This window comes from Phascolarctos cinereus, unplaced genomic scaffold, assembly GCF_003287225.1.
Source record: "Phascolarctos cinereus isolate Bilbo 61053 unplaced genomic scaffold, phaCin_HiC Scaffold_1;HRSCAF=81, whole genome shotgun sequence".
NCBI lineage: Eukaryota > Metazoa > Chordata > Mammalia > Diprotodontia > Phascolarctidae > Phascolarctos > Phascolarctos cinereus.
In genome coordinates this window covers 179,617,835-179,906,192 of record NW_027555514.1, presented here as the reverse complement: position 1 = coordinate 179,906,192, position 288,358 = coordinate 179,617,835, and the positions used below count along the sequence as shown (strand labels likewise).

General features: G+C 35.4%; 1 protein-coding gene and 1 pseudogene across 1 annotated transcript; both read right to left on the bottom strand.

Annotated features, from left to right (window-relative positions):
- Positions 1-21,047: 21,047 nt before the first annotated feature.
- LOC110213837 (uncharacterized) lies at positions 21,048-21,768 on the bottom strand. Its single transcript, XM_020994355.2, has one exon. The coding sequence runs from the start codon at positions 21,708-21,710 to the stop codon at positions 21,063-21,065; it is 648 nt and encodes a 215-aa protein (XP_020850014.1). The 5' UTR covers positions 21,711-21,768; the 3' UTR covers positions 21,048-21,062.
- Positions 21,769-61,547: 39,779 nt separating this feature from the next.
- Positions 61,548-61,789, bottom strand: LOC110213783 (apoptosis inducing factor BLCAP pseudogene; annotated as a pseudogene).
- Positions 61,790-288,358: the final 226,569 nt, after the last annotated feature.

Here is a 288,358-nt window from a genome sequence, read left to right as displayed (position 1 = left end):
GGGTACCAGGGGAATGGCCAGAGGAGCTTTTTCTCTTGATAAGGGGCTAGTGATGGTACCTTGTAAGAACTGCAGATGGCTATAGGAGGTACCATATATAAGAGACAATGCCTGCTGGGAGCTTTATGTTGTACATGATAGTAAGTAACAGAAAGTATACAGATGCTCACTGGCAGGCATCAGTGTTTTTCATGAGCTATGATAATTTTTATTTGTTCTCTGTGGACTGTATAGATTTTTAAATGTTGACTTCACACGTTTCTCATTCAAATGCAGAAAGAAATGTGACAATGATATTCATCTGTGTCTTATAGAAATCTATGTATCACACTGAGATTTGACATTTGCCAACTCAAATTTAAACTCATTTACTCATATTAAATAATCAACTTACTTCCTTCACTTCTAGTTGGAGTGAACTTGCTTATTTAGCCTTTTATTGATTTTGAATTTAAATTTTTTATTTTTTAAAAAATGATTTATTTGGTTTTTTATATAAAAGTTTTGCTAAATATTTACTTGATGAAATTATCCTTTTTTGGGGGGGGCATTGCTTTGAGCTCCTCCTTTTACTGGCTCTTGGAAGGTCTTGAAATCATAAGAGAGTGTGGTACACAGTTCCTTTGGAAAAAATATTAACCAAATCATGAAATAACTAGTGTTTAAAGGTCAAGGAAGTTAGTTCCAAGGAATGTAATGGATTAGTATATATAGAGGAGTCAACCGGTGTTTTATTGACAGGATGGAAGTGGGCGTGCTGGAAGTGGCTAAGAAGGTAGATTAACAATGATGTACTAGAAATTGTAGTTCACATGACAGTTTTAATAGTCTCTGCTCTTTTAACCTTCTAGATCTATACTTAATGCATATAGACATACATAGAAATAACAATAATGATGTTAAGGCATTGAATAAATAGCTGACAGTATAGTGAATCCTGTATATTCTAACAGTTGCCAAGCTGAATGATACCACCTAGAATGATACGTATACTTGTGTGTGTGTGTGATATGTGTGTATACATCTAGGAGGTAGTTACCTCCACCTGTATTAAAGTACTGACATAGATAGATAGATAGATAGATAGATAGATAGATAGCCAGCCACTTCTAGGTGGTACTATCCAACTTGGCATTGTTAAAGTTTTGATGTGTTTTATATATTAAGTGTATGATATAGTCCAGGAAGAAGAAATATGCATGGCAATGCCCTGGTCCATCTTCTCCATGCCTTGGAGATTATAATGCTTCATACCAAGGGAATTAAGAGAGTGAGTCAAGGGGAACAGTCAGAAATCTATCACAGAAAGTTTTTCTGCCGTGGAATGTTTTAAGTCTATTCAATGGTAGGGCCTAATCTCTATCGTGAACGTGGTGTGTATAATATTCAAAGGAGCCTGGGAGCTTTGGGTAAACCAGGCCTATTTATTTTTGTGTGGAGGCAAGAAGGGGTACAACTGCATATGAGTGAAAATGGTAGAATACATCATGGGAGCTGGAGCAGCTTGAACTCCAAACACTACTCGGTGCCTAATATAGAGCCTTCACTTTCTGGGCTATTTTAGTGATACCCACATGCCTTTCCACCTCAGGCATCCATATAAGGCAAGTGTTTCAGTAAGGAGAAATACTATTATTTATATAGTAATAGGGTATGTGAAAGAGCTAGTCACATATTAACACAAAGTAAAACCTTGTAAGTTGGACACACAGTGCTCGTCTCAACTGACTGAATGATTTTTACTTTTGATTTTGTCAGGTAGTTAGAATAATAGATAAAGTGCAGGGTCTGACGTTAGTAAGATTAATACTGCAAGCAGCCAGAAAAGAACAATTTAAATATTATAGAACCACTGTCAGGCTTACACAGGACCTCACAGCTTCTACATTACAAGACTATGGGGTGAGGAATATGATATTCCATAAGGCAAAGGAGCTTGGATTACAGACAAGGATCAACTGCTCAGCAAAAATGAGCATGATCTTTCAGGGGAGGAGATGGATATTCAATGAAATAAGGGACTTCAAAACCTTCCTGATAAAACGACCAGAGCTCATCAGAAAACTTGATTCTCAAATGCAAGACTCAAGAGAGACATAAAAAGGTAAATGGGACAGAAAAATACAACATGTTGTTAACAAAGGCAAACTATTTGCATCCCTAAAAGGGAAGATGAAACTTGTAACTCTTGAGAATTGTATTGTTATTACACCATGTTAATACCACTTTTATACATAAAAGGTAGATATAAGTTAACTTTGATCTAATGATTAAAAATATCTAATCAAGTGGGTTAAATGGATCCAAGTAAGTGGATTGGTCTGATCTAACTAAGAAAATGTACAGAGAGAAAAGGAAAGGAGACAGACAAGAGTAAATTACATTACAGGAAAAGGCACAAAAACCTATTACAGCAGAGGGAAAGAAGGGGGATGAGCATTGTTTGAACCTTACTCTCATCAGATTTGGCTCAAGAAGGGAATAACATAATCAGTTAGGTACAGAAATCTAACTTGCCCTATAGGCAGTAGGAGGGAAAAAGAGAAAGAAGAGGGAGGGAGGAAGAAGAGAAGAAGAAGCAGTAAGGTAAAGGGGAAGAAAAGGGAAAGGGATAATAAGGGAGGAGGACTGAAGGAGGTGGTGGTCAAAAGCAAAACACTAGTGAGGGAAAGGAAAAAGAAAGAAAAGCATAAATAGGGGGAAAGGATGGAGAAAAAGATACAGGTAGTAATCATAACTGTGAATGTGAATGGGATGAACTCTCCCATAAAATGGAAGCGATTGCAGAATAGATTAAAAACCATAATCCTACAATATGTTGTTTACAGGAAACACATTTGAAAAAGAGTGACACATACAGGGTAAAGGTAAAAGGCTGGAGCAGAATATATTATGCTTCAGCTGAAGTAAAAAAAAGCAGGGGTAGCAATCCTGATCTCAGACAAAGCAAAAGCAAAAATCTAATCAAAAGAGATAAGGAAGGAAACTACATCTGCTAAAAGGCACCATAGACAATGAAGTTATATGCACCAAATGTATAGCATTCACAATTCTTAGAGAAGTTCAGGGAGTTACAGGAAGAAATAGACAGCAAAACTATACTAGTGGGGGACCTGAACCTCCCCCTCTGACTAGATAAATCTAACCACAAAATAAACAAGAAAGAAGTTAAGGAGGTGAATAGAACATTAGAAAAGTTAGGTATGATAGACCTCTGGAGAAAACTGAATGGGGATAGAAACTTTTTTCTTGGTGTACATGGCACATACACAAAAATTGACCATGTACTAGGGCATAAAAATCTCACAATCCAATGCAGAAAGGCAGAAATATTAAATGCATCCTTTTCAGATCATGATGCAATAAAAAATATGTAATAAAGGGCCATGGAAAGATAGACTAAAAAATAATTGGAAACTAAATAATCTAATCCTAAAAAATGATTGGGTCAAACAACAAATCATAGAAACAATCAATAATTTCATTCAAGAGAATGACAATAATGAGACAACATACCAAAACTATGGGATGCAGCAAAGCAGTTCTTAGGGGAAGTTTTATATCTCTAAATGCTTACATAAATAAAATAGAAAAAGAGGAGATTAATGAATTGGGCATACAACTAAAAAATAGAAAAACAAAAATTAAAAATCCTCAATAAACACCAAATTAGAAATATTGAAAACCAAAGGAAAATTAAGAAAATTGAAATTAAGAAAACTATTGAACTAATAAATAAAACTAAGAGCTGGTTTTATGAAAAAACCAATAAAATAGATAAACCTTTGGTTAATTTAATTAAAAAAGAAAGAAGAAAACCAAATTACTAGTATCAAGAATGAAAAGGGTGAAGCTACCACCAAGGAAGAGGAAATTAAAACAATAATTAGGAATTATTTTGCCCAACTATATGCCAACAAATTTGACAATCTTAGTGAAATGGATACATATTTACAAAAATATAAATTGCCCAGATTAACGAAGAGGAAGTAAAATACTTAAATAACCCCATCTCAGAAAAAGAAATTGAACAAGCCATTGATGAACTCCCTAGGAAAAAATCTCCAGGGCCAGATGGATTTACATGAATTCTATCAAACATTTAAAGAACAATTAATTCCAATACTATATAGACTATTTGGGAAAATAGGTGAAGAAGGAGTCTTACCAAATTCTTTTTATGATACAAATATGGTGTTGATACCTAAACCAGGAAGAGTCAAAATAGAGAAAGAAAATTATAGACCAATTTCTCTAATGAATATAGATGCAAAAATTTTAAACAAAATATAGCAAATAGATTACAGCAACTTATCACAAGAATAATACACTATGACCAGGTAGGATTTATACCAGGAATGCAGGGTTGGTTCAATATTAGGAAAACTATCAGCATAATTAAGCATATCAACACAAAACCAACAGAAACCACATGATCATCTCAATAGATGCAGAAAAAGCTTTTGATAAAATACAACACCCATTCCTATTAAAAACACTAGAAAGCATAGGTATAAATGGAGTCTTCCTTAAAATAATAAATAGCATATCTAAAACCTTCAGCAAGCATTATATGTAATGGGGACAGGAGAAGCATTTCCAATAAGATCGGGGTGAAACAAGGATGTCCATTATCACCACTGTTATTCAATATTGTACTGGATTAGCTTTAGCAATAAGAGAAGAAAAAGAAATTGAAGGTATTAGAATAGGCAAAGAAGAAACAAAGCTATCACTCTTTGCAGATGACATGATGATATACTTAGAGAATCCTAGAGAATCAAGTAAAAAACTACTTGAAATAATAAACAACTTTAGCAAAGTTGCAGGCTATAAAATAAACCCACATAAATCATCAGCATTTCTATATATTACCAACAAAGCCCAACAGCAAGAGATAGAAAGAGAAATTCCATTTAAACTTAGTATAGACATTATAAAATATTTAGGAGCCTACCTCCTGAAACAAACCCAGGAACTATATGAACACAATTAAAAACATTTTCACTCAAATAAAATCAGATCTAAATAATTGGAAAAACATCAGTTGCTCATGGGTAGGCCGAGCTAATATAATAAAAATGACAATCCTACCTAAGCTAATTTACTTATTCAGTGCCATACCAATCAAACTACCAAAAAATTATTTTATAGAGTTAGAAAAATAATAAGATTCATTTGGAATAACAAAAGTTCCAGAGTAACAAGGGAACTAATGAAAAGAAATGCTAGGGAAGGTGGCCTATTATAAAGCAACAATCATCCAAACTGCTTGGTACTGGCTGAGAAATAGAGTGGTAGTTCAGTGGAATAGGTTAAATATGCAAGACACAGTAGTCAATGACTATAGTAATCTATTATTTGATAAACCCAAAGACCCCAGCTTCTGGGATAAGGACCCACTCTCTGAAAAAAACTGCTGGGAAAACTGGAAAAGAGTATGGCAGAAACTAGGCATAGACCCAAATCTCACCATATACCAAAATAAAGTCAAAATGGGTTCATGACTTAGATATAAAGGCTGATACCATAAGTAAACTGGAGAACAAGGAATAGTTTATAGAGAACAGAAGAATTCATGACCAAAGGAGATAGAGAACATTATGAAAAAAATGGATAATTTTGATTACATTAAATTGAAAAGTTTTTGCACAAACAAAGCCAATGCAACTAAGATTAGAAGGAAAGAAAATTGGGAAAGAATTTTTACAACCAGTCTCTCTGATAAAGGCCTCATTTCTAAAATATATAGAGAATTAAGACAAATTTATAAGAACAAAAGCCATTCCCCAATTGATAAATGGTCAAAGGATATGAACAGATAGTTCTGAGATGAAGAAATTAAAGCCATCTATAGTCATATGAAAAAATGCTCTAAATCATTGATTAGAGAAATGCAAATCAAAACAACTCTGAGGTACCACATCATACCTATCAGATTGGCCAACATGACAAAACTCGAAAATGATTAATATTGGAGAAGATGTGGGAAAATTGGAACCTAATTTGTTGGTGGAGTTGTGAAATGATCCAACCATTTTGGAGAACAATTTGGAACTATGCCCAAAGGGCTACAAAAATGTGCATACCCTTTGACCAGCAATAGCACTTCTAGGGCTATATCCCAAAGAGATCAAACAAATGGGAAAAGGACCCACATGTACAAAAATATTTATAGCAGCTCTTTTTGTGGTGGCAAAGAATTGGAAATTGAGAGAATGCCCATCAGTTGGGGAGTGGCTGAAGAAGTTGTGATATATGAATATAATGGAATACCATTGTGCTGTAAGAAATGATGAACAGGCAGACTGCAGAGAAACCTAGAAAGACTTATATGGTCTGATGCTGGGTGAAGTAAGCAGAACCTGGAGAATGTTGTACATGGTAACAGCCATGTTGAGTGATGACTAATATTGATAGACTCAACCCTTCTCAGCAATGCAAGAATCTGAGACATCGCCAAAGCCTCATGTTGGAAAATGCTATCCACATCCAAAGAAAGAACTATGGAGTTTGAATGCAGATTAAAGCATACTATTTGGTATTTTTTTTTCTTCTGTTATGTTTTGTTTCCTCTTTCTGGTGGTTCTTCCTGTTGGTTGTAATTCTTCCTTATAACATGGCTAATGTGAAAATATGTCTAATATGAATGTGTATGTATAGCCTATCCCAGATTGTGTGCCGTCTTTGGGAGGGAGGTTGGAAGGGAAGGGAAGAAAAATTTAAAACTCAAAAGCTTATGGAAGTGATTGTTGATAAATTAAGATAAATTAATTAAAAAAAAAAAAGAAAAGTAGTTTTCCCACACTTCCCATGAGAACACCCTCTTGTAGTTCATAGATGCAGCTCACAAACCCCTCACAGGTTGCTGGCATCATGGATCAGTAGCTCAATCATTTCTTTGTTAACCATACCTGGAGTTAGACTCAAGATCTCGGATAGAGTTTTAGGTGTGACTATAGTTTTGCATTAATTAGGGAACATCTCCTAACTGAGCCCTAAGTAGTTTGCATAACTTCCTATACATATTTTGGTTCCTAATAACATCCTGAGTAAAATCAAATTTCACAAGTTACTATTGTAATAGATCTGTATCTCTGTTTCTCAAGCTTATTTATCCCTCTCTAACCATATTTAATCTGAAAGAATGAGCAACTTTCAGGAATTGAATCTTATACATATGATAAGTTCAAACACTAATTTAGCTCTTGTTTAGGCCATAGTATGACTGAAGATAAAAACTAAAGATAAAGTCTTTCCTACTTACAGCTTATTACAGAAATTTAGATGCTTTAATATTAATCACTAGCCTTAGATCTCTGATGCTGCTTCCACTGAGACTCTTTTTCTCTGGAAGCACCTATATAAGTCCAGTCCAAGGACACAACAAACCTAGGAATGAAACTCTAAATTCACAATAGGTTTGGACATAATTGTTATCAGTAACAAATTTTTACTGCAACAAATTTTCTTGCAAATAGAAATTTAGTAGGCCCTCTAAAATATCACATCAGAAATTTCACCAAAACATTTCTTCATAAAAGTGTTTTCCTTTCTTAAAAAATAGCTTACAATTTTCTAATTACCACAAAATTTTTAGTTACCTAAATTCTCTAGTCAAAAAGATGTCTGTAATGAGCTATTTACTTAGTAAGAATTCCACAACACAAAACTCCTGCACTGTATTAATAAGAATTATGATATTTTATAAAGTCTCTTCTTTGCCTAATTACCAAGTTTCCTCTCACAAAAAAAAATACTTTTACAGGTACTTGATTTAAACAATAACTCCAGATAGCTTAGTTAACAATCTTAAATTTCATAAGTGAGAACTGAAGAATTTTTTTTCTTTAATTTTTTTATTTTTTTTGGAAAATTTATTAATTTATTTTGATTTATCAACAATCACTTCCATATGCTTTTGAGTTGAAAATTTTTCTCCCCATTCCTTCCCCCCACCCTCCCCAAGACGGTGCACAATCTGATATAGGCTTTACATTTACATTCCTATGAAACATATTTTCACATTAGTGAAGTTGTAAGTAAAAATTAAAACCAATAGGAGGAACCATCAGAAAGATGAAACAAAATGCAACAGAAGGTAAAAATAAGTGGTAGCGATTCGATTTCCATAGTTCTTTCTTTGGATGTGGACAGCATTTTCCTTCCCGAGGCCTCTGGAGATGTCTTTAGATCCTTGTAATGCTGAGAAGGGTTCAGTTTAACAATTTTCGTCGTCGTCATATAATGTGGCTGTTATTGTGTACAAAGTCCTCTTGGTTCTGCTCACTTCGCTCAGCATCAGACCATATAAGTCTTTCTAGGTTTTTCTGAAGTCAGCCTGAGAACCGAAGAATTTTAGCTGAAACTTCTTTTTGTATATAGACAAAACTTGGAAGTTCATGTTTCTTAAATTACAATACTTAAAAAGAAATGTTACAACACAGGGTTATATAGAATGATTGAACTGCTTCCCAACCCATTTCTTTTTCTCTTTCTCTGATAGTATAATTTTTAATCTAACAACATTCTAGACTATAAGAGAAATTATTTTTCTAACAACATAGATGATACAAATGCTTATCAGATTACACCATATAAGAAAATTCAGAAATATAACCACACCATAAAGCAATATATTTAAAGCTTGAAACAGAACCAATTAATTACTATCAGGTGATGTCAATTTAGTTGGATTGAGTAAACCACATCTGTATTCATAATCACAAATGTTAATAATGAGGTATGGGCCTAAGATGGGCGCCCCCAAGAGAAAAAAAAAACCTTTCTTGCTTTTCGAACACCTCCAACATCCTCCTGAGGCCATGGAAGTCTAGCCCTCCATTGTCTATGACTGGTCAAAAGAATTATTTTCTTCAGTGATCTTTTGTACATTTGCCTTTTGCCAATCAATGAAAGAAATAGAAAATAGAAATAGAAAGCTTCTGATACCTGACTCTACCCACTGGGGCTAATAATTTTTTCTTGGTCTTCTGACTGAGGTGAGGCTTGCTGCTCATTAGCTGAGATGCTTCCTGTATTGGAATGGTATACACACACACACACACACACACACACACGTATCAGTATCACTTAATGTATTAGTTTATTTTCTACTTCTAATTCATTTTTTTTTCTTATTTTTTATGTTCAAATTTATCTGTTCCTGAGAAGGGAAAGTTGAGGTCTCCAGCTAGTATAGTTTTACTTTCTATTTTCTCCTGAAATTCATTTAACTTTTTCTTGAAGAATGCTATGCCATTTGGTCCATGTATGTTTGGTATCAATATTACTTCATTGTCTTTGGTTCCTTTTAGCAAAATGCAGTTTTCTTGCTTGTCCTTTTTAATTATATCTATTTTTGTTTTCGCTTTGGCTGAGATTATGATTGTTACACCTGCTTTTTTTTTTAAATTTCAGCTAAAGCATAATAGATTCTGCTCTAGTCACTTAATTCAACTCTGTCTGTGTCTCTGTTTAAAGGGTAGTTTTTTTTTTGTAACCAATATATTGTTGGTTTCTTATTCCTAATCTTTTTTTTTGAAATCTGCTTCCATCTTATTGGTGAGTTCATTCCATCTGTGTTCAGAGTTATGATAACTAACTGTACATTTCCTTTCATCCTAATACTTTAGTTTATCCTTCTCTCTCTCTTATCTTCTTTGCCCCCCAAAGTTTGTTTTGCTTCTGATGACTACTTTATTTTTTCTGTCCTTCATTTTATTCCTTTCTTTTTACTTAGCCACTTCCCCTTTTGTATAAAATAGATTTATATTACTATTTGAGTACACACACACACATACACACACATATATACTATATACTATACACACACATATACTCAATATGTGTTTGTATGTCTCTGTTTATTCCATGTTTGAACCAATTTAGCATTGAGTAAGGTTCTAGTGTTGCCTATCACCACACCATTTTCTCCTCAACAATTTGGAGCTATACCCAAAGGGCTATGGGACTATGCATGGCCTTTGACCTAGTGGTGCCACTGCTGGGTCTGTATCCCAAAAGAGATTAAAAAAAAAAGGGAGGAAAGATACCTAAATGTGAAAGGATATTTACAACAGCTCTTTTCTGATGGCAAGGAATTGGAAATTGAGGGGATGCCCATCAATTAGAGAATGGCTGAACAGGTTGTGGTATGTGATTGTGATGGAGTAGCATTGTGTCATAAGAAATGATGAGCAGGATGCTCTCAGAAAAACCTGGAAAGATTTGCATGAGCTGATCCCAAGGTGAAATGTACTGTGTGCAGAGTAACGGCAATATTGTAAGATGATCAGCTGTGAATGACTTAACCATTCTCAGCGATACAGTGATTCAAGACAACTCTGAAGCTACCCATTCTCAGAGAAAGAACTGATAGTGTCTAAATCCAGATTGAAACGTACTTTTTTCCCCTGCTTTCTTCATTTTTCTTTTTTCTTTTTGTTCTGTGTTTTCCTTCACAACATGGCTCTTGATGGAAATAGATTTTACATGACTACACATGTATGACCTATATTGAATTGCTTGCTTTCTCAATGAGGGTTCTGGAGTGGGGAAGAAGAGAGAGAATTTGGAACTCAAAATTTTAAAAATGAATGTTAAAAATTGTTTTTTACATGTAACTTTGGAAAAATAAGATACTAACCTATTTTCTCACAAATGTGAAATCTCTTTCTGGTATGCTTTTTTCATGTCTGATAATTTTCTGCATTAGTCCTATCACTTCCTCCTTCTTCCAGGGCATCCTTCTTTCTTGCCTATATATTTTCTTTTAATCATTTCAACATAGTCATCTCACTTCCACACCATCTTTCTATGTACAATCCTGTCTGTCATAATAATGATAAAGTTCTTAAATGCTTCTTTTGGGTGAAGAAGTATTACACTTGTATTAAGTATTAAGAAGTTTTAAGTAATATAGCTAACTTAGGATAATAGACACTGTTTCTTTTATATTATACAGGGTTTTTTTGCCTTTTTTTTTTGGTGAGGCAGTTGGGGTTAAGTGACTTGCCCAGGGTCACACAGCTAGTAAGTGTCAAGTGGCTGAGGCCAGATTTGGACTCAGGTCCTCCTGACTCCAAGGCTGGAACTCTATTCTCTGTGCCACCTAGCTCTCCCTATTATACAGGTTTTTTAATAATATTTTCTATATCTGTCTTTTGTAATTATCATTATTAATGAAGCAATTAGAAATTATAAAGAAGTTGTGCAAATATATGAATGTATCTTGAAAAATTATGTTTAGACATAAAAATAATGTCAGACCTAAATAATTGGAAAAACACCAATTGCTCATGGGTAGACTGAGCAGAAATAATAAAAATGACAATTCTACCTAAATTAGTTTACTTATTCAGCGTCATATCAATCAAACTACCAAAATATTATTTTACAGAGCTAGAAAAAATAATAACAAGATTCATCTGGAAGAACAAAATGTCCAGAATATCAAGGGAACTAATGAAAAGAAATGCTAAGGAAGGTGGTCCAGCTGTTCCAGATCTTAAATTGTATTATAGAGCAACAATCATCAAAAGTACTTGGTACTGGCTAAGAAATAGAGTAGTGGATCAGTGAAATAGGTTAAGTATGCAAGATACCATAGTCTATGTGACTATAATAATCTATTATTTGATAAACCTAAAGACTCCACCTCTGGGATAAGAACTTAATATTTGACAAAAATTTCTGGGAACTGGAAAAGAGTATGGCAGATACTAGACATAGACAAAAATCTTACACCTTACACCAAAATACAGTCAAAATGGTTTCATGATTTAGATATAAAGGCTGATACTATAAGCAAACTGGGAGAGCAAGAAATAGTTTACCTATCAGATCTATGGAGAACAGAAGAATTTATGACAAAACGAGACAGAAAGCATTATAAAATGCAAAATGGATAATTTTAATTACATTAATTGATGAATTTTTGCACAAACAAAGCCAATGCAGCCAAGATTAGGAGAGAAGCAGAAAACTGGGGAAGAATTTTTGCAACTTATAAGGGACTCATTTCTAAAATGTATGGAGAACTAAGTCAAATTTCAGATGAATTAAAGTTATCTATAGTCATATTAAAAAATGCTCTAAATCACTATTGATTAGAGAAATGCAAATCAAAACAATTTTGAGGTACCACATCATACCTATCAGGTTGACTAACATGACAAAACAGGAAAATAATAAATGTTGGAGAAGATGTGGGAAAATTGGAACACTAATGCATTGTTTGTGGAGTTGTGAATTGATCCAACTATTTTGGAGAGCAATTTGGAACTATGCCCGAAGGGCTATGAAAATGTGCATACCCTTTGACCCAGCAATAGCACTTCTAGGGCTGTATCCCCAAAAGATCATGCAAATGGGAAAAGGACCCACAAGTACAAAAATATTTATAGCAGCTCTTTCTGTGGTGGCAAAGAATTGGAAATTGAAGGGATGCCCATCAATTGGGGAATGGCTGAACAAGTTGTGTTATATGAATGTAATGGAATACTATTGTGCTATAAGAAATGATGAGCAAGCTGACTTCAGAAAAACCTGGAAAGACTTGTATGGACTGATGCGTAGTGAAGTGAGCAGAACCAGAACATTGTACACAGTAACAGCCACATTGTTCAATGACTAATTTTTATATACTTAGCTTTTCTCAGCAATGCAAGGATTTAAGACATCTCCAAAAGTCTCATGATGGAAAATACTATCCATACCCAGAGAAAGAACTATGAAGTTTGAATGCAGATTGAAGCATACTATTTGCTGGTTTTTTTTCCTTCTGTTGGTTCCTCTGGTTGGTTCTAATTTTTCTTTACAACATGACTAATGTGAAAATATGTATAACAGAAATATATATATATGTAGAGTCTGTAGGGAATGGGAGAAAATTCAAAACTCAAAAGCTTATGGAAGTGAATGTTGAAAACTAAAAATAAGTTAATATGTTAAAAATATTTTTAGAGAAATGAATCAGATGAATGTCACAGTTGCAGGGTATGAAGGTGCTGTGCTTGGTTGGGGTTGGGTGTAGTGATGAAACAGAGGACTACCAATAGAATTCTTTCTTTGACAACCTTCTTTCTACTTGCTCATTTCCAAGAAGGTTTAAACTTTGCTGGAGTACTCATTTTACCTGTCCTAAATCATCCCTTTATTTTTCACTCTGTTTGATCTCCATCCTCTAAACCAGGGTGGTAGGGAACCTGTAGCCTTGAGGCCACATGTGACCTTCTAGGTCCTCAAGTGTGGCCCTTACATTGAATACAAACTTCATTGAACAAATCCCCTTGATGAAAGGATAAGATTTGTTCCACAGAGTTTGGATTCAATCAAAGGACCACACTTGAGGACCTAGAGGGCCACATGTGGCCTGAAAGCCACAGGTTCCCCACCTCTGCACTTCTCACCTGTTCCCCAGTGACCAAAGTATCAGAAGGATGATAAGGCATTGTTAGGGCTAGGAATGAATGGACATGATCTTGGTTAGTAGAAGTAGAGGATAATTTCAGTTCATGTTTTGCAAGATAGAATCTTGAGATTCCAACTAAGGCACTATTTAACATTTGTTGTGCCTTGGTAGTTTCAGGGCTTTGAGACCTAGGCTGTTACCAGGTGGATGATGATGCTTCATTTACATTCCTCATATCTTAGCTACTGAGAGATATGAATGAGTGAAAGAAAATATTATCTTTTCTAGTGAATTGTACTTAAAAATGCAACTCTATAAAATGACTTATAAATATTAATGAATGTTATAATTTAAAAACTAATTTGAGAAAGAAAAACTAAATTTTTTTAAAAATAGCTATTTCACTACTCTTTAATTATCATAATTTAAATAATTGCTCTTTTATATATCCCCTAATGATTTTAAAAGAGATGAACACTTAAGTACTTCTCTGATCTATTTACTTGGATGCTAGAAGAACTGTAGGCTCTCAGGATTCATTCCTGTCCTACCCGTCTCAGAAGGAGTAACTCTTCTTCCTCACTCAGCTCTTATGTGTGTGTGTGTGTACACATGTATACACACACACACATATATATACATCAACTTCGAAAAAATATCCTTCCTTATTTTATCCTCTTCAATTAGTCAATCAACAAGTATCTATTAAGCACGAGCTGTGATAGACACTATACTAGAAGATGGGGATAGAAAGATTAAAAGGAAATAATCCCTACCCTCACGGATTTTACAGTCAAACTGGAGGAGACAACATGTACATATTGTCATAGAGGAGCTTGGTACAATTCAGATTCTTTTTGACTTGAGGATAACCAAGGGGTTATGTAATATAATGGAAATGTAATATACCTATAATATAATTGAAGCAGAGAGTTATATCAAAAAAAAGCTTAGAGGTTGGTCTGTCAATATCTTTTCATTCCCTTTTCAATATTTTAAATTAGATTAATGCTTATTTAAAATGAGAAAAGTCTATTCTCTGGTTTTAGACACTAGGTTTTCACAATTCAAATGAACAGAAGTAGAGATCTATCTTTATCTGTCGACCTGTGTCATGTATATTATATATGTATAGTATATCTAGACACAATATAGGAGTTCACAAGATGGAAGAGAGAAGCCAGGAAGTTGCCGGAGATCTCCCCAATTTCCTTCAGAAACAATATTAAATCAGCTATCTAAAAGAATTCTGGAGCAACAGAATCCACAAAAAAGATGGGAAGAAACAATTTTCCAGCCGAAGGAAACTTAGAAGGACTTCAGGAAAGGTGTATTTTACTTGGGTAGAAGGGGAGCATAGCCCAATACATGCAGTATCCTGGCAAACCAGCAGGAGGCTCTTAGCCACAGTGAAGTTTATCAATTAAGGCCCCACTATTCTAGCTCAATAGGCTGGTGGTATAGCAGGCCAAATGTGAAGCCTCCAGCCCCAGGGCAGCAGGGAAGCTGCCAGCCCTGGAACCCAGGGCAGAACAGGGGTGACTAGGCTGGGCCACCCTAGTGTAATGGCCAGACCACCAGCCCCAGAGGCCCCAGTGCAAAAAGCCAGTGACCAGGCCCCTGGTATGTAGTGCAAGAAGCTTGGGACAGTGCCCCCTCTACCCCAGGCTCAGAGCTCAACTTTAAAAATGAGCAAAAACTGAAAAAGAGCCCTGAACATAGAAAGCTACTGTGGTGGCAGAGAAGATCAAAACACAAACTCAGAGAGGACAACAATGTCAAAATATCTACATGCAAAGCCTCAAAGGGGAACATGAATTGGTCTCAAGCCCAAAAAGTCCTCTTGGAAGAGCTAAAAAAAGGATTTCAAAAATCAAGTAAGAAAGGTAGAAATAAAATTGGAGAAAAGAAATGAGAGTTACTTAAGAGAATTATCGAAAGAGAGACAGAAAGGAAAAAAATTGACTGAAAAAAACTTTTTTTTTTTGTTAGGCAATGGGATTAAGAGACTTGCCTAGGGTCACACAGCTAGTAAGTGTTTGTGTCTGGGGCCAAATTTGAACTCAGGTCCTCCTGAATCCAGGGCTGGTGCTCTATCCACTGCACCACCTAGCTGCCCCAGAAAAAAGCAACTCCTTAAAAAACAGAATTGGCTAAATCATAGAAACAATAGATAATTTCATCAAAAAGAATGACAAAAATGAGACAACATACCAAAATTCATGGGATACAGCCAAAGCAGTACTTATGGGCAATTTTATATCTCTAAATGCTTATATGAATAAAATAGAGAAAGAATAGATCAATGAATTGGGAATCCAATTTAAAAAGATAGAAAAAGAATGAATGAAAAAATCTTCAATTTAAACACCAAGTGAAAAATTCTGAAAGTCAAAGGAGAGATTAATAAAAATGAAAGTAAGAAAATTATTGAACTGATAAACAAAACTAAGAACTGGTTTTATGGAAAAAGCAATAAAATAGATAAAACTTTGGTCAATTTAGTTTTAAAAAAGAAAGAAGACAACCAAATTGCCAGTATAAAAAATTAAAAGGGTGAATTCACCACCATTGAAGAGGAAATTAAAGCAATAATTATGTGCTATTTTGCCCAACCGTAACAATAAATCTGACAATCTAAGTGAAATAGATGAATATTTACAATAATATAAATTGCCCACGGTAACAGAAGAAGAAATAAAATGCTTCCATAACCCCATTTTAGAAAAAAGAAATTGAACAAGCTATCAATGAACTCCCTTAGAAAAAAAATCTGCAGGGTCAGATGGATTTATAAGTGAATTCTACCTAACATTTAAAAAACAATTAGCGTTAATACCATAAAATCTATTTGGAAAAATAGGTGAAGAAGGAGCTCTATCAAATTCCTTCTATGATACAAATATGGTGCTGATGCCTAAACCAGCCAGTGTCAAAAAAGAGCAAGAAAATTATGGACCAATTTCCCTAATCAATACAGATGCAAAAATTTTAAATAATGTATTAGTAAAGAGATTACAGTTTATCTCAAGGACAATACACTATGACAGGTGGGATTTATACCTGGAATGCAGGATTGGTTCAATATTAGGAAAACTATCAACATAATTAACCATATCAGTAACAAAACTTAACAGAAATAATCTGATTATCTAAATAGGTGAAGAAAAAGCTTTTGAAAAAAAACAAAAAACCCAAAAAATCCATTCCCCATTAAAAACACTAGAGAGCACAGAAATAAATGGAGTTTTGCTTAAAATAAAAGTAGCATCTCTCTAAAACCATCAGCAAGAATTGTATGTAATGGGAATAAGCTAGAAGCATTCCCAATAAGACCAAAGTGAAACAAGGATTCCCATTATCACCAATCTTTTTCAGTGTTGCACTAGAAATGCTACTTTTAACAATAAGAAAACAAAAAGAAATTGGAACAATTAGGAAGAAATGAAAATATCTCTCTTTGTAGATGATATGGTTGTATGATGGAGAATTCTAAAGAATCAACTAAAAAAGCTATTTGAAATAATTAACAGCTTTAGCAAAGTTGCAGGATATAAAATAAACCTGCATAAATTATCTGCATTTCTATATATTATCAACAAAGCTGAGCAAGAAGAGAAAGAGAAATTACATTTAAAATAAATGTAGGTTAAAAAAGAATACTTGCCAAAACAAAACCAGAAACTATATGGACATAATTACAAAACACTTTTCACAAAAAATAAAGTCAGATCTAAACATTTGAAAAATATCAATTGCTCATGTGTAAGCCATGCTAATATAATAAAAATGATAATTGTACCTAAGTTAGTTTACATATTTAGTGCCATACCAGTCAAACTACCAAAAAATTATTTTATAGAGCCAGAAAAAATAATAATGAAATTCATCTGTAAGAAGAAAAGGTCAAAAATATCAAAGGAATTAATGAAAAAAAATGCAAAGAAGGTGGCCTACCTGTACCAGATCTAAAACTATATTATAAAGCAGCAGTCATCAATACTGTTTGGTAATGGCTAAGAATTAAAGTGGTGGATCACAGAAATAGGTTAAGTATACACTACACTGTAGTCAATGACTACGTAACAGTAATCTACTGTTTGATAAACCAAAAGACTCCAGCTTCTGGGATAAGAACTCACTATTTGAGAAAAACTTTTGGGAAAACTGGACAATAATATGGCAGAAAATAGGCATAGACCAACATCTCACACCATATACTAAGGATACATGATTTAGACATAAAGGGTGAAACCATAAGCACATTAGGAGAGCAAGGAATAGTTTACCTGTCAGATCTATGGAGAATGGAAGAATTTATGACCAAACCAGGAAACATTATGAAATGCAAAATAGATAATTTTGGTTATATTAAATTAAAAAGTTTTTGCACAAAGAAAACCAGTATAACTAGATTCAGCAGACAGCTAGGAAACAATTTTTACAGTCAGTGTTTCTGATAAAGGCCTCATTTCTCAAATACATAGAGAACTGAGTCAAATTTATGAGAATACCCATCATTCCCTGATTGATAAATGGTCAAAGGATATGAACAGGCAGTTTTCAGATGAAGAAATTAAAGCTGTCTCTAGTCACTTAAAAAAAAATCTGAATCAATTTTGATTAGAGAAATGCAAGTTAAAAGAACCCTGAGGTACCACCTCATAACTTATCAGATTGACTAATATGACAAAAAAAAATAATGACTAAAATTGGAAAGAATGTGGGACAGTTGGGACTCTAATGCACTGTTGGTACAATTGTGAACTCATCCAACCATTCTGGAGAACAATTCAAACTATTCCTAAAGGGCTACAGATAACTGTGCTTACCATTTGACCCATATGTAGTAATAATAGGTCTGTATCCCAAAGAGATTTTAAAAAATAGAAAACAATAGGACTGCTACATAAAACTATTTATAGTAGGTCTTTTCCTGGTGGTGAAGAATTAGAAGTTGAAAGTTGCCCATCTTTTGGAGAATGGCTGAATGAGTTTTGATATATGATTGTTATTGAATATTATTGTGCTATAAGAAATAATGAACAGGATGCTTTCAGAAAAACCTGGAAAGATTTACATGAAGTGATATGAAGTAAAATGAGCAGAACCAGGAGAACATTGTAAGCAGTAATAGCAACTCTGAATGACTTAGCTATTCTCAGCAATAAAATAATCTAAGAGTTCCAAAGCACCCATGATGAAAAATGCTTTCCACATTTAGAGAAATAACCAGAGTCTGAATACATAATTTTTAAAACTTTCATTTTTTAAATTTTTTTTGCAAGATGATTAATATGGAAATGTTTTGCCTTACTGTACATGTATAATCTATATAAAATTGCTTGCTTTCTCTGTGAGGGAGTAAGGGTAGGAAGGAGAGAAATTGGTTCACAAAATTTAAAATGAATGAATAATTGTTAATAATTTTTTACCTGTAATTAAAAATAATTTTTTTTTTAAAAAGGGAATTCATGCTTGACATACGGAACACTAGTACAAAGGTATTGGAAGGAGAAATGTTTTGTGTATGGAGAATATTAAGGATAATTTTGTCAGATTGTAGAAGTGGTGGTAGGCGACTATATAATAAGGCTTGAAGGGTAGGTTGGAGTCAGATTGAGAAGGATTTTGGATATCAAACATATGAGATTATATTTGATCCTTAAGATAATAGAGAATCATAATAGCTTATTGAATAAGATAGTCATAATTGTACTTTAGGATAATTACTTTGACATTGTAGGAATATAGTAAATGTTTGATGATTGGTTTATTTTTGGTATGATAATGATGCATTGTTTTGGGGAAGCAGCCTTGAATGTAATGCAATTGTAATTGTCCTACCTGGAAACAGGCAATTTCTATTTCATCCAGGATTAGTAAGAATTTATGGAGAAGATCAACTCCATCCTCCACCAAATCTTTTTCCCTAAGCAAGCTAAAAAGAGTATTTTATAAAACTGAGACTATGCAATTTTGTAACTAAGATACCAAAGCAAAGGGCTTTGAGACTTTACTACTATAGAACCTGTATCTTTCTTCAGTTAATCATCTACATGAGTTTATCATATCTTTTTTTGGAGGGGTCAGGATTTTTGACATATCACTATGTGTTCTTGGCAGAGTGAGAGACATAGTGGGGTAAGGGAACACCACTGTTTGGTGTCTATCTGCAGGTATCTCGAATAAGTTGTGGGACTATTTGAGCTGGTCAGGCTTATGGAAGATGGGGGCAATGATGAAAATTGGTCTCAGACAGCCAAATAGGGATTTGTCTGAGAGGATGGCTATGAAACATCTGTTGTTTATTAAACAATGGAAGAATAGATAAGGGAAAAGACAGCACATTATCATTGTTCTTTCTGTAATCTGTCTTTCTACCTGATTATCTTGCCATGATGTTTTTATGAATAGATCTCATTCCTTTTTTCTCCTTGCCATTATAGGCCAACTGTTCCTAGTGAAATCATTCTTTCTACAAGCAAAACACCTGAAAGGAGTTCTTAATTTTCCTTTCTGATTCTACACTATTATTTCCTTTCCTTTCTTAAATGGGCTCCCTCTTCTAACAGCTTTTTAGACAGTGTAGGGCATTGACTTGCACCTTTTATCTTTCCATGCTTCTTAAAAAATGCTGCACAGCTGGGTGGTGTTTTTTTTTAAGTACTTCATACATAGTTTTCAAAATTATTTTTGAATTGTCAAGCTTTTATCTTTTCCTCTCACCCTCTGCTCTCCCTTTAAAAAAAAATTTAAAAAAATAACAACACTGTTGTAACAAATAAGCAAACAAAAGAAATTCTTACATTAGCCAAGTTCAAAAATGTGTACCTCCCTGTGAGTATTAATCTCCTCTCTGTTATGAAATCCAATCATTACACATGAAATCCAATCATTACACCCTCTGGAATCATGGATGATCAATATATTGAAATAGAGTTTTTAAGTTTTCAAAATAATTTGTTTTTACCATGTTGACATTTTAGTATAAATTCTTTTCCTGTTTCTTCTCAGTTCCCTCTGAAACAGTTCATAAAAGTCTTTCCAGGTTTCTCTGAAACAACCTTCTGCAGTTTTTAAAGAACAATATGGCTCCATTACATTCATATACAATAACTTGTTCATCCATTCTTTAATTGATGGGTACCCTGCTTCATTTCTGGTTGTTTGCCATTTTAAAAGAAGAGCTGCTATAAATATATTAGTAGGATACATAGGATCTTTTTGCAGGGTATAAGCCTAGTGGTAGTATAAGTGGATTTTATTATTACTCCATTAGAAAATTTAGTTGAGGGCAGAGATATGTTGGAATCAGCTCAAACTGACGAGAACAAATTTATAAAATTTTCAACGTGAACATTTACACCTCAGAAATCTGCAAAATATAAATAAGTGCTTGATTTAGTATTCTTGATCATCCAGACTGAAGAAAAGAATGAGAAGATATTAATTAATGTTGCAGATTGAACTTAAAAATATGTCCTACATGCATTTCATATTTTTTTGAAGAGTTTGGTTTTTTTTTGATGGTTCTTATGACTCACCATTTTCTTTATTTGTACAAAATAGCGAATAGAATAATCATACCCTGACTGGGAAAAAATGGTAGTTTAGGGTTTAAACAAGTCCTTCTGTCCTGAAGCATTTATTTTGAAGGCTTGGGACTAGCAGCTTTAGCCCCAGCATCTTTGGGTTTGGATTCAGCAGGCTTAGCAGCCTTGGAATCACTGGGCTTTGTGGCTTTGGGATCAGACTTGGCGACCTTGGCTTCAGATTTGCTGGGTTTGGGGCCAGATTTGGTAGCCTTGGGATCAGACTTACTGACCTTGGCGGCAGACTTGGCAGCCTTGGGGTCAGTAGGCTTGGCAGCCTTGGGGTCAGTGGACTTAGCAGTCTTGGGGTCAGCGGTTTTGGCAACCTTAGAGTCAGGCTTTGTGATCCTAGGGCCTGGCCGTTTGAAGCCAACTCTAGGGCCTGAACGCTTGGTGGGCATCTTATGTCCAGCACACTGGGCACTGGCCTTGGGGATCTTGGGTCTGAGGAGCTTGGCCTTGGAGGCCTCGGTGCTCAGGGCCTTGATGGCCTCTGCTCGTGCTTTGATGGCTTTGGCATTGTTGGCCTGCATCTTCTTCAGCCCCTTCTTGTTGTGTCTCTTGGCAAAGCGCATGTTTCTCAGAAACTTGGGGTCAACCCCTTTCAGAGACTCGTATCTCTGTGACCTAGGTTTCTTGATGCCATTTCTGTGCCATTTTCGTGATTGGTTATGGGTAGTATGGTTCTTAGACTTAGCCATCTTTACACCACAGCCTGCGCTAATAGGCACTCCACCGACCGGAAGAGGCCAAGTGAGAGAGAGAACGAAGGAATGAAGAGTTGGTTTTTAAACATTTACAAGCACACCTATTCTCAAGGAGATTAATAAAAAAGAAAATTTTAAAAAGTGAGAGAAATATTTATTGGATTGCATAACTCTTATAAGTTACTTCTGAACTGACATACAAATAAATAGGGAATTAGGGCAAAATCTCTAGCTTAAATTTTCTTTTTTTTTTTTACTTTGATTCAGTCAGTTTAATTCTATCTGGACTAGGTTTTAAGCTAGTTTTTAGATGGTAAATGTTTGTTGAAAGAACAAATGAATATTGCTAAAAAGTTGAACTTTATTTAAACCATAGCAACAACATATTAGCTATTCCAGAATGTGGATTAAAAAAAACCATACATTTAAACAGAACATAAGGCTTTTAAGGCACAATATCACATGTTTTCTCCAAACATGATTATCTAGGACTGTACAAGTAGAAGTTACAAAGATAATTTTAGACACATAAAATAATTAACAGTTTAAGTTATTATATTTGGGTGAGATACCATACTTGTGCTTTATTCAGAAAGATTTTGTGGTAAATTGGAAATATATGCAAAGAATGTCACCCCAGTAATTTAGAAGAAATTCTCTTCAATAAAAAATGAAAAGCAGGGTCAAAATGACCCACTAAGTTTCCATGCTTTCCCCTCTTGTTGATGAAAAAAATTCCTTTTCAAATTTGGTTAACAGAAGAACCACTTAATTACTCAGGAAATTGCCTTAAAGTGAACTTAGCTTTAAAAGCTTCTTTTTTCAAACTGGACTAATTAAACTTACCACTTATGTCCTTCCTCCACACCCATATCCCAATATAATACATTTCATTCTTCCAAAGGCTTTAGACTAATTTTGCTCTACTTGGGTTCACTTCAATGCATGGGTTTGGCATTGGATGGAAAGAGTAGGAGAAGCAGAAGGAGATATGAATGGAAGGGAAATAGCAAAGCAAAATAGCTGGTGATAGCAATCACAGAAGTATTTGTATTCTTACTGGCTTTTTAAACCTTATTTTAATTAATCATAAATTTAGAGCATGATTACTTGTCACTATCTTTTTTGAAAAACAGAATTTGTATACATAGAATTCTTAGATTCTGAATTAGATGGGGCTTTAGAGGTCATGCCATTATTTTATGGATGAGGATACTGAAGCTTAAAGCAGTTAACTGACTTTGCAACATAGGTAGTAAGATACTAAGCTGGGATTGAAGTCAAGGTAGTCTAATTGCAAATTCAGCATTCTTTCCACTGCATCATGTTGCTTCCTGTTCCTAAAACACAAAATTACCCAGTGTATACCTGTTAGGTTATTTGATATTGCCTATTTGTATCAATTCATAATTAATTTAGTAACTTTGATAAACATTTCATTTTTTGTTTTTTTTTTCCCCTCTTCATTTTATGATAATAAGATCATTATACAAAGGAAATATATTAGGTCAAGTGTTAACAATACATTATGAGAAAAAATTAGAATGACCATCTGTTCCAGAAAGATACTGCCATATCTTCAAAGAATTCTCAGTGTCCTCCTTAATCCGAGTGCAGATTATTTTCCATGTACATTTTTAAAGTTATATAATTTTATTATTATATAATTATAAACTATTATTAAGTTACAGCATTAGGCTTAAAGTGGGAATAAATAAGATTCATATCCTTCTGCTGACATTTGTTACCTCTATGTCTGTGAGTAAATCACTTAATGTGTCAGAGCCTGAGTATTCTGATCTATAAAATGGAATAGTTTAAAAAAAGCCATTAATACCTACTTCATAATTTTTTTCATACAAATGAGGTATTATATGTAAAGAGCTTGCAAGACTTAAAATATTCAAATTTAAAAAAAAGAGAGAGGGACAAAGGAAGGAAAGAAGGCTTAAAATAACATGCCATTGTTCTGTTGTTCACTTAGTCACTAGATAGGTATTTTATATTGACAAGTCAAAATTTTAAAAACTTTCACCATTTCCTTTCCCCTTACCTGAAGGATCTATATAAGGCACTATTTAAGGAATTACATATACAAAGACAAAAATGAAACAGTTCTTGCCTTCAAATAGGTTGCATCCTATCAAACAACAATACTGTTGCACCCAAAATTAAATGTAGTACCCCAGATATGATTTGACCAAGGAAGAGTTCAGTAGGACTGTCACCTTCCTAATTCTAGTAGTTATGTCTCTCAGTAAATCCTAAAATTTAATTACCTATTTAGGATCCAATACTGCACTGTTGACTCACATTGGCCTTGCAATCCACTGAGACATCCACATCTTTTTTGGCAAAAAAAAATAAAATCTTATCTATGTCTTCCTCATTAAGGCAGTTTTTGAAAACATCAGTTGAAAACATCAAAAATTAATTCAGTTCAATAAGAATTTATCAGCACTTTAGAGGTGCTAGGCACAGTACTTGGGAATATGAAAACAAAATGAAAGAGTCCTTGATCATAAGGAACTTATAACTACTTGGGGAAAACACTATAGATACATACAAATATTCATTCAGAATGAATATAAAACATATTTTGAGGGGAAAACTTTATAACCAGCAACTGGAAATACCAGGAAAGATCGTCAGGAGGTGATAACTAAGCCATGCTTTTAAGAAGAATAGAAATTCCAAAAGGTGGGGGTGGTGAGAAAGAACATTGCAGAAACAGACAACTTATTAAAAAAAATCAAAGAGGTGAGATATGGAATGTCAAGTGTGGCAACAGGTAACTGATTTTAGGTCAAAGTGGATAGAGCTTAGAATACAGTAGGGGAGTGATGTGAAATCAGTCTAGAAAGAATGGTACTTGTCATATTATAAGGTGTTTCAAATGACAACTAGAGGGATATGGATTTTGCCTTAGATGCAAGAAGGAGCCAGTGAAAACTCTTTAACGGGGGTGTGCCATGGTCAGAGCTTCACTTAGACAATATCAGCTATAGCTTGTGTAAGATTAATCATAGAGGGGATATACTGAAAGCAGGGAGACAAAATAAGAGATTATATCAGTGGTATAGTCATGAGATGATGATGACCTGAAAAGGGAGAGTAGTTGTATAAGTAATGATTTTGGAACAGATGCAAGATATGTTTTGGAAATAAAATAAATATGAGTGGATAGGGGGATGTGTGAGAGCGAAGAGTCAATTGTGTTTCCTAGATTGTATATTGGATCAATTGAAAGGATTATGTTTCCCTTGGAGTTAAGAAAAGGGATGGATTATGGGGATAATTGAAGATAATGAATTTTATTTCTGACATGATGAATTTTAGATTCCTAATAGATTTCCAGATGTTTTCTAACAGTGAGCTGCTTTAAAATTGCAGCTCAGGAGAAAGATTAGAGCTGGATACATAGATTTGGATATCATCTGTTTCTAGATAGCAATCAAACCTATGGGAGCTGATGGGGTAATGAAAGAAGAGAAGAGGGAGAAAATAGGAGAGGATCTAAGACAGACTTCTTGGAGTATATGAAAACATTGGGATGATCATCCATAAATGAAGACTGAGAAGGAATAATCATATAAGTAGGAGGAAAATCAGGAAAAAGCTGTCTTCTAAAAAGAAAAATCAAGGTGAGATGGAGCCTCAAGGAAGAGAGTGGTTAACAGTGTGAAAACAATACAGAAAAACAGGAAGGATGAAGACTGAGAAAACATCACAGCTTTTGTAGTTTTATACTTAGTTGATTGTTATTAACCTTAGAACAGCAGTTTCAATTAAGAGGTGATGCACTATATGACAAACAATGTGCTAAACTCTGGGGATTAAATAGAAGAAAAATGGCTCATAGTTCCTGCTCTCAAGGAATTCATAGTCTGTTAGGAGAAGAAAATTCTCAAAGGAAAGCTGGAGTTGGAAAGCTGGAGTTAGAAAGCCAGGGTACATGTATAGGATGGTTCGGCTATGGCTAGGAAGTGGCACAGTGGACTGCTTCCGAGTGATATAAGGTGAAAGTTCACCTATCAAAGCCCATGGTTGCAGGGGACAAAGTATGACTTCCGTTGGGAAAAAGAGGAACAGAGTACTGGTAGAATGGTATGAAAATAGCAAGGAAGTTATGTGGTCAGAAGCCAGATAACAAAGATTGGAGAAGTGAGTTGGAAGTAAAGAAGTGGAGAGGACAAGTTTATGCAGGCTCTTTGGTGGAGAGGGCAGAGAAAGGAAGGAAAGTTTTAGGATATTACTTTTAGGGTATGGCCAGATCAAGTGAAAATCTTTTTGTTTGTTTGTTTGTTTGAGTTTGTTTTAAAAGAATGGAGGAGATTTGGTCATGTTTATAGACTAGTAGGGAAGAAACCAGTGAATAGACAGAGATTGAAGATAAAAGGAAGCTGATCAAAGGGAAGACAGGAGATAATTGGGAATGGGATAAAGGACTGAAGCAGAGGTATTAACTTTGGCTAGCAGAAAGACTATCTTTTCTTCTGCTTTGGAGTAAAAGAAGAGATGTTGGAGGAAGGTGTCCAGAAGATTTGAAGTATGGATCTTGGAAGCAGAGAAGGCTATTTAGAAATGGCCTCTAAATTTTTCTCAGTAATGTGTGAGACTAGGTTTTCTCCCTACTGAGAAGGAGGGAAAAGGGAATGGTGTGATGGCCTGAGGACATTTGGAATAGATATTCTAAGATGTACAGCAGGGAGTCAGTCTGGGAAGAGTGAAAGAATTGGTATGCAGTAGTGAAGGTCTATTTGAGATTAGATAGATTAATACAGCCAGTCCAGGAGGTTGTATGAGTACCTCTAGTGGTCATTCGACAATTTGTGACTAGCACCGTGGAGGGGAGATTGTGTGGGTAACCAGGGGTTAGAATGTGGAAAGATCTGAACATTGATAAAATCTTGGAGGAAAAGATTCAGTTAATAGCACAGAATTATGCTTTTGTGAGAATTGAAGGCAAGAAATCTAGTCCAGAGCAAGCTTGGGCTACCAAATTAGAGGGAATTTTGAGTGATTAATGTGAAAAATGATTTTTTAACAATCATTATCTTGGACATTCAGAGCTCCTCACAGCCCCCTTCTTCCAAAGTTCAGTTCTTTTCTTCAAAAGGACATTACTGATAATAAGGCTTCAATTGAGTCTCCTTATCCTGATCAAACCTCACCCAAGTTTACAAACAATTTAATCTAAGGTAGGGAAGATTGGGTGGAGACAGATTCTTTTGTCTAGATAGCCCAAATCCTGGGGGGAGGAGGGAGAAGTCTGATAAAAGAGGTATTTCCTCTGTCCCTAGGTAAAATGATGGGATAATATCACTCCTGTGTTATCATATATAAACTGTGCACCTGAACCCTAAAATAAGCTCTCAGTTCCAAACTGTTAGCTCCCAAGCATGTGTTTTTCACCAGCTTTGAGAAAGATAAAACAATGGACACAACCTAATCACGTTTGTCTTTCTTAGCCCAAACTCTGAGGCTGATCCTAGTAACTCTAAAAAGTAAAGTCCATAGGCTTTTCAAATAGTATTAATGCCTTCTATAACTATTGGTGGGTATGTGGAATATTCAGTGTTTGGTGCAAATCTGAATTGAATCTATACCTCCTACAAATCTGGACTGCTGTTTCCTTTCCACTCAGTCCCTATGACTTTATTCAGTAGCCCACAACATAACAGATACACAGACATGGAGTTTTCATTGAGATTTAAGAATAATACCCAAGATAGTCCTCCTTCATTCCTCTCTTCTCTAGTCCTCATATATGATAATGTCTTTTCTATCTCCACAATTAGTCTTATCTACATCCCCTTACCTCCATTTACCCAACTACCATACCATTTCAGGTCCTCATTGCCCCTTGAATGGACTAAGGCAATAACTTCCTTATGTTCTCCCTCTTTCTGCCTCTCTAATCCATAATACGATACATGTATCTGCCAAATTAATTTTCCCTCACTACACCTACAAATTTGTCATTTTCTTGCTCAAGATGCTCTTGCTGCTCTCTCTTGCAACTAGTCTCAAATACAGGCTACTCTCACTGGCTTTTTAAGCCCTTCATAACCTAGCTCTAGTTTACTTTTTCTAGTCTTGTGACACATTACTCATCTACATGGATTCTACATTCCTAACGACTGGCCAACTCGTACCTATTGCTTGACATTCTACCTCCTCTCTTTGTGACTTTGCACAGGCTCTCCCCCATGCCTGGAATGCATTTCTTTTCACCTCTGTCTGATGGAATGTCTTGTTCCTCCAAGGTGCTGCCCAAGGGCTCCTTCCTATAAGAAGTTTATCCTGATCCCCTTAATTTGTTAGTAACCTCTCTCTAGAAATAACTTTTTAAAAATTTAAGTATCTGTATGTATGTTTATGCCCAATAGTGTAAACTTTATACGTGTAGAGACAGTTATTTATTTTCATTTTCATAAGGTATTTGTGTGTCTGAGTATAAAAATGTGGCTTTCAGGTAGATAGGATTTGAGGCCTGGTCCATCTTTGCAAAAATACAGTTGTAGCACCTCTAGTAGCCTACCTGAGAGAGGAGCAGACAGGACCCAAGAGTGCTGATGTTAGTTGATCTATCTCCAATATGGGTATAAGGCTGAATTTATATCAGCCTACCTCTAGTCAAGGGATATGATTCTAAAATTTTCAGAATAAAAGTTAAACGTCTTAACTGTTATGGAAAAAGGTAATCCTTAACTTATACTTCTGAAATTAGCTATATTCCCCAAAATACTAGCTCTGCAAAACATAATTATTAATAGCTTAAAACCTTTTTTAACCAAAAACAAACCACCCCCCACAGAAATTAAAGAAGTTATACAGATTTGGTAATACCAAAGAACACAAAAGAATAAATTAGCCCTTTAGCTGGGTTTGAGATAAGATCTAAATTCAAACTAAAAGAGAGAACAATTTCCCCAGAAGTTCCCTGAACTCTGCAGGCCTCCAGGCTCTGGAAATCAAGCGACTTGATGGGAGTGGGAGGGGGCTTCCCTTATATAGCTTAGTCTCTGGGGCCCCAAATTGCCATTCAGAAGTTCACACTTCATCTCTCTCTCTAGTCTTGTCTCTGGATAGAAGCCCTCTCTTTAGATGTATTTTGTTTCCAAACAAACAAACAAAACCCTGATGTTTATATACAGGCAGCATCAAGCTCCACATTCTTTGAGCCAATCAAGGCAGTTGTTTTCCTTGGAGTATGAAATGTGTATCTCAGGACTGTCTCTCCATAAAACTACCAGCTTTTCTTAGTGGGAATGAATATTGCATCTTTGTATTCCTGGCAAACAGTACAATAAATGGCATGGACTTTGCACTCAGTAAATTCTGGTTGTTGCTGTTGTTAATATTATTATGGTTTAAAGAAGATGGGGGGGGCAAGAGGGTGGAGTAAAAGCAGGCACTCACTTGAGCTCTCCCCCAAACTCCTCCAAATACTTGTAAAAAATGATTGTAAACAAATTCTAGAGTAGCAGAACCCACAAAATGACAGTGAAATAAATTTATAGCCCAAGACAACCAGGATGGTTGATGGGAAAGGTCTGTTGCACCAGGCTGGGAGAAGAGCACAGTTCAGCATGGGCCACACAGGCAAAGATGGGCCCAGCAAACCTGGAGTAGGCCTCAGGAGACTGAATCAAGGGGACCTGTGGTGGTTTCCAGACTTCTTAACCCACAAGTGCCAAAGGCAACTTAGAAGGTCAGTGGGAAAGTTTTGTCAGATCTGGGTGAGACAGGAGCATAGTCCAGCCCTGGTCCTAGCACAGCCCCAGAGTAGTGGCCACAGCGGCTGCTTTGGGAGCACTTGGCCCACAGACAGTGGAGGAGTGGGAATCAAGCAACTGATCAGAGGTGGATTACAGGGATCTCTTTTCTGGTGCTGAGGCAAAATTCTCTTGGTTTGCCCATGTTTGGATCCGGGTCCAAGTCTTGGATGGCAGTCCTGGGGTGAGGAGGAACTATAGCAGAGCCTGTGTCAGCAGTACAGAGGGAACCTTCCTCACAGATCTGGGGCAGAAAAGAGTGCTTGTGGTCACTTACAGACCAGAGCACAGGCCAGGAGAGAAGTAAACACCTCTCCTTAGAACACAGCACTTTGGAAGAACTGAAAACTTACAGGTCCCTAGCAGTATCTCAGAAAACAGCTGCACAAAACACCTGAAGCTTGGGACAGCTCCACACACCCAACACATAGCTGAGCCTTAACTTAACAAAGAGTTTAAAAGTCAAGGAATTGGCTAGGAATATGCACAGAGGAAAAAAAAAGTCAGACTATGGAATCTTTGGTGACAAGGAAGATCAAAACATACGACCAGAAGAAGACAATGAAGTCAAAGCTCCTACATTCAAAGCCCCCAAGAATAATATGAATTGCTGTCAGGCCATAGAAGAGCCCAAAAAAGATTTTGAAAATCAAGTAAAAAAGTAGAGGAAAAATTGGGAATAGAAATGAGACTGATGCAAGAAAATCATGAAAAATGAGTCAACAGTTTGCTAAAAGAGACACAAAAAAAAATGCTGAAGAAAATAACACCTTAAAAAAGGACTAGACCAAATAGCAAAAGAGGTCCAAAAAGCCAATGAGGAGAAGAATGCCTTGAAAAGCAGAATTGGCCAAATGGAAAAGGAAGTCCAAAAGCTCACTGCAGAAAATACTTCCTTAAAAAATAAAATGGAGTAAATGGAAGGTAATAACTCTATGAGAAATCAAAAAATATAAAACAAAACTAAAAGAATGAAAAAGTAGAAGACAATATGAAATATCTTATTAGAAAAACAACTGACCTGGAAAATAGATCCAAGAGAGAGAACTTAAAAATTATTGGCTACCTGAAAGCCATGATCAAAAAAATAGCCTACATATCATCTTTCAAGAAATCATCAAGGAAAACTGCCCTAATATTCTAGAACCAGAGGGTAAAATATAAATTGAAAGAATGTACCAATCACCTCCTGAAAAAGATCCTGAAAGGAAAACTCCCAGGAATATTACAGCCAAACCCCAGAGTTCCCAGGTCAAGGAGAGAAAATTGCAAGCAGCCAGAAAGAAAAAAATTAAGTATTGTGGAAACATAATCAGGATAACAGGAGATTTATCAGCTTCTACATTAAGGGATCTGGAGGTCAAAGGAGCTAGGATTAAAAACAAGAATCACCTACCCAGCAAAACTGAGTTTAATCAGTAAGGGGAAAAAAATTGATATTCAATGATGTAGAGGAATTTAATACATTCTTGAGAAGCCAGAGCTAAATAGAAAAACTGACTTTCAAACTGACTTTTCAAGAGAAGCATGGAAAGGTAAACAGGAAAGAGAAATCATAAGTCTTGTTAAAATTGAACTGTTTACATTCCTTCATAGAAAGACAATATTTGTAACTCATGAGACCTTTCTCATTATTAGGGTAATTGGAGGGAATATATATAGACAGAGAGCACAGGGTGAATTGAATATGAAGGGATGATATCTAAAAAAGAAAATTAAGGGGTGGGAGAGGAATGTACTGGGGGAAGGAGAAATGGACAGGTAGAATGGGATAAATTATCTCACATAAAAGAGACAAGAAAAAACTTTTACAGTGGAGAGAAAGAGGGGGAGAGGTGAGAGGGATGAATGACTCTTACTCTCATCAGATTTAGCTTAAGGAGGGAATAACATACATGCCCAATTGGGTACAGAAATCTATCTTACCCTACAAGAAAGTGGGGGGGGAAGAGGGTAAGAGAGGGAGGAATAGTGGAAGAAAAGGCAGATTGGGAAAGGGGGTAATCAGAAGTAAATGCTTTTGAGGAGGGACTGGGACAAAGGAAAAAATAGAATAAATGGAGGATGGGATAGGATGAAAAGGAATATAGTTACTCTTTCACAACTTGACTATTATGGAAGTGTTTTGCATGACTGCATAGGTATAGCCTATCTAATTGCTTGCCTTCTAAATGATGGTGGGTGGGGAGGGAAGAGGGGAGAGAATTTGAAACTCAAAGTTTTAAAAATAAATGGTAAAAATTGTTTCTGAATGCAACTGGGAAATAAGATACACAGGCAAAGGGGTATTGAAATCTCTCTTATCCTACAGGAAAATAGAAGGCAAAGGGGATAAGGGGGGGTGGGGCATGTAATAGAAAGGAGAACAGATTGGGTGAAGGAGGAATCAGAATGCAGGCTGTCATAGGATGGAGAGAGGGAAGGGATGGGGAGAAAATTTGGAACTCTCAATCTTGTGGAAGTAAATGTTGAAAACTAAAAATAAATAAACAAATTGGAAAAAAGAAGGAAAGAAAATTCAACACAGAAGATAGAGACCATACAACAACAGATTGCATGGTATAGCCCTCTACATAGCTTCCACTAACATGTGCATGAAACAAAGATTGAAAAAGAAAAAAGAAAAGCAACTGTCCCAGAGGTACTGCTATTTGATCTGTCTCACTTTTAGAGAGATGACCCTTCTTATTCCCTACTACAGGATGGAGGATGTTAAGAATGTAAGGCTGAGTTGGCCTGTAGCCTCTGCAAGGCGTTGGGTAAGGAATAAAGGGGACAGAGTGAATTTAAAGCCTACCCAGTTGGTGTATTTCCAACAATAAAGTCACTCAAATCAAAAACAAACAAAAAAAAAGAAGAAGATGATAGGTATGGGGAAAGATGAAAGGAGAAAAGGTTACAGTCAGAGGAACCTGGGAGTTTGGAATCACTGAGATTCAAGACTCATGGATGATTATGAGATTAAGGATACTAATGTATATGTAAAATATACATATATGTGTGTGTTTGTGTATGTGAGCATATGTATATACTTTTATGACCTGTACCTTCATTCTACCTTAGTCACTACAAAAGGATGGTTACAAATGTATATATAAATATTATATAATATAATGCATATACACACATTAATGTATGCATATGTGTACATGTGTATACATATGCATATAAAATATTTGTGTACATATAATTATGCATTTTAAAAAATGATCTTCCTATAAAAGGCAGCTAGATGACATAGTGGGATAGAGTATTGGACCTAGAGTCAGGAGGACCTGAGTTCAAATCCAGCATCAGATGTAGCTGGATGGCCCTGGGCAAAAGTCGTGTAATCTCTGTCTACCTCAGTTTCCTCATTTTTTTAAATGGGGATAATAATAACATCTTATTTCCAGGGTTGTTTTGAGGATAAAATAAGATAATATTTTTAAAGCTTATACACACACACACACACACACACAAATCTATTTTTGTTTGCTTGTTTATTGAAATCTCTAGGTTTCATGTTTGGTGTGGAAAGAAAGACTTTGACTAGTGACAGAAAACTTCTATAAAGTTTCCTTTATGATAAGTGGCCTGGGAACCACTATATGACTACCACCAGTACTTGGATGAAGTGATAAATTCAGATGGTTCTAATCAGAAAGGAGAGGTTGCTTAGCAATGTAAGAAGGGGAGGGTATAGAAGTAATAGTGAGGACCAAGGAGTAAGCCTGATTTCTCACATCAGATGACACGAGAGGGTAGTTTTGGGTTTCTAATCTGAGAGAATTTAAGAAGAGGAGGTTTTCTTGCTTCACAATAGTAGAGTATAACTAAATTAGTTGGTCTGCCTAGGTTCCCACTTTGATTTTGAGTTTATTTTGTACCAGCACACTCCAAAGTGCGAGAGGAGAAAGTGCTGGACCAGATCCCTATTATATTTCATCTTACTCAATTCAAACCAATGTCAAGATGAAGTCTTTTGAGAATATTTGCTCTGTGGTTCAGCATGATACAAATCTCTTTTAGATTTGTGTCATCTGCAAATATGAAAAGCATGTTGGCTATATTTTTATCCAAGTTATTGGTAAAACAAACAAAAAACCCAAAAAGTAAAACATCATAGGCATGAAGAGTTGTCCCTGGTGCCCTCCACTAGCACCCTTCTTCTGAGATGACATGAATGATTAATGTGTTCTCTACAAGTCTGGTTTATGAGAGATTTTGTCAAATGCTTTAACTAAACCTAGGTAAACTATTTCAAATATACTTCCATAAACAGCAGAAACTAGGCAAGTGTTTAAAAAAGGAAATGGAGTTAACATGATGAAATCATGCTGAAGTTTTTTTTTTTTATTTTGTTGTTGTTGTTTTGTTGACTCTGCCTAGGAAGATGAATGGGCAAATTTACTAAGAAGCAGCCTTGTTTTTCAGTCCTTATTTAAACAAAGTTTCACTGAGATAGTCACTTTGGCAATGATTCTTAGGAAGAGGAGCCCACTTTAGAGATTTAGAGATGGATTAATAAAACAAACAAATATGGAGGGTCAGTGCTTTATCAAGTTTATGCAATTTAAACACATAGTCTGTTGTGAAAGTACATAATGTGGTTAAATTTATTTGCATGATAGAAATATCAGGAATTTCCTATTGTGGATCTCTGCCATCTCCTTGTTGTTTTATGTGAAAGGCAATGACTCACGTAAATAAGGCATAATAGAGCCAAAAGCCTGAGAGTTTGGAGAAATGGGATAATAATTATCATCATCATCATTATAACATATATTTGAAGTTTTGATGCCTTAAAGTTTTCAAAAAATCTTTTCTATTCAACTCTTTCATGTCTGGAATACAATTTTTTCCCACCATTATATGCATGAGGAAATAGAGGCTTGGATTGTTAAGTGACTTGTCCATATTCAAAACTATCAAGTATTTGAGTCAGGGTGTGTTCCAAAGTCAGGAATTGAAATAGAGCACTTTTTAAAAATATACCATCCAATGTAAAGGTTTGAGAGACTCAAGGGACCTCAAAAATTTAGCTCCACTATCAATTTGTTTTAACTTGGACAAAAAATAATCTTTAGGTTTCAACTTCTTCGTCTGTAAGATAATATTTCTAAGCTCATCTCCAGTGATAGAAACATTCTGTTTCTATGACATTCTCCAACTTTGACATCTTCCTGAAAAGTTGGGTGACATGCACAAAACTGCTCATGTCAGGGTCAAAACATAAATTTACTCTTTCATCCCTTTTCTTAGGTCCCTATTCTGAACATCTTTCTTGAGCAGATTTAGCTAAACATATTTGCATAATAAATAAACAAACATGTAGGAGGACTGAGACATTTTGCATATGGATTTTGCTTTAAAAGAAATTGGAAAAATGTTGTAGGATCTTTTTAATTAACACCAATCCTGGTAGAAATAAAATGTGCTATTTAATCATTCATACTGATTATTAAAATGTCATAGCCATATATACAAAAAAATTATAAACCACAAGCTAGAGAGATTTATTTTTACATCTAACTTCTCTTGAGAAGAAAACTAATTCTTTTTATTTTCAAATTTTGTTTTTCTATAGCTTTGTCCATTTGGAATTGTGTTCCTATTTCAAGTGGATGTTTTCCTCCTTTTGTTGTGTGAGAAACATCCTCCTATTGCAGTTGGTGTTTTTTTTTAAATTATTGAGATTTAACTTCCATTTTCTTTCTCACCTCACCCCAATTACACTGTTCCTGCCCTTAAAAATATTTTGCATGCCTTTCTTGCTGCTGTGTTGGTGGTATTATTGGTGTGAAGGTGTGCTGAGGAATCAGAGCTTCACGGATTTTAACTTTCTCATTTAAGGTAAAAAAAACCCTCATTTAGCAGCTGTAGTAGAACAAGGAAACAGCATGATACAAAAAAAAAAAGGTTGCACAGTGGGAAGTTTATGCTAGCAAATACCAATTCACACCTGTTTTAGGCCTGCAGACAACATCAGGGGTGCTACTTAAATGGACTCTGTGTGCAATTTCACCATTGTTTAGAGACAATGAAAAGCATTGCATTGAACATTTTCCCTGGCACTTATCCCAATTAACTGGATGTGCCATTTATCGCCATTTATCAGGGTGCTGATTAAGTAAGTTTAGTGGTATTCACTAAAGATATCCTGTAAGGAAATCTATGAAAAGAATATTCACACCTCTTTAGGTTCTGATAACTCAGGCTAATGTCTTGAACTGTGTAGAGTTAGCAACATAGAGACCCTTTTTCCTAGAGAAGAAATTAGTGACCAGGTAAGTAAATAGGAAATAGAAAGCAACACTCATGGGAACATAATACTAATATACATTTAGATAGCCTATTGAAGATTACAAAGTACTATCCTTAGGGTAACCTGTCAAGAGGGAGTTCACTGTTATCCCCATTATATAGAAAAAGGGACTAAGGGTCAGAATTTCTAGATTGACTTTTCCAAGATCACACAGCCAATACATATCATATCTAGGGTTTCTGTCCCAGGATCCTAACTTCATATACAGTGTGCTTTTTACTTTACCTCACTGTGTGCTTACATGAGAAGTAATTTCTAATTTATGCTATCTCCTACAAATTGAGATTTTTTTATTTTAAAATGTTTACTTTTCTAACTTTAATCATCCTGTTGAAAAAAATTGAAAATAAGAGTTGTGCATGTTTTATCTAGATTTGAAGAGCAGAAATACCATTTATCTCAAACCAAACAACTATGCAATGATCCTAATCAAGAAAATTTAATTTTTCACCCCTACATTTGCTAAGTGATTGATGCTGTTTAATCTCAACTCTGCTTTCTTACAAAATAGAAAGAAATAAGCTAAATAAAATAACAGCAGCAAAAAAAAAAAGAAAAAGGGAAAATATTCAAACAAGAAATACCATGCAAAAAAAACACCAGCAGAGACTATGGAAATATACAAACAATAATAATAATAAAACTACACAATCAAAAGATACATGTTAGAAATTAAAATAGTGAAATTATTGAATTAAATATGTATGTAGAATATATATGTCACTAATGGCATGGATCTAATCATTTAAAGGGAAAGTTAACACAAATTGAAAAATACATGAAAGTAAGACAATTACAATAAGTGACTTTAATGTGACTTTAAATAAGTAGAAATTATGAATCTGAACCAAATACTGGAAATATTTAAATAATGTTTGGAATTAAATTGATAATGTTAATTGAATTAAAATGTTAAGCATATATTCATTTTTTAATATTAGATGATATGTTTATAAAAATGGAAAAGAGACTAGTAAGAGAGATATTTAACAGATAGATTAGGATTTTTCTTCTTTACAAGGTACTAAAACAGTTCAATAAACTTAATTGGTTTAGGGGACTAACGTTTAAGCCAGGGCTACTAATATGTACATAAAGATCCCTGTAGGGCACATATTGATTTACTTTTAAAATGTAATATTCTTTATTATTGTATTTTTAGGTATTTTGTTAAATATTTCCCAATTACATTTCAATCTGGGTTGACCCACTGGGGAGTGTTAGAAGCCATATATTACCCATGTTTTCCACTTCTGGCTTAAGCCAAGGATGTAGCTGACAGGTAGCCTAATTCCAAAAGGAGGCAGAAGTAGCTCCCTCTCAGTCTTGAAGTGTATACCAGCATTAGTCAGTGCAGAGGAAGTAGCATTGAAGTCAACTGAACCAATGTTTTCTCCTTGCTGAACAGCTTTTCCATCCTATGGCCAATTAAACTCTAAATTGTTTCATGGTCTATGAATATCATTTTTTCCCCCTCTTTGACCAACCTGAAGCACTAGATTGGTCTGAATAAGTCCTAGTGTAAAAACAGGATAAAATCCCACCTCTCATCTTTACTACCTGTGGGACCTCAGACAAGTCATTCAACTTCTGTTAAGTCTCAGTTTCTTCAAATATAAAATAAAATGGTTGTACTAGATAGCCTTCAGTGTAAAATATGTAAGCATGTATGTATGTATGTATATTTGAGTGTATGCAGGTATATGTGTATATACATAGATGTGAAAAGAACATGTACAGAATAAAATTTGTAGCTTCAAAAAAAAATACAAAAACATTTAATGTGATTTTTGAAAAGAAAAAAGAAAACCAAATTACCATTATCAAAAATGGAAAATAAAAGATAAATTTAAAATGGATGAAAAGAAATGACAAACTATTAAAATTTATTTTGCTCAATTATATCCCACTAAAGCTGACAATTTTATTGAAATGGAGGCATACACAGATATATAAAATGCTCAGATTCACAGAATTAATATTATAGGATTTATGTAATTCAGTCTTAGAAAAGGAAATTGAATAAGGTATGAATAAAATTCCTAAGAAAATGAATGGGATCTGATATATTTATGAACTAATTTTATCAAGCATTAAAAGAACAATTCTTTCCAATTTTACACAAACTGTTTGAAAAAAAGGAAAAGGAAGAATTTGACCAAATTCATCCTTTGACAGAAATTTAGTCTTGATACCTAAACCCAAAGATTGTCAAAACAAAGAATACTATACCCTCATATACTTAATTAATGTTGGTGAAAAAATATATAAAATATTAACAAAGGGAGTACAGGAGAGCATCAGAAACATAATATACCATGATAAAGTTGGGTTTTAGTACCAAAAATACAAGCTTAGTTCAATATTAAGAAAATTATAAACATAGGAGACCTTCGTATTATATCAGTAGTTGAAAAACAAAATCTTTCATAGTATGTAACACCCACCCATGTTAAAAATCACTAAAAAAAAATGTAGGAATAAATAAATCTTTCCTTAACATTATAAGTAATGTCTATATCAAACCAGGGTTGACCTTGTATGTAATGGGGATCGATGAGAGACATTTACAGTAAAATCAGAGGTAAAACAAAGGTGTTCATCATCACCATTGCTATTTGATTAAGTGCTAGCTAGAAATGTTTGGTATAGCAATAAAATAAGAAAAAATATATATATGATAGAGTAGACAAGGAGCAAATAAAAGTAGTATTTTTTTTTTTTGCAGATAATGATAGTTTGCTTAGGAAATCCTAAAGAGTCAATTAAAAATAAATGAAATAATATCTTCAGCAAAGTTGCAATATATTACCAATAAACTATAGCAGAATAGATAGAGAAATTACATAATCCCATTTCAAATAATTACAGAATGTATAGAATACTTGACAAGAAATATACAGGAATTATATCAACTACAAACCAATCTTCGTATAAATAAGTACAGACCTAAAGAATTGAAGAAATATTAATTTTTCATGATGGACAATCCAAAATAATAAAATGATAATACAATCTAAAGTAATTGGCTAATTCAGTGAGGTAATGAGCAAACTTCGGAAGTATTACTTTTATACAGTTACAAAAATAATAAGGTCAATCTGGCAGAATTAAAAGTAGAAAAAAAATAAAAAAATCTCTGGGGAAATAATGGAAAAGTGGGAAGGAAGAGGGTTTAGCAATACTAAATTACAACTTTATATTACAAATCAGTAATCATGAACCTGATTTAGTACTTATTATGAAATACATAAATCAATGAAAGAGATTGGGTACATAATATGTTGAAGTGAATTAGAATAGTAGCTTAGTCTTTGATAAACCCAAAGACCCAACCTATTTGGATAATAACTCATTTCTATTGCAAAGAACAAAATTGCTGAGAAACTGGGAAGTATGGAAGAAACTAGGTGTAGAACAGCATTTCACACAATCTGCCAAGATAAACTCCAAATGGTCACGTTACTTAGATATAAAGGGAGACAACAAAAATGAATTAGAACGAGCAAGAAATTGACTTTCATTTCTATAAAGAAAAGAAAACATTCTTATTACCAATGGATACAGAAAATAACAAAAATAACCAAATTAATCAATAAATGAACATTTATTAAGTTTCTACAATGTGCCAGACACCATGCTACATATTGGGGGTACAAAAGAAGCAAAAGATTTTCTCTGCCCTCAAGGAGCTCACAATGTACAATTTTGAGTACATAAATTTAAAATGATTTTGGAAAAACAAAATAAATACAGCTAAAATTAGAAAAGAGAAACATCTGATTTTACAGATATGTAGAGAAATACTTCAAATTTATAAGTGTAAAGGCTATTCCACATTTGAAAAATGGTCAAATATGTGAATATGCAGTTTTCAGGGAAGAAATATAAGCCACATGAAACAGGCACATTTAAAATGCTCCAAATTATTAATAGGTACATGAGTATTAAATCAGCTCTGAGGTCTCATATCCTAAACACAAGATTGTGAAAGCTGATGTGAAAAGGAAAATTGAAATTCTGGAGTGACTATGGGAAACCAACTACGTTAATTCATTATTGGTAAAACCAGGAATTGGTCCAGCCATTCTCAAAATTCATTTGAACCTCTGCCCCCAAAGTTATTAACTGTGAATGTCCTTTGACCCAGTGATGCTATTCCTACATATATAGCCCTAACAGATAAAAACAAAGAGGGAAAGGACATATATGTACAAAAAACATCATGTTAGCAAATAACTGGAAAGAGAAAAGGATGTCCATTAATTAGGGAGTGGCTGAACGAATTGTGGCATACAAATATAATGGAATACTATTGTGCTGTAAGAAATGATGGGCATGATTTCAAAGTAATCTTTGAAGAGTTTTTGTGAACTGATGCAGAGTGAAGTGAGCAGAATTAAGAGAACAATCTATACAATAACAGCTATTGTAAAGACAAACAATTTTGAAGGATCAAAGAGATACTATTATCAAGCAACGACTAATACATATTTTAGAGGATCTATGATGAAACGTCCTTCCTCTTTCTGACAGAGAAGTGATGGATGCAGGGTTCAGACTGAAACATATACATGCATAAATGCATATATATGTATACATACATACACACACATACACACACATACACTTATCCATTGAAGAAATTGATATTTTTATTATAAGGATTTTATTATAAGAATTTTGATTTTTTTTGAATTGGAGGAGTGGGTAAGAAAGAAAATACATTTTTATTCAGTAAGCAGATAAAATATTGAGTAATTTAACCACCAAATGAATTGCATCAATTATTAAAAGATAGATATTGGTGCTAGCATGCATGTACTCATGTATATCCATATCAATCAATACATCAATAAGCATTTGTTAAATATGCACTATGTGATAGCTAAATGCTGGGGTTTATTCTGGAGGAAGATACAATCTTGGGAGAGAAAACATGTATGTATGTAGGCATAAGCAAAATAAGTGCAAGGGATAAAAGGAAAGTGCTACTCACAGCTGGATATTAGGAAGGAGTTAGGACTAGGTTCAGCTAGAAGGTTGTAGCAATCTAGTCCATGGCAAAAGCAATAACAATAGAAGGCCCCAGTAGTGTGGACATAGTAACGGGCACTGGCACTCAGTAGCATTATTAGCAGGGTTCATGTACTGATTCCAATTCAGCCAAAGGCTATGATGGCCTGTCAGAGTGTTAAAATCTTCTCCCTTCCACCAGCCTCATAGGTCCCTGCCTGTAAAAATACCTAGTTCTCAACAGTTGCTCTTTTGCAGAGTTAAACACTAGTTCTTCACATTTCAAGAACTCTTAGGTCCATGATAATAGGAGATACTCTGAAGGGTGTAATTCCTAAAAAGATCTGCCAGGGGACTGAAATAAAAACCATACCAGTGGGTTGTAAAAGATGAGCAGGTAAGATTTTAAAAGCTATCATTATATTGAATCAGCACTTCAAAAAACAGCATTCCCATTTACAGAATAGAAGGGGAAAAATGATTACATATGAAACTACAGTACTTCACTTTGCATCAGTTCATATGTGTTCCCCAGTTTTTCTGAAAATATCCCCTTTGTCATTTCTTATAGGACAATAGTATTCCATCCAAATCATATACTGTAACTTGTTTGTTGTTTTTGTTCAGTCATTTTTCACTCATGTCCAACTCTTTGTGATCCCATTTGGGATTTTCTTGGCAAAGATAATGGAATGGTTTTTGCCATTTCCTTCCTCCAGCTCATTTTACACATGAAAAAACTGGGGAAAACAGGGTTAAGTGACTTGCACAGAGTCACTTAGCTAGTAAGTATCTGAAGCCAAATTGGAACTCGTGCAAATGAGTCTTCTTGACTCCAGGACTGCCTGTTCATCCACTGTACTACTTAGCTGCCCAAAACTTCTTGAGCTATTCCCCAATTGATTGGCATCCTCTGAATTTCCAAATATTTGCCATCACAAAAACACTTGCTATAAATATTTTTGTACATGGGGTCCTATTTTATACTTTGTTGTCTTTGGGACAGAACTAATAGCACTATTGCTATGTCAAGTGGTATGCAAAATTTGATAGACTTTGTGTGTAGTTTCAGTTGTTCTCCGAATGGTTGTCCTAGTTCATAACTCCACCAACAAGGTATGCATCTTGATTTTTGCATATACCCTTCAGTATTTGTCATTTTCCTTTTCTCTCATGTTAGCTAATCTGATAGGTATGAGGTAGTACCTCAGAATTGCATTAATTTTCAATTCTCTAATTATTAGTGATTTAGAGATTTTTTTATGACTATTAAAAGTTTTGATTTCTTCTGAAAATTGGCTGAACATATCCTTTAACTATTTTAAAGACTGTCTCATTTTTTATGAATTTGACTGTTTTCTATATTTTATATGGATATATGGTATATATATGAGTATATATATTTGTATATATGTTAGTATACACATATAATATATATGTATATATTATGGGTTTACATGGGTATATATTTCTATGTAGGTCCTATGTGTCTTGGCAGCTAGATTCCCAAATAGTTTATAATATTTGTAGGCTATTAAATAGAATTTCTCTTTCTATCACTTTCTGCTATGTTTTGTTGGTAATATGTAAAAATGCTTATGACATATATGGGTTTATTTTATATCCTAAAGCTTTGCTGAATTTGTTAATTGTTTTACCTGGTTTTCTAATTGATTCTCAAGGGTTCTTTAATTATGCCACCTTGTCAGCTGCAAAAAAGTGATAGTTTTGTTTCCTCATTGTTCCATATTGTTAGTTATTCATTTTTTTTCTTGTCTTATTGCTGTATCTTGCATTTCTACTACAATATTGAATAGTAATTGTGATAACAGATATCCTTGCTTCATTCCTGATCTTATTGGGAAGGCTTCTAGTTTATTCTTATTAAAGATAATGATTGAATTTGTTTTTAGGATGCTAATTACCATTTTTAACAAAGCTCCATTTATTCCTATATTTTCGAGTGTTTTTTTTGTAATAGGGATGAGTACTGTATTTTGTCAAAAGACTTTTCTGCATCTATTGATATAATCATGTGATTATTTTAAAAAATATTGATATGGTCAATTAAGCTAATAGTTTTCCTAATATTAAATAAGTCCTGCATTCCTGGTATAAATCTCACCTGCTCGTAGTATATGATCTTTGTGATATATTATTATAATCTCATTACTAGTATTTTGTTTAATTTTTTGCATCAATGTTATTAGGGAAATTGGTCTATAATTTTCTTTATTTTGCTCTCCTGGTTTAGGTATCAAAATCATATTTGAATCATAAGAGAAATTTGATAGGACTCTTTCTTTACCTATTTTTTTAGATAATTTATATAATATTAGAATTAACTATTCCTTAAACGTTTGGTAGAATTCACTTGTAAATCCATCTGATCCTGGGGATTTTTTCTTAGGGAGCTCAATAACTTGTTTCATTTTTGTTTTTTAAGATAGGGTTATTTAAGTATTCTGTTTCCTCTTTTGTTAATCTGGACAGTTTACATTTTTGTATATGTTCATTCATTTCACTTAGATTATTAACAAACATAGATAATATATCATAGATATGTATTATTATAGATAGATATGTTATCTATCTATACAGCACCTACACATAAGTAACATATGTATCTATGGTTGTAATTTTCCCTTCAGAATGTTGTATTCTAAGCCCCTCTGCTCTTTTATTGTGATAACTACTAAATCTTGTGTGATCCTGACTGCGGCCCTTTGTACTTGAATGGTTTCTATCTGGTTCCTTTTAGTATTTTCTCCTTGACCTGGGAGGTCTTAAATTTGGCTATAAAATTTCTGGCAGTTTTCATTTTGGGATAGATATCTTTCAGGAATTGATCACTGGATTCTTTGAATTTCCTTTTTTACCCTCTTTTTCTAGGATTTCAAGACAGTTTTCTTTGATAATTTTTTAAAAGATGATATCTAGGCCCTTTTTTTTGATCATGGCTATCAAGTAGTTCAATAATTCTCAAATGATATCATAGAATTCCTCATTTCCTTCAAGAGGAAATTCAAGCATCATCTTCTATAGGTAGCCTGATCCACTCAGCTGCTCTCTTATACATAACCACTTTATATTTATTCTCTGTTGTATAAACTATATGTGTAGATTTGTACACATACATAGATATACATTTATCTATGTATAGAGATGTTATATGTATGTGTGTATGTATGTACATATATATATATATGTATATATAGTTACTTCAATGATTATAATGTAAGCTCCATAAAATTAAGAATTGTTACATTCATTGTATTTGTATCCCAGTGTCTAGGATAGTACCAGACATATAGGGATAAGGATAATGACTAATGATGTCATTGGTAATCTCCCAGGTGAATAAACTCCCTTTACCAATTTATAGGCTGAAATTACTGAAATTTATAGGCTTGGATAACTGTCTTGAACACACTGACAGATCAAGTGGCATGACTTCCCCAAATTCATATGACCAATATGTTTCAGAGGCAGAATTTACATGCAAATTTTCCTTGAAATAGTTTTCTGTGAATACTATAGGTTTCAAAGTTAGGACCTAATGACCTATAAAAACTCCCTAGTATGGTTACAACCCAATTAAAATGTAATTTGAAAATGTTTAACAAAATAAATAAAAAGACATTACAACATAGATAATGTTAATCTTTGTTTTTCAAAGTCAATATATGTCCCACAGGGATCATCTGTCATCTTAGAATTACTTAACAAATATTTGTTGATTAATCAATTGATTGATTTCTGTATACTACATTTTAGGAAGGACATTGATAAACCAGAGAATATGCAGAGGAGGGTACCAGAATGGTAAAAGGCATTGAACTGATGTCATTTGAAGAGGATAAATTGAAAGAACTAGATTCATTCAGTTCGGATAAGGAAAGAATTAGGGGGAACACGATAACTCTCTTCATGTATCTAAAGAGCTATCAGGTGGAAGGAAGATGGATTAGACTTATTCTTCTTTTCTTTTTAAAATTATTTTCATAATAATGTTAAGATGATTTTTTTTAATATAGTAAATACAGATAAGTGTAACACATTTGAAAAGCTCTTTGGGGTCAGTAATTTTTAAGAGTGTAAAGGGATCTTGAAATCAAAGGTCTCAGAACCATTTCTCAAGTTAGTCTCACCAACATTCAATAAAATTTTTCCTCTTTCCTACTATCACTGTACAAGTACTTAAAGTGGCATGTAATAGCTCAGCAAAGAAACTATGGCAGCAGATGGCAACTAAAGGGAAAGTGGAGTAGAAGAATAGGAAAGCAGTGGTAAGAGAAATTATAACCAAGTTAAGAGATTTGGGAGAGAAAGGGGTGAAAAATAGCCAGCCATCATCAATATCTGGAAGAAGGAACTATGAAAAGTAACCCTGCCTATGGGGGGAAAACAAACGAACAAACAAAAAACTTCTTCACCTGTGAGGGTGAATTGTCCAGAGATTATACCCCTCACTGCTGGCGTAGGTATCTATAACAGATTGTTCCTCTTTGAATATGATAAGGAAGGGAGAAAACACCTGAAATTGATTCTGCTTTTCCTATTACCCTTTCTTATTTCCTTTGTTATTAATAAGATATAAACTCTCAGCTAGAAGGTAGCTTAAAAGTCATCAAGTCCAACACCTTCATTTTATTTTATTTTTTACTTTTTCAACATTCATTTTTATAAGATTTTGAGTTCCAATTTTTTCTCTCCTTCCCTCCCTAGCTCACTTCCCCCAAGACAGTACCTAATCTGATATAGGTTATTCATGTACAATCATATTAAATACATTTCCACATCAGTCTTATTGTGAAAGAAGGATCAGAACAAAAGGGAAAAAAACATAGAATGAGAAAAACATAAAAAAGGGTGAAAATAGTATGCTTCAACCTGCATTCAGATTCCATAGTCCTTTCTCTGGACGTGGATAGCATTTTCCATCATGAGTCTTTTGAAATTGTCTTTCTATATAATTAATCAATGTGTTGCTGAGGAGAGCCAAGTCTGCCAGAGTTGTTCATTGCACAGTTTTACTCTTACTGTGTATAATGTTCTCCTGGTTCTGCTCACTTTACTCAGCAAATTCATTGTATAGAGGTAGAAATTGAGGCACAGAATGCTTAAATTATAAGGAAAGGCTCACAAAGTCAGCAAATGTTTGAGGCTAGTTTTGAACTCAGAGTTTCTTACTCCCAAATTCAGTACTGTATCTGCCATGCCACCTAGTACTATCCCAATTAGATGTTTTGTTACTTGATTTTTGGTTCTTGACTGGTCTGTTTGCAGAGAATGAATTAGACTGTGTTCCTAAGTGTGTTTTCTTCAACATTGCTCACGCATAACCTCCTTCACTGAGTCTGGGAGTAGAAAGGAATTCTACAGTTGAGTGGTGGTTGTGTTACATTTGTAAGGTATAGAGATTAATGAATTCAGATATTCATAAATAACAGTATCAAATTTGTGTTTAAATCCTAAGATTCTCTATCTTAGGACTTGAACCATTTAAAAGAAAAGAAAAAAGACTCATTAGTATGATGCTTTGTTCTCAGACTCAGCTAAAGAGAGTGGTTGTGGTTGTGTCGTTTATCCTTCGTTCTTGAAGAGGAACATGATATCAGGAAGATGATGATATGACTTACAGTTGAATTGGGTTTGAGTGAGGGAGGGCTGTGCAAAAACATCAGCCTCTCTTTCTCTCCAGAGCCATCTGGGTCCAGTGGCCAGAAAGCAATCAGGATGGCTAGAGGTGGCCCAGGAGGCAGTGGGAGACCTTGGCCTTTTTAAGCATTGTCAGGGTCTTTGAGGCATCTCTATATTAAAGTAGGTTTGGAAAAAAATAAAAATGATCAAAAAGGGGGGGCGGGATGAGTGGGAAAGGTAGATTTAATTTGATCCAAACTGCTTTGCACATTCTGACTAGCATTTAGTTTCCTTGAGAATAAAAATTGTTTGGAAGAAGCACCTTTATTGCTTTTTCTTGCAGTTAGGAAAAAGAAAGGCAGTGGAGATTAAATGATGCTTAACAGGCTGTGTGTAACAAGCACCAGCCATCTGTGCTATGGCAGCACTGTTTGTATTTTTAATGTTTACACATACAGCAAAGATAATTAAAAATAACTATAATTAAAATGATTACAACAAATTACTTTTCCCTCAAATGTAATATGTGACTGTGACTTATAAGTTACTTGCTGAAATAATCAGTTGGTGAGTCAAGCAAGGCAACATTACAATTTTTACCTTATCTCTGAGAGTATAGATTTCTGTGGAGTGCAGGCATGAGGAAGAGTCAAATGATTTTTAAAAATTAACTATTGAACTTCACACAATTATTTTATTATGTAAGAAGTATTGGTAAAATCAATAATGTTCATATCAGTAAGGTAAGGTATTTTTTTTCCCTCTTAAGGAAAGATTAAATGCAGTTTATTTCAAAGAGTTAAAATGAAATGTCTCATCAGGGAGACAGAAAAAAGAGTTCTTTTTTCCCTTATCTTTCTCTATCCTCCCAATCCCCCAGGTTTGCAACCTAGGTGTCATTCTTGACTTCTCACTATATCTCCACACCTGTGTACAGTTTGTTGTCAAGTCCTGCCAATTTTGCTTTTGTGATTTCTCTTGAATAGGCCCCTTCTCTTCTATGATACCGCTACCACTCTGGTAAAGGCCCTTATCACCTCCTTCCTGGATTACTGCAATATCTTGCTGGTTAGTCTGTCTGCCAGAAGTCTCTCCCCATTCTGTTCCAACCTCAACTTGGTTGCCAACATTATTTCCCTAAAGGACAGGTCCAACCTTATCACCCTTCTTTCTCCCTTCCTCCCCTAAACTCCATTGGCTACCTATCACCTCTGGGATCAAACACAAAAATCCTCTGGCATTCAAAGCTCTTCAGTACCTAGCTCCCCCACCCACACCCACACACATGTTATCTTTTCCGGTCTTCTCTTCTTATACCTGACATCCTCCCTTCCTCATGCACATACTCTTCCATCCAGAAACAAAGGCCTCCTAGCTATTACAAAAACAAAGACACTGTATCTCTTGGCTCCAGGTATGATGTCTATCATCCCTGTAATATTCTCCCTCCTCATTTCCACTTCTGACTTCGCTGGCTTCCTAGAAGTCCCAAATAAAATCCCTTCTTCTGCAGAAAGCCTCTCCTCACCTTTTTTAATTCAAGTAACTTCCCCCTGTAAATTATTTTCTACTTATACTATAGATGACTTGTTTGTACATATTTGTTTGTTTGTTGTCTCCCCAATTAGATTACGAGCTTCTTGAGTACAGGAACTGTATTTTGCTTCTTTGTATCCCCAACACTTATTACAGTGTCTGGAAAATAGTACATACTTAATAAATGCTTGTTACTGTTCATTCTTCCTCTTGGAAGAGGGCCAATGAATTCATTATGTGATTGGTGATGTCTTGACTTGGGTGTGAATTAGATTTAAGTGAGGTAGAGTTGCACAAAGTCATCAGCCTCATTCTCTTTTACAGAGTCATTGGAGTCCAGTGGCAAGACAAAAGTCAAGACTAGTAGTAATGGAATGAGATGCAGTGGGTGGCCTTGGCATCTTTGATGTCTCACCAAGCTCTAAGCAATCCACAGTGTCTTCATGGTTGTTGGAACAAATTGTTCTCATCCACCTTTTCTACTGGGGGAAGTCTTCACATGCTTGGGTAGCCATCCACCTACTCACTGAGGCTTGTTGGTTACCATCAAATTGGTTTAGCTTGTCTGCCTAGACAGTTTTGCCATGGTATGGTCACTACACATGCTATAGCTTCTTGGAGCCACCCATCACACACTTGTAGCTCCAGTTCTCAGTAAATGCTTATTGACTCATTGATCTCTTTATATGTAAGATATAAGACTATGGTATTTCAATGTTTGCAAGTACCATATAGCCAATATGGTTCTGAATTTTGTCAGTGGCACCAACATTTGTAACTATCTTCTAACAGAAAGGACATGAAGCCTCTGTCTTTGTTAAGGCAGTTAAAGTTAGAGAAGCTACTCCAGTGACACTGATCGGGAGTGTGGTATTGGTGAAGACTATGGACCAACCCAGACTGGCTCCAGTTATCAAGGTGACTATGCATCATACCTTCTTGTTGTCACAGCTATGGTTGTATGAACAAAAGGGGTGGGCAGGCTTTCAAGCCTTAGGCTTTTTTTGTTGCTGTTGTAAGAGCTAGTTTTAAGGAATTGAAAGTTTTTCCAAAATGATGTGGTTTGGGGAGAGTGAGCTCTCCTCATAGTCACTGCTCCCTTGGAACTGCAAGTGATATTGCTCTTTAGGGCCCTTCCTCTTTTGTAATTGCAAGCACTTCTCTCTGCCCTAGAACTGTGACCTGGAAGTGGATATTGGCAATGGAATTGCCAAAAAGCACACTGTCCTGTAAACAGTGCAAATGCAGTTGGCCTCTTGCAGTCTCTTTCTGACCAGTTGCCCAATTCCTTTACCATAGCTGGTTTGAGAGCCCTAAAGGTGCTGTTGCCACTGCCAAGGCCTACAACTGGTGTTGTTGCCACATGGGCTCTAGGCTACTGCCCCACCCCCCCATACACAGATTATTGTCATAGACCTTTCCTTCTGAACTCCCAAGTTATTGAGGCTAGAAAAATGTCTCACCCCAACATTTTCTTGGCTCTGTTGCTCTAGAATTCAATTTGATAGGTGTTTTAAAAGTTTTTTGGAGGGAAATGTTGGGAGTGCTCAGCTGCTTCCTCTGCTCTACTAACTTGCCTCTGCCCCTTGCAATTCAAAAGGTTTGCTTTTAAAAGAGAAATTAGATTATTCTGGGGGGAGAAGGGCAAATTGGAAGTATCAGAAATAGATAGAAGATAAATACAAATTTAAGAAGATCTCTTACTAAATATTTTATAACCACAACAAACTACTGTGTGAGATGACTTATGCAGCAACAACACAACAAATACTTAAACATTAAGATGTTCTTGACTTACAGGTCACATGACCAACAAGAAGGACGACCAGATATTCTCCCAGATCCTCTTGGCTTCTTGATCCCTTCCAAAGTATGACTAAGAGAGAGCGATTTCAGCTTTCTTCATACTCTAAAGCACTAAGGAGCCTGTCAAAATTGAAAACCAATGAACTAAGCACAAAGAAGGCCATAATGTTTTGGGAGGCTTGGGGAAATCAGCCCACCAGTTTGCCCTCCATAACTCAGTGTTCTTGAGAGTAGAAATAATAAATCACTTGGGGAAGAATTCCCTACTTAATGAAAATTTCTGGAAAAACTGACAAGTAGTTTGGTAGAAATTTAGCTTAGACCTACACCTTTCACGATAGATGGCAATGGATTCTAAGTGGATAAATAACCTTAATATTAAAGATAGTGCTATGAAATAATTAGAAAAGAAGCTGATAAGATGTTTACTTTTTTCCCCTACTTTCCAAGCATGTCTTTATACATTTATTCAATTAATGTTCATTTCTTTAAATTTTGAGTTCTAAATTCTCTAGGAAATATATACTTGACTAAGTAAAGGATATAGGCATTTGCATATGATAAAACAGATGCATTTGGTTACATGAAACTGCAAGGTTTCTGCACAAACAAAATTAATGTACCTGAGATGAGAAAGGAAATGATTGAATAGAGGAAAAAAATCTTAATATCAATTTCTCTGATAAGTGTTTGGTATCAAAGATATACAAACAATGTATCTATGTATACATATATATGTAAGCATGACCAAAATCATTCCCCAGTAGATAGTCAAAAGATATGACTAACTCTCAAAAGAATTTTAAAAGATTAACAACTTTATGGAATAATTCTCCAAATAATTAATAATAAAAGAAATGCAAATAAAATCATTCTTACTGTTCCGTCTCATACCTTGCAACTTGAAAAAGATAACCAAGATGCAGATTGTCAATGTTAGATGGATTATGGGAACATAGACACCTTGGTGTATTGTGTGAAGCTGTGAATCAATAAAATCATTTTGGAAAACAATTTGGAATTATTCCAAGAAATTAATTAAAATGTCCGTATCTTTTGACCTATAGATTCTTCTACTAGGCCTATATGCCAAGAAGTCCATTTACATGAAGAAAATCTGCATATATATCAAAATATTTATAGCAGAACTTTTCGTGATAGCAAAAAATTCAGAAACAAGGTAAATGCCTATTGATTGGGAATAGATAAAAATTGTGTTACGTGAATATAATGGATAGTGCTGTAAGAAATTATAAAAGTGATGAATATAGAGAAGAATGGAAAGATCTATATTAATTGATCCACAGCAAAATAAGTAGTTAAGAAAATAATATAAGCATTGACTACAGTAATGTAAACAGAACAAAATAACCACACCAACCCCCCCCAAAAAAATTAATATATAAACATGAAAAACAAGCATGACTAAAAAGAAGAAATATGAGAAGATATCCTTATCCCACATCTTTGGAGATGTGGGATGTTTATGGATGTTGTACATTGCATATGTTTTTAGACTTTTTCAGTTTATTAAATACTATGTTTATTTCTCTTCTTTTTTTGTCCTTAACATGTTATTTGTTATACGGGATGACTCTCTTAGAAGGGGTTGGAATAGGATGATGGAGTAAATTGGGGTGAGATAAAATATCAATGGAAGGTTATTATTAATATTTTATTTTTTCCAATTATATGTAACAATTTTTTGCATTCATTTAAAAATTTAAGTTCCAATTTCTCTCCCTCCCTGCCTCTTTCCCCTCCCCTCCCATTCCATTCCCTTTCATTGAGAAGGCAAGCAATTTGATGTAGGTTATACATGTGTAGTCATGCAAAACATTTCCATAATGATCATATGAAAGAAAACACACACATACACACACACACACACACACAGATTTTAAAAGAAGTCTGCTCCAATGTACATTCAAACTCCATCAATAGAAGCTTATTAAAAAAAAAAAAGAACACTTTTCCATGGCTAGGCTGATGCTTCCAGTCTCTAGGCTTTAAAAGGTAGGTTGTAGCCTTTGTTATTTAGATGTATCACTGGAGAGGTAGCATAGTCAGTGCTCTAACCAGATTAGAACAGAAGAATGGCAACTTGGCCCAGGTAGAAATGAAAGTATTTAGTATCATTCATCACATAACTGTAGAATTTTGACTCTCAGAATGCAGTGGGAGATGAAGTTAAACTTTCTTGATATGGGTACCTATGTCATAGTCCTATTCTGTGGAGTTGCTCACTGCATGGAGTCCTCCTGCATCTCCTTCAACATCACCAAATTTTTATTGCAACCTTCCTTTCACACCTATGCTTATCACGGGGGTGTTGGCAGCTTTGTAATGTGGCTTGGCAGAGTGGCTCTTCTATGCTGACTAGGCAGGACTCTTCCTGAAGAAGTCTTTGTTCATCTCTATCTTTCCACAAATAGCACAAAGTCAGAAAATTACTCTTCCACATATTAAAATTAAAGAGGAGCTGGAATGTTCCAATTTTTGCCTTTGTATTATCAATGCTTAATATAGTATATAATAACTGCTTTATACATAATTATGGATTATTGTCAAAATATCGTAAATAGATAGAAATGTACTTCACAGCTTATTTTTCATTATTCATCTCTGCAAGGAGATGCAATGAACTACATACTCCCATCCTTTGGTCAGTTTTACAGGGTGAGATGCCGTAACTCGTATAGTCCAGAAGGCATCTTCAGTTCTGAATTGTCTTTTAGTACAAACTTGTTATGTTGATTTCTTTGAGAGACAAGTCTGAACTCTGAGTCATGGACTAACCATATTTTTAATCACACTTTTATAAAATACAATTATACTTAAGAGATATAATGTGATTAAATATATATATATGTGTGTGTGTGTGTGTGTGTGTATATATCTACGTACATATATATGGATAAAAGTGATTTGTATTATGCCAATAATCATGTTCAATTTTATAAGACTATAGTGATGTTATAACACTGTGTAATGGAGACAAATTATGCTGAGACAAGGAACTTAGAAAGCACTGGCAAATAAAGTAGTGTTCAACAAGACTCTGAAGACCGTGAGTACTGTACTTTGACATCAAAGGATGAGAAGGAGAAAATATGGGAGATGAAGAGCTTGTCACTTTTTTTCTGATGATGGGATTTGAATTTCTGGATCACAGCTTGAAATATGAAACAAATAAACAAAAAAAACAGGTTCCTGACCAGGAATTGCACTTGCAACGTAAAGAGACTCATAAGAAAGTATATATATATATATATATATATACACACACACATATATATATATATATATATATGTCTATGAATATGTATATGTATATATAAAATCTTATTCTTACAAATCCAATGGAAAGGTTGTTTAAACTGATGAGTGTGAAAACTGTCTCTTTTGGGGCAGCTGGATGGCACAGTGGATAGAGCACCAGCCTTGGATTCAGGAGGACCTGAGTTCAAATCCAATATCAGACACATAACACATACTAGCTGTGTGACCCTGGGCAAGTCACTTAACCCCACTGCCTAGCCAAAAAGAAAAAAAAAAGAAAACTGTCTCTTTCTGTTTCTGCCTCCTCTCTCTGTTTATTTTTGTCTCTGTCCCTACTTCTGTTTCCTCTTTGTCTCTGTCTGAATATGTATGTGCATATATATATATATATATATATATATATACATATATATATATGTATATATACTTACACAAACATACATGCAGAGAGAATAACATATATAAATATATGTGTATATATATATAAATAAACATATATACATACATACATGCAGTCATATTCAATAAGTTGTCAAGTGTGAATGATTTTTACCTTCATGACATCACTCAGATACTCCCTTTTTCCCCCTTTGAAACTGTTGTTATGCTGCCGAAGGTCCTCCTACACCTTATGCCTGGACTATTGCAACAGCCTGCTGGTTAGTCTTGCAGACTCAAGTCTCTCCACTTCAATCAATCCCTCTTTCAGCTGTCAAATTGATCTTTCTAAAAACCATGTTTGACCATTTAATTCACATACACACCCGTTCAGTAACCTCTAGTGCCTTTATATTACCTTCAGGATGGAATATAAAATGATTTACTTTTAAAGTCCTTTGACCCCCTTCTTACATTTTCAATCTTGTAACACTTTAGTCTGCTCCTCATACTCTGTTCCAGTGACATTGGCTTTTTTGTTGTACTTTACACACAATCTCTCTCTCTCTCTCTCTCTCTCTCTCTCTCTCTCTCTCTCTCTCTCTCTCTCTCTCTCTCTCTCACACACACACACACACACACACACCACACACAAACACAGAGAAACATTTAGTCTCTGTGTCCAACAACCTTTATGGGATTCCCTTGACTTTGTCCTCATAAGTACTATGATCTATAAGATTTCATTATAACTCTTAAGTGACACAATCAGGCAATTTACCGGTTATTCTTAACTAGCAGCTGTGAATCAAAAATGTTAATGGTAATATAAAGAGTAATTTTTGTTAATGGAAAAATTGAATTTGGGTGTTATTAGAGACCTGTCTTCAAATGTTCCCTCCAACATCTGCTAGCTGTGCAGAGTTGCACAGGCCAATTAATTCCTTTGACCCTCCGTTTCTTTATCTGAAACATGGAGATAATATAGCCTGCATTACACATTGTGAAAGGATTGTTTTGAGGATTAAATGAGTTAATACGTGTAAAGTGCTTTGTAAATGTTAAAGAACTATAAAAATGTCAGGTATTAACAAAGGTATTCTAGGTTAGAAAGCTGGAAGGGACCTTAGAGAATTAATCTAATTCTTTCATTTTACAGATGAGGAATCTGAGATCTATAGAAATTATGACATGCCCAACATCACATAATCCATTGCGTCCTCTTTGGCATTTGGAAGACTAGGGTGTGCAGCAAATAATCACAGATCTGTGACTTTTTTATGATATGGCCTTTTTATAATGAGAGAGGTAGAGAGAGACAGACAAAGACAGAGAGAGACAGAGACAGAGAGGAAGGAGAGACAGAGACAGAGAGACAGAGAGAGACAGAGATAGAGTCAGAAAGAGAATAAGTTTCAGGTCAATCAAGGTCCAGATTTGTCATGTTAAATGCTTTTAAAATCAGCTTTCACAGGTCATATAGTTTTAAAGTATGAGATTTTAAAGTGAGTGATAAATCTGTGAAGAGAGAAGAGCTTTCTTTTAAAAATACCTCTTAGTTGGATATTTTATGAAGTTATCTTTTTCTAGGATTAAACTCTGGAATAGAAAATGAAGCATTTTAAGGGCGCTGTTCAAATATACCTTGACAAAGTAAATTGTGTAGAATGTATTGCAGCTATTTTTGAAGAATATGTGATTGAGTCACTCTGTTGACACTTGGCTTTATAATTCTAGATAAGTAGGTATCTCAATCTTGATATTTAGATTACTGTCATACCTAATATTTCTTGATATTCGTCCTCTCAACTAGCATATTTATTTATCATTTCACATATCAATTGAAAAATCGTGCACCTGGAAGGGTAAAATCTTCATTGGAATATCTACTTTCGAATTGTCATGTTGTCATTTAAAGATTTCTACACAAGGTGATTTGTGGGAAGGGAAATCTCATTCACAGATGCATCAAGCACCTTACTTTCCACATCTGAGACCATGCCTTCAACTTTTCAGCCCTTTCATTTCTGGTACTTCCTCTCTGTGTCCCCATTTTCCTGTCTACCTCTGTTAGCCCACTACTACATTGTAGTCCCACTCCTTCTGATATATTTTGTCTATCCTCCTTCATTTCCACTCCACAATTGGCAGTTGCGTTAATAGTTTGAGTTCTCTGAGGGAAGCTTTTGTTCTAGGGGTAAACTTGTTAGTAATTACACCTAACACGTGTTCCTCCTCCAGTGTGTTTCCAATTTGTAATCAAGCAGCCGATTCAATGAATTCTTAGAAAAGACTTTTATTGAAATTCCATACTAGTAGTTACAAAGCATTTTCCCCAACAACCTGGAGTGTTCTTTCCAACAAAGAAACAATGATTCTGGGGGTGGAGGTGAGGGGTGAAGTGTACAACATACCAGATTATAGCATATGGATAGTGAATCACGTATTTCATGTGGCCACGGCAATTTACCATCCTAGAACTGAATGGTCCCAATGTCCTTTCTCTTTCTGGTGAATCCTCACTAAGTTCAGTGTGGGGAAGGTCATCAGTGTTTGTGATATATGAAACACTCCACTGCTGGATTAAATTGGCTCCTCATAAAGTATAGCTCCTGCTAGGCTGCTCTGGGTAGGTTACTTGGCCAGTAGGTTAGCTCCTCCCAGGTTGATACATTTATGCTAGAAGTGAATTTGGCAGGTCATGTTGTTCAACAGGCAGCTATAGTCTCTACCACAATTAGCCACAAGCTCAGCTGAGTGTTTCCTTGATTTTTTTAACTGAAGTTTTACAGGACTTCCCCACCCCACAACTGCAGCATTACTATGTTCTTTCAGAAGAGGCAGAAGCCCTTGGCCTAGGATTTATAGAAGCATCTTAAATTTTATTTCCCAGAGTCCCACATTTTATTTGACAGATTCTTACTAGTGAGTGTCCCAATGCTAACTAATGGTGATATTTTCTAGATTCCTATTGGATATTATTCAAGATTGGAGCCTAGGAACAAAGATAGTAGATCAGTTTATACCCTGAGGACAAGTTCTATGGGCAATCAAGCTGTTCCTCACATCATCATACTCCCACATCATCACCATCTCTGTAACTTTCTTCTTTTTCCACTTAATAATATTTTTTTCCCAATTGCATGTAAAGATAGTTTTCAACATTCATTTTATAAGATTCTAAGTTCCAAATATTTCTCCTTCCCTCCAATCTCACCAAAGCAGCAAACAATCCAATATAGGTTATAAATGTACAATCATATTAATCACATTTCCACGTGAATCATGTTCTGAAAAAAAGAATCAAGACAAAAGGGAAGATGAATGAGAAATAAAAAAAAAATGAAAAGAAAGTGAAAATAGTATACTTCTGTCTGCATTCAGACTCCATAGCTCTTTTCTGGATGTTGATAGCATTTTGCATCTTTAGATTTTTGGAATTGTCTTCAATCATTGTATTGCTAGGAAAAGCTAAGTCTATCATAGTTGATCATTACACAATATTGTTGTTACTATGTACAATGTTCTCCTGGTTCTGCTCACTTCACTCGGCATCAGTTCATGTAAATCTTTCCAAGTTTTTCTAAAATCTGCCTGTTCATCATTTCTTATAGCACAATAGTATTCCATTACATTCATATACCACAGCTTGTTAAGCCGTTATCTAATTGATGGGCATCCCCTCAATTTCAAGTTCTTTGTTACCACAAAAAGAGCTGCTATAAATATCTTTGTACATGTGGGTTGTTTTCTCTTTTCTGTTCTGTCTTTGGGATACAGATGAAGTAGTGGCATTTCTAGATCAAAGGGTAGGCACAGTTTTATAGCTCTTTTGGCATAGTTCCAAATTGCTCTCCAGAATGGTTGAAGTACTTAACTCCACCAACAATACATTGGTGTTCCAGTTTTCCCACATCTTCTCCAAAATTGATCATTTTCCTTTTTGGTCATATTAGCAAATCTGATAGGTGTGAGGTGGTACCTCAGAGATATTTAATTTACATTTCTCTAATTAATAGTGATTTAAAGGGTTTTTTTGTGACTATAGATAGCTTTAATTTCTTTATCTGAAAACTTCCTGCTCATATCCTTCAACCAGTTACCAATTGGGGAATGACTTGGCATTCTTATAAATTTGACTCAATTCTCTATATATTTAAGAAATGAGATCTTTTTCAGAGACACTGGCAGTGAAAAATTGTTTCCCAGCTTTCTGCTTTCCTTCTAATCCTTCTAATGGTTGCATTGGTTTTGTTTGTGCAAAAACTTTTTAATATAATCAAAATTATCCACTTGGCATTTCATAATGTTCTCTATCTCCTGTTTTGTCATAAATTCTTCCCTTCTCCACAGAACTGACAAGTTAACTATTCCTTGCTCTCCTATTTTGTGTATGGTATATCCTTTTTTGTCTGTTTTGACTTTATCTTGGTATAGGGTGTGAGATGCTGGTCTACGCCTAGTTTCTGCCATACTATTTTCCAGTTTTCCCAGAAGTTTTTGTCACATAGTGAGTTCTTATCTCAGAAGCTGGAGTCCTTGGGCCAAACAATAGATTACTGTACTTATTTACTACTGTATCTTATTCCAAGCCCTCTGGTCTCTTAACGCACAAGCTGCTAAATCTTATGTTATCTTGATTGTGTTTCCACAATACTTGAATTGTTTCTTTCTGGCTGTTTCAATATTTTCTCCTTGACCTGGGAACTCTGGAATTTGGCTGCAATATTCCTAGGAGTTTTCCTTTTGGGATCTCTTTCAAGAGGTGATCAGTGGGTTCTTCTTATTTCTATTTTACCCACTGGTTCTAGAGTATCAGAGCAGTTTTCCTTGATGATTTCCTGAAAGAGGATGTCTAGGTTCTTTTTTTTGATCATGGCTTTAAGATAGTACAATACTTTTTAAATTATCTCTCCTGCATCTATTTTCCAGGTTTCCAATAAAATATTTCACATTGTCTTCAATTTTTTTTTCATTCTTTTGGTTTTATAATTTCCCTTCCCTCCCCTCCCCTGCCCTTCCCTTCCTTTCCCTTCATGCCTATTAAATGGCAAATAAAATTGCAGTTACAAATAAATTATATATATTCCAAAGGCACAATCTGGGTATGTTTTTAAAAGGTAAAGATGACAACCAGTGCTTAGGAAAAGCCAGCTATTAACAGCCTGCTGAGTTTATTTACATATGTCCTTCTGAACTGTATTCAGGCACCTAAAAATTATTTTGTTTACATATACGTGTGTGTGTGCCTGTGTCTGTGTGTTATGTATGTATGTATATCACACACATATATGTGTGTGTGTGTGTATATATATATATATATATATATATATATGTATGTATATTTCTATAATATGTCTATAATGAATAATGTAATTTTTCAAACCAACCAACAAACAAACATGGGACGATTCTAAAGCCCTCTTTTAGGTCATTCAGGCTCTAATAATTTCAAGAGCTTTTTTGCATGTAAAATACCTTTTAATTAAGTTATAGAAATGGAACCTATCTCCTAGTTTCCAAAAACAGTTATTATTTTTTCTGTATACTAGAGGTGTTTATGATCTTTTCTTTTTCTATTATGCCTTTTTTCATATTATTACATTGAAAGCTGTATGTCCTTTCTGAAAATATCTGCTATTTAGAACTTACTTTATTTTTGTGTTTTACCATTTTCTCAGTTGTTTATGTTCTGATGAGACAATGTTGATTTGCACCCTCAGTGATATATTTTCTCTGGCTTATGTCTGTGAGAATAATACTTTTCATTGAAGAGAAATACATACAGTACATTAAAATATATAGAGATGTTATATGAAATGCTTTGATAGTATTTTATTTTTAGCTTTTTATTACACATTTTTATCATTTTAAAATTTATTGTTAAGAGATGTTACATTTTGCTAGGATGCAGTGAGTGACAGCTAAAATTTAATTCAAATAGACGCAGCCATGTGGCACAGTGAATAGAGCCTTGGGCATGCAATCAGGAAGATGAGTTCAAATCTAGCCTCAGATATTACTTGGCTCTGTGACTCAGGACAAGTCACTTAACATCTGCCCATATCAGTTTTCTCAACTGTAAAACAGGGATAATAATATCACTAACAGGTGTTATAGGCATCAAATGAAATAATATTTATAAGGCACTTTGTAGAGTGTTTGTCACATAATAGTTATTTAACAAATGCTTGTTCCCTCTCTCCCCTTAACCATGAAAGGTATAAGTTAACCTATCTTTGTGCACTAGTTTGGAAGTCAGAATCCTCATGCTTCAGCTTAAATTTGTCAGATCATTGCCAAAGTTGACTATGGCCATTGAACCTAACTTTTCTGTGTCTTTTTAAGTTATTTTAAACATATCTCAAATCTATTCCCATGTTCCCTTCTATTTCCATATCGTAGTTCAAGCCCTTATGATCTCACATATTGATCCCTTGCAAAATAATTTGCTAACGAATTTTTTACTCCAATAAGTCTCCCCTCTGCTCCAGTATACTCTATTCATCACTGTCAGATTAATCTTGCTAAAACACCAGTTTCTCCATGTCTTTGACAATTTTAGACATTGCCAATTATTTCCTGTTTTCTGTGTTCAGGGAGATATCAAGTCTGTTCTGGATAGTCAGAAAAAAAAAGGTCAGTATTTTTGTTATCTGGATGTATTTATTGTTGTTGTTTGTCCTTTGTTCTCTTCTTAAAAAATAATTAATATGTTTATTTTTCGTTTGCAACATTTGCTTTCACAATATTTAGAGTTCTAAATTCTTGCCCCCACTCCCCACTCCCTAAGATGGCATGCAATCTGATATAGGCTATACATGTACAATCATCTTAAACATGTTTCCACATTGCTCATTTTATGAAACAAGAATCAGGACTAAAGAGAAAAGCTATGAGAAAAACAAAAACAAAACAACAAAAGAAAGAGAAGATAGTATGATTCAATCTGCATTCAGACTCCACAGTTCTTTCTCTGAAGTTTGATAGCATTTTCCATCATGAATCTTTTGGAACTGTCCTAGATCATTGCATTGGTCAGAAAAGCTAAGTCTAACAAAGTTAGTCAGTACGCAATGTTAGTGTTACTCTGTACAGTGTTCTCCAAGTTCTGTTTACTTCACTCAATATCAGTTCATGCAAGTCTTTCCAGGTTTTTCTGAGAGCATCTTGTCCATCATTTTTTATACTAAAATAGTATTCCATCCTAATCACATGCCACAACTTGTTTAACCATTGTCTCAATTTCTAATTCTTTGCCCTTAGAAATCACTTGCCATAAATGTTTTTGTATATATAGGTACTTTTCCTTTTTTTTTTTTTAGTATCTTCTGGGATATAGACCTAGTAGTGGTATTGAGATCAAATGGTATACAAGGTTCTATAGCCCTTTTGGGCATAGTTCCAAATTCCTCTACAGAATAGTTGAATCAATTCACAACTTTACTAATATTGCATTAATGTCTCATTTTTACCACATCCCCTCCAACATTTGCCATTTACCTTTTCTTTCCTGTTAGCCAATAGAATAGGTATGAGGTAGTATCTCAGAATTATGCAATCAATATTGCATTTGAGTATTTTTTCCATATGGGTAGAGATGGCTTTGATTACTTCGTACGCCTGGCCCAATGGGCAATATAAGGCTGAGAAGTTGGAGAGAAGGAAACTAATTACACTCCAGACAAGGTTCCTTTAGGTAAAAACAAGATGTGAATTCCGCTGCCACATAGTGGAGATCCCTGAATCAGCAGAAATTAGGCTGACCATGTTGGGTCTGGTCCCTTCATGATCTGAGATGAAAAGGTGATCATCCAGTCAGTGAGGTGTAAGAATGAAGGCAGGAAAGAAAAACAGCAACCACTGCTGGGCTTCAAATCAAAAGTACCAGGTGGTGCTGTTGTTCACATCATAAAAAAAAAAAATGGAAGTGTCATGGCACAGGTGAAGGATGCCCAATCAGGAATATACTAATCTAGTTTACACAGACATGCAGGAAACCTGTTATCAATCACATTGTGAACATACTTTACCCTTGGGTTCTCATCTTTAAAGCTAATCAATTAGCAGCATGTGAGTATCTTAAGTCACCACTATCCTGGGATTGTGAGCTAATTTAGGGAGGTGGGAGCCAGTGCAGTGATATAAGAGACAATTCCCCCAACAGCTATAACAGATAAGAAACAAAGCTGCCAGGAAGACCAAGGCACAAATCATGCATAGCTTCTGATCCAGGAGGAAGCTCAGAAGATAGAAGCCCATGAGTGACTGAACCAGAGAGCTGGATTGAGCAGGACAGGCAGTAACTACTGAAGGCAGTACATGGTCTCTGTTGGGCAGGGGAGGAGAGGCACAAGGCTCACAACAACAAGTGAACTCTATCTGCTTTTTTGATTTTGTTTCCACTCAATTACAATGGCTTCTCCAATGTTTCAAGTAACACTGAGTTGTCCCATATTCTGAAGATATAACTTCAGATGTCACCATGGCCACACCACCTATGCCGCTGCTGCCACCACTGAAAGCCACAATGCCTTCCCCTCCCCTTCCCTCCCTCTCCTCTCCTGTTCAGCATTATGGGCCAGTGACCCTGCTGCTGAGCCTGAGCCTGGCAGCAGTGTTCACCTGAGTTCTGTGTTTCTTGAACCCCAGAGGCCCCCCTGCATCTCCCCATTAAGGTCCACCTATCCCTTTCCTCATCCACACCCAGTCCTGTCTCTGGATCCTAGGTTGTCTCCATTCTGATTTTTAAGGACTTATTTTCCTCAGTGAACTTTTGGACTTCCTTTTCCATTTGGCCAATTCTGCTTTTTAAGGCATTCTTCTCCTCATTGGCTTTTGGACCTCTTTTGCCATTTGGTCTAGTCTATTTTTTTTAAGGTGTTATTTTCTTCAATATTTTTTGGGGTCTTCTTTAGAAAGCTGTTTACTCATTTGTCATGATTTTCTCGCATCACTCTCATTTCTCCTCCCAATTTTTCCTCTGCTTTTCTTACTTGATTTTCAAAATTCTTTTTGAGCTTTTCCATGGCCTGAGACCAACTCATATTTTTTTCTTGGAAGCTTTGGATGTAGGAGCTTTGACTTTGTTGTCTTCTTCTAATTGTATGTTTTGATCTTCCTTGTCACCAAAGTAAGCTTCTATAGTCTGAGTTTTGTTTTTTTGGGTTTTTTTTCCCCCTGCTGTATGCTCATGATCCCAGCCAATTACTTGACTTTTTAATTCTTTGTTAAGGTAAGGCTCTGCTTCCAGGTTGGAGAGTGTACTGTCCCAAGCTTCAGGGGTTTTGTGTACCTGTTATCAGAGATACTTTTAGGGCCCTGTAAGTTTTCAGTTATTCCAAGATGGTATGATCTAAGGAGATGTGTTTACTACTCCCCTAGCCTGTGCTGTGGTCTGTGAGTGATCACAGGTACCCTTTTCTGCTCTGGAACTGTGAGGAGGGTTCTCTCTGCACTGCTGCCACAAGCTCTGCTATGCCAATGATCCTCCTCACCCCAGGATTGCCACCCAGGACTGGGACTCAGGTCCAATTATGGGCAAAGCAACAGAACCCTGCCTCAGTCACAGCAAAGAGATTCCTATAATCTTCTTCTGGTCAGTTGTTTGGTCCTCTTACCCTCTGTGGGCTGAGATCTTTGGAAGTAACCACTACTACTACCTCCACCACCACTACCACAGCCACTGCTGCTGCTACTGCCGCCATTGCCACAGCTGCTGCTGCTGCCTCTGCCCCAGTGCTGTGCTGGAGTCAGGGGTATCCTATGCTCCTCTCTCACCCAGGCCCAATAGTCCTTTCCTACTGACCTTCTAAGTTGTCTTTGGCATGTGTGGGTTGAGAAGGCTGGAAACTGCCACAGCTGCCAGTGATTCAATCCCCTGAGTCCTGCTGCAGGCCTGCTGGGATCTGGTCTATGCTAGTGCAGCCTGTGGCAGACTATACTCTTCTCCCACCCTGCACAAAAGACCTTTCCATTAACCATCCAGGTTGTCTTGGGCTGGAAATTTATTTCATTCTATCTTTTTGTGGGTTCTCCTGCTCTAGAATTTGTTTAGAGTTATTTTTACAGGTATTTGGAGGGGCTTGGGGAAAATCTCAAGTGAATCCTTGCTTTTACTCTACCTTCTTGGTTACACCCCTGTATCTTCTCTTTGGTTGGTAAAAATCAACTCATCAGTGAGAGCTTACAGACTGTGATTTTAGAGTACACACCTTGAATCTAGAGTAATTTTTCTAGAAGTCCATTTATAATGAGTTATAGGGGCTATACAGAGAATAAAGTCAATTCTCTTTGGTTTGGTGTTCAAGGACTTTCAGGATCTCATCTCCAACTATTTTTTCTAATACTGTCTCCCGTAAATCTAGATATAATCCTCAAAAAATTCCATGTACTTCTTTGCCTCTGAATGAATTAATGAAAAGACATTTATTAAGAATGAGCTAAGTGCAGAGCATTGCATTATGGATATAAGTAGAAAATCAAGACAAGCTCCACTTTCAATGAGCTTAATATATTCTAGTGGGGGGGGATAATATAAATGAAAGGTTTCATTGATAAGTCAAATGGAAAGACCCAGTGGTTCTTGGGGCAAAATACTTAGATTACTTAGGACAGAATAGGTGGTAATGTATCTTATTTCATGTTATTTTCAGTGATAAAACCATGATAGTTTCTGATGTTTAAATTAAAATTTTACATTACCAAGAGTATTATGGTCAAGAACTTTCATTTCTAAGTTTTCAGTAACTGATTATGGAGAAAGTTGGGGCTGCAGCAGCTGCCAGGTAACATCTTGGTGTGTTCCCTAGATTATTGATTATAGGGACTGGGCTGGAAATGGGGTGAGGGACTACTGTTTCTCTAGGTTTGGGGCACAGGTTTTGGCTAACTTTAGTGAGATACAGTAGGATGTGCCAGTGATGGTTTGAACAGTCTAGCTCATTTTGCCTCCTGCCTCACTCTCAGGTTTTTTGTTGTTCAGTTATTTCAGTCGTGTTTGACTCTTTGTGACCCTATTTGAGGTTTTCTTGGAACTGGAATGGTTTGTAATTTCCTTCTCCAGCTCATTTTACAAATGAGGAAACTGAGGCAGATAGAGTTAAGTGACTTGTCCAGGGTCACACAGATAGTGTCTGAGCCCAAATTTGAACTCTGAAAGATGTGTCATCCTAACTCCAGGCCCCACAGTCTGTCCACTGTGCTACCTATTTGTCCCAACCCTGAGGCTGGCTACCTTGCTTTTTTTTTTTCTCTTAGTGGCACAGATGATGGGCTGTTGTTGGGGATCCATTATCCACAAATGTTTCCTCATTTGTCAGTGAGCATGACTGTCCATAGGAAAATGTCACCTTTTACAAGCACAAAAAGCATAAAAAGAAAAGAATGTGGCTACAAAGAAAGTCACTCCCAACCAAGAATTATAAATTGCAGAAGAGGGTATTAAATACAAAACAAAGCAAAAAGACATAGCTTAGGATTCGCAAATATGAAAGCACAAAGCAGGATCAAAGTAGCACAAAAATCTCAGAGTGTGATAATTTTATCTCATATACTTTTATAATGTGAAAACTTCAATTAAATATCTGGTCCCTTCCCTTTGCATACAATATAAACATAGTAAAAAACAACAACAACAAAAACAAACCCTTTACTCTATTCATAGGGATCTGACTAGAAATGGTCAAATTGATTAAGGAAAGGTACTGACGATAAATTACAGAATCAGAATCCATGAGAAAAGGTTACAGATGCTATCAATTCCAATCCATATCTGAAGAGAAATCACCTCTATAACATCCCCAAGTCATCATCCATCTTTTATTTGAAGATTTCTTATTAGATATAATCTACTTCTAGTGGGAAATCCTGCCGTTTTCATTCAGTGCTAATTGTTAAGAATTTTTTCCCCCAACATTAAACATATGATAATAATTATCATCATAAGAATAATACGTAACAATTATAAAGTGCCAACTATGTGCCAGGTATTGTGCTCATTGCTTTACAATTATTATCTCATTTTTATACAGATATCAATCCTGAGAGTTAGATACTATTATTAGCATACATTTTTGTTGGAAGTTTACATTTTTTCCAACATTGAAGAAACTGAGGAAGACAGAGATTAAGTGACTCTCCCAAGGTCACATTGCTAGAAAGTGTCAGGGGCTGGATTTGCACTTAGATCTTCCTGACAACAGGTGGAGTACTCTATATACCGTATCACCTGTCATCATTTCTGAAATTTCTACTCAATTGTCCTAGTTCTGCCTAGTGGGGGTGGAGGGGGAGTATAACAGGCCTAATATATCTTCTATTTCATAGTTTTGTAATATAAAAGTACCAATTTTCTTACGTGGCTATTTTATGCTGAAATGGGCAAAAGAAGAATATCTTGTGCGAAATAAAGCATCTTGAGGAGAAACAGACTGTGCTAAAAGAAAAATAGCACCCAAGATAAAAGTTCTAAAAAGACCTAAGAGGAAATAGCTTTTGAAGGGGAGAGGAAAGGAAATACTAACTGATTCTAGAGATAGCTGCAGTGCGTTGTTTTCCAACAGTTAATTTGAATATCATGATTTTTTCAAAACTTTGGAGCTTATAGCCTAGAAACTCTGAATCATGGAATTGTTTGGGGACTATGAGAGTGGCTTTTAGACAATTTGTTTCATACCTGACAAAAATGTGGATTTGCAGTTTCTCAACCTAAGTTATAAGTGAGTCACTGTAAGGAGGAAATACTGATTTGAACATTACAAGACATTGGACAATCAGGAGTCAGGGACCAACAAAGCCAAGTTAGGAGAGAGAAGGCAGAGAAGCTGATGAAAGAAGCTAAAAGAGGGAAGCTCATTAGGGAGGAGGCTTCCCTTGAGACCTCAGAAAACAGAACAAAAAAATCTACAAATTTGATAAGACTTGGAATAGTGCTTGTAGAAGTGGATTCCACTTGACTACAAATAGGTAGACTCTGCTGTTAATGCAGCAAAATGATCTCATTGGAAGACAGTTTCACTCTTTGAACAAGGTGACTATGTGGAAAAAGATACCTCTACTGTAGGTGAAGAACTGGTTACATAAGGTTGTTCTGTTTTCCCTTGTGTCATCTATAACTTGAGGGAGGGTAAACAACTCAAAAACTTTACACATTAAGGTTTGAGAGGGAAAACCTATCAAAGCCTGAATTAGCTTTGGGGACTCCAATATTAAAGTGAGCTGCTTTTTACTGAAACCATCATAATGCAGCAGCACATAATTAAGAAAATTGACAGAATTTCCCCCAGGGTCATGCTTTTTTCTATTCATGTATCACACTGTAGAGCTTTTCTAAGTTTGTGTCCATTCTCTGCATCCCTGCCCCACAAATATGTGCTTTAGTGGTAGAGTGTGACCCAAGTTTATGGGTGCAATGCTAGGTTTAGATTATTAGTATTTTGCTTTGCACATGTTATGACTTTTTGCTTTTGCTTTCTCACTTAAATGCTTCATCTTTAAAATTTAATGATGTCAAAAATAGATAATGGTGTCATTGTGACTAATACATAATACATAGGAAGCAAATTTCTGTGGTCTCCTGACCTAGGTCTCCTACCTGTGTGTATTTCTCTGTCCCTTTCTCATTCTTCAAATGGGAGTGAAGTGCTAAGATGAATGCTCCTTTCTCTTCACTGACATTGTCAGGACTCTGGAACAGGCCCTCACAACCTAATGTCTGGCAACATAGTTGTTGCTTGGTCATTTTTAAGTTGTGTCCGATTCTTTGTGACCCCATTTGGGGTTTTCTTGGCAAAGGTAATGGAATGGTTTACTACTTTCTTCTCCAGCTCATTTTATAGATGAGAAACTGAGGCAAAGAGTTAAGTGACTTGACCAGGGTCACACAGCTAGTAAGTGTCTGAGGCTAGATTTGAACTCAGGAAGATCAGTCTTCATGACTCCAAGCCTGGCATTTTATCCACTGTGCTACCGAGGTGCCCTTGAGGCAAAACAGGGCAGTTGTAAAATAGCTGTGGTTGCCCCTGAGAACACAACTGCTAACACTTCTACTTTCTGGTACATAATACTATTACTTAGTTTTCCATAGCTTTGGTTCTAACTTAAGTCGATATCTCTAAATTTTAATTCTTTAAAAGTTTGTTACTGCATATGTGTATGTGTGAGTGTGTGTGTGTGTGTGTGTGTGTGTATATATATGTGTGTGTGTTCATGTGTGTATGTATATGTACACACTATATACTGAAATATGTGTTATATATTTCTTTTCATACGTACACAGTGCATGCATAATACATGCAAATATATATTCAAATGTGTGTATGTATATATGTATATGCGAGTGTATGTGTATATACATACACACATATACCTCAGACTGGAAGGGAGGGAGGGAGAGAATTTAAAGCTCAAAATTTTTAGAAATGAATGTAAAAAATTTAGTTTACAGATATCCTTTCTACATTTTGGAGGTTAGGGACAATCGGAAATTCCTTGTAAAATTTTTTGGTCCTCCATACAAGAGAAGAAGTCTGAATTACTAAGGTATTCAAAGGTAAAATATGCTGATATTACATAAAACTATACATACATTTTATGCATTTCTGAGTTTCTAAACATTTTCTGTGTTGTCTGCTGGCCTTTACATGTCTTCTGTGGCTTCCTCAAAACTCTCCAAAAATTTCCATTTCATTTTTTATGCTAACCTATGATATGTTAGGTATATGATATATTAAAACCAAGATGGGGAAAGTCATTATGTGGAAGAGATAATTATATGTATAATTGATAAAAAATTAAATGATAAAATGTTTACTTTCTTTCTATATTAACCATATGTTTTAAATAGAAATGGGTTTTTGAGTTATTATTCATTATTTGTAGGTGTCCCTGGAGAAGTAAATGGTAATGAAAGGGAGGGTATGGTCAGTTAGGTATACGAAGTGAGAAAGAGAAATAAATTCTGTATTTGATTTCTGGGGCTACCAGTAGGGAGCTTGAAGAGCTGGGCAGGAGAAGAGAGAGAGAGAGAGAGAGGAGAGAGAGAGAGAGAGAGAGAGAGAGAGAGAGAGAGAGAGAGAGAGAGAGAGAGAGAGAGAGAGAGAGAGAGAGAAAAGAAGAAGAAGAAGAAGAAGAAACAGAAAGAGAAACAGAGACAGAGAGACAGAGAGACAGACAGAGACCGAGAGACAGAGTCACACACAAAGAAAGATATCATTGGTACAATTTATTATGGTTCTCCCCAAACCAGATAAAAATGAATGAATCGTGACCATCTATACACAAAATTAGCTAGTCATTTTCTTGCTGGAAAGCAGTTTAGAAAGCAAGCAGGTTTCAGTCCTGATTGAGGTAGTAGACACAAGGCAGATTTTCTTTCCATTATCTACCCTTAGGGATGTTTAAAAGAACTTTTCTGCTGAGGGGCCCAGTGATGGCATTGACTAAAGGGAAAGTTGAAGGGGTGGGGGATATCTGAAGGGAGTATCTGGGAAATCATGATATTACCCAAATAAGAATGGAATTTGCTCTCCAATAATATTGCCAGAGCTCTAAAACAGGCCCTCATCACCTAATATCAGGACTATTACAATAGCCTACCAGTAGATCTGCTTGCCTCATTTCTTTCCACTTCAATTCATCCTCCATTAAATCACTAGAAAGATTTTGCTAAAGCATAGATATGAAAATGTTACCCACCTCCATTCAATAAGCTGCAGCCACTCCCTATTGAATCCAGGATCAAATACATTATCCTCTGGCATTCAAATCCCATTATACCCTCCTACCTTTCTACTCTTCTTACATTTTACTCCCTTCATGTACTATTCAGTCCAATGACACTGGACTCCAAGCTGTTCCATGAACCAAACAGTCCATCTCTTGGTTCTGGGCATTTTCTCTGTCTGTTCCCCATACCTATAGTGCTCACATTCCTCATCTTTGCTTACTGGCCAAATTAAAATCTCATATTCTACAAGAAGTCCTTCTAAACCCCTCTTAATTCTAGCTCCTTCCTTGTGTTAATTGTATTTTACTTATCTTACAGATAACTTGTTTGTATGTTTTTGTTTGCTTGTTATCTCCTTCTTTAGGTTGTGAGCTACCTGAGGGATATACATATAAATATATATATATATATATATATATATATATGTGTGTGTGTGTGTGTGTGTCTGTGTTATATATATATATACATATATATATATATATACATATATATATATATACATATATATATATACATATCTATATGGATACATGCATGTATGTATATATGTGTGTGTGGTATCATTGATGCTAAGCACATTGCCTGGTATATAATAGATGCTTAATAAATGCTTATTATTGACTGACTGTTGGTAGCCAGAAAGAAAGAATAGTTAGTTCTCATCCTCAGCTAAGTATCTTTTACATCAATCAATTCTAGACATACATCATCAACGTGAAGAGTGAACACACAGGAAATCTATGTAGAGGGGCACATGCATGAAACAATTTGGCCAGGAAATACATTTGAAGGAATGTAGATATTGGAAACATCTGTTGGTGGGGCACTTATATTGTCAGCTAGTAGTTTCTATTGAGTCTACTTGCTTCTAGTCTCATAGGTTCCAGTGAAAATGGAATCCACTTGACATTTTTTCTACTTAACGTTTTGCTTCCTCAAGCTGCTGGATCAATCAAAAGCCTTGGGTAACATTCTGCCTACTGAGAATCTCAAGGGAAAATGTGAACTATGACAACTGGATATTTTGAAACTTTAGCCCCTTCCCCAAACCTAGAAGAAGAGGGAGGAAAAATCACGTGGGATTTGTGATGAGATCCTGACCTGGCAGGCTTCCCAAACTAAGCTCCTTCTGCAGGGCATAAATTCTCTTCTCAATCCCCAAATCCAGTGCCATGTTCCTTATCTCTTTCTTCTCCCAGACTAAGATTGAGGTTGTGGAGTGAGGGACTATAATTCCCATGATACCCAGTCACCACAAGTTATCCGGCAGATTTCCAGAAGGTGAGGGTCTCTTGATAATCTCTTCTTTTACATAATGCTCTTTCATTTGAAAACCCAAAGTCTTTGTTCGACTCTTTCAGAAAAGGCAGAGACCCTATCCTGAGATGAAGAAAATAGCATTCCCTCAGGTTATCTTGTCTTTTTCTCTCAGAGACTAGGCTACTGAAACCTTTTATCTCTGTGGCAGTATTTTCTCTTCCATAGTCCAAGCTCATTTGAAAAAAGAACAGGGTCTTACCCAGCCAGCTAAAACCCTCAGGCATAGAAATTTTTTTTTTTTGGACTTCAGTTTATAGTCCAGGGCCTTTGTTCCCTTGGTCAGGGACACAGCCCTAGTTTATAGGGAACATTTTGTGTAGCTCCCAGTTTAAATTTCTAAAGACCAGATTAACCAAGTAATGATGATTGGCCCCAAAACCACAAAACATCTCAGGGTTCCCTGGTTTTCAAAGCCTGGGTTTCTTCCACATTCTCATGATGATAATTTCACAGGGGAAAGGGCAGAGACTGTACTAAGGTGAGGTTGCAAAGCTGTCATTTTCTCTCCCTGCTCTGTCTGATTTCTGCCTCTTTTACGTACGGGTACAACCAGCTCAAAGCCTCAGTGTGAACTGAGGCCTATATTCACAGCCGGGTGAGGAAAAGGAGTCTAACAAAGTGAAGTGACTGGGATAAATTTACAAGGCTAGTAAAAAGTAAAATGGGAACTAGTACTCAAATTTCTGGATTCACAGGGTGAGATTTGTTTCCTTTGCTTTTTTTTCATTATACTGTGATTCATGATTTCTCATATTAGGCCATTAAAGATGCACTCTTTAAATATATATATATATATATATATATATATATATATATATATATACACACACACACACATATACATATATGTGTATATATATGTATATGTATATATCCTTTCTTAAATAGATACATCATTGTGTTTGTTTAGGATGGAAAATGATGTTAATTAAAATGTCCAAATATTCTTTTTTCAGGCCATTAATCTTAATAAGGGCTGCAAGTAGCTTTTAGTTGATGAAATCGTGAATTCGTTAGAATTTCCAGCTTTTCATTTCATTTTTAGAGAATAGTGGGTAAAAATTAATTTGAATGTGCTTAAATTCATCTGAAAGTCACTAATAAACCATATCACTGTATTTTCAGTAGTCTACAGAGCAACAATGAATTAATTCAATTTATTATTCATTTTACCTCTATTATTATTAATTATTATCATATGGGGGGAAACATTTTCAAAATATTACACGTATAAGTAAAATGGAAATTGTTGAAGAGATTGAATAGGAAAAGGGTCTCTTATTCATGTACATGTTATTTAATTTCTGGGGCAGAACTCAGATACAAATCAAATTAGTAATGATCATAGATGATACTTTAGTATTCCTAATGAAATGAATTGCTGAAGTGTGTCCTTAATCCTTCTGCACTGTGTTTATACAGGTCAGAGGAATGAGAGAAGCCCTTTTAAATGACTCGACATAGCATAATGAATAGAGCCTCTAATTTTAAGGATTAAGCAGTTGAAAAGTTAGGACTTTAAATAGTAGTAGAAGAAAGTGACAATTCTTTGAAATGACAGTCCAATTGAGTATCAATATTCATCTCAAAATCTACAGAGATCAACTAGCCTATAATTTGTCCCTTCATATCTTTCTCTATAACTGTTCTTCACTTTCATGTACCCTCTGCCTATTACTTTCTCCTATTTCTGGGTCTCTCTCACACCTTGTCTTTCTCTCTATCATACTGTCACCTTTTGTATTTCTTCCTCACCCACCACATATGCCTCTTTACCTCCTTTTCCTCATTCTCTTTTTTTTTCTCACTGCCCTTAAATGCTAATATAAAACTTAAATACTGTTTTTCAGTATGACAGTTATCAGTTGGAACTAAGCTGAATAAGCTAAAGTGGTCATATCTTCAACTTCTTATTGTTTGAAGTTAAAATTTACATTAAAATTGTAATTATTTACAATCTATTGCAGTCTGAATTTAAATGTGACCATTGGAGGATATGTTATTCTCATTAATTGGGACTTAGCTCAGTGAATAAAGTTTTCTGAATGTTAGTTTAATATTTTTAAATTAATTGAGTATTTCATTTTTTTCTATTAGAAGGGAAATAAATATATTTTTAAATATAGTACTTCATTTCCCACTTTTGTCATTTGTTAGAACTCTTTTGATTCCTCCCCACTAAAAATCTTCCCATGAATCCACAAAAATGATGATCTACCACTGTTGGGGGGGCAGTATTTTAGTATAAAGCATTCACTAGAATTAAATCTGTACTTTGAAACAATTTTGACAGTTTCAGGCAGGAGACTACCATAGTATTCTTTTCAGGTCAATAATTTGCTTTGTATGAGTGTACCAAGTTTGGTTTTTTAAATGCTTATGTTCTGGATTGAATTTTGGTAATTCTACTGCTACCCAATAATGAAACTTAATCCTTTTAATGGCTGTGGCAAATCCACCATTTGACAAAACAAAACAAAAAACCAATAGACATTGAAGAAATATGAAATATTTGTTGCATAACTATTATGTGTTTAGCACTCTACTAGGAATTGAGGATTATTAAAGCAATATTAGACTTAGTTCTTGCCCAAAAGAAACTTAAAATTTGGAAACCACATCAACATGTTACTTTTTGAGAGTAAAAGCATGTAATACCATATTAGTTGTGCACAGAAAATAAATTTTAAAAAAAGGATTCAGAAAACAGAAAGGTTGGTTTTGATTGGCATCATTAGGCAATACTTCATGAAGAAGGCATAGCATTCAGGAGTAGGGCAATGGTGATTTTACTACAGCCTGCCCTAATCAGCTGACAGCTGGGGAATTGCATGGACAAGTTGGAGAGTATCTAGGAAAGAGTAGCTAGGATGGAGAAGGGACTCAAGTTAATGTCACATGAGGATCAGTTGAACTAACTGGAAATGTTTAATAGACGGGGAAATAAGACTCAGAGAGGACCTCATAGTTGTGTTTGAATGTCTTAAAGGCTTTCATGTGGGAGAAGGATTTCACATGTCAATACTGCAATGAAGATTTCCTTTAAGAAGCCTTACACAAAGGCTCTGAAATTGTCTGAAACAATCTTTCCCAATTGAGGAGATCTAATAAAAAGTTCAAAGCTCAAAATCCCCTAAGTTCAAGATGATCAGGGAACTTTAGTAATTAATCTTCTATAATTTCTACCTAGTTAAATATTTTTAATCTCTGTAAATCAAAGTTGGATGCCATTAGGTCTGCAGGATTTTATCTCTAATGCTGTATTACTCTCTGCAGACTTGAAAGATCCCACAGTACAGACATCTCACTTACATATAGCATTTTCCCTCTTTTCTTAAGATCTTCTCTATTTCTTTGCATTTATGCCAATGCATTCTTAGAAGTGTTTTGATGCATATTTTTAGATGCTCCCCAAATTTGAAAGCCTGAAGTTCTGACATATGTCCTTATCACTAAACACAATGTCTAGCACAAAGTAGATGCTTAATAAATGCTTATTCTCACCCCCTTTCCCTCATGAATTTTAGTCTGATAGAATTTAAAAAATGATGGAAATGGTCTGAAGTTCATAGGATTCAGAAAGATAAATGGTTTTCAAAATTCAGAACTCTGTGTGAGCCAAGTTAAGTAAAGGCAAGGACACCATGAGCTCTCCCCCAAACCCATCCAGCTACCATCCCTATACCAATCCAAACCCATCCCCAAATAAATGATTCTAAACAAATTATAGAGCAGCAGAATCCACAAAAACATGTAGTGAAAAAAAATTTCCAGCACAAGACAACTTGGAAGGTTGGCAGGAAAGGTCCGTTGCACCTGGGTAAGAGTGGAACTCAGTGTAGCACACACCATGCCAACATAGCCTCAGGCCCAGCCAACCAGGAGCAAGCGTTGGGAGCCACTGAATCAGCAGCTGCAGCCACAGCCATTGCATCTGCTTCTGGAGCTCACAGACCACAGATGGTAAGGGTGTCAAACAAATGGTGAGAAGGAGATTACAAGGTTTTTTGCTAGCCCTGAGTCACGGCTCTGTTGCTTTGCGCATACACAGATCAGGGTCCTAGTCCTGGGTGGCAGTCCTAAGGCAAGGCAGAGCACTAGCATAGTAGTGCTTAAAGCCACAGGAGAAGGGGAACCTTTTCACAGTTCCAGAGTAGAAAAGAGTACTTGTGATCACTCACAGACCAGAGCACAGGCCAGGAGAGGAGTAAACATCTCTCTTTGATCATACCACCTTGGAAAAACTGAACACTTACAGGTCCCTAGAAGTATCTCTGAAAACAGCTGCACAAAACCCTTCAAGTTTGGGACAGCTTGCCCTCTACCCTAGAAGCAGAGCCCTACTTTTTAAAAAAAAATTAATTAATTTTTACTTTTCAACATTCACTTCCATAAGATTTTGAGTTCCAGATTTTCTCCCCATCTCTCTGCTTCCTCCACCCCAAATGGTGTGCATTTTAAATGTCCCTTTTCCCAATCTGCCCTGCCTTCTATCACCCACCTCTACATTTATCCCCTTCCTCTTCTATTTTCCTGTGGGGCAGGGTATACTCCACTGCCTGTATATCTTATTTCACAGTTGCACGTAAAAACAATTTTTAACATTCATTTTTAAAACTTTTAGTTCCAAATTCTCTCCCTTCCTCCCCCCTCTACCCTCACTGATAAGGCGAGCAATACATGTGTAGTCATGCAAAACAATTCTGTAATGGTCATGTTGTGAAAGACTAACTATATATCCCTCCATCCTATCCCACTCCTTGCCTGCATTTATTCTATTCTCTCCTTTGACCCTGTCCCTCCTCAAAAGTATTTGCTTCTGATTATACCCTTACCCTGTTTTCCTGTAGGGTAAGGTGGATTTCCATACCCAATTGAGTGTGTATTTTATTCCCTCCTTAAGCCAAATTTGAAGTGTGTAAGATTCACTCTCACATCTCCTGTCTTTCCCTCCACTGTAAAAAGCTTTTTATTGCCTCTTTTATGTGAGATAATTTACCCCATTCTACCTCTCCCTTTCTCCTTCTCCTAGCATAATCCACTCTTACCCCTTAATTTTATTTTTTAGATATCATCCCTTCATATTCAATTCACCCTGTGCCCTCTGTCTGTACATATATTCCCTCCAACTACACTAATACTGAGAAAGGTCTCCTGAGTTACAGATATCATCTTTCCATGTAGAAATGTAAATAGTTCAGCTTTAATAAGTCTCTTATGATTTCTCTTTCCTGTTTACCTTTTCATTCTTCTCTTGAATCTTGTATTTGAAAGTTGAATTTTCTATTCAGCTCTGGTCTTTTCATCAAGAATGCTTGAAAGTCCTCTATTTCATTAAATATCCATTTTTTCCTCTGAAGGATTATACTCAGTTTTGCTGAGGTGATTCTTGGTTTTAATCCTAGCTCCTTTGACCTCTGGAACATCATATTCCAAGCCCTCCAATCCTTTAATGTAGAAGCTGCTAAATCTTATGTTATCCTGATTGTGTTTCCACAATACTAGAATTCTTTCTGGCTGCTTGCAATATTTTCTTCTTCACCTGGGAACTCTGTAATTTGGTTACAATATTCCTAGGAGTTTTCCTTTGGGGATCTCTTTCAGGAGGTGATCAGTGGATTCTTTGGATTTATATTTTACCCTCTGGTTCCAGAATATTAGGGCAGTTTTCCTTGATAATTTCTTGAAAGATGATGTCTAGGCTATTTTTTTTATCATGGTTTTCAGATAGTACAAGAATTTTTAAATTCTTTCTCCTGAATCCTGAATTCTCCTGAATTCCAGGCTAGTTGTTTTTTTCAGTGATATATTTTGCATTGTCTTCTATTTTTCCGTTCTTTTGATTTTGTTTTATTGTTCCTTGATTTCTTATAAAGTCATTAGCTTCCATTTACTCCATTCTAATTTTTAAGGAATTATTTTCTTCAGTGAGCTTTTGGACCCCCTTTTGCATTTTTGCCAGTTCTGCTTTTTACAGCATTCTTCTCCTCATTGGCTTTTTTGACCTCTTTTACCATTTGGCCTAGTCTGTTTTTAAGGTGTTATTTTCTTCAGTAATTTTTTGTGCCTCCTTTACCATAGTGTTGACTCATTTTTCATGATTTTCTTGCATCACTCTCAATTGTCTTCCCAGTTTCTCCTCTACTTCTCTTACTTAATTTCCAAAATCCTTTTTAAGCTCTTCCATGGCCTGAGACCAAGTCATATTTTACTTGGAGGCTTTGGATGTAGGAACTTTGACTATGTTGTCTTCTTCTGATTGTACATTTTGATCTTCTTGGTCACCAAAGTAAGATTCGATAGTCTGAATTGTTTTTCCCTCTGTTTGCTCATGTTCCCAGTCAATTACTTAATTTTTTATTAATTTATTTTGATTTATCAACAATCACTTCCATAAATTTTGAGCTTTAAATTTTTCTCCTTTTCCCTTTTCAACTCCCTCCCCAAGACAGCACACAATCTAATATAGGCTATATATACACATTCCAATTAAACATATTTTCACATTAGTGATGTTGTAAGAAAGAATTAGAACCAATAGGAGGAACCACAAGAAAGAGAAAACAAAACAAAACAGAAGAAAAAAGGATAGCAAATAGTATGCTTCGATCTACATTCAAACTCCATAGTTCTTTCTTTGAATGTGGATAGCATTTTCTGTCATGAGACCTTTGGAGATGTCTTAGATCCTTGTATTGCTGAGAAGGGCTAAGTCTATCAACGTTAGTCACCGCACAACGTGGCTGTTACTATGTACAATGTTCTCCTGGTTCTGCTCATTTCACTCAGCATCAGTCCATGCAAGTCTTTCCAGGTTTTTCTGAAGTCCACCTGCTTATCATTTCTTGCAGCACAATAGTATTCTATTACATTCCTATACCACAACTTGTTCAGCCACTTCCAAACTGATGGGCATCTTCTCAATTTCCAATTCTTTGCCACCACAAAAAGAGCTGCTATAAATACTTTTTCTACATGTGGGTGCTTTTCCCATTTGTGTGAACTCTTTGGGATACAGACATAGAAATGCTATTGCTAGATCAAAGGATAAGCACATCTTTATTGCCCTTTGGGCATAGTTCCAAATTGATTTCCAGAATGGTTGGATCATTTCACAACTCCACCAATAATGCAATTTTCCCACATCTTCTCCAACATTTATCATTTTCCTGTTTTGTCACATTGGCCAGTCTGATAGGTGTGATGTGATACCTCAAGAGTTGTTTTGATTTATATTTCTCTAACCAAGTGATTTAGAGCACTTTTCATATGACTATAGATGTCTTTAATTTCTTCATCTGAGAACTGCCTATTCATATTCTTTGAGCATTTATCAATTGGGGAATGACTTGTATTCTTATAAATTTGACTTAATTCTCTATATATTTTATTTTATTTTATTTGCTAGGCAATGGGGTTAATTGACTTGCCCAGGGTCACACAGCTAGTAAGTGTTATGTGTCTGAGGCCGTATTTGAACTCAGGTTGTCCTGAATCCAGGGCCAATGCTCTATCCACTTCACCACCTAGCTGCCCCAATTCTCTATATATTTTAGAAATGAGACCTGTATTAGAGACACTAGTTTTAAAAATTCTTTCCCAGTTTTCCACTTTTCTTCTAATCTTGGTTGCATTGGCTTTTTTGTGTGTGTGCACACAGACTTTTCAGTTTAATGCAAAGTTATCCATTTTGCAATTCATAATGTTCTCTATTTCTTGTTTGGTCATGAATTCCTCTATTCTCCATAAATCTGATAGGTAAACTATTCCTCTCTCTCCCATTTTTCTTACAGTATTAGGTTTTGTATCTAAATCATGAGGGGGCAGAGCCAAGATGGCAGAGTGAAAGCAGTGACTTGCTTGAGCTCTCCCCTGAAACCCTCCAAATACCTATAAAAAATGGCTCTAAACAAATTCTAAAGCAGCAGAACCCACAAGAAGACAGAGTGAAGCAAATTTCCAGCCAAAGACAGCCTGTATGGTTGATCAGAAAGGTATATTTCATCGTGGGGTAGAGGAGTGCAGCTTGGCATGGGAGCGCAGGCCAGGCAGGCCTCAACAAACCTGGAGCAGGCCTCAGAAGACTGAATCGCGGGCAGCTGTGGCGGTTTCTAGACTTCTCAACCCATGAATGCCAGCGAGAGCTTAGAATGTCAGTGGGAAAAGTCTGTGTCTGTGGTGAGAGAGAGAAGCAAGTTGGTCTCAGCTCCAGTTCTGGAGCTTGGCCCTAGGGTGCAGGTTGTCGCCTGAGCTTCCGGCCCACAGGCTGAGGGGGAATCAGGTGGCTGATCAGACAGGGATTGCAGAGATCTCTCTGCTGGTGCAGGATTCTCTTGCTTTGTCCGTGCCTGGATCTGGGTCACAGTTCTGGGTGGCAGTCCTGGGGCAAGGAGGAGTGCTGACGCAGTGGAGCTTGTAGTGACTGTGGAGAGGAAACCTTCTTCACAGTTCCAAGACAGAAAAAAGGGCTTGTGATTCATCAACATAGACCAGAGCACAGGTCAGGAGAGGAGTAAACACCTCACCCTTTATCATAGCACCTTGGAAGAACTGAAAATTTACAGGTCCCTAGAAGTGTCTCTGAAAACACCTGCACAAAACCCTTGAAGCTTGGGAAAGTAAATTCTCCACATTGGAAGCAGACCTCTACCTTAACAAAGAGTTTATAACTGAAGTAATTGGCTGGGATCATGAGCAAGCAGCTCAAAAAGAGTCAGACTATATTATCTTACTTTGGTGACAAAGAAGATCAAAGCATACAACCAGAAGACAATGAAGCCAAAGCTCCTACATCCAAAGCCTCCAAGAAAAATATAAATTGCTCCCAGGCCATGAAAGAGCTCAAAAAGGATTTTGAGAAGCAAATAAGAGAAGTAGAGGAAAAACTGAGAGTGATGCTAAAGGAGACCCAAAAAAATACTGAAGAAAATAACACCTTAAAAAATAGCCTAACCCAAATGGCAAAAAGAGGTCCAAAAAGCCAATGAGGAGAAGAATACCCTAAAAAGAAAATTCCAAATGGAAAAGGAAGTCCAAAAGCTTACTGAAGAAAATACTTCCTTAAAAATTAGAATGGAGCAATTGGAAGCTAGTGACTTTATGAGAAATCAAAACTGTAAAACTAATCCAAAAGAATGAAAAATTAGAAGACAATGTGAAATATCTCATTGGAAAAACAACTGACCTGGAAAATAGATCCAGGAGAGAGAACTTAAAAATTATTGGACTATCTGAAAGCCATGATCAAAAAAAGAGCCTAGACATCATCTTTCAAGAAATTATCAAGGAAAACTGCCCTGATATTTTAGAACCAGAGGGCAACATAGAAATGGAAAAAACCCACCAGTTACCTCCTGAAAGAGATCCCCAAAGGAAAACTCCTAGGAATATTGTAGCCAAATTCCAGAATTCCCAGGTCAAGGAGAAAATATTGCAAGCAGCCAGAAAGAAACAATTCAAGTATTGTGGAAACACAATCAGGATAACACAAGATTTAGCAGCTTCTACATTAAGGGTCCGGAGGGCATGGAGTATGATATTCTGGAGGGCAAAGGAGATGGGACTACAACCAAGAATCACCTACCCAGAAAAACTAAGTACAATCCTTCAGGGGAAAAAATGGTCATTCAGTGAAATAGGGGACTTTCAAGCATTCCTGAGGAAAAGACCAGAGCTGAATAGAAAATTTGGCTTTCAAATACAAGACTCAAGTGAAACATGGAAGAGGTAAACAGGAAATAGAAATCATAAGAGACTTATTAAGGTTGAACTGTTTACATTCCTGGACGGAAGGATGATATTTGTAACTCATGAGTCCTTTGTCAGTATTAAGGTAGTGGGAGGGAAAAATTATATGTATATATGTATAGATAGAGGGTACAGGGTCAGTTGAAGATGAAGGGATGATGTCTGGAAAGTAAAATTAAAGAGGATTATACTAGGAGAAGGAGAAAGGGAGAAGTAGAATGGGGTAAATTATGTCACATGAAACAGAAAAGTCTTTTAGAGTGGAGAGGAAATGGGGGAAGGTGAGATGGAATGAGTGAATCTTATTCTCATAGGATTTGGCTTAAGGAGGGAATAACATACGCAATGGGGTATGGAAATCTATCTTATCCTACAGGAAACTAAGAGGGGAAGGGGACAAGAGAACAGGGGCTTGATAGAGGGGAGGGCAGATTGGGGGACAGGATAATCAAAAGCAAACACTTCTGAGGAGGGACAGAGTTAAAAGAGAGAAGAGAATAAATGGGGGGTAGGATAGGATGAAGGGAATTATACTTAGCTTTTCACAGCAGAATAGCTATGGAAGTATTTTGCATGACTACACATCTATAACCTGTATCGAGATGCTTCCCTTTTCAATGAGGATGAATGGGGAGGGAAAAAGGGAGAACATTTGCAACCCAAAATTTTAAAAACATATGTTAAAAATAAAAAATACATAAATAAATAAAAGACAAAAAAAATTCAGGATTATACTAAAGAAAAAAATAAATCATGAACCCATTTTGACTTTATTTTGGTATATGATGTTAGATTTTGATCTATGCCCGATTTCTGCCAAACTCTTTTCCACTTTTCCTAGCAGTTTTTTCAAAGAGTGAGTTCTTATCCCAGAAGTTGGGGTCTTTGGGTTTATCAAATAATAGATTACTATAGTCATTGACTACTGTGTCTTGCATATTTAACCTATTCCGCTGATCAACCACTCTATTTCTCAGCCAGTACCAAGCAGTTTTTATGATTGCTGTTTATAATACAATTTAAGATCTGCAATGGCTAGGCCACCTTCTCCTGCATTTCTTTTCATTAGTTCCCTTGATATTCTGGACATTTTGATATTCCAAATGAATCTTGTTATTATTTTTTCTAACTCTATAAAATTTTTTTTTTTGGTAGTTTGATTGGTATGGCACTGAGTAAGTAAATTAGCTTGGGTAGAATTGTCATTTTTATTATATTAGCTTGGCCAGCCTATGAACAACTGATGTTTTTCCAGTTATTCAGATCTGACTTTATTTGTGTGAAAAGTGTTTTGTAATTGTGTTCATATAGTTCCTGGATTTGCTTTGGTAGGTAGATATTTGTATCTTATAATATTTTATAATGTCTACAGTAACTTTAAATGGAATTTCTCTTTCGTGTTAGCAGTAAGAGAAGAAAAAGAAATTGAAGATATTAGAATAGGCAAAGAAGAAGCAAAGCTATCACTCTTTGCAGATGATATAATGATAAACTTAGAAAATCCTAGAGAATGAAGTAAAAAACTACTTGAAATAATAAACAACTTTAGCACAATTGCAAGCTATAAAATAAACTCACATAAACCATCAGCATTTCTATAAATGCTCATTAAATGCTCAACAAAATTTCTATAAAAGCCCAACAGCAAGAGATAGAAAGAGAAATTACTTAACTTTTTAAGTCTTTGTTAAAGTAAGGCTCTGCTTCCAGTATGGAGGGTGTACTGTCTCAAGTTTCAGAAGTTTTGTGCAGCTGTTTTCACAGGTGCTTCTAGGGACCTGTAAATTTTCAGTTCTTCCAAGGTGGTATGATCAAAGGTAAGGTCTTTACCCCTTTCATGGCCTGTTCTCTGGTCCATGAGTGACCACAAGCTCTCTTTTCTACCTTGGAACTGTGAGGAGGATTCTCTCTTTACTGCTGCCGCAAGCTTCATGATCCTGGCACTCTTCTTCACCCCAGGACTGCCACCCAAGACTGCAATTCAGATCTAAGCATGAACAAAGGAAGAGAATCATGCTTCAGTGCCAGCAAAGAAATCCCTGCAATCCCCCTCTGATCAGCCACTTGATCTCCCAACTGTCTGTGGGATGAGAGTTCCAGAAGCAGGTAATTGTGCTGTAGCCACCACCCCAGGACTGCATTAGGGCCATGCTCCTCTCTCATTCAAGACTGAGAGACCTTTCACACTGGCCTTCTAAGTTGTCTTTGGCTTTCGTGGGTTGAAAAGTCTGGAAAGCAACACTGACCACCATTCAGTCTCATGAGGCCTGCTCTCTCTTTGCCTGCTTGGCCACATTGAACTGTACTCCTCTCCTGACCTGGCACAACAGACTTTTCCTGTGAACCATTTGTCTAGGGTTGGAAATTCATTTCATTCTGTCTTTTTGTGGGTTCTGCTGCTCTAGAATTTGTTTAGAGTCATTTTTACAGGTATTTGAAGAGATTTGGGGGACAGCTCGAGCAAGTCCAGGCTTTTACTCCAGCACTTTGGCTCCTCCTCCAGAGCCCTACTTTAACAAAAAGTTAAAAGTCAACTAATAGGTTGGGGAAATGAGCAAGCAATGGGGAAAAAAAATCTGACTATAGAAAGTTACTATGGTGACAAGGAGGGTCAAAACACACACTCAAATGAAGACAACAAAGTGAAAACAACATCCAAAGCCTCCAAGAAAAATATGAATTGGTCTTAGGCCATAGAAGAGCTGAAAAAGGATTTTGAAAATCAGGTAAGAGAAGTAGAGGAAATATTGGGAAGAAATGAGAGTGATGCAAGAAAATCATGAAAAAAGTGAGTCAACATCCTGGTAAAGAAGGCACAAAAAATACTGAATAACAACTTAAAAAACAAACTAGGCCAAATGGTAAAAGAAGTCAAAAAAGCCAATGAGGAGAAGAATGCCTTAAAAGAGCAGAATTGGCCAAATGGAAAAGGAGGTTCAAAATCTCACTGAGGAAAATAATTCCTTAAAAATGGGCAAATGGAAGCTAATAACTCTAAGAGAAATTAAGAAATTATAAAACAAAACCAAAAGAATGAAAAAATAGAAGACAGTGTGAAGTATCTCATTGGAAAAACAACTATCCTGTGCTCTGGTTTATGAGTGACCACAAGTACTCTTTTCTTTCTTTGAACCATGAGGAGGATTCTCTCTTCACTGCCACCAAAAGCTCCACCATGCCAGTGCTCCTCCTTGCTTCAGGACCACCATCCAGGAATATGACCCAGGTGCAAGGATGTACAAAGAAAGAGAATCCTGCCTCAGTGCCAACAAAGAGATCCCTGCAATTCCCCTTTTTTCAGCCACTTGCTATCCCTATTGTCTCCGGGCCCAAGAGTTCTGGGAAGCAGCCACTGCCCCAGGGCTGTGCCAATATTGGCTCACTCTCACTAAGTTCTGACAGACCTTTCCTACTGACCTTCTAAGTTGTCTTTGGTGTTTCTGGGTGGAGAAGTCCAGATGTTTTATCCTGTCATATTTGGGCCCTAAATCTAGTCCCTGCTTTATCATTTTATAGCAAATTTCTATAATCAGAGCAAGTGGTCAGTAAAAGATCAGTTCAAGTGTGTAAGATCTTGCTGTTTTGACCTGAATGTATAGTCATTCAGTACCCCCAGTTAAATCAGAAACATCTTCAGTTGGTTTGGGGAGGAGAATTTCACTGATAATTGAGGTGAAAAATCATCCTCTGGCAAATTGATTTTAATGGGGCTCTTACACTTTTACTTCTCCCTATATCTGGTCTCTGCAGTCTTTTCTGTCAGATTTGTGTCTTCCAGACTATAGGCCATTCACTTTTAGTTGGAAGCAAACAGTGGGTACCAACCAATGTCCCCCCATCATCCTCTGGATGCAGCCTATTCTCAGTTACAGCCAACCTCTTAGGGACCCCCTCAAGGCAGGGATAGCTCTATGCCCCTTGTCAGCAGAAAGCAATTTCAGAAGCCAAGACCTTCACCCTTTATCCCAGAAGAATTTGGGTCCCATTCGTTTGAAGGGGGAATGATGGTGATGGGATCTGAAACCCTAAAAGTAAAAGACTATGCCTTTGGGATCTGGACCCCAAAAAAGGAAAAACCCTGGAATTTCCCACCTGGCCAAATCTCTGGGGTTCACCTGAGGCTATAATTTTATAAATTGGCTTTTCATTGTGGCTATGCACAATCTCCCAATTCTGTTCTGTTACCTCCCAATTGCCCCTGGCCACTTCCTAGCCTTAATCCTATCTAGATTCCATTCTCCCTTGGCCAAGTGATCCAGGTCCCTGGCATTTCTTGTTCACCCCAGCTTACTGGCCACTCCCATCCAGATCCTCCTTAGACCCCTCCTCCAGTTACGCGAAACTAGCTGGCCACTCCTAGATCCCTCCTAGTCTTTCTGTATATAAGATCCATCTTGTCTTCATGAAATTAAGAAACCTATTGAACTAATAATAATAATAATAATAACAAACTAAGAGTTGGTTTTATGAAAAAAAAATAAAATAGATAAACCTTTGGTTAATTTGATTTAAAGAAAAAGAAAGAAGAAAACTAAATTACAAATATCAAAAATGAACAGGGTGAATTTACCATCAATGAATGGAAATTAAAACAGTAATTTGTAGCTATTTTGCCCAACTGTATGCCAATAAATCTGATAATCTAAGTGAAAAGGATAAATATTTACAAAAACATAAATTGTCTAGATTATCAGAAGAGGATATAAAATAACTAAATAACCCCTTCTCAGAAAGAAGAAATTGAGTAATCTATCAATGAACTCCTTAAGAAAAATTCTCCAGAGCCAGAAGGATTATGAAGTGAATTCTACCAAACATTTAAAGAACAACTAATTCCAATATTTCAGAAATTATTTGAAAAAATAGGCAAAGAAGGAGTCCTAACAAATTAATTTTATGGCACAAATTTGGTGCTGATACCTAAACTGGGAAGAGATAAAGCAGAGAAAGAAAATTATGGATCAATTTCCCTAATGAATATAGATGCAAAAATTTTAAATAAATTATTAGCAAAATGATTACAGTAACTTATCATGAGGATAATACTCTATGGTCAGGTGGGATTTATACCAGGAATGCAATCCTGGATCAATATTAGGAAAACTATCAGCATAATTGACCATATCAATAACAAAATTAACAGAAATCATATGATTATCTCAATAGATGCAGAAAAAGCTTTTGACAAAATATAATACTCATTCCTATTAAAAACATCAGAGAGCATTGGAATCAATGGAATTTTCCTTAAAATGTTACATAGCATTGATCTAAAACCATCAGCAAGCATTATCTGTAATGGGGATGAGCTAGAAGCATTCCCAGTAAAAGCAAGGGTGAAACTAGGGTGTGCATTATCAACACTGTTATTCGATATTATGCTAGAACTGTTAGCTTTAGCAATAAGACAAGAAAAATAAACTGAAGGAATTAGAATAGGCAATGAAGAAACAAAGCTATCACTCTTTGCAGATGATATGAAAGTATACTTAGAGAATCAACTGAAAAACTACTTGAAAAAATAAACAACTTTAGCAAACTTGCGGTATATAAAATAAGCTCACATAAATATTGATGTTGCTGTGTATTACTAACAAAGTCCTGCAGCAACAGAAAGAAAGAGATATTCCATTCAAGGTAACTGTAGACAAATAAAATATTTAGGAGTCTAACTGCCAAGACAAACCCAGGAACTATATGAACACAATTAGAAAACATTTTTCACACAAATAAAGTCAGATCTAAATGATTGGGAAAATATCAGTTGCTCATGGGTAGGCTGAGCCAGTGTAATAAAAATTACAGTTCTACCTGAATTAATTTACCTATTCAGTGCCATAACAATCAAGCCACTAAAAATTATTTTATAGAGCTAGAAAAAAATAATAACCAAATTCATCTTTAAGAGCAAAAGTTCCATAATATCAAGGGGATTAATGAAAAGAAATGCAAAGGAAGGTGGCCTAGCAATATCATATCTAAAACTATATCATAAAAGAGCAATCATCAAAACTACTCAATACTGACTAAGAAATAGAGTGGTGGATTAGTAGAATAGGTTAAGAACACAAGATATGGTAGTCAGTGATGATAGTTGTCCACTGTTCGATAAACTCAAAGACTCCACCTTCTGGGATAAGAGCTCACTATGTAACAAAAACTGCTGGGAAAACTGGAAAATAATATGGCAGAAACTGGGCATAGATGAACATCTTATATTGTATACCAAGATAAGGTCAAAATGGGCACAAGAGTGATGCTATAAGCAAATTAGGAGAGCAAGGAATAGTTGGCCTGTCAGATCTGTGGAGAAAAGAAGAATTTATGACCAAACAAGATATAGAAAACATTATGAATTACAAAATGGGTAATTTTGATTACATTAAATTAAAAAGGTTTTGTACAAACAAAGCTAATGCAACCAGGATTAGTAAGGAAGCAGGAAGCTAGGAAACAATTTTACAGCCAGTGTCTCTGATAAAGGCCTTATCTCCAAAATATTTAGAGAACTGAGCCAAATTTATAAGAATACAAGTCATTCCCCAGTTGATAAATGGTCAAAGGATATGCAGTTTTCAGAGGAAGAAAATAAAGCTTTTCTACAGTCATGTCAAAAAGAGCTCTAAATCACATTGATTAGAGAAATGCAAATCAAACAACTCTGAGGTACCACATCACACCTATCAGATTGGCTAACATAACCAAAGAGAAAACTGATAAATGTTGGAGAAGATATGGGAAAATTGGAGCACTAATGCGTTGTTGGTGGAGTGGTGAAATGATCCAACTATTCTGGAGAGCAATTTGAAACTATGCTCAAAGGGCTATAAAACTCTACATACCGTTTTGCACAGCAATACCACTTCTAGGTCTGTGTCCCAAAGATATCATAAAAAATGAAAAGGAACCACATGGACAAAAATATTTATAGCAGCCCTTTATGTGGTGGCAAAGAATTGGAAATTGAGGGGATGCCCATTAATTGGGGAATGGCTGAACAAGTTGGGGTATATGAATGTAATGGAATACTATTGTGCTATAAGAAATGATGAACAAGCTGACTTCAGAAAAACTTGGAAAGACTTGTATGGTCTGATGCTGACTGAAGTGAGCAGAACCAAGAGAACATTACACAGTAACAGCAACATTGTGTGATGACTGACTGTGATAGACTTAGCTCTTCTCAGGGTTGCAATGATCTAAGACAATTCCAAAAGACTCATGATTAAAAAATGCTATTCACATCCAGAGAAAGAACTACAGAATCTGGAAGCATATGATTTTCTCTTTTTGTTTGTTTGTTTTTGTTGTTGTTCTTTCTTTCTTGTGATTTTTCTCCCTTGTTCAGATTCTTCTGTTAAAACATTGCTAATCTGGAAATATGTTTAATATGATTGTACATGTATGACCTATATCAGATTGCATGCCACCTTGGGAAGGTAGAAGTGGGAGGAAAATTTAGAACTCAAAATCTTGTAAAAGTGAATGTTGACAAGTAAAAGAAATAAATGAATACATTTTTTAAAAAAAGAAAGAAGAAATTGTCCAAAAGGAAAAATAAAATGAAAAATAATATGAAAATAGTCTTCTTCAATCTTTATTCATACTCCATCAGTTCTTTTTCTTTATGTGGCATAGCAATTTGATATGTAGTAGCAAAATTGATTTTAAAAAAGTATGATTATGCTTTGGGCATAGTTGCAAATGGCTCTCCAGAATGGTTGGATCAGTTCATAACTCCATCAACAATGCATTAGTGTTCAAATTTTTCCCATGTCTTCTCCAGTATTTACCATTTTCCTGTTTTGTCATGTTAACTAATCTTATAGGTGTGATGTGGTACCTCAGACTTGTTTGGATTTGCAGTTTTTGAATCAGTAGTGATTTAAAGCATTTTTGTTTCATATGGCTATAGATAGCTTTGATTTCTTCATCTAAAAACCGCCTATTCATATCTGTCTTTCATTTATCAATTGGGGAATGACTTATGTTCTTACAAATTTGACTCATTTCTCTGTATATTTGGAGAAATAAGCATTTACCGGAGACATTTACTGTAAAAATTGTTTCCCAGCTTTCTGCTTTCTTGATTGCATTGGTTGCATTTTGTGCAAAAACTTTAAAATTTGATATAATCAAAATCAAACCTTTTACAATTCACAGTGCTTTCTAACTCTTACTTGTTCATAAATTATTCCATTCTAATTTGCTTATGATATCACCTTTTATGTCTAAATGATGTACCTATTTTGACCTGACCTTGGAATACAGTGTAAGATGTTGGTCTATACATAGTTTCTGCCATATTGTTTTCCAGTTTTCCCAGCAGTTTTCATTTTTTTTGTTTTTGTTCACTCATTTTTTTTAGCCTATTTCTTGACTTTTAACTTTAAAGTTGGGCTCTTCCCTCATGATGGAGTCAGAAATGTTCCAAGCTTCAGATTTTTTTTTTTGTGTTGCTTTTTTCAGGAGTAGTTCTGGGGATCTGTAAATTTCTAATGTATCCAAACTGATAAGAGTGAAGGAAAAGTGTGGTTACTGTTCTCGTTACCTGTGCTCTGTTGTTTACCCAGGAAAAGACTTGGCTTCACATGCTAGTGCTACTCCTTTTTTTTTTTTTAATATAAATTGATTTATTTTTAGTTTTCAACATTTATTTCCACAAGATTTCAAGTTCCAAATTTTCACCCCATCTTGCCCCTCCCCCACCCCAAGATGGCATGAATTTTGAATACCCCTTCCTCTAGTCTGCACCTCTCTTCTATCTCTCCCCCTCTTCTCTTATCCCCTTCCCCTTCTATTTTCCTGTAGGGCAGGATAGACTTCGGTACCCCATTTCCTGTATTTCTCATTTCCCAGTTGCATGTGAAAACATTTTTTTTAAACATATGTTTTTAAAACTTTGGGTTCCAAATTTTCTCCCTTCCTCCCTCCCCACCCACCCTCATTGAAAATGCAAGCAACTCAATATAGGTTATACATGTGCAGTTATCCAAAACACTTGCATAGTAGACATGTTGTGAAAAACTAACTCTATTTCCCTTAATGCTATGCTGCCCTGCCATTTACTCTATTCTTTCTTTTGACCCTGTCCCTCCTCACAATTATTTGTTTCTGATTACCCCCTTTCCCAATCTGCCCTCTTCTCTATCATCTCCCTGCTCTTTTGTTCTCTTCTCCCCCTATTTTCCTGTAGAATAAGACAGTTTTCCATACCCAATTGAATGTGTATGTTATTCCCTCCTTAAGCCAAATCCTATGAGAATAAGATTCACTCATTCCCTCTCACCTTCCCCCATTTCCCCTCCACTGTAAGAGCCTTTTCTTTTCTGGTTTTCTTTTTTTTGGGGGGGGAGATAGTATACTCTGTTCTACCTCTCCCTTTCTTCTTCTTCTAGTATAATCTTCTCTCCTCCCTTAATCTTATTCTCCAGCTATGACCCCTTAATCTTCAGCTCACCTTGTGCCCTCTATCTGTGTATCTATCTATCTATCTATCTATCTATCTATCTATCTATCTATCTATCTACATACATATAATTTTTTCCCTCCAAGTACCCTAATACTGACAAAGGTCTCATGAGTTATAAATATCATCTTTCCATGCAGAAATATAAACAGTTCAACCTTAGTAAGTCTCTTATGATTTCTCTTTCCTCTTTACCTCTTCATGTTCCCCTTGAGTCTAGTATTTGAAAATCAAATTTTCTATTCAGCTCTGGTCTTTTCATCAAGAATGCTTGAAAGTCCTCTATTTCACTGAATGGCCATTTTTCCTACTGAAGGATTATACTCAGTTTTGCTCGGTAGGTGATTCTTAGTTGTAATCCTATCTCCTTTGCCCTCCAGAATATTATATTCCATGCCCTGTGGTCCTTTAATGTAGAAGCTGCTAAATCTTGTGTTATCCTGATTGGGCTTCCACAATACTTGAATTGTTTCTTTCTGGCTGCTTGCAATATTTTCTCCCTGACTTGGGAATTCTGTAATTTGGCTACAATATTCCTTTGAGTTTTCCTTTGGGGATCTCTTTCAAGAGGAGATCAGTGGATTCTTTCAGTTTCTGTTTTGCCCTCTCGTTCTAAAATATGAGGGCAGTTTTCCTTGATAATTTCTTGAAAGATGATGTCTAGGCTCTTTTTTTTTGATCATGTCTTTCAGATAGTCCCACAATTTTTAAGTTCTCTCTTCTGGATCTATTTTCCAGGTTGGTTGTTTTTCCAATGAGGTATTTCACATTCTCTTCTATTTTTTCATTTTTTTTGATTAGTGTTACAGTGCTTTATTTCTCAAACTGTCACTAGCTTCCAATTTCTCCATTCTAATCTTTAAGGAAGTATTTTCTTTAGTAAGTTTTTGGACTTCCTTTTCCATTTGGCCAGTTTTGCTTTTTAGAGCATTCTTCTCCTCACTGGCTTTTTGGACCTCTTTTGCCATTTGGGTTAGGCTATTTTTTAAGGTGTTTTTTTCTTCAGTATTTTTTTGAGTCTCCTTTAGCAAGCTGTAGACTTGTTTTTCATGATTTTCTTGCATCACTCTCATTTCTCTTCCCAGTTTTTCCTCTACTTCTCTTACTTGCTTCTTAAAATCCTTTTTTAGCTCTTCCAAGGCCTGGGACTGATTCATATTTTTCTTGGAGGCTTTGGATGTAGGAGCTTTGACTTTGTTGTCTTCTTCCGGTTGTATGTTTTGGTCTTTGTCACCAAAGTAAGACAATGCAGTCTGACTCTTTTTGTGCTGCTTGGACATGAACCTGGCCAATTACTTGAGTTTTGAACTCTTTGTTAAGGTAGAGGTCTGCTTCTAATGTGGAGTACGTACTGTCCCAAGCTCAGGGGGTTTGTGCAGCTGTTTTCAGAGATACTTGTAGAGACTTGTAAATTTTCAGCTCTTCCAAGGTGATATGATAAGGGCAAGGTGTTTACTCCTTTCCTGGACTGTGCTCTGGTCTATTAGTGACCACAAGCACTCCTTTCTGTCCTGGACTGTGAGGAGGGTTTCTTCTGTTCAGCCACTACGAGCTCCACCAAGACAGCCCTCCTCCTCACCGCAGGACCACCGCCCAGAACTGTGACCCAGATCCAAGCACAGGCAAAGCAAGAGATTCCTGCCTCAGCCCTGGCAAAGAGTTCCTTGCAATCTGCCTCTTATCAACTGCTGGATTCCTCCTCAGTTTGTGGCCCAGAAGCTCAGGAGGCAGCCCTGCCCCTGGCTAGGCTCAGGGAATGGAGCTGAGACCACTGTTCTTCTCTCTCAGCACTGCAGAAACAGACTTTTCCCACTGACCTTCTAAGTTGTCTTTGGCGTTTGTGGGTTGAGAAGTCTGGAAACCGCCACAGCTGCCAGTGATTCGGTCCTCTGAGGCCTGCTCCAGGTTCACTGTGGCTTGTGTGCCCATGCCACACTGTACTCCTCTCCTTGCTTTTGCACTTTATACCTTTCTAATCAATCATCCGGGTTGTCTTGGGCTGGAAATTTGCTTCACTCTGTCTCTTTGTGGGTTTTGCTGCTTTAGAACTTGTTCAGAACCATTTTTTATGGGTATTTGGAGGAGTTTGGGTGAGAGCTCAAGGAAGTCACTGCTTTCACTCTGCCATCTTGGCTCCACCCCCCTAGTGCTACTGTTATCCCTGGAATTGTGACCAGATTCCCTGTTCTACTGTAGCTGCAAGTGCTAATGCTCTTTCCTGTCTTGGATCTCCCTTGGTACTTGCAAACACTAGTGATACTCATCTCCCTGGAACTGTGACCTAGGAATTGTATATGGCCAATGTATCAAGGTCCCAGAGACAGCAAGGAGTCACCTATAATCTCTTTCCAATCAGTTTTCTGACACTCCTACAGTCTCTGGTTTGAGATCTCCCAAAACTGCTGCTTCCATTGTCACAGCTGCCTTCAGTGCCTGCTGCTGGTTTTTCCACTGTGTGTTCTTTGTTCTGGGTCAGCTCCCACTCTGGTTTCATAGACTACCCCCACTCCCTGCTGATTTCCTAATTGATCTTGGACTGGAAAATATCTCCGACCTTTTCTTTACTCTGCTAGTCCAGAATTCCATTTGATGCATTATTTTAAAGTTGTCGGAAGCCAGTGTTGAGAGAATTCAGCTGAGTTTCGCTTCCTGAATTCTGCCATCTTGGCTCTATCTACTTTTAAAAATATTTCTTGAAATAAGATGTCTAGGGTCTTTTTATTTGTATTTATTTATTTATTTATTTATTTATTTGTTTATTTATTTATTTATTTATTTTTTAGGTCATGGTGGTCAACTAATGCAATGGTTTTTGAATGTTTTTCTCCTAGATTCTTTTTGGAAGTAAGTTGTTTTTGCTATGAAATACTATATATTCTCTTTCATTTTTAAGCCTTTCAACTTTATTTTTAATATTTCATGTTGGCTTCTCTTTGTTTCATTCAAATTTTCATAGAGTTTGTTGATTAGGTGGTGTTTCATATGTCTCATGCCAAACTACTATTTCTCTTTCCAATATTTTCTAATATGGCACTTATTTTTTCCCAATTTTTTCCCTCAAGTACTCTCATTCCATTTATAAAAAAAAAAACCAACCTTTTTATAACTTTCACTTCATCTGTTCCAGGATTTTTAGGTGAATTTGTGCCCAATCTATTTTTCTCTCTGAGATATTTCTTGTAGATATTTTTGAGTCATTCCCTTCTTCCACATTTCTATCTTTTGTGATACTGCCACCACAATAGCTTATGTTGGTGGGTTTGTTTTTTGTTTGCCCATTTTTCCAGTGTTCTTCCTGACTTTGGACTTGATATGGAGCTGTACTTTGTCACACTTCTGGAAGAGAGGTCTGGGCTTGTCCCTATTGCTTCTTTCTTGTTATATTGAATAATATGTTATTCTTAGATCTCAGGGGCAGGTTTGTGACTTATAAGGTTTCAATGCTCCCAGATTTATCTGATCTAGGGCAAAGTCTGCTTGCTGACCCACTGATGCAGGCTCTGCAAATAGACCTCTGTGGGGTCTGTGAAAGAATCAGGCAGATGTGGTTCAGAGTGGCAGAATCCAGAGTGGTTCCCTTTTCTTCTGAGTTTCCTGCCTTCATTATTCATCTGCTGGTTGGGCTAGATGCTGGAAGTGAAGCCTTGTCTGAATCTGGGGTCTGAGTCACAATACTGATGTTGTTGCTAGCTTCTGAACTTTTTTATTCTTAGACTTCCCAGGGCCTACCCCTCCTATTTATAGGCCCCCTTATCTCTCTGTGCCCTGAACCTGTGACCTAGGAGTAGGTATTTGTTGACAAAGCTACTAGTTGGCATCTGACTCTATTGCAGTACTCCAATGTGGGTGTGGGATGCCCCAGTATGTGTCCCTATTGGGCAACTTTTTTGTGCTGGTGGTGCAGTCTTTCCCTGGGTGCTAGAGAACTCTTCTAGCTGCTAGCTTCTGCCTAAACCTCGTCCTTAGTGTCTGCAAACCTTTCTTTTTCCCTCAGATGACCTAGGTAGGATAAAAGACTTACTATTGACTTTTTTTCTGGACTCTAACAGGATATTTTAGGGTACATTTTATAGATCTGTTTAGAGGAGTTGTGGATCAGATCTCAGTTTCATTATTTCCTTCATTTTTTTCACCTTGTTTAACTTATGTTCAATTTTGTATTGAATAAATGCCTGTCTTTATTTATTGCCATAAAGTCGTTGACTCAGTTTCATACTCATGGTTCATTTATATAGTATAAAAGCATAAATAGACCAAAGCATAGATAGAATGCTAGAGTATTTAATATCTATATTGAAAACTGTTCATTATTTAAAACATGTCACCAATACAATATCAAGAAAATTTGATATTTCAACTGGTATTTTATAGGTACACAATTTAATCCTATTATGGTTCAGCTTGGTTTTAAATTCATTATCATCTTTACTAAAGAGAACTAAAAATGACTTCGAGTTAGAGAGTTAAATCACTTACTGTACATAAATGACATTAAGCTATATGGTTTAGCTAAAAAAAATGTGTCAAAGAACACAAACAATTCAACATAAAAAGAGACTACTGCAGAGAATTGAGAAGGAAAAAAATCAAATACAGTTAATCTTCTAAGAAGAAGGATGTTGAAATTTTTTCATTTCTATGGTCACAAGTAAGTGACACAACTAGAATGCAAGTTGGAACGAACATGCAACAGAAAGCTTCTTCAACCGTAATATAATGAAAGACAGAATAATTACATGGAAGGTGACTGAAAAACTAGCTTCTCTGAAAAACTGGAAAACAGAGCCAAATGAGATCCATAACACTAATTTGCTATGATTTAAGAAACCTTAATACAGTGGTGAATTATTTGGGGCAAAATAAAAGAACTAAATTTACTGATTTATACAATAAAACCTTGTAAGTTTTTAATTCTTTAAATATGTTAGTTTTTTTATTAATGCATGTTTTTGATGATTTAACACTGACTTCACAAGTTTTTTTGGCACATATTTATTTTTTATCATGTAACCACACTTTTATTGCATTGGACCTTAAGTATACCTTTTATGAGTTGTTATATTTTTTCCAAGTCTAACACTGCTTTTAGTATATGGTTTTTTTAAATGAGGCTTAAATCAGATAAATCTCCAGGTCATTAAAGCATGTTCATCTCTATCTCTCACATACATTGATTAACCTTTCATAGCATGTGACATGGTACAAAGAAACGTTTTATTATTACGTGTCCATTTAGGGGTTTCCATGAGTATGAATTACAATTTTGCTTCTCATTATGTAAATATACTTGTTGGAGCTCATTATTCCCTCAATAGGGAAAAGACTTCCAGCTCATGAAAAGTAAAAAAAAAAAATGACATAGGGTTTTTTTTGAGGGGCAATATTGTATAGTCTACTGAAGATGCCCATATCTTATAGGTTCACCAAGTTTCACAAATAATAATTACTTTAATTTTTAATATTGAGTTCTCTAGTCCTTTTATTGTCTCATACATATGCATTTTTAAGTAGTCAAAATTAGATGTAGAGGAAATTGTGAAACATTTTTACAGCAAGTTTCTCTGATAAAGGCCTCATTTCTAAAATATATAGGGAACTGAGCTAAATTTATAAAAATGCAAGCCATTCCCCAATTGAAAAATTATCAAAGGATATGAATAGGCAGTGTTCATAAGAAGAAATCGAAACAATCAAGAGCCACATAAAAAGTGCACTATTGATTAGAGAAATGGAAAATTAAAGTAACCTTATGATACTCCCTCACACCTACTATCATGATAGAAAAAGAAAATGACAAATGCTGAAGGGTATATGTAAAAATAAAGACATGGCTTGTTGATGGTGGTGTGAACTAGTCCAAACACTCTGGAAAACCATTTGGAACTAAGACCAAAGGGCTATAAAATCATACATACTCTTTGAGCCAACAGTACCCGTATTAGGTCTGTATACCAACAATATTAAAGAAAAATTAAAGGAACCCATAAGTACAAAAATATTTATAGCAGCTCTTTTTTGTGGTGGCAAAGAAGTGGAAATTGAAGGGATGCTTGTCAGTTAGGGAATAACTTAACAAGTGGAGCATATGATTCTGATGGAACACTATTGAGCTATAATAAATGACAAGCAGGATGCTTTCAGGAAAAAAAATCTGGGAAGACTTATTGAATTGATACAAAGTCAAGCGAGCAGAATCTGCAATTGTGATCAATAATGAAAGACTTAGCTACTCTGCTCAAGATAAGAGCTCAAGACAATTCCAAAAGACTCATGTGAAAAATGTTGTCTGTTTCTAGAGAGGGAACTGATACATCTTGAATAATTTTTTTAACTTTCTTTATTTTAATTTTGTTTGTACTTTCTTTTGCAAAATTCCTAATATGGAAATATGTTTTGCAGGACTTCACATGTATAATTGATAACATATTGTTTCCCATCTCCAAGAATGGGAGAGGGGTAGGAAGATGGGAAAGTATTGAGAACTCATTTTTTAAAAATCAGTATTAATTATTTTTACCTGTAATTCAGAAATATTTAATCAAGTAAAAATATTTTTTAAAAAGAGATTAAAGGGGACTCCTATGCTTACACTGGACACAAGACTAGAAGCTTTTTGGGAACTCCACTGTCTATAACCATTTCTGGGTCGCACTTCAGGGGTGGAGAGGGAGGTCAAGAGGGAACAGGAGCCCTGAGAAGCAGTATAGATTCCAATCCCAAGGGATAAGGGAACCTTCCTGGATCAGACCAGAGCACAGAGCAGAAAAGCAGTTACCACACCTCTCCCAAGATCACATCACTTTGGAAGCACTAAAAAATTCCAAAGCCCCAGAATTGCCTCTGAAAATAGTAGCATGAAAAAGTCTGAAGATGGGATAGTCTCTCTCCCCACTCAAGTCCCATGCTATGAACAGTTCTAACCAATTGAAGAAATATTAATGGCTCATGGATAGGATAATAAGAGCAATTCCCCAGTTATTAAATGGTCAAAGATTATGAAGAGGCAGTTTTCATGAGAAGAAATCAATGTTATCAATAGTCATGAAAAAATGTTCTAAAGCACTATTGCTTAAAGTAAAGCAAAATTAAATCAACTTTAAGGTATGACCTCACACTCATCAGATTGGCTAACATGATGGAAAAAAAATGACAAATGCTAGAATGGATGTGGAAAGATTGGGACACTAATGGTTGTTGGTAGACTTATGAATTATTTCAACCATTCTGGAGAAAAAAAATAGAACTATGTCCAAAGGACTACAAACATTGTAAAATACTCCTTGACCCAGATATACCAATAATTGGTCTGTATCCCAGAGAGATTAAAAGAAAAAGGGGACTTATATGTACAAAAATATAACATATTTGTGTGTGTGTGTGTGTGATGGCTAAGATTTGGAAATGGAGGGAATGATTATAAATTTGGGAATGACAGAATAAGTTTTCATACATAATTGTGATAGAATACTTTTATGTTGTAGGAAATAATGAAAGGGGGGCAGCTAGGTGGTCTAGTAGATAGAGCACTGGCACTGGTGTCAGGAGGCCCTGAGTTCAAATCTGGCCTCAGACACTTGACATGTACTAGATGTGTGACCCTGGACAAGTCACTTAATCCTTATTGCCTCACCAAAAATAATAATAACAAAAGGGATGGTTTCAGAAAAAAAAAACTAGGAAGACTTATGTGAATTAATGCAAAATGAAGTTAGCAGAAGCAAAATATTGTACACAGAAACATCAATATTGTAATGATAACCAACTATGAAAGATTTAGCTCCTTTAATCTATACAATGATTCATGACAATTCCAAAGGACTTGTGATGAAATGTTCTTCACCTCTAGAAAAAGAAGTGATAAACTCTGAGTGCAAAATGAAGGATTTTTTTTCACTTAATTTTTCTTTTTTCTTTTGGCTGCATGGCTAATATGAAAATGTTTTACATGACTTCATATCTATAATGGGTATCATGCTGCTTATCTTATTAATCTACATAACAATTAATCACATGTAATACCATAGAGAATGCATAAATAAATGTAGATATGACAATTAAATATTTGTGTTTTCTCAAAAATCTGGATCATTGACTTCATTGGTATAAAATATTTAAATGAGGGAATCTGTCAATGTAGAGCTGTATCTACTCAATAAAAGTACTGGATAAATGCCTTAGTCTCTGAGAGATTAAATGAACTGCTTAGCATTACACAGTAATATGTTTCATTGGAATTACTTGAACCCAGCTCTTCCTAACTCCGTAACCATTTCCCTATTGAATATACCCACCTATGTCTTCATAAATTAAATAAGTAAAACATAAACTTAAAAAAATTCTCTTTTCAGACATGTAATGAGGTTCACTTGTAGAGATGGTATGTAGAGTGCTTGCATGAAGAACTTGTTTCAAATTCTGCCTCTGACATTTGCTAGCTGTGTGACTTTGTGATATCATTTAATCCCTCAATGCCTTTAGTGCCTCATTTGTAGTAATGAAGTCATTGGTGGATTGCAGTCTATATGAGGGGAAGCAATTCCCACATCAGTTTTTTCCCATATTGAAAAGAAAATCACAGTTCCTTAATGTAATCTGTAATGAAATATTTGTTATAAAACTTCCTGAGCCCTCAGAAAATATCAAATAATTTATTATTATAATTGATTGTCATTAAGGCCATCATTAAATATCTCCAAAATGCCTAAACCATCTTACTATGGTTTTAAAAATTCAAATGAAGAAGTGCAACCTGAATAACAGACTCTCTGCCACTAAGATTAAAAAAATAAATGTAGGAAGAACTTTGATTTTCTTATTCCAAACTGATCACAGAGACTTGTTAGAAAGAATCAAAGCATTATTCTGTCTTTAGGAAGAGGGAATTATGAGAAAGAAAAAAAAACCATGAGAAATTGGCTTTCTCTCACATCTAAGATAAAAATCTTTTCAGAAAGGGTTGGTTCTAGAGATGAGCTGAATGATCTCTACAAAGCTCACCTAATTGTTGCATTAAAAGTAATCTTGGGTACCCCTACTGATTCTGAATTATGAGATCAACATCTCTGTTTCATTCTCATCTTAATGTGTTAAATCAAGTCTACATAGCTGCACATTTCCAAGTTAATTCTTGTAAATGATAAAAAGTTTAATATTAGATTTTGCTTTAAGTACCTGGATAACTTATAGAAAAATGGGTTTTATGCCAGAGTTACTCAGATGTTTTAACATTTTATTGTATGCTAAATCAGAAGCTGACAGACAGCATAACAGGAGGTCATTTGGCTGGGAAATTCCAGAACAACCTAAAACCTCCATATATCTGCTTTCACTTGAATTACAATACATGGATAGATATAATGCCCTCATTCAGCAAATGATTGTTGCCTTTTTCATAAACTTTAGCAGTGTCCAACAGACCACCCCTTTTAATATATTACTTTTAAGAGAAGGAATTATGTTTTTTTATTTAATTTTGATGTTGTTATTTTGTTTTTGTCCTGAAGAAACATTTTTTAAACTCTGAGAAGTGCAGTGTAAAAAAGATTATTCGGATCGGCACAGGAGAGAGAAATTTGTGAGTTTAGGCTGTCAAGATTATCTGAAATAGACACACACATATACATACATACATACATACATACATACATATATACATACATACATACATACATACATACACAAGGATGTGGTTGAATTTGAGAACTCATTGGCATTCTTGTATTTGTAGTTCAGAAGGACACTCTTTCAGCTGTGAGAGCAATTTGGGCAATTGTAATCTCTGGGCTTCAGTTTTTACAAAGGCAAGCACAGTTTGTGAAATAGAAGACTGAGAAGTGTCAGGGATTACAGAAGCTGTACAGTAGCAAAAATCACAATGGAGAAAGAGTACTCATACCTGTCAGGTTTTAACAAGTTAAACTGGGAAGAATCCATAGCCCAGGTCCCAGCAGGCTTATTGAAGCAGAATACTTAGATTGAACCTGCTGCCTGTAGTCACCTCTTCAAGGCCTGAAAGAAGTTCCAAAAAGTTCTACTTATTTCCAAATATTTTCTCCCCATGGATATCCAGTAACAGATACTTTAGTAAAAACTGATTCCTTCTTTTACCTGAGTTTCCTGTACTCTGATTTTGTCTCAGATGTAAAAAAGGAAAAGGTTATGTGGAAATAAAAAAAAATAATAATAATTTAGGGCAGAGAGCCAAATCTCTGCCAAATGTTAGGAATATTCCTAACTGTGGACTATTGTAATTGAATTAGTAACTTTTCACCTAATACAAATTCCTTAAAAAGACAACATGTGGATTGGAGGGCCATTATATTACCCATAGGCTAAAAGCAAGGTAAGTGTTACAACAGAATGTAACTGATTCAAACTCTAAAGAAGAGCAGAACAGAGAAAATAAGGCAAGGAAGAAAGCTCTAGCCCAAAACCATCCTCAGGGAGGAGGTAGTTGAGACCTAGGGAAGATTTAGCTTTAATCCTTCAAGAAAGGAAAAGGAAACATGAAGGATGAAGTACCTTTCACATTACTAATCATCCATGTTTCACATACAAACCTGCATCCATATGATATGGGACCAGAAGATAAAATTGGTACTCATTTCACTTTGCATGTATATACGTGGTCACTGATGCCTAGAAGTTCATGAAGGAAAAAGACAAGTCATGAACTTTTATATGGAAAAAGGGGGCTACTAGTATATGTGACTCAAGCTCATATTACTTTTTGCAGACAGAGTGAATGGCATTTGTTGTATTCCTAACATTTCTCTGATCTCATTCTTTTTGAGAGGTTTCCTTAATATTGAGGTATCCCATGCAAATGTATTTGATAGAGATGGTAAGCCAAGAATATACCAAGAGCAGCAGAAGATAATTTGGCATTGAATGTGATTGTAGGTATGGTTGGATATTTGAGGAAAACACCTGGATTCAGATGATTTTTGTGCCAAAAGCTCATCTGTAGTCATCATCGAAAGAGTAATTACATATCTCATGATTATTTTTTTATTTACATACACATGAAACTGACAGAATGAGGTTTACATCTGCTTTTCTTCTTTGTTTCCATGTGAATAAAATTTCCTTTTCAAATTAAATAAGTAACTTATTAAACTGAAACAACAAGTATTTATTAGAAAATTTGTGGGTAATTTTAACTGTATTTTTTTTTATAAATCTGCATCCAAGGCCTTGAGTAACTTTGTGCGACTGTGCACCATTAATTTCTTCAGAGTGACATTCTGATATGAGCTGAACAGATGGAATTGCAAGATTGTTCTAGCAAATTTATCATAAAAAATGCATCCAACACCTGTGTAATTTGCCTAATCATTTTCCTAATAAGCTCCCACCATTAATTATGCACGATTTCCACAATGCAATCAAGATAAAAGTAAATCTGATGACTTAATACCCTTCAAAATAATTGGTTCACCCAACACAAGGCCTTCTTTGCTTCCCATAGCCATTTCAGTTAATTAGAAAAAGGGTGCACCCTGTAGGAGTCAGCAGAATGGAGGCTGATCTCATGGTGGGAGGTAGGCCTGCTGTGTTTTTGGGCAGGAGTCAAGGATATTAACTCATGAAAGAAAAGAATAGAATTTTGCCCTCTCCCTCTTTTTCTGTATTTCTCCTCCCCTGCTCCTACCTTTCTGCCTCCCCCTCCGCACCCCAGTAGCAAACAGATGTGATTAGTGTTCTTTAGGCATCAGAAAACTGACTGCAGGACTCTGCAGGTCTAATGAGAATCAACTTTTCTGAAGCTGCTGTCTTGTGGTGCAGCCCACCTGTCACATCATTAGGTGCAGCATGTGCCTTGAATTCACTTTGCTAAATGAGATTTACAGGCCCCAGTGAAACCCATCCTACAGTATCCCTGCTTCAATTAGCTAAAGATTAATTGTCTGCGAAAGGGAATGAAAGTTTTACTTCAACTGACCTGAAAAAAGGCAAAAAAAAAATGTACGGTTCAGGTATTCCACATAGGCCTCAGGCAGTGTGAAAAAACGTGATAATTTAAAGGTGCTGCAAATTTCCTACACCTCGACTGGATGAATGAAATTAACTAGCACTAAAAGCTGTCAAATTAAAGGTTGACTTCCAGATATTAGCACCTTAAATGTCACTGAATATTCTCTCTCTCTCTTTCACTCTTGCTCTCTCTCTCTCTCTCTCTCTTTTTGGCAAACATTCACGTCAGCACACCTGCACACATGCACACAAACATTATCTTACTGCTGTTCCTGTTAACTGCTTGTTCGTGCCTGGCCTGGAGTTCCTTGCTATAAATCTTTGATGTAACCATGGCTACAGAACAACGAGCAATTACAAAATTTCCTCCATTTTTAATGTTATGCTAATTATGTTTGAATATGTTTTAATGGTGAAAATGAGTTAGGAGGTGAAGAAACCTCCTGAAAGAAGAGCAAAGAGAGGAAATCTTTTTCCTCCAGCTGCTACAGCTACCACTACAGCAGTCAGGGAGATGTGAACCTAAAGTTGAAGTACTGTGAAGAACTAAAATGTTAGAATTCATAAACTTTCCTGTAAAATAAACAAACATGTTTTATACATTTTTAAGAAGAGCTTAAACACCAAGAAACCCTCTCAGTGTCAGTTTTGTTATGTATAAAATGAAAGGACTGGGCTCAATGATATCTGAGGCCCCTTCTAGCTCTGCAAATCTACAAGTTTATGACAGTGGATGAGCCTTAATGCCTTAAAATATAATAACTAAAAGTTAATTGAGTGAGAGAGAATTGATGAGCAGATAATAATCTGCAATACCTCAGAATAATCTCTTCATGATTCTTTGCTCTATTCTAGCACCTTTGAAATCCTCAGAATGTATCTTCATGTTCAGTCCTATCACCCTGGTGAAGAAGAGAAAAGGCAAAATGCATTTATCATAAATGATAAAGGAGTAAATTTAGTCTCAGAAGATGTAAAGTGTCTTGTCTCTGGCACTAATAAGCCAAGTTTCCACAGAAGAAATAAAGTAAAAGGCTCAAGCAGTTAGGCAGATAGAAATCCTTGATTCAATTTCCTCTATATCCCTCTTTCACACATAACACATACTCTGTTCTCTTCTTTCTCTCACGGTGAAAACTTTGATATCGTGGTGGGGAAGGGTCAGTGGAGTTTAACCTTACATCTAAAAACTCTGTTTACTCTTTTGTGTTGAAGCATTTTTTGTCTCAAACTGAAAAAATATGATAAGACTGATAAATATTCCTAAACTGTGGAGAATTGTTTGTGTATAGGAGATAGGAGCAGGGGAGCATCTGGTTAGACAGGGTTAGACTTAAACCTGTGTTATTTTTCCAGAGTGTAGTCTCTGTCTGGGTTCTCAGACAAAGAGGAAAAATTGATTGAATTTTACAACTTCCAGAGCAGAAAGAATGCTTTTCCTAGAATTTTTCTAGGAAAATCAGTCAGATTCAGTGCTTAATTTAGCTTACCAGCTGAATTGGCATTCAGTTAGATGCCACCACCATCACCTATCTATCATTCATGGGAATGATTTGAAAAGAAGAAATATATTTAATAGTGGGGAGTGGATAAAAAGAAAGTCATATCCCAACGGGAGGAGAAGCCTTGAACACAAAAGATGGAGAGTATGAGAGACTGATTTCATATGGCAGTAGCATAATACCTCCCACCATAGCAATTGTTAATACACACACACACACACACACACACACACACACACACACACACACGCTCATCCACGTATGTTATCAACATACATATCATATACATTTACATTCAGTTGGTTCCAGAGAAATGTCTTCTGGTACATTGTTTTCCAATACAAGCTATATCCCAGTAGCAGTCTGGAACCACTCTGTCTTAAAGTTTATTACCAGTTCAGAAAGAAAGTTAAGAGATCTGAAGGTGGAAAAAGCAGGATGCAAGAATGAAGAGGAGACAATTTATTTATGTAGTGAGGCCTGCTCCCACACATAGCCTGGGGGTGTCATTGTATGGATAGAATGAAGGCAAAATAGACATCTTTGGCCTCTTAATCCTCTTCCTTTCTCCAAAGGTGACTTTAATTCTGGCCAGGAGGAGAAGCAAGGGATTAGAGCCAGAAGCTTGCCCACTCTCCTCTCCTCAGAGGAAGGGGTCACTGTTCTAAAATTATGTTTCTCTATTATTATTCTAGGGGTTGTGATTTTTCAGGTTCAAGCTAAATTCTGGTTAATGCTTCATTGACTGAGGGAAGGAGAGAAGGGCCCAGGATGTATATTCAAAGCTTGACTCCCTTTTCACCAAATACAAGCACCACAATGAACATATATAACATTTATTGAAGAAACTCATTTATCTAATTCAATAGTAAAACAGAAATTTAAAAAAAAACATACATAGGAGAGTATATGCCACACAATGTAAAGTGAAGGAGGTCTCCCACTGTGCATGAAGTAATTTATCTCAACGAAGAGTGAGAATCCAAGACCTCACCCAAGGAGAAATTTCCTGGTCTCTAGTAGAGTTAGCCGAGGATAGGGATATGATAGAGACTTCCAGCTCCTCTAATGTTGGATTCTTCACAGAGATGTTTTTTTTTTCCCTTCAGCAACCTGAAGTGGGATTGACAATATCCATCTTCTCACTTGAAATTGGAAGCTATAAGCACCTAAAGAGAGTTGAAGAGACATGAAGAGAACTGAAGAGGATGAAAAGACTAGCAGAGGGTAGAATCTTTTCTTTTTCCCACTCTAGCTAACTCTGTCCCACCTCTCAGACCCAGGGCATTGATCTCCACCAATGAGGAGAGAGTATCATACCAATGAGCTTTGATACTTGGATTACATTTGTTTTTAAGATTAAGCCCATAGACACTACAAAGTTTTCAGGTATTAGAAAATTATTTGGGTTTATGGAAGAGTCAGGGAAGTGTGTGATTCAATGGAAGGGGAAATGAAAAGTATTGCAACCACTTTGATAAAAAATATGGAAACTAACAATACCACCGCAAATATTTCTGTACAGTGGAATAGTCATTTGGCTTCCCCTGCCTATACTCAAATATCAATTTATGAACTCTGATAAGATGTGAATATATATATATATATATATATATATATATATATATATATACATACACACATATATACACACAAACATATATATATATACACATATATATGTGTGTGTATATACATATGTATACATGTCTATCTATATACAACTTAATATGATTTTTTTTTAAGGGTCATGATCCTGAAGAGTTTTTTTTTCTAAAGCAAGACACAGATATAATAGGCTGTGAGATTGGGGATGAAAACAAAGAATGACAAAAATATTTTTATTTTTCTTCTTAAAGTTTCTGTAGGAAAGATGAAGTTAAAGGAAACTCACTACATCTCCATTGAAAGGAAGAGTATTAAAGTATCAGTCCCCTGAAGGGAGCACTGGACATTTTATTTAATCAATTTATTTTGTAAATAAGTTTTATTAATGTTTTCTAACTCTTACGTCCTCTAGTATTTCCCTTTCTCTTCACCTTGTATGCTGCCATGTCAAGTGACAAATAGTATGTTTCAGAGAAGGAAAACAAAAAGCACAATTAACCAATATATTGAAAGAGTCTGAAAACATGTGCAATGTGTAAGTCCTATAGACCTCTGCTTACACAGAGTGGTAGGTTGGGGATGTCTTCTCATAACTTTTCATTAGTTTCTCACTTGATCTTTATATTTTTCTTATATTTGCTTTTGTCTTTTTGGTGTGTTGGTTTCCATTGGTGTGTTGAATTTCCATTTCCTTTGTCATAATTGCTATGTATCTTGTTTTCTTGCCTCTGCTTATTTCTCTCTACATCAGTTTATATAGCCATTTCCATACTTTACTATACTCATTACATCATTCTTACGGCATTGTAATACATTACATTCATGTATCAAAAATTGTTTAGCCATTCTTCAACTGATGCCCATATACTTTGTTCTTGAATTCTAAGCTATCACAAAAAGCACTGCTATAAATAATTTGGAGTATATGGAGATGTTTAAAGTACATTTTAATCAATTTACTTGCACAATTCCAAATTGATTTTCAAAATGATTATACTATTTCACAGCTGTGCTCACAATATATTAGTGTACCCATCTTTCCATAACCTCTCCAACACTGACTGTTGACATTTTTGAAATTTCTGCCAGTGTACAGAGTGTGAGGTGAAACCTCAGGAGTCTTATAATGAGCATTTCTTTTATTATTGATTTGGAGCATATTGTAGTTCTTCTTTTGAGAACTGTTTGTTCATATCCTTTGACCACTTATCTATCAGAGAATGATTATTTAGACATTTTATATGCATACATGCATATATGCATACATGTATACATATATATGTGTGTGTAATCATAGTTGTTTCAGCCATGTCCAGCTCTTCATGACCCCGTTTGGGGTTTTCTTAGCAAAGTGTGGTTTGCTATTTCCTTCTTCAACTCATTGTACAGGTGAGGAGACTGAGATAAACAGGATTAAATGACTTGCTGAGGGTTATAAAGCTAGTGAGTGTCTGAGGCCAGATATGAAATCAGGAAGATGAGTCTTCCTGCCTCCAGGCCCAACACTTTATCCACTTTACCAACCAGCTGCCACGTAGTTTAATAGAAATTATATTTACATATAAATGCATACATGTATAATATATACATATATACAAAGCATAAGTATCATGATTATATGTATATATATGTATAATTTATATTAGACTATAGACTATGTAGACTATATAGTCTAATATAAATTATATATCTATGTATACATATATGTGCATCCATATACATATATGTATCACATACATATATAATACTAAACCTTATCAGAAAAATTTTATACAAAGATTTTTCCCACTTGACCCCTTCTTATTCTAGATGCATTAATATTGTCTCTACAAAACTTTTTAATTTTAAGTAATCAAAATTATCTGTTTTATCATTTATAATTGCCTCTATCTCTTGTTTCATTGAGAATATATCTCTTACACATATCTGTGAGAGTTATATGATCTGTTTCTCTTCCAATTTTTTTATTATATGATCTTTAATATTAAGAGCACACATCCATTTAGAATGTATCATGGAGAGTTTGGTCTAGGTCTAATTTCTCCCATACTGCTTTCCTGTTTTCCCAGCTTGATGTTGTTCAGCCATTGTTCAAGCATCCGACTCTTTGTGACCCCGTTTGGGGTTTTCTTGGCAAAGATATTGGAGTGGCTGGCCTCTTCCTTTTCATGTTTTCCCAGCAGTTTTTTTTAATCAAATAGGGAGTTTTCCCATAGGTAAACTTATCTTTTCCCCTTTATTAAACACTGGGTTATTGAGAGTTCTTTTTTTTTTAAATTCCTGAATCCCTATTTTATTTAGTTTGTCCCATTGATCTATTTCTCTACCAGTACCAGATGTTTTTGATGACTATTGCTTTATAACATAGGTTGAGGTCTGGAAGTGCTTTTGTCCTTACTTTCTTTAAACATTTTCTTGGTAATCTCAATCTTTTTTTTTTTAATGGATGTTGTTATTTTATCAAGTTCTGTAAGGAATCCTCTTGATAATTTGATTTGTAGAATTAAAAGTACCAATAATTTTGGTAGGATTGTTGTTTTTGTTATATTGGAATGACCTAGCCATGACCACTGAATATTCCTCCCGATATTTAGGTTTCCTTTATATCTTAAGGACTTTTTATAGCTGAATTTATACAAGTCTTTCCTTTTTTCTTTGAGAGGTTGATCACAATTTTATGAATTTTGTATTCATTTCGAATGGGGTTTCTCTTTCTATTAGTGCTTTTTATGTTTTGTAATTATTAAGAAATGCTGCTTATTTTTGAGGATTTATTTTGTAGCCTACAACTTTGCTGAATTTTTTAATTATCTCCATTAGTAAGGTTTTCCAAATAAATCATTTCAGCCAACAAGAATGCTTTTATCTTCTCTACCTCTCTTTAAACCATTAAATCTTCTCTCTTCTCTTTTTGTTATTGCTGTTATTATTAGAAGTATATCAGTTAATAGTGGAGAGAAGTTATCTTTCATTCCCATATTTGTTGAAAAACGTTTGAGTGTATCCTTATTGCAAATGATGCTTGCTTTTGCTTCTAAATGCTTTTTATAATACTATCAAAGGTTCATCTATACCTATACTTTTTAGATATTTTAAAATGAAAGTGTTGTTCTTTCTATAAGTGAGATGATTGTTTTGCATATTTTACATTTTAATATTTTAATTAATATTTATAATTAATTATTTAATTGGTTTCCTAATATTGAACCATCCTTGCATCCCTGGTATAAATCCTACTTGATCACAATCAGTGATTTCTTGGATAAATCGCTATAGTCTGTTTGACAGGGTTTTGATTACATTTTTGAATCAATATGCATTAATGCTTTTCTCTTTTTTTGTGTAATTTTTCTGGGTTAGGAATTAAAATTATATGTGCTTTCTCAGTTTTTGAAAATAATTTGTGTAATAAGGGTACTAACACTTCTTTAAAAATTTGATAGAATTCTCCTGTACATTCATCATGACTTGGAGTTACCCCCCTCTAACAGTTTCTTTATGTCTAGATCTACTTCCTTTTATGACACCAAATATTTTTTATCTGGTTTTCTGATAGTTTGGACATTTTATATTTTTAAAAGTATTCTTCTATTTCTTTTGGGTTTTCAGTTTTGTTAGCATATAATTGTGCATAATATGTTTAGATTATTCTTTTTATTTCATCTAGTTTTGCTGTGATTTCACCTTGCTCATTTGATATTTTATTGGTTTGAGCTTCTGCTCTTTTACATCAGATATGCTAAAGGTTTATCAATTTCAATAGTTTTTTTTCCAAAGCCAGCTTTATTTTTATTCATTATTTTTATTTATTTCTTGATTTCCAATTTATCCCCTCTAGTCTTTTTATATCTCCTTATTGCTCTTTTAGGTTTATTTGTTCATAATTTAATTTTAATGCATATGCAGTTCATTAATCCTCCCTTTTTCTATTTTGTTAATCTATGTTTGTAAAGATATGATTTTTCCATAAGGCACATCCCAGAAATGTTGGTATATTGTTTCATTATCATTATTTTATTTTATACATTGATTAATTGTTTCTATGATTTGTTCACTGACCTATTTGTTATTTAAAATTCCATTGTTAAATCTCCATTTAGTTTTGCATCTTTTGTCTGTGGTCCCTAAACCAGTTTTTTATTCTTATTGCATTATTATCTATAAAAGCTGTATTAACTATTTCTGTCTTTTGCCATTTGTTTGCAAATATATCAGTACATTGTTAATTTTTGCAAAAGCTCCATGTGGTGCTAAGAAACAAATATCTATCTATCTACCTATCTATCTATTCATTCTTTTGTATGACATTTTGTAGATGCCATAAGTATTTTAATGGCAGCTAGGTGGGATGGAGTATCGCTCTGGAGTTAGGGTCAGGAAGGCTTATTTTCCATAGTTCAAATCTGACTTCAGACACTTTCTAGCTGTGTGACCCTGGCCAAGTCACTTAACCCTGTTTGCCTTAGTTTCCTCATCTGTAAAATGAGCTGAAGAAGGCAAGGGCAAACCACTCTTGTTTCTTTACCAAAAAATGAAAACAAAACAAAATTAAAAAAAACAAACAAAAATAAAGTCATGAAGAATCAGATGTGACTGGAACTCACTGACCATCAACAAATAAGTATTTCAACTCTAATTTCTCCAGCAATTTGTTTACTTCTATATTTCCCTTTTTTTTGGGGGGGGGCAATTGGGGTTAAGTGACTTCCCCAGGGTCACACAGCTAGTACGTGTCAAGTGTTTGGTCTGAGGTCAGATTTGAACTCAGGTCCTCCTGACTTCAGGGCCAGTGCTCTGTCCACTGTGCCACCTAGCTGCCCCTGTTTTCCCTTTTCTTAATCTTTCTTCTAGATGGCAAAAACTGAGAAGTCTCCTGCCACTATTGTGTTATTGTACATGCCTTCTTATAGTTCAGTTAATGTGTCCTTTGTGAATTTGTATGCTAAGGCATTTGGACGTATGTTTATTACTGATAGTGGTTTATTTGTGGTTCCTTTCAACATAATAGAGTTTCCTTGTTTACCCTTTTTAAAAAATTTTTTTGAATGTTTGCTTTTGATTTGTCTGATAGCATGATGGCAACTCCTGCTTTTTTTAAATTATCTTGATTTATAGTAATTTTTCCTCATCCCCTCAGTTTTGTTTTATGTATGTCTTTGTTTTTCAAATGTTTCTTATAAACAACAGCTTGTAGGGTTTTGTTTTCTTGTCCAATTTGTCACTCTTTTTTGTTTTATTGGATTGTTTAATCCATTCATATTTAAAGCTATAAGAGTTAGGTTTATATTTTCTTCCATCTGTCTCTAAAATTGGGATTTTTTCAAGTTATATTTTTTCCTCTTCTGCTGTACAGTTATGTTCCTTTATTTGCTTTACTTTAATATTTCTTTAAAGTATCCCTGTTCCCACTAGCTCTTTTCCCCTCACCCCTGATTTCCTCTTCTTGATTTTTTTATTAGTTCCTCTCACTTGCTTTTATATGTTTATATATATTTCCCATCTTTTTTTCTCTCTCAAGGGGAAATCAAGTAGATTTCCTCTTCCTTTCCTCCCCTTCAGTCAGTAATATTTATTTTTTTAATTTCATTTTCTGTACTCCTTTCCAAAAAGGATTTTTCTTACTTTCTTTATTATCCATCTTCTCTTTCTGTTTTCTTGAAACCTTTACTCTCTGATCTATCACCTCTGTAGTAATCTGGTCTCTCTCTTTTCTCTCTATTCTCTATGCAATCAAAGTTTACAAGGTATCCATTCTAGGCTCTCAACTCTCACCTCACCATCACTGCCTGGTAGGGCATAACCCATGCATTCCCCTTTTCTATTGTGCCTCACTTCCAGAATATTGCCCCGTGACCATGTTCTCCCACTCCTCCAGGTTCCGGTCCTCCCCCCTCTAAGGGGTTCTAAGTTCCCTGCTCCCAGGACAAGTAGACTTTTCAAGCACCAAACTGCTAGACCTTATCTAGTATAAGATCTTCATCTGTCTTAACCCCAGAGTATTCATCAGTGGAAACTCCTTCTACCTCCAAATTAAGGCCTCTTTCTTCCCCCCACATTGTCACTCTTTCTTCTCTTCACACAAACCCCTGTAGACTCTTCTCTTTCTGAGGCCACAGAGGTCACTTTTCTTGTTAGTAGCCTTTGATTTGACCCTAGTGTGTCACACATTCCTCTCTATCTTCCTGCTACCTTCTTCCACTTTCATGTACCCTCTCATATGGTCATGTAGTCCCACAAAAGAAGCATTCACTCTTTAGGTAGGCTATTGCCAGTTTCTGTTTGTAATGACTTCTATTCACCTCTTCGCTGTTACCTCTACTAGATACTCACCTTCTCCCCTGTCTCTTTGTGTACCATTCTTTTTGTTGACCATGTGTTATTGTTTTAGCCTTGTCTGTTGCATTTATTCATTCCTCCTATATTTCTTTTGGATGTATTCAAGGAGCAAATTGTCTATTCAGTTTTGATTGTCTTTTTTAAATTGTTTCAAATTATTATTGAATTCCATCTTTTCCATCTTATGATTAAGCTCAGATTTGTAGGATGGGTCACACTGGACTACATCTATTGCAATTTGGAAAACATTATTCCATTTCCCTCTACTTTTTCTAGCAAGTGTTGAATAATCACACATTCTAAATTCCTTTCCTTTGTATTTGAAGGTCCTTTTCCCTACTGGCTAACAGAACTTTTTGTTTCTTAGTTGAATTTTTAAATTTAACCCCTATGTGCCTTAGACTTTGCTGAAAGTGGATGATATAAAATAAGTCAGGAAAGGTAGACTGGGGCCAGGCACTACAAGTCTATGAGAGTCAAGCTGAGGAGTTTGTAATTTATCTTAGAAGAAGAAAGGAGTCACTAAAAATTCTCCATGAGAGAAATGGCCTGATGATTGTAAATTGACTCTGAGGGAGAATAAAAGCTTGAATATTGCTCCATCTTCCATCATACATTATCTCCACAAACCTCTTAAGCCCGCATGGTTTATAAAAGCATCACTTTATCTCATGTTATACTGTCTGAGCCCTAATTTCTTGAGGTTTTTGTATTGAAACATTCTCCCTTCTCAATATTTATCATTTATCCAATCATTTAGTTTGAATAGGATTTATTTATAGCATTAATTTCCAAGTAATTTAGTTAAATCATACCCTTTCTTATGCCAGTCCCCTTCTAGAACAGTTTGAAATCTAACTTTCCATTCATGATTTTTATGCTTTTCTCCCCCCTTCTCTTTAGGAAAATCACATGAAGTTGGAATGTTGAGTAACAAAAGTGACAAAAGTCTTATTCGTCTCCATCTCCATCAACAACAAATAATTAGTGTTTTTTTAAGATAGAAACCTGAGTAGTCTCTTTCAAGACTCTATTCCACATCACTCTTTCTACCCTCCTTTTCTTCTTCTCCTTTTTTTCTTCTTCCTCTTCTCTCTTCTCATCTTAATTTACCTTTCTTCTCCTTCTTTCAAAAAGTTTTCCTTATTTTATCCTCTCCCTCCTGCTTTCTTCTTCTTCTTCTTCTTCTTCTTCTTCTTCTTCTTCTTCTTCTTCTTCTTCTTCTTCTTCTTCTTCTTCTTCTATTTCTTCTTCTTCTTCTTCTTCTTCTTCTTCTTCTTCTTCTTCTTCTTCTTCTTCTTCTTCTCTTTTCCTCCTCCTCTTCCTACAAATATTTATTAGATGCAGTATGACAGAGTGCTAGAGATCTATATACACAATAAACCATCTGGTGCTACAAGATGTCTTCTTTAACTCATATATTCATGCTGAGATTAATACTGTGTCCCTCTGAATATATTTCTGGTCATTCACCTGGCTAGATGCCTCTCATGGACCAAGACTTGCTCTGCAATGAGGTAGGATGTGGTCCTAAATTGACCCCTGACTAGAGAAGAAGTTGTTCTGAAGTGTTATTTCCCTCTATCAGAACCTTATCACAATCCTCTACTTGCAAATTATAATTCAGTTTCTTCTCCCTTTATTCATACCCCACTCCTTAGATTCTCTGAAGTTTCACAGTCTAGGGTAAGAGATGGGGCAGGAGGGAAAAACTTCTTTCCTCTTAAACTCACCTAGCTAATGTGTTTCCAGATCCTCATTGCACCTTTTCTCTTCTATTGATACCTTAAATACTGTGTTCTTCTCTGTTCTCTCAGCCCCTAAGATATTGATTTATTAATAAATGTGTAAAGCTGGAATGACTGAGTAAATCAATCAAGTCACTTTACCCAGTATTAAGCATTGAAAGTCTTTGAAATCCTTTGTGGATGAAATGAAATGATGCCAGATAGGAAGTCTGTTCAAATTGGAGTTGACCAGTGAATTGCATTTAATATTCTGAGTGATGTAAAAAAGCACTTAATTAGTAGGTATTGGAGAGAGAGAGACAGACAGACAGACAGACGGACAGACAGAGACAGCCAGAGACAGAGAGACAGAGACCAACAGAGAAAAAGACAGAGAGATAGAGAGAGAAAGGGACAAATAGAGAGGTAGAGATACAGAGACAAGAGAGATGCACAGATAGACAGCCTTAGAAAAAGACCAGGAGAGACAGAGGCAGAGAAAGACAGAGACAGAGGAAGAGAGTGGAGAGTCACTAACAGAGCTTTCCAGCAAATCCTTGAGAATCATCTGCCTATTGGAGAAGAAGAGACCTTAACTTTGGTCTTAGTCTATGTCTGACCAGAAGAATCTCACACATTTTGAGAATCCATAGGATTTTGGACTTCTCATCTCCACACTGATGTCTTGGTGGCATCCTCATATCAATTGCCAGCATGAGAAGCCAAGAATAGACTGGATGTAGAGTTACAGCCCCCTCTTAAAATTTCACATGAAAGTTCCCTTTTTGTTGTTTTAATGGCCTCAAAGAATGAAAACTTTTTTTCTTTTTAAATGACTTTATCTGCCCTAATGATATGAAAGCACTGATTTAAATGCTTAGTCTTTTCCTGTTAATGTTGCTTGCTTACTTGTGTTATGTTTCTTTTCTTGAATGAGTTTGCATGTCAAATGTCCTGCTTACCCCAAGGTTTCTTAGAAAGGAATGACATAAATTTCTCCTTTTTGCTAAAATACCATCTTTTAAAACTGATAATTAAGCTCAACTTGGCAAGATAGCTTTTTGGGGATGCAAAATATTAATAAATTAAATTCCTTTTTTGAATATCATATTTCCTTTAATTTTGGTGTTCACTTTCATATTCTCCTTCCCCCTTTAATAAATGAATAGTAGTTGTGTATTTCAGACTGATTTTCCTTATTATATGAAAGGCTTCTTCTATGCTGCCTTTAATAGTTGTTATTTTATGCTGAAGTTCTTAAATTTCACCAATGAGATCTCTATTTGCTTCACACAAATTTACATTTTTACCAATGACATTTTAATCAATGAATTTATAGATGACATGCTTATGCTATTGAAGATAACAGAAAAATTGGAAAGGACAATCATGTTGGGCAACAGAATCTAAAAACATTACTATATACTAGAATTAAAGAGGAAATTTAATGATGTGAAATTTAATAGCAATAAATGTAAAGTCCTATATTTGAGTTAAAAAATAAACCAAACAAATATGTGATGGTTAAATGGCTATAAATTAGTGCATGTTAAAAGGATTTGAGGGCATGCTCTATGTGAATGCACATCCAAAATTCTAGATTCAATTCTGGGTATCAAATCCAAAGGAGGATAATGAAGATTATGAAAGTTCTTGAAAGCCTGACATAGGATGGATGGAAGGAAATGGGTTTGTTCAACCTGGAGAAACTTTAGAAAGAACATTAGAATTGTATTCAAGTATTTGAAGTTATGCAGAGTAGGTATTAGACTCCTTTTGCTTGTCCCCAGGAGGCAAAACTAGGATTAATGAGTGGAAGTTGCCAAGAGACAGGTTTAGAATCAATGTAGAAAAAATTCCTAATAATTAGAGTTGTTGGAAAGTCAGCTGGACTGTATTAAGAGGCATGAGTTTTCTCCATTGGTGGTCTTCATGAAGGGGATTGCAACTCTTCAGAGATGTTATGGAAGAGATTTCTCCTTGGCTATAGGGAGAATTAGATAAAACCACTAATGTTCAGAGCCTGCAATTTAATGATTCTCTGTGCTTTCTTAAATTCCTAAATCCCACCTCTGAAGCAATGAAATCTGCAGACTGAGCAAAGATTACAAAGACCATGAGACTACCTTTCCTAGCATTTAGATGTCATCTAGATCTGGGTCTTAGGGATATCATCCACCATGAAACCAAAGTAACTAAATCAACTGGAACAGTGTAGGGCAATGTTCTTTTTGCCAGTTATTTATTTTCTTTTAAAATATCACTGGATATCCAAGGTATTATTTCACTAGTAATGTTGTTAAAGTAAATCATTTTTGATCTTATATATTTGGTCAGATTTTTTGGAAAGGGTTAAAAGATGTTAAGAAAATTATAAAATTGAAAAGTATAAAAATATAATCATTAAAAGAATGGCAAAACAAACAAACAAAAAACAATGTTGTGGGAACAGAATGTGATTTTCTAAATACAGCAATAGGCAATATGTTGTCCTAAGCATAATTATCAGTCATCGCTACGTTATTATGACTATTGAGAAAGTCAGTTAAGTATCCTGGTTCCCAAATTCCTCATAGGTAAAATGAGGGAAATGGATTAGATGGCCTTCAACTTGTTTCCGTGTCTAGATGTAGGATCCCACTATAGCAAAAAAAAAATCCAATCTGTGTTTGGGATTATATCTTCACTCACCTATATAAGGATAGGTTAATATTTTAACCTAACATTTCCCTGATTACTTTTGTGACTGAAATTTCAAAAACTAAGCTAGTGAAATTAAACAATTTTGTGTAAACTATAATTATGATTGCCTGTTCAATTTTCCTCCTCATTAAAACATCAGTTGCTTCATTACAAGCAACTTTAGGCAACTGATATCCCTTGTAAGGAATTTTAGTAAATTTAAGTTCAGGTATTCTTTCTTGGGGAAAAAAACATTCTACCACCCCCAGAATTATAAAAGCTGGATTTAAGCCTTAGCTCTGTCACTTATTAACTGTATGTCTGTCCTTGGGTAAGTTAAATCCTCTCTGAACCTCATTTTCAACATCTACAAAATATACATAATTCTTCCTCTGCTTGCCTCACTGGATTGTACTGAGGATGAAATCAGATAATAAGGGTAAAGTGTTTAATAAACTGTAAAATGCTACATAAATATCAGCTGTTTTAAATAGGAGAAGGCATTGTAATTCAAGTCTAATGTTTTGGTTAAAAAAATTAATGAAGTCCTTAAGAAGCTGTGTCTTGAATGTCAGGTAGATTCAGATTTCTGTTGTTCAGTAGTTTCATTTGTATTTAGCTCTTGCTGACTTCAACTGAGGTTTTCTTGGCAAAGATACTAGAGTGGTTTACCATTTCTTTCTCCAACTCATTTTACAGATGAGGCAAATGAGGCAAACAGGGTTAAATAACTTGCCCACAGTCATACAGCCAATAAGTGTCTGAGGCTGAATTTGAACTCAGATCTCCCTGACTCCAGGCCTACTCTGCTGCCTAGCTACCCCAGATTTAGATAGATAGATAGATAGATAGATAGATAGATAGATAGATAGATAGATAGATAGATATTGGTGTGTCCTGGTTATGTTCAACTCTTATGTTGAGAGAGCTGGTTGCTAAATTTTTAATGTGAGCATTTATACCTAGGAAATCATGAATCCTACAAATACTTGATTATTTTATTTCTTTATTGTCTTTATTGTGTTGTTGATTGGACTTAAGAAAAAAATGGAAAGATGTTAATAATGAAAATTAAACTTATAAGTCTGTTGCACTTTTTTTTTTCCTGGAGAGATAGTCATTAAATATTTACCAACAGTCCCCTAGATATGTAGATAGAAAATTTACTAAATTTTTACAGTGTGCCAGGACCTGGCTTAAGTGCTGGTGATACAAATATGAATAACCAGTGTCTGACCTCAATAAACTTACTTTATAACATGGAGAAGATATATAAGTGAGAGGGGTATGTGTGTGTGCGTGTGTATGTGTGTGTGTGTGTGTGTGTGTGTGTGTGTGTGTGTCTGTGTGTGTATCCAGCTGTTTGTAAATACTGGCTATAAAATTTTGTAAAGGTCTGGTTCCAGACAAAATAAGATGAACACTTAGCCAAAGCAGAGTCTTGGGTGGTTCCAAAGGCAGAATCCAATGTTCCAGTGGTGGAGTTAGGCTGGAGAAGGGAGATGAGAATAACAGCCAGAGTATAGGTGGCATGATGACTACCTTAGAATAATAGTAATAGTACTATAATAAAAATAAAATATTCCAATGTTGAAACAGCTCCTATATGTTGTTCAACAAATGTTTACTGTGCATCTCCTAATACGTTATGTTAAAACTTTGAAGAAATCACAAATGAATGATAGGTCTAAGTCCTCTCAAAGAATTTACAATCTCATGGACAAAATACTAATGTTCACTCATAACCATCACCACCACCACCACCACCACCACCATCATAGTTAGCATTTATGTAGCACCTACTATGTTTCAGGTACTATACTAAGTCTTTTACAAATAGCATCTAATTTTTTTTTTGTCCTCACAAAAGCACTGCAAGATAGGTGCTATTCTTATCTCTATTTTACACTTCAGGGAATTGGTGCAAAGAGATTAGGTGATCTGTTTTAGGTCACACAGCTAGTTAAGTATTAGAATTTGAACTTGTCTTTCTGACTACAAAGCCCAGTGTTCTATCCACTGTACTACTAGCTGCCACTCAAGTAATTATCCCCATTATTTGAGAAACACATTATAAACACATTTTTCACATTTGTTAACTAAAAGTGACTATGTCATCATCTATGTAGATGAACAGTCTGCTGGATACTAAGAAATGTATTATTGTTTAAACATAGAAAGGGTAAGAGGAAGCCATATGTTATTAATCTACTTTTAGTGCTAATTCTGAGTGTATGAACAATTATTGCAGATGGTGTAATGCTTTCCATACTCATCCTTGCCCTCATTGAAACCTACACTTTCCTAGACTCTCCTCCTAGGCAATAGTGTTCTAACTCCTGTTTTCCTTAGGCTGACAACTCACCTACCTGGTAATATATATGCTGTGGGTTACAGAGCATTGTTTCTACCTTCAGTGGATCAACGTCTTCATCTAAAAAAGTATCATCAAGACTTCCACTAATGGGCTTGACCCTTTGTTGGCAATCTGGAAAAAAAGGTGTAGGTAAAACTCAGAAATGGAAATGAATTGAAAAACTACCTGGGTGGAGTCAGGTCAATAAGGGGGATACAATCCCTGCTGATGCCTGCTCTATCTCAAGGCTTAGAGAGGGTTAGTCTCTTTAGCTGTCAATCTGATATCTCTGCCAGGCTCTGAAACAGAAGGAAAATTTTAGTTACAATGAAATAAGTCCTTTGCTCTAGAAATAGGGAATTCTGAGATTGGAATACACACATTATAAGGTTTCAAGAATGGTCCCAAGGTGCAGTACTGTGTATGAAACAGCTTTATGTGGTGGACAGTTTAAGAGAGAGAAAGATTTAGGCTATAATGCCATTTTAAAAATTGAATAAGAAATATCTATTACTTTTCTTTGTATAGCTTTATACCTTTCTTTGCTTTCTTAGCCAGGAAATTTAACCTACACACATCCACTGGTGATTGTGGCAGGAATACAATTACAAGTTTCCTCACAGCAGTGAGCTCTCAATCCCAGCTGTGCCTTCAGCAGCTTGAGCCAGCTTGATTATGCTAAAGCACCCCTGGATCCTTTCCTCTTTTGTTTCACTCTACCAAGAGTCTTAAAGCTTAAACATTTGACATGCTTGGGCAGTTTCCTTTCTAATTTCACCCAAGCTGACTGTGCAGTGAGTTTAATGTGTAGGTGTAGCCTGTAGGTGCAAATAGCTTCTTCAACCATTTTTCTTTTAGTCCTTTGGCATTGGGCAGGTTCCAGGTTCAGATGAATCTATGCTATGCTTTAAATAAATTAAATATGCACACATGCTCACACACATATGCATGAATATATATGTATACACATTATAGCATGCTTTATATAAGAATATAGTGGATAGAACATCAGGAAAATCTGGCTTCAAGTTCTGTCTGTGACATGTCAGTTATGTGACCATGGTTATGTTACTTAACTTCTAAACCTTTCAGTGCTTCTAGATTATAAGCCGCAGATGACTTAAGATCTGCCCTAATGGGGAAAGTTCCGCAATAGGGGTTCTTCATGGTGATTAAACAGTAGGATTGGATAGTTCTATAAATGCACACACATGCAAATGCAAATATGTGTACATATAATATGAGGATAATATACTCAAGTAGTTCTATGATCTTTGTGATGTGGTTGTTTCCTTTAACAATGCAGATTGTACATATCCATGCCTACCTACCTGACATAACTCTTTTCTATGTCCTGCCGAAAGTTCACCTCCACCTAATTATGTAGGAAAATTCTCAGTACAAAGGTCTATTCAACATGCTGGGGGATTTCCCATCTTTCTTTCATTATTACTAGTATAAAAGAGGAGCACATGAGCTGTCCACTGTTTTACCTTATTTTCATCCTTTACTATGTCATCTTTTCCTATCTTTAATTTCCTTGTTACCAATCTTCATTCTAGTTCTTCTTTAAAGTTCCTTATTTATGTGTTGCAGTCCCCTTGCACAAACTGTGTGCTTCTCCATTATTCTCTTTGTTACACTCATTTTTAATTCTTTGGAGACTATAGTGCTACATGATGTGTAACTCCTTATAGGATATTTATATTAAAAAATTCTGTTTCAGAGAAAAGTTTGGATACAATTAAGGAGCTTTTCAATTTCCCACAGAAATCTAATCTGTTTTCCTTTTATTTATATTTTGAGCCTTACTTGTTCACTTTTGCCATCTGTCAAGATCTATCTATCCATCCATGAATTATTTATCTTTTGTCTACCATCCATTGATATAGATAGATATAGACATATATCCACAGATGTAGATAAATAGTAGATACATGTTTACCTTCATATTTTATATATATACACACATGTGTGAATAAACAGGCATACAGGTAGATGGATGAATAGATTGATGAGCTCTGTAAGTTGTCCATATAACTCAGTGACATAATCTGGACAATAGACATTCTTCATCCTCTTATTCTTTGTTGTTTTTGTTGTTGACTCCCCATTACTTCTGCGTGATCATATCTGCACTTTAAGAATATGTTTGGCAGTTTCTTTTATGAGGTGGGGAAGGGAAGAATTTAGATACAATGAGCCCAAATAAAAGATAATCACAATAAATAGATGAGAGAGGATGCAGGTCTTAAGTAACATGGTTATGGCCTGAATATAGATAAGAAGATGAATGAGAGATGTCAAGAAGATAGAATCAGTATGACATGTTTTGGACCTTCTTCCCTTCTTAATCCCATTGGGTCATATGGTTTCAATTATCTTATTATATATAATATATAATGTAATATAATTATTCAGTTATATTAAGAAAAGAAAGAGATCACCCCAAGATATAGACCTTATGTGTGCCCATTCATAGAGGCAGGGCATGGATGAATGGATGATGATCTAATAAGGGACACAAAGAAGGATTGGTTTGACAAGTAGGAAGAGAACCACAACAAAGTAAAGTCATGAAAGCTCAGCAAAGAAAGAATATCCAAAAATGGATTAATCAATGGCATCAAAAAGTGAAGAAAGTCTGAGAGAAAGGTTGTGAGAACAGGCCCTTGGATCTTAAAATAAAGAGATCACTTGTGTTTCTTGTTGCCTTTGGACACATAATAAACGGAACTCTCCCAACCCCTTCCTTTGCCTCAGCAAGGAGAACCTGTGACCTATCCTTCCATTTAGCTACATTTTTAAAATTTCAATTTCATTTCTAACAAGTTTCTTATCCATTTCTTTCAAATTATTTTAACTGTTGGTTAATGGACACACATCTCATCTTTATCATGCCAGTAACAAAGCTAAAGTTAGTAAAGAGTCTAAGAACTCCACATTCTTAGTATTCTCTGTATCTTTACTATGGCTTTGCCACTATCATTGTAGAGGGAGGAGGCTGCACAGGATTGGGGGATATTTTGTATGCTTCTTCCTTTCGTAGGTTGTCATTGCCAAGGATTTCATCACCAAGTGTTTCCTGTCATGCTTAACTAATTTGTGGAAGGAAAACCCAATTTGTTTTCAGGACTGAACTCAAAGACTTTCCAGTATGGTACAGCCAGCCAGAGACTGAAATCTAGTGGCATAGCCTTCAAGAATCCATGGAAACCTTCTTGTCAATAATGAAGTAAAACCTGATAGATACATATAACTACATGTAAATGTAAGCCCACAAAAACATACTAAGAATCGCTAAGATTCACCTAAATTTTTAATTATATAAGCAGAGGAAATATCCACAAGTTTGCTATACCAATGAAATCACAGATGAGAACCCTTTCCCTCCAAAAAAAAAATTTTAAATATGATAAAGTAGAAATAATCTCATCTGTATCAATATTTGTACTGGATTGGGCTGATTTTAAAACTCCATAAAAACAATTTGGAACACCTATCTCATGAGGTATGGACTGTTTCAAAAGTCGACTAGGATTTTTTTTACATCATATATGGTACTATTTCTGACCCTACTGAGTGATGTTACGGTGCTTTTCATTGAGCTCTTGGAATTCATTTGGTAGAGGCCCATCTCTGTTATTTATTTTATGTATGACTCTCAACAAGTCATTTAATCTCTCTGTCTCACTTTTCTAAACTGGTAAATGAGGATAATTATTCTTTACCACCTAAGAACAACAATAGCCCTGAAAGTGCTGGGAAAATGTGAACTTTTCTTGGTTTATATCATCTTGTATTTTCTTGGGTCTTTATCCTTGACCAATGTGTTTGTTTTTAAATCCTTTAAGCTATTACACATCAATGAGCTATACCTGGTCTAGAATTTGGACAAAATTCCTTTTGTTGCATCTCTGATGCACTTTGTATTCTTTGCTGTTTTCTGAAAATCAGAACAGTCAATTATTATTTCAGTAGCAGATGGATGGTCAAATTTTCCAGGTCAGCATGGGATATTACAAAACCTGCACATACATCTCAATCTGAAGCTAAACTATGCATGAGTTGCTCACTACTGAAAGACTGTATTTCATTGATATGTACCTGCTTCATGGTAACATTGTGTCTTTATTTAGCTTTGAGAGAATCATAGCTAGGCATACCTTCCTTGAAGCTATGGACATTGTTTCTATTGGCTTAAATTCACCATCACATAGAAGCGCTAGTAATAGCATTCTATTAATATGGACTCCTTACTTTCCATGAATTTCAGCTTTTGATTAGAAGCATTTTGAAATAATGCATCTATGAGAAGCCTGACAATCTGAATCCCCTTCAGTGATTCTCTGGGAGAAAAGAATCACCTTCATTCCTAAATATATTGATTCTCATGATTCAAAACACCTAAATTTTTTCCCAGCATCTCCCCACACTTTAAATATTTTCTTGAGGTTCATACTTAGCAATTATTGAATATCTGATGGGATACTGAATCTCACCTTTATATCATTACCTTCTGATTAGCCTCTTTAAGACTGTAATCTTGTCAGTTTCTCGGCAGTCAAGATTGACTGAAAAGCAGACTCCTAGTCACTTAAATGGCCTTTTACAAAAGAATAATAATGAGGAAGAAAATCTATGCCTTCTCCAGTTTCTACTATAACCAAAGTAAATTTGGCTGTAAGTATTCACCAGTAAAATATTGAGCATTCTGGCTTAGAAGTTTGCCTTTTTTTCTCACTAGGGATGCAAAGAAGTAGCCATTAAGAGGAGATCAAGGGCTGAATAGTAGAAATATCCCTAGCCTTAGAGTCAGAAGATTAGAGTTCTAGTTCCATTCTGCCACTAACTCGATGTGGGAATTGACTACATATATTTAACCTGAGCATTATTTCTCTTAGCTATAGAATTAAAAAAAAATAAGTTAGATGACATAATCTCTAAGGTCCCTTCCAGCTTCAAAAGTCTTTACTACATCTTTTTGCTACAGGTGCAGGCAGGACCTGCCAAGTAATACTGAGTATATCTCTAAAGAAAAATCATGATTATATGTATTTTGTCTCTTCAAAGTTTGGAGTTATATTTTCTGGGAAGCACAAGGTAGTCCATTTTGCCTCTAATAAGATTAAAAAAGAGGTATGATTTGCAGGTCAGAAAATATTAATGATCACTAATTACTCAAGAACTTCCATTGAAATCATGGCCTTAAAACTTGAAAGCACATTAGGGCCATATAATCCACTACCTAACTCTGAAAATGAGGACTCTGAGGACCAAAAAAGTTAATCAGTTTGCCCAAGGTCACAAAGAGAGTAAGTGTTAAAAACTGAGCTTCAAAATCAGGTCTTCTAACTTTTTATTCCAGTGCTGGATTCAAGAGGCTCTCAGCCGCTAGAGTCTTCTATATATACATTTAAGGAAGATATCTGATTGTGTCATCCTTTCAGGGAACAAAAGTTAGACATTTCCTTTAATATCTAATAAGACCTGGGAATAATGCCATGTGTTATTTGGAAAGTAGTTGTGATAAACAACAGAACAAATACATTGCACTATAACCTATTTCCATGATCAGATACAAAGGGCCTTCTGTTTTAAAACTAAAAAAAATATACATACATATGTGTATATATGTGTGTGTGTATATATATGTATATATATATGCATATATATACATATATACACACACACACACATACACGCAAATACATTTATATAGAGAGAGCTATATACTATGCATGTACTACATACATGCTATATAGTTTATATACCATATGTTATAAATACTATGTAGTTTTTTTTTCCTTTGGCTATGTTTTATCCTCCCAGTATAATGAACATTTGAGGGTAGAGACTATTTTGTGTTTCTTTTTCTAGCACTAATAATGATGACTTGTATTTTGTAGGAATTTAAAATTTGTTTTTGTTTTTAGAAATTGCAACTCTATTTCCTTCACTCCCACAAGACAATGGCCAGTTCCTTTCAACTCTACTTTCACATCTTTCAAATCTGTCTCTTTCTTCTCATTCACATACTCATATGCTACCATCCTAGATCTTACACTGTTGCAAAAGTGTAATAATCAGTCTCCTCAATCTCTCTCCTCTTCAATACGCTCTTAACATATCTGGCAAAATAATCTTATTTCATATGCTTAATTGTATCAGTCCTCTGCTTAAACATCATCAGTAGCTCCTTTTTTATTCTAGGATAAAATGATAGAATGTAAACATTTCAAACTGACATTGATGACCATCCAAAATTTGGCTCCAAGTTATGTTACTGGCCTTATTTCATACATCTCCCTCACATACATAGAATATTTTTACAAAATGGAGCAATAGCTATTTTTTTTTAGGAAGTTGGGGTTAAGTGACTTGCCCAGGGTTGCACAGCTAGTTAAGTGTCAAGTGTTTGGTCTGAGGCTGGATTCGAACTCAGGTCCACTGCGCCTCCTAGCTGCCCCAGTAGCTATTTCTTAAATGTAATATTTCATCCACTGACTTTATGAATTAAAAAAAAACATTCTACAGGCATGTAATGACTCACTTCTTATATTTATATTTCAGTATCTTTTTACTTCCTTCTTTTTTATTCTTTTTTTTTTCATTTTTGGTGAGGCCATCGGGATTAAGTGACTTGCCCAGGGTCACACAGCCAGTAAGTGTTAAGGGTCTGAGGTCAGATTTGAACTCAGGTCTTCCTGACTCCAAGACCAGAGCTCTATCCACTGCACCACCTAGCTGCCCCTTTTTTTATTCTCTTAAGGTTATTTTTATTATTAGATATTTCCCAAATACACATAAAATTTCAACAATCATTTTAAAAATTTTGAGTTCCAAATTCTCTCTCATTCTTCTCTACCCTCCTTGAAAAGGCAAGCAAACTGATATTTATTATGAAAGTGAATTCATGCAAAACATATTTTCATATTAGCCATGTTGCCAAAGAAAATGCAAAATAAAACAGAAAAAATAAAGTAAAAAAAAATAGCATGCCTCAAGCATTCAGAGTTCATCATCTCTCTCTCTAAAGGTATATACCATTTTTCATAATGAGTTCTTCGGAATTGGCTTGGATCATTATCTTAATCAAAGTAGTGAAGGCTTTCACAGTTTATTATCCTTACAATATTGCTGCTACTATGTACAATGTTCTCTTGGTTCTGGTTACTTTCCTTTGCATCAGTTTCATATATGTCTTTCCAGGTTTTTCTGAAACAGGCCTGCTTATCATTTCTTATACCACAATGGTATTCCATCACGATCTTTTATCACAACATGTTTATCCATTCCCCAGTGGATGAGCATCCCCTCAATTTCCAAATATTTGCCACCACAAAGAGCTGCTACAAATGTATTTGTACAAACATGTCATTTTTCCTTTACTTAGATCTCTTTTTTTGATGCAGACTAAATAGAGGTATTACTAGGTCAAAAGGTATGCATTGCATTCTAAATATTCTCAAGAATGATTGGACTAGTTTACAATTCCAACAGTGTCCAATATTTCCATGTCCCTTCCAGTACTTGTCCTTTTATCTTTCTGCCAAGTTAACCAGTCTGACAGAAGTGAGGTAGTATCTCAGAGCTGTTTTAATTTCTTTTCTCTAATCATTAGAAATTTAGAGCATTTTTTCATGTGATTATTGGTAGCTTTTATTCATTCTTCTGAAAACTACCCATTCCTATTCTTTGATCATTAATTAACCAAGATATGGCTCTTATTTATTCTTTTTAAATATGCCTCAGTTTCTTGTACATTTGAGAAACAAGGCCTTTATCACAAGAATTTTCTCTAAATTCTCCCAGCAGTTTACTGTTTTCCTTTTAATTTTGCTTCATTAGTCTTTTTTAATGTGAAAAGGCTTTTTAATTTCATATAATAAAAAAGTAAATTTCATGTCCTGTGATCGTTTCTGTCTGTTGTTTGGTCATAAACTCTTCTTTTAGCGATAAAGCTGAGAAGTACATTTTTCAGTGCTCCTCTAATTTACTTATGATGTCCCCTATTATGTCTAAATCATTTATACATTTTGACCTCATCTTGGTGCACAGTGTGAGATATTGGTCTATGGCTACTTTCTGCCAAGTCACTTTCAAGTGTTCTAAGCAATTTTTGTCACATGTTGATTTCTTTTCCCAAAAGCTTAGATCTTTGGGTTTATAAAACACTGATTACTATGGTTATTTACTACTGTATATTGTGTACCTAGTCTATTCCACTGATCAGCCACTTCATTTTTTCACTAACACCAAATTGTTTTCATGATTATCACTCTGTGATATAGTTTGAAATCTGGAAGTGCTAGGTCATTGTTGTTCACATTTTTTTCATTGATTCATTTAATATTCTTCATGTTTTTTCTTCTAGATGAATTTTGTTACTATTTTTCCTGGCTCTCTATAATAATTCTTTGATAGTTTTATTGGTAGGTCAGTGAATAAGCAAATTAACTTTGTAGAATTGTCATTTTTTTAAATTACATTTGCTTGTTCTACCTATAAACAATTCATATTTCTCCAATTATTTAGATATATCTTTATGTAGAGAGTTTTGGAGCTATGTTCATATAAACATGGGACTTTTCTTGCTAGGTAGACTTTCAAGTATTGTATATTGATGTCATTAATTTGATGAAATTTGTCTTTCTGTCTCTGTTAGAATTTATGTATAATATATGGAAAAATTGATCGTATTTGGCTTGATTTTATATTCTGCGACTTTGCTAATGTTAATTGTTTTGGCTTATTTTTCCATTGATTCTCAAGGGTTTAATTAAGTGTACCATCCTATTATCTGCAAAAAGTGATAGTTTTTTCCCTTCATTTCATATTTTTATTCCTGGAATTTGTTTAATTTATATTATTATTATTATATTATTATTATTATTATTATTATTATTATTACTTGCATTTCTAGAATAATATTAAATAAAAGTGGTGGTAATTAATGTCTTTGCTTCATTCCTGACCTTATTGAGAAATCTTCAAGTTTATCCCTATTAACAGATAATGCTTGCTCTTGGTTTTAGATAGATACTGCTTATTATTTTAAGAAAGACTCCATTGATTTCTATGATTTCTAGTTTTTAATAGAAATTGGTATTCTGTTTTGTCAAAGTGGTTTTATGTGTCTTTTGATATAATCATATGATTTTTGGTTTTTTTCTTTTTAATAATATTTTATTTTTTTCTAATTACATGTCAAGACAATATTTAGCATTCATTTTTGTAAGATTTTAAGCTCCAAATTTTTCTCCCTTCCTCCCCTCTACTCTTCTGAAAATGGTATGCAATTTGATGTAGGCAATACGTGTATTATCATGTAAAATATTCCCATATTAATCACAGTTGTAAAAGAAGAAACAGATGAAAAGGAAAAAATGGAAAAGAATACAATAGGTGAAAAAAGTATGCTTCAGTCTGCGCTCAGGGTACATCAGTTCTTTATCTGGATGTGCATAACATTTTCTTTTCTTAGTCCTTTGTACTTGTCTTGGATCATTGTGTTGCTGAGAGGAGCTGAGTCACTCATAGTTGATCATCACACAGTGTTGCTGATACTGTGAACAATGTTTTCCTGGTTTTGCTGATTTCACTTTGAATCAATTTGTACAAGTCTTTTGAGGTTTTTCTGAAATGTGCCTGTCCATCATTTCTTGTTGCACAATAGTATTCCATTACATTCATATACCGCAGCTTGTTCAGCCATTCCCCAACTGATGGACATCTCCTCAATTTCCAATATTTTGAAACCACAAAAAGGGTTGCTGTTAATATTTTTGCACATGTAGGTCCTTTTCCAGTTTTATGATCTCTTTGGGATACAGAGCTAGTATTGGTATTATTGAATCAAAGGGTATGCACAGTTTGGTTGCCCTTTGAGCATAGTTTCAAATTGCACTCCAGAAATGTTGGATCAGTTCACAATTCCACCAACAATGCATTAGTGTCCCAATTTTCCTGTATCCTCTCCAACATTTATCATATTTCTCTTTTGTCATATTAGCTAATCTGATAGGTATGAAGTAGCACCTCAGAATTGTTTTTATTTGCATCTCTAATCAAAAGTAATTTAAAGCACATCTTCATATGCTTACAAATAGCTTTGATTTCTTCATCTGAAAACTGCCTGTTCATATCCTTTGACCATTTGTCAATTGGGGAATGGCTTGTATTCTTATAAATTTGACTCAGTTCTCTACATATTTGAAAAATGAGGCCTTTTTCAGAGACACTTGGTATCAAGATTTTTTCCCAGCTTTCTGCTTTCCTTTTAATCTTGGTTTCATTGCTTTTTAATTTAGTGTGATTGAAATTATCTATTTTGCATGTCATAAATCTATCTGTATCATGTTTGGTTATGAACCTTTAACTTACTTAACTTCTCCTTTAACAATTTAGATGTTACACCAGTTGGTGCATATATGTTTAGTATTGATATTACTTCATTGTCTATGGTTCCTGTCAGCATGATGTTATTTCCCTGCTTATCCCTTTTAATTATGTGTATTGTAGCTTTTGCTTTTTCTGAGATCATGATTGCTATCTTGGCCTTTTTTCATGTCAGCTGAAGCATAACAGCTTCTGCTACAATCCCTTATTTTAACTCTGTGTGTTTCTTTCTGTTTCAAGTGTGTTTCTTGTAAACAACAGATTTTCAATTCTGGTGTCTAATTTATTCTGCTCTCTGCTTTTATTTTTATGGGCTAGTCCATCTCACTCATATTCATGGTTATAATTACAAACTATGTGTTTCCCTAAATCTTATTTTCTTTTTTTAATGAGTATTTTTTTTATTAATTTATTTTTAGTTTTCAACATTCACTTCCATAAGCTTTTGAGTTTTAAATTTTCTCCCCCTCTTTTTCCTGCCTCCCTCCCCAGACAGCGTGCAATATGATATAGGTTCTATATATACGTTCCTATTAAACATATTTTCACATCAGTTATGTTGTGAAGAAGAATTAGAACCAATAGGAAGAACCACAAGAAAGAAGAAACAAAACAAAACAGAAGGAAAAAAAGAGCAAATAGTATGCTTTGATCTGCATTCAAACTCGATAGTTCTTTTTCTGGATGTGGATAGAATTTTCCATCATGAGACTTTTGGAGAAGTCTTAGATCCTTGCATTGCTGAAAAGAGCTGAGTCTGTCAAAGTTAGTCATCACACAACGTGGCTGTTACTGTGTACAACGTTCTCCTGGTTCTGCTCACTTCACTCAGCATCAGTCCATACAGGTCTTTCCAGGTTTTTCTGAAGTCTGCTTGCTCATCATTTCTTATAGCACAATAGTATTCCAATATATTCATGTACCACAACTTGTTCAGCCATTCCCCAATTAATGGGCATACCCTCAATTTCCAATTCTTTCCTACCACAGAAAGAACTGCTATAGATATTTTTGTACACATGGGTCCTTTTCCCATTTTTGTGAACTCTTTGGGATACAGCCCTAGAAATGGTATTGCTGGGTCAAAGGGCATGCACATTTTTATAGCCCTTTTGGCACAGTTCCAAATTGCTCTCCAAAATGGTTGGATTTGTTTGCAACTCCACCAATAATGTATTAATGTTCCAATTTTCCCACATCTTCTCCAACATTTATCATTTTCCTGTTTTGTCATGTTAGCTAATCTGATATGTGTCATGTGGTACCTCAAAGTTGTTTTAATTTGTATTTCTCTAATCAATAGTGATTTAGAGCATTTTTTCATATGACTAAATCCTATTTTCTTCTGTCTATTATTTGATCTTTTTTATCCTGTCCCTCCTCCAAAGTCTATTTGGCTTCTGATTACTCCCCTCTTTTATCTACCCTCTGTCTTATCATCCCCTCTCTTATGTCCTCTTCCCTTTCTACTTGTCTGTTGGGTAAGAGAGGCTTCTATTACCAATTCGGTATATGTGTGTATTTTCTCTCTTTTAACCAATTTATATTTGAATGAGGTTCAAGTTACTTACCATGCCATTTTCTTGTCCAGTGTAAAAACCCTTCCTTACATGCCTATCTTGGTCTTCACTCTAGTCCTTAACCAGGAAGAGCCCTTGATTCCTTGGAATTGAAAGCAATACTGCTCTCACAGTCCCTTCTGCCTTAGGACCAGAACTGATGGTCTCTCAGGGGCCCTGATCTCTTGGGTCCAGAAATGATATTAACCCTCTGGACTTCCACTCCCTCTTCAGTGAAAGTGCCCCTCTCTGCTCCTGAGCTGTAGTCTAGAAGTGGGTATTGACAATGGAGTTACAAAAATATGTCTAGCCTTGCATCCATTTCTAGGACAGATCCCTGTCATCTCTTTTTGATCAGTTGCCACATCTCCTTGCCATTTTTGGCTCTATAATTCCTGAAGCTTCTGTGCCACCACCTAGTCCCAGCACTGGTGTTTCATCTGCATGGGATTTAGGCCATTCTCTTCACAGATCTCTCTTTCTGCCCTCTCAGGTTGTATTGGCCTAGGAGAAGGTCCCACTTTGACTTTTCTTATGGGCACTGCCACCCCACAGTTTGATTTGAGGCATTTTTAGGCATTTAGAAGTTTGGAGAAGAATCTCAAGAGAACTCAACTGAGGAGTTTCTCTACTGTGCCATCTTGACCCTTCTTCTTCCTTCTTAGCTGATATTAGGCACTACTACCTCTGTGAAGAACTTCCTTGAAACCCTTAGATTTTAGTGGTATGTCCCTCATCACTTTCTATAGAATTATTTGCTTGATCTCTCTCTTGCCCTCTTTACTCTCCATCTAAAATTATATTTTCCTGTTTCTGTTTTGTCTTCTCAGTACAATATAAGCTTCAGAGTAGTTGTATTTTTTTCTTTTATTTTTCCTCTAGGACCTATGATAATGACTAGTACACAATGGTCATTTAATATTTGTTACTGACTTTTTAAAATATCGATTCCCAGTTAAATTATTTAAATCTAGAGTGTATTTTACTTCCTAAAAATACAAAATATGTTTGATTTTTAGTGAAAGCTGAGAAAAAAGGTTTTTTTTTAATAACAACCACAAAAATATTATTTTTTAACCCTAATAATATGTGCCTTATTTAATGGCCATAGAGACATTTTTTCTTGAGAGAGTGAGTTCTGATTAAGAGAATTTATAGATTCTAATAATATTTTGATATTAAGGCATGCAATTTATTTTGGCCTTTCCAACTTTCCTACTTCCATTATTTCATTCTTATTCAAAGCTCTCCAAATAAAAGCAAAATTTTGGAGGAAATATCTCTGAAAAATGTTTGGTGATAAAGGATATTTACCTAACCTTATCTCTCACAATATATTTGATTGATCCCATTGTTGATTTCTTATAGGATGAGAAAGACATTTGTTTATCTATAAAGTACTGATTGATATGAGGTAGTTGGTGGGATAATGCCATTATTTCTCTATGCATATTTGGCCTCCTGCTTCCTAATATAGAAAACCTCCAAAGCAAAGGCATGAGAATGCTTTTAAGAAAATGAATGGCTGAGGAAAGGAAAGGAGAGGAAAGAAGAGGAGAGGAAAGAGAGGAGAGGAGAGGAGAGGAAAGGCTGAGGAAAAATACCAATTAATAGTGGTATTATTATTGATTAGATGGTAGTAAATTCTCTTAAAATTAACATTGATGTAAGATCTTACTAAGTATGTCTAGTTATAAGAATCTCCTATGAATAAGAAGTCAGAACCCAAAATATATTTTCTCTTGCAAAGTTTTTATTTTTTTAATGTGTTAATTTTTTTCCCCCACAAATGCATGGCATGACTCAAGATTAAGAAGAGCTAAGAAGGCTTTCCTCAATATATTTAGAATTTGAGAAAGTGTATTCACAGTATTCAGTGGAAACACGGAAAGTAGCCAAATGTTCAGAAATAGAAAATGGAATTTGCTTTAGTATAAACAATGAGGAAAAATAATTACTCTTCTGAATGAGGAAACTGGCTCCCATTTCTTATTCCTGGGAATGTCTCCAAGATAGCCTCATACTCTAATTGAGGATAAGAGGTACATACTTAGGAGTAACATTATTTCAGTGACAATTAAAGGTTCTAATTTAAGTTCTTTTGTTTTTCTAGTCTAATATTTTCTTTCAACCATCTAAGTATCAGGAATGAGACCAAATTAAAAAAAAAATTGTATTACTAAATACTAAACACAAAATCTGATATTTTTTGTTCTTTTTCCTCTTTCCTCTTCAATTTCCTTCTTCTTTGTTCTATTCTTTTCTAGCTTCCTTTTTCTCTCTTACTCTTCTTTCTTTTCTTCTCTTTTCCTATATTTAGTGATTTAGCAATATTTCTTAATTCCCAACTAAAAATTTCTCTTAATTATAGTCTTCAAACATATGAAAACTTTTTTGACATTCCTAAAACTTGTTTTGTTAGTCTTGAAATATACAAGAAAAGGAAATATATTCACATTAATTATTTTAGTCGACTACAATTAAAACTTTCTCACTATCATAGTAATGAAGTAATGGAATTGACTTCCAGGCGAGTATAATTGATCTTTAAACTGGGATGTGGAATTTTCAGTCCTAAACATATTCAAAACAGGATAGAGAGCTAAATCTTCAACTCCAAATGACAAGCCTACTTCTGAAAATGATGACTCATTCTTAACTAGGCTGATTCTGAGAACACGTAAAATTTATTTCTGGGACTGCACTCAATACCTTTTTTTCTGTGATAGCAAAATCTGCCAAAACTTGCATTCTGCTGATGTAATCTTAAAATTTTTTGAGATGTCAAGCTTCTCATGAGCCATTGGATCAACTTTTTGTGGAAGTTTTTCATCACATATGTTTTAAAATAGATTACTTTAGAAATACTTTGAGATTTCTTCTATCTTTATTTCTTATTTTCTTTTCCTGCTATCTATGAATGTCTTTAGTATTACTTCATTGGTAATTGTCTCATGTCAGGTTTTCTTCAGACTCCTTCTTATATTCCAATGTTCTTTGTTAGTTTATGAGGGAAATCTACTGTCATCTGCAATAGTCTTCAAAGGATCTTACATTCCAAACTATCTTGCTATTGAGTTTCACATCTTCTTGGACTGAAATCAAGCATTTGCTGCTTTAGTGGGTTTGTTGATCTTTTTGATTAATGTTATTTTAGTTACTAATTGACATTGGTTAATATTTAAGTAGGAAACAGTTATTATCAGATGCACATACATGTAACACACATATATACATACAGATACCCTATGTATGTATCTATGTTTATCTTTTTGAATAGATGACATCACAACTACCACAATTTTATGGAGTGTTGCCTTTTTTTCCCCTCTAGTTTGGCGTTTTGATTTGGGTTTTATTTCTAACTAAATGGTTATGACTTCACATAGCTGATTTAGAAGTAACTCACATGTGTATATTGTCACTTTCTGTCTGCTAAAACTTAATCAATTTTGTGACATTCTTTAGTGTAACAATAGTTAAGAGATATAAAGAGGTTTTCAAAGGAAGAAATTTAAGCTATTAAGAGCCACATAGGAAAAAAATGTAAATCCGCAATAATGAAAGAAATGTGGATTGAATTGACACTTATCTTCCACATCAGCCTCCTTAGATGCCAAAGATAACAAAGAGGGAAAATGGTAAATGTTGGAGAATTTGCAGAAAAACAGGCTCATTTATATACTTTTGGTGGAGCTGTGGGCTGGTATAACATTCCTGGAAAGCAATTTGAAATCATGCACCAAAAGTCCCTAAATTACTCATACACTTTTATTTTGTTTTATCAGTACTAATTCTATATTGGCAATACAGCAAAGAAGAAAAGGACCCATATATAAGCAAATATTTATGGAAGCTTTATATGTAGTAGCAAAAAAAATAATAAACTGAGGTGATACCCATCTATTTGTAAATGGCTAAGCAAATTTGATATATGAATGTAATAGAATATTGTTAAACTGTAAAAAAATAAAGAAATGTACAATTTCTGAAGAAAGTGAGATGTATTCTTTTAACTGATGCAGAGAACTATTTATTACAGGAGAAATATCTGTACAATAACAAAAATGTTTAAAAGAAAAACAGCTTTGAATAACCTTAGAACTCATATCATTACAGTGAGAAATTATGATTCAAGAAGATAAATATGAAACATGTTACTCATTTCCCACCAGAGAGGTGACATACTTAAAATTCAGAATGAGACATACATTTCTGAACATAGAGACTGTGAGAATATTTTGTTTGACTATGCAAAATTTTATGAGTTTTTATAATTCAGTGTGGTGGGAGTGAGAGTAAGATAACAAATGCTTGTTTAAAAATCTATAAAAATAAGAAAAATATACACATATGTAAAGTGCTTAGAAAAAAATATAGTTCTATGTAAATGTCAAAAAATGAAGGAGTCAATTTTGGATTTTCTATGTATGATCCTTTCAATGCTGAGTACTTAAAAACTTTTCCTACTCTTTTCTTTAAAGTTTTTATTATGTGTGCAGGAGGCTACTGAGTAGTCTACTAGCCTTCATTCTTTTTTTTTTAATCTTTTTTTATTTTTGTCTTTTTGGTTAGGCAATCGGGGTTAAGTGACTTGCCAAGGGTCACACAGCTAGTAAGAGTCATGTGTCTGAGGCCAGTTTTGAACTCAGGTCCTCCTGACTCCAAAGCTAGAGCTGTATCCACTGTGCCAACTACCTGCCCCATATTTTTTTTATCCTTAAGATTATTTTCCAGCATATTTTTCACCATCTTACTTAATACCCATATGTACCAAAACACATTTACTTGAGGTTTTTGTTGACTTATTTATAAGATTTTTAATACTTTTTCAACCTTTCCAACAAATGTTTCTGGAGGTGGAGCCAAGATGGTGGACTGAAAGCAGTGACTTGCTTGAGCTGTCCCCCAAACCCCTCCAAATACCTATAAAAAGTGGCTCTAAGCAAATTCTAAAGCAGCAGAACCGACAAAAAGACAGAGTGAAGCAAATTTCCAGCCCACGACAACCTGGATGATTGATCAGAAAGGTATATTGCGATGTGCAGGTAGAAGAGCACAGTGCGGTGTGGGTGCAAAGGCTGCAGCAAATGTGGGGCAGGCCTCAGAGGACTAAATCACTGGCACATGTGGTGGTTTCCAGAATTCTCAACCCTTGAATGTCAAAGAAAACTTAGAAGGTCAGTGGGAAAAGTCTGTTTCTGCAGTGAGAGAGGAGCTAGGTCTCAGAGACAGTTCCAGAGCACAGAGCTCTGAGCATGTGCCCCCAGCTGCATCCTAAGCTTTCCACCCACAGACTGAGGGGGAATCCAGTGGCTGATCAGAGGAGGACTACAGGGATCTCTTTGCCAGTGCTGAGGCAGGAATCTCTTGCTTTGCCCATGCTTGGATCTGGGTCACAGTTCTGGACAGCGGTCCTGCGGTGAGGAGGAGTGCTAGCATGGAGCTTGTAATGGCTGTGCAGAGAAAACCATCCTCACAGTTCCAGGACAGAAAGGAGTGCTTGTGGTCACTAATAGACCAGAGCATAGTCCAGGAAAGGAGTAAACACCTTGCCCCTTATCATACCACCTTGCAAGAATTGAAAATTTACAGATCCCTACAAGTATCTCTGAAAACAGCTGTACACACTCCCAAAGCTTGGGACATTACATTCTCCACATTGGAAGCAGACTCCTACCTTGACAAAGGGTTTAAAACTCAAGTAATTGGCCAGGATCATGGGCAAGCAGTACAAAAAGAGTCAGACTATATTATCTTACTTTGGTGACAAAGAAGATCAAAACATGCAACCAGAAGAAGAAAACAAAGTCAAAGCTCCTACATCCAAAGCCTCCAAGAAAAATATGAACCAGTCCCAGGCCTTGGAAGAGCTCAAAAGGAATTTTGAGAAGCAAGTAAGAGAAGTAGAGGAAAAACTAGGAAGAGAAATGAGAGTGATGCAAGAAAATCATGAAAAACAAGTCAACAGCTTGCTAAAGGAGACCCCAAAAAATACTGAAGAAAATAACACCTTAAAAAATAGCCTAACCCAAATGGCAAAAGAGGTCCAAAAAGCCAATGAGGAGAAGAATGCCCTAAAAAGCAAAATTGGCCAAATGGAAAAGGAAGTCCAAAAGATTACTGAAGAAAATACTTCCTTAGAAATTAGAACAATTGGAAGCTAGTGAATTTATGAGAAATTAAGACACTGTAAGACAAATCCAAAAGAATGAAAAAATGGAAGACAATGTGAAATATCTCATTGGAAAAACAACTGACCTGGAAAATAGATCCAGGAAGAGAATTTAAAAATTATTGGACTATCTGAAAGCCATGATCAAAAAAAAGAGCCTAGACATCATCTTTCAAGAAATTATCAAGGAAAACTGCCCTGATATTTTAGAACCAGAGGGCAAAATAGAAATTGAAAGAATCCACTGATCTCCTCTGAAAGAGATCCCCAAAGGAAAACTCCTAGGAATATTGTAGCCAAATTCCAGAGTTCCCAGGTCAAGGAGAAAATATCAAAAGCAGCCAGAAAGAAGCAATTCAAGTGTTGTGGAAACACAAACAGGACAACACAAGATTTAGCAGCTTCTACATTAAAGGACCACAGGGCATGGAATATAATATTCTAGAGGGCAAAGAAGATATCATTACAACCAAGAATCACCTACCCAGCAAAACTGAGTATAATCCTTCAGGGGAAAAAATGGTCATTCAGTGAAATAGAGGACTTTCAAGCATTCTTGATGAAAAGACCAGAGCTGAATAGAAAATTTGACTTTCAAATACAAGACTCAAGTGGAACATGAAGAGGTAAACAGGAAAGAGAAATCATAAGAGACTTATTAAGGTTGAACTGTTTACATTCCTGCATGGAAAGATGGTATTTATAACTCATGAGACCTTTGTCAGTATTAGGGTAGTTGGAGGGGAAAATTATATGTATTTAGATAGATAGATAGGTAGATAGATAGGTAGATAGATAGATAGAGGGCACAGGGTAAGTTGAAGATTAAGGAGTCATATCTGGAGAATAAAATTAAGGGATGAGAGAGGATTATACTAGGAGAAGAAGAAAGGGAGAGGTAGAATGGGGTAAATTATCTCACAAAAAAAACAGAAAAGAAAGGCTCTTACAGTGGAGGGGAAACGGGAGAAGGTGAGAGGGAATGAGTGAATCTTATTCTCATAGGATTTGGCTTAAGGAGGGAATAACATACATTCAATTGGGTATGAAAATCTGTCTTACCCTACAGGAAATAGAGGGGGGAAGGGGGACAAGAGATCAGGGGGGGTAGAGAGGAGGGCAGATTGGGAAAGGGGGTAATCAGAAGCAAATACTTCTGAGGAGGGTCAGTGTCAAAAGAAAGAATAGAATAAATGTGGGGGCAGGATAGGATTAAAGGAAATAGAGTTAATTTTTCACAACACGTCTACTATGGAAGTGTTTTGCATAACTGCACATGTATAACCTATATTGAGTTGCTTGCCTTTTCAATGAGGGTGAGTGGGGAGGGTGGAAGGGAGAAAATTTGGAACCTCAAAGTTTTAAAAACACATGTTTAAAAAAATGTTTTCACATGCAACTGGGAAATAATACAGGAAATGGGGTACAGAAGTCTATCCTGCCCTACAGGAAAATAGAAAGGAAAGGGGATAAGAGGAGGGGGGAGAGATAGAAGAGAGGGCAGACTAGGGGAAGGGGTATTCAGAATGGATGCCATTTTGGGTTGGGGGAGGGGTGAGATGGGGTGAAAATTTGGAACTCAAAATTTCGTGGAAGTAAATGTTGAACACTAAAAATAAATAAATTTATATTAAAAAATCTTTCTGCATTTATTTCCAAGCATTTTCAAGACACCTGTATCTTTTGGAACTTATGAACATTTAAAAAGTATGGTAACCAAATGCCTTATGAAATAGGAACAAAATGAAACTTCATGGTCTCCTTTATGGAGAATTTATAGCCCAGTTTCCATTTATCTGAAGCTTCCTTGTGCATCATAAATTGATTTATGTTTAATGAAATTTATAAAAGGATAGAGTGATCACAAAGAATCAATATGGCTTCACCAAGAATAGGCCAAACCTGTATAATCTCACTTTGTTTGTAAAGGTTGCTATATTATGGAAATTAGCTCAGGTGAAACAAAACCAAGTATGCAAATAACAACAGATGGTGGTAGATAATCAGTATAAGACTTCACCAGTCACTCCTTAAATGTGAAAAAAAAAGTCAAGGAAATTAACTAGGGATTGGATTGGGGAAGTTAGAAGGTAAAGAGAACTTTGAGTTTGAATGTAGTAGAAAAACCTATAAAGATAAGATAGCCAAAGGGAAATATATAAGATACAAAAAGTCAAAACTCCAATAATCCTAACCTGGGACGGGAGAAGAGGCAAGTCAGGGGAAAATATTGTTATGCCATTGCTTCATACAATATAACTAAAGATATCAATCTCTCATTTCATTTTTCCTTTCATTTTCAGTTTTATGTATTATTTCCTCTAATTTTCAAAGTTTCTCCTATTGTATTCATTTTTTAAAAAAATATTTTCTGTTAATTATAAGATGGCTGTAATAGTCCTTCCTTTTTGAATTTTATCGATGCATTCTATATCAGGAACCAATAAAATCATTCATATTAAATACATATTAATTTTTCTAAATTATGATACTTCATTGAAAAGGTGATTATAAGGAAGGATGTAAAGAAATATATTGGAAAATATGTAAGAAAGACATCAAGTAATTGTAGACTACACAGAAATTTGGTGTTTATAGGTCATGAATCTTTTCAGAAGAATTAATATTATACTATTATATTACTAATTATTAATTTGTGATCCATCCTTTCCCTCCTATTTTTGTTAAGAGACCACTTCTGAAAAAATCGGTCAGTGTCTGAAGGTATGACTGAGTAAGGTAATCTCCCAGCCATAAGGTATCTACCTGGTCAGGGACCATTACTTTTTGTCCAGCCTGAGCTGTATCTTTCCCCTGGAACATCTTCTAGTACTTGATCCCCTCTGTTAGAGTTTAGGGTGACACAGCTTATGAAGGAAAAACTAACCAGAGAAATCTGGATGGAAATGGCTAACCCTGCCCAGATGCCTTAAGGCTACTGAGCCTCATGATCAAGCCACATTTTTAACAGGAGGAGCTGAAGACTTTTCACCCATCTCATTTAATGTCCATGTCCGCCAATCTGGGGTTGAGTTTCACTTGTCAACTAAGTTTGCTGTGAGAAGGTACACACCTGATTTAAGATGTTTCAGTACCCTAGGCATATTTGGTTACTGAGAGAAACCACTGAATACCAATTTATTGGTTATTGCCTAGACTAATTTATTGATCCTTAATTACCTGAAAACTCTGTGTGTCAGGAGTTTTATTTTGTAACAGTTTCTTCAAGAAATAAGCTAGAATCCACTGAACATAAGAAATACCACATTAAATAACAGAAAGAAAATTGATTGTATTCAAAAATCGTAACAATAAAAACAATACTTTCTGATCTAGAAGTAATTTCCACATCAGCTGTCTGAGTACAGTCAGATCACTACAGAAAAAAAAATACAAAAAATAGAGGGATAAAAATGAGATATATTTGGCAATTAAAACTCCAACCTGACCTATTTTCAAAAAGTCATTGATACAAACAGTTGTTAAATGAACAGAATATAGAAATTGACACTGATTATAAGGATTTCCTAAACCAGTTTAAATTATATAAATAAATTGCCATAATGAGAAGTCTAGAAAGGCCTAGGAATAGATACCAGTAAATACTTACTGTTCTTACTGAGTGGCAGGAGATATAACATCCAAGAGTAACAAGGATTTAGACTATAAAGTTTGTTGTAAATTCTTATGGGAAAGATTGGTGGAAAATTGTTAATACCATAGAAATAGTAGTAGGAAAAATAACTTTAAAGAATTTTTTTTGGTAGGTGGCAAAGCCAACATCTAAGAGTAAAGGCAGGGACTCACCAAACCTCTTTCAAATTCCTCTCACACAATTTTAAAATAACACCTCAAAACCAATTCTAGTATGACAAAACCAAGAAAAGGATGAGGTGATACAGTATTCCAGCCCAAGAAAACTTGGAAGGTTAACTGGAAAGTCTGTCTTACTGAGATCAGAGAAGAGTATAGTCAAGAGTACATAGCACCTGGAAAGCCAGCAGTAAATCCCCAAACCTATGCAGAAGGCATCCAGTAATGGCCAGACCTGGTGTAAGTCAATAGTAGGATTTGGGGGCAACTGAAAAGGCAGCAGTGACATACAGAGCTCTCAACCACAGACAATAACGGGGTTGGCAGACTGATCAGAAAGAGATTTCAAAAGGCCCTTTGCTGGCATTGGGTGCAAGACTCTGTTGCATGGCCCATACTTGGTTCCAGAACACAGTCCCAGGGTGAGAAGGAGCACTAGCAAAATAGACCTCCAGGCTGTAGAGGAGTGGGGACCCTGGTGACAGCTCTGGGCAGAAAACAGTGCTTGTGATTGATCACATAGAGCAGAGTACATGATAGAGTATGACCCAATTTCTCCTTTGATCATACCATTTTAGAAGAACTGAAAACTTACAGACCCTGAAAAAAACAGCATGAAAAACCTGAAGCTTGGGATGGTGCCCTCTCCATCCCAGAAGCAGATCCAAAGTTTAACATAAAGTTAAAAGTGACAAAAATGTGTCAGAGGGGGCTGGAAAAAAATAAGCAAACAATAAAAAAAAAGAAACTGAAAATAGAAAATTACTGTGGTGAAAGAAAAGATCAAGATCAAAACGCAAACTGAGAAAAGGAAAGCAATGTCAAAATGGCTACATACAAAGCCTCAAAGAAAAATGTAATTGGTCTCAGGGCCAAAAAGTACTCAAGGAAGAGCTCAAAAAAGATTTTAATAATCAAAGAAAACAGGTAAAAGAAACATTAAGAAAAAAATGAGAGTAATGAAAGAAGTAAGTAAAACCTTAAAAAACAGAATCAGGTCAAATAGTAAAAGAGGCACAAAAATACACTGAAGAGAAAAACTCTTTAAAGAGCAGAATTGGAGAAATGGGAAAAATACTAAAATTACAAACATTCATTAAAAAAAATTCTTCGTAAAATATGGAATTGGCTCAAAGGAAAGGGAGATACAAAAACTAAGTGAAGAAAATAGTTCCTTAAAAATTAGAACTGGAAAAAAAACAAAAAATAGAATTGGGCAAGTGGAAGCCAATAATACTCTAAGACATCAAGAAACAATACACAAAATCAAAAGAATGAAACAAAAATAGAATACATTGTGAAATATCTCATTGGACAAACAATTGACCTGGAAAATAGATTAAGGAGATATAATTTAAGAATTCTTGGACTACCTAAATGATATGATTTTTTAAAAGAGACATAAAGTAGCTTTTACATTGAAGGGAAAGATGGGGACATGATAGGCAATACTAAATCTTACTGTCATTGGAATTTACTGAAGAAGGGAATAACATACACAGTCTGTTGGGCATAGACATCTATCTTACCCTACAGGGAAATAAGAGGGGAGAGGGAACATAGGAGAAAAGACTCTTAGAAAAAAGAGTAAATAAGGGGAGGGGGTAATCAGAAGCAAAACACTTTTGAGGAGGGGATAGGCTGAAAAGAAAAAGAGGTAGAGAGGCAGAGAAAGACAGAGACAGAGACACAGAGAGATAAATGAGAAAAATAGGATGGAGGGAAATATGCAATTAGTAATCATAACTGTAAATGTGAATGGGATGAGCTTATCCATAAAATGGAAATGGAGAGCAGAGTAGATTAAAAACCAGAATCCAATAATATGTTGTTTACAAAACAAAGAGAAAAACAAAAGCAAAACGTGTAAGCAGAGAGACAAACACAGAGTAAATGTGAAAAGCTGTAGAAGAATATATTGCACTTCAGTTGAACTAAAAAAAATAATTAGGGGTAGCAATCATGATCTCAGACAAAACAAAAGCAAAAGTAGATCTAATTAAAATAGATAAGTAAGTAAACTACATTTTGCTAAAAGGTACCATAGATAATGAAGTAATATCAGTACTAAAGATATATGCACCAAAATGGTATTGCGTCCAAATTCTTAAAGGAAAAAATAAATGAGTTATGGTAGGAAATAAACAGTAAAACTGTATTAGTGGGGGACCTCAACTTTCCTCTCTCAGAACTAGATAAATCTAACTAAAAAAAGACAATCTAACCAATAAGATAGATGTTTAGGAGATGATTAGAATTTCAAAAAAGGAAAGTTAGGCCAGGAGAGTAGTAAACACACATCTCCTTAGATCATATCACCTTTGCAGAATTAAAAGCTTATAGACCCCCAGAATTATAGACCCCTGGGAGCAGAGCTCAACTTTAATATAAAGTTAAAAGTCAAGAAATAGGCAGAAAAATGGGCAAACAAGAAAAAAAATCCTGATCATAGAAAGTCATTATGGTGACAGGGAATATCAAAAGACAAACTTAGAAGAAAACACAATGTCAAAACTGAAAAATCCAAATCCTCAAAGAAAAATGTGGATTTGTCTCAGTCCCAGAAAGAATACCTGGAAGACATCAAAAAATGATTTTAAAAATCAGACATATAAAGGAAAAACTAGGAAAAGAAATGACAGTGATGCAAGAGAATAATTTTTAAAAAAGAGTTAACAGCTTGATATAAGAGTTACAAAAAATACCGAAGAGAATAACACATTGAAAAAACAGAATAGGTCAAATGGTAAAAGAGGCACAAAAGTCCAATGAAGAATAAAAGAATGCCTTAAAAACGGAATTGGATAAATGGGGGGAAAAAAGATGTTCAAAAATTCACTGAAAAGAAAATCTTAATAAGTAGAATTGTTCACATGAAATAAGGATGTGCAAAAATTGAAGAAAAGAATCTTTCAAAAGTAGAATTAGCCAAACAGAAAAAGAGGTACAAATACTCAATGAAGAAAATAATTCCTTAAAAAAATGGAATTGGACAAGTGGAAGCTAATGACTTCACAATACATCAAGAAGCAATAAAACAAAATCAAAAGGATGGAAAAAATAGAAGAAAATGTTAAATATCTTATTGGAAAAACAACTGACCTAGAAAATACATTGAGGAGAGATAATTTAAGAATTATTGGACTACTTGAAAGCCATGATCAAAAAAGGAGCCTGTATATTTTATTTCAAGAAATTATCAAGGAAAACTGCCTTGATATGCTAGAACCAGGGGGTAAAATAGAAATTGAAAGAATCCACCAATCACCTCCTGAAAGAGATCCTGAAATGAAAATTCCTAGGGGTATTTTGGCAAATTCCAGAGCCCCCAGATCCATGAGAAAATATTGCAAGTAGCCAGAAACAAGTCAAATATTGAAGATTCACAGTCAGAATTACACTGGAATTAGCAGCTTCTACATTAAAGGATCAGAGAGAGAGCTTTGAATATTATATTCTGGAAGGCAAAGGAGCTAGAATTACAACAAAGAATCATCTATCCGGAAAAATTGAGTATAATCCCTTAGGTGGAAAATTGATATTTAATGAAATAGAGGACTTTCAAGTATTCCTGATGAAAAGACTGGAACTAAATAGAAAATTTTACTTTCATATATAAAACTCAAGAAATTTTCCTATATTTAGGGCAAGTAGAAGGAGTATACATACAGAACATGGGTGTAAATTGAATATAATGGAATTATATCTTAAAAAATAAAATTAAAGGATGAGAAAAAAAGAATGTACTTGGAAAGGTGAAAGGGAGAGGCAGAATTGGTAATCTATCTCACATAAAATAGATGCAAAGGAGCTTTTATAGTAGAAGGCAAAATAGGGGAAGTAAAGAGAGTCTTGCTGACATTGGAATTGGCTCAAAGAGGGAATAATATACACATTCAGTTAGGTGTAGAAACCTATCTTAGCCTAAGGAAAGCCGGAGGGGAAGGGGATAAGAGAAACAGAGATTAATGGGATGGTGGACTGGTGCGACAGTAGTCAGAAGAAAAAGACTTTTGAGGAAGTATAGCGTGAAAGGAGAGAGAGAAAAGCAAATGGGGGGATAGGATGGAGTGAAATACAATTAGTAATCATAACTGAAAAAAATGTACAGAATTTCTCTGATAAATGCTACATTTCTTAAATATAGAGAGAATTGGGCCAAATTTATAAAAGCATTTAAAGAACAACTAATTCATTACTATATAAATTATTTTGAAAAATAGGTAAAGAAGGAATCCTTCAAAATTTTTTTTATAACACAGATATGTTGTTGACACTTAAACTAAGGAGAACAAACATAAATATATCCAATTTTCCTTAATGAATATTGATGCAAAAAATTTTAAAAAGTACTAAGGAGGAGATTACAGTAATATATCATAAAAAAAAAACTCTATGAGCAGGAAACAGGGATTTATACCAGGGATGCAGGGCTGGTTCAATATTAGGAAAAGTATCAATATAATTGACCATATCAATAACAAATCCAACAAAAATCATATGATTTCTCAATAGATGCAAAAAAGAAGTGTTTTGGTATTTTGTTTCCTTGTCCTTTAAAGGCCAGATGCTCCACTCCCCCAGACACACACTGACAGCTCCAGTGCTACTGACCCCAGCTCAGCACCAGGTAAGGTGATAGACCCTCACAGCCTCCAGTTGCCAGCACATGAGGCTCCAACACACAAAACTAGTGGAAAGGTCCTAGGCTCCCAGTACAAGAAACTTGGGTCACAACCCCCTGTGTTCCAGCAATAGAGCTCAACTGTAAAAGCCAGGCAATAGGCAAACACCATGAGCTGAAAGCAGAAACAGATAATGACCATAGATTCTTATTATGAGGATAAGGACGATCAAGGCACAAATTCAGAAGAGGGCAACATTGTCAATATACCCATGTCTGAAACCTCAAAAGGAATATGAACTGTCTAAAGCATAAAAAGCCTTCTTGGAAGACCTCAGGAAGAACTTGAAAAGTCAAATAAGGGAGGTAGAAGAAAAATTGGGAAAGGAATTGGAGGTATGAAAGAGAGAATCAATAGCTTGGAAAAGGAAGGACAAAAATTGACTGTAGAAAACAAGAACTTAAAAGATTCTGGTGGCCAAATGGAAAAAAAAAAGCACACTGAAGAAAAGAAATCAACTCCTTAAAAGGTAAAATTGGCCAAATGGAAAAGGAGGCACAAAATCTAACAGAAGGAAACAATTCATTAAAAATTACAATTGGGCAAGTGGAAGCTGATGACTCTGAGACATCAAGAATCAATGAAACAATGAAATCAATGAAACAGAAACAAAAAAAATGAAAAAAAAAAGAAAATGTAAAATACCTCATTGGTAAAACAACTGACCTGGAAAATAGATCCAGGAGACAATTTAAAAATTATTGGTCTACTTAAAAACCATGATGAAAAAAAAAAGAGCCTGGACAGCATCTTTCAGGAAATTATCAAGGAAAACTGCCCTGAGGTAGTAGAAGCAAAGGTAAAATGATCATTGAAAGAATCCACCAATCACTTCCTGAAAGAAACCCCAAATTGAAAATGCCAAGGAATATTGTAGCCAAATTCCAAAATTACCAGGTCAAATAGAATATACTGCAAGCAGTCAGAAAGGAACAATTTAAATATCATGGAACTACAGTCAGGATTAAGCAGGACCTTGCAACTTCCACATTAAAGGATTTCTGGGATGTGGAATATGATATTCCATAAGGCAAAGGAGCTTGGATTACAACCAAGGATTAACTACTCAGAGAAATTGAGCATAATTTTTCAGGGGAGAAGATGGCTATTCAATGAAATAGTGGACTTCCAAACTTACCTGATGAAAAGACCAGAGTTCAACAGAAAATTTGATCTTTAAATACAAGACTCAAAATAGGCATAAAATGGTAAACAGGAAAGAAAAAAAATGTGTTATTCAATAAGGGCAAACTGTTTGCATCCTTACAAGGGATATGACACTTACAACTGTTGAGAACTGTATCATTATTATGACATTAAAAGACGTATACATAAACAGAGAGCATGGGTTTAAGTTGACTTTGATGTTATGACAAAAATCTAATTAAGTAACGACAAGGGATTGCTCTTGGAGAAGAGGAAGGGAAGAGGCAGAAAAGGGTAAATTACATCACATGAAAAAAGCACAAAAACCTGTTACAGGAGAGGGAAAGAGTAGAGGAAGATGAGCACTGTTTGAACCTTACTCTCATCAGATTTGGCTTAAAGAGGGAGAGGCACAGAGAGTAATCATAACTGTGAATGTGAATGGGATGAACTCTCCCATAAAATTGAAGCAGATAGCAGACTGGATAAGAACCATAATCCTACAAATGTTGATTGAAAACCTGGAAAGACTTATATAAACTGATTCTGAGTGAAATGAACAGAACCAGGAGACTATTGTACATAGTAACAGACACATTGTGGGATGACTAACTTTGGCAGACTTAGTTCTTCTTCTCAATGCAAGGATCTTAGATGACTTCAAAAGACTCATAGTGAAAAATGCTTTCCATATCCAGAGAAAGAACTTTGGAGTCTGAATGCAGATGGAAACATACTATGTGCTCTCCTTTTCTTTTGTTGATTTGTTTTGTTTCTTTTTTCTCATGGTTCCTCCCATTAGTTCTAATTCTTCTTTACATCATGACTAAAGTGAAAGTGTGTTTAGTATGAATGCATAAGTAGAGCCTATATCATATTGCATGCCATGGGGGGGCAGAGGAGCGGGCAGAGGAGAAAATTTAAAACTAAAAATCTTATGTAAGTGAATGTTAAAAACTAAAAATAACTTAATTTCTTGTAGCACAGTGGTATTCTATTACAACCACATGCCATAAGTTGTTCAGCCATTTCACAATTGATGGACATCCCCTCAATTTCCAATTCTTTGCTAGCACGTAGAGCTGTCATTAATATTTGTGTAGAGATAGGTCTTTTTCCTTTTCCTTTCCTCTTTTTGGGATACAGACCTCATAGTGGTATTGTTAAGTCAAGAGGTATGCATCATTTTTTTGCAATTTAAACATTGTTCCAAATTATTCTCCAGAATGGATGGATCACTTCGTAACTCTACCAACAGTGCATTAGCGTCCCAATTTTTCCCACATTCACTCCAACATGTATCAGTATCCTTTTCTGTCATATTAGCTAATCTGATAGGTTTGAGATCTACCCAATTTGTTCCATTGGTATATGAGTCTATCTCTTAGTTATTAACAAATGGTTTTGATGACTACCACTTTATAATACTACTTGAAATCTTGTATTGTTACACCACTTTCCTTCACATTTTTTCATTAATCTCCTTGAACTTTGGTTCTTCCAGGTTGATTTTATTATTTTTTCTAGTTCTATAAAATAATGTTTTGATAGTTTTATTGGTATGGTACTGAATATGAAAGTTAATTTAGGTAAAATTGTTATTTTTCTACATTGGCTCAGTCTACTCATGAACAATTAATATTTTTTCTAAATGTCAAGATCTGTGTTTTGACCTTCCCTGTCACCATAGTGACTTTCTGTGGTCAGGTACTTTTTTGTTGTTTGCTCATTTTCCAGCCTATTTTTTGACTTGTAACTTTATGTTAAAGTTTGGCTTTGCTATTGGTGTGTAGGGGGCACTGTGCTAAGCTTCAGGTTTTTTATACAGCTGTTTTCAGAGCTAATTCTGAGACCTGTAAGTTTTTTGTTCTTCTAAGGTATTATTTAAGGAGAGATGTTTTTATTGCTCTCCTAGCCTACATTCTGTTCTGTGAGCAACTACAAGCATTCTTTTCTGACCTGAATTTTGGCCAGTATCCCCCCAGTTCCTTGCAGCAGCATCATATACTAATGCTCCTTTTCACCATGGAACTGACTGTGGCCTTTGACTGTAATCCCATTATGGGCAGTGAAACAGATTCCTGTACCCAGTGCCAGCAAAGTAACCCTGGTAACCTCCTTCTGACCAGTTGTTTGGGCCCCTTAATATCTGTTTTGAGAACTCTGAAAGTTATTTCATGCTACTAATTAAGGCCTGCGCTGGCTTGCAGAGGGCCTAGCCTGTTGCTGGCTTGCAAGGGTGCCACCTATGCTGAACTAACTCAAATCTCACCTCAATCAAGAGACCTTTTCCTGTTAACCTTCTAAACTGTCGGGTTGGAAAATTGTTTCATCCTGTTCTGTTGTTGGTTCTGTAACCCCAGAATTTGTTTTGAGGCATTATTTTAGAGTTGTTTGGAGGGAAATTTGAGAAAGCTCAGTTGAGTTCCTGACTTTACTCTGCCATCTTGGCTCTACCCAGTAAGTATGTCTCTTTGATCATCCTAATGTGTGTTCATTGTAAAAATTGAACTTGGTGGGAGAGAGTTCAAGCCCCGGATATCAAGCTTATGTATTCACCTGCTTGCTCTAATAATATAACAGTTATCAGAACTTGGCTTGAACCTAAAACCATATCCTTTAGACTCTCTACGTCCTCAAGTGTGCCCCTTTGACTGAATCCAAACTTCACAGAACAAATCCCCTTAATAAAAGGATTTGTTCTATAAAACTTGGACTCAGTCAAAAGGCCATACCCAAGGACCTAGAAGGCCACAGGTCACACACCCCAACCCTAGATTAATTATGTGTAAGGGAACAGAAAGATCTAATTTTAGTCTGCTACCCTCTCAGGAGAGAACAGAATGGCTGAGTCTCTACCCTTCAGTTGCCATTCCCTACTTGGCGGGAAATAAATTCCCTTTTGGAGAAAGCTGGGGAATGGAGAAGAGGCTAGAAATGTCTATCCTCCCTCCCTTTGAGTCACACACTGATATCTCCTACCAAAATGTGGGGAAAAGACTGCTACAGGTATGTAAAAATCCAAAATAAAGCATAGTAAGATTTACCTTTTACTTCTTTACCCAAAAACTCTATCACCAGTTTTCTCATGTGTAATTTGGACGTGTTCTACTCTGTGTGAAAAATACTCCTTTTTCCCACTCTGTTAAAAAAATTAAAAAAACCCCTTTTTTCTCACAGTGAAGGTGAAATTGTGCATCCCTTGAGGGACAAAAGGAAAAGAGAAAGGTGGAAGGAGACGTTGAAAGGCAAAAGAGTAAGTTCAAATTGCTGATCTATGTGGTCTGTCTAAATTTAACCCAAGGGATCTTCTGTTCATATTGTCAGAAGCAAAAAGTTCTTGGGAAGGAAGAAAGACAGTTTAAAAGTGATAGCAAAATCCCAAGCCAAAGATGGCAAAAAAGAAAAAACCCAAAACAGAATGATAATATTTTACAAGTAGAATTTTATCCCAAAGGGCTTTTTTAGAACTTAGATACATAAAGTTTTTCCAGTACTAAGTAGACATTCTGACATGAAAGGAATCAGTCTAATTAATATCTTGTAACAAAAAGAAAAAAGTGATGCATTTTAAAAAGAAGGTGCCTCATTTAATTTTTTCTTGTCCCAACTTCACAATTTACTGGCAATCTTATGTGACCTTAAACATGTTAATTGGCTTACCTGAACCAGTTTTCTAATTTATTAAATTTATTAAATGGGAATAAGTATAGTTCAAAATTTATCTCTCAGGTTTTCTTTTGTGAGAATCAGATGTGATAGTTTGTATAAAGGAGCTTGTAACTAAATACTACGAACTACGTGTTACATATTAACGCTAACAAAAAGGATTCAGTACAGTGATATTTTAAAGTGGGTTGGAGAATGCCTTTCTATTACTTTATGTCATTCGAATTGACCCTGACTTTTTCTGGACCCTTTTATGTTATTCAAAACCTTATTTATCTAACTTCAGATGGGAATCTTGGGGGGGGGGAGTGAAAAAGTGCCACTTCTAATTGCTGAATTCGGAAAAGGAATAAATATACATTGTTGTTGTTGTTGTTGTTGTTTGTGCATGTAGCTATTACTTTGCATGCTGAACCATGTTATTTTTTATTTCAGGATTTTAACAATCAGTGCTATGATAAGTTACACATACCTAGAATGTAGTTCTTCCTCACCTTCTTCTCTTAGAATCCATAGTTATTTTTTAAGTTAATTTATTTTGTTTTATCAACAATCACTTCCATAAGCTTTTGAGTTTTAAATTTTTCTCCCCCTCCCTCCCCATCTCCCTACCAAAGATGGCATGCAATCTTATATAGGCTCCGCATATACATTCCTATTAAACGTATGTTCACATTAGTGATGTTGTAAGTAAGAATTAGAACCAATAGGAGGAACCATCAAAAAGAGGAAACAAAACACAACAGAAAAAAAAAAGCAAATAGTATGCTTTGATCTGCATTCAAACTCCATAGTTCTTTCTACTTTGTGGATAGTATTTTCCATCATGAGGCCTCTGGAGATGTCTTACCTCCTTGTAATGCTGAGAAGGGTGAAGCCTATTCGTCATCGCACAATGTGGCTGTTACTGTGTACAATGTTCTCCTGGTTCTGCTCACTTCACTCAGCATCAGACCATACAAGTCTTTCCAGTTTTTCTGAAGTCTGCCTGTTCATCATTCCTTATAGCAAAATAGTATTCCATTATATTCATATACTGCAACTTGTTCACCCATTCCCCAGTTGATGGGCATCCTCTCAATTTCCAATTCTTTGCCACCACAAAAAGAGCTGCTATAAATATTTTTGTCCATGTGGGTTGTTTTCCCACTTATATGATCTCTCTGGGACATAGCCCTAGAAGTGCTATTGCTGGATCAAAGAGTATGCACATTTTTATAGCCCTATGGGCATAGTTCCAAATTGCTCTCCAAAATGGTTGGATGATTACACAACTCCACAAACAATGCATTAGTGTACCAATTTTCCTACATCTTCTCCAACATTTATCATTTTCCTGCTTTGTTATGTTGGCCAATCTGATGGTTGTGATGTGGTACTTCAGAGTTGTTTTGATTTTCATTTCTCTAATCAATAGTGATTTAGAGCATTTTTTCATATGACTATAGATGGCTTTAATTTCTTCATCTGAGAACTATCTGTTCATATCCTTTGACCATTTATCAATTGGGGAATGGCTTGTGTTCTTATAAATTTGACTTAATTCTCTATATAATTTAGAAATGAGGCCCTTATCAGAGAGACTGGTTGTAAAAATTCTTTCCCAATCTTCTACTTTTCTTCTAATCTTTTTTACTTTGGCTTTGTTTGTGCAAAAAGCTTTTCAACTTAATGTAATCAAAGTTATCCATTTTGCTTTTTGTAATGTTCTCTATCTCCTTTTTGGTCATGAATTCTTCTGTTCTCCAGAAATCTGATAGGTAAATTCTTCTTTGCTCTCCCAGTTTGCTTATAGTATCAGCCTTTCTATCTAAATCATGAGCCCATTTTAACTATTTTGGTATATGGTGTGAGATTTCAATCTATGCCTAATTTCTGCCATACTCTTTTACAATTTTCCCAGCAGTTTTTCAAAGAGTGAGTTCTTATCCCAGAAGCTGAGGTATTTGGGTTTATCAAATAATAGATTACTATAGTCATTGACGCTGTGTCTTGCATATTTAACCTCTTCCACTGATCCACCGCTCTATTTCTAAGCAGTTTTGATGATTGCTGCTTTATAATACAATTTAAAATCTGGAATGACTAGGCCACCTTCCCCTGAATTTCTTTTCATTAGTTCCTTTGATATTCTGGACCTTTTTTTCTTCCAAATGAGTCTTATTCTTTTTTTTTCTAACTCTATAAAGTAATTTTTGGGAGTTTGATTGATATGGCACTGAATAAGCAAATTAGCTTAGGTAGAATTGTCATTTTTATTATATTAGCTCAGCCTACCCATGAGCAACTGATGTTTTTCCTCTTGTTTAGATCTGACTTTATTTGTGTGAAACGTGTTTTGTAATTGTGATCATATAGTTCCTGTGTTTCTTTAGGGAAGCAGACTCCTAGATATTTTATAATGTCTACAGTAACTTTAAATGGAATTTCTCTTTCCATCCCTTGTTGTTGGCCATTGTTGCTAATATATAGAAATGCTAATGATTTATGTGGGTTTAATTTATAGCCTTCAACTTTGCTACAGTTGTTTATTATTTCAAGCAGCTTTTTACTTGTTTCTCTAGCGTTATCTAAGTATATCATCATATCATCTGCAAAGAATGATAGCTTTGTTTCTTCTTTTCCTATTCAAATACCTTCAATTTCTTTTTCTTCTCTTATTGCTAATGCTAACGTTTCCAGTATATATGAACATATGATATAGACAGATAATGGACATTTGTTTCACCCCTGATCTTACTAGAAATGCTTCTAGCTTGTCCCCATTACATATAATGCTTGCTGAAGTTTTAGATGCTATTTATTATTTTAAGGAAGACTCCATTTATCCTATGCTTCTATGTTTTTAATAGGAATGTTGTATTTTGTCAAAAGCTTTTTCTGCATCTATTGAGATTATCATGTGTTTTCTGTTAGTTTTGTTGTTGATGTGATCAATATGCTGATAGTTTTCCTAATATTGAACCACCCTGCATTCCTGGTATAAATCCTACCTGGTCATAGTGTATTATTCTTGTGATAAGTTGCTGTAATCTATTTGCTAATATTTTTAAAATTTTGCATCTATATTCATTAGAGAAATTGGTCTATAATTTTCTTTCTCTTTTGACTCTTCCTGGTTTAGGTATCAGCACCATATTTGTGTCATAAAAAGAATTTGGTAAGACTCCTTCTTCTATTTTTCTAAATAGACTATATAGTATTGGAATTAATTCTTCTTTAAATGTTTGATAGAATTTGCATGTAAATCCATCTGGCCCTGGAGATTTTTTCCTAGGGAGTTCATCAATGGCTTGTTCAATTTCTTTTTCTGAGATGGGGTTATTTAAGTATTTTACTTCCTCTTCTGTTAATCTGGGCAATTTATATTTTTGTAAATATGTATCCATTTCACTAAGATTTTCAAATTTCTTGGTATACAGTTTGGAAAAACAGTTCCTAATTATTGTTTTAATTTCTTTTTCCTTCATTTTTGATACTGGTAATTTGATTTTCTTCTTTCTTTTTTTTGAATTAAATTAACCAAAGATTTATCTATTGCTTTTTTCCATAAAACCAGCTATTAGTTTTATTTATTAGTTCAATAGTTTTCTCTATTTCAATTTTATTAATTTTTCCTTTGGTTTTCAATATTTCTAATTTGTGTTTAGTTGAGGATTTTTAATTTGTTCTTTTTCTATTTTTTTTAGTTGTATGCCCAATTCATTGATCTCCTCTTTTTGTATTTCATTCATGTAAGCATTAAGAGATATAAAACTTCCCCTATAAATTGCTTTCGCTGCATCTCACAAGTTTTGTTATGTTGTTTCATCATTGTCATTCTCTTGAATGAAGTTATTGATTGTTTCTATGATTTGTTGTTTGACCCAATCATTTTTTAGGATTAGTTTATTTAGTTTCCAATTATTTTTTAGTTTATATTTCCATAGCCTTTTAGTACATATAATTTTATTGCATCATGATCTGAAAAGGATGCATTTAATTTTTCTGCCTTTCTGCATTGGATTGTGAGGTTTTTATGCCCTAGTACATGGCATTTTTTGTGTGTGTGCCATGTGCTTATGACAAAACAGTACATTCCTTTATATCCCCATTTAGTTTTCTCCAGAGGTCTATCATATGTAACTTTTGTACTATTCTATTCACCTCCTTAACTTCTCTGTTGTTTATTTTGTGGTTAGATTTATTTAGTTCAGAGAGGGGGAGTTTGAGGTCCTATAGGCAGTAGGAAGGAAAGGGGGAAAGAAAAGGGAGGGGAAGATAAAAGAGAGGGAAGAAGTAGAAAAAGTAAAGTGGAAGAAAAGGGAAGGGGCTAAAAGAAGGGAGGCAGGACTGAGGAAGGCAGTGCTCAAAAGCAAAACGCTATTGAGGAAGGAAAAGGGGAAAGGAGAAAGAAAAGCAGAAACATGGAGTGGGAAGGAAGGAGAGAAAGACACAGATAGTAATCATAACTGTGAGTGTGAATGGGATAAACTCTCCCATAAAATTGAAGCGGTTAGCAGAATGGATTAAAAACCATAATCCTACAATATGTTATTTACAGGAAACACATTTGAAACAGAGGGACACACACAGAGTAAAGGTAAAAGGCTGGAGCAGAATATATTGTGTTTCAGCTGAAGTAAAAAAAGCAGGGGTAGCAATCCAGATCTGAGACAAAGCAAAAGCAAAAATAGATCTTATCAAAAGAGATAAGGAAGGAAACTACATGCTGCTAAAAGGCGCCATAGACAATGAAGTAATATCATTGCCAAACATATATGCACCAAATGGTATAGCATCCCAATTCTTTGAGGAGAAGTTCAGGGAGGTATAGGATGCAATAGACAGCAAAACTATACCAGTGGGGAACCTCCCCTCTCTGAACTAGATAAATCTAACCACAAAATAAACAGCAAAGAAGTTAAGAAGGTGAATAAAATAGCACAAAAGTTAGATATGATAGACCTCTGGAGAAAATTGGGTCAGTGCTCTATCCACTGTGCCACCTAACCACCCCTGCTAGTTAGATTTCTATACATAACTGATTATGTTATTTCCTTCTTGAGCCAAATCTGATGAAAGTAAGGTTCAAACAATGCTCATCTCCCTCCCTTCTTTCCCTCTGCTGTAATAGGTTTTTGTGCCTTTTCCTGTAATGTAATTTACCCTTGTCTGCTTCTTCCTTTCCTTTTCTCTCAGTATATTTTCTTAGATCAGTAATAGTACCATTGAGAAGGCAAAGAGTTTGCATAGGTTATACATATGTAGTCATGCAAAACATGTCCATAATAGTCAAGTTGTGCAAGAAATCAGACAAAAGCACTCAAGATAATTTTTTTTAAAAGTTTAAAAAAGAGTGGTAAAATTTTTATTCAGACAGCATAAGTTCTTTCTCTGGAGATGGACAGTGTTTTTCATCATACGTCCTTCGGAGTTGTCTTGGAACATTGCATTGCTGAGAATAGCTAAGTAATTCACAGCTGAACATCTTACAATATTACTATTCCTTTGCACACAGTATATTTTACTTTGCAAAAATTCATGCAAGTCTATCCAGATTTTTCTGAAAGCACCCTGCTTATCATTTCTTATAATACAATGGTGTTCCATCATAATGACAAACCACAACTTGTTCAACCATTGTCCAATTGATGGGCATCCCTTCAATTTTCAATTTTTTCTCTCCCTAAATGAACTGCTATGAATATTTTTGTAAATATAGGTTCTTTTTTTTTCTCTTTTGGGATATAGGCCTAGTAATGTTGTTGCTAGGTCAAAGGGCATGCATGATTTTATGGTCTTTTGGCTACAGAATGGTTGAATCAGTTCACAACTCTACTAATAGTGCATTAATGTCACATTTTCCCCATATCCCATTCCAAGATTTGTCATTTACCTTTTCTGTCTTATTAACCAATCTAATAGGTATCAGGTAGTGCCTCAGAATTATTTTAAATTTGCATTTATCCAACCATTAATGAGTTAGAGTATGTTTTCATATGGCTATAGACAACTTTGATTACCTCATCTGAAAACTGATTCTATCCTTTGATCACTTATCCATTGGGGAATAGCTTTTTTTTTTTAAATAAATTTGACTCAGTTCTCTATACATTTGAGAAATAAGGCCTTTATCAGAGAAATTTACTGTAATTTTTTTTCTTGATACTATTACTAAAGATATTTCTCTCCATCTTATTCACCCCATTTTGCTATTCTCTCTCTCTTTTCACCCTGTAAACTCCTTCTGACCAGTTGTTTAACCCCCTTGCCATCTGGGAGCTGAGCTGACGCTGCTGCTGTTGCCATGGCTGATTCTGTCACTCTGAAGGCCTGCTCCTGTTTTGCTGTGATTGGGGTTGGGCTGGTGTGGTATATGCTAGATTGAGCTCCATCTCACCCAGGTGTGACACATTGTCCTTGCCAACCTCCCAAGTTGTTTTGATGTCTGTGGGCTAAGAGATATGGAATTAGCCACTGCTGCCAATGATTCAGTCACCCTGAGGCCTGCTCCAGGTTTTCTGGTACCAGGTCTGCACTGGTATAATCTGTGTTGGACTCCTCTCCTCTCTCATCCTGGTGCAACAGACATTTCCTGCCAACCTTTCAAGTTTTCTTGGGCTGGAAATTAGTTTCACTCCATTTTTTGTGGGTTCTGCTGCTCTAGAATTTGTTTAGAGTCATTTTGAAGGGGTTTGGGGGAGAGCTTAGACAAATCCATGCCTTTGCTCTGTCATCTTGTTTCCACCCTGGGGTTTCCACCCAGATAATATATGTTCTTAAGGTTATTGAACACTTTCCCTCTACCCTGATGAATTAGCTTTTTATTCATGCTTTCACATTATTCTACTCCATTTTCAATCACTTCTGTATTCTATCCTGTCCAAATTAGTTTGGCTGTCTTAAATGGCTTCTTCATGTTGGGGATTTAGGTAGTCACCTAAATTGATCTGCTGAAATATTGTGAGTAGGAGCCTGCAGTTGACTTAATACCTTTCCTTTCCATAGCACTGTTGTTTCTTCTCTTCTGGTTGGTATTTTACTGCAAGTTCTCTTCACCAATAAATACTCGCCTTTTCTGTCTTGTATAAGTCCTGTAGTTTTAGGTATGAGAATGAAGCTAATAATCTGTCTCTTCTTTTAGGAAAAAAGGATAAATTGACTCAGGATGTAAGCCTGAAATGCAAATTATCAAATTATTAATTTTGTATGCACACATGTTAGATGTATATAGGATGAGTAAGAAATTCACACTTATTAGTTTCCTAATATTTTCAAGTAACTTGACCACTGCAGAGGTATGTATTATATTTTCCTCTTCTAACTACAATTTAAATATTATTTATTTGAGAAAGGGAATTACATTATATATAGATATGTAGATGTATAGTTATGTAGTTATACAACTACTTGTAAAACCAAATCTTGTATCTAGTCCTTTTAGTTATGATTTTAGATTTAGAGTACATCACACTAACTCCAATCTCCTCTGCATGAAATCTGTGTGGGTATGAGTTATGAGCTTCATTGAGAAAGGGAAGATTCATAACAATGAGACCATACATTCATTGACATATCCATCCTAATACATGTGTCTTTTATTTTTATTTAGATATTAAAAACTGAGGTTAATGATTAAAATTCCAAATAAATAGTCATAATGTTAAACATTTCCACTTGGAATGCTTGGTCTTTAGAGCCCTTTTCCCTTAGTTCTAGAACCTTTTTTATAAATATCTTGTGCAAATATTTAATTTTAGTCATTAAATGGTAAAATGATTTCATTCCATTTTTTTCAGCTGTCATCAAGAGTATCATCAGTGCTAACTACTGAGTGTGTGTGTGTGTATGTAAACGGTCTTACAGTAATTCAAAACTGGAGTCTTATTAAAGTGTCTATATAGATGGGGGGAAATATTGTGTTCTTATCTTATTATACATTTATAAGATATAGATTCCTATTATTTACTGAAGGGAATTTTTTCTGTAATAACCCCTTTTCATAAGGATTGACATCAGTTAAAATAAAAACCTTTAAAGATTTTTACCTTATACTCAACACTTAACCTTTAGTCGCTTTGCAAATAAAAGTTTTCATTAAATTTCAAATGAATGTGAAGAGCAATATTCAGTAGTTAACAGTCTTTTACCTTTCAATTGCTTTCCCATGGAGATACCTATACCTTTTTCTATATCTATCTATACAACTGCAAATATTACAAATAAGGCTTAGCATCATGGTTTTTTATTTTATTATAATACACACATATTTATATACATATTCATTCATACATATATACACACACATGCATATGTATGTATATATATATATGTCTATGTATATAGGTAATAGGCAAAGTAACACTGAAAATGTCAGATATAGAATTTGGTTTATCAAGAAATTTTCAGATTTACAGATGGCAATTTGGGAAGTGGCTATATCCTTTAAGCAAAGAAAAAAGAAAAATTAACTCACTGCACTGAAATTTTGTGTAGTGATAAATGTCACTCTTTTAAACTCATTTGGAAATTTAGGGCTATTTTGACATCTCTGTGAATATCATGTATTTCTTTAAAGCACTAATTGGCTTTTTACAAGATAGAAGGAACCCTAAATTGCTAGTCCTACCAATACTCCTTGCATATTGTTTTTGTGTATAGAAATAATAAAATTATTATCTATTTTAAACTATTATAATTTAATGATGAATGAACAAAATATATTTACAATTTTTAAAGAATTATTAAGAAAAATATTATTATTAAGAAAAATAATTGAGAACTAAGTGGACATGTGGGTAGGAAAAAATGAAAGTATTTAAATTTGACTTTTATCAGATTTGAGCCAGAGCAGGAAAAAAAATCAATGATTAAAAATGGAGATACTGAAAAGAGATGTCCTGTATGTATTATACACTTGTGTGATACGTAATTGAAACTGAATGACCTTAGTAACAGTTCCAAAATCATATTAGTCTATCATCATGAAAAAACTGGATATTATCTAGTAAATAACAGGAAAACTGTAGATACAGAATATTTCTTCTATAAACCTTTTAAATGGCTCCTTTTCCTTTAGAAATTTAAGAATTAAAGTATTATAATGGATATAATATGGTTAAATGGATTTTAATTAAGTTTGCTACATATAGATAGGGTCAAGATCAAGACTAAAACAATTTTTAACCTCAGTGTTTCATTCATGCTGTTTTCTTAGAGTGACACTCAATCAGATTAAGGAACATTGTAGAAAATTAAAACTAATAGTCACTATAAGTAAAACATACTAACAAAATGCTTAACTGCTTGTTGTACTAAATTAATGACACTTGTTCAATGAAAAATAAATTACTTAGAGACTTGCCCTCTAGGAGCTTGCAATAACAGTTATAAAATCACACCTCTATATTATATTAACTATTCATATCATTGAAAAAAAGGCATTTAGGTAAAATAAAGCAGTCTTAAAGTCTCTCCTCAACAAGAAATTGTGTGTATTTTAAAATTATGCTAGATTTCTTGACAAATGATTCCACAGAGATAACTGTTCAACCATCATATGATTATAAACATCAAGCCAGGTATAAAACAGAGAGATGTATGCTTGACAAAGCTTTTGAAAAATTGAAATGCTTTCAACAATACCGAGTTGTTCTGTTGCATGAAAGTTCATCTTTTCTGAACTCAAATGTTCTCCTTCTGATGCTATATGATTATGAATCTTGGAATACTGCATCTCCAAGAATCAACATTGGGTATTGTCAAAAGACCAATAAGAGCAGTAGACAGTGCATGCAAGTAGGTTGCAAAATATTTCCCATGATAGCCTATGTTCAAGGAACTGCATATCAAAAAACTGTACCATTGAAAAAGGAAGTGTGTTGGTCATTAACAATGGAAAATGATAGTCATAGTTCTGTATTTGTATTAGTAAGAGCTGAATTTATACAGTGTTTTAAGTTTGGCAAAGCACTTTTCATACTTTATCTCATTTGAACTTTATAGCATCATATTGTTATGCTCTCTTTACAGCTGAAGAAACTGAAATTTGGAAAAATGAAGGATCTTGCTCATGGTCACATAGCTCTTAAGTATCAGAGAAGGATTAAAACTCAAATCTTCTGGCCTCAAAGGCCAGTAATTCTCCCCACTATTCTATCAATGATAACTATAAAATGCAACTATAAAAATAACTAAAAAAACTTCAATTACACAAATATGGCATTGATACCTAAAACAGAGCAAGATAAATCAGATAAAGTACATGCTAATATCCCAAATAAAAGACTGAAAAGGTTTCCATTCTCTTGGAGGACACATGGAAGAATATTGAGGAAAAAAATAAAACAGTGAGAAGCTGTGCATGAGTTATTATTTACACTGATAAATGAAAGAATGAATAAATAAACCCTTTATTAAGCACTTGCTGTGTGCAAAATATGGTTTTAAGTGCTGGGGATGCAAATAGAAAATAAAGACAGAGGGGAAGTTTGGGCAGAAAAGAACTAGTAAAAGTGATGCCTAGAAAAACTGAACTACTGTATCATTTGTTTTTCAAAATGTGCAAAAGAAACAATAACAAAAATGAAACAGAGACAAGTAAGGCAGTATTTTTTTTTTTCACTTTTGTAAGTAAGCTGTATGAAATAGAAATACATTTCCCTGATACAATGTTCTTTTTGTCTTCTGTGTGTAAAAAAGCTTTTTTCTGATATCTAAGTTCAATCTTATAGACATTTGTTAAGTATCTATTCATTAGATGCTAAACAATTCAATACTGAAGAATTAGTAGTTCAAAGAGCAAATCATATTTTAATATGTTATCTCATCAAAGAAAATAAACATGACATAAAATACCAAAAAATTGAAGATTAGTCAAATCAACACTAAGAGTATATTTTATATCTCTAAGTATTTCCATCAAGGAAACATATCAATGAACTGAAATTTGCTAAAAAAAACAAAACAAAACAAAGAGAAACAACTAGAAAACCAACAGATTAAAAACTTCAACTAAATAGCAATAAATTCTAAAAATTAGTAATCAACAAATCAAAACATCTTATTAATAAATGATACTAAAAACTGATGAGATTTAAAAAGTCATTAGCCAATTGTGTTAAAAAAGCAAAGAGGAAAATCAATTTGTCAGTGTAAAAATGAAAAAGGGGAAATCCCAACAAAGGAATAAGAAATATAAGAAAATTATTATAAGCTATTTGGCCCATTTGTTTAGTGATCCCCCACCCATACTCCAAACACTCAAGTTAAGTGAAATGAAGACTATAAAAAAAAAACCTAGGAAGATCAACAGATTAATATACAGATAATTTGAATAACTCAATTTCAGAAAAAGGGAATTTAAGTGAGATTAGTGAATTTTGAAAGGCGAGGGGGGAAGAGCTAGGCATCATTTAAGTTATGTAATCAATTTATTAGAATTGATGATAGGGGAAAGAATACCCCTTATTTCCTCCAATTATACAAATATAGTGTTAATACCTAGAACAAAGAGAGATAAATAAGATAAAGTATATGTTAATGTCCCAAATAAATATTAATCTAAATTTAGAGAATAAAATATGGGCAAATAGGATTCAGCAATCAGGTATCATTTAGACTAGGAATGTTGAATTTGTTCAATATTAGAAAAAATATAAACTTAGTAGATTACATTATTTGCAAAACTATCCAAAATTATCTGATTATATCAGTAGATAAAGAAAAAAATGACACGTTTCTGTGAAAAATTGAAAAATCATATAAATACGTGAATTTTAATATGATAAATAATACCCATCTATAAACAAAAGCCAACATAATAAGTAATGTAGTAAAAATCAAATCTTTCTAGTAAGGTCAGGGTAAAACAAGAATGTTCTTTATCAATGCAGTTATTCAAAAAGTAATACAAATGCTAAATATAGACTATTAATTCGGTGATGCTTTAAAAATTAGGGAGAGAGTCAAGATGGCAGATTAAAGGCAGGCACCCAGCTGTATTCTCCTAACATTCCCCTCCAAACAACTTTAAAATAACTTTTCAAATCAAATTTTGGAGCAGCAGAGTCAATAAAAGGTCATTGAGACATTTTTTTTTCTAGCTTAAGACAAGTTAGGAGTTCAGCAGGGAGGCTGATAATACTGGAGTGAGTATCAGTGTAAAGAATAGAGGCAGTGTCAACCAGCCATGGGCTCTAGAATCTGTTGCAAAAGCGGTTAATGGTGGCAGCATCAACAGCAGCAGTTTTGGGAGCTCTCAGCCCAGAGATGATAAGGGAGTTGGAAGACTGGTTAAAACAACAACAACAGATTACAAAGAACCCTTTGCTGACCCTGGTACAGCTGGTGTTGATTGGAAAATCTATCTGGCTAACAGTTCCAGACGGAGAAGAGTGCTTGTGGTAGGTCACAAAAAAAAAGAGGGCCTGGTCATAGTTCTGGGGCCAAGAGGAGTGCTAGTACTTGTGGCTGCAGGAGAAGAGGGGTTTTTCCTGGGTAAAGACCAGAGCAGAGGACAGGAGAGCAGTGACTACATCTCTCCCAGGATGATTGGTTGGTTGGTTTTTCTCCTTCCTTCTTACCAAAATGATATCACTATGCTGAAGTAAAATTATGGTGTCCAATTGTGGCTGATCACACCAATACAAGCTCTAAATGTTCTAACACAGGTCAGGCACAAATAGTCCATGTAAACATTTAGGGTGGATTCTCTAAATTTACACATCTCACATTTCTTTTCAGCTACTTCATTTCTGCTTTGTTCATGAAGCACAGCACCTTCTGTAATGTGAGCATGCCATGGGTCTCCCATGTGACACAATAAATTCCAAAATTCTGAAGAGAGACTTTGAGAGTGTCTTTTTATGGCTTCTTCTGACCACCATGCGAATGCTTGCCCTGTGTGAGTTCTCCATAAAATAATATTTTTGGGAAGTATACATTTTGCATTTGAACAATGTGACCAGCCCATCAGAGTTGCACTTTCTGAAGCAGAGTTTGAATGCTTGGAAGTTTAGTTCAAGAAATGACCTCAGTGGCTGGTATTTTATCTTGCCAACTAATCTTCAGAATCTTCCTAAGAGAATTCAAATGGAAGTGACTCAGTTTCCTGGCATGGCACTGGTATACTGTCCAGGTTTCACAAGCATACAACAATGAGGCCAGCACAACAGCTCGGTAGACCTTTAGTTTGATAGTCAATCTAATACCTCTTTTCTCCCACACTTTCAGAGCCACTCAAACACTGAACTAACTCTGGCAATACTAGTGTCAACCTCATTATCAATGAGTACATCCATGGAAAGTATACTGCCAAGGTAAGTGAACTTATCCACAGTATTTAAAACTTCTCCATTTGCTGTAACCAATGGTTTCATATGTGGATGGTGTGGTGGTGGCTGATGTTTTCTTGGTGTTAACTGTTAGGCCAAAATTATCACAAGCAGCAAAGCATTGATCCATACTTTGTTGCATCTCAGCTTCAGTGGCTGCATTGAGCAGACAATCATCTGCAAACAGAAAATCATGCACCCCTCCCTCCACTTTGGTTTTGGCTTGTAGCCTTTTCCAGATTTTACCGTCAGCAGTGCAGTAGCTGACCTTGACGTCTTATTTGTCCTTATTGAAGGTGTTTGACAACATGGCTGAAAATATCATGCTAAAAAGTATGGGAGCAAGAACATGGCCTTGTTTCACTCCTTTGGTGACTAGGAAAGCATGAGATCATTGTTCATTATCCAGAACCAGGCAAGCATACCATCATGAAATTGATATACAATGATGATGAACTTTTCTCGGCAACCAAATCTTGACATAATTTTCAATAAGCCCTCATAACTTACAGTATCAAAGGCCTTGGTGAGATCTACAAACATTGTATACAGACTTCTATTTTACTCCTGGAATTTCTTCTGGAGTTCTTGGGCACAAAACACCGTCTCTACCATTCCTCAGCCCTTTCTGAAGCCACTTGGCTGGCTGAAGCTACCTGGTTCTCAGGTAGATGACCATCTTCCAGGTGAAGGATTAACCTGCTAAGGCAAACTCTGGCAAGAATGCCTTTTCTGCTACACTGTTGCCAACTCTGTGTTGGCTCAACTTTCTCTCCAAATTAGCAACAAATAGTTCCTGCTCAGAGAAGAGTTCTAATCTGTTCACATTAACCCCAACACTAACATGAAATTCAAAGTCAAGAATTATGCTGGGAAAATGAACAAACAAAAAAAATAGGACATGGTCATAAAAAAAAAACTACTAAGGAAGCAAGGAAGACTAAGATATGATCTTAGAAGATGATAACAGTGAGAAAAATACTACAAACAAAGCCATAAAGAGAACTGCTAATTAGACACAGTACAAATGAGAATTTCCGGAAGAGTTAAAGAACAGTGGCAGAAGAAAGATTGGAAAAAGAAGTGAGAGTAATGAGAGAAAATTCTGAAAAGAGAATTAACTGCTTGGTAAAAAAAAAAAGGCAAAAAAAATTGAAGAAAATAACACCTTAAAAAACAGAATTGGCTGAATGGTAAAAGAGGCATAAAATTCGCTAAAGAAAAGAACTCCCTAAAAAGCAGACTAGGCCAAATGGAAAAAGAGTTACAAAAGCTTACTGAAGAAAATGCTTCCTTAAGAATTAGAACTGAGCAAGTGGAAACTAATGATTCAATGGTACATCAAGACATAATAATACAAAGTCAAAAGAATGAAAAATAGAAGGAAATGTGAAATATCTCATCAGAAAATAACTGACTTGGAAAACAAATGGGGAGAGATAATTTAAGAATTATTGAACTATCTGAAAGCCATGATAAAAATATCCCCATCATGTTTGAAGAAATTATCAAGAAAAGCTGTCCTGATGTGTTAGATCCAAAAAGTAAAATAGAAATTGAAAAAAACATCCACTGATTACTTCCTGAAAGAGAACCCAAAATGGAAAGTCCCAGAAGTATTATAGCCAAATTCTAGAGCTCTGAGGAGAAGGAGAAAGCACTTTAAACACCCAGAAATAAACAAATAAAATATCATGGAACCACAATCAGGATCACAAGAGATTTAGCAGCTTCTACTTTAAAGGAACATAAGGCTTTAACATGATATTGCCGAAGGCAAAGGAGGTAAGATTACAATCAAGAATTTTATATATATATGTACATATATATGTATATATATATATATGTGTGTGTGTGCGTGTGTGTGTGTATGTGTGTGTGTGCATGTGTGTGTGTGCATGTGTGTGTGTGTAAAAAATATATATATATATATATGTATATATGTATATATGTATATACATACATTTAAAATCCTTCCAGTTAAAAATGTATATTTAATGAGATGGAAACACCAGAGCTGAATATAAAAGTTGACATTCAAACACAACACTCAAGAGAAGTATAAAAAGGAAAACATGAAAGAGAAATCATAAGGGATTTGATAAAGTTAAGCTGCTTATATGCATATAAACATGTTACTTTGAAGAATTTATGCATTAGTAGGGCAGTTATAAGGAGTTTAAACAGACAGAGGGCACTAACATGAGTTGATTATATAGGAATGATCTAAAAAAACTCCAAAGATAGGAAAAAGATTCATGGGGAAAGAGGGGGGAGCAATAGATTAAATAGGCAATTTTTTCTCACATAAAAGAGGAATGCAAGGAAGATCTTTTACAATGAAAGGGAAAATAAGAGTGTGTCAGGCTATGCTTGAACTGCCTCACACTGGAATTGGTTCAATGAGGTAGGAATATATATACGCACTCAGTTGGGTATAGAAGTCAGTCTTAGTATTTGCAGATGATATGATGGTATACTTAGAGAATCCTAGAATGTCAACTAAAACACTACTTGAAATGGTTAACAACTTTAGCAAAGTTGCAAGATATAAAATAAACCCATTTAAATCATTGGCATTCCTATATATTACTAACAAAACACAACAACAAGCTTTAGAAAGAGAAATTCCATTTAAAATAACCACAGACAATATAAAATATCTGAGAGTCTACCAGCCAAGACAAACCCAGGAACTATATGAATGCAATTACAAAGCACTTTTCACACAAATAAAGCCAGATCTAAATGATTGGAAAAATATCAGTTGCTCATGGGTAGGATGGGCTAATATATAATAAAAATGACAAGTCTACCTTATTAATTAATTTACTTATTATTTTTTTTAATTTACTTATTCAGTGCCATAACAATAAAACTACCAAAAATTATTTTATAGAACTGGGGAAAATAACAACAAAATTCATCTGGAAAAACAAAAGGTCAAGAGCATTGTGGGAATTAATAAAAAAAAAATACAAAGGAAGTTGACCTACCATACCAGATCTAAAGCTATATTATGAAGTAGCAATCATCAAAACTATTTGGTAGTAGCTAAGAAATAGAGTGGTGGATCAGTGGAATAGGTTAGGTACACAAGTATAGTAGTCAATGACTGTAGTAATCTACTTTTTGATAAACCCAAAGATTCCAGACTATGGGATAAGGATTCACTATCTGACAAAAACTGCTGAGAAAACTAGAAAGCAATGTGGCATAAATGAGGCATAGACTAACATCTTAAACTGTATACTAACAGATGATCAAAATGGATACTTGATTTAGACATAAAAGGTGATACCATAAGCAAATTAGGAGAGCAAGGAATAGTTTACCTGCCAAATCTATGGAGAAGAGAAAAATTTTGTGATCAAAAAAGGAATAGAGAACAATATGAGATGCAAAATGGATAATTTTGATCACATCAAACTAAAAGGTTTTTTTTTTCCCCATGAGCAAAGCCAATGCAACCAAGGTGAGAAGGAAAGCAGAAAGCTAGGAAAAAATTTTTTCTGCCGGTGTTTCTGATAAAGACTTCATTTCACAAATATGTAGAGAACTGAGTCAAATTTGTGAGTACGGGTCATTCCCTATTCAATAAATGATCAAAGGCTATGAACGGGTAGTTTTTATATGAAGAAATTGAAGCTATCTATAGTCATATAAAAAAAATACTCCAAATCACTATTGATTAGAGAAATGCAAATTAAAACAACTCTGAAGTACCACATCACATCTATCAGATTGACTAATATGACAAAAAAGGAAAATTATAAATTTTGGAGAAGACATGGGAAAAATGGAATACTAATGCATTGTTGATGGAGTTGTGAACTGATCCAACCATTCTGGAGAGCAATTTGGAACTATGCCCAAAGGGCTATAAAACTCTGCATACCCTTTGATCCAGCAATATACCACTACTAGATCTGTATCCCAAAGTGATCATGAAAAAGGGAAAAGGACCCACATGTACAAAAATATTTATGTTAGCTCTTTTTGTGTTGGCAAAGATTTAGAAATTGAAGGGGTGACTATCAATTGGGGAATGGCTAAACAAGTTGTGGTTAGGTGAATGCAATGGAATACTATTCTTCTATAAGAAATGATGAACAGGCAGATTTTAGAAAAACCTGGAAAGGATTACATGAAATGATACTGAGTGAAATGAGCAGAACCAGGAGAACATTATGCAAAGCAACACCAACACCGTGCAATCACCAATTATGATAGAATTATATCTTTTCAGAAATACTATGATCTAAGACATTTCCGAAATACTCATGATGGAAAATGCTATCCACATCCAGAGAAAGAACTATGGAGTCTGAATGCAGATGAAAGTATACTATTTTCTCTCTCTTTTTTTTTTGTTCTTGTGTTTTCTCCCTTTTGTTTTGATTCTTCTTTCACAACATGACTAACATAGAAATATGTTTAAAGTGATTGTACATGTATAGCATATATTAGATTACTTGATGTCCTGGGGAGGTAAGAGAGATGGGAGAGAGGGAGAAAAATTTGGAACTCAAAAATCTTGTAAAATTTAATGTTGAAAACTTTTTATATGTAGTTGGAAAAAAAAAAGATACTCTCAAGTAAGGGACAAAAGAAATCTATCTTCCCAAATAAAGAAATAGGAGGGCAAGGAGATGAGAGATATAAGAGAGTGATTTATAAAAGGGTGGGCAAATTAATGCAGGCAGTGGTCAGAAGCAAAACAGACCTTTGAGGAGGGACAGGATAAAAAAAAAAGAGCAAGAAGTTTAAAGAGAAGAAAATCAGATGGAGTGAAATACAAAGTTAATAATCATAAGTGAATGTAAATAGGATGAACTCACCCATAAAATGGAAGTGGATAACAGAATGGATTAGAAACCAAAATCCAAGACACATTAGAAACAGAAAGACACATGCAGAGATTTAAAGCACTGAAGCAGAACCAATTTGCTTCAGCTGAAGTAAAAAAGGCAGGGGTAAGAAATCATAATCTCAGACAAATCAAAAACAAAAATAGATCTAATTAAAAGTAATAAGCAGGGAAACTACATTTTGCTAAAAAGGTTCCATAGATGATGAAATAATATAAAAAAATTAAGCAAATTTCTCTGATAAAGGTCTTTTTTTCTCAAATATATAGGGTGGGAACTGAGTCAAATTTATAAAAATTAGATTCAATCCCCAATTGATAAGTGGCCAAAAGATATGAATAGGCATTTTTGAGTGAAAAAAAAACAAATCAAAGCTATCTATAGTTACATAAAAAAGTACTAAATCACTATTGGTTAGAGAAAGGCAAATTAAAACAATGCTGAGATGTTACCTCACATCTATAAGAAGTGATAAATGCAAGAGGGGATGAGGGAAAATAGGTAAACTGTTGGTGGAGTTGTGAATTGGTCCAATCATTCTGGAAAACAATTTGGAACTATGCCCAAAGGTGTATAAAACTGTATACCCTTGCACCCAGCAATACCACAACTATGTCTATACCCCAAAGAGATATATTTTTTCAAAATATGTACAAAAATATTTATAGAAACTCTTTTTTTGTGGCAAAGAATTGGAAATTGAAGGCATGCTCATCAATTGGAGAATGACTGGACAAGTTGTGGCATATGTTGTGATGGAATGCTCTTACACTATAAGAAATGACAGGGAGAGTGGTTTCAGAAAAACAAAACAAAACATGGCAACACCTATATGAACTGATGCAAAATGAGATGAGAAGAACCAGAAGATCACTGTGAATAGTAAAAGTAATGATAATCAGCTGTCAAAGACTTGTCTACTCTGATCAATACAATTCTCTGAGACAATTCCAAAGGAGTTATGATGGAAAAAAAAATGCTATCTAGCTCCAGAGAGAGATCTGATTATCTCTGAGTACAAATTTAAATATAATTTCTCATTTTATTTATTTTCTTGTTTTTAATGTGATGTGGCTAATATGGAAATGTTTTGCTTGATTTCATATATATAATTGATATGATTTTGATTGCCTTCTCAGTGCATTGGGAAGAAGGGAGGCAGAGAATTTGGAACTTAAAATTGAAAAAGAAAAGAATGTTTAAAATAAATAAATAATAAAAAATTACAATGGAAAAATTATGTTCTACAAACATAATGAAATATTATTGTCCAGTAAGAAATGCCAAAAGGGATTGTTTTAGGGAAACCTGGGATGACTTTTACAAACTGGTTTAGAGTGAAGTGAGCAGAATGAGGGGAATATTTGACACCACAAAAATAAAACTACAAAGAAAAATAAGTTGTGATGACTTGTGAATGCTGATCAATTCAATGACTGAGGATAAATCCAGAGAATTAATAGTGAAGCATGTTACCCAACTCCTGACAAAATGGTGATGCATTCAAAGAGTGCATTTGCCATACCTTTTGGAAGAATTTCAAATGTGTGACTTTGTTTTGTATGATTCTTTTTTTTTCTTTGTTATGAGAATTGTGTTTTCTTTCCCCCCTGTATTGTTTTTAAATTTTGGGATGTATTTCAAATGGACTAAATTTAGTGCTGCCATATAAAAGACAACAAAAAGCTATAGTTATTTAACTTTTTCTGCAAACAATTAGAGGAGGATGCCTAAATAAAGACAGCCTGTCCATCTCTCTGCTACCTTCCATATAAGGGAAGAAACCCTCTTATTTTGTGAAGAATGTGGAAAGGCTACTAAAAAGGCTGATAGTGAGTGGGGCAGTGAAACTGGGAGAAGTGGATGAGATTAGACTAGCTCAGCAAACAAGAATCTATATCTCAAAAATCTGATATTGAGGGAGACAAGAAATGGATTATAAGCATTTGAAATAGGATTAAATTTGATTGAAGACAGGTTTGAGCCTTCAAAGATTGCTCTAACTCAGAAAATGTAACTTCAACTGCTCGTAGAACACTGGTCACCTAGATTAGAAGACATGAGATTATTGATGGACTGATGAGAAATGGAACATCAGACAAAATGATTTCATGTAGAGAAGCAAAGGGGAACATAGGTTATAGAAGTCTAATACAAAAGCACTAAGAGATGACAACAAAAAAGGATGGAGGGGTGAGGCAATTACCTTCTGTTAACAAATGCAGTCTAGAGGCCCAAACATATACTGAATACACTCAGAAGGAAAACCAGGCATTAGTTTAGCGAAAACTGAATGACACTGGACTGCTTTCAGGATTCAAGGTTTTATTCAAGAGAGTCACCTCTGACCCAGGTGATGTTAGACCTGAACTAATCATCAGTCAGTTTTTCATTGCTTCTACTGAAAACCACAGGAGGAAGTGTGGCAAAATGAGGAGAAAATATGCTCTGTAGTCAGAGGATATGTATTTTAATCCTGTCTCTATTATGTGCCCCTTTTTTTTTTACCTTGGGTAAATCACTTAACATCTCTGTGACTCAGTTACTGTATCTGTAAAATAAAGGCATCCAAATTAAACATCTGAGTTTTTTCCAGCTCTATATCTGTAATCCTATTATGTGAACTCATACAGAAGTGATTGTGAAATTAAAGATACAGCATATTCTATCAATCTTGTCAGTGAATATTAAGAAATCATTTTTCCTTCATCATGTGAGAAACATTTGATAAAAATGCCTTTACAGTTTTTGAAATGACTATGATTCTGTAGACTGAATGATAAGGACTATCCAGAGTTGGTCTGTTTCAATAGAAGAAGTAACTGAAGTCGACAAGAAGGTACACATTGGAGAGATGGCATTGCAGATATGGACAGTCTCCAGTGTCAGTATTGATTGGAACTAGCTAAAGTTTATGTAAACTATTAGCAGAACATTTTAAGCAATGATTTAAGACACTGTACCCAAGCACCTTAACTATCTATGCATCCTATGTAGACACAGAAAGATAGAGGCAAGTGGTGGTAGGAATCCTCACAAGAGCACCATTTCCTCCTGGTATGAAATAGGTCAAGAGAACTTTGAATTTGCTTACTTTCCAACATGTGAAAGATGAAAGAGTTGGTTTAAGGAGGAGCTCAGCAAGAGGATAGAAAGTATTCCTAATAAACAAGTGTGATGGATGGATGTACTTGACTAGCAAGCTACTAAATTCATCTCATAGATAGTCTGCCTATTTATGAGTACTCTCAGAATTTTCTTCTGTCTTTAATGGAAGATCTTGGTTTTAGTTTTAAACTTAGTTTTAAAGAATTGTTGGTATTGTGTCCATATCTATCACCTGTAGTAATATTAACATCCATAGATTTCAAACATTGAACAAGATAATGAAAATAGACAAAACAACTGACTTAGGGTTTGAGATTGGTTACTATGGAACTAGAAATATTTAGTATGAGACTTTCATATGAATGGTATCAGATCCTTGGGGCAAAGGAAGCCAAAGAGAAGGAAACTTTCATCAACTCACTGATATTCAAATAGTGTAAGAATATGTTCCAAGCATTCAGGCACTTGCCCCTTTTCAATAGCTTATGGAGAAGGTGGTTTGATACATGAACTAAAAGGAAATATTGGTATACCTGAATGATCATTTCTATAGATATATATTTCAAAAAATGAGGAAAGACTGATTAAAACACTTGATTACGTGGTAGAAGTTGATCTGAAGTGCTTAATTAACAATTGCCAGGTTTTGAGATTACCTACTAAGTATGATGTTAACAATATTTCACCAAAGATAAAGCACTACCATTATAATATAGTGGCCCTTATCCACCAGCCGCATCAAAGAAGTTACAAGAATTAATGATTTTAGAATTTTATGATTATCATTGGAAATTTGTAAAGAATTTTTGGGCCAATAGTAAGGTCTTCTAGTGGTATCACTCACATACATATGACTGAAGTACTTTTGAAGCAGAAAAACAAGAAAGGTCAACTTAGCCCAAAGACCTTGAAACTATTTTGAATTAGTTGGGATAATGAATAACACTGAGATTTTGAGAACTTGGCCAAGTGTCTTAAACATAAAATCTTATTTGTCTAAATAGAACCAAGTAATTCTGCTGTCCTGCATATCTTGGAAGCAGTCATTTATAAAAAGAATAATGATTAATGAAAGAATAATTTCCCTTCCTAGAAAAGTATTTCCAGACAATGACGTCAATCAATCAATTACCAAGTGTGTATTAAATGCCTACTGGGCTCTAGGCACTGTAAAAGGTTATGGGGATATAAAGGAAAAAAAATGAAAATAATCTCTGCCCTGAAGGAATTTACATTTTATCAAGGCAAACAACAAATAAATATAAAGGTATATACAAAATAGATACAAGTTGATTGTGGTGGGAGGGCACTAGCACCTAGAGGAATCAGAAAATGCATCATGTAAAAGATAGCATTTGAGCTGAGTCTTAAAGTAGACTAGGCATTCTAAGATGCAGAGGTGAGGGGGAATGTGTGCCAGACACAGGGGATAGCTAGGGCTATCCAGAAATAGAAAACAGAGTACTCTGTATGAGGGGCAGTATCACTGCCAGTTTGAGTTGACCATGAAAGGGAATAAGGTGCAATAAAACAGAAAAGGTGGGTTGAAGCCAGCTTCTGAATGACCTTATATGATGATCAGAAAAGTTTCTACACAACCCTAGAGATAAAATTGAATCACTGAGTTTATTGATAAGGGGAGTGATATTTTCAGAGCTAAACTTTAGGAAAATTATTTTAGCAGGAGAGTGGAGGATGGATTAGATTGAAGGAGAGGAGACAGGGATACCAACAAAAAGGCTATTGTAATAGTTTAGTTGTTAAGCGATAAGAAACTACACCAGCATAGTGGCTAATTGAGTGGACAGCTTGCCTGCGTAGCACCAGTGGGTGATGCAACAGAAATCACCTCAGATTATAAGCTCCTTGATGGCAGGAACTGTCCTTTGCCTCTTTTTGTATCCCCAGAGATTAGCACGGTTCCTGCTACATGGTAGTTGTTTAATAAATGTTAATTGAATTGAAATTAATTGAAAAGTACTTAATCCTTGTGCTCCCTCATTCCTAAGGGAAGGCTGAGAGATGAATCTGACCTTGCCTTTAACTGTCTCTCCTGTCTCACTTATTTTCTCTCTGTTCCATTTCTTTTCTCACTTTGGTGGCAGGAGATTGAATTACCCACACATTGTTAGAACAGCTTAGTCACTTCTAGAATAGGGACTAGATAATGTCTTTCAGGATCATTTTGCCCTTTTCTCTGTTTTTCCCCCTATCATTGCTACAGTTATATTTTTATAACGTATAAGGTAGTAATGAAGATCAGATACATCCATGCTTTAACTGTTCTTACTAAAAAGTTTCTAGTTTATCCTCATTACATTGAAGATGGCTTTTGGACAATGAGAAAAGGTCCCAAATTTTATCTGGGTCACAGATACAGTGCTTCCTGAAGTGGAAACCTTCTTGTAGGTAGTCAACTCCTAAGATCCTTAAAAAAAAATAACGACATAATACCCAGAGAAAGCAGCAGCAGTAAATACAAAAAATAAACTAGGGCCATTAGAGACTAGACATCCTCTCCAGAAATGCACAGAATTTGTCTCTAAAACAAAGTCAAACGTCAAGGAAAATAGAGCAATGAGATTTTTAAAAAAAGATTATAATGCATTGAAATTAAAACTGGAGTAGAAGAACGAACTAAATGTTGGGATGAAACAATTTTCCATCCCAAGGCAACTTAAAAGGTTGACAGGAAAGGTCTATCTCACTGGAGTGAAAATGGAGTGCAGTCCAGCACAGGCTGTACCCTGGCAGGCCAGCAGCATGAAGTGATCCAGCAGCAGGTCTTGTGAGAAACTGAATCAGCTGCAGAAAATTCCAGCGCACTCAGCCCACAAATAATAAGGGGGTCTGAAAGTAGTCAGAAGGAGATTACAGGGGACCCTTTGCTGACACTGAGAGATGTATTCTGTTGCATTGCCTGTATGGGATCAGGGAGGTAGGCCTGGGTCTCAGTTCCAGGGTGAGAAGGAACACTAGCACGTTAAAGCTCACAGCAACAGGGGAGCATGCACCCTGGTCACAGTTCCAGGGTGGAAAAGAGTGCTCCTAGACCACAACACAATCCAGAAGAGTTTCTGCCCTGTTGTTTTCCAGTTTTCCCTGCGGTTTTTGTCAAATAGTGAGCTTGTAGCCCAAAGGCTGGAGTCTTTGGGCTTTTCAAATGCGAGGTTACTATGGTGAATGACTACTGTGTCTTCCATATGTAATACAATTCACTGATCCACCACTCTATTTCTTAGCCAGTGCCAGATAGTTTTGATGATTATTGCTTTATAGTATTATTTGAGATCTGGTATGGCTAGGCCACCTTCCTTTGCATTTAAAAAAAAATTCCCTTTATATTCTTAACATTTTGCTTTTCCAGTTGCATTGTGTTATTATTTTGTCTAGCTCTATAAAATAATTTTTGATAGTTTAGCATGACACTGAATAAGTAATTAATTTAGGTAGAATTGTAATTTTTATTATATTGACTCGACCTATCCATGAACAAGTGATATTTTTCCAATTGTTTAGGTCTAACTTTATTTGTGTGAAAAGTGTTTTGCAACTGTGTTCATTTAGTTCCTAGCCTTGTCTTGGCAGGGAGACTCCCAAGTATTTTATGTTGTCTGGAGTTAATTTACATTGAATTTCTCTTTCCATCTCTTGCTGCTGAATGTTGCTGTTGATATACAGAAATGCGAATTATTTTTGTGGCTTGTTTTTGTATTCTGCAACTTTGCTAAAGTTAATTATTTCAATTAGTTTTTTACTTGATTCTCTAGGATTCTTTAAGTATACCATCATATCATTTGCAAAGACTGATACATATTGTTTCCTCATTACTTATTCTAATTCCTTTATTTTGTTTTTTTCTTATATTTCTACAACTAACATTTCTAGTATAATATTGAATAACAATGGTGATAATGGGCATCCTTGCTTTACCCCCATCTTATCGGGAAAACATCTAGCTTATCCACACAATGGATAATGCTTACTTATGGTTTCAGACAGATGCTACTTATTTTAAGAAAGCTCCATTTATTCATATGCTTTCTCGTATTTTTTAATAGGAATGGATGCTGTGTTTTCTCAAAAGTTTTTGTTCATTTATTGAGATAATCATGTGATGTATGTTGGTTTTGTTACTGATATGGTCAATTATGCTGAGAATTTTCCTAATATTTAACCAGCCCTGTATTCCTGGTACAAATTTCACCTGGTCAACCTGGTCATGGTGTATGATCCTTGTGAAATATTACCATAATCGCCTTGCTAGTATTTTATTTAAACTTTTTGCCTCTATCTTCATTTGGGAAAATGGTCTATAGTTTTCTTTCTCTTTTCTTTCAATCCTTCTGGTTTAGGTATCAGCACCATCTTTGTGTCATAAAATAGGTTTGATAGGACTCCTTCTTCATCTATTTTCCCAAATAGTTTATGTAGTATTAGAATTAATTGTTCTTTAAATGTTTGGTAGAATTCACTTTTGAATCCATTTGGCCCTTGGAGATTTTTTTTTAGGGAGTTCATTTATTGCTTGTTCAATATATTTATTTTTCAAGATGAAGTTAAGTATTCTATTTCCTCTTCTGTTTATTTGGGCAATTTTTCTTTTTGTAAATATTCATCCATTTCAGTTAGATTTTTCAACTTTGCTTATAATTGGGGAAAATATTTGCTAATTATTGCTTTAAGTTCCTTTTCACTGGTGGTGAATTCCACCTTTTCATTTCTGATATTAGTAATTTGGTTTTCTTCTTTCTTTCTTTAAATCAAGTCAACCAATTGGTTTTTATTTAATATTTATTAATTTTTTTTGTTTTCGACATTCACTTTTATAAGATTTTGAGTTTTAAATTTTCTGCCCCTCTTCCCCCCACCCCCAGAAAACATGCTATCTGATATAGGCCATACATGTACAATCATATTAAACACATTTCTACATTAGTCATGTTGTGAAGAAGAATTGGAACCAAAGGGAAAACCACCACAAGAAAGAAAAAAAAAACAAAAAAGGAAAAATAATATGCTTCAATCTGCGTTCAGATTCCATAGTGCTTTCTCCAGATGCAGATAGCAATTTCCATCATGAGTCTTTTTAATCAATTTTTATTGATTTTTATTGATCTTACCTGTGATTTTCAGGATGTCCAATTTAGTGCTTAATTGAGGATTTTTAATTTGTCATTTTCCTGGCTTTTGTTTAGTTGCATGCCCAATTCATTGGTCTTCTCTTTCTTTATTTTATTGATGTAAGAATTTAGAGAAATAAATTTCCCCCTAAGTACTGTTTTAACTGTATCCCATAAATTTTGGTGTGTTACCTCATTGCTGTCATTATCTTTAATGAAATTGATTGTTCCCGTGATTTATTCTTTGACCTACTTATTCTTTAGGATTTGATTATTTAGTTTTCAATTAATATATAATCTATCTTTCCACTGCATTTGCTTGCCTGGTCTGGAACACTCACAAACATCCACTGGTTTCATGAAAATGCTGTGGAAATTCAGAAGCTGCTAAAAGAAAAGCAAGAACTCCACAGGGTTTACCAGTGTGATAGCTCATTCATCTCTAAGAAGGCAACATTTATTTTCATCAAAAGTAAAGTACAAGTGAAGCTTAGAGAGACGCAAGATTCTTTGCTCAGTAAGACAGCAGATGAAATCCAGTTTTATGCTGATAGTAACAATCCAAAGAACTTTTGTGATGTCCTGAAGACAATTTGTGGACCAAAGACCTATGGTGCATCTCAACTACTCAGTGCTGATGGAATACATTGATTAGTGATAAGGACATGATCCTAGAGAGATGTGCTGAACACTTCCATACTGTTCTCAATAGATTATATTCAATAAATGTTGAAGCCATTGACTATTTGCCTCAGGTTAAAACCAATCCTTCCCTAGCTAAAGTTCCAACTGGAGAAGAGGTTTTGAATGTCATTAAGGTCCTCTTTTGTGACAAAGCACCTGTTGCTGATTCTATTCCAGTTGAAATTTACCAGATGGGGACAGTCCATTGCTCATAGGAAAACTAACTGAAATTTATATGGCAAAAGATCATCTCCCAGGAGTTCAAGAACACCTCCATTGTCCATCTCCATAAAAGTAAATGAAATAGATTGTTCTGTGATAGTCATGGTGGGGGGAGTCTCACTCTTAGTCATTGCTGACAAGATTCTTGCCAGAGTTTGCCTTAGCAGGCTAGTCCTTCACTTGGAAGATGGTCATCTACCTGAGAACCAGGTAGCTTCAGGTAGCCAGGTGGCTTCAGAAAGGGCTGAGGAATGGTAGAGATGGTGTTTTGTGCCCAACAACTCCAGAAGAAATTCCAGGAGTAGAAGTCTGTACACAATGTTTGTAGATCTCACCAAGGCCTTTGATACTGTAAGTTATGAGGGCTTATGGAAAATTATGTCAAGATCTGGTTGTCCAGAGAAGTTCATCATCATTGTACATCAATTTCACGATGGTATGCTTGCCTAGTTCTGGATAAAGAACAATGATCTCATGCTTTCCTAGTCACCAAAGTAGTGAAACAAGGCCATGTATTTTTGCTCCTATACTTTTTAGCATGATATTTTCAGCCATGTTGTCTAACACCTTCAATGAGGGCAAATAAGGCATCAAGGTCAGCTACTGCATTGATGGTAAATTCATCAGCTTGAAAAGGCCACAAGCCAAGACCAAAGTGGAGGGAGGGGTGCATGATTTTCTGTTTGCAGATGATTGTCTGCTCAATGCAGCCACTGAAGCTGAGATGAAAAAGTGGATCAATTCTTTGCTGCTTGTGATAATTTTGACCTAACAACACCAAGAAAACACAGATGTTCCATCAGGCACCACCACATCATCCATATATTTCCATATGGTTACAGCAAATGGAGAAGTTTTGAATACTGTGGGTATGTTTCCATGGATGTACTCATTGATAATGAGGTTAACATTAGTATTGCCAGAGTTAGCTCATAGTTTGGGAAGCTCCAAAGGGAAGGAGAGAAAAGAAGTTATTAGACTGACTACCAAACTGAAGGTCTACAGAGCCATTTTGATGACTTCACTGTGGTATGACTGTGACACTTGGACAGTATCCTAGCACCTTGCCAGGAAACTGAATCACTTCTATTTAAATTGACTTAAGAAGATTCTAAAGATCACCTGACAGTATATGATGCCAGACTCTTGAACTAAACTGCCAAGCATCCAAATTCTGCTGCAGAGAGTGCACCTCCAATAGGCTTGCCATGTTGTTTGAATGCCAAATATATGCTTGCCAAAAGACTATTTTATGGAGAATTCACACAGGGCAAGTGCTCAGACAGTGGTTAGAAAAAGCAATACAAGGACACTCTTAAGGTCTCTCTTAAGTACGTTGGAATTGAATACGTGATATGGGAGACTGTTGTCCATCTCTACCCAGCATGGCATGCCCTCATCAGAGAAGGTGTTGTGCTCTATGAACAAAACAGGATTGAAGTAGCTCAAAAGAAATGTAAGATGCACAAATTTAGAGAATCCACTCAAATATTCACAGAGACTATTTGTGCCAGACCTGTGGTAGAGCATTCCAAGCTTGCGTTGGTTTAATCAGGCACAGGCAGACACATTTGATTCTAACATAGTGATGTAATTTTGGGCCTCTTTCAGAACAAGAACAACCAACCAACCAAGGTGCCATATACCATCAAGCAAAGATATAATATTTTCTGTCTCCATTCAATTTTATCAGGAAGTCTGTCACATCTAACTTTTCTAAAATTCTCTTTATCTCCTTAACTTCTTGTTTATTTTGTGGGTAGACTTATCTAATTCCAAGAGGGAAAAGTTGAAATCTCCCATTAGTATAGTGTTTGCTGTTTTCTCCTGTAAGTCACTTAACTTCTCCTTTAAGCATTTGGATGCTATACCACTTGATGCATATATGTTTAGTATTGATATTACTTCATTATCTATGGTACCTTTTAGCAAGAAATAATTTCTTTCCTTGTCTCTTTTAATTAGATCACTTTTTGCTTTTGCTTTGTCTGATATCAGGATTTCTACCCCTCCCCTTTTTTTTTACTTCAACTGAAGCATAAGAGATTCTGCTCTAGGCCCTTATTTTTATTCTGTGTGTTTTTTGTAAAACAACATAGTATAGGATTCTAGTTTTTAATGCACTCTGCTATTCACTTCACTTCCATTTTATGGGAGAGTTCATCCCATTTAGAATCACAGTTATGATTACTATCTATTTCCCTCCATGCTATTTTCATCCTGTTTAGTCTTTATTCTCTCTCTCCTTTCACCCTAGGGTTTCCCTTCTCACCACTGTTTTGCTTCTGACCACCATCTCCTTCAATCTACCTTTGCTTTTATTTACCTCCCTTTTTTCTTGTCCCCTCCCCTCCTAAGTCTGTATAGCATGACAGATTTCTATACCCAAGTGACTGTGTATGTTATTCCCTCTTTGAGCCAATTCTTAAGGGAGTAAAGTTCAAGTGATGCCCACCACCCATCCTGCCATCCTCCCATCCACTGTAATAGATCTTTTGTGCCTCTTCATATGATATGAATTCACTGCACCCTACCTCCCCCTTCCTTCTGTTCCCAGCGTAATACTCTTTCTCACCCCTGAAGTGTTTTTTTTTTTGTATCATTCCCCTACCTTATGGCCTGAGCCTCTATCTGTGTATCTTTTAACTTCACTAATATTGATACAAATTTCAAATATCATTTTCCCATGTAAAGATATAAACAGTTTAGCCTCATTGAATACTTTATGTTTTCTCTTTCCATTTTACCTTTTTATACTTCTCTTGAGTCTTGAAATTGAAAATCAAAATTTTTATTTAGCTCTGGTCTTTCCATTACAAAGTTTGAAAGCCTTCTTTTTCATTGTTAAAAAAACAAGAAAAAAGGGAGTAATAAAAGCAAAGGTAGATTGAAGGTAGGGGAATGATACAAAAAAAAAAAACTTCAGGGGTGAGAAAGAGTGGTGTGGTGGATAGAGTCCTGGGCCTGTTGTGACTATTTTCCCCCCTGAAGGTTTATGCTCAGTTTGACTGGGTAGATGATTCCTTATTTTTTTAATTGGTCAAGCATTGGTTTTAGGTTAAAACAAACAAACAAACAAACAATTTTCACAGTAAGCCCACTGTGATGCACATGCCACAGTGAAGAAGTCAGTGCCTGGGCCATAGGTCATCCCTTTTTGCTTCACACTGGTTTTCTCCAACTCCTCAGAATGTCAGATGTGCTATTGGACCATGTGGATTAAATTATACATCAACAAGGCCAGTAAAAACCAAGAAATACTTGTCTCTGCATGTGATTTCTATGTCTGCTTTCTTGAATCACGAAGATAGAGTTTTCCATTGCAGACTTGGAAGCTCTGTTGCTCAGCCCCCTTAGGGATATTATGCTTCATCACTCCTGGCTTGTATTTTGCATCAGAATCCATCCTTTGTCCAGACTTCCCTTGAAAGATCCAGGAGAATAGCCCATGTTGGTTGTTTCCATTCCTCCCTCAAAATGTACGTGAGCAACTTCCTTATAAGTGAGTTGTCACAGACAATTGTCTTTGATGTAACTTCATACCCATAAGGTTCATTTAATGGGCCAAGTGGAAAATTTGAAATGATTTTTTTTTTTGCTGTAATAATATCAGCTAACATTTATATAGCTCTTGAAAGGTCTCAAGGCATATGACATAGAAAATCTCACTTGATTCTCACAACAACCCTGTGAGGTAAATGTTGTTATCATCCCCTTTTTACAGATGAGGACGCTGAGGCACATAGTGGTCAAGTGTGAAACTCACATATGTTAAGTGACTGTCTTAATTAGTAAGTTTCTGAGGCAGGATTCACACTCACCTCTTTCTGACTCTAATTGTAGCATTCTTTGCCATCTAGATGTCTATTACATTACATAAATCCAAATAGCTGTAAATAAAGGTCACTCATTTTTATGACCATACCAAAAAAAAAAAAGCTAGTGGTGTGGTGGATAGAGTCCTGGGCCTGGATTCAGGAAGACTAGAGTTCAAATCTGGCCTCAGAAACTTATTAGTTATGTGACCTTGGACAAGTCACTTAACCCTCTGTATGTCTCAGTTTCTTTATATGCAAAATGGGCATAATAACAGCACCTACCTTCCAGGGCTGTTGTGAGAATCAAAATGAGTTAATAATTGTAAAACACTTAGCACAGTGCCTGGCACATAGTAAGCATTATTTATATGTTGGCTATTATTATTATTATTATTATTATTGTTACTTCTATTCACCATGGCTGCTAATCTTAAAGGTCCCATTATTTTAGGGTAAAATTAATTGGTTGAACTGTGTCTCCTTCTATGACCCCTAAGCCTCAGTTTCCACAATCAGCTCAGGAAACTCAGTCCCAATAAGATGCCCCAGAGGCCTCCAGTGTGGTACAGTGGTCAGAGTGATGGACTTGCTATATTTTACTCCTTTCTTTGCCAGGTAGTAGTTGTGTGATCATGGGCAAATCACTTTAACCTCTGAGCCTCAATTTTCTAATTTCTAAAATGGGGAGAATATAGGTAGATGATTCTTGGTTTTAGTCTAGCTCCTTTGCCCTCCAGAATATCATATCCCATGCCCTTCTGTCCTTTAATGTTGAAGCTGCTAAATCTTGCATAATCCTGACTGTGGCTTCATGATATTTGAATTATTTCTTTCTGACTGCTTGCAATATTTTCTCCTTGACCTAGAAGTTCTGAAATTTGACTATAAAGTTCCTGAGAGTTTTGATTTTGAGATTTCTTTTCAGAGGTGATCAGTGGATTCTTTCAATGTCAATTTTACTCTACAGTTCTAACATATCAGGGCAGTTTTCTTTGAGAATTTCTTGAAGCATGATGTCCAGGTTCTTTTTTTCATCATCACTTTTAGATAGTTCAATAATTCTTAAGTTATCTCTCATGGATCCATTTTCTAGTTCAGTTATTTTTCCAATGAGATATATCACATTTTCTTCTACTTTTCATCTTTTAATTTTGTTTGGTTGATTCTTGATGTCTCATAAAGTTATTAGCTTCCACTTGTCCAATTCTAATTTTTAAGAAGATATTTTCAGTGGCAGAGACAAGATGGCAGAGTAAAAGCAGCTCTTCCCCAAATCCCTCCAAAAACCTGTAAAAATGACTCTAAACAAATTCTAGAGAAGAACCCACAAAAACACAGAGTGAAACAAATTTCCAGCCCAAGACAACCTGTATGGTTGATGGGAAAGGTCTGCAGTGCAGCTGGGAGAGAACAGTTCAGCATGGGCTGCACAGGCAAAGACAAGGCCTCAGTGAAACTGGAGCAGGTCTTAGGGGAATCAATCACTAACAGCTGTGGTGGTTTCCAGACTTCTCAACCCACAAATGCCAAAGACAACTTGGAAGGTCAGTAGGAAAGGTCTGTTGGTCCTTGGTGAGAGAGGAGTGCAGTCTAGCCCCAGGCCCCGCACAGCCCCAGGGCAGTGCCTGCTTCCAGAGTTTTTGGCCCACAGTAGGTGAGGAGATTGAGTGGCTGATCAGAGGGGGATTTCAGAGATCTCTTTGTTGGTGCTGAGGCAGGATTCTCTTGCTTTGCCCATGCTTGGATCTGGGTTACAATCCTCAGGCAAGGAGTGTTGGTGTGGTGGAGCTTGTGGCAGCAGTGTAGAGTGAATCCTTTTCACAGTTCCAAGGCAGAAAAGAGTGCTTGTGGTCACTCATAGACCAGACCACAGGCTAGGAAAGGAATTTTGATCATACCAAATTGGAAGAACTGAAACATTTTTAGGTCCCTAGAAATATCTCTGAAAACAGTTGCACAAAACCCCTGAAGCTTGGGACAGTACATTCTCAACACTGGAAGCAGACCTCAACCTTAGCAAGAAATTTAAAACTCAAATAATTGGCTAAGATCATAAGCAAACTGAAAAAACACTCATACTATAGAGTCTTCCTTTGGTGACAAAGAAGATCAAAATATACAACCAGAAGAAGACAACAAAGTCAATGCTCCTACATTCAATGCTTCCAAGAAAAATATGAATCCGTCCCAGGCCTTGGAAGAGCTCAAAAGGGATTTTGAGAAGCAAGTAAGAGAAGCAGAGAAAAAACTGGGAAGAGAAATGAGAGTGATGCAAGAAAATCATGAAAAACAAGTCAACAGCTTTCTAAAGGAGACCCACAAAAAATACTGAAGAAAATAACACCTCAAAAAAATAACCTAACCCAAATGGCAAAAGAGGTCCAAAAAGCCAATGAGGAGAAGAATACCCTAAAAAGAAAAATTGGCCAAATTGAAAAGGAAGTCCAAAAGCTTACTGAAGAAAATACTTCCTTAAAAGTTAGAATAGAGCAATTGGAGGCTAGTGAATTTATAAGAAATCAAGACAAATCCAAAAGAATGAAAAATTAGAAAATGATGTGAAATATCTCATTGGAAAAACAGCTGACCCAGAAAATAGATCCAGGAGAGAGAATTTAAAAATTATTGGACTATCTGAAAGGCATGATCAAAAAAAAGACCTACACATCATCTTTCAAGAAATTACCCAAGGAAAACTGCCCTGATATAGTAGAGGCAAAATAGAAATTGAAAGAATCCACTGATCTCCTCCTGAAAGAGATCCCCAAAGTGAAACTCAAAGGAATATTGTAGCCAAATTCCAGAGTTCCCAGGTCAAGGAGAAAATATTACAAGCTGACAGAAAGAAACAATTCAGGTACTGTATAAACACAATCAGGATAACACAAGATTTAGCAGCTTCTACATTAAAGGACCACAGGGCATGGAATATAATATTCTGGAGGGCAAAGGAAATAGGATTACAACTAAGAATCACCTACACAGCAGAACTGAGTATAATCCTTCAGGGGCAAATATGGATATTCAGTGAAATAGAGGACTTTCAAGCATTCTTGATGAAAAGACCTGAGCTGAATAGAAAATTTGACTTTCAAATACAAGACTCAAGTGGAACATGAAGAGGTAAACAGGAAAGAGAAATCATAAGAGACTTATTAAGTTGAACTGTTTACATTCCTGCATGGAAAGATGATATTTATAACTCATGAGACCTTTGTCAGTACTAGGGTAGTTGGAGGAAAAAAATTATATGTATATATAGGTAGATAGATAGATAGAGAGCACAAGGTGAGTTGAAGATTAAGGGGTCATATCTGGAGAATAAAATTAAGGGATGAGAGAGGATTATACTAGGAGAAGAAGAAAGGGAGAGGTAGAATGGGGTAAATTATCTCACAAAAAAACAGAAAAGAAAATGCTCTTACAGTGGAGGGGAAATGGGGAAGGTGAGAGGGAATGAGTGAATCTTATTCTCATAGGATTTGGCTTAAGGAGGGAATAACATACACATTCAATTGGGTATGGAAATCTGTCTTACCCTACAGGAAAATAGGGGGAGAAGGGGACAAGAGAGCAGGGGGATGATAGAGAGGAGGGCAGATTGGGAAAGGGGGTAATCAGAAGCAAATACTTCTGAGGAGGCAGGGTCAAAAGAAAGAATAGAATAAATGGGAGGGCAGGATAGGATTAAGGGAAATAGAGTTAGTTTTTCACAATATGTCTACTATGGAAGTGTTTTGCATAACTGCACATGTATAACCTATATTGAGTTGCTTGCCTTTTCAATGAGGGTGGGTGGGGAGGGAGGAAAGGAGAAAATTTGGAACCCAAAGTTTTAAAAACATATGTTTAAAAAAATGTTTTCACATGCTACTGGGAAATAAGAAATACAGGAAATGGGTACAGAAGTCTGTCCTTCCCTACAGGAAAATAGAGGGGGAAAGGGATAAGAGAAGGGGCAAAGAGATAGAAGAGAGGACAGACTAGTGGAAGGGATATTCAGAATGCATGCCATCTTGGGGTGGGGGAGGGTTGAGATGGGGTGAAAATTTGGTACTCAAAATCTTGTGGAAATAAATATTGAAAACAAATAATTTTTTGTATATATGAAATTATCAAGGAAAACTGCCCTGAAATTGTAGAACCAGAGGGTAAAATAGAAATGGAAAGAATACCCTGATCACTTCCTGAAAGAGATTCCCAAATGAAAACTCCTAGGAATATTGTAGCCAAATTCCAGATTTCCCAGGCCAAGGAGAAAATATTGCAGTCAGAAAGTCAGAAGGAAACAATTCAAGTACTGTGGAAGCACAATCAGGATAACACAAGATTTAGCAGCTTCTACATTACGGATTGAAAGACTTGGACTATGATATCCTGGAGGTCAAAGGAACAAGGATTACAACCAAGAATCACCTACCCAACAAAATTGAGTATAATACTTTAGGAGAAAAAAATTTATAATCAGCAAAATAGAGGAGTTTCAAGCATTCTTGATGAAAAGACCTGAGCTGAGGGAAAAAGAAAAATTATTTATTTATTTTTAGGTTTCAACATCAATTCCACAAGATTTTGATTTCCAAATTTTCTTCCCATCTTGTCCCTCCCCCAACCCCGCAAGAGTGTGCAATCTGAATGCTCTCTCCCCTAATTTGCCTGTCCTTCTCTATCCCCTTTCTCTTCTATTTTCCTGTAGAGCAGGATAGATTTCTATACTCCTTTGCATGTATACCTTATTTCCCAGTTGCATGTGAAAACCATTTTTTAACATTTGTTTTTAAAACTTTGGATTCCAAATTTTCTCCCATTTATCCTATTCTCTCTTTTCACCCTGTCCCTCCTCAGAAGTATTTGCTTCTGATTATTCCCTCTCCCAATCTGCCCTCCCTTCTTTCATGTTCCCTCTTATCCCCTTCCCCCCTATTTTCCTAAAGGGTAAGATAGACTTTTTTTCTTCAGCCAGAGGAAAAGTTTATTAGTGATAAAACACTTAGGGCCAGGTGATGAATGAAGTCAAAGGTAGATCTTATGTACTTTGGGTTACCAGGGAAAGGTCTGGGAAAATGGCCTGGGAAAAGGGTCTGGAAAAAGGGCTTGGGTGTGAATTCCCAGAGATTGGAATGTCTAAGAAATTGAATAGACAATGGGAATAGATAATGAAGGAACTGAAAGGTGTCTGAATGAGATTAAAAGGTAGGCTAAGGCTTTCAAAGGGAGATGAGGGGCTGGGACCTGTAGACAAAAGGGGAGCAAGATTCCCTTTGGGGCAAAGGGCAAAGACCTCAGTTTGGGCTACACCCCATCATTCCCCCCTCAAACAAAGGGGCGAAGGTCTCGACTTCTGAAACTGCTTCCTGCTGGCAAGGGGTGTAGAAGATAGATTTTAATATCTAATTGAGTGTATGTTATTGTCTGTGTTATTCTCTCCTTAAGCCTATTCCAATGAGAGTAAGATTTGCTCCCTCTCATCGTCCCCCATTTCTCCTCCACTGTAAAAGTTTTTTCTTGTCTATTTTATGTGAAATAATTTACCCCAGTCTAGCTCTCTGTTTCTCCTTCTCCTAGTATAATCCTTTCTCACTCCTTCATTTTATTCTCCAGATATCCCCTCTTTGTTTTCAAATCACCCTGTGCCATCTATCTATCTATCTATCTATCTATCTATCTATCTATCTATCTATCTACATATATATTTTTCCCTTCCAATTACCCTAATACTGAAAAAGGTCTCATGAGTTAAAAATATCATCTTTTCATGTGGGAATGTAAACAGTTCAACCTTAATAGTCCCTTATGATTTCTCTTTCCTGTTTACCTCTTCATGCTTTTCTTGAGTCTAATATTTAAAAGTCAAATTTTCTATTTAGCTCTGGTCTTTTCATCAAGAATGCTTAAAAGTCCTCTATTTCACAGAATATCCATTTTCCCCCCTGAAGAATTGTACTCAGTTTTGTTGGGTAGGTAATTCTTGGCTGTAATCCTATCTCCCTTGCCATCTGGAATAGCATATTCCAAGCCCTATGGTCCCTTAATGTAGAAGCTGCTATATCCTGTGTTATCTTGATAGTGTTTCCACTGTACTTGAATTGTTTCTTTCTAGCTGCTTGCAATATTTTCTCCTTGACTTGGGAATTCTGGAATTTGGCTACAATATTCCTAGGAGTTTTCCTTTGGGAATCTCTTTCAGGAGGTGATAGGTGTATTCTTTCCATTTTTATTTTATCCTCTGTTTCTAGAATATCTGGGCAGTTTTCCTTGATAATTTCTTGAAAGATGATGTCTAGGCTCTTTTTTTAATAATATCTTTGAGGATTTTTAAATGATCTCTTGTAGATCTATTTTCCAGCTCAGTTGTTTTTCCAATGAGATATTTCACATTGTCTTCTATTTTTTCATTCTTTTGATTTTGTTTTACAATGTCTTGATTTCTCATAAAATCACTAGCTTCCATTTGCTCCATTCTAATTTTTAAGAAAGTATTTTTCTTCAGTGAGCTTTTGGATTTCCCTTTCCATTTGGCCAATTCTGCTTTTTAAGACATTCTTCTTCTCATTGGCTTTTTGGGCCTCTTTTGCCATTGGGTTAGTCTATTTTTTAAGGTGTTATTTTCTTCAGTACTTTTTTGGATCTCCTTTAGCAAGCTGTTGACCTGTTTTTCATGATTTTCTTGCATCACTCTCATTTCTCTTCCCAGTTTTTCCTCTACTTTTCTTACTTGCTTCTCGAAATTCTTTTTGAGCTCTTCCGTGGCCTGAGACTGATTAATATTTTTCTTGGAGTCTATGTATGTAGGAGCTTTGACTTTATTGTTTTCTTCTGGTTGTATGTTTTGATCTTCTTTGTCACCAAAATATGATTCTATGGTTTCACCTTTTTTGCACTGTGTGCTCATGATCCCAACCAATTATTTGAGTTTTAAACTTTTTATTAATGTAGGGATCTGCTTCCAATGTGAAGAATGTACTGTCCCAAGCTTCAGGGTTTTGTGCAGCTGTTTTCAGAGACACTTCCAAGGACCTGTGAATTTTCAGTTCTTCCAAGGTGCTACTATGAAGAGCAAGGTGTTTACTCCTTTCCTGGAATGTACTCTGTTCTATGAGTGGCTTGAGAATTCTGGAAATCACCACAGCTACCCTTGATTCAGTCCCCTGAGGCCTGCTCCAGGTTTTCTGAGGCCTGGTCTTTGCCTACATTCCCATGCTGAATTGTACTCCTCTCCCAGCTGGGTGCATAGACCTTTCCAATCAACCATCCAGATTGTCATGGGCTGGAAATTTGTTTCCCTCTGTGTTTTTGTGGGTTCTGCTGCTCTAGAATTTATTTATAGCCAGGCATTTGGAACAGTTTGGGGGAGAGCTCAAGGAAGTCACTGCTTTTACTCTGCTATCTTGGCTCAGCCTTCTGAATAGAAAATTTGACTTTCAAATACTAACTCAAGAGAAGCATGAAAAGGTAAATAAGAAAGAGAAATCATTAGGGACTTATTAAAGTTGAACTGTTTATGTTCCTACACGTAAAGATGATATTTATAACTCATGAGACCTTTGTCTGTATTAGGGTAATTGATGGGATATATGTGTGTGTGTGTGTGAACATATATACATATGTGTATATACCTATACATATGTACATATATTGATACACATGTGTGTCTATATATGCATATACACACGTGCACACATACTACGTGTGTGTGTGTGTGTGTGTGTGTGTGTGTGTGTGTGTGTGTGGACAGAGGGCACAGAGTCAGTTGAAGATGAAGGGATGAGCTGTATCAAATTAAGGGGTGAGAGAGGATTATACTGGGAGAAGGAGAAAGGGAGAGGTAGAATAGGGTAAATTGTCTCATAAAACAGACAAGAAAAAGCTTTTACAGTGGAGGGGAAGTGGAGGAAGGTGAGAGGGAATGAGTGAATCTTATTCTCATCAGATTTGGCTTAAAGAGGGAATAACATACACACTCAATTGGGTAGGCAAATCTATTTTACTCTTTAGGAAAATAGGGGAGAAGGGGATAAGAGAGTATATGATAGAAGAGAGGGCAGATTGGGGGATGGGTTAATCAGGAGCAAACACTTTGGAGAATCGACAGGGTCAAAGGAGAGAATAGAATAAATGTGGTGTGGGATAGATTGAAGGGAAATATAGTTAGTTTTTCACAACATGACTATTGTGGAAGTGTTTTGCATGACTGCACATGTAAAACCCTTATTCACTTGCCTGCCTTCTCCATAAGGGTGGGTGGGGAGGAAGGAAAGGAGAGAATTTGGACCCCAAAGTTTTAAAAACAAATGTTAAAATATTATTTTTTACATGTAACTGGGAAATAAGATATATAGGCAAGGATATCTATATAGATATCTATCCTGCCCTAGAGGAAAATAGATGGAGAAGGAGATAAGAGAAGGGGGGATGAAAAAAGAGAAGGCAGGTTGGGGGAAGTGTTATTAAGAATTCACACTGTCTTGGAGTGGGTGGGAGGGGAGAGAGATGGGAAGAAAATTTGGAACTCAAAATCTTGTGGAAGTGAATGTTGAAAACTAAAAATAAATAAATTAATTTAAAAGTTAAAAAAAATAGAAGTTATTTTCTTGGATTACTTTTCTTACCTCATTTTTTATTTGGCCAATTATACTTTTCAGTGATTTGTTTTCATCAGTAAATTTTTGTACATCTTTTTTTCCCCCATTTTTGTGTTTCCTTATTTAAGCTGTTGACTTTTCCCTCCTAATTCTTTTTCTCCTTTTATTATTCATGATCACTCTCATTTCTTCCTTCAATTTTTCTTTTACCTCCCTTATTTGTTTTGTGCTGTCTTTTTCTTGGTTTTACTCTTGCAGAATTTATTTTAAGGTATGATTTTATCATTGTTTGGGGTTAGAAATGGGAGAGTTCAGGCTATTTCCTACTTTCTCTGTCATCTTGGCTGCTGGAAGTCAGAGTCCTACCAAGTTCCTTTTATGATGCAAATATGTTGCTGATACCTACACTAGGAAGAACATAAACAGAGAAAGAAAATTATAGAACACATTGCCTAAAATTATTGATGAAAATATTTTAAACAAAATACTAACAAGATATTATAGCAGTATATCACAAAGATGATACACTAAGAATTAGTTGGATTTATACCAGGAATGCAGGGCTGACTAGTTATTAGGAAACTTATCAGTATATTTTACCACATCAATAACAAAACTAACAAAAATCATGATTATTTCAATAGATGCACAAAAAGCTTTTGACAGAATACAATGCTCATTCCTACTAAAAACTGTAGAAACATAGGAATGACTGGAACTTTTCTGAAAATGATAGTAACATTTATCTAAAAATCATCATCAAGCTTTACAATAAAATTAGGGGTTTATCAAGGATTCTAATTATCATCATTATTATTCAATATTTTACTAGAAATTCTAGCTATAGCAATAAGGAAAAAAAAGAAATTGAAAACATTAGAATAGGCAGTGAAGAAATCAAACTATCATTCTTTGCAGACGATAAGATAGTATACTTAGAGAATATAAAGAGCCAACTGAAAACTAGTTGAAGTAATTAGCAACTTTAACTTGTTCTTGTCTGCTATCAGGTGGACATCCTGAGCTTCACAAGACTCAACATTAGCACTTATTACAAGGTGAGCGATTGAGAGCAGGCCATAAATGGTTTAATTCTCTCTGTCCTTTGATGAACTTTGCTCCAGGCACAAGTAATCTGCTGGAACTCATTCTTCAACGTTTAGTATGGTCCCTTGCTCATACTGTCTCTGGTCTAGTGATTCTGAACCCCTAAATTTTATTCTAAAAATCACATTCCCTGTCATCCATTGTTCACTTCTCTCCTCCCATCACCACTGATCCTACTTCCTTAATATATCACTTCAACTCTACCCACCTTTTTCACTTTTCTTTATAAAGTACAGTATTAAAAAAATAAAAAAGTACAGTATTGACCTACTCAATACACTCCACTAGATTTTTTTCCTACCTCCAGAATCAAATATAAAATCATTGTATTTCTCTTTTAAAGCCCTTCACATTTTGATGTCTTCCACTTTATCTGATCTTCTGTATGTCTCTCCTTGAGATTTATGATCCAGTGATATTGTCTTCGTTCCTTAAATGAGACATTCCATCCCTAGATTTTGTGCATTTTTCACTAGCTGTCACCCATGCCTGGAATTCTTTCTCTCTTTGTCTCTGATTTGTGGCTTTGGCTATATACACATAAACAAATATGTATATACATACAAATATACACACACATACACTACACAAATGTATCAATTAATATAGAACTTGCATATAGTAAGCACTTAATAAATTCTTATTTTCTTTTTTTTTAATTTTACATGAATTTCTTAGTATAGTTCAAAATTTCCTTCCTAGAGGCAGAGCCAAGATTGTGGAGTACAGGCAGCAACTCAGCTTAGGACTCCTAAGATTCCCCTCAAATAACTTTAAGATAACATCTCAACTTGTATTCTATAGTGGCAGAATCAAGTTCCCAAACATAGGAAATAAGCATGATGAATTTGTGACCTTGAGTGGAGATCATCCTGGAGCACAGTGGATCTCATGGCAACACTAGACGTAGGCATTGGAGGCAGCTGCAATAACAGCAGAAGCAGCTTCAAAAGCTCTCAGCCAAGAGATGTGAAGTGGGTTAGAAAACTGGAAAGAAAAAATATTACAGGGGACCTTGTGCTGGCACTGGGTGCAGGCCCCTGTTGCATTGCCTACTCTCAATTTTGGGTTGTAGTTTTAGAATGGACCAAAACACTAGAACTTATGGCTCAAAGGAGCAAGGGCCTTGGTCACAGTTCCAGGTTGGAGAAGAGTATTTGTGGTTGCTCACAGGAGAGCAGGAGCCTTGGTTGAAGTTCTAAGGCAATTGATTTTCAATGAGCTATTTCATATTTTCTTCTGTTTTTTTTTTTCAATTTTGATTTTGTTTTCTGCTTTCTTGATGTCTCATAGAGTCATTAATTAACACTTCCCAATTATAATTTTGAGGATTTATTTTTTTTCAGTGAACTTTTGTACTTTTTTCTCATTTGGTCAATTCTAATTTTTAAGGGGTTATTTTCTTCAGTGATTTTTGTGCCTCTTTTCCATTGGCCTGTTCTGTTTTTTAAAGCATTATTTACTTAAGTATTTTTGGGCCTTTTTTTTTTACCAAGATACTGATTTTCTTTTTATAACTTTCTTGCATCAGTCTCATTTCTTTTCCCAATTTTTTCCCACCTTTCATTTGATTTTTAAAATCCTTTTAAAATGCTTTCAGGAATACTTGTTGGGCTTGCATCCAATTTGTATTTTCTCTGATGCTTTGTAGCTATTTTGACATCATTGTCATCTTCTTAGTTTGTATCTTGATCTGCTTGTCACCATAACAATTTTTAGAGTCAGGTTCTTTTTTTCTTTCTTTCTTTCTTTCTTTCTTTCTTTCTTTCTTTCTTTCTTTCTTTCTTTCTTTCTTTCTTTCTTTCTTTCTTTCAGGAGTGGGGGAAGCTGTTCATTTTTCCATCTTATTTTTTAACTTTTAGATTTATGGTAAAGTTGATCTCTGCTCCTGGGATGGAGGGGTACTGTTCCAACTTTAGCAGTTTTTTTGTTTGTTTTTTTGTTTTTGCTTTGTTTTTGTTTTGGGTTTTCGTTTTGTTTTTGTTTGTTTTTCTTGTGCTGCTGTGTTCAGAGCTAGTTCTGAGAGTCTGTAAATTTTCAGTGCTTCCAAGGTGGTAAGATCTACAAAGAGGTGAGGTCTCTCCTGCCTTGTGGTCTGGTCTTTATCTATAAAGGAATTTTGTTCCCCTGTAGCAATAAGTGCTAGCACTTCTTTTGGACATGAAACTATAACCATGTTCCCTGTCTTCCTGCAGCCACAAATGCTAGTATCCTTTCTGCCTTGGAACTGTGACCAGAACCTATATTATTCTATAAATGCAAACAAGCACTATTCTTCTCCCTTGAACTGAGATTAGGGCCCTTCTTCCCATGTGGCTGAAAGTGCCAGTCTGCTGGTGCTCCTTTTCACCCTGAATCTATGGCCCAGGCCTGCATATTGGCAATGCAACAGGGTCCTGAACCCAATGCCAGCAAAGGGTCTCCTATAATTTCTTTCTGACTGTTTGTCTGACCCCCATGTTGTCTGTGGGCTGAGAGCTCCTGAATCTTCTGCCACTGCTGATGCAGCTGCTTCTAAGCCCTGCTGCTACCATTGCCACAGTGGGCCTGCATTTTATTCCTGGCCCAATCACCACCCTGGTATGACAGACTTCTCCTACTGACCTAAATTTTCTTAGGCTCAAAAATTATGTCACCCCAAACATTTTTTTTTCTCTGCTGCTCCAGAATGTGATTTGAGGTCTTAATGTAAAGTTATTTGGTGGGGAACTTGGGAGTTCAGGTGAGTTCCTGCCTCTACTTCATCTTCTTAGTGAGGAGCCTATGTTTGAAGAACCTAAGCTGACTGACTCACTCTCTGCCTGACTCCACTCTCTCTCTCTCTCTCTCTCTCTCTCTCTCTCTCTCTCTCTCTCTCTCTCTCTCTCTCTCTCTCTCTCTCTCCCTCTCTCTCTCTCTCTCCTCCACCCCTCTCTCTCTCTCTCTCCTCCACCCCTCTCTCTCTCTCTCTCTCCTCCATCCCTCTCTCTCTCTCAAATTATTTTTTCCTTTTCCAAACATTCTCTCAACATCTCTCTAAATAATATGTTCTAAAATTTGCCAGGCATAGAATTCAATGTTATTGCCTCACATTTTAAAGACTCCATTTTCTTTCATTTTTCTAGAAAATTGGGGAAAATATAGCAATTTATAATGTTTCAGTATCCTTTTTTCACCCTTACTTTTCCTTGCCAACCTTAGCCCATACTGAAATTTAGGATCCTTGACAATATTGTGACCGGGCTTTGCCATGATTTTATGCTTCTCATTTGTTACTTTTTCTTACTTACATCAGCTGTACAAATCTTTTAAATATCTACTACAAAGGAGATGGTCAGTAGAGTTGCAGGTTAATTTAATGTTATGATATTGTTATTCATCCTTTTTTTCGATTAATTTTTTCCTTTCTAACTCCTCCATCACTGAAGAAGAAAAAAACAAAACAAAACCTTCATAATAAATAGGCATATTCAAATAAAACACATTCCCACGTTGGACTTGTTTAAAATATACCTTTGTCTTTAGCTATTACTTCTTTATCTGCAAGTAGGTATCATGATTCATCATTGGTACCATAGAATGATTTTTGTCATTGTTTTTTTTATCAGAGTTCTTATGTCTTTCAGAAGATTTGTCTTTAAAATGTTGCTGTTTTTCTATCAATTATTCTCCTTGATCTGCTTATTTCACTCCCCATCAGTTTGTACAAGTCTTCCTATCTTCTTCTGAAACTGTCCCTTACATAATTTTTATAGCATAATAGAATTCCATTGTGTTCATATGATATACTGTCTCAAGTAATCCCCCAAAGGATGGAGATTCCCTTAATTTTCATTTTTAGCAACTACCAAAAGAGTTGTCAGAAATATATTGTATATACCATCCCTTTTATTTCAGCTTGTTGGCATATAGGCCTAAAAGCATCATGACAAGGTCTGATCAATTTTATTTGTTCCCTGCATTGGATAGAGCAACAGACCTGGATTTGAGAAAACCTGAATTCAAATACAACCTTAGACACAATATAGTCTCATTTTATCTTCACAACATTTAGAAGTAGGTATTGTTATAATATTTGGCTTACAGGTTGAGCAATTAAGGCAGACAGAATGAAGTGACTTTCTCAGACAACGAGGAAGCATCTAAGGTAAGATTTGAATTCAGGTCTTCTCAAATCCAAATCCAGTGCACCTTCATTGCACCACCTAATTGCTTACAAGTTGTGTTCACAAGTTGTGTTCTACAGTGGACCACATCTTTATCATCTTACAATGGTGTTATTAATGTGGTGGAGAAAATGCACCCATACATTTAAAAAATAATTTAAGATTCTTCAAAAGTGTAACCAAAAGAAGCTTATTTAATTACACCGATTAAAAATCAGAAAAAGCATGACAGGAAGATGCTTATTTGTCAGCTAATGGTGATAGATCATAGAGTCCAAATTGAAAATGGATAAGCTGTTGATGATAAGGTTCTTCAGATGCTTCTGCTTGAAAATAACAGTACTGGTTGCATGAATCCCTAGTATATTCCAAAGCCTCTTGTAAGAAATCCATAATAAGTCAAAAGAGTATAACCTAATCTTCTACACAAGAAAGATAAGATGGATGAAGAATTTATATTGTTATAATTCATGTGGTTGCATGGAAGACATACAGAGCTTGTCCATTAGTATGTATATCTTGGGCAAATGTCATAAATCAACAATGAGTTAGCGATAGAATTTAATAAGGAAGAGAAGACTGGATTGACTTTAGGAAAATACAAAGCTATTTAATGATCTCAATCTTCTCTCAGAATCAAAAGCCCATTTTTTATTCTAGTATTTTATTGATTTTATCATATGGCTATAAGATAGGGAAGACAACAGTATCTGAAGAATTAAAAATTAATATCACATAGAACATAGAATAGATAACTATAAGGTGCATATGAACCAGATGTGGTTAATAATCAACAAGGATCATGAAAAACAGTAATAAAGGATAAAATAAGTAAAATGTCTTATAGGAAGAGATAAGCTGGTTAAATGGAAAGGGAAATTGTTGACAGATGGATTTCTGAGATGCTTTACTATATTTTCATGATTTCAAGAGAAATAGAGAAAAGTCACCAGCACATTGAATGAAAAAATTGTGTCAAACTGATTGAAAGATAGTACAAGGAGACAGAGCCAAGATGGTGGAGTAAAAGCAAAGACTTGCTTGAGCTCTGCCCCAACCCCCTCCAAATACCTGTAAAATGACTCTAAACAAATTCTAGAACAGCAGAACCCACAAAAAGACAGAGTGAAACAAATTTACAGCCCAAGAAAACCTGGATGGTTGATAGGAAAGTTCTGTTGTACCAGGCTGGAAGAGGAGCACAGCTCAGTGTGGGCTGCTCAGGCAAAGACGAAGTCAGAACAAACCCAGAGGAGGCCTCAGGAGACTGAATCACAGGTGGCTGTGGTGGTTTCAAGACTTCTCAACACACAAATGCCAAAGACAACTTAGAAGGTCAATGGGAAAGGTCTGTCTGACCTCAGTGAGTCCAGCTGTGCCTCTAGCACAGCCCCAGGGTTCTGGCCAAAGCAGCAACAGCTACTCCTGGAGCTCTCAGCCCACAGATGTTGGGGGAATCAACTGGTTGATAAGAGGGGGATTTCAGAGATCTCTTTTCTGACACCAAGGTAGTATTCTCTTGCTTTGCCCACACTTGGATCTGGGTTGTACCACCTGGGTGGTGGTAATGGGGTGGGGAGGAGCACTGACATGACAGAGCTTGTGGCAGCAGTAAAGAGGGAATCCTCCTCACAGTTCTTAAGGCAGAAAACAGTGCTTGTGGTCACTCAGAGACTAGAGCACAAGGGCAGGAAATGAGTGAACACCTCACCATTGATCATACCATCTTGGAAGAATTGAAAATTTACACGTCCCTAGAAGTATCTCTGAGAACTGTTGCACAAAACCCCTGAAGTTTAGGACAATACACCCTCCACACAGGAAGCAGAACCCTATCTTAACAAAGAGTTAAAAGTCAAATAATTGGCTAGGAACATGAGCAAGCAGTGGGAAAAAAAAACAAAACCTCAGACTATAGACTCTTCCTTTGGTGAAAAAGATCAAATCATACAACCAGAAGACAACAAAGTCAAAGTTCCTACATCAAAAGCCATCAAGAAAAGAGTGAATTGGTCTCAGGCCTGAAAGGCCTCAAAAAGGATTTTGAGAAGAAAGTAAGAGAAGTAGAGGAAAAACTGGGAAAAGAAATGAGAGTGATGCAAGAAAATCATGAAAAAATAAGTCATCAACTTGCTAAAAAAGACCCCCAAAATATTGAGGACCATAACACCTTAAAAATAGACTAACCCAAATGGCAAAAGAGATACAAAGAGTCAATGAGGAGAGGAATGCCTTAAAAAGCAGAATTGGCCAGATGGAAAAGAAGGTCCAAAAGCTCACTGAAGAAAATAATTCCTTAAAAATTGGAATGGAGCAAATGGACTCTAGCAACTGTATGACAAATCAAGAAATTATAAAACAAAACCAAAATAATGAAAAAAATAGGAATATTTGATTGGAAAAACAACTGACCTGGAAAATAGATCTAAGAGAGATAATTTTAAAATTATTGGACCACCTGAAAGCCATAATAAAAAAAGAGCCCAGACAGCATCTTTCAAGAAATTATCAAGGAAAACTGCTCTGATGTTCCAGAACCAGAGGCTAAAATAGAAAGGGACAGAATTCACTGATCACCTCCTGAAAGAGATCCCAAAAGGAAAACTCCTAGGAATAGTGTAACTAAATTCCAGAGTTCCCAGGTCAGGAGAAAATATTGCAAGCAGCAAGAAAGAAGCAATTCACGTATTGTAGAAATACAATCAGGATGTATTTAGCACCTTCTACATTAAGGGATCAGAGGGCAGTCAAAGGAGCCAGGATTAATTAGGAATATATATATATGTGTGTGTGTGTGTGTGTATGTGTGTGTATGTATATATATGTATATGTGTATATATGTATATATGCGCATATATGTATATATATATACATACACATATATACACACATGTGTGTGTGTATGTATATATATATACATATATATATACATACATATATGTGTGTGTGTATATATATATATATATATATATATTATATAGGCAGAGGGCACAGGGTGGGTTGAATATGAAGGGAAAATATATAGAAAAATAAAATTAAGGGCTGAAAGAGGATTGTATTGGGAGAAGGAGAAAGGAACAGATAGAATGAGATAAATTATCTCACATAAAAGAGGCAAGCAAAAGCTTTTACAGTGAAGGGGAAGAAGGAGGAGGTGAGAGAGAATGAGTGAATTTTACTCTTACTAGATTTGGATTAAGGAGGGAATAGCATTCACACTCAATTAGGTATGAAAATCTATCTTACCCTATAGGAAAACAGTGGAGGGGAAGGGGATAAGAGAGGGGTATGATAGAAGGGATGGCAGATTGTGGGAGGGGGTAATCAAAAGCAAACACTTTTGAGAAGAGACAGGGTCAAAGGAGAGAATAGAAAAAAAAACAGGATAGGATGAAGGAAAATACAGTTAGTTTTTCACAACATGACTATTATGAAAGTGTTTTGCATGACTACACATGTATAACCTATATTGAATTGCTTGCCTTCTTAATGAGGGTGGGTGGGGAGGGAAGAAGGGAGAGAATTTGGAACTCAACATTTTAAAAACAAACGTTAAAAATTGTTTTTACATGCAACTAGGAAATAAGATATACAGGCAAAGGGGTATAGAAATCTACACTGCCCTACAAGAAAATAGAAGGGGAAGGGAATGAGAGATGGGATGGGTGATAGAAGAGAGGGCAGATTTGGGGAAGGGTTATTCTGAATGCACCCTATCTTGGAGTGGGGGAGAGGAGAGAAATGGGGAGAAAATTTTGAACTCAAAATCTTGTGGAAGTGATTGTTGAAAGCTAAAAATAAATAAATTAATAAAAAATAAAAATAGTATGAGAGTCAAATACAATAAACAAACCTGTAGAGGTTGTGATCTGCATCATTGGAGGGAAAAGCCTAATTAATGAGATCATGGATCCATTTGAGTGTAACTGAGAGCTGAGAATAAAATCTACTTCTTAGTAGACAAAATAATAATACTGTTACATTACAGATAAACATGAAATCCTGATAATCCCTCACATTTTTGAAATCTTTAATGAACTCTTGGAACTGGCCATGTTCCCAAAATATTTCAAGTCCTTTTGACTATCTTGGATCAGTGGATTCATTACCAGAATTTCAGATAAAAATAGGTCTTTTGGACTTTCTCTAAGACAATTCACATGGGTTTTTTCCATGGATTTTGGTACAGGAGTTGTTTTTTTTTAACTTCAGTTCATACTATGGTTTCACAATTTTATGTTTTAGTATATCCTTGAGTGTCACACAAATAATTATTGTAATAATTGTTACAACAAATGTCTTGATTTATTGGAGCCAATATAACTGGTATTCTGTCAATAGATTTTCTTTAACTCCCCTTTTTAAGAAAAAGAGATTTTTTCCCCCTAAAAGTCATCAGGAAATTATTAACAAAAATTAACTTCTACTTTTTCAATCAGAGAGCATCTATTGTGCTATAATCATATGGGAATGTTCAGGCTGATGTCTCAGCCATTATTAGATCTTAAGCCACAAATACTTATTGAATAAAGTTTTACATACTATAGTAATTAGTGTTGGAAAATATATGGATACATTTTTAAAATATTCCCATACCAAAAAACATTTAAAAAAAGGTTTTTTAGTTTACCTTTAATAAACCAAAAAATTAAGTTTACCAAAATCCGCTGTTCCTTGAGCGTTATAGTTTACAAAAATAGTAGTGTTCAATGTAATTAAGTTCATACCTTCAACAGACAATAAGTACCTACTACAGGAATGACACTCTTAGGTGCTGGGAATGTATTTTTTTCTCAGTCTGTTTCCTCAATGAACTTACATTCTATTATGACAGGTAGATGATTAATTGTAACATGATGTAGCATATGAGAAGAGTAAAGGAGAGATACATGCTAACTTCTATAGGAAAATCTGAGGAGCTTAGCATCTTGACCCATAAGCTACATCAAATTAAAAATGAAAAATTAAACTAAACATATGGTCATAAATTTAATATAGGAAGATGGAAGGAAGAAAGTACACAAAATCTCTAAGTTAAGGGGAGAATTGATAAGCATAGAGGTTATCACAAAAGGCAACACATGTCTTTTGATTTGGAGAAAAACATTTAACTGTAAAAAAATCTTTGCATCCAATATTGATCAATGTTGATATTCTTGGTACAGAGGAAACTGATATAATATATGAACCACGGACATTCCTCAATAGAGATAAATAAATAAATAAATGGTACAACAAAATGTTTAGATTCCAAAGAAATTTTAAATCAATGAAAAAGTATTTTTAAAATCCTGAAAAATCAAGTGAATTAAAACAAATTTGGAATTTTATCCTTAAGTTATCAAATTAGTAAATAATGTAAAATATGTAAATATTTAGTGGTAGAGTGAGTATGGGAGGATAGACACAATAATTCACTTCTGGTAGAGTTGTGGATTCATCCCACGTTCTGAAAGATAACTTAAACTTCTGTAAGAGAAGTCTTATATATATATATGTTATATCATTTCCCAATTAAATATATGTTGGCCAAATCTTCCACAGAGTTGAAAGATAGTAAATAGTTTGTGGTATATACCAAAGTATTAACTTTTTTGTGTTAGTATAAAAAAATGTTAAGAAGGTGAATAACTGTCAAGTGGGGAATGACTAAACAAATTTAGGTATATGAAATGTAATGGATTCATTGAACCATAAGAAATGATGAGTATGAGTACTTGAGAGAGTCATTGGAAGACTAATATGAAATGATTCATAATCTTACACAAAGAAGTTGCTTAATAAGTGATTGTTGGCATATGTGTTGACTGATACTCAGCTGAGAAATTTGAACCATATAAAATTACTATAAATAATAAATGTATAGCCTGACCAAGTCACTTAAACCAATTGCCTAAAAAAAAGGAAAAAAAGAAATAAATGCATAAATAAATAACACAAAAGGCTGATATTGGTGAATGCTGGTTCAAGAAATGATGTTTAGAGGGAGCTAGGTGGCACAGGAGATAGAGCTCTGGTATTGGAGTCAGGAAGACCTGTGTTCAAATCTGGCCTCAGACACTTGAAACTTACCAGATGTATGACCCTGGGCAAGTCACTAACCCAAAATGCCTCACCAAAAAAAAAAAAAAAGAAAAGAAATAGATTTGTAAACATAACTCTGTCTTCTAGGTAAAGAGGTGAGTCTCTAAAGATGCCAAATGTATTACATTCTGTTAGATGGAGTGCTCTGTTGGTTGGCATTTTCCTAATTTTGTTTTGTTTTGTTTTTTGTCTTTGTGATAAGGGAGTGTTCTCTGGTGAGTCAAGTATTAGGATTAGCCTTTAATGCAAAAGAACAAAATGCTTCCTTAAATTTATGTTAACTAACCCCTTTCATAGACTGTGTGGATTGCTACTATTGTGTTTGTTTGTTTGTTTGTTTGTTATTTTTAGGCAATTGGGGTTAAGTGACTTACCCAGGGTCACACAGCTACTAAGTGTCAAGTGTTGGTCTGAGGCCAGATTTGAACTCAGGTCCTCCTGACTTCAGGGCCAGTGCTCTGTCTACTGCGCCACCTAGCTGCCCCTCTGAATGCTATTATTGTTTTAAGGAAAATGGAATAAAATCTTAGGACAACTGAGAGTTTAACTGATATTACACAAAGATTTTGTGAGAGGGCTGCAAGAATGTAACTCATTCTATGTAAGAGACTGAGACTAAGATTGTTTAACTTTCAATCTTTATGAAAGACTAAACTGACAGTTAAACTGACTTTCTATGCAATGTTAACTTTCAATTTTGAGGAGTCTGTGAGAACACAGTTAAATGTCATTTTGTAAGAGAGAGAAGTTAATTATTATCATTGATAGTGTGGAGAAGACATGCTATGGAGAAGAGATCCTCAGGAAAATCATTTTTTTTTTCTACTTAAAAGTATTTTTTCCCAATTACATATAAAGATAGCTTTCAACAGTACTTTTATAAGATTTTGAGTTCCAAATTTTTTCCCTTTTCCCTTCCTTCCTACTCCCCAAGACAGCAATCTGATATAGGTTATACATATAGTATAATATTAACCATATTTCCACATTAGTCATGTTGTGAAAGAAGAATCAGAACAAAAGAGAAAAACTATGAGAAAGGGAAAAAAAAAGAGAAAATAGTGTTCTTTGATTTGCATTCAGAATCCATAGTCCTTTCTTTGGATGTGGATAGCATTTCCTATCATGAGTCTTTTGGAGTTGTCTTTGATCATTGCATGGCTGAGAAGAGCTAAGTATATCAGAGTTGGATATCACACAATGTTGCTGTTACTGCATACAGTGTTCTACTTGTTCTGCTCACTTCATACAGCATCAGTTCACATAACTACAGATTTTTCTGAAATTTCCCAGCACATCATTTTTTATTGCACAATAGTATTCTATTACATTAATATATACAACTTGTTCAGCCATTCCCGAATTGATGGCCATCCTCTTAATTTCCAGTTCTTTGCTACTACAAAAAGACCTGTGACAAATATTTTTGTGCATGTGGCTCCTTTTCATTTTTTTTTATGATCTCTTTAGGGTACAGACCTAGTAGTTATATTGCTGGATCAAAGAATATGCACAGTTTCATAGCGCTTTGGGCGTAGTTTCACATTGTTCTCCAGAATGGTAGGATCAGTTCAGAACTCCACCAACAATGCATTAGTGTTCCAATTTTCCCATGTCTTCTTCAACATTTATCATTTTTATTTATTGTCATATTAGCCAATCAAATAGGTATGAGGTAATACCTCAGATATGTTTTAATTTTCATTTCTCTCATCAATAGGGATTTAGAGCATTTTTTCCCCTGATAAGATTATAGTCCTAATTTCTTCATCCGAAAATTTGCTGTTCATATCCTTTGACCATTTATCAATTGGGAAATGATTTGTATTCTTATAAATTTGACTCAGTTCTCTATATATGTTAGAAAGGAGGCCTTTAACGTAGACACTGATTGTAAAATTGTTTCCCAACTTTCTGCATTTCTTCCTAATCTTGGCTGCATTGGATTTGTGCCAAAAGTTTTTAATTTAATAAAAATTATCCATTTTGCATTTCATTATGTTGTCTATCTCTTGTTTGGTAATAAATTCTTCCATTATCCATAGATCTAACAGGTAAACTACTCCTTGCTCTCCTAATTTGCTTCTAGTATCACCCTTTATGTCTAAATCATGTTCCCATTTGGACCTTATTTTGGTATGTGGTGTAAGATGTTCTTCTATGCCTAGTTTCAGCATATTGTTTTCTAATTTTTCCAGAAGTTGTATTAATTTACTCTTCATTGGTGGTGAATTCATAATTTTTGGTACTGGTAATTTGTTTTTCTTCTTTCTTTTTTAAATCAAATTATCCAAAAGTTTATGTATTTCATTGTTTTTTTTAAACCAGCCCTTAGTTTTATTTATTAGTTAAATAGTTTTCTTAATTCAATTTTATTAATCTCTCCTTTGATTTTCAGAATATCTAATTTGGTATTAAATTGGGAATTTTTAATTTTATTTTTTCTAGCTTTTTTAGTTGCCTTCAAATTTATTGATCTCCTTTTTCTCTATTTTATTCATGTTAGCATTTAGAGATATAAAATTTCTCCTAAGAACTCTTCTGGCTACATCCCATAGGTTTGGTATGTTGACTTATTATTGTCATTCCCTTCGATGAATTTGTTGATTGCTTCTTTGATTTGTTGTTTGACTCACTTATTCTTTAGGATTAGATTATTTATTTTCCAACTAATTTTGTCTATTTTTTCATGACCCTTTATTGCACATAATTTTTATTGTGTCATGATCTGAAAAGGATGCCTTTAATATTTCTGCCTTTCTATATTCCATTTTGAGGTTTTTATGCCCTAATACATGGTCAATTTTTTGTAGGCACCATGTAACTCTGAGAAAAAGGTATATTCCTTTCAATTCCCATTCTGTTTTATCCAGAGGTCTATCATATCTAACTTTTCTAAAATTCTATTCACCTCCTAACTTCTTTGTTTTTTAGTTTGTGGTTTGATTTATCTAGTTTTGAGAGGTGGAGGTTGAAGTCCCTCAGCAGCAAAGGTTTGCTGTCTCTTTCTTCCTGTAACTCACTTACCTTCTCCTCTAAGATTTTGGATGCTGTACTAATTGGTGCATATATGTTTAGTAGTAATATTACTTCATTGTCTATGGTGCTTTTTAGCAGGATGTACTTTCCTTCCTTATCTCTTTTGATAAGATCTATTTTTGCTTTTGCTTTGTCTGAAGTCAGGATTGCCACCCCTGCTTTTTTGCTTCAACTGAAATATCATATATTCTGGTCTAGCCAGTTGCCTTTTCTCCATGTGTATCTCTCTGCTTCTAATGGATTTCATGTAAACAACATATGGTAGGATTCTGGTTTTTGATTCACTCTGCTATCTTCTTCCATTTTATGGGAGAGTTCATCACATTCACATTAACAGTTATGATTGCTAACTGTGTCTTTCTCTCCATCCCATGACCCGCCCTGTTTATACTTTTCTCTCTCCATTCACCCTCTCCCTTCTAATCAGTGATTTGCTTCTAACCACTTCCTCCATCAGTCTGCCCTTCCTAGTATCCACCCCTGCCTTTTTCTTTCCCCTTTCTCCTCCTACTTCCCTATAGGCAGAGACAGATTTCTATAACTAACTGAATGTGTATGTTATTCTTTCTTTGAACTCAATCCAATGAGAGTAAGGTTCAAACAATTCTTGTCCCCCCTTTCCCTTTACTGTAATAGGTCTTTGCAACTCTTCATGTGATGTAATTACCTTATTCTGTCTCTCCCTTCTTCTCCCAGTATAATCCTTTTTTTCACCCCTTAATTAATTTGTAATTTTTTATCGTCACATCAAAGTCAATTTATATCAACACCTTCTGTCTATTTATACCCCTTCTAACTGCTCTAATAAAGATACTGTTCTCAAAAGTTACAAATATCATCTTCTTATGTAGGCATGTAAACAGTTTAATCTTATTGAATAACATTTTTTCTTTCTTGTTTACCTTTTTATGCTTCTCTTGAGCCTTATATTTAAATTTGCTGTTCACCTCTGTTTTTTTTTTTTAGCAAGAATGATTGAAAGTCCCTTATTTCACTGAATATCCATATTTTTCCCTGAAATATTATGCTCAATTTTGCTGGGTATTTGATTCTTGGTTGTAATCTAAGCCCCTTTGCTTCTGGAATATCTTATTCCAACCCCTGATTTTTTAATGTAGCAGCTGCCTTAAACCCTGTGTAATCCTAACTGTGTTTCCATGACATTTAAACTGTTTCTTTCCAGCTGCTTGCAATATTTTCTCCTTGACCTGATAATTCTGGAAGTTGGCTACAATAAGCCTTGGAGTATTTTTGTTGTTGTTGTTGTTTGTTTGTTTTTTACATCTCAGGAAGTGATTAGTGATTTTTTTCAATGATTATTTTACCCTCTGGTTCTGGGATATTGGGGTAGTTTTCTTTGATAACTTCTTGAAATATGCTATCCAGGGTCCTTTTCTGATAATGGCTTTCAGTTATTCTAATAATTCCTAAATTATCTCTCTTGGATCTATTTTCCAGGTCACTTATTTTTTCCAATGAGTTATTTTATATTTTCTTCTATTTTTTTTGTTTTGTTTGAATGATTCTTGATGTCTCCTAAAGTCATTAGCTCCCACTTGTTCAATTCTCATTTTTGAAGACTTATTTTCTTCAACTAACTTTTTTAGCTCCTTTTTCCATTTGGCCAATTCCAGTTTTTAAGGAGTTGTTTTCTTCAGTAGATTTTTTTTCTATTTGGTGAATTGTGTTTTTTAAGGAATTGTTTTCTTCATTCAATTTTTGTCCTTCCTTTTTCCAAACTTGCATACCTCCCATTTCTTTTCCTAATTGTCCTTCTACCTCTCTTATTTGACTTTTTAAATACTTCTTGAGCTTTTCCAAGAAGGCTTTTGGGGCTTGAGACAAATTTATATTCCCCTTTGACATTTTGGATGTAGGTATATTGACAATGTTGTCCTCTTGTGAGTTTGTGTTTTGATCTTCCCTGTCACCATTGTAAATTTCTATGGTCAATGTTTATTTTTGCTTCTTGCTCATCTTTTTCTTTTTTGCTTATTTAATGGCTTTTCAAGTGGAGCTCTCCACTGGAATACGGGGGGCACTGTCCCAAGCTTCCTTTTCTTGGGACTAGGGATCTGGTCACTATGTTTGTGTGCTGGGCCTCAAGTGCTGGTAGTTGAAGACTGTAGGGATCTGGCAGCTTACCTTATGCTGAGGTGGGGTCCTAGTGGTGGTGCCTTGTGTGTGCTGAGGCCAGATAGGGTTTTTCTGCATTTTCACAGGGTTACACTGAATCACATAGAGGTCTTGCCCCTGGAGGATGCCTGCCTGCCCCTGGGCTGTGCTGAAGCAAATGATGCTTCTTGGACTTGGAGTCTGCTGGTTCCCCTTGCTATGCTAAGCAGCATGTGTTTGCAGGTGGAGTGGGGTCGTGGTGTTGGCATTTGCCTGCTTCATCATACTGAGGCTCAGGATCTCCTCCTGGTCCGCTGAGGTGGGGCTTGATGCTGGTTTGCTGGGACACTTCCTATCCTGGACTGTGCTCACCTTTTACCCAAGTGATATAGACCTTTCTTTCTTACTTTCTTTCTTTTTTTTGGGGGGGGTTAGGCAATGGGGTTAAGTGACTTGCCCAGGGTCACACAGCTAGTAAGTGTTATGTGTCTGAGGCCAGATGTGAACTCAGGTTCTCCTGAATCCAGGGCCAGTGCTCTATCCACTGTGCTACCTAGCTTCCCCGATATAGACCTTTCTTGTGGATCCTTGAAGTCTCCCAGGCTAAAAAAACTGCTCAACTCTATCTTTACACTCTTCCAGAACTTGTTCTGAGGCACTATTTTCTGGTTGTTTGGAGGCAAATATGGGAAAGTGATTTACCATTTTCTCTGTGATCTTGGCTCCCATAAGTGTTGAGGAAAATTCTTGAGTGCCTTCCTGAATAAGCTGATTAAAAGGACTGTGATTCCATGCTTTGGGAAAGAGTATTTTTTTTCCTGTTAAAAAAATGATGCAGCTATTATTTCTGATATTTGTGTAACCTGAAAGAGAAGTTTAGATGGAAAAAAGGTTTCCCTAGTTTTATAAATTGGGAAAAGCTCTTGATTTAATGAATTGATGAGAAAGGTAATGTGATTTAAATGATTGGAGATATAATGTCAGATTGTTGATTGTCTTTGAATAGTGCATGTAACTATTATTGGGTACAAAGGGTATCCAGTAATTCTTGAGTGCTAAAGTATTACCTGAGCCAACACAATATGAATGCTGCTCTTGCCTTGCCACACATAAACAGACACACACACACACACACACACACACACACACACACACACACACACTCTGTCATGTTTACGGTTTATATAAGTGAGGTACCAAAAGACCTTGGTACATGCATGGGGAGTAGCAGAAAAGCCTTTTTACACATGGAGGGAGCAAGTTCCAAACCTTTAATAACCTGTTTGTTTTTTAATTTTAAATATATATAATTCTTTTTATTTTATTCTTTATTTGGTTCTATTTTCTTAATTTCTTTTTAGTTCTCAACAATCACTGCCACAAGCTTTTGAATTTTAAATTTTTCTCCCCCTCCCTACCTACGTCCCTTCCTAAGACAACATGTAATGTAATATAGACTCTATATATACATTCCTGTTAAACATATTTTCACATTAGTCATGTTGTAAAGAAGAATTAGAACCAACAGTAGGAATCATAAGAAAGAGGAAACAAAACAGAAGAGAAAAAACCCATCAAATTCTATGTTTTTATCTGCATTCCAACTCCATAGTTCTTTCTCTGGATGTAGATAGCATTTTCCATCATGCAGCTTTTGGAGCTGTCTTGATCCTTTCATTGGTGAGAAGAGCTAAATCTATAAGTTAGTCATCACACAATATGGCTTTTACTGTGTACAGTGTTCTCTTGGTTCTGCTCACTTCACTCAGAATCAGTGCATACAAGTCTTTCCAGGTTTTTCTGAAGTACATTTGTTCATTATTTCTTATAGCACAATCGTATTCCCTTGAGTCTTGTATTTGAAAGTCAAATTTTCCATTCAGCTCTGGTCTTTTCATCAAGAATGCTTGAAAGTCCTCTATCTCACTGAATGTCTATTTTTTTCCCCCTGAATGATTATACTCAATTTTGATGGGTGGGTGATTGTTGGTTATAATCCTAGTTCATTTGAACTCCTGAATATCACATTCCAAGGCCTCCATTCTCTTAATATAGAAGCTGCTAAATCTTGTGTTATCCTGATTGTATTTCCACAGTACTTGAATTGTTTCCTTCTGGCTGCTTGCAATATTTTCTCCTTGACCTGGGAAATCTGGAATTTGGCTACAATACTCCTAGGAACTTTCCTTTGGGAATGTCAAGAGGTGATCAGTGGATTCTTTCAATTTATATTTCCAGAATATCAGGGCAGTTTTCCGTTATAATTTCTTGGAAGATGATATCTAGGCTCTTTTTTTGATAGTGGTTTTCAGGTAGTCCAATAATTTTTAAATTACCTATCCTGGATCTATTTTCCAAGCCAGTTGTTTTTCCAGTCAGATATTTCACATTGTCTTCTATTTTTAAATCATTTTGCTTTTGTTTTACAGTTGCTTTTCCATTTGGCCAATTCTGCTTTTTAAGGCATTCTTCTCCTCATTTGCTTTTTGGACCTCTTTTGCCATTTGGCTTAGGCTATTTTTTAAGGTGTTATTTTCTTCAATTTTTTTTGGGTCTCCTTTAGCAAGCTGTTGACTTGTTTTTCATGATTTTCTTGCATCACTCTCATTTCTCTTCCCAGTTTTTCCTGTACTTCTCTTACTTGCTTCTCAATATCCTTTTTGAGCTCTTCCATGACCTGGGACCAATTCATATTTTTCTTGGAGGCTTTGGATGTAGGAGCTTTGACTTTTTTGTATTCTTCTCTTTTTTTTTTTGTCTTTGTCACCAAAGTAAGATCCTGTGGTCTGACTTTTTTGCACTATTTGTTTATTTCCCCAGCCAATTGCTGAAGTTTTAAACTTTTTGTTAAAGTAAGGGTCTGCTTCCAGTGTGGAGAATATACTGTCCCAAGTTTTGTGTAGCTGTTTTCAGAGATATTTCTAGGGACCTGTACATTTTCAGTTCTTCCAATGTGGTATGATCAAGGGCGAGGTGTTTACTCCTTTCCTAACCTGTGCTCTGGCCTATGATTGACAGGAAGCACTCTTTCCTGCCTTGGAACTGTGAGAACAATTCCCTCTCTACCACTGCCACAAGCTCCAAAACACTAACATTCCTCCTTGCCCAGGGACTGCCACCCTGGACTCCAACCCAGATCCAAGCAAGGGCAAAACACAAGAATCCTCTCTCAGCACCAGAAAAAAGATCCCTGTAATGCCCTTCTGATCAGCTGCTTAATGTCTCCAACATGTATGGTCTGAGACCTCCAGAAGCAGCCACTGCCCATGACTGAGGCTAGACCAAGCTCCTTTCTCACTGAGGTACAGGCCTTTCCTACTGACCTTCTAAGTTATCTTTGGTTTTGTAGGTTGAGAAGTCTGTAAACCCCCATGGCTGCCCATGGGGCAGTCCCCTGAAACCTACTCTGGGCTTGCTGGGCCCTATTTTTGCCTGCACACCCCAAGCTGAACTATGCTCCTCTCCCAACACAGCACAAAAAACTTTTCCAGTCAGACATCCAGGTTGTCTTGCTCTGGAATTTTTTTTTTCACTCTGTCTTTTTGTGGTGCTGCTCTTGAATTTATATAGAATCATTTTTTACAGGTACTTGGAGGGGTTTAGGGGAGAGCTCAAGCAAGTCACAGCTTTTACTCTACCATCTTGGCTACACCCCCAGCATAATTGCATTCCATTTCATTCGTATATTACAACTTGTTCAGCCATTCCACAGTTGATGGACATCCTCTCATTTTCCAATTCTTTGCCACCACAAAAAGAGCAGCTATAAATATTTTTGTAGATATGGGTCCTCTTCCCATTTGTATGATTTATCCAGGATACAGCCCTAGAAGTGCTATTGCTGGGTCAAAGGGTATGCACATTTTCACAGCCCTTTGGGCATAGTTTCAAATTGCTCTCCAAAATGGTTGGATCATTTCACAACCCTATAAACAATGCATTAGTGTTCCAATTTTCCCACATCTTCTCTAACATTTATTGTTTTCCTGTTTTGTCATCTTGGCCAATCTGATAAGTATGATGTAGTATCTTAGAGTTGTTCTGATTTGTGTTTCTCTATTCAATAGTGATTTAGAGCTTTTTTTCATATGACTATAGACAGTTTTAATTTCTTTATCTGAGAACTGCTTTTTCATATCCTTTGACCACTTATTAATTGGGGAATGACTTGTATTCTTATAAATTTGACTTAATCTTAATATATTTTAGTAATGAGGCCCTTATCAGAGACACTGGTTTTAAAAATTCTTTCCCAATTTTCCATTTCCTTCTAATCTTGGTTGCATTGGCTTTGTTTGTTCAATTTATTGACATCAAAGTTATCCATTTTGCATTTCATAAAGTCCTGTATCTCTTATTTGGTCATGAATTCTTCTGTTCTCCATAAATCTCATAGGTAAACTATTCCTTGCTCTCCCAGTTTACTTACAATATCAGCCTTTATGTCTAAATAATGAACCCGTTTTGACTTTATTTTGGTATATGGTGTGAGATTTTGATCTATGCCTAGCTTCTGCCATACTCTTTTCCAGTTTTCTGAGCTGTTTTTGTCAAAGAGTAAGTTCTTATCCCAGAAGCTGGGATCTTTGGGTTTATCAAATAATAGATTACTTTAGTCATTGACTACTGTATCTTCATACTTAATCTATTCCACTGATCCACCGCTCTAGCCAGTACCAAGCAGTTTTAATGATTGCTGATTTATAATACAATTTAAGATCTGGAATGGCTAGGCCACCTTCCCCTCTATTTCTTTTCATTAGTTACCTTAATATTCTGGACCTTTTGTTCTTCCAAAGGAATGTTGTTTTATTTTTGCTTACTCTATAAAATAATTTTTGGTAGTTTGATTGGTATGGCACTGAATAAGTAAATTAGCTTAGCTAGAATTGTCATTTTTATTATATTAGCTTGCCCTACCCATGAACAACTGATGTTTTTCCAGTTATTTAGGTCTGACTTTATTCATGTGCAAAGTGTTTTGTAATTGTGTTCATAGAGTTCCCGGGTTTCTTTAGGGAAGCACACTCTTAAATATTTTATAATGTCTACAGTAACATTAAATGGATTTTGTCTTTCTGTCTCTTGCTGTTGAGCTATGTTGGTGATATATAGAACGGCTGATGATTTGTGTGGGTTTATTTTGTAGCCTGCAACTTTGCTAAAGCTGTTTATTATTTCAAGTGGCTTTTACTTGATTCTCTAGGATTCTCTAAGTATATCATGATATCATCTGTAAAGCATGACAGCTTTGTTTCTTCTTTCCTTATTATAATGCCTTCATTTTCTTTTTCTTCTCTTATTACTGAAGCTAACATTTCCAGTACAATATTGAACAACAGTGGTGATAATGTATATCCTTGTTTCACCCCTGATCTTACTGGAAATGCCTCTAGCTTGTCCCCATTACATATGATGCTTGCTGAAGGTTTTAGGTAGATGCTATTTATTATTTTAAGGAAGACTCCATTTATTCCTATGCTCTCTAGTGTTTTTAATAAAGATTGGTGTTGTATTTTGTCAAAAGCTTTTTCTGCATCTATTGAGATGATCCTGTGGTTTCTGTTAGTTTTGGTGTTGATATGATCAATTACGCTGATAATTTTCCTAATATTGAACCAGCCCTGTATCCCTGGTATAAATTCTACCTGGTCATAGTGTATTATTCTGTTATCTGTATTACTGTAATCTATTTGCTAATGTTTTATTAAAAAAAATTTTGCATTTATCTTCATTAGAGAAACTGGTCTATAATTTTCTTTCTCTGTTTTGAATCTTCCTGGTTTAGGTATCAGCACAGAATTTGTATCATAAAAAGAATTTGGTAAGACTCCTTCTTCACCCATTTTCCCAAATAGGCTATATATTATTGGAATTAATTGTTCTTTAAATGTTTGATAGAATTTTGCTTGTATATCCATCTGGTCCTGGAGAATTTTTCCTAGAGAGTTCTAAAATGGTTTGTTCAATTTGTTTTTCTGAGATGGGGTTATTTAAATATTTTACTTCCTCTTCTGCTAATCTGGGCAATTTATATTTTTGTAAATATTTATCCTTTTCACTAAGATTTTCAAATTTATTGGTATACAGTTTGGCAAAAGAGTTCCTAACTATTGTGAGGATTTTGTGCCTTACTACATGGTCAGTTTTTGTGTATGTGCCATGTACTTATGAGAAAACAGTATATTCCTTTTTATCCCCATTCAGTTTTCTCCAGAGGTCTATCATACCTAACTTTTCTAATGTTCTATTCACCTCCTTAACTTCTTTCTTGCTTATTTTGTGGTTAAATTTGTCTATTTCAGAGAGGGGGAGTTTGAGGTCCCCCACTAGTATAGTTTTGCTGTCTGTTTCTTCCTGTAACTCTCTGAACTTCTCCTCTAAGAATATGGATACAATACCATTTGGTGCATATATGTTTTGTAATGATATTAGTTCACTGTGTATGGTGCCTTTTAGCAGGATGTAGTTTCCTTCCTTATCTCTTTTGATAAGATCTATTTTTGTTTTTGCTTTGTGTGAGATCAGGATTGCTAACCCTGCTTTTTTTTTTTACTTCAACTGAAGCATAATATATTCTGCTCCAGCCTTTTACCTTTACCCTGTATGTGTTTGTTCTGTTTCAAATGTGTTTCCTGTAAACAACATGTTGTTGTAGGATTATGGTTTTTAATCCATTCTGCTATCTGCTTCCATTTTATGGGAGAGTTCACCCCATTCACATTCACAGTTATGATTTCTATCTGTGTCTTTCTCTCTATCCTTCCCCCCTTCATGCTTTTCTTTCTCCTTTCTCTCTTTCCCTCCTCACTAGTGTTTTGCTTTGACCACCATCTCCCTCAGTCTGCCCTCCCTTTTATTAGGCCCCTCCCTTTTCTCCCCCTTTACCCTTACTACTCCTTCCCTCCCTTCTATTTCCCCTTTTTTCTTTTCCTTTTTCCCTCCTACTGCCTATAGGGCAAGTTAGATTTCTATACCTAACTGATTATGTTATTCCTTTCTTGAGCCAAATCTGATAAGAGTAAGATTCAAACAATGCTCATCTCCCTCCCTTCTTTCTCTCTGCTGTAATAGGTTTTTGTGGCTTTTCCTGTAATGTAATTTGCCCTCCTCTGCCTCCTCCTTTCCTTTTCTCTCAGTACATTTTCTTAGTTAGATCAGATTAATGCATTTACTTGGATCCATTTAGCCCACTTGATTAGATTTTTCTTTTTATCATTATGTCAAAGTCAACTTATATCCAACCCCTTTATGTATACTCCTTTAACATGGTGTAATAACAATATGGTTCTCAGGAGTTGCAAGTGTTATCTTCCCTTGGGAGGGATGTAAAGAGTTTGCCTTTTATATAAATTGCATCTTTCTGTCCCATTTACCTTTTTATGTCTCTCTGGAGCCTTGTATTTGAAAATCAAATTTCTGTTGAACTCTGATCTTTTCATCAGGAAAGTTTGGATGTCCCCTATTTTGTTGAATATCTATCTTCTCCCCTGAAAGATCATGCTCCTTCTCACTGGGTAGTTGATCCTTGGTTGTAATCCACAGTCCTTTGCCTTATGGAATATCATATTCCACACCCTATGGTCTTTTAATGTAGAAGCTGCAAGGTCCTGTGTAATCCTGACTGTGGTTCCATGATATTTAAATTGTTTCTTTCTAGCTGCTTGCAATATTTTCTCTTTGACCTAGTAATTTTGGAATTTGGCTATTATTCCTTGGCTTTTTCAATTTGGGATCTCTTTCAGGAGGTGATTAGTGGATTCTTTCTATGGATATTTTACCCGCTGGCTCTAAGAGCTCAGGGCAGTTTTCCTTGATGACTTCCTGAAAGATACTGTTCAGGCTCTTTTTTTCATCATGATTTTCAGGTAGACCAATAATTTTTAAATTTTCTCTCCTGGATGCATTTTCCAGGTTAGTTGTTTTACCAATAAAGCATTTTACATTTTCATCTATTTTTTCATTCTTTTGTTTCTGTTTGACTGATTCTTGCTCTCTCATAGAGTCATTAGCTTCTATTCACCCAATTCTAATTTTTAACAAATTGTTTTCTTCTACTAAATTTTGTGCCTCCTTCCCCATTTGGTCAATTGTGTTTTTAGGGACTTGTTTTCTTTGGTGTATTTTTTTTTCCCAGTTGGCCAATTGTATTTTTTAAGGACTTGTTTTCTACAGTTAATTTTTGTCTTTCCTTTACCAAGCTATTGACTCTCTCTTGCATGCCTCTCATTTCTTTCCCCATTTTTTTCTACCTCTATCATTTAACTTTTAAAATCTTTCTTGAGTTCTTCCAAGAAGGTTTTTTGGGCTTCAACCAGTTCATATTCCCTTTTGAGGTTCCAGATGTGGGTTTATTGCCAACGTTGTCCTCTTTAGAATTTCTGCCTTGATCTTCCCTGTTCTTGTAACATGAATCTATGGTATGTTTCTTTTTGCTCATGGTGTTTGCTTATTTCCTGGCCTTTAAAGAGATTGAGCTCTCCTGCTGGGGAACAGAGGGTACTGACCCAAGCTTCTTGTGTTGGGAGCCTAGGTCTTAGTCACTGGCTTTGTGTGCTGGGGCCTCCAATTTTGGCAGGTGGAGGCTGTAGGGTTCTGTCAGCTTACCTGCTGTTGGGCTGGAAAGAGCAACACTGGGACTCTAGGGGTAGGATTGGGTACTGTGGTCCCTGGAGATCTCCTGCTCACCTGGGCCTTTTCATCCTTTCACTTTCTTCTGCTCCTTTCACATGGATGTTGCAGGATGTTTATCCACATGGGGCCACCTGGAGTGCTGCTTCCCTTAGTTTTACTGAGATCCTGGGAGACCTGGTTGCTATAGAATGCCAGGGCACCAGGCGGTTTCTTGAGCTGGTTTCCACTGGTTCCCCCATCTTCACAGAGGCACTTGGGGGTCCAGGTTTTGGTGTTTGCTTGCTCCACCACAGAGGTTTGAGGATGTCCTCCTGGTATGCTGAGGTGGGGTTTTCCACTCCCTTGCTGGGAGGCCTCCCATTCTGTTCTCCTTCCCTTTCCCCAGGGCAAATGGGCCTTTCCCATTAATCCCTCAAGCTACCTGGGCTACTAGACTGCTTCAACCAATCTTGTTTCTGGTTCAGCTGTTCCAGGGTTTGTCCTGGGGTGATATTGTCTGGGCTTTCAGAGGTTAATATAGGAGGGTGAGAGCAACATACTTCTTACTCCACCATCTTGGCTACCTGAGCAACTTAGTTCTTACTCTGACATCTTGCCTCCTGGTAGTGGAACTCTCCAAAAAAAATAAAATTTTTAGGAATGAAAGAATACTTCCAAGTGGTTGAAAATGTTTCAGGAAAGAGGTGACTCCAGAGGTAAGGCTTGAAGGTAGAGAGAGAATAAAGAAAGAGATGAGGAAAAGATGTAATCTCACATAAGAGATGGAATACATTCTAGGCAGAAATGTAGAAGTGAGAGATGATAAGTTTAGTTCAAGGAACTGTTAGTATATAGACAATTTGGATGTAATACATAAAGGAGAGTAATGTAAATCAAGACTGAAAAGGAAGGTTGTAGCTAAATTATGGGGGATCCTATGTACTAAGAGAAAATAATTTGCATTTTATACTAGTAATAGAAAATGAACAAAAATTTTGAGGCAAAAATGACATGGTAGTCCTTGTGTATTAGAATAGCTATTTTGCTGCCTCTGTAAAGAATTGATTAATAAGAATGAGTGGAGATAGGAACTTGTGTTATGAGGATTATGTAATAGTCAAGGTGAGGAGTAAGAGTAACCTGAGCTAAATTAGTGATAATATAAATGAAAACAAGAGGCTCAGTATGGGGTTTTTGTGGAATTAGCCTTTAGTTGGATGTTGGATGAAAGGGAAAAGAAGTAATGAAAATTGCATTTAAGTTTAAAGCTAATGATATTATTTTAAACATGTAGATATTACTCATGAAATTCTATTGCCTTATATAATTTTATTTAAAATTATCAATTTATTTTAATGATATTCACACATCAAAAATATTCTTATGCACATTTATCATCAGCTATTGTCATCTTTTTAAATATTTACTCAAAAGTTCCTAGGATAAAAAAACCCCAAACATCTATATTTGGCAATGTTGGAAAATCTGAACTTGGGACAGGGGAACTAAGTTTGTTTCTTTTGCTCTCTTTAAGCTAAATATACTTGAAAGAAACACATATATTAAGTAAATAATAATTAAAATAGACTCAAGGAAAGAAAAGGCTTGAATGACAATAGAAAAATACAGAACCTGAAAATTAATTTTTATCTTCACACATGCTGGTAGATGCTAACTTACTTTCAAAAACCATATATTTAAAGCTACATTTTATAGATCCTTACTTGCAAAAATCAATAGAAGGCTTTAGTAGGTAGAATGTGTATAACAGTAACAAGTAGAAAGGTTAGTGTAAAAGTTAATGGTTCTATCAGGAATAAAGCAGAGTTAAAATGTGAAGGAAAGGTCTGCCACAAGTGGTTCATTAATCTTTTGGAACCCCAGTGAATCCTTGCTGTAAAGATTACAACAAACTAAACTCAATCTCTACTAGCATTTGTTAATATTCCAGTGTGAGGGGAAAATAGCATTTTTATTTCTTGTGAGGAAATTATTTTCAAATGACAGTTACACAAGAATATTGATATCTTAGTGATCTAAGGGAACAGAGATAAGCAGTAATGGAATACCATGGAATTTTGTGCCCTGAGATCATTTTTTCCTATCTAATCCACGTCTAGATCTTCCCCTACAGAAAACAAACAAACAAATGAAAAAGTACCAGACAACAATTGAAGATTCAATGTGAAATGATTTGGTTTTCTCAGTTCTGTTTCTAACAAACAATTGTCTTTAAAATAGACACTGCTATTGTCATTAAAAAACTAATCGGCTCCTTTGTAGGCATTCCTATCAAGTTACCTAAGTTCAGAATGAATAGATGCTTAATGGTGTTTCCCTTTTATTTCTGCACGTGATGCCAGCAGAATATAGTGGAGAATATTCCGGTAACTTTTTTGTGTGATTAGTTGAAATAAAACCAATGAAATTCTTTTGGCACAAACTTTATCTCTAATATTTCTGATTTAATTCTGCTCTAAGGAAAAGTGGATTAAGTCATTAGATTTTCACTGTTACAATTTAAAGGAGAAAAAATTGTGGCAAGAAAAACTATGGTTAGATAAAGGCTAGCACCAGTAAAGCATTGAATATTTGAATTTATTATCTACCTTCCCATACTTTCTTTATTCCCTCCATTTTTCTTCTAATTAAATTATTTACCTCTCCCCTTTTAATAATATCCCTCCTTTCCCCACTCTTTCCTCTTGTAGCTTTCATTCCATTAACTTTCTGGGTAGAAGTTTAAATGAACAGCTGCTGCAGTAAACTTTGCCAATGTTCTCTAGCCAACCAACCAACAGGGGGTACTCTTGCACAGGATGCCTAGCTCCCCTTTGGAGACTGAGCTAACCTCTGTGACAATTTCAGAGTCCACCAGCTTGGAGCCTAAAATCCCAGCCCTTACATCCTTTCCAAATTTTACAGTTGTTAATCCATCCTGCTGGGCTGATTCCTTTCAAATTTCCATATAATCCACAAATGGAGAGGATTTTACCCTGTCTTTCTTTTCTTCTTCATTTTCTTTTTTAAAGGGGACATTCAATCCACAATTAGAGGAGGAGTAGCTTTTGGATTCAATCCCCAACATGAAATCTGTTATAAATAAATTCTGCCAAAATACTGAAGAGAGTGTAAATCTGTAATGTGCCAATTTTGTAATAGGTTGAATTCTACTGGATTTTTTTTCTTTAAGTCCAACTTCTATGTCATTTCATAATATTTTGTCCTTGAAAACTGATTCATCCTTCACCCATCCCTGAAGCACATGCCAGCACCACAACATCACCACTTTTTTTTTTAAGTCTATGTGGTGTTCATGTTTTAAGCATTCCCATCTGTGACAGTTCGACACAAAAAAATCAGCCTCAGGTTTGGCACAATTAGAGAGTTTTTACAGTAATCTCATTTGTTCCTGTCCTAGCACTGTTCTTGTTAGTCAGCATCCTTATCTCATAGCCACAGCCGAGGATGGCATTGTGGCTCCTAACACAGTTGATACATTGCCTAAAATGCCATCCAGATCTTTGTTACAGCAGACACCATCTTTGGAATTGACTCCAATGCAGAAAATTGCTGAACCCCTTAATCTGTTTCATTTCTGTTGCTTGAATGATGCTCTGAAAAGGAAAACTTTGGAGAACAAAAGCTCCAGCCATTTGAAATGCTGATTTCTAGCTCAGCTACAATATGATGAGCATATAAACTGTTTTATAAATTGGTTGATGATAATAAGACCTTCTACAAACAACTTGATGTTCACAGCTTAAAGTCCTCCTCAGTTGCCAGGAACACTTTGTCTAGGCACAACAGACCTCTTAAAGTTGAAACAAATTAGAACTTTCTATGAACAACAGTAGCCTGAATTGTTATATTCTCATTGAATTCATTTTAACTCTTATGTGTCTCATCATTCTTACTGAAATTTTGGTTGTAAATAAATTATTTAAAATTTTAAAATGATTTTTAGCCCTGACTCTTTGCACTGATACATTATAGAATCTTAGACTTGAGACAGACTTCATTTAACCTGTCTCTGTATGGGAATCCCCTCAGCAACACCCCAGAAAAGGTCATCCAACATTCATTTTGAAACCTCTAGGGATGATTTACCACAATTATAATTGTTAGTATGTTTTTCTTTACATGGAGCGGAAATTGCTTCTGCAGATTCCATACGTTAATCCAATTTCTGCTGCAATAGTCAAAAAGAACAAATTGAAAATCTCTTTCACATGTAACCTTTCAAATAAATGAAAAGAACTTTATGTGTTCCTTAAGTTTTCCCATATCCTGGCTAAACATATTCAGTTCTTCTGATCTTAGTAAAAATGGTTTGTGGTTCCTCCTCATTGTGGTTGCCCTCTTTTGAACTCTCTCCACCTTGTCAGTGTCCTTCCATAAAGCAGGATAGTAAAAAAGTAAAAGTATTGGATTCTCAATCAGAGGAACTGGGTTAAAATCCCAGCAATGACACTTCCTATCTGTGTGACTTTGTGCAAATCAAAGTCTCTGTGGGACTCAGTTTCCTTACCTGTATCATTATATAAGCAAGTGCAATTAAAATTCTTCTGAGCTCCAATTCAGCTCTAAATCTATGATTCTAAAAAATATGATTCTATAGTTGAATCCAATATTCCAAATATAGATTGACTAGAGCAGATTACATTGAGATGACCTACTCTTTTATTCTGAACACTGTATTTACCTAGCCTTAGAACAAATTAACTTTTCTGGTTGTCATGTTACAAATGATACTTAATTTCAAAACTACCAAAAAGCCGAAACCTTTTCCACACATATTGTTAAATAGCTTATGTAAGCTATAAGTTTCCTTAATTATAACTCTCTTCCCCACTGATGAGTCAGATCTTAGATAAAGGATAATCTCTCTTGGAGTTGTAGTGGTCTTATTGAAAGTTATGTTGACCTAGTTACCCATTGCCCCCAGCCCTATTTGTCAGTCAGAGTTGGGGGAGGCTCTAGTGGGGAAGAAGACACCAAGTCTGCAGTTATTTGGTTTTGGTTTTTTGTATCATCTGCTCTTTGCCATGTACCGTTGCCTATAAATTGTAATGTTTTTTTCTACCTTGGTGAGGAACTGAGATTCAAGGGTCCAATCTCTTTTACTGAAGTGGACCTATCTGAATTATCTTAAAGTTACCTATAAAAGCTATTCCCACCTTAAAGCCATTGCCGATCTTCTGTGATCAGTCTGTTGCCACTTTGATGCACTTCTCTTTGTCCTAACTTTTGCCTTGTTAATAAGGGTGAAGCACCAAATAAAGAATTTTCCTTTCAACAGTCACCTGAGGGATTAGAGGTAATTCTTTAGTGTTCTCTACTTATACCCCCACTTATAGGTTTACTTTGAATAATATGAGTCAAGAATCATTTAGTCAATTCTACTTCAGGGAGCCAAGGTGACAGAGTAAGTAGTGAATCTCTGTAGCTCTCCCATATTCACCTCCAAACAACCATAAATTAGTGACCCAGAATGAATCCTGGAACAGTGGAGCCAGAAGAAAGATAGGGTGGAGTGGTCTTTGACACTTGGAGGCTTGGAGATTGGAAAGAAAGGTCTGTCTGACTCAAGTAAAAGGGGAGCAAATTCCAGGAAAGGAAGCATCTCAGCAAAGCTAACAGCAAGCCCCACCTCAGCAAACCAGGAGAAGATACCAAGTCCCATTGTGGTAGAGCTGACAAATGTCAACACCAAGACCCCCACTACCCCCAACATGTGCCTTAGCATAGCCAGGGGAACCAGTAGACTTCAGTTCCAAGAACCACCATGTGAATAGCCCAAGGCAAACAGGCATCCTCAAGCAGTCAGACCTCTATGTGCTTCAATGGGAGAACTCAGAAAAACCACACCAGGCCTCAGTATATGCCAGACACCACCACTAGGACCACAGCTAAAAATCAGGTAAGCTGCCAGACACCTAGGGAGTCCAGTAGCACCAGCCAATCTCCTTCCTACCTTCACAACACAGCACCAGACACTAGGGTCCCCCATGGGCGTCAGGGTAATACCAGTGCTGCACCAGGTAAACAGTGAGGGCCTGCAGTACCCGGCACAAAAGCCTGGGACAAAGCCCCTTACATCCTGGGACCAAAGATCAAATTTAAATGGAAGGAAAAAGGCCATGAAAATAGATGAACAAAAAAACAATAAAAATAATCTGATCATAGATAGTTATTATGGTGACAGGGAAGACCAAGACAAAAACTCAGAAAAGGACACAATGTCAAAACACTCATGGGCAAAACACCAAAGAAAACTTGGAAGTGGTCTTAAGCCCAGAAAGAACTGATGGAAGAATCTAAAAAGGAACTTAAAAAACATGTAGAAGAGAGAGAAGAAAAATGGGATAAGAAATGAGAGTGATGCAAGATAATTATGAAAACAAAGAGTGAACAACTTGGATAACTGCTTAAAAAGTAGCATTGGACAAATGCAAAAGGAGATACAAAAATGCACTAAAAAAAGCAAATCCTTAAACAGTACAATTGGCCAAATGGAAAAGAAAGTACACAGGCTAATTGAGGAAAACAATACCTTAAAAGATAGAATTGCGGAAGTGGAAGCTAATGACTCTATGACACATCAAGAATCAATCAAAGAAAATGAAAAATGAAAGAAAATGTAAAACACCTCATGGGGAAAAAACATGGGAAAAAATGACCTGGAAAATAGATACAGGAGAGACAATATCAGAATCACTGCACTACCTGAAAGCCATAATCAAAAGGAGGGCCTAGATAGCATCTTTCAAGAAATTATAAAAGAAAACTGCCCTGCTATCCTGGAACCAGAGGGCATATAGGCATAATGAAAGAATCCACAAATCACTTAGGAAAGAGATCCCAAAATAAAAACTTCAAGGAATATTACAGCCAAATTTCAGAAATATCAGGTCAAGGAAAAACAGTACAAGTGGCTAGACAGAAAGAATTCAAATATCAGGGAGTCACAATTAGTATTAACAAGGTTTGACGGCTGCAATGTTAAAGGATCAGAAGTCATTGAAAATGATATTGTAGAAAGCAAAAAAGCTAGGACTACAACCAAGAATCATTTACCCAGCAAAATTAAGCATAATTCATCAAGGAGGGAAATGGTCATTAAATAAAATAGAAGGATTCCCAGCTTTCATAAAGAGAAAACCAGAACTAAATTTAAAAAAAATGACCTCCAATATCAAGATCCAAGAGAAACATAAACAGGTAAAAAGGGAAAAGAAAACACAGGGGATTCAATAGATCTAAAATATTTACATTCCTACATGGGAAGATGATAATGTAACTCTTAAAAATTGTGTCACTCATAGTACAGCTAGAAAGAATATACACAGACAGAGGGTACAAGTATAGCATAAATTTGAGGAAATGACATAAAAAACAAGTGATGAGAAAGAGCAGTACACTGGGTACAGAAGGAAGGAAGAGGTAGAATGGGGCAAATTATTTCTCATGAAGAGGCATGAAAGACTTATTATAGTGGAGGGGAAAATAAGAGGATGGACGATGAGCACTTGAATCATCCTTTCATCAGTATTGGTTCAAAAAGAGATAACACTATACACAACACATTGAATATGAAAATTTATGTTACCCAACAGGGAAGTAGGAGGGGAGGAGATAATGTAAAAAGGTGGTTGGGTGGGCACTGACAGAAAGGAGGGAAGATCAGGGTAGGTGGTAGACAGAAGCAAAACACTGGTGAGGTGGGAAAGGTTGAAATGAGAGAGGGTATAAATAGGAGGAATAAAGGATGGAGGGAAATACACAGTTAGTAATCATAACTGTGAATGTGAATGGGGTGAACTCTCCCATAAAGTGGATGTTGATAGCATTTTCCATCATGAGACTTTTGGAGTTGTCTTAGATCCTTTCATTGCTGAGAAGAGTTAAGCCTCTCAAAGTTGGTCACCACACAATGTGACTGTTAACTGTGTACAATGTTCTCCTGTTTCTGCTCATTTCATTCAGCACCAATTCATGTAAGTCTTTCCAGATTTTTCTGAAGTCCGCCTGCTCATCTTTTCTTATACCACAATAGTATTCCATTATATTTATATACCACAACTTGTTCAGCCATTTCCCAATTGATGGGCATCCCCTCAATTTCCAATTCTTTGCCACTGCAAAAGAGCTGCTATAAATATTTCTGTACATGCAGGTCCTTTTCCCAGTTCTATGATCTCTTTGAGATACAGACCTAGAAGTGGTATTGCTGGGTCAAAGTGTTATGCACAATTTTATAGCCCTTTGGGCGTAGTTCCAAATTGCTCTCCAGAATGGTTGGATGAGTTCACAACTCCCCCAACAATGCATTAGTGTTCCAATTTTTCCCACAGCTTCTTCAACATTTATGATTTTCCTGTTTTATATCATGTTAGCTAATCTGATAGGTACAAAGTGGTTCCTCAGAGTTGTTTTGATTTGCAGTTCTCTAAACAATAGTGATTTAGAGCATTTTTTTCATATGACTATAGATGGCTTTAATTTCTTCATCTGAGAACTGCCTGTTCATATCCTTCGAGCATTTATCAATTGGGGAATGACTTATATTTTTATAAATTTCATTCGGTTCTCTACATATCTTAGAAATAAGGCCTTTATCAGAGACACTGGCTGTAAAAACTGTTTCCCAGCTTTCTGCTTCCCTTCTAATCTTGGTTGCATTGCTTATAGTATCAGTTTTTATATCTAAATAATGTACCCATTTTGACTTTGTCTTGGTATAGAGCATAAGATATTGGTCTATATCTGGTTTCTGCCATATTATTTTCTAGTTTTCCCAGAGTCCTGTTAAATAGTGAACTCTTATCCCAGAAATCTTTGGATTTATTGAATAGTAGATTCCTATAGTCATTGCTTGTTGTGTCTTTTATACCTAACCTATTCCACTGATCCACCACTCTATTTCTTAGCTAATACAAAGTATATAGTTATAATTAGTATGTATACAGCTGTGGTTCTGCTAAATGTATTGAAAATCATGTTATGTAGGTTTTTGTTTTCATATTTCTTCATGTTTTTTATGTCTTTTTTTGCACCATGACTTTTCTTTTCATTAAGCATACCATGATTTTAAGGCATTTTAAATTGTTGGGTATATCATTTACTTCTAAATTTTGCTATGACAAATAAAAACACACATGTATATGCACATGCACAAAAATGCACTCATATACACATACACATATGTGCATATATACATACATGAGGCTATATATGTATATTTACATACATATGTATTTTGTTTTTGTGTACGCATGTTGTGTACAACCATGCTTATGTGTATGTGTGTGTTGTTTAGGGCCTCATTTGCTATTGATGGGGCTTTGGGGGTGAAGTACTAAAATACTAACACTGGAATAACAAGGTAAAAAGTTATAGTACCTTTTCTTACCTACAAGATATTGTCATTTTGTTTTCCAAAATGTTAGTGCCATTCCAGAGTCACACAAGCAATATATCAGAGTTGTTATTTCCTGAAAGATCTACTAGCTTTGATTTACAAAATTTGTTTTCTGTCTTTGCCATTTGAACAGTAGGTTGATTCATTTCAGAATTTGTATGGGAATCCACATTTGTCTTTTTAATTTAACTTTAGTAGAATCAGCTTTTTGTTACATTGTTCTAGACCATGTGGTCTTGTTCACCACTGAATCAGTTCTGATGCAAAATAAACGGAACCAAGAGAATGATTTATACAACAACCATATCATAAAGATAGTATTTTGAAAGACTTAAAACATCAGATAAATAAAATGACTGACCAAGATATCAACAAACCAAAATGAAACTTGCTATCTGTCTTATAATAGAGAAGTGATAGACTCAAGATTTAGAGAATCATATGTTTTTGGACTTGGCCAATTAGGGAATTTTGCTTGTCTGAGCATATCTGTTGCAAGGATTTGTTTGTTTTTCAAATGGGGGAAAGTAGTTTGGAAAGGAATACTAGGGGAAAAAGTCTTCCCCAAAAAATAGAAAAAAGGAAAAGAAAAAGGCCAGAAAGGATCACAAATAAGTAGGACAATTTTGAAAGTCACATGTTTAGTTTATTATACATATTTAACATAAAGCATATATAAAATATGTCGCATATAGAGAAAAATAAGCTCTAGACAATAAATATTTACAATTTAATAAACACTTCTATCTTATGTGATTTTATTAGTTTGTTAATTTTACAATAAAAACTGTCAATAAGGAAAGACAAATAATAATTAAATAAGAGAGGTTTTTTGTTTGTGTATTGTTGTTTCAACCTTACCACACCAGACTGGGGAAGATGGATGGGGAAGGGTAAAGTTTTTGCCCACAAAGGCATTTGGCTCTCTTTGAAATGAAAGAAATGGAGACAGAAAGGATATCATGTTCTCTCCTGTCTGATACTTGATCAAAAGTGTAAATTTATTCTAGTCCATAGTGTTCAATTAAATAATAACCAATGTCTCTGGTTTTAGAATTATAATCCTACTTAACACTAGCAGGCAAGTAACTTTCTTCCTTGGCCATCTCTGGTAGAGACTTTGCATGGTCCTTCCTGATCAATGCAGTCTAGCATCTTTCTCCTTCTACAACTTCCTCTAAGCAAAAAGTCAGGAGAGTGTCAGATTGGGAAGCTTGATTTGAATGTTAGATAAACTAGGCCTAACCAGCAGGTCAAGTACTTGAGTCCCTCAAGGCTTCTTATATAATGTTCCTATGACTAGGACCACAATTACAATGAAATGAAATGAAAAAGTGCTGTAATAGAGCAGGTGGGTGAGTTTTGCTCTAAGAAGATAACATCTGAAAAAAAAACATTCCCTCCCTGGGGCAGGGATATTTTGATTCTGGTATGAGAAATACTTTTTTTTTTCTTAATAGGCACCATCACTATTCCTCCTTTGGACCACATTGACTTTTGACACAATGACTTATGACACAACTTCCTAGCCTGCAATCTCTAGGATCCTGAAATCTGGTAACTTTTGAGCTCCCTTTTAGTTATAAATGTAGAGGTTTATCATTTTAATCTAACAAGAATTACTGTTACTTGCCCCAGGGATCTTGCATACTATACATACTCTTTTTCAGTTAAAGTGCAGATCTGCTCTGGACCCATTCATATGGTGTGGACCTTCAGTCCTGGGAAAACTTGGCTTCTAATGAGAATCGCTATTCAATTCATTAAGCACTTGCTCTGGTACTGTGAAAATAAACACTGAAGGCTTATCTGTTAGCTCCACAAAGGGAAGAGTAGAATAGTACTGACTGTACAATATGTATCAAGTTTGGGAAGGTATGTATCCTACATATAAAAGAAATGTCTAACATAGAAGGCTCTCACAAATTTAAATTAAAAAAAAGATTTTTTTTTTCCATATGATTTTGAGTTGAAAATTTTTCTCCCTTTTCCTCCCCCCCACCTTCCCCAAGACAGCGCACAATCTGATATAGGCTTTACATTTACATACCCATTAAACGTATTTTCACATTAGTGAAGTTGTAAGTAAAAATTAAAACCAATAGGAGGAACCATCGGAAAGATGAAACAAAACTCAACAGAAGGTAAAAATAAGTGATAGCGATTCGACTTCCATAGTTCTTTCTTTGAATGTGAACAGCATTATCCATCCCGAGGCCTCTGGAAATGTCTTAGATCCTCATAATGCTGAGAAACATTCAATTTAACAATCTTAGTCATTGCATAATGTGGCTGTTATTGTGTATGAAGTCCTCTTGGTTCTGCTCACTTCACTCAGCATCAGACCATATAAGTCTTTCCAGGTTTTTCTGAAGTCAGCCTGTTCATCATTTCTTACAGCACAATAGTATTCCATTACATTCATATACCACAACTTGCTCAGCCATTCCCCCCAATTGATGGGCATCCTCTCAATTTCCAAGTCTTTGCCACCACAAAAAGAGCTGCTATGTATATTTTTGTACATATGGGTCCTTTTCCCATTTGTTTGATCTCTTTGGGATATAGCCCTAGAAGTGCTATTGCTGGATCAAAGGGTATGCACATTTTTGTAGCCCTTTGGGCATAGTTCCAAATTGTTCTCCAAAATGGTTGGATCATTTCACAACTCCACCAACAATGTATTAATGTTCCAATTTTCCCACATCCTCTCCAACATTTATCATTTTCCTGTTTTGTCATGTTGGCCAATCTGATAGGTGTGATGTGGTACCTCAGAGTTGTTTTGATTTGCATTTCTCTAATCAATAATGATTTAGAGCATTTTTTCATATGACTATAGATGGCTTCAATTTCTTCATCTGAGAACTGTCTGTTCATATCCTTTGACCATTTATCAACTGGGGAATGGCTTGTTTTCTTATAAATTTGTATGAATTCTCTATATATTTTAGAAATGAGGCCTTTATCAGAGAGACTGGTTGTAAAAATTCTTTCCCAATTTTTTACCTTCCTTCTAATCTTCATTTGCATTGGCTTTGTTTGTGCAAAAACTTTTCAATTTAATGTAATCAAAATTATCCATTTTGCTTTTCATAATGCTCTATCTCCTGTTTGGTCATGAATTCTTCTGTTCTCCATAGATCTGATAGGTAAACTATTCCTTGTTCTCCCAGTTTACTTATGGTATCAGCCTTTATATCTAAGTCCTGAACCCATTTTGACTTTATTTTGGTATATGGTATGAGATTTGGGTCTATGCCTAGTTTCTGCCATACTCTTTTCCAGTCCTCCCAGCAGTTTTTATTAAAAGAGTGGGTTCTTATCCCAGAAGCTGGGGTCTTTGGGTTTATGAAATAATAGATTACTATAGTCATTGACTACTGTGTCTTGCATATTTAACCTATTCCACTGATCCACCACTCTATTTTTTAGCCAGTACCAAGCAGTTTTGATGATTGCTGCTTTATAATACACTTTAAGATCTGGAATTGCTAGGCCACCTTCCCCTGCATTTCTTTTCATTAGTTCCTTTGATATTCTGGACCTTTTGTTTTTCCAAATGAATCTTGTTATTATTTTTTCTAACTCTATAAAATAATTTTTTTGTAGTTTGATTGGTATGGCACTGAATAAGTAAATTAGCTTAGGTAAGATTGTCATTTTTATTTTATTAGCTCGGTCTACCCATGAACAACTGATGTTTTTCCAATTATTTAGATCTGATTTTATTTTTGTGAAAAGCGTTTTGTAATTCTGTTCATAGAGTTTCTGGGTTTGTTTTGGGAGATAGAATCCTAAATATTTTATAATGTCTACAGTAAGTTTAAATGGGATTTCTCTTTCTATCAAAAAAAAATTTTTTTAAAAAGGCTGAGGTGATATTTAAATATTGTTATACTGCCCTGGAAGGCGATGGTTTTCCCTTCACTAAATGTCTTCTGAATTGAAGTTTTATGACCAGTAATTGAGGATTCTGTAAAGGTGATTGCTGTTCAGGTAATAAGCTGGGCTAGAATGTCTCTGGTATCTGTGCAGGAGCTGGCATACAAAATGTTTCAGTGTGTTTACAGCCTTATTTTTTACCTGTCCCTTCATCTCCTTTCACCACTCCTTAAAATAGTCTCCCCACAAAAAAAAAAATCATAGCATATCTTGATTTTGTTGTTTATTTGGATAATTTCTCTCCTAAAGGCCTACCTAGATTCATTACTAAAAAAACTTGTCTGCTAGATGATGCATTTTTTTTCCTGGCCATCATGACTAGTAGAACTATCTCTTAAGATGAGGAGGAGATTGAATCTATCATGGTGAGTGTATGAATGCTGGTGAAATCATTCATTTTTAAACCATTAAAGTAAATATTTGGATGTTTAAAAGGAGATATGTACAAATATTTGAGGCCTAGAGTATGTACTTAGAGCAAATTCAGCACATAATTTTCTATTTCCCCATTGTATTTTATGAAGATATTATTGTGACCCTTTCTTATTTATTTATCAAGTTAGTGAATTAAATCAGTGCTTAAGGTGCCAGATCATCAGGCGCTCTCTCTCTCTCTCTCTCTCTCTCTCTCTCTCTCTCTCTCTCTCTCTCTCTCTCTCTCTCTCTCGTGTTTCTCAGAGAGAAATTCATGAAAAAGTCATGAAATTAGGCAAAACAGAACTTGAACTATGTTATTTACTTTCAATTTCATTGGATTGCCTTGTGTAAAAACAGATTCATATCCAAAACTATTTGATGAGATATGGTCATTGTTCATAAAATTCAAGTATAGAAGTTTACTACTGAGTAATAGATTGGAAATTTGAAATGCATAAATTTTTTTCTTAGATTAACCAAATTAATTGGATAATTTTCATTCTATTTCCTTATTTTTGCTGTTTAGACACAGCCAATGTCTAAAAAATAAATGATTCCTTTCTGTATTGACCCATGCTCAGTGGTGCTCATCTGCACTTGGTACTGCCATTGATTTCAAATAGCTCTTCATGTTAGTATCCCCTCTAGGTCATGGAAAAAGACTTTTTTGAAAAAATGGATTATGTACCTGTCTACACAAGCAAAGTGAAGTGGACAATTGAATGAATTTAAACATTGTGAATAGATGTTTAGATAATTAATTCCCCCAAGACCAATTTTTTTTTCTTAATGGCACTTTTATGACTGAATAATTCAGATAATTGCCTCAACTACAGAATTCAGTTCACAGATGTAGATATTTCTATAATCTTGAATGCCTAGACTATTGAAGGGCTATGTTCTGCTGATTTTAATTAGAAAGTTTGAGGAGGTAAAAGGGGCAATTTAGATTTTTCTTGCTTTCTTTTGACTTCCATTTTAATCCTAATTAAATTCCTACAACAACAGCAAAAATATTTATTTGCAATGATGCATTCCAATTCACAAAGGGGCATATTTAGATGAAAGCTAAATATTTCACTAACTTTAAAGGGAACATTGTTTGTTTATAGCCATTTTTTTATACAAGATGAGAGAGCACTTCTACATATATACAAAGAAAAATACATATTATAGTAATAGATAAATAATTTTAATAAAAGTTTTCCCAAATCTGTTGGTTTTATTTTCCTTAATGATGAATGATATTAATAAGTTCCAGATCACCTGGGTCCCATTTTGGACCATTGTATTTTCCTAATAATTAAAATTAACAAAATTCAGCAACTATTTTTTAAGCACCTACTCTATAAAATATAGCACCTGCTTCCCAAAGGTCTTCTGAAGATAAAATTAGGCAAGTTTTAAAGCACTTAGCCCAATGCTTGCCACATAGTAGGTGCTATATAATTGTTAGGTATCACCACCACTACCACCACCACCACCATCATTATCATCATCTTCATCTTCATCACGAACCATACTTTATGTTAGGTCCTAAGGATACAAAACCAAAAATAAAATAGCCTCTACTTTCATAGTGATTACATTCTACTGGAAGAGACAACATGTAGATAAACTATACAATTAATTTAAAATGTGATGAAGGTTTATGTAGAAAGAGCAATTAGCAGTTGGAGTGGGATCAGAAAAGGATTCATATAGAATGCAACTTTTGGGATAGATTTTGGGGTAATTAAGATATCATATGAAATAGGTATTAGGAGGGAGAACATTCCAAAAAAGAAGAATGACTGCTGCAAAACAAAGAGATGAAAAACATAATGGTGTATGGAAAAAATGGTTTAAAAAGTCAGTTTGTCTTTATTTGAAAATCTTAACATGTGGTTCTTAAACTTAGCTTTTCTTTTTTTTTTAAGTTGATAACTATATTTGATTGCTGTATCAAACTAATTATACCAAATATATACAGATTGGTATATGGGTATATAAATGCATAGCTGATTTCCTTTGTAATCCTAGATACGTTATTTATGCATTAAGAAAAATTCTGAAAAATCCACAGGATTAGCCAGATTACCAAAAGGATTTCCTATGATATAAATAAGATTAAGAAGTTCTGGTCTAGAGCCTAGAGTGTGGGAAAGGGAATTATATATGAAACTATAAATGTAGTATAAGGGAGTTCTTCCTGAAAACCCAAGATGTGACAACAACAACAAAAAAGCCAGAAGACAAAGCTGTACTGTATCAACTGTAAAATATGTGATAATACATGAAGAGCATTTTATGAAATACAACCTTGTCTCTTAAATTAATTAGAAAAGAAAAAAAATCAATAGAATAAAGAAAAATAAACCATACCTCAGATGATCACAGGCCAAAGTAATTCCCCCCTCAAATACAAAGATTATAAATTTGAAAATAAGGCCAATTGGACAAATAAAGAAAGGACTATGCCAGTACAGAAATTGAGGTAGAGAACATCCCCTTCTCCAATACTGATGACCTCAAAGTGTTAATCCTATATCTCCATTCTCTTTTTCAGCTCTTTTAAGGAATCCGAAGATTTTCCTATGATTATTGAGGTGGGGGTGAGGGAGTTAGTAATTGGGGTAGAAGAGATTAGTTTACTTTTAGTTGTTTAAAATATTTAGCCTAAGCAATCATCAAAACCACTTTGTGCTGACTAAGAAATAGAGTGGTGGATCAGTGGAATACATCAGGTATGCAAGACACGGTAGTCAAGGACTATAGTAATCTGTTTGATAAATCCAGAGACCCCAGCTTCTGGAATAAGAACTCACTATTTGACAAAAATGGCTGGAAAAAGACTGGAAAGAGTTTGGCAGAAACTAGGCATAAACAAAATCTTACACCATATACCAAAATAAAGTCAAAATGGATACATTATCTAGATACAAAAACTGATTATATAAGCAAATCAAGAGGGCAAGAAATAGTTTACCTGTCAGATCTATGGAAAACAGCAGAATTTATGACCAAACAAGAGATAGAGAAAATTATGAAATGCAAAATGGATGACTTTGATTGCATTAAATTCAAAAGTTTTTTTTTTTCACAAAGCCAATGAAATCAAGATTAGAAGGGAAACAGAAAGCTGGGAAACAATTTTTGTAGTCAGTGTCTCTGATAAAGACCTAATTTCTAAGCTGTATAGAGAACTGAATCAAATTGATACGAGTATAAGTCATTCCTCAATTGACAAATGGTCAAAGGATATGAACAGGCAGTTTTCAGATGAAGAAATTAAAGCTATTTTTAATAATATGAAAAAAATGCTGTAAATCATATTGATTAGAGAAATGCAAATCAAAAGAACTCTGAGGTACCACATCACAACTATCAGATCAGCCAACATGACAAAATAGGAAAATGATAAATGTTGGAGAAGATGTGGGAAAATTGGAACACTAATGCATTGTTGGTGGAGTTCTAAAATGCTCCAATCATTTTGAAGAACAATTTGTAACTATGCCCAAAAGACTATAAAAATGTGCATACCCTTTGACCCAGCAATAGCACTTGCTGTATCCCAAAAAGATCATACAAATGGAAAAAGGACCCATATATACAAAAATATTTATAGCAGCTCTTTCTGTAGTGGCAAATAATTGGAAATTGAAGGGATGCCCATCAATTGGGGAATGGATGAACAAGTTGTGGTATATGAATGTGATGGAATACTATTGTGCTATAAGAAATGATGAGGAAGCAGACTTTAGAAAAACCTTGAGAGATGTATATGGATTGATGCTGAGTGAAGTGAGTAACTTCACTAACTTTGATAGACTTAGCTCTTCTCAGCAATGCAAGGATCTAAGACATCTTCAAAAGTCTCATAAATGGAAAATGCTATCCACATCCAGAGAAAGAACTTTGGAGTCTGAATGCCGATGGAAGCATGTTATTTGCTCTCCTTTTCTTCTGTTGTTTTGTTTTGTTTCTTCTTTCATGTGGTTCCTCATACTGGTTCTAATTCTTCTTTACAACATGATTAATGTGAAAATATGCTTAATATGAATGTATAAGTAGAACCTATATCAGATTACACACCATCTTGGGGAGGGAAGTAAAGAGTGAGAGAGAGGAAATTTAAAACTCAAAAGCTTATGGAAGTGATTATTGAAAACTAAAAATAAATTAATTAAATAAAAGAAAATATTCAGCCTACCAGCAGAACCAAGAAGAAAAGGCCACTGACTCACCTGAGCTCTTCTCCAAACCCTTCTGAACATCTTTAAATAATGTCATAAAAAAATTCCTGCAGCAGCAGAACCTAAAAAATAGGATACAGTTAAATTATTTTCCAGCCAAACAAGGTAAAAAATTCTGACCATAAAAAGTTACTGTGGTAACAAGGAAGATCAAAACACATACTCAGAAGATATCAAAACCAAAACTCCAACATCCAAAGCCTCCAATAAAAATATGAATTGGTCTTATGCCATGGAGGAGCTCAAAAAGAATTTGAAAATCGAGTAAGAGAGGTGGAAAAAAAGGGGAGAAATGAGAGTGATACAAGAAAATCATGAAAAATGAGTCAACAGCTTGATAAAGGAAAAAAAAATACTGAAAAAATAACACCTTGAAAACAGACTAGGCCAAATGGTAAAAAAGGTGCAAAAAGCCAATGAGGAAAGTAATTCCTTGAAAAGATGAGTTGACCAAATGGAAAGAGGCACAAAAATTTCCTGAAGCAAAAGACTCCTTAAAAAGTAGAATTGACCAAGTGGAAAAGGAAGTACAAAAGCTCACTGAAGAAAATAATTTCTTAAAAATTAGAATTGAGCAAATGGAACCTAATGATTTAATGAAAAATCATGAAACAATAAAACAAAATCAAAAGAATAAAAAAATAGAAGACAATGTGAACTATCTCATTGGAAAAGCAGCTGATTGGACCCACATGTACAAAAATATTTATAGCAGCTCTTTTTGTGGTGGCAAAGAATTGGAAATCGAGAGGATGCCCATCAATTGGGGAATGGCTGAATAAGCTGTAGTATATGAATGCAATAGAATATTATTGTGCTATAAGAAATGATGAATAGGCTGACTTCAGAGAAACCTGGAAAGATTAGTATGGTCTGATGCTGAGTGAAATGAGCAGAACCAAGAGAATGTTGTACACATTAACAGTCAGGTTGTGCGATGACTAATGTTGATAAACTTAACCTTTCCCAGCAATACAAGGATCTAAGACATCTCCAAAGGCCTCATGATGGAAAATACTATCCACATCCAAAGAAAGAACTATGGAGTTTGAATGTAGATTGAAGCATACTGTTTGCTATTTTTTCTTCTTCTGTTGAGTTTTGTTTCCTCTTTCTGGTGGTTCCTTCTATTGGTTCTAATTCTTCCTTACAATATCACTAATGTGAAAATATGTTTAATAGGAAGGCATATGTATAGCCTATATCAGATTGTGGGCTGTCTTGGGGAAGGTGGAGGGGAAGAAGAGGGAGAAAAATTTTAAATTCAAAAGCATATGGAAGTGATTGCTGATAAATCAAAATAAATTAATAAAAAAAGAAAAACAGCTCATCTGGAAAGTAGATCCAGGAGAGATAATTTAAAAATTATTGGACACCTGAAAGCCATGATCAAAAAGGATAGACGTCATCTTTGAAGAAATTTTCAAGGATAACTGTACTGATATTCTAAAGCTAGCAAGCAAATGATAAATTGAAAGAATTCATGAATTGCCTCCTGAAGTAGATCCCAAAGTGAAAACTCCAAAGAATATTATAGCCAAATTGCAGAGCTCCCAGGTCAAGGAGAGAATACTGCAGACAACTGGAAAGAAACAATCAAAGTGTCATGGAGCCACAGTCCAGATAACACAAGATTTAGCAAGTTCTAATTAAAGGATCAGAGGGCAAATGGTTTAGGGTTACAGCCAAGAATCACCCACTCAGCAAAACTGAGTATAATCCTTCAGGGGAGGAAATGGACATTCAATGAAATAGATGATTTTCAAGCATTCTTCATGAAAAGAGCATAGTTGAATAGAAAATTTGACTCACAAATACAAGAGTCAAGAGAAATATAAAAAGACAAACAGGTAAGGGAAATCATAAGGGACTCAATAATGTTCAACTGTTTGCATTCCTACGTAGGAAGAAGATACTTGAAGCTCATAAAATCTTTCTCATTATTAGGACAGAAGGAGTTTATATAGAGAGAGGGCCCAGGTATGAATTGAAAAATAAAATTAAGAGTTGAAAAAGAGGAATGAACTGGGAGAAAGGGAAAGGGATAGGTAGAACAGGGCAAACTATCTCACATAAAAGAGGCAAAGTAAAGCTTTCACAGTTGATGGGAAAATGGGTGAAGTGGGGCAAATGAGTGAACTTTACTCTCATTGGAATTGGCTCAAAGAGGGAATAATATGCACACTCAGTTGAGTATTGAAATCTATCTTACTCTAAAGGAAAGTAGAAGGAGGAAGGTGAACAGTGTGGAGGTGATAGAAGGGAGAGTAGATTGGGGGAGGCTGTAGCCAGAAGCAAAACATTTTTGGGGAAGGATGGGGGGAAAGAGCAAAAGAATAGATTAAACTGGGGGAGAGATAAGATGGAAGGAAATACATTTAGCAATAATAACTGTAAAAAACGTTGAAGCAAGTTTCTCTGATAAAGACCTCATTTCTCAAATATATAGAGAACTGAGTCAAATTTATAAAAATAAGAGCCATTTTCCAATTGATAAATGATAAAAAATTATGAACAGTTTTCAGATAAAGTAATCAAAGCTTTCCACAACCATATGAAAAATGCTAACTTACCATTGATGAGAGAAATGAAAATTAAAATAATTCTGTGATACTACCCTATACCTAGTAGATTGGCTAACAGGACAGAAAAGGAAAGTTACAAATGTTGGAGGGCATATGGGGAAAATGAGAAATTAATGCATTGTTGACGGAGTTGTGAACTGATTCAACCTTTCTTTAGAAAGGTTTAGAAAGGACTATAAAAGCATGCTTACCCTTTGACCTAGCAATAGCACTACTAGCTCTGTATCCAAAAAGAGATTAAAAAAGGAAAGGGACCTATATGTACAAAAATATTTTGACAGTATTTTTCTGGTGGCAAAGAATTGGAAATTGAAGTGATGCCCATCAATTGGGGAATGGCTGAACAAATTATTGCATGTGATTGTGATGGAATACTATCATGCTGTAAGAAATAATGAGCAGGATACTCTCAGAAAAATCTAAAAAGATTTACATGAAGTGATGCAAAGTGAAATGCATTGTGTATAAAGTAGCAGCAATATAGTAAGATGATCAATTGTGAATGACTTAGCTATGCTCAATAATCCAAGATCAAAGACAACTCTGAAGGACTTAAGATGCAAAATGCTATCCATTCCCAGAGAAAGCACTTATGATATCTGAATATAGATTGAAACCTACTTTTTTTTACTTTGTTTTTTAGAGTATTTTGTCTATGTTTTCTTTCACAATGTGACTAATTTCCAAATATATTTTACATGACTACACATGTATAACCTATACCATATGTCTTGCCTTCTCATTGGGAGGGGTGGGGAGAGAGGAAGAGGAAGCATTTGGAACTCGGTTTTAAAAATGAATGTTGAAAGTTGTTTTTGCATAGAATGGGGGGAAATAAAATATTAAATTAATCTTTAAAAAGTTAAATCTGGAAAAAATAAAATGTTTAGACTATTTTTATTGAAGAAATAGTCATCACCACATTTGCTTACCATGGTGTACTTTTTGAGAATACTATTGAAAGTAAGGAACTGAGAGGGAAAGATTCCACAGAGAAGAGATAGATGTAGTTGTAACACTAAAGTGTTTTGCTGGAAATGCTAACTCTTATTTGGGATTCAGAGCTAACCAAACACAAGGAAAATTACAGATCCATCAATATCCCTTTCTGGAATGAATAAGAATATTTATACTTGGAAACTCATTTAGAAAATTAGCTAGTAGTAAGTGAGGAGCAAATATAAATGGTTGAACAACCGTGACCACCACATAATGCCTTTGAGTTTCTATAACGGGTTGGACCTAGGTTTGAAGAGCTTTAAAAATATATTTTATGGACTAAAGATGTCTTTTATATGCCACAAAACTTTTCCCAGAATTTCTCCAGCTCTCCCTTCCCAGAGAGCCACATCATATAACAACACTATATTGAAAAATAAAAGAGAGAAAGAGGAAAAAAATAGCAAAACTCATCTAAATATCAAAACAATCTAAAATATATAAAAGGATCCGTAACTGTGAACTTCCTATCTCTGCAAATAAATGAAGTGGGTGTCTTTTCATATATCTTCTCTGGAGTACTGCTCATTCTTTGAGATTTTTCATATTCACTTCTGATTGAGGCAACTGGTTGGTTCATTGCATACAGCATTGGACTTGGAGTCAAAAAGAGATGATTCCAAATCTGGCTTCAGACACTTACTAGCTAGCTATTTTGAACCTGGGCAAGTAATTTAATGTCTGTTTGCCTCACTTTCCAAATCTGTGAAATGGGGATGCTTCTCAGGATTGTTGGGACAATCAAATGAGATAGTATATTTTAAAGTGCTTTAGTGTTTCTGGCACACAGTATGTGACACAAAACTATTTTTATTCTTATTATAAATCGTTTTGTGCTGGTTATCATTTCATTTATGTTATTGTAGTAAATGCGTATAAAATGTTTTCTTGGCTTTGCTACCTTTAATTCATATAAGCCCTTACATGCTTGTCTTTATTCACCATCTTTATTGTTACTTACAGCCATGTGAAGGGCAACTAGATGGCATAGTAGGTAAGAATGCAAGGTATGAAATGAGGAAGACTCATCTTCCTGAGTTCACATTTGACCTCAGACATTTACCAGCTGTGTGACCCTGGACAAGTCATTGAACCCTGTATGCTTCAGTTTCCTTATCAATAAAATGAGCTGGCTGTGGAAAGGGCAAACCACTCCAGGATCTTTGCCAAGAAAACCCCAAATGAGGTGATGAAACATCAGATGTGATTGAAAATGACCGAAAAACTAAACAGCTATGTAATATTCACTTGAATTCATACACCATCATTTTTAACCTGTTTCTAATTGATGTATATCTACTTTGTTTTTAGTCTTTTACTATTATAACTGGTACTACTATACTTTTTTTTTGCATAAGAGTGCTTTTTAACAAATCAATTGTCTCATTTGAATATATAATGTAGTGAAATCTAGTAATGAAATCTCTGGGTTCAAAAGTATGGACGTTTTAGGCGCTTCATTTAAATAACCTAAATGCTTTTCCAAAATGATTGTAATTATTCAAAGTTTCACCAACAAAATATTAGTTTGCCTATTTTTCTACAAATAGGGAAAGTTTCACAAAATTTTTCTGGTTTGAGATGTAAAAATAGAATATTTTGATTTGTATTTCTCTTACCATTATTGATTTGGAACTTTCTTTTGTATGACTGGTAATAGTTTATGGTATTTTTATTATTCTTTTCCTATTCTGTGATGACATATATCGTAGAATTATTTTTATCATACATGAGCATGTATGTATACTGTCTATACTGATGCATTATATGTATATACACACATACCCATATATGTACTCATGTTTATAGATTTGTGTGTGACATAGGTGCTAAATCTGATACAAATACATATTTTTCCATTCAGTCACTTCTCTACTTAACCTAGATGGATTAATTTTTATTTGCATAGAAATATTTTAATTTCATGCTATCAAAATTACATATTTTATCCTCTGTGTTTGTTTCTATCTCATAAGTGGTTAAGAAGACAACTTCTCATAGCTATGAAAGGTATATGATCTCTATCTCTTCTAATATGAAGGAGTTTAAAAGTAAAGTCCGAGAATTTATATTTTTATCCAATAGGCACTAATGAGCTACTGGAGTTTATTGAGTAAGGAATTGCTATCATGAGACTTGAACTTTAGTAAAATTACTTTTTAAAGTATATATGTTGGAGTTTGAGAGTGGCTGTAGGCAGGATAACTTATTAGGAGGCTATTGTGATTGTTTAGGTAAGAAGTAATGAGAGCCTGAAACAGGGTATTGTTCACTTGAGTAGAGATGGTGGATGTGACAGATGTGGGAAAAATGAAATATTTAACAATTGATTAGACATGTAAATTGAATGACATTTAGGATATGAAAATAATATTGAGGAGGTGAGCCTGAGAAATTGTAAGGTTTGTTTACTTCCTTGACAGAAAAAAAAAGTCAGAAAGAAGAGACAGTTTAGATGGGAATATAATAAGTTGTATTTGAAGGATGTTGACTTTGAGATGTCTATGGAATATCCAGTTCAAGTGGAGCCAAAAGGGAATAAGAAAAGGGGAAAAAAGAAAGTGTTTCAAAGCAAAACACTGAACCATATTTATGGTGAGTAGACATGATTTGTGTTGTAGAAACCACATAATGTAATGATTGAGCCAATAAATCAAACTCAGAATAAACAAAACGAGAGGTGGGAAGGGAACTTGAAGAGGATATTGTAATGAAATCCTAGAAGACAGTAGCCAAAATGAGAAATCGTAGTCAATGTGAAATGCTTTCTGCAAGGTAAGGAATAATGAGGACTAGGAAAAGATGATCATATTTATCAAAGAATCAATGGTAGGTTGGGACAGTTTAGTTTAAGCTGAAAGAGGAGGTAAGAAACAGTATTACAAAGACTTGAGAAGATCATGAAAATAAAGGCAGCATGTATAATTGTTGGAGATGTTTTTGCTAGGGGTTTGCCTGAGAAAAATAGTCACATAGGACAATACTTTTGTTTTGTTTTTTAACATTTATTATACTTTGTTATTACTTTTGTGTGTACCGAAAATGGGGCAAGGCACAATTTTCTTTCTTTTTTTTTTACTAAATTAATTTCCTGTTTACCTCTTCTTGTTTCTCTAGAGTCTTATATTTGAAAGTCAAATTTTCTATTCAGCTCTGGTCTTTTCATCAAGAATGCTTGAAAGTCCTCTATTTCATTGAGTATCCATTTATACTCCTGAGGATTATACACAGTTTTGCTGGGTAGGTGATTGTTGGCTGTAATGCTATCTCCTTTGACCTCTTGGAATATTACATTCCAAGCCCTCCAGTCCCTTAATGTAGAAGCTGCTAAATCCTGTGTTATCCTGATTGTGTTTCCACAATACTTGAATTCTTTGTGGCTGCTTGTAATATTTTCTCCTTGACCAGAGAACTCTAGAATTTAAGTACGATATTCCTAGGAGTTTTCCTTTTGTTATTTCTTTCAAGAGGTGATCAGTGGATTCTTTCAATTTCTATTTTACCCTCTGGCTCAAGAATATCAGGGCATTTTTTCCTTGATGATTTCTTGAAAGATGATGCCTAGGCTCATTTTTTTTGATCATGCCTTTCAGATAGTCCAATAATTTTTAAATTATATCTCCTGGATCTATTTTCCAGGTTCTTTTTCCAATCAGATATTTCACATTGTCTTCCATTTTTACATTCTTTTGTTTTTGATTTACAATGTCTTGATTTCTCATAAAGTCACTAGCTTCCATTTGCTCAGGCTACTTTTTAAGGAAGTATTTTCTTCAGTGAGCTTTTGGACTTCCTTTGCCATTTGGCCAATTCTGCTTTTTAAGACATTCTTCTCCTCACTAGCTTTTTGGACCTTTCTTGCCATTTGGGTTAGTCTATTTTTTCAGGTGTTATTTTCTTCAGTATTTTTTGGCTGTCCTTTAGCAAGCTGTTGACTTGTTTTTCATGGCTTTCTTGCATCACTCTCATTTCTCTTCCCACTTTTTCCTCTACTTCTCTTACTTGCTTCTCAAAGTCCTTTCTGAGCTCTTCCAAGGCCTGGGACTGCTTCATATTTTTCTTGGAGGCTTTGGATGTAGGAACTCTAACTTTGTTGTCTTCTTCTGGTTGTACATTTTGATCTTCTTTGTCACCAAAGTAAGGTAATCTAGTCTGACTCTTTTTGCTCTGCTTGCTCATGATCCCAGCCAATTACTTGAGTTTTAAACTCTTTGTTAAGGTAAGAGTCTGCTTCCAATGTGGAGAATATACTGTCCCAAGCTTCGGGGGTTTATATAGCTGTTTTCAGAGATTCTTGTAGGGACACGTAAATTTTCAGTTCTTGAAAGGTGGTATGATAAGGGGTGAGGTGTTTCCTCCTTTATTGGCCTGTGCTGTGGTCTATTAGTGACCACAAGCACTCCTTTCTGTCCTGGAGCTGTGAGGAAGGTTTCCTGTCCACAGCCACTTGAAGCTCCGCCTTGTTAGAGCTCCTCCTCACCCCAGGACCCCTGCCCAGAACTGTGACCCAGATCCAAGCAAAGGCAAAGCAAGAGATTCCTGCCTCAGCACCAGCAGAGAGATCCATGCAATCCCCCTCTGATCAGGCACTCGATTCCCCCTCAGTCTGTGGGTCGGAAGCCCAGGAAGCAGCTGCACCCCCCTAAGGCCACACTCTTGGGGAATGGAGCTGAGACCCGCCTTTCTCTCTCAGCACTGCAGAAACAGACTTTTCCCACTGACCTTCTAAGTTGTCTTTGGCATTTGTGGAGTCTGGAAACTGCCACAGCTGCCTGCAGTTCAGTCCTCTGAGGTGTGCTCCAGGTTCACTGAGGCCTGCGCGCCCACACCGCCCTGCGCTGCTCTCCCAGCCTGTCATGATATACCTTTCTGATCAATCATCCAGGTTGTCTTGGGCTGGAAATTTGTTTCACTCTGTTTTTTTTGTGGGTTCTGCTGCTTTAGAGTTTGTTTAGAGTCATTTTTGTAGGTATTTGGAGGGGTTTGGGGGAGAGCTCAAGCAAGTTGCTGCTTTTACTCTGCCATTTTGGCTCTGCCCTGCCATCATATTTTCAGTGCCAATTTATTGAGCATAATGCTACTGTTACAAAATATCATGAAGTCCTATAGCCTAAAACTTCAAAAAAAAGGCTTAATTATATCCATTTATGAGTATTAGTTCACCCACCCTTTCCCCAGTATCAAATTTCATTATTAAGCAGAAACCGGTAGTTTGAAAAAAATTTCAAAGTGCCCTCTTCCCATATCCCATGATCGAAATACTATGATTTTATATGTGTGTGTGTGTGTATGTGTGTGTGTGTATGTATGTGTGCATATATATGTGTATGTATGTGTGTGTATATGTGTGTGTGTGTGTGTGTGTATGTGCACACACACACACATCAGGCCAGTGAAAGTTATTGACTTAGATGGAAGCTCAAAACAAACTATAGTGAAATCTTTGATTTCTCTTTTCTGATTTCTTGAAGCTATTCCTAGAAGTTTTTGATTTGTGAATAAAATAGAAACTCTGGTTTATACCATAGTACACTTGGCTCAGTTCTTTATCTTTCAGAGTGAACCAATTCTATTTCATTCTGAGACATCAGTCATTTGGGGGAAAAAAGTCTTTCCAGACAGTCCCTGAAAGCACAGAGGTATGTATTCTTTGTTTATGATAATTTGACTTCCATGGATCTTTAGTATGTTCTTATATTTTTCATTACTTTCAATGAATTCTTCATTAAAATTAAAAAAAAAACTTAAAGCCTTGATTATCTTGTAATACTTAGATTTGGAGATCCTGTGAAAATCATTTCTATGAGCTTATATGTGTGTGTGTGTGTACATGCATTAAATAGGATTTATTGTCACAACTAGTAAGAGTTTTAAAAATCCTTTCAGGAATATATATCTAAATTTTTCAATATAATAATAATCTAGGAAAAATAGGAAATAATTCTAAAATATGTGAGAAAGAAATTTGAAATACTGAAGTTCACCATTTTCCTTCTAAGAGTGAGGGAACAATAACCTGGAAACCTAGAAGTGTTATAAACCTATATTCTCGATGCAAAAATCATTTCTTTGACTCATTAAACCTGAATGAATAATAATCTATCTTTCCAAGTTAAAACATTTTCCTTTATGTGTCTTTTAGGGCCATTTATCTCTATGTACTTATTTTACAAGTTATTATGAGAATGAGTTGAATACTTTGGCTCTTAGAAACATTTAAACTCTTAAAAAAATTGTACTATAAAAGCAAATTCTTATTATGATTATTACTTCAACAAATACAAAGGATAATTACTTTTGTATTAGAGTGAACAGTTCAGAGTCTGACAGAGTGGGTGGCAATTTTTTTTATAATTGTAAAGTATAATAGCATCATATTCACAAATATAGTATCTTTTATAATATCGTATTCCATTTAATATTTGTCCCTTACAGATCTTACTTCCTTTACTAGTTTTCAAAATGTCAGTAATTATTTCCTCTGTATTTCATTTCCCCTACATTATTATTACTACTTTTGCCAATTATGACACGTCTATGCATTTAACAAAGTTAAAAAAAGTGAGAGAATGCTCCTCACCCTATCCTTTCAAAAGAAAAAAAAATAATCCCTATAGAAAAGCCAATAACTTGTATTGAAACATTCAACATATTACCCACATATGAGATTGAAGAGCAAGAGAATATTGTCTTCACTCCTATAGTCTGTGAAATAGCAAGGAAAACAACTGAGGAGTGCAGGGAAAGAGGTCATAATTGTGTAGTCAATCTTCAAAGGTAGTCAAAACCCCTTTTGTACTAATTTCATTTAAAAATTTATTCCAAAATCAAATATTAAAAAAGGGAAAGAAAATTGCCATAAACAAAGAGAACAGAAACACACACACAGAGGGAGAGGGAAGGAAGGAGAAAATGAAACCATGATTCTCCATTTCATATTGCTTGCTTTTCATTCTAAAAGTAAGTAATGAAATCAAAATAGTGCTTTCCAATTATCTTGTTTTTCTGTGCTTCCTTCTGAACTGCCTTCTTATGTATTCTGTGCATTCAAAATTATTACAATGGTCTTTTGGTGGAAGGGATCACTATTTCTATCGATAACCCCCCCCCCCAGACCCTCAAGCAAAAAATTGAGAAAAAGAAAAAAAAATTGTAACAAATTACCACAGTCAATCAAAATCAATCTACATAATGGCTCTGTCCAAAATATATGTATATGCATCATATGGCCATTACTTCTCTCTCAAAAGGTAGTTAACCTGCTTCAATCTATGACCTCCAAAACAGATTTCATTGAACCAAAGTATTTATTCTTTCAAAATTATATTTGTTAACAATGCTTCAGTCCTTGTATAAATCATTCTTGTATTCTTCTCACTTCACTCACACCTGAGATTCTCTTAAATTATCTTTCTTCATTCCTTAAGATGCAATGACATTTTACTATGTTCATAAAATTAAATTTGTTCAATCATCTCCCAGGTTTCTAAGTGGCAATTTAAGGTACCACCTTAAATTCTGTTTTTTGTCTCCTCCCCTTCATGTTCTCTTTTTCTGTATCAGGAAGTTTCTTTTTCTTTCACATATTACCTACCACACATTATTCCCCCTCTTAACCTCGAGTCCCTACTGCTTCATTTTTATGCTCAATGTATTCATTTAGCTCCATGTGTGTGTGTGTGTTTGTGTGTGTGTGTGTGTGTGTGTGTGTGAGAGAGAGAGAGAGAGAGAGAGAGAGAGAGAGAGAGAGAGAGAGAGAATGTTTAACTCTCTTTTATCCATTTCAGGTAAAAGTGAGGTTCATATGATTCCTCCTGCCACCAACCCTTCCTTCCTGATTGCAATACTATTTATGCAATCTGAGCATGAGTAACAGCAAAAAACTACTTTTTTCTCTTGAAGCTAGTTTTTCTCTACTTTTACCATACCTTTTTTTTTTCCTCTTCAGACCCTCAGAACTAATTCAATCCTAGGATCTCTGTGCATTTTTAACCCTTATGTAACACCTTTATTTTGCTTTGGAGAAATTAAGTTTCTGAAGCAACATATTTCTTCCTCTTTTAGGTTAGCACTACTTCATCATACACATTCTTGCAATTGAGCCAATACATTTACATTTCTAGATTTCTCTAGACACTTATGTATGTTTTTCAGATTTCCTTCTAAGATATGGTTTTTTCAGGGTGAAGCCAAGATGGCAGAGTGAAAGCAATGACTTGCTTGAGCTCTCCCCCAAACCCCTCCAAATACCTATAAAAATGGCTCTAAACAAATTCTAAAGAAGCAGATCCCACAAAAAGACAGAATGAAACAAATTTCCAGCCCAAGACAACCTGCATGGTTGATCAGAAAGGTATATAACACCAGGCTGAGAAAGGAGCGCAGTTCAGCATGGGCACACAGGCAGCACAGGCCTCAGCAAACCTGGAGCAGGTCTCAGAGGACTGAATTGTGGGCAGCTGTGTTTCCAGACTACTCAACTTATGAGTGCCAAAGACAACTCAGAAGGTCAGTGGGAAAAGTCTGTTTCTGTGGCAAGAGAGAAGCTAGGTCTCAGCCTCAGTTCCCGAGGGAGCATGGCCACAGGGCGGTGGCTACCCTCTGAGCTTCTGGCCCACAAACTGAGGGGGAATTCAGTGGCTGATCAGAGGAGGATTGCAGGTATCTCTTTGCCAGTACTGAGGCAGGAATCTCCTGTTTTGCTGGTGCTTGGATTTGTGTTACAGTTCTGGGTGGTGGACCTGGGGCAAGGAGGAGCATGGGTATGGTGGAGCTTGTAGTGGCTGTGCAGAAAAAAATCTTCCTCACAGTTCTAAGACAGAAAAGAGTTCATGTGGTCACTCATACACCAGAGCACAGGCCAGGGAAGGAGTAAAGACCTTGCCTCTTATCACACCACCTTGGAAGAATTGAAAATATACAGGTAACTAGAAGTATCTCTGAAAACAACTGTACAAACCCCCGAAGCTTGGGACAGTACTTTCTCCACATTGGAAGCAGATCTCTATCTTAATAAAGAGTTTATAACTCAAATAATTGGCTGGGATCATGAACAAACCTCGCAAGAAGTGTCAGACCATAGAAACTTTTTTTGGTAACAAAGAAAATGAAAACATACAACCAAAAGAAGACGACAAAGTCAAAGCTCCTGCATCCAAAGCCTCCAAGAAAAATAAGATTCAGTCCCAGCCCTTGGAAGAGCTCAAAAAGGATTTTGAGAAGCAAGTAAGAGAAGTAGAGGAAAAACTGGGAAGAGAAATGAAAATGATGCAAGAAAATCATGAAAAACAAGTCAACAGCTTGCAAAAGGAGACCCAAAAAAATACTGAAGAAAATAACACCTTAAAAAATAGCCTAACCCAAATGGCAAAAGAGGTCCAAAAAGCCAATGAGGAGAAGAATGCCCCAAAAAGCAAAACTGGCCAAATGAAAAAGGAAGTCCAAAAGATTACTGAAGAAAATACTTTTTTAAAATTTAGAATAGAGCAATTGGAAGCTGGTGACTTTGTGAGAAATCAAGATACTGTAAAACAAATCCAAAAGAATGAAAAATCAGAAAACAATGTAAAACATCTCATTGCAAAAAGAACTGACCTGGAAAATAGATCCAGGAGAGATCATTTAAAAATTATTGGACTACCTGAAAGCCATAATCAAAAAATCAGCCTAGACATCATCTTTCAAGAAATTATCAAGGGGGCAACTAGCTGGTGCAGTGGATAGAGCACCGGCCCTGGATTCAGGAGGACCTGAGTTCAAATCCAGCCTCAGACACATAAAACTTACTAGCTGTGTGACCCTGGGCAAGTCACTTAACCCCATTGCCTAAAATAACAACAACAACAACAAAAACAAAAACAAAAAAGAAATTATCAAGGAAACCTGTCCTGATATTTTAGAACCAGAGGGCATAATAGAAATTGAAAGAATCCACTGATCACCTCCTGAAAGAGATCCCCAAAGGAAAAGTCCTATAAATATTGTAGCTAAATTCCAGAGTTCCCAGGTCAAGGAGAAAATATTACAAGCAGCCAGAAAAAAACAATTCAAGTGTTGTGAAAACACAATCAGAACAACACAAGATTTAGCAGCTTCTACATTAAGGGAACTAGGGCATGGAATATAACATTCTAGAGGGAAAAGGTGATAGAATTACATCCAAGAATCACCTACTCAGCAACACTGAGTATAATCCTTTAGGGGGGAAAAATTGCCATTCAGTGAAATAGAGGACTTTCAAGCATTCTTGATGAAAAGACCAGAGCTGAATAGAAAATTTGACTTTCAAATACAGATATAGACAGAGAGATAGATAGAAGGCACATGATAAGTTGAAGATGAAGGGGTCATATCTGGAAAATAAAATTAAGGGGTGAGAGATAATTATACTGGGAGAAGGAGAAAGGGAGAGGTAGAATGGGGTAAATTATCTCACAAAAAAAAAAACAGAAAAGAAAAGGCTCTTATAGTGGAGGGGAAACAGGGGAAGGTGAGAGGGAATGAGTGAATCTTATTCTCATAGGATTTGGTTTAAGGAGGGAATAACGTACACACTCAGTTGGATATGGAAATCTGTCTTACCCTGTGGAAAAACAGGGGGAGAAGGGGACAAGACAGCAAGGGAATGATAGAGAGGAGGGCAGATTGGGAAAGGGGGTAATCAGAAGCAGGATCAAAAGAAAGAATAGAATAAATGGAGGGGGTGGGATAGGATTAAGGGAAATAGAGTTAGTTTTTCACAACATGACTACTATGGAAGTGTTTTTGCATAAGTACACATGTATAATCTAAAAAATATTTTTTTTCAGCAGAAATACTTGAAAATCCTCTGTCACTTCAGAGATCTGTTTTTACTGCTATAGGATTATACTTTGCTTTTGTAGTGCAAGTTATTCTTGCCTGTAAACACTCACACACACACACACACACACACACACACATACACACACATATACATATGTATTTGGAATATTGTTTTAAAAGATTTCTTCTAATTTATGATAGAAGGTACCAGGTATGTGTAGTACTGGATATAATTCTTTGGTATTTGAATTACTTCTTTCCAAATGCTTACAGTATTTTGACATTGAAATGCTAGATGATAGCTATGGTATTTTTAGGATTTTTCATACTCTCATTTCTTTCAGGAGATCATTATTGGAATCTTTCTACTTTTTTTTTCCTGGTTTTAGCAAATTTGGGAAGTTTTCATCTGAATCCTTAAAATATAATGCTGTGGTTTCTCCTCCCAGAGTTTTCAGTAAGTACAATAATTTGATGAATGGATCAGGTGAGGATGTTTTCTTTTTTTGTTTGTTTTAAGATCAGTGCGTGAATTTCAACAACAAAAAAAGTTGCCCCAAAACCCCCCCAAAGAATCCAAAAATATAAAGACGACAACGTAAAAGTTTTTAGTAAACCTAATTCCTTTCAAATCAACCTAAGGAACAATAAAAGATGATGAATTACTACAATGAGGTAATCACATGGAAAAATAAAAGTATTAAAAAGGATCATACAACCTGCCTGGATCATTGTGGACCATGTTCCTGGACCAATGCTAAGGGGAAATACAGGTAACCACTATTTTCTATCGCATTCTGAGACATGGCTTTTAAGAAGAGCAGTATTTCAGATCACCCAGTTGGCAATATTTCTAGCAACTATCTCACTTGTCCTATATCCTTCAATGGTCATTATAATCTAGCTTTGACACATAACTATCTACAGCTATAAGGAAAAGGAAGGAATTATTAGCTAGGCAATTTTCCTGACCTGCTTCAGGCCAAGGATTGAATTATGCTTAGCTACTAGCATTATTCCACTTTCAACTATGACAGTGGATGGACATATCACTAACTCCAGAAATTACAGAACAAAGAGAAGTTCAAAAGAAACAACAAAGTTTAGAAATGATAAACATTTGAAATTCACAGAAATCTTGAAAAAACTGTAAAAGATGATGAATAATGAATTGAGCAGAAAGAGAACATATGTAGCATAACTACGTGTGAAAGAAAATAAATTTGGAAGACTTCAGAAATTTCATCAATACAAATGATCAATTATTACTTCAAATGAATAATGATGACCCAGCACACCACATCTTTCTAAAGGGGTGCAGGACTAGACATGAAAATTAAATATATACCTTCAAATATGGCCAATGTATTAATTTGTTTTGCCTAATAATATTCATTTTATGAGAAAGCTGCTATTTAAGTGTAGGAAAGTGTCTTGAGGATAGGAGGTTATAGGGAGTAATAGTAATGAAAAACAAGGATGAAAGAGTGTCAGATAAACAAGAAAAAAATCACAAGAGAGCAAAAGGAAATTCATAAAGGGGCAAAGATAACCATAGCAGGATTTTTTTATTCCTGTTGTGTTAAATTTAATATACATTAAAATCAAATTTCATAACTAAAGTTCAGATACATATGTGATAAACTTTTTAATTTCTCTGTATATAGTAAAATGTATATTATTGATGTTTATTAAATTAATCATGAAAAGAGGATGTTTAAAGAAAGAAATAGCAAGGTGGGGGTAATGGGCTAGTTCTCCAGTCATCCTTAGAGGAGAAACTGAAGAAATGAGTGATTGTAAGAAAACTTGGAATACACTGCAGAAATAGCATGTGCTTAAAGTATCAAAAGAATTATCAGCAGATGGGGAAAAAACTGAGCTATATTTATTGGAAGGACACAAGAAAAGAGTTGGACACAAGAATTCCAATAGAAGATATAAGATCTAATAAAATAAATTAAGCCAGAGATGAAGTAAAAGAGAAAGAGTCAAATAAGAGCTGTTGAGGAAAAATTTGAAAAAAAATAAAGTAACTTAGAACAGAAGATGAAAAACTTCACTAAGTAGTAGACAAGCTGAAAAGCTAATCAAATAAAACTCAAAAACTCAGTGATGCAACAAGAAAGATATGAGCAAAGAAAAAAATCACAGAAAGAACTCAAGCTAGCCACTATAAGAAATCATGGAAAACAGGACCCAAGAGAGAGAAGAATCATTAGACTCCTTGAAAAACATAATCAAACAAAAATCCCTAACACCATGTTTCAGGAAATCATAATATGAAACTGGCCACCTTCTTGGTGAGTATATGGGAGCAAAGTTACATGACTGAATGTGTGTGTATGTGTGTTTGTGTATGTGGAGAGACAGAGAGACAAAGAGAAAATAGAGACAGAGAGAGAACTGCAAAGATATAAATATCAATAAAGTTATATAGTTTTTATATATAAATATACATGGCTTACACATGACTTACATGAATATATATTATATATATATATATATATATATATATATATATATATATATATATATATATATAGTTTTAGAAGTCTGTATTATGCACATGTGTATGTATGTGGACATATACACATAAATATATACATATGTGTTTGTGTATATGTGTATCAATATCTTTATCTATATATGTAGCTAGCTCTCATAGTGCTTCACATTCTATCCTAATCATTCTTCTTGCCATGTGCCCTGAAAGCAAGTGCATACTAACTATCCTATTACTTCCATACTTGAATTCCACTTCCCCTGGAAACAATAATCAAATTAATACTGAGATTGATAGTGGAAATGTATTGTAAAATCAATTGATATGGCTCCCCTAGACATCTCTGTCATTAACCAAAACAAAACATCCCTTTCTGGCTACCACTCCTTTATAATGTAACCTTTCTCATTAAAATTCAAGCTACTTCAAAAATATTTATAGAAGCTCTTTTTGTGGTGACAAAGAATTGGAAATTGAGGGGATGTCCATAAATTGGGGAATGGCTGAACAAATTGTGGCATAGGATTATTTGGGAATACTATTGTGCTGTAAGAAATGGCAAGGAGGATGGCCTCAGAAAAATGTGAAAAGAGTTAAATGAACTTATTTAAAGTGAAATGAGCAGAATCAGGAGCACATTGTGTACATAGTAACAGCATTATTTTAAGGATGATCAACTGTGAAAGTTGATCTACTCTAATCAAGGCAATGATCCAAGACAATTGCAAAAGACCCATGATGAAAAATGCTATCCACCTTCAGAGAGAGAACTGGTGAACTTAGTGTGGATTAAAGGACTGTTTTTTGGCCATTTAAATATTATTCTATTTCCCCAATTATATGTCAAGGCAGTTTTCAGTATTATTTTTTTTACACGATTCTGAGTTCCAAATTTTTCTCCCTCCCCTCCCCTCTTTGAAAATGGTAGGCAGCTTGATATAGGTTATATATGTGTTATCATGTGAAACATATTTCCACATTAGTTGCAGTTGTGAAAGAAGAAACAGATCAAAATAAAAAAAGAAACACAAAAAGAATAAAGTGAAAAAATATGCTTTGATATGCATTCATAGTCCATCAGTTCTTTACATGGATGTGGATAGCATTTTCTTCATGAGTCAACTTTATACTTGTCTTGGATCATTGTGTTGCTGAGAAAAGCTGAGTCATTTATAGTTTATCATCACATAATGCTGATGCTGTGTACAGCGTTTTTCTGGTTCTGCTCATTTCACTTTGCGTCAGTTCATACGTCTTTCCAGGTTTTTCTGAAATCTACCTGTTAATCATTTCTTATTACACAATAGTATTCCATTACATTCATATGTGTAGCTTGTGTAGCCATTCTTCAATTGATGGACATTCCCTCAATTTCCAATATTTTGTCAACATGAAAAAGGCTGCTGTGAATATTTTTGCACTTGTAGATCCTTTCTTCCTTTTTATGATTTCTTTGGGATACCGACCAAGTAGTGGCATTGATGGATTAAAAGGTATGCACAATTTGGTTGCCTTTTGGGCATAGCTCCAAATTGGTCTCAAGAACGGTTGGATGAGTTCACAACTCCACCAACACTGCATCAGTGTCCCATTCCCACATCTTCTTCAATATTGATCATTTTCCTTTTGTTGTTGTTGTATTAGCCAGTCTGATAGGTATGAGGTAGTACCTCAGAGTTGTTTTAATTTGCACCTCTCTAATCAAAAGTGATTTAGAGCACATCTTCATATGCTTATAGATGGCTTTGATTTCTTCATGTGAAAACTGCCTGTTCATATCTTTTGACCATTTATCAATTGAGGAATTGCTTTTATTCTTATAACTTTGAATTATTTCTCCATATATCTGAAAAATGAGACCTTTATCAGAGATACTTGGTATAAAGATTGTTTCTCAGATTTCTATTTTCCTTCTAATCTTGGTTGCACTGGTTTTGTTTGAACAAAAGATTTTTAATTTAATATAATCAAAATTACTGGGGGAGGCAGCTAGCTGGTTCAGTGAATAGTGCACTGGCCATGAAGTCAGGAGGACCTGAGTTCAAACACTAGCTATGTGACCCTGGGCAAGTCACTTAACCCTAATTGCCTAAAAATATATTTTTTTAAAAAAGTAAAAAAAAACCCACACAATTTTTAAAAAATACCTATTTTCCATTTCTTAAATGCTCTTTATCTCTTATTTGGTCATGAATTCTTCCCTTCCTGATAGATCTGACAGGAAGACTGTTCCTTTATCTTCCAATTTGCTTATAGTATCACCCTTTGTGTCTAAATTATGTATCCTTTTTGGCCTTATCTTGGTATATACTATGAGATGCTGGTATATACCTAGTTTGTTTTCCAGTTTTCCCATCAGGTTTTGTTAAGTAGTCAATTCTTATCCTAAAAGCTGGGGTTTGAGGATTTACCAAACACTAGGTTATGATGGACATTGAGTACTGTATCTCTTGTACCTAATTTATTCCACTGATCCACCATTCTATTACTTAGCCAATAGCAGATAGTTTTATTGACTGCCTCTTTTCAATGTACTTTAAGATCTGGTACCATATGCTAGACCATATGCCTTTGAATCTTTTTCATTAATACCTTTATATTCTTGATCTTTTTTTTCCAGATCAATTTTGTTATTTTTTCTAGCTCTATAAAGAAAAAAAATGGGCAGTTTGATTAGTATGGCACTGAATTATTAAATTAATTTAGGTAGAATTGTCAATTTTTATTATATTAGCTTGGCCTATCTATGAGTAATTTATATTTTCCCAATTGTTTGAATACAAATCTATATTTGTGAAAAGTGTTTGTGATTGTGTTCATATAGTTCCTGGGTTTGTCTTGGCAGGTATACTCACAAGTATTACATTGTTTACAGGTATTTTAAATGGAATTTCTCTTTACATCTCTTGCTGCTGGGTTTTGTTGGTCATGTAAAGAAATGCTCATGATTTTTGTGGATCTATCTTATTTCCTGCAAATTTCTTAAAGTTCTTAATTACTTCAAGTATTTTTTTTGGTTGATTCTCTAGAGTTCTCTAAGTAAATATATGATCATATTATCTGCAAAGAATGAGAGTTTTGTTTCCTCATTGTCAATCATAATTACTTTTAATTTCTTTTTATCTCTTATTGCTATAGCTAATGTTTCTAGTACCATGTTGAATAATAGTGCTGTTAATGACATTCATGTTTCATTCTTAATCTTATTTGGAAGGCTTTTGGCTTATCCCAATTACAGATGGTGTTTGCTGATGGTTTTAGGTAGATACTGCTTATCATTTTAAGGAACGCTCCCATTATTCCTGTGCTCTCTATTGTTTTTAGTGGGAATAAGTGCCATAAGTTTGTCAATAACTTTTTTTTTCCTGCATCTGTTGAGAAATCATATGGTTTCTATTGGTTTTGTTATTGATATGGCCAATTATATTGATAGTTTTCCTTATATTCAACCAACATTGTATTCCTGGTATGAATCCAAGCTGGTCTTAGTGAATAATACTTGTGATATATTGCAATAATCGCCTTGTTACTATACTATGTTGTTCAAACGTTTTGCATGTATCTTCATTAGAGATATTGATCTGTAATTTTTTTTCTCTGCTTTAGCTCTTCCTGGTTTAGGTGTCAGCACCACATATGTGCAGTAAAAGAAGTTAGTTAGGGCTGTTTTTTGCCTATTTTTCCAAAGAATTTATATGGTATTGGAACTAATTGTTCTTTGAATGTGTGGTAGAATTAATTCACTTGTGAACCTATCAGTCTCTGGAGATTTTTTTCTTAGGTAGTTCATTAATATCTTCTAAGATGGGGCTATTTAGGCATTCTATTTCCTGATGGAAAAATTGAGTATTTGATATTTTCATGAATATTCTTCAATTTCACTCAGATTTATTGTCATATAATTAGGCAAAATACTTCTTAGTAATTGTTTAATTTCTTCTTCATTGCTGATGATTTCGCCCCCTTAATTTTTGATACTGTATATTTGGTTCTTATTTCTTTTATTTTAGATCAAATTAACCAATGGCTTATCTATCTCATTGGTTTTTTTTTTAATAAAACCAGCTCCTAGTTTTGTTTATTAGCTCAACAGATTGTTTTTTTACCTTCAATTTTATTAATCTCACCTTTGATTTTCAGGATTTCCAATTTAGCACTGAACTGAAGATTTTTAATTGTTCTTTTTCTAGTTTATTTTTTAGTTGCATGACAAATTCATTGATTTATTACTTTTATGCTTTGTTGATGCAATAATTTGGAGGAAAAATTTTCTCATAAGTACCATTTTTGCTGCATCCCATAAATTTCGGTATGTTGTCTCATTGCTGTCATTCCCTTTAATGAAATTATTATTTCTATGATTTGCTCTTTGACTCACTTGTTCTTTAGGATTTGATTATTTAATTCCAAATTAATATTAATCTATCTTTCCACTACCCTTTAATGAATGCAATTTTATTGCATTATAATCCAAAAAGAATAAATTTAATATTTCTGCCTTTCTAGAGTTGATTTTGAGGTTTTTATGCCCTAATACACAGTCAATATTTTGTGTATGCATCATGTGCTGCTGTAAAAAAAGATATGTTCTTTTCTGTTCCCATTCAGTTTTCTCCAAAGATCTGCCATATCTAACTTTTCTAATATTCTAGTTTATTTCCTTAGCTTCTTTCTTATTTGTTTTTGGTTGGATTTATTGAGTTCTAATAGTGGACAGTAAAGGTCCACCAGTAGTATAGTTTTGCTATCTGTTTCTTCCTGTAAGTCACTTAACTTCTCTAAGAATTTGGATGCTATATCACTTGGAGCATATATGCTTAGTATTGCTTCATTGTCTATGGTACTTTTTGGCAAGACATAATTTCCTTCCTCATCTCTTTTAATTAGGTCTTTTTTGATTTTACTTTGTCTGAGATAAAGTCATGCTTTTTCTACTTTAGCTGAAGCATAATATGTTCTGCTTCAGCTCCTTGCCTTTACTCTGTGTGAGTCTCTGTTTCAAGTGTGTGTCTTATAAACAACAAATTGTAAGATTCTGGATTTAATTCACTCTGTTATGTGCTTCTGTTTTATGGGAGAGTATATTCCATTCATTTTTCTGAGGTGATTGGTGGATTCTTTCAATGCCTATTTTATCCACTTATTCCAGGACATAAGGGTATTTTCCTTAAATTTTTTTTTTTTTTTTAAATCAATTTTTAGTTTTCAACATTCACTTCATTAAGATTTTGAGTTTTTAATTTTCTGCCCCTCCTTCACCTCTGTGCTTCCCAAGACGGCATGCAATCTGCTACAGACTCTTTGTATACATTCATATTAAACATATTTTCACATTAGTCATGTTGTAAAGAATTAGAGCCAATGGGAGGAATGATGAGAAAGAAGAAACAAAACAAAACAATAAAAAGAGAATAAATATGCTTCAATTGGCACTCTGACTCCATAGTTCTTTCTCTGGATGTGAATTGCATTTTCCATCGTAAGTCTTTGCAGTTGTCTTAGATCCTTGCATTGCTGAAAAGAGTTAAATCTATCAAAGTTAGTCATGTCACATTGTGGCTGTTACTGTGTATGATGTTCTCTTGATTGTGCTCATTTCACTCAGCATCAGTTCATATAAGTCCAGGTTTTTCTGAAGTCTGCTGCTCGTTTCTTTTTCTTTTCTTTTCCTTTTTTTCTATTTGGCCTTCAAAGCCCTTCCTGACCTGGTCCTATCTATGTTTCCAGTTCTTCTTTCTTTCTTTTTTAAAATTAATTAATTTATTTTTAGTTTTCAATATTCATGTCCAGAAGATTTTGAGTTCCAAATTTTCTTCCCATCTCTCCTCTCCCCTCCCCTCAAGATGGCATGCATTCTGAATACCCTTTCCCCCAGTCTGCCTCTGCTTCTATCAGCCCCCCTTCTCTTATCCTCTTTCTCATCTATTTTCTTGTAGGGCAGAATAGATTTCTATACTCCATTGACTGTTTTTAAGAATTATAAGTATCATCTTCCTATGTAGGGATGTAAACAGTTTAGCTCTATTGAATCCCTTATGTTTTCTTTTTTCTTTTCACCTTTTTATACTTCTTTTGGTCTTGATATTGAAGATGGAATTTTTGGTTAAATTCCAGTCTTTTCCTTATGATTGCTGGAAATCCTTCCATTTCATTGAATAACCATTTCCCCCTTTGATGTATTATGCTTCATTTCACCATGTAGGTGATTCTTGGTTGTAGTCCTAGTTCCTTGGCTGTACAGGATATCATGTTCTTGTATCATGTATGTCTTATTTCACAATTGCATGCAAAACAATTTTAACATTTGTTTTTAAAACTTTTGGTTCCAAATTCTCTCCCTTCCTCCTTCCCCTCCCACCCTCATTGAGAAGGCCAGCAACTTAATATGGGTTATACATATCTAGTCATGCCAAACACTCCCATACTAGTCATGTTGTGAAAAACTAACTATATTTCCCTTCATCCTATCCCACCCCCAATTTATTTTATTCTCTCTTTTGGCCCTGTCCCTCCTCAAATGTATTTGCCTCTGATTAACCCTTACCCCATCTGCCCTCACTTCTATTATTCCCCCATCTTGTCCTCTTTACCCCTATTTTCCTGAAGGGTAAGATAGATTTCCATAACAAATTGAGTGTGAATGTTATTCCCTCCTTAAGCCAAATCTGATAACAGTAGGATTGATTCATTCTCTCTCACCTTCCATCTCTTCCCCTCCACTGTAAAAGCTTTTTCTTGTCTGTTTGATGTGAGATAATTTACCCTATTCTACCTCTTTCTTTCTCCTCCCAGAATAATCCTCTCTCATCCCTTAATTTTATTTTTTAGATATCATCTTTTCTTCTTCAACTTGCTCTGTGCCCTCTGTATATATAATGGCATTAGCTTCCATTTGTTCTATTCCAATTTTTTTGGTTTTTTTGTTTTTAGTGAATAAATCCATTTATCCAAGAAAAGCAGTAAACAGAAGTCAGGGAAATTATACAGAATAGACCAAAGCATACACAATAATAATAATACATAGTAAACAGCTTACAAGTGTGAAACAGTTTTACTACAGTAAAAGAATGCCTAAGCTCAACCAAGGAGAGAGAGAGAATGATCTCACCAAGGGGAATCTGTACTCAAACTAGTGTTACAAGCACTAGAAGCCAGTGGCCATGTTAGGGAAATAGATTCCCCTACATGTCTGTATCTCTGAGAGCTGATCTCCAGTCCACACTTCAAAAGTCCATACCTTGACAGTTAAGATTCATCTCTCAGCTAATCAGGAATCATATCTCCCTCCACATCCACAGCCCATATCCTATCAACAGAGCTAGCTTTCCAATAAAATTACCCAACTGAAATGGTGGAGGTATCATACTTGTAACTGTTTGTTTGGGAACTCTTTCTTTCCTTTTTAAAAATTTTTTTCATCTGCCCTCTCTTCTATCCCTCCCCCTCTTCTCTTATAGCCTTCCCCTTCTATTTTCCTTTAAGGCAGGATAGAATTCTGTACCCCATTTCCTGCATTTCTTATTTCCCAGTTGCATGTGAAAACATTTTTTTAACATATGTTTTTAAAATTTTAGGTTCCAAATTTTCTCCCTTCCTCCCTCCCCACCCACCCTCATTGAAAAGGCAAGCAACTCAATATAGGTTATATGTGTGCAGTTATGCAAAACACTTCCATAGTAGACATGTTGTGAAAAATAAACTCTATTTCCCTTAATGCTATCCTGCCCTCTGTTTATTCTATTCTTTCTTTTGACCCTGTCCCTCCTCAGAAGTATTTGCTTCTGATTACCCCCTTTCCCAATCTGCCCTCCTCTCTATCATCCCCCTGTTCTCTTTTCCCCTTCTCCCCCTATTTTCCTGTAGGGTAAGACAGATTTCCATACCCAATTGAATGTGTATGTTATTCCCTCCTTAAGCCAAATCCTATGAGAATAAGATTCACTCATTCCTCTCACCTTCCCTCCGTTTCCCCTCCACTGTAAGAGCCTTTTCTTTTCTGTTTTTTTTTGTGACATAATTTGCCCCATTCTACCTCCCCCTTTCTTCTTCTCCTAATATAACCCTCTCTCATCCCTTAACTTTATTCTCCAGATATGACCCCTTAATTTTCAACTCATTCTGTACCCTCTATCTATCTGTCTATCTATTGATCTATCTCTCTATCTATATACATATAGTTTTTTCCCTCCGAATACCCTAATACTGACAAAGGTCTCATGAGTTATAAATATCATCTTTCCATGCAGGAATGTAAACAGTTCAACCTTAATAAGTCTCTTATGATTTCTCTTTCCTGTTTACCTCTTCATGTTCCACTTGAGTCTTGTATTTGAAAGTCAAATTTTCTATTCAGCTCTGGTCTTTTCATCAAGAATGCTTGAAAGTCCTCTATTTCACTGAATGACCATTTTTTCACCTGAAGGATTATACTCAGTTTTGCTGGGTAGGTGATTCTTGGTTGTAATCCTATCTCCTTTGCCCTCTGGAATATTATATTCCATGCCCTGTGGTCCTTTAATGTAGAAGCTGCTAAATCTTGTGTTATCCTGATTGTGTTTCTACAGTACTTGAATTGTTTCTTTCTGGCAGCTTGTAATATTTTCTCCTTGACCTGGGAACTCTGGAATTTGGCTACAATATTCCTAGGAGTTTTCCTTTGGGGATCTCTTTCAGGAGGAGATCTGTGGATTCTTTCAATTTCTATTTTGCCCTCTGGTTCTACTATATCAGGGCAGTTTTCCTTGATAATTTCTTGAAAGATGATGTCTAGGCTCTTTTTTTGATCATGGCTTTCAGATAGTCCAATAATTTTTAAATTCTCTCTCCTGGATCTATTTTCCAGGTCAGTTGTTTTTCCAATGAGATATTTCACATGGTTTTCTAATTTTTCATTCTTTTGGATTTGTTTTACAGTGTCTTGATTTCTCATAAAGTCACTAGCTCCCGATTGCTCTATTCTAATTTTTAAGGAAGTATTTTCTTCAGTAAGCTTTTGGACTTCCTTTTCCATTTGGCCAGTTTTGCTTTTTAGGACATTCTTCTCCTCATTGGCTTTTTGGATCTCTTTTGCCATTTGGGTTGGGCTATTTTTTAAGGTGTTATTTTCTTCAGTATTTTTTTGGGTCTCCTTTAGCAAGCTGTAGACTTGTTTTTTGTGATTTTCTTGCGTCACTCTCATTTCTCTTCCCAATTTTTCCTCTACTTCTCTTACTTGCTTCTCAAAATCCCTTTTGAGCTCTTTCAAAGCCTGGGACCGATTCATATTTTTCTTGGATGTAGGAGCTTTGAGTTTGTTATCTTCTGGTTGTATATTTTTATCTTCTTTGTCACCAAAGTAAGATAATATAGTCTGACTCTTTTTGCTCTGCTTGTTCATGATCCTGCCCAGTTACTTGAGTTGTAAACTCTTTGTTAAGGTAGGTGTCTGCTTCCAGTGTGAAGGATGTACTATCCCAAGCTTTAGGGATTTTATGCAACTGTTTTCAGAGATACTTCTAGCTCCCTGTAAATTTTCAGTTCTTCCAAGGTGTTATGATCAAAGGTGAGGTGTTTACTCCTTTCCTGGCCTGTGCTCTGGTCTATGAGTGACCACAAGCACTCTTTTCTGCCTTGGAACTGTGAGGAAGATTACCTTTTAACTGCCATCACAAGCTGAACCATGCCAATGCTCATCCTCGCTCCAGGACTATCACCCAGGACTATGACCCAGATCCAAGCATGGTCAAAACAAGAGAATCCTGACTCAGCACCATCAAAGACATCCATGCACTCCCCCTCTGATCAGCTGCTTGATTTCCCCACCACCTGTGGTCCAAGAGCTCTGGAAGCAGCTGCTGCCAGGACTGGAGCCAGACCATGCTCCTCTCTCACCAAGGTCTGACAGACCTTTTTTTTTAATGACCTTCTAAGTTGTGTTTGGCATTTGTTGGTTGGGAAGTTTTGGAACCCATTATAGTTGCTAGTGTTTCAGTCCCCTGAGGCCTGCTCCAGGTTAGCTGAGACCTGTTCTTTGCCCGTGAGAACCACACTGAACTGTGTCCCTCTCCCTGCCTGGGGCAACAGACATTTCCCATCAACCATCCAGGTTGTCTTGGGCTGGAACTTTTTTCACTATGTCTTTTTGTGGGTTCTGATGCTCTCAAATTTGTTTAGAGCCATTTTTTTACAGGTATTTGGATAGCATTGGGGGAGAGCTCAATTAAGTCACTGCTTTTACTCCTACATGTTGGCTCTGCCCCCATGCTCATCAGTTCTTATAGCACAATAGTATTCCATTACGTTCATATACCACAACTTGTTCAGCCATTCTCCATTTGATGGGCATCCTCTCAATTTCAAATGCCTTGCCATCACAGAAAGATCTGCTATAAATATTTTTCTGCATGTGGGTCCTTTTCCCATTTTTGTGATCTCATTGAGATATAGACCTAGAAGTGATATTGCTGGGTCAAAGGCTATGCACAATTTTATAGCTCTTTGGGAATAGTTCTAAATTGCTCTCCAGAATGGTTGAATAATTTCACAACTCCACCATCAATGCATTAGTGTTCTAATTTTCCACATTGTGTGATGACCAACTTTGATAGACTCAACTCTTCTCAGCAATAGAAGGATCTAAGACAATTCCAAAAGACTCATGACAGAAAATGCTATCCAATTCACAAAAGAATTATGGAATCTGAATACAGACTGAAGCATCTTATTTTCTCTCTTGTTTTAATTTTTTCTTGTGGATTCCCACCTTGGTTATAATCTTTTTTTTTTTTTGCAACATGACTAATGTGGAAATATATTTGATATAATTATACATGTATAGCCTATATCTTATTACATGCCATCTAGGAGAGGGGGGAATAAAGACAGAGGGAGAAAATTTAGAACTCAAAATCTTATAGAAGTGAATGTTGAAAATCAAAACAAATAAATAAATAAAATTAAAAATAAAATTAAAAAAACTTTTTTGTCAGTTTTTATTGTTTTATTTTGTTTATTTTTTCTTTTGCAATGTGGCTAATATGGAAACATGTTTGCATGACTTTACACATATCATTTACATAATATTTCTTGCCTTCTCATTTGATGGGAGAAGGATGTGAGGGAAGGAGAGAATTTAGAACTATAATTTTTTTTAAATGTTAAAATTGTATATAAAATTGGGAAATATATAATGAAATAATTTTTTAATAATTAAAGTAAAACAAAATGTAAGCTACTTGAGGCTTTTGTATTTGTATCCTTGACCCTTAGTAGGTGCTGAATTAATGGTTTTTTTAAATCACTTTTTTCATCCTGGAAAGTAAAGCTTAAGCTTACAAAGAAGGAATTTGGTCTTTGTCAGCCCAATGAATCTAAAAGGGTTTGGTTGTAGAATCATATGAATAATGACAAACAAAATTAAGAATAGTCTGAAGTCCATTAGTGTTATGGTAGGGAGCCAAGGGATGGGATAGGCTGTAAGAAAATAAAGCAGTAATTAAATGGAAGATAGAAATGCAACAAAGACAAATTGTACCTATTTCATAATTTTATTTATGCTTGAACCTAGCCCTACCTTTCAACATAATTTCATTTGCCCCCTTTGTAATCTGTTTCAACAAATGCAGTTTTACTGCAACTTGTTTAAATTCACACTTTTATAGATTTAACTAAACAGAACTAGAAGCAACTTAAAAATGGATTAGTCTAAGTCTAATTTCTTGATTTTACAGCTAAGGAAATTGGAATTCATTGAGGTAAAATCAATGACATAGGAGTAGTTTGTTTATAAAATAATTAAATCCTAATAACTTTTTTATATTTTTGTTTACAAAGATAAGATATTTGAGAAGAACCTCAGTTTTCTCATTTTTAAATATGGATCTTGGACTTGGCTTCTAAGTTTCTCCATGTATGCAGTAGAACTCATCTCCTGAAGCCAGAAATAATTTCATAGAAATACTCTCTCTCAAAAAATCAAGCATTTGTAAATGGTTGTTGTTTGAGGAAATCATATGCTTCATAACATGTCACTGTGCAATAAGGTGAAGTGACAATTCTTATATCCAACCTTACACAAAGTCAATAAATACATGTGAACTTCCTAACATGACAGACAGATATATTGCACAATGAGGATTACTTAGACACATTCTGTCAAAATAAATATATTCTGTCAATATAGATGCACCTTGTCATGTTACCTTTTCATAATTGCTATCTCAAGAGCTTTAATTATGTCTTAAAATCATAAGTACTTGCATTTTATTTGTCTCATGATCCTTCATGACTAATGTGCCACATTGTTTTTTTTTCTTATTAGGTGACAACTGGTCACTCTTCATTAATAAAATGACAAGTCTCTTGCCCATGTTGAACTCACAATAGGTTTTCAAAACATAAACTTGAAGAGATTAAATTCCCTGTGTGATTTCTGGCATAGTCTACATATCAATAGAAATGAGTATAAAATTGACATTTTTTTCTATTAAGGCTAACTTATATTTTCTAGCACACTTCATGCATTTCAAGATATCAATATGTCTTAAAAGAAGTGTGGTTTTACTGAGTTTGTGCTGAATTTTGCACTGTTTTTACCCTTCTTTTAGAGAGGTACTATCATTTGCCTAACTGATAATAAATATACCATTGTAATGAGGTAGAAGAATCTCTTATCTGTAATACTCTTTACTGCTGAACTGTTGATGGCTTTAAATTATCGACTGTAACTCCATGCAGAATAGGGATCATGTCTGGTTTGAAATGATTTTGTATAACACATAAATATAATGTCATGAAGTTAACTTCTTTGGGGCTCAATTTCCTCAGATGCAAAATGAGATGGCCTCTGAGGTCTTATCCATCTCTAGATATAAAGTTCTATGAACAAGATTTCCAACTTTTAACTTCATGTTGTGTCAGAGTAGCATTTAATAGGCTAACTCAAATTCTTCAGCATGTCAATACTCTATTACTATAATTTGGGCAAAGTCTTCTAGAAATCACTCTAGCAAATTAGAAAAATTCAAGGGAACAAAATACCACCAGAAACACAGATGGAATAAAAAATACTAATCTTGAACTACAATGTCCTTCGAATTTATAAAGCCATTTCATCCTTAAAAATGCAATAAAGACAAATTTTATTTATTCCACAATTTTGTTTATGCTTGAACCACTCCCTTCCTTTCAACATAATTTCTTTTCCCCCTTTGTTATCTTATTCAACAAATTCAATTCTGTTGTAACTTAAGTTTACACTTTTGTAGATTTAACTAGAAGGACTAACTGTTGTTTTTTTAGTCATGTCTGATTCTTCATGATCCCATTTGGGGTTTTCTTGACAAAGATACTGGAGTGATTTGCCATTTCCTTCTCTAGCTCATTTTACAAATGAGGAAACTGAGGCGAACAGAGTTAATGACTTTCCTAGGGTCACACAAGCTAGTGAGTATCTGAGATTGGATTTGAACTCAAAAAGATTTTCCTGACTCTAGGCCCAGTGCTCTATCCACTGTGCCATGTAGCTGTGAAACAGAACTAGAAGGGAACCTAAAGATGAATTAGTCCAACTGCTTGATATTAGAGACAAGGATGCATGTTAACAAAGCCTTCTGCACTGAATCATTATTCACCCTGAAAGTAGACACCAATTAGTTAATCAACAAGAATCTCAGAAGTACTAAGCATTAACTAAAAGAACTTATAAAAGTCCTCTAATACACTGTGTTTCTATTTTTCTGAGGTTAAACACAGTGGACAAGAATCTCATGTAAAGAGAAAGCTATTTTGTATACTCCTGGCAGTGTTGTGAATACTGAGGAGATTCTTAAGTAAGGGGCATTAATTAGCTTATTTGATTTTTTAAACTAAAGATAAAAATTAGCTTCCTTTATGTTTCTAACCTCACAGCATACTTCAAAGGAGAGATTGTGGGGGTGGGGGAACTGAGCAAGAAGCATCAAAGAGTATTATATAGTGGGTTGAATATAAAGAGTGGGAAAAGGTAAAAGTAATGAAATAAGTTGATTGGAACATTGAGAAAAATTCAAAATCAAAATTCAAATATTGAGTGTTCAGTGTTCATTTCACAAATATTGAACCAAAGAGATGCCATATCCCTGAATATGTTGTATTTTCTTTTTTGTTTTAGCTTGTATTAGATGTTGCCATAGTGGAAATGCTATTATCTATTCCTTACATTTGACTGAACTAGACTTAGTGTTCTTTTTTCATATGATTCTTTTAGCTTATTGTTGCAAAAAGAGGCTACATTCTTCCGAAGAATCAACAATTTATATCCACAATAGCTTTGCCCACCTCAAAAATGAACATTTTATGGTGAAAATTGATTTTTTAAAGCTTTTACTGCACTTCCATTGGACTGTTAAGATTTAATGTCATCTAATATATTTAAACCTAATATCTTTTCCCTTAGAATTTTAGGTTCTTTTCTTAATCTGCTGTTCTTATGGATTGTAACACGTATTCTATTACTATGAGATAACTTGTGAGTTTTTGTCACTAAGACATAAAGAGTTTTACTTTATTTATCCTTTATAATAAACTTGATTGTTCTGGTTTGTCTTCATATTCACCCTGAGATTGATAAGGACATTTCTAATTCATTGTGCATAGTATTTTGGCACATAAAATTTGCAATTTAATATAAGTATTTGGTGTAGGTGCCATTACAGTTGTAAAGAGTTGTAAATGCCTGCAGCATTTGTTAAGTTTTATTGCTGATCCTTGTTCAAAGTAGTTCTCATAGTCAATGGACAGTACTTTATTTCTTTATACTCAAACCACTCACATCTATTCTAGTTACTTGATGAGATTTTAAAAGCACAATTTTAAGTTCAAATACACATTCTACATTTTCAGGATTAAATGATCTTAGGCAGCATGGCCTGGGAAAACTTTGGTCTAAGATCTTCATCTAATACATCCTGATTGTGGCAACTGGGTGGTGCAGTGATAGAATACTGGACCAGATGTCAGGAAGATCTAAGTTCAAATTCAGCCTCAGATCCTTACTAGCTCTGTGACCCTAGGAAAGTAATTTAATTTCTGTCTCTGTTTTCTCAACTGTAAAATGAGGATATTAATGGTACCTACTTACCAAGGTTGTTAATGAAAATCAAATGAAATGATATATGTATATCACTTAGCACAGTGCCACATATATAGTAGGCACTTAATAAAGCTTATTCTCCTCTCTACTACCTGTATCAATATACTCCTAGATGTGTTTTAAGGAGACAAATGACTATATATTTGTCTTTGCAAATCCTAACTAAATCTCAGGCATAGGTGCTTATATTAGGGACCTGTGATTTCATTGGTCTAGGAAACTCTCAAGTGAGGAAACTCTCTAGACCAATGCAGATTTTGTTTTTGAGACAGTTAATGGTGCAGTGGATAGATCACTAGGTGTGGAATCAGGAAAATCTGAATTCAAACATCACTTTGGCCTCTAATGCTTGCTATGTTACCCTGGGCAAGTTGCTTAAACTTGTTTTGTCAACTGTAAAGTAGTAATAATAAGGGTACCTACCCCATGGTGTTTGTAGAACACTTAGCATAGTGCCTTGCACATACTAGCCACCATATAAACACTTATTCCTTTCCCTTTCTCCTGCTTATTTGACTCAGGGCAAATCATTTAATCTCTTGATGCTTTAGGAAACTCTCTAAGACTGTAAGTTATTGAATCATTCCTACACTTATTAAATCACAGGTTCAGACAAAGGAAAAACAACAAAAGCATTAATTTTAAAATAAACTATAAAAATTAAAGATATTGCTGAAAAAATCTATAGTAGCTGTCAAGAAATTTGTTCCCTTAGATGTTCTTTTCTTTGTCTAGTGTCGCTCCTCAAATTGACTGCTTAAATGAACCACCCCATCTCCTTTTTTGGAACTATTAAGCAATGTTGTTTAGAAAGCAGACTGCTGAATGCAAAGAACTGAACCGAATGTGTTTACTCAGGGAGAGAATTCTGGAAAGAAGGGAAAGTAGGTTAGAAAACTCCAAGCTATCAAAATTTTCATCCATAAAAGAGATACAACAGCACCTGAGGGCAAATAGTAGTAAAAAAAAATCAATAAGAGAAGGGGTAGAACAATGATCCTCCTTGGACAATTGGAGAAGATCTGAAGAAAAATTCCAGGACCAGGTTTGGCTCCTGGGAAGAGTAAATACCTCTAGGCTAGGGAACACTTAATTAACCAGAGGCAAGCCCAGGCATGGGCTTGGTTGGGAGGCTGCTTTGGCCCCAGCTACTGGAATTTTACACCTGGAACACTGAGGGGAGTTGGACATCTGAGCCAGGGAAGATCAAGGACCTCTACTGACAAGGAAAGGCCAGACCCAGCTGTGCAGCAGATATGTAGAGGAGGTGAAAAGGAACCAACACAGGCCCAGTGAGTGCAGAAGCAGTGGGGGATGGGAAACTGCTGACTGTGGGCATTTACAGGAGGCTGGAGATCATGGTTTGGGTTCAAGGTTAGAGAGGAGAACTGAAGGGGGATCTAAGGCCAGAGACACTATCCTCCATACCCTAGGACCAAAGGTGATTACAAGAATTAGGCTATTTTAAAAATGCAGAGGCAAAGGAGAAAGAATCCAACCATAGAAAGTTACTATGGGACTTCATCTTCCAGGAGCCAAGATGGCAGAGTGAAAAGGTAGCCTCTCTCACTCTCCCCTATCAACCTCTGAAAACACAGAAAACATCACCACAGAAAAAAAAAATCTGGAACAGCTGAACTAGAAGAAAGACAGGGAGCAGCAGTGCAGCAGCCCAGCAAACTGGTCTCCTAGTGCCTCAGCAAAAATAAGGGAGGCAGAACTACAAAGGGCCCCAGGCAGATCAGTACCCTGAGATATTCTGAAAGGAGGTAAAGAAAACAACCTAAAGGCTTCCTAAAGCCCCAACCTTGCTGGTTCCAGCCCAACACAAGGTGAGCTGTCAGAGTCCTGTAGCCTCCAATTGTGAAGAAATCCTGAAGCACAGGTGGTAGAACAGGCAAACACCAACACCTGGACCTCTGAGTGCTTCAGTGAGGACAGGGGAACCAGGGGAAACCAGCTCAGGAAACCACCAGGTGCCTCAGCACTCTACCACAAAGAAATCTCCCAGTGCAGTAGCAGAAACAAGGGAGACAACACTGCAGGGAGCCCCAGGCAGATAAACACCTGCAGCACCATCTAAAAAGCTGAAAAAGCTAAAGGAAAGGAAAAGCAGGCAATAGAATTGCTGAAAGTTCCAGCCTTGCTGATTCCAGCCCAACACGAGGTAAGCTGCCAGAACCTACAGCCTCCAATTGCCAAATAAGAGGCCCGCACACAAAGCCAGTGACCAAGACCTAGGCTCCCAACACAAGAAGCTTGGGTCAGTGCACTCTGATTCCCAGCAGAGGAACTCAATCTCTTTAAGGCCAGGGAATAAAAAAAACACCATGAGTAAAAAGAAATGTACCATAGATTCATATTATGAGAAGAGTGAAGATCAAGACAGAAATTCTGAAGAGGACAACATTGTCAACAAACCCACATCTGCAACAACAAAAGGGAATATGAACTGGTCTGAAGCCCAAAAGCCTTCTTAGAAGAGCTCAAGAAGGATTTTAAAGTCAAATGAGAGAGGTAGAAGAGTCCTTCAAAAATACAATTGGCCAATTGGAAAAAAATACACTGAAGAAAACAAGTCCCTAAAAACACAATTGGCCAATTGAAGAAGGAAGTACAAAAACTAACAGAAGAAAACAATCTGTTAAAAACTAGAATTGGACAACTAATGTCTCTATGAGAGAGCAAGAATCAGTCAAACAGAAACAAAAAAATGAAAAAAAGATGAAAATAAAATACCTCATCAGTAAAACAACCACCTGGAAAATCGATTCAGGAGAGACAATTTAAAAATTATTGGACTACCTGAAAATCATGATGAAAAAAAGAGCCTGGACAGTATCTTTCAGGAAATCATAAAGGAAAACTGCCTGGAAGTCCTAGAACCAGAAGGGAAAATAACCATAGAAAGAATCCACTGATCACCACCTGAAAGAGATCCCAAATTGACAAGCCAAGGAAATAATAGCAAAATTCCAAAATTACCAGATGAAAGAGAAGGTGCTGCAAGCAGCCAGAAAGAAACAATTTAAATATCATGGAACCACAGTCAGGATTACACAGGACCTTGCAGCTTCTACATTAAAAGACCAGGGCATGGAACATGATATTCCATAAGGCAAAGGAGCTTGGAATGCAGCCAAGGATCAATACCCAGCAAAAATGAGCATCATTTTTCAAGGGAGGAGATGGATATTCAATGAAATAGGAGACTTCCAAACTTTCCTGATAAAAAGACCAGAGCTCAACAAAAAATTTGATCTTCAAGTACAGGACTCAAGAAGGACATAAAAAGGTAAATGGGACAGAAGATACAATATGTTGTTAATAAGGGGGGGGGCTGTTTAAACCCTACAAGGGAATATGACACTTGCAACCCTTGAGAACTGTATTGTTATTACACCATGTTAAAGGAGTATATAAAGAGGGTGGATATTAGTTGACTTTGATGTAATGATAAAAAAAATCTAATCAAGTGGGTTAAATGGATCCAAATAAGTGGATCAATCTGATCTTAGAAAATGTACTGAGAAAGGAGGAGGCAGACAAGGGTAAATTACATTACAGGAAAAGACACAAAATCCTATTACAGCAGAGGGAAAGAAGGGAGGGGGGTGAGCATTGTTTGAACCTTACTCTCATCAGATTTGGCTCAAGAAGGGCATAACATAATCAGTTAGGTATATCTAACTTGCCCTATAGGCAGTAGGAGGGAAAAGGGTAAAGAAAAGGGAGGGGGGAAGAAAGGAGGGGGGAAGAAGGGAGAAGAGCAGTAAGAGTAAAGGGGAAGAAAAGGGAAAGGGATAATAAAAGGGAGGAGGGACTGAAGGAGGCGTGGTCAAAAGCAAAACACTAGTGAAGGGGAAAAAAAGGAGAAAGAAAAGCATAAATGGGGGAAAGGATGGAGAAAAAGACACAGATAGTAATCATAACTGTGAATGTGAATGGGATGAACTCTCCCATAAAAGGAAATGGATTGCAGAATGGATTAAAAACCATAATCCTACAATATGTTGTTTACAGGAAACACATTTGAAAAAGAGTGACACAGGGTAAAGGTAAAAGGCTGGAGCAGAATATATTATGCTTCAGCTGAAGTAAAAAAGCAGGGGTAGCAATCCTGATCTCAGACAAAGCAAAAGCAAAAATAGATCTAATCAAAAGAGATAAGGAAGGAAACTACATCCTGCTAAAAGGCACCATAGACAATGAGTACTAAACATATTGCAAATGGTATAGCATCAATTCTTAGAGGAGAAGTTCAGGGAGTTACAGGAAGAAATAGACAGCAAAACTATACTAGTGGGGGACCTGAACCTCCCCCTCTCTGCACTAGATATCTAACCACAAAATAAACAAGAAATTAAGGAGGTGAATAGAACATTAGAAAAGTTAGGTATGATAGACCTCTGGAGAAAACTGAACGGGGATAGAAAGGAATATACTTTTTTCTCAGCAGTACATGGCACATACAGAAAAATTGACCATGTACTAGGGCATAAAAACCTCACAATCCAATGCAGAAAGGCAGAAATATTAAATGCATCCTTTTCAGATCATGCAATAAAAATTATATGTAATAAAGGGCCATGGAAAGATAGACTAAAAAATAATTGGAAACTAAATAATCTAATATTAAAAAATGATTGGGTCAAACAACAAATCATAGAAACAATCAATAATTTCATTCAAGAGAATGACAATAATGAGACAACATACCAAATATGGGATGCAGCAAAAGCAGTTCTTAGGGGAAGTTTTATATCTCTAAATGCTTACATAAATAAAATAGAAAAAGAGGAGATTAATGAATTGGGCATACAACTAAAAAAACTAGAAAAAGAACAAATTTAAAATCCTCAACTAAACACCAAATTAGAAATATTGAAAACCAAAGGAAAACTTAATAAAATTGAAATTAAGAAAACTATTGAACTAATAAATAAAACTAAGAGCTGGTTTTATGAAAAAAAATAAAATAGATAAGCCTTTGGTTAATTTAATTAAAAAAAGAAAGAAGAAAACCAAATTACTAGTATCAAGAATGAAAAGGGTGAAGCTACCACCAAGGAAGAGGAAATTAAAACAATAATTAGGAATTATTTTGCCCAACTATATGCCAACAAATTTGACAATCTTAGTGAAATGGATACATATTTACAAAAATATAAATTGCCCAGATTAACAGAAAAGGAAGTAAAATACTTAAATAACCCCATCTCAGAAAAAGAAATTGAACAAGCCATTGATGAACTCCGTAGGAAAAAATCTCCAGGGCCAGATGGATTTACATGCAGATTCTATCAAACATTTAAAGAACAATTAATTCCAATACTATAGAGTATTTGGGAAAATAGGTGAAGAAGGAGTCTTACCAAATTCTTTTTATGATACAAATATGGTGTTGATACCTAAACCAGGAAGAGTCAAAATAGAGAAAGAAAATTATAGACCAATTTCTCTAATGAATATAGATGCAAAAATTTTAAACAAAATACTAGCAAATAGATTGCAGCAACTTATCACAAGAATAATACACTATGACCAGGTAGGATTTATACCAGGAATGCAGGGTTGGTTCACTATTAGGAAAACTATCAGCATCATTGAGCATATCAACACAAAACCAACAGAAACCACATGATCATCTCAATAGATGCAGAAAAAGCTTTTGATAAAATACAACACATTCCTATTAAAAACACTAGAAAATAGGTATAAATGGAGTCTTCCTTAATAATAATAGCATATCTAAAACCTTCAGCAAGCATTATATGTAATGGGGACAGGCTAGAAGCATTTCCAATAAGATCGGGGTGAAACAAGGATGTCCATTATCACCACTGTTATTCAATATTGTACTGGAAACCTTAGCTTTAGCAATAAGAGAAGAAAAAGAAATTGAAGGCATTAGAATAGGCAAAAGAAGAAACAAAGCTATCACTCTTTGCAGATGACATGATGATATACTTAGAGAATCCTAGAGAATCAAGTAAAAAACTACTTGAAATAATAAACAACTTTAGCAAAGTTGCAGGCTATAAAATAAACCCACATAAATCATCAGCATTTCTATATATTACCAACAAAGCCCAACAGCAAGAGATAGAAAGAGAAATCCCATTTAAACTTACTGTAGACATTATAAAATATTTAGGAGTCTACCTCCCGAAACAAACCCAGGAACTCTATGAACACAATTACAAAACACTTTTCACACAAATAAAATCAGATCTAAATAATTGGAAAAACATCAGTTGCTCATGGGTAGGCCGAGCTAATATAATAAAAATGACAATCCTACCTAAGCTAATTTACTTATTCAGTGCCATACCAATCAAACTACCAAAAAATTATTTTATAGAGTTAGAAAAAATAACAAGATTCATTTGGAAAAACAAAAGGTCCAGAATATCAAAGGAACTAATGAAAAGAAATGCAGGGGAAGGTGGCCTAGCAATTCCAGATCTTAAATTGTATTATAAAGCAGCAATCATCAAAACTGCTTGGTACTGGCTAAGAAATAGGGAGGTGGATCAGTGGAATAGGTTAAATATGCAAGACACAGTAGTCAATGACTATAGTAATCTATTATTTGATAAACCCAAAGACCCCAGCTTCTGGGATAAGAACCCACTCTTTGAAAAAAACTGCTGGGAAAACTGGAAAAGAGTATGGCAGAAACTAGGCATAGACCCAAATCTCACACCATATACCAAAATAAAGTCAAAATGGGTTCATGACTTAGATATAAAGGCTGATACCATAAGTAAACTGGGAGAACAAGGAATAGTTTACCTATCAGATCTATGGAGAACAGAAGAATTCATGACCAAACAGGAGATAGAGAACATTATGAAAAGCAAAATGGATAATTTTGATTACATTAAATTGAAAAGTTTTTGCACAAACAAAGCCAATGCAACTAAGATTAGAAGGAAGGTAGAAAATTGGGAAAGAATTTTTACAACCAGTCTCTCTGATAAAGGCCTCATTTCTAAAATATATAGAGAATTAAGACAAATTTATAAGAACACAAGCCATTCCCCAATTGATAAATGGTCAAAGGATATGAACAGACAGTTCTCAGATGAAGAAATTAAAGCCATCTATAGTCATATGAAAAATTGCTCTAAATCATTATTGAGTAGAGAAATACAAATTAAAACAACTATGAGGTACCACATCACACCTATCAGATTGGCAAATGTGACAAAACAGGAAAATGATAAATGTTGCAGAAGATGTTGGAAAATTGGAACACTAATACATTGTTGGTGGAGTTGTGAAATGATCCAACCATTTTGGAGAACAATTTGGAACTATGCCCAAAGGGCTACAAAAATGTGCATACCCTTTGATCCAGCAATAGCACTTCTAGGGCTATATCCCAAAGAGATCAAACAAATGGGAAAAGGACCCACATGTACAAAAATATTCATAGCAGCTCTTTTTGTGGTGGCAAAGAATTGGAAATTGAGAGGATGCCCATCAATTGGGGAATGGCTGAGCAAGTTGTGGTATATGAATGTAATGGAATACTATTGTGCTATAAGAAATGATGAACAGGCTGACTTCAGAAAAACCTGGAAAGACATATATGGTTTGATGGTGAGTGAAGTGAGCAGAACCAAGAGGACATTGTACACAATAACAACCATGTTATTCAATGACTAATATTGTTAAACTGAATCTTTCTCATCATTAAAAGGATCCAAGACATCTCCAGAGGCCTTGGGTTGGAAAATGCTGTCCACATCCAAAGAAAGAACTATGGAAGTCGAATCGCTATCACTTATTTTTACCTTCTGTTGAGTTTTGTTTCATCTTTCTGATGGTTCCTCCTATTGGTTTTAATTTTTGCTTACAACTTCACTAATATGAAAATATGTTTAATGGGAATGTAAGTGTAAAGCCTATATCAGATTGTGCACTCTTTTGGGGTGGGTGAGGGGTAAGAAAGGGGAGAAAAAATTTCAACTCAAAAGCATATGGAAGTGATTGTTGATAAATCAAGAAACTAATAAAATTTAAAAAAGTTACTATGTAAATAGAGAAGACCAGGGTTCATCTTCAGAGGGGGATAATGAAGCAAAAAACCATCTTGTATCCCAAAGAGTAATGTCAAATGATCACTTGCCCAGAAAGAATTCATAGAAGAACGTAAAAGAGTTTAAAAATCAAATAGAAGAGAATGTGAAACACCTCATAAGAAAACCAGGTGATCTGGAGAACAGATTAAGAGAAAACATAAGAATAATTGGACTATCTGAAAGTCATGATCAAAAACAGAATCTTGATACAATAATACAAGAAATAATTAAAGAAAATGGTCCTGAAGCATTAAAACAAGAGGAAAAAGTAGAAGTAGAAAAAATCCACTGAACACCACATGAAAGAGATTCTGTGAGGAAAACTAATGGGAATATTATACTCAAATTCCAAAACCCCCAGTACAAGGATAAAATATTATGAGCAACATGTAAATTATCTCATTGGAAAAAAACAACACAACTGACCTGGAAAATAGATCCAGGAAACACAATCTCAGAATCACTGGACTACCTAAAAGCCATAATCAAAAGGAGGACTTTAACAGCATATTTCAAGAATTATTAAGGAAATGTTTTCTGATATCCTGGAACCAGTGGACAAAATAGGCATTGAAAGAATCCACTGATCACCTCAGGAAAGAGAGCCCAAAGAGATTCTCCGCAAGTCAGGAAAGGTGGAGTGGAGCCAAGATGATGGAGTAAAAGCAGTGACTTGCTTGAGCTCTCCCTCCAAACCTCTCCAAATACCTACAAAAAGTTACTCTGAACAAATTCTATAGCAACAGAGCCCACAAAAAGACAGTTAAACAAATTTCCAGCCCAAGACAACAGAACAGTTGATAGGAAAAGTCTGTTGTTTTGGGCAGGAGAGGAGTACAGTTCAGTGTGGACTGCACAGGCAAAGATGGGGCCAGAGCAAACTCATAGCAGGACTCAGGAGACTAAATCATGGGCAACTGTGGTGGTTTCCAGACTTTCCAACTCACAAATGCCAAAGAAAACCTAGAAGAAGATCTGTCTGATCTGGGTAATAGAGAAATGTTTGGTGGGCAGAGCTGCAGCGGCTACTCCTGGAGCTGTCTGCCTATAGACAGTGGGGAAATTGAACACTTGATCAGAGAGGGATTGCAGGGATATCTTTGCTGGCACTGAAGCAGGATCCTCTTGCTTTGCTCGTGGTTGGGTCAGGGTCACAGTCCTGGGTGGCAGTCCTTTGGTGAGGAGGAGCTCTGGCATGATAGAGTTTGTGGTGGAAATGAAAGTGAAATCCTTCTCACAGTTCCAAGGCTGAAAAGAATGCTTGTGGTCACTCATAGACCAGAGCATAGGCCAGTAAAGGAATAAACACCTCTCTTTTGATCATACTACTTTGGAAGAACTGAATATTTATGGGTCCCTAGGAGTATCTCTGAAAACAGCTGTACAAAACCCCTGAAGCTTGGCACAGTACACTCTCCACATTGGAAGCAGAGCTATACCTTAACAAAGAGTTAAAAAGTCAAGTAGTTGGCTAAGAACATGAACAAACAGTGGAAAAATATGAAGACTATAGAATCTTCCTTTGGTAACAAAGAAGATCAAAACATAGAACCAGAAGAAGACAATAAAGTCCAAGCTCCTATATCCAAAGCCTCCAAGAAAAATATGAATTGGTCTTAGGCCATGGAAGAGCTGAAAAAGAATTTTGAAAAACAAGTAAGAGAAGTAGAGGAAAAATTGGGAAGAGAAATGAGAGTGATGAAAGATAATCATGAGAAATGAGTCAACAGCTTGCTGAAGGAGACCCCCCCCAAATACTGAAGAAAATGGCATCTTAAAAATAGACTAACCCAAATGTCAAGAGAGGTGAAAAAGCCAATGAGGAGAAGAATGCCTTAAAAAGTAGAATTGGCCAAATGGAAAAGGATGTCCAAAAGCTCACTGAAGAAAATATTTCCTTAAAAATTAGAATGGAGCAAATAGAAACTAGTGGCTCTATGAGAAATCAAGGAATTATAAAACAAAACCAAAAGAATGGGAAAAAAAAGAAAACAATATAGAATATCTGATTGTAAAAACAACTGACCTGGAAAATAGATCCAGGAGAGATCATTTAAAAATTATTGGACTACCTGAAAACTATGATCAAAAAAAGAGCCTAGACATCATCTTTGAAGAAATTATCACGGAAAACTGCACTGATATTCTGGAACCAGAGGGTAAAATAGAAATGGAAAGAATACATCTATCATCTCCTGAAAGAGATCCCAAAGGGACAACTCCAAGGAATATTATAGCCAAATTCCAGAGTTCCTAGGTCAAGGAGAAAATATTACAAGTAGCCAGAAAGAAAACAATTCAAGCATTGTGGAAATACAATCAGGATGACACAAGATTTAACAACTTCTACATTAATGGATCTGAGGGCTTGCAATGTCATATTCCAGAGATGAAAGAGGCTAGGATTAAAACCAAGATTCACCTACCCAGCAAAACTGAGTTATAATCCTTCAGGAGAAAACAAACAAACAAACAGATCTTCAGTGAAATAAAGGACTTTCAAGCATTCTTGATGAAAACGCCAGAGATGAACAGAACATTTGACATTCAAATATAAGACTCAAGAGAAGCATGAAAAGATAAACAAGAAAGAGAAATTATAAGGGACTTGCTAAAGTGGGACTGTTTGTATTCCTAGATGGAGAGATGAGATTTATAACTCTTGAGACCTTTCTCAGTATTAAGGTAGTTGGAGAGAACATATATGTATAAATATATATTATATATTATATATATGTATATATATATATATATGTATAAATATATATATATATATATATATATATACAGAGAGAGAGAGAGAGAGAGAGAGGGTACAGGGTGAGTGGAATATGAATGGATGATATCTAAAAAATATTAAAAAATTAAGGGCTGAGACAGGGTTGTACCGGGAGAAGGAGAAAGGAAGGTTGAATGGGGTGAATTATCTTACATAAAAGAGGCAAAAAAAAAAGCTATTAGAGGGGAAAAGGGAGGAGGTGAGAGGTAACAAGTGAATCTTACTCTCATTTGTGTATGGAAATTGATCTTAACCTACAGGAAAATAGAGTGGAAGGGAATAAGAGATGGGGAGATGATAGAAGGAAGGACAGATTTGTGTTGGGATAATCAGAGGCAAACATTTTTGAGGAGGGACAGGATCCAAGGACAGAATAGAAAAAACAAAGAATGAGACAGGATGAAGGGAAATAGATTTAGTTTTTCACAACATGACTATTATGGAAATGTTTTGCATGACTGCACATGTATAACCTATATTGAATTGCTTGCCTTCTCAGTGAGGGTGGGTGAGGAGGGAGGAAGGGAGAGAATTTGGAAGTCAAAGTTTTGAAAATGAAGGTTAAAAAGTGTTTTAACATGCAACTGGGAAATAAGGTGTACAGCAAAGGGGTATAGAAATCTATCCTGCCCTGCAAGAAAATAGAAGGGCAAAGGAATAAGAGAATGGGGTGATAGAAGGGAGGACAGATTAGGGGAATGAGTATTCAGAATACATGTCATCTTTTGGTGGAGGGAGGGGAGAGAAGGGAAGAAAATTTGGAAGTAAAAAACTTGTGAAAGTGATAGTTGAAAACTAAAAAATAATTAATTTTTAAAAACTCACTACTTTGCTCTCAAAATGCACCCCTCTAAAAAATAAATAAAATCTTCAAGGAACATTATAGCCACATTGTAGAAGTATCAGGTCAAGTAAATGTAGTACAAGTGTAGTACTGTACAAAACAATTCAAATATCTAGGAGCCACAAGCAAGGTTACACAGTACTTAGCCACTGCAACTTTAAAGTATCAGAGGTCATGGAACATGATATTCTGAAAGACAAAGTAGCTAGGACTACAATGAAGAATCACCTACCTGATGAAATTAAGCACGATATTTCAAGGGGGAAAAAAGCTCATTCAATGAAGTAGAAGGATTTCAAGTTTTCATAAGGAGAAGACAAGAATTGAACCAAAAACTAAATTTCCACTATCAAGACCAAGAAAAGCATAAACATGTAAAAAGAGAAAAGAAAACGTAAGGGATTCAATGGAACTGAATTGTTTACATCCTTACATGGGTAAATGATACTTCTAATTCTTAAAAAATTGTATCACTAATAGTACAGATAAGAGGAATATACATAGAGGGTCAGAGTATAAGGTGAATTGAAGAGAATGACATTAAAAATAATTGAGGGATGAGAAAGAGGGGTACACTGGGTGTAGAAGGAAAGGCGAGGTAGAATGGGGTAAATGATTTCATGTGAAGAGGTGCAAAAGATTGTTACAGACTTCCGCTTCCAGGAGCCAAGATGGCAGATTAAGAGGGTAGTCGCTCTCACCCTCCCCTGTCAACCTCTGAAAACACAGAAAATATCACCCTAGGGGGAAAAAACCCCTGGAACAGCTGAACTAGAAGAAAGATGGAGAACAGCAGTACAGCAGCCCAGCAAACGTGTCTACCAGTGCCTCAGCAAAAATAAGGGAAGCAGCACTACAAAGGGCCCCCAGGCAGATAAGCACCCTGCAGCATTCATCTGAAAGGAGCTGAAAAAAGCAACCTAAAATCTTCCTAAAGTCCCAGCCTTGCTGATTCCAACCCAACACCAGGTAAGCTGTCAGAACCCTACAGCCCAACTGTCAACCAGGAGGAGATTCTGAAGCCCAGGTGGTAGAACAGGCAAACACCAACACCTGGACCTCTGAGTGCTTCAGTGAGGGCTGGGGAATCAGGGGAAACCAGCTCAGAAAACCACCAGGTGCCTCAGTACCTCTACCACAAAGGAATCTCCCAGTGCAGTAGCAGAAACAAGGGAGACAACATTGCAGGGGGCCCCAGGCAGATAAACACCCTGCAGCACCCATCTAAAAGGAGCTGAACAAAGATAAAGGAAAGGAAAAGCAGGCAAAGTAGAATTGCTTGAAAGTTCCACCCTTGCTGATTCCAGCCCAACACGAGGTAAGCTGCCTGAACCCTACAGCCTCCAATTGCCAAGATAAGAGGCCTCAGCATACAAAGCCAGTGACCAAGACCTAGGCTCCCCACACAAGAAGCTTGGGTCAGTGACCTCTGTTCCCCAGCAGGAGAACTCAATCTCTTTAAAGCCTAGGGAATAAAGAAACCATAAGTAAAAAAGAAATGTACTATAGATTCATATTATGAAAAGAGTGGAGATCAAGACAGAAATTCTAAAGAGCACAACATTGTCAACAAACCCACATCTGCAACATCAAAAGGAAATATGAACTGGTCTGAAGCCCAAAAGCCTTCTTAGAAGAGCTCAAGAAGGATTTTAAAAGTCAAATGAGAGAGGTAGAAGAGTCCTTCAAAAATACAATTGGCCGATTGGAAAAAAATAGACTGAAGAAAACAAGTCCCTAAAAAACGCAATTGACAAACTGGAAAAAAAGTACACTGAAGAAAACAAACCCCTTAAAAATACAATTGGCCAATTGAAGAAGGAAGCAGAAAAACTACCAGAAGGAAAACAATCTGTTAAAAAAAACAATTGAACAAATGGAACTAATGACTCTATGAGAGAGCAAGAATCAGTCAAGCAGAAACAAAAAAAATGAAAAAAATTGATGAAAACATACAATACCTCATTGGTAAAACAACCGACCTGGAGAATCGATCCAGGAGAGACAATTTAAAAATTGTTGGAGTACCTGAAAATCATGATGAAAAAAAGAGCCTGGACAGTATCTTTCAGGAAATCATAAAGGAAAACTGCCCAGAAGTCCTAGAACCAGAAGGGAAAATAACCATAGAAAGAATACACCACTTGCCACCTGAAAGAGATCCCAAATTGACAATGCCAAGGAATATAATAGCAAAATTCCAAAATTACCAGATGAAAGAGAAGGTGCTGAAAGCAGCCAGAAAGGAACAATTTAAATATCATGGAACCACAGTCAGGATTACACAGGACCTTGCAGCTTCTACATTAAAAGACCATCAGGCATAGAACATGCTATTCCATAAGGCAAAGGATCTTGGACTGCAGCCAAGGATCAACTACCCTGAAAAAATGAGCATGATTTTTTAAGAGAGGAGATGGATATTCAATGAAATAGGAGACTTCCAAACATTCCTCATCAAAAGACCAGAGCTTAACAAAAAAATTTGATCTTCAAGTACAAGATTCAAGAAAGATATTAAAAGGGGAAATGGGACAGAAAGATACAAAATGTTGCTAATAAGGATGGACTGTTTATATCCCTACAAGGGAAAATGACATTTGCAACTCTTGAGAACTGTATTGTTATTTCACCATGCTAAAGGAGTATACATAAAGGGGGTGGATATTAGTTGACTTTAATGTAATGAAAAAAAAAATCTAATCAAGTGGGTTAAGTGAATCCAAGTAAGTGGATTAGTCTGATCTTAGAAAATGTACTGATGAAGGAAGAGGTAGACAAGGGTAAATTACATTATAGGAAAAGACACAAAATCCTATTACAGCAGAGGGAAAGAAGAGGGGGTGAGCATTGTTTGAACCTTGCTTTCATCAGATTCGGCTCAAGAAGGGAATAACATAATCAGTTAAGTATGGAAATCTCACTTGCCCTATAGGCAATAGGAGGGAAAAGGGGAAAGAAAAGGGAGGGGGGATGGAAGGGAGGGAAGAAGTGGTGGGGGCAAGGAGGAAGAGGGGGGAGGGGGATAATAGAAGGGAGGAGGATCTGAAGAAGGTGGTGGTCAAAAGCAAAGTACTAATATGGGGGGAAGGGATACAGGAGAAAGAAAAGCATAAATGGGGAAACAAGCATGGAGAAAAAAGACAGATAGTAATCATAACTGTGAAAGTTGAATTGCTATCTTTTTTTTTCTCTTCTGTTGAGTTTTGTTTCCACTTTCTGATGGTTTCTCCATTTGGTTTTAATTTTTGCTTACAACTTCATTAATGTGAAAATATGTTTAACAGGAATGTAAATGTATAGCCTATATCAGATTGTGCACTGTCTTGGGGAAGGTGGTGGGGAGAAAGGGGGAGAAAAATTTTAAGCTCAAAAGCATAAGGAAGTGATTGTTGATAAATCAAAATAAATTAATAAAATATAAGGTGTAAAAAAAGTCAGACTTGTAAAAAAAAAGATTGTTACTGTGAATGGGGAAGATGGGAGGGTGGGCAAGTGGGCATCTCTTGAACTTTACTTTCATCAGTATTTATTCAAAGAGAGAATAATTCATAAAATCAGGTGAAAGCAAAAAGTTATCTTACCCAACAGGAAAGAAGGAGGGGAAGAGATTACGTAAAAGTGTGAGGGGGTGGGGCTGACAGAAGAGGGAGAAGACTGGAGGAGTCAGTAGACAGAAGGAAAACACTGGTGAGGAGGGAAAGGAGAAAGAGGACAAGTAGGAGAAAAAAATAAGATGGAAAGAAATACACAGATAGTAATAATACCTGTGAATGTGAATGGGAAGAGTTCTCCCATAAATAGGAAGTGCATAGAAGAGTGGATCAAAAAGCAGAACTCTATAATATATTGTTTACAAGACACATACTTGAAGCAGATAGATGCACACAGAGTAAAGATAATGGGCTGGAGCAGAATCTGTTATGCTTCAGCTGAAGTGAAAAAAAAAAAGCAGGGCTAGCAATCCTGATATCACACAAAGTAAAAACTAAAATAGGCCTAATCAAACGAGATAAGGAAGGAATCTACATCTTGCTAAAAGGTACCATAGGCAGTGAAATAATATCAATACTAAGCATATATGCAACAAGTGGCATAAGATCAAAATTCTTTTTTAGTATTAATTTATTTTGAGTTATCAACATTCACCACTATAAGACTTTGACTTACAAATTTTCTCCCCCTCTGTCCCCACCCCCACCCAAAGAGGGTGTGCAATCTGATAAAAGCTCTACATATACATTCATATTAAACATATCTTAATATTAGTCATGTGGTAAAGAAGAATTGGAACAAATGGGAGGAACCATGAGAAAGAAGAAGAAAAAGAAGAAAGAGAGAGAGAGAGAATGAGAGAGAGAGAGAGAGAGAGAGAGAGAGAGGAAATAATATGCTTTGATCTGCATTCAGACTCCATAGGTTATGGGGTTTAATTTTGGTTTTTGTTGCGTTTTTTTTTTTGTTTTTCTTTTTGTTTTTCTGGATGTAAATAGCATTTTCTGTCATGAGTCTTTGGAGTTGTCTTAAATCCTTGCATTGCTGAGAAGAGCTAAGTCAATAAAAGTTAGTCATCAAACATTGTGGCTGTTACTGTGTACAATGTTCTCATGGTTCTGCTCCCTTCCCTCTACTTCACTTCATGTAAGTCTTTCCAGGTTTTTCTAAAGTCTGTTTGCTCATCATTTCTTATGGAAAAATAGTATTCCATTACATTCGTATATCACAACTTTTCAGACATTCCCCATTTGATGGGCATCCTTTCAATTTCCAACTCTTTGCTACCACAAAAAGACCCTCCCTCCTAATCTTGATTGCATTGGCTTTTCAAACTTTTCAATTTGATGTAATCAAAGTAATCCATTTGCATTTGTAATGTTCTCTATCTCCTGCTTGGTCTTGAATTCTTCTGTTCTCTATAAATCTGATAGGTAAACTGTTCCTCACTCTCCCATTTTGCTTACAGGTTGAAGTATACTATTTGCTATTTTTTTCCTTCTGTTTTGCTTTGTTTCCTCTTTCTTGTGGTGCCTCCTATTGGTTCTAATTCTTCCTTACAACATGACTACTGTGAAAATATGTTTAATAGAAATGTATGTGCAAAGCCTATATCAGATTGCATGCTGACTTGGGGAGGGAGGCTGGGGAGGGAGGGAGAGAAAAATTTAAAACTCAAAAGTTTATGCAAGTTATTGCTGATAAATCAAAACAAATTAATGAAAATTTAAAAAAAATTAAAAATAGTAAAAAAGAAAAAGAAAAGAAATGATGAACAGGCAGCTTTCAGAAAAATCTGGAAAGACTTGTATGAACTGATGTAAAATGAAATGAGCAGGACTGGGAAAATATTATACACAGTATCAGCAACACTGTATGATGATCAACTATGAATGACTCATCTCTTCTCAGTAACACAATGATCCAAGACAAGTACAAAGGACTCACAAGGGAAAATGCTATCCACATCCAGGTAATGAACTGTTGGATTCTGAATGCAGACTGAAGCATGCTTTTTTCATTAACTTTATTCCTTTTCATGATTTTTTCCTTTTGATCTTTTTCTTTCACAACTGTGATTGATATAGAAATATGTTTTACATGATAACACATGCATAACCTATATCAAATTGCCTACCATTTTTGGTGGAGTGGAAGGGAGGCAAGAAAGGAGGGAGAAAAATTTGGAACTCAAAATCTTGTGGAAAGGAATACTAAAATAAAATAATGTTTACATGTAATTGGGGGAAAATAAAGTGCTATTAAATAAATAAGGAAATAAGTAAGCAAATAAATAAATGAATAAATAAATGAACGAATAAATAAATAAATAAATAAATGAATGAATGAATGAATAAATGAATAAATAAATAAATAAAAGGATTGTAAAGAAAAAAAATTCCTCCATTTACTCCTAACCTCAAAAGGGAGGGCCTTCAACTTTTCAGTTATGTTCTCTTGAGGCTACAAATCTCAAAGAGTTTTTATGGGTGGACAGGTCTTCAGAAAGAATGGTAGTTCTGGTGTGAGTATTTGCCAAACCCTTTTGAGGGCTGCTTTCCACCTTTGCTGTCCACCTGACATCCAGCTTTCAACTGTGGCCCGAAGAAGCTATGGGAGGCATTGCAGCCTCACCCTTATAAACCATCATGTAACTAGGCTAAATCAGGTGAGAGTAACCAAGAGGCCATGAACCTGTCAGTAAATTATGAAGGGGTGTGTCATCTTTAATGCATTGAAAGAAAACAAGCTGGTAATTCTGATTTACTCTGAAGTTGGAAACAGCAACAGCAGTGGTCATTTATCACTGATGACTTGTGCATCTAATGACCTTTCCATGGCCAGTGCTGTCTTCCATTTATGTAATCACAATAAAACTTCATGGATGTACCCTCATATCAAATATTGGCAGATAATAGACTATGTCATTGTAATGAGAAGAGACAGACAAGAAGTGAGAGTGATGAAGATGGTGTGTGGTACAGAGTACTGGACTGATCATAAGCTTATCTCCCCCAAGCTAAACATTCACATTCAACAAAAGTGGCATTCACAAGGCAAGACAACTACCAGAAGACTTAATGTCAACAGATTAGTGTTCTTTTCCAAGTATGAACAGTTTGTTCCCAACTTAGAAAGTTGAATCAACACCTAACTGGGAATAATAGAACAGAAAAGGAATAGGCAACTTTCGGAGATTTGGTGTACCACATCACATTTACTCAGTCTGGGCCAGAACACTCACAAGTTTGGTTTGACAAAAATGATGCAAAAATTCAGAAGCTGCTAAATGAAAAACAAGAGCTGCACAGAGTTTACCAGCAGTATAGTCTGTCTGTCTATGTGAACGCAACATTTAACTTCATCTGAAGTAAATTGCAAGTGAAGCTTAGAGATATGCAGGATTCTTGGCTCAATGAGAAACATTGATAGTCACAATCCAAAACACATTTTATGATGCCTTGAATGTTTTTTACGATCCGAAAATCTATGGTGTATCTCAAATACTCAGCGCTGATGGAGCCACATTGAATAGTGATAATCCAGTGACCCTGGAGAGATGGGCTGAACACTTCCATCTCATTCTCAATAGATCATCATCAACCAATGCTAGAGGCACTGACTGTATACCTCAAGTTAAAGTCAGTCCTGCTCTAGACAAATTTCCAAGTGAAGAAAAGATTTTGAAAGTCATTAAGCTTTTTTGGTGTGGCAAAGTGCCTAGTGTTGATTCTTTTCTAGCTAAGTTTTACAAGGCAGGGGATCCACTGCCCATACAAAAGCTGATTGAAATCTTCCACGTTATATGGCAAGAGAAGATTATCCTCAAGGAGTTCAAGGATACTTCCATTGTCCATTTCCATTTAGGAAAAGGTTGTCCTGTGACAACCACAAAGGGGTCTCTCTCAGTCATTTCTGAAAAGATTCTTCCAAGAGTCCTCTTTAATTGACCAATCCCTGGAAGATGGTCATCTACTGAAGAGGCAGTTTGGCTTCAGAAAGGGCCAAGGAACACTCAACATGGTGTTTGCTCCAGAACTCCAGTAGAAATTCCAGAAGCAGAATAAGGGTCTGTACAAAATATTCATCAATCTAAGGCCTTTGATACTATCGGTCATGATGGCTTGTGGAGATCATGGCAAAATTTGTTTGCCCAGAGAAGTTCCTTGGTATTGTATTCTGGTTCCATGATGGCATATTTGTACAGGTTCTGGATAATGGACAATACTTTCATACTTTCTGAATCACCAATGGAGTAAAGCAGTGCTGTCTGCTCATTCCCATGTTTTTTAGCATGATGTTTTCAGGACTATGTCAAACTCCTTCAATGAGGACAAAGATGGCACCAAGGTCAGCCACCACAATAATAAATTGTTTAACTTCAAAAGGCTATAAGCCAAGACTGAAGTAGAGGGAGTTGGAGATTTTGAATGCTGTGGATAAATTCACTTACTTTGGCAGTATAATTTCCAGGTATGTGCACATAGATTATGAAGTTGAGACACATATTGCCAGAGCTAGCTAAGTGTTTGCGAGGTTCTGAAGGAAAGGGAGAAAAGGAAAGGAGAGAAGAGGTATTGGGCTGCCCACTAAACTGAAAGTCTACCAAGCCATTATGCTGATCTTACTGTTGTATGCCTGTGAAACTTGGACAGTATACTAGCTCCATGTCAGGAGACTGAATCACTTTCATTTGAATTGTCTTAGAAAGATTCTGAAGATTACCTGGCAAGAAAAGATATCAGATACTGAAGCCCCTTTTCAAGCTGAACTACAAAGCATTCAAAATCTACTGTAGCAAGCACAACACTCATGGGCTAGCCATGTTGTTTGAATACAAAAGGTAAGTTTGCCTAAAAGACATTTTTAGGGAACCCACAAAAGTCAGGAGTTCACACAGAGGTCAGAAGAAGCAATACAAGGACACTCTCAAGGTCTCTCTGAAGAACTTTGGAATCAGCTGAAAGACACTTGGCACTGGGCCAGTCAGCATGACATTCCCCCATTAAAGAATGTGCTTTGTGAGAGAAGTAGAATTGCAATAGTTCAAAAATAATTGTGAGATGCACAACTTTAGAGCCATCTCTATTCCAAATGTTCACATAGATTATTTGTGCCTGACCTACGCTAAAGCCTCCCAAGCTCATTTTTTTTTTCTGATCAGCCACACTCAGACACACTGTGCCTTGACCCCAGTATAGTGATGTTATTTTGGTCCTCTTTGAGCATGGATGACAACAACCAAGGCTGCAAACATGATAACGATCCAGGAATTAGTGGAGGAAATTTCTTCCCTGTCCTGGAAGACTCTCTCAAATACCATCCATGTTGTCCCTTATTCCCTAGTCCATGAAAATGACTTTCCGTCTCTCATGTTACGAGATTAATGCTTGATCAAAGTCGAGTTGAACACACCTCTCTAATAACAGTTGAATCCATTGGTAAAAGAGGCAAAACAATGTTCCTTAGAATTGTTGTTGGAGAGAGATAGAATTGGGTCACTGGGAGAATGAGGATAAATATGTCAGTGAAGAGTTTTTATATTCACAGGGCTCATGATTGTTAATTTACCAGTTTTTGGCAATATAAACCTCTTTGTCCTAGTGTCATACACATTTGTTAAAAGAAATATATTGTATCATTCAACTTATAAGACAATTCTGGATGATGATAATACAATGTTGCAATGTTCATTCAGTAGGAAGTAGAACCTAAGTAGGAGGTGAGTGTTTCTAAAGTGGCATATGCAGTTACCTCTGTGGGAAACTTGTGGCTCCAGAAACCTAGCGGTTGTTTGGTCTATCCTTGCTTTGATATTTGCCAAAGTTTTTACTCTACTTTTTCTCTGTGGACAGAGACGTTCAAAGATATAGGTCCTCTGGGGCATAAAAGCAGAGTGGCAGAGACTGTGGAATAGATGACTTTGTCTTCCAGCAATATATCCTGATCTAGTCCTCAGCTGAAAGAGAGAAATTTGTGGATGATCTGGTAAGTAGAGGCGATTGAATATTTAGATCTTGAATACAGGTTCTGCAAGAGTCCAAAAATGTTGCCTACTTTTTAGATTATGGGAAATTGGTGTTATTAGATTATTCTGGACTATGCTGCAAATTATCTCAGTTCTCTCTGGTGACTATATTCTCAAAAATTTGGCTTATTATCCTAGATCATAGAAGATATTTTAGGAACTATTTTTCGTCACTTGTCTCTAATATAGGTCTCCATCAAATCAAGGGCCTCTGCCACTGTGGCCTCATCCAACTCGGTCATCATTACCTCATTAATGTAGTGGTACACATCAAAAGTATGAGGAAGAGTAACACTTTAATCTCTCTGTCCACAGGTATACCTAGAGAAGATTAGTAGATATACACTGATGTTAGGATGATAGTGGTTCTAAATCCACTTCAATTAATGTAATTACAAAAGACACAAACACCTCAATTGATTCACTTAATCAAAAGTATAAACTAGAGGTGAATAAGTCCTGAGTCAATAGAGTTTTTGCCTTTAGATAAAGGGTAAATGATGCCAAATAGGAGATATCTTGTGATTTCCTGAACAAATTAAACACTCCCCTCAGCCTAAGAATAAAACTAACAGTCAGTCTGGTGAGCTCGGGAAAATGATGAATGAGTTTAGTGGAGGAAGAGTTTCTGTTCAGAAGAGTCTAATCAAGATCCTAAGATGAATCATTCTTGGAGATGAGAGAGAATTTCTGTTTCTCTCCTCACCCTCACATTGACCATATCATTACAGAGATTTGACTAGAAGCAAATAGTAAAATACAGCTAGACTAAGAGAAGATTAACTAGTAGGAGACAATACATCCAACCAGGAGGAATAGTCAAAAATCAAAGGAATATAATCCCTTTTGGTGAAAAAAAGGTGTAGGCTATGGAATTTAAAAGCATGAAACCTCGAAGCGTAGGAGAGGGCTACATGTAACAGGTCCTTCATGTAAGTGCATTATGAAGGGAGAAAAAGAATTTTAGCCATCAGAAACTATGTGTTTGTACTCTTCATGTTTGCTCTTCATGTTCACTGTCCCTACATGTTATATCTATCTATCTATCTATCTATCTATCTATCTATCTATCTATATCTATCTATATATATATATATATATAATATATAACACGTATATAATCCATTCATTCATTCATTCATCTATCTATCTATCTATCTATCTATCTATCTATCTATCTATCTCTAACTAATCTATCTATAGGATTGTGTCCCAGGCACCTAGTGTTTTTTGGAGGAGGATGTTTTTGTAACTATTGTGCTTCCCATACTGTCATTGTAAATACCTTTGCTAAAAGGCTAAGTCTCATTGATTGTTAATGGGAAGGACACTTATACTTATGAGCCACCTCTGGGAAAATGAACTTTTATTTTGAATAGTAATCTGACTTGGGTGGGGGGAGGGATAGCCTTAGTGAGAGTGCTATACTGGACTCCCTCCAGATAAAAGTGAACTATTCTTGATTAGTCTCAGTCACAGTAATTGAAAAAAAAATCAGTAGGGAGTTCTATGTGCTCACATCACTCATTCTGGCACTCAGCTACCTGATCTACCACACTGACAAGGTAAAGAGTGGCCACAGTGATGGTTATGAAAATTTTATTTAGCTTCCTTTAGTCCACTATAAGTCATTTAGTATCATCTTTCTGACTTATGAACTACACAGGGCTGCTAAAAGGGGATTTGGTATAGTGAAGTACTTTAGCTTCATCTATCTCCATCACCAGTGAGAAACTTTCTTTTGACTCCTCAATTTGAGTGTCTATATTGTTTGGTATTAAGTAAGTAGGATGACTCAGATGACTCAAGATTTCCACAACAGATGGTACAGAGGTTACTGAAAAGTCCATACAGGTGCTGATGGTCAAAAGCTAAAAATATCCATTATCACAATACACTTTCCCAAATTAGCCATGGCAACTGTGATCCAGACAAGGCATCTTCTATCCATAAGATTGAATGAGACCAGGATGGTACCTTAGGTTTGATATTAAAGGGAAATGAAATATACCTAAATCATTCAATAGTTAATAAAAAAAATTCCTTAGCCATAGGATAGAACACATATGCAATATTAATATAGTGCTTCTCACTGGAAGACACAGTTCCCCTCTTACCTGTACAGGAAAGTGTTTTATCAACAGGGCAGTGTAGTCTTACATTGCTGTGGGGCAGTGTTGATAGGTGAACATTCCTCGATCCACCTAAGATAGCCCCTTTTATGCTTTATATGACTAGGAAACTACTTTAATGGGAGCCAGTGGAAATGTTACTGATCTGAGATGTCTTCCTTGCCTTTAAGTGAAATGGGGATTGGAGAATGGCCAGATTACCTAACATAGAGTCTCCATGTGGGCTTTTGGGCATAGCCCATCACCTAAAATGATCAGAAAGAAATTACAGGGGACCTTTTGTTGGCATTATTCAGGACCTTGTTGATTGCCCATATGCACTTTCTATGCAATTTATATGATTCTAGCTAAATAAATTAATTTATGTATTCAGTGCCATATAATCAAACTACTAGAGCTAGAAAAGATAATAATAACAAAATACATCTGGAAGAATAAAAGGGAAGAATATAAAGGGGATCAATGAAAAACTAATGTGAAGAAAGGTAGTCTAACACTACCAGACCTCAAACTGTATTACACAGTCATAATAATCAAAACAATCTGGTACTGGCAAAGAAATAGAGTGGTGGATCAGTAGAATGGATTAAGTATGTAATTCATAGTAGTACATGGTCTTAGTAATAGAGTGATTGACAAGACCAAAGATCCAACATTTGGGACTAAAATTCACTATTTGACAAAAATTGTTTGGAAAACTAGAAATCAATTTGGCATATAATACATATAGACCAACATCTCATACTGTATACCAATATAAGGTCAAAATAG

Bases quoted from the DNA above. Each gene is read 5' to 3' on its own strand.
- LOC110213837 (XM_020994355.2), bottom strand. From the start codon at position 21,710: ATGGCTAAGTCTAAGAACCATACTACCCATAACCAATCACGAAAATGG.